The following is a 288,358-nucleotide window of genomic DNA, read 5'->3' as shown; positions in this document are numbered from 1 at the left end:
TGCAAGGTAAAGCCATTTTGTTTTGGAAAGGACATGTACATGATGAGGGTGTTGTTGTGGAATTGTCAGTTTTGTTAAAAGATCTTGAAGAGCTGAATGTAAATGTGTCTGATGTATCATTTGTTACTGGCTGCACTTTCCGTGATAGATGGAATTGTTCCTCCACATATTTGAATGCATATGGTGTCAGAAAATTCCTATACTGTTCAAGATCTTGATGACATTTTTTCTTTATTGGCTTACGAACGATGGACATAACATAATCATGGCTACGCTCACTTCTCAGTACGTTGAGGACAGAAAGGAATTCATGGGATAATTGCAATATACTTGCATAATTACTGCAGACAGACTTTATTTTGCTGAACGTGGACTCTAAGCGATTGTTAGTAGTTTCTCCAAGATTTAGTGTAAAATCATTGAAGCATGACACCCACTGTGCTTTAATCGGAGTCCAGTTTTTGTCTATGTAAATTCTTACTGATCTGCTGATGGAATCAAGTTCTTGATAGTTTGCATATTCACTACGTGTTCTCGAGTAGGCGATTTTCGTTAAAATTTCTAAGGAACGATTCCTTTCAGCAGACGTGATCCCCATATTTTCGTACGTAATTTCTCTCTGAAAAGATCTTAGTGTACGATAGAGGCATATGTTAATGCTGCTTGAGGAAAACACTTTGTGAAAGTCTCTCTTTCGGCGAAGTCATTGTCGGACATGACAACACGAGTGTTCACCCATGCAGGACAGAATTTCTTCAATGCATTCACTGCAGCTTCAATGACTTCTTTAGTCTCTTCGGCAAAAAAAAAACATGCACACAATTTTGGTCAAGCCATTTCCGTCCACACATAAAAGCAGATAAACTGGCATTCTCAGATCTAATAGCTTGTATGTGGCATCAACTAACAGCTAAAAAAAGCTTAAAGATGAAGCATGATATAAAATGAATAATAAAGATAAAAATAGAAATAGAAACATGCAAAAATGGTAACCTAAAATAAAAATGTATAAGTAAATAGATATATTTAACAAATAGATCAGGCTTAGCTATGTTCTGTTCTCTGATAAACCACGAATGGAGCTGTACACTATGGTCGGTTGAGGTCTTAAGAGGGAATGTCCACTACCACCGAGCAAAAACAAAAATACGTGGCACATGATGAAAAATCAAAATCCTCAATATTTTGTCCATTGATACTCTAATATATACTTAGAAACGTGGTGTGGCTTGTTTTCTAAAATATTATTTTAAACGCTGGAAAATTACCAAAACGGTGACTCGTACCCGAGATTCCTGAAATTTGCCAAAACGATCGTGCGTATTAGCCTCCCCTAAACTTCGCTCTGTAAAATTCGCATCGCAGGAAAAAAAGAATTTGAGTATTGAAAGGTGTTAATAAGATGTTTGAGAAGAATTTTAGTGCAATTATAATCCTTGAAATTAATTTTCAAAGTATTTGACAAGCAAGTGAAAATCGCTTTATTTTGCTAATTAAAAATTCCTAATTTGGTACACTTTTTGAAAATTAATTTTCCCTACTCGGTAAAACTTCGATTTCCTTAAAATTTCAAGAAATCGAAAGAGGAAGTGTTGCTCTAAAACCTGATATAAAAATTATTTTGGGGCTTTTTGTTATTGCGGAATTATAGTGATCTTAATATCGTGAAAATCACAACATAAACCTGTCAACAACTGGAGACAATCCGGCACCCTGCTCAGACTAGACAACCGAAATTTGAAAATTTGTACTTGTTTTCCCTTTTTATTTGGATATGTAATATAAAATGAAGCTCTTTTTAAACTAGTTTACTTATTTATCGGGTTCTTACGGATGTAACTGTATTAAAGTCATGTTACAAAACATCGATGTGTGTGATCTTGGCATGCACGTGCAATTAATTATAGCATTCAGTAAAGTCATTATTAACTGCTTGTTCAATAGCTCTTAAAAATCTTTTATCTCTGAACTCCTTTTTTTAACTGAAATACCTATGCTTAATATTCCTGTTTACACTGTAAAGAAAGATCATTTATAATTCTTCAAATTATATCTATCAAATCTTGTTTCATTAGTACTATATTCTATGATGAAAACGTATACAATGACGGCATGCGTGCGTATGCACGAAATGTCTCGCATGAAATGGGACGTCATTGTTACAAAGCGACTGACCATTTCACTTTTGAGGGCAAAGGAGGCTGGGGGGGGGGGGGGGGGTTTAATTTTACAGTGGGGAAAAAAAAAGAATCAGAAAGAATTTTCTTTTGTTACGTGTTGCGTATGACTTTCTTTTGTTGTCGTGTATGTGTGTATATCAATTTTTTATTTTCATCAAAAAAACCTTGCAGAAATTTTTTTTCAAAATCACCCAACCCCTTACTCAAACGTTAAATGTCAGCCCCTAAAACTGAATGTGACTTAATTCACTGTCGCATTTCATTACGTACATAGCTACGAAATAAAAGTAACTGATAAATCGATATATAATAGTCCAAATACTGTATGATAGACTTATCTTCGCATAGGACTTAGGCCATTTCATTTTTATGTTGGACAAGTTCAATTAAGGGGGCCAAAAAAGGAAGCTTTATCGCTGACATTCACACTCCTGACAAAGTGACTGTAGCTTATTAATCAAATGCTTCTTGTGACGTTTGCCTTTAATATCTGAAATGTCAATTCCAAATGAAGAACAAATACTGTTTAAAACGGGAATGGAAAACTTGTTCAGCTTCTTCTTTGAAGCAGGTTAGCACAAATTATAATTATCGTAAACAATGGGATGTTTCTGGGCAAGTTCTCGCTCTGCTTCGTTCAACAGTGCTTCTAAGTTGGCTTCGTGTGCAGCGACCTCGACATCTTCTTTTTGCAGCAGCTTGTCTTCTTTGAGGGTTTTCTTAGATGAAATGTAACCGGCGGCAAGGCGCTCAGCTATGAATCAGATTGCAAGTGGTTTTGACAAAAGAATTTATTGAAAAATTCACACAACTTTACAATACTCGAAAAAAAAACGGGAACGAGATTACAGGATATCTCTTTACATCGTAGAGAATTCCTTGTCTTGATATGTGAAAATATCCGTAGACCACGCAGCGTCTTCAAGAACTTTTACTACACTGATTTAAGCTTAGTTTGGGCCTATTTTTATGGAAAAACCTGCATTCTTAAGACCTTACACATCCTATGCAATGTTGCACGCCCTAGGCGCAAACAGGATGTCCCAAACACGAACTTACGTAAACAAGCGCCAAACCTAGGCATGACTCACTGTAATGTAATTACGTACGGAAATTATTTCTTGCTTACGCATTTTCCACGCAAACAGTTAACTAAAGAATTACATTCCTATGTGTACACGAGGCATTCCTAATTAAAAATATAGATTTATGACTAAATAATTACTGTCCAAAATAGTGTCTTTTGACTCTGTCACACTTGCCCCTCCTTTTTGTTTGCTTCGTCCTCGAGCAAATTCAGGAACAATGATACGCAGGTGGACTCGTCAGTGCTGAAGTGCGGATCTTGGAAGATTATAGAGGTTGCTGTGTTGGCCTGCCGTTGTCCTTGTGGAACGTCGGAGTACAGGTGCAGCCAGTTCTTCCTCAGACGCATCGTCACTATCATCATCATCATCAGGTTCAGCTGGTTCTGTCATTGGTTGAAAGGCGATTGTCATTCCTCCAATGTCATCTTCTTCATCTGATGATTCTGGCGATGCAGTACATGTTTGTCTAGACCTGTCAGCTTGCCTGTGTCGTCCTCGTATCTCCAGCATTGGTCTTGGACACACTTGCATTTCTCCTTGACTAACAACTTTATCTCCTCCATGTCCATCAGCTCTTTCAACGACATATGTATTGTTGTCTCTTCGTTCGACGATTTTGTACACTTGGTTGTCCCATTTATCTTGAATCTTGTTTCTTCCTCTGACTTTACGGTTGCGAAGGAGTACTCGCTCTCCAACTTGTAGTGGTTCGGCCAGTGCTCTGCTCTTCTGGTCATGGATCTTCTTTCTGATGGTAGCAGCTTCCTTCAAGTTTTGTGTCACAGTGGTATAAGCTTCTCGTAGACGAGTCTGGTGCTTGGTAATCCATTGCTGGTTGTCTACTGTCACTTGTCTGTCATCATCAGGAAGTAGAATGTCCAAAGATAGCTTTGCATCTCTACCAAACATCAGGTAGAAGGGTGAGTATCTAGTCGTTGCATGAGGCGTAGCATTATAGGCGTAACATAACTCTTTCAGGTGTTCAGGCCACCTTCTTTTCTTTTCTGCTGGTAGAGTTCTTAGAAGCTCATGTAGTGTACAGTTGAATCTTTCGCACTGCCCATTTCCTTGAGGATGATAGGGGGTTGTCCTTGACTTCTTAATTCCATACACTGCACACAACTCCTTGACTAGTTCTGCCTCAAATGACTTGCCTTGGTCAGAGTGTATTCTTTGGGGGATTCCATACACAAGGAACCATTCTTTAATCAGGGTCTTGACTACGGTTGTAGCTTTCTGATCACGGGTAGGTACAGCAATTGTAAACTTTGTGAACACATCTGTTAACACGAGGACATTTTCTCTTCCATCTGTTGCAGGCTCAAGCAAGGTAAAATCCATCGCTAGCACTTCCAATGGCCTAGTAGCTAGTAGGCTGCCCATCGGCGTCTTGACTGGAAGGTAGGATCCTTTGGCAATGACACATCTTTCACAATTTGAGATCCATTGCTTCACATCTCCTTGCATACCGGGCCACCAACATCTTTTTCTCAAGAGCTGTTCTGTCCTGTCTTGTCCTTGATGTCCACATTGATCGTGCGCACCCTTCAGTACTTGTGATTTCATTGATGTGGGGAGTAGCAGTAACCGAAGCTCACTTCCCTGTCCGACTCCTGTACGGCGGTAGAGAACTCCATGGCTTTCCTCAATCCTGTTCCAGTGACTAAGCAACTTCCTTGTATCCCTTGTCTCTTGTTGGCTTTGCCTTTTACTTGGCCGACGTCCAAGGTTTCGGTAGTGGAGGAGACGACTGATACATGGGTCCTCCTGCTGTAGTCGTTGGATCTCTGTGAGAGGTGTGGTTGGGAATGAGGTTGCTTGCTCCTCCAGCGCACTTGTCTCTGTGTTGCTTATGAATGCTGCTGATACCATCAAATGTTGACGTACCTCTTCTGGTAGGTCTGTAGTATTGGTAGAGTAGGCTAGGGTACTTCTTACTTCAACTGTGGTTGGTTCTTCATCTCGGTTGATGCGACTTAGAGCATCTGCATTCTGATTGTGACGTCCAGGGCGATACTTGATGGTGAAGTTGAAGTTTGCTAACTCTGCAGCCCACCTCTGCTCCACAGCTTTCAGCTTACTCTTTGACTGTAGGTATGTCAGCGGGTTGTTGTCTGTGTAGACGACAAACTTCGATCCCAGCAGGTACTCCCTGAACTTCTCACATACAGCCCACTTCAAGGCTAGTAGTTCCAGCTTCCTCGATGAGTAGTTCTCCATGTTTCGCTCTCCACCTCTCAGGCCTCGGCTGGCATAAGCGATCACTTTGACTCTTCCGTCCTGTTCTTGGGACAGCACGGCTCCCAATCCTTCGTTGGACGCATCCGTCTCTAGGATGAAGGGCTTGGTGTAGTCCGGGTAGGCCAGCACTGGTGCTGAGGTTAGTAGATTCTTTAACTTGTTGAAGCTCTTTTGGCACTCTTCTGTCCACAGTACGCCAATCTGCTTCCGGGTGGTCTTGTTACTTCCTCCGCTCCCGAGCTCAGCAACTAACTTGTGCAGCGGACCTGCCACTTGAGCGAACTTGGGGACAAATCTTCTGTAGTAAGACGCGAAACCAAGGAATGATCGCACATCGCGCACTGTCTGGGGAACTGGCCACTCGTTAACTGCCTTTGTCTTTTCAGGGTCTGTCTCGACACCGTCAGCAGAGACCACGTGCCCCAGGTAGGACACCCGATCTCTGAAGAGTTGACACTTGGTTGGTTCAACCTTTAATCCATGATGCTTCAGCTTACTGAATACCGTTTCCAACCGCTCAAGATGTTCTTCAATGGTGGATGAGAAGACTATGATGTCGTCCAGGTAGACCATCAGGGTGCGAAGTATGTCCTCTCGGAAGACTCCTTGCATCAACCTTTGGAAGGTCGCTGGGGCATTCTGTAGTCCAAACGGCATCCGAGTGTACTGAAACAAACCCATGGGCGTTGTGAACGCAGTCTTGTGCTGATCATCAGGATGGACTTCAACTTGATTGTAGGCTGATGCCAGATCTATGGTGGAAAAGTACTTTGCACCACGCAGTGCCTCCAGTGATTCCTCTATCCTTGGTAGGGGGTACTGATCACGCTTGGTTTTCTGGTTCAGCTTCCGGTAGTCGACGCACATCCTCAAGGCTCCAGACTTCTTTCGTACAAGCACTATTGGGGAGGCATAGTTACTCTCACTTGGACATATCACTCCTTTTTCTAGCAAGTCTTGTAGATGCTGTTGCACCTCCTGGTATTGGTTTGGAGGAATCCTTCTGTAACGCTCTGTGACAGGCACATCATCGTCTGTGTAGATGCGATGATATGTTGTCTTTGTACAGCCAAGGTCCTCCTTACATGAAGCGAACACCTCTTCATTTCTTTCGAACATCTGGAGAGCTTTCTCCCTCTGAAGTTCCGTTCCGGGGAAATGTTCCAGGGTAATCCCGTGAGGGGGTGTCTGTATCCTTTGCCAACGTACTTTGCCCACAGCTTCCCGTTGGGGTGGCATCTGAGGGTCAGCACTAAGGTTACAGCACACTGTCACCATGTTATTCTCGTGTAGGAACTCCAACTGCTCTCCTCTCTTGACCATCTCTCCCTCTCGCACAATTCCAATCCGCGTCCTCGGCTTTAGCCATATGTCCTTTGCCGTCTGGTTGGCAACTCTGACATAGTAACACGTCTTGGTAGTATCCACGAGAGTACTGGCCACGGTGAGGTTTCCTTCTACTGGTACACCAAGGGGTTCGATCACAGCATCAGTGCCCCATGATGGGCCTGTGACCAAGATATCAGATTCTGTGAAAGCAGGGACCCAGACTTTGTCTGAGCCGGCTACTTTCACGAACCCAGTTTTACGTTTACTCTTCTTCTCTTCATCTTGCAGGATCTGTTGGTATTGGGGCACCTGCCCAAGAACGTTGGTTCCCAGTAGGCCAGGTACCCTCCTCTGCATTACTGTAGTGGCTGCTGTGTCCTTCGTGATGAAGATGCCGCACCCAGGGACCACCACTCCTCCGATCTCTACTGTAGCGACGATATATCCAATGTAAGGGATGTCCAAACCGTTAGCTCCTCGCAGCTGCAGTAATCTTGTTTCAGGGTGTAGGTCTCCTAGGGTTGGCTGTAGCTTTTCCCTGTAGAACGACTCGGTGATGAGGGTAACCATGGAGCCCGTATCCACTAAGCTTTTCACAGGTACTCCGCCAATCCTCGCCACCACTGTGGGACTTGTCCCGACAAACTTTTCGTTCTGAAAAAGAGAATTAGAGCCACTACAGTTCCTCTCCACGGCGTGGCTCACTGCCGTGGAGAGCTGGAGTTTGACTCCTTCTGTGGTGCTGCTGGTGCCTTGTCTTTCAGGGGCTTTGGGCAGTTCGGCCGAAGATGTCCAAGCTCGTGGCAGTTGTAACATCTCCTCGGACCACGTGGGGGACTTCGTGGTGGTGATGGGCTTGCTAACTTCATGGTAAGTTGGGTTAGCAGCTTCTGTTGCTCATCCAGCAATTTTTGTTGCTGCATGAGCCTCTCCACCAGGGCCTTTTGTCCTGCTGTAAGCTCTTGGATGGCATTTACTTGGTTGCTCTCCACCAACACCTCCTTGGCTGCTGCATGGCGATGTGCTCCTCTATCTGTGTCTTCCGAGCTACGATAGGCCTCTTGCCTCACCTCGTTGAAGGTCTTCTCGGGATGTTCTCTGATATAGCGCTTGAGATCCCTGCGCAACAGGTTGTCACGCAAGTTCTCAACGAATGTGTCTCTGAGGTTCTGGTCCTTGTTTTCCAGAGCTCCTACGTGTACTCTGGTTATGTGCTCCGCCATCGACATCAGGGCATGGGCAAAGTCCTGGATGGGCTCCCTGTCACCTTGTTTTCTGGCGAAAAACCTCTGGAGAAGCTGGGTCTTGGTGAGCTTCTCTCCGAAGACGTCTCTCAGAATCCTGAAGAAACCCTCCGGGTCTGTCCAGTCATCCGCAGGCCTTAGTCGAACTTCATCTCGAGCCGCTCCTTCTAAGCTATGGTACAGGAAATCCACCGCCTCTTGATCAGTTAACTTCTGGGCAGCCACAGACCTCTGTGCATCCGCTATCCAGTCTTCAAGCACCTTGTCGTCTCTGCCACCAGCATACTTCCTCAGCTTCTTCTCCCTTGGCACTGTCACTTTTACCACTGGTGCAGGAACAGGTTGGGCAGGGGGTCCTCCTTCAGCCTGCATGCCATCCAGCTGTGCCTTGAGTGCAGCCAATTGCTCTGTGAGTGCAGCCACAGCTTCTTCTGCCATGATTTCAGTCTCGTTCCCGTTGGTAAATAATCAGTAACTACTAATGTCAACTTTCTTGCAATCCCACTTCTGACACCAAAAATGTAACCGGCGGCAAGGCGCTCAGCTATGAATCAGATTGCAAGTGGTTTTGACAAAAGAATTTATTGAAAAATTCACACAACTTTACAATACTCGAAAAAAAAACGGGAACGAGATTACAGGATATCTCTTTACATCGTAGAGAATTCCTTGTCTTGATATGTGAAAATATCCGTAGACCACGCAGCGTCTTCAAGAACTTTTACTACACTGATTTAAGCTTAGTTTGGGCCTATTTTTATGGAAAAACCTGCATTCTTAAGACCTTACACATCCTATGCAATGTTGCACGCCCTAGGCGCAAACAGGATGTCCCAAACACGAACTTACGTAAACAAGCGCCAAACCTAGGCATGACTCACTGTAATGTAATTACGTACGGAAATTATTTCTTGCTTACGCATTTTCCACGCAAACAGTTAACTAAAGAATTACATTCCTATGTGTACACGAGGCATTCCTAATTAAAAATATAGATTTATGACTAAATAATTACTGTCCAAAATAGTGTCTTTTGACTCTGTCACAGAAAGACGCGAAAAAAAGCTTGATATTTGTTTGGCTGTGAAAAAATCATCGATTGTGAACAGCAAGCTGCCATCTGGGCCTTTGGCACACATCGATCGAGCAACTGCAGCAAGATCTGCTTTCAACCCAGTCTCCTCTCCCAGCCTAAACTTCGCGGTCAGATATGATTTCTGGTCTTCAGTAAACCTAGCTCTTCCTGACCCACTCGATTTAAGCACCCATCCCATTGGTCGTCTGCTTACGCCGCTTGTTTGAATGCTGACACCGCTAACTTGTGGTAGCAAAGTTGTTTGTCCCTCCAGCTGTTCCGCATATTCAAGAGCAGCCTTGTCAAAGAGCGTCTCACGCTCTAGTGCGTGCTGGTGTTTTCCACAGTCTAAGTGCTGCATCATAGAGGAGTGCCTCATAAAGGTTCTAGTACACCCTTCAGAGAAATCCAGCCTTTTTATTTTTACTCCAAGCTCTTTTCCTATTTTGCCTGCGCAGATTATTGTGGCACCGCTGTGATAACATCCGGCATTGTCTTGCCGGTAGTTAACGGTCTTTAGGCCTGGCATGGCATTCTTTAGCTGCTTAACGACATCTTTCATCACTGCTATGGCCGCGTAGAAGTCCTGACTACAAGCCTGGAAGATATGAACTAAGGTCAGCGTTTGAAGTTGGTTGCTGACCTTTCTGAAAGCCACGCTTATATGCCAAGGGATACCGCGTTTACCAAACCAATCAGTTTGGCTTTCGCGGTATTTTCTAGGCAGATACTTCATAGCCCAGTCCTGGACAACTAACACTGATGATTCATGAAGTGTCTCCAGTACGTCAATTGTTGCTACATCTTGGTGAATATATCTCAATGTGTGAGACTTCAATGCAAAAATGTTTGCTTTTGCTTGCTTCACAGTGAATGTAAGCTCCTCATTGACACTGGGTAGCAGATTACCAGCTTGGGTGGTAAGTGCTGACTCTGTTTCACAAATTGCTGATACTAACTGATCGCATCGATCGCACGCGTCTTTATGGCTATGGTTACATTTATCCTGAAAATCTTGTTCTTTTGGGTCGCTCAGAGCAAACAGCCTGCAATGATCTGCCACGGTGGAACTCTGAGACATGTGCACCTGTAATAAACATAAATATTATTATGTGCTTACATGCATATTTAAGAACTCCACAATAGAATACAAACATTATAACCATGAAATAGTACAAAAGCCATAAAGTACGAATTAACATAAAATGCTTTAATAATAATAAAGTTTATTTATATAGCGCTCATATCCATGAGCATGTCCAAGGCGCTTTACAACAGGAATATATGCATAAATTACATATATGTATTTACAATATTTACAATGCTACGTATTTAAAATATTAATAAGTAAATCTAATTATAAAAGGAAAAACTTATCTTAAAAGCCTAAAGGCAATATGCTTAAAAGCAGGAAATGAATCAAACAAAAGAGATCTAAATATATTTCCTATTATTAAGGAATAAAGTAAATAAATAAGTTTTAAGCTTACTTTTAAAGGAAGCAACAGTAGTACAAGAGCGAATCTCAAAAGGGAGCCTATTCCATAATCTGGGAGCAGCAAAAGAAAATGACCGGAAACCATACGTAGTACGCCTAGCTTTAGGTTCAACCAGAAGTTTGTTGGAGATAGATCGGAGAGCATAAGAAGAAGAACGATAGCACAGAAGATCAGACAGATATGTTGGGGCAAGGCCATGTAAGGCCTTGTAGGTCAGCAACAGCATCTTGAAAATTACTCTGTAGTATACTGGCAACCAGTGCAGGTCAACCAACACAGGAGTGATGTGGTCAAATTTCCTGGTGAAGGTGACAACACGAGCAGCAGAGTTCTGAATGCGTTGCAGCCTCTCCACGACATATTTAGGAAGTCCATAAAGTAGAGCATTACAGTATTCTAGTTTAGAAGAAATAAGAGCATGGATAACCGACTGAGCAGCATGAGAGGTTAAGTATTTCCTGATAGTTGACAGATTCCTCAAATGAAAGTAAGATGATTTACAGATATTGTTAACTTGGAGCTCCCCGGTCATACATTGGTCAAAAACAACTCCAAGATTAACGGCTGACATACAAGGGACAATGGTGTCGCCACAGACGAGAATTTCCCTCAAGGAAGGACGATCTTGAAATCTAGAATGGATGCACATAAGTTCAGTCTTATTATGGTTTAACTTTAAGCCATTGGAAAGCATCCACCTAGAGATGTCGGTTAGACATTCCTCTAACGATTGTCTAGATTGCACAAGTTTGTCATTGCCCTTAAAAGATATATAGAGCTGAGAATCGTCAGCATAGAAATGATAGTTAAGATTGTGTCGCTTAACAATGTCAGCCAGTGGAGAGGTGTAAAGCAAGTAAAGAATAGGGCCCAGTACGGAGCCTTGCGGAACTCCAACATCGAGATTAACAAGGCAGGATGAGCAGTCATTGATATCAACAAATTGCTTCCTGTTAGAAAGGTAGGATCTAAACCAGCTTAACACAACATCACCAATTCCAAACCGATAAGCAAGTCTATCAAGTAGAGTATCATGAACAACTGTGTCAAAGGCAGCTGACATATCAAGGAAAATAAGAATAACACAGTTGCCAGCATCAACTGATTGAAGAATGTCGTTATAGACACACACCAAAGCAGTCTCAGTGCTGTGCATAGCTTTATAAGCCGACTGGAATGAATCGTGAAGATTATGGTCCATTAGATAACTGTTTAACTGAGATGCAACAGCCTTTTCAATTAGTTTAGAGATAAACGGTAGATTAGAAACAGGACGGAAATTGGAAAAATCATCATGGTCTGCATTTGGCTTTTTGAGAATAGGTGTAAGTTTAGCAATTTTCAGAGAATCAGGAAACACACCTTGGGAAAGAGAGAGGTTGATAATATTTGTGAAAACTGGTATTAGAAGATCAAGACACTCCATCAGGAGAGAGGCAGGTATTGGGTCAAGGCTACATGACTTCGCAGTAGACCCAACCAAGCGTGAGACATCGGCATGGCTTAAAGCTTCAAAACATCATTGTTTTCTATTGTTTAATTACAAGTACTATTAAAATTACTAGAGTAATGAAACTTCCCTTTGAAATTCTGTCTCGCTGGAGTATTTTTTTCCCCTTCTATACGACGTAAGCATTTTACAACGAAAGGAAAACTCATCAAGTGGAAAACACGTACTCTTTGACAGACACTGATGCCATCCAAAAACAATATCAAAATCTTAATATTTTACCTTGTAATCACTTTTAAGATAACGCTTTGCAGCTCGCAAACGAATCTGCATGTCCTTAGTCCATCCCATTCCTTGTCCTGCGTCTCCAAGTCGCTCCACCTCGTCAGCCAAGTCTTCAAATGCTTGCGCACCTGCTGAGGTTTCATAATCTAGGCCTTGAAGTGACTTGCAGGTCGAGGCAGGACAAACAGCAAGGATACGCAAAAGCGTACTTCTACTCAGTGGCTTAAACCCAGAATCGGCACAGTAGGCAAGGTACTGTTTAACCACCCTCTCTGGAACCATGGTTCTGATAACGTTTGGAATCTTTATTGTGTCTTTGTTGCTAAGCGTTATAGTTTTTTCTCCGAATGGAAGATCTTTTACAATGTGGGAACTTGTAATAAATGTAATAAAGTGTTGTGTCTGCGAGGAGGAGACATCTGTTCTTGTATAACGCTCAGACTGCACCGGTGCACCTCTACCATAAGTCAAGCTGTGTCTTTTAGCTTCTGTAAAGCGATATCTGGTCAAACCAGGGATGTATCGGAGAAGTGTGCTATAACGCACCTTGTCCGCCATGATAGAAAGTATCTGACGCCGCGTCTCCCAATGGCTGGCCGCTTGATAACATTCGCAAAGTGCCTCCATCAGCGTCTCGTCCATGGTGTCTCCTTCAGAATCTTCATCACTCGAAAGTTGTTTACGTAACACATCCGAGGAGCACAGTGCTCGGTAAAGGGGTCCTGTCTCATTTGGAACTATATCTCTCACTACTGCAGTCACACCTTGTCCAGCTTTACGTGTATAATAGCGCTTTGTTCGTTCACTGGCCTTTTCCCACGGAGTGTGAAGCTGAGATCTTATGGGGATGACATCTCACGATACCAAATATTTGTTTAGAGTTTCTAGAGGGCTGCTTTGAGGATTTTCCACGTTAAAACTTACATCGCTGAAGTCTTCAACCGAGGGAACATAAAAAGTTCTTCCTGGTGTAAAAGGGGTACTGTGAGTTGGGCAATCCTTGTCCTGTATGATTTAAATTAAGTAAGCTAAGTAAACGTTTTGTTACAATACTTCGAGAAAACAGGTTCTTATGTCCTATAACACTTACAGCTTGTTTACAGTGGGAGACATATCATAATAATAATAATAATAACAACTTTATTTAATGAGGGTGGCACTAAATAGTGTACTACACTAATAAACTTGTGGCCCTCAATATAAAATATATGTAATAACAACTATCAACACGAACTTATTAGAAAAATTGACTATAGTATAATAAAACGTTACATCAAGATTAAAATGAACTATATATAAATTTATAAATTTAACTGTGAAGCTCAGCGACACCACGCGGACGACGCAGCAACGTCGAAACGCCGCCCCATGAACACGACGCCGCCAAACTCCACAGCCAAATTAAACAGGAATCTATATTATGAATGTAAAAGGGTAAAATCGAAATGGAATAAAATGAAAAGAAAATTAGGGGAAAATAATAATAATAAAAAGGAAACTATAGATAAAAATGTGGCAAAAAAGTCTGCTTATCGAGAAATTTCCGGCGAAGAGTGCGTTTAAACAATTGAACTGTTGCTTGTTTTTTAATGTCCGCACTTAAATTGTTCCATTTTTCTATGGCGCTAACTATGAATGTTCTCCTTCAGTCTTCCTATTATAGCGTGGTGTAATGAAATTTAAGCTTGAGAATCTAGTGTTCCTAGAATGTACAGAACCGTTCAGTTTTAGAGCCTCTATCAGGTACTTAGGTACAGTATGCTGTGTTCTGTTATACAATAATGTACACTTTGATATATAAGTATCTATGAAGAAAGGCAGCCACTCCAATTTATTAAATAACGGTACTGAAGGTGCTCTTGACTCAGCATTAAGTATGACTCTTGCTGCTCTTTTCTGTAGGCACAGAATCCTTAACAGACAGTCTTTAGTACAAGATGTTTGCCAAACAACGCTAGCATAACTAAACACTGGTTTTATCATAGCATTATAGTAAGCCAATCGTTGTTTTATGGGTAGGCAGGATTTTATCTTATTCAGTACTCCAATTCTTTGTGAGATTTTCTTGCACATTCTGTCCACATGATCTGAGAAGGAGAGCTGACTATCGACATCTAGGCCAAGTAATCGGATAGTGTTCATTTGCTCAAGCCTTTTCCCGCTGGATGTGGTTATAGATAGTAAGTTGGAGGGTACTTTATCCTGAAGGCGTTTGCCATTCACAAGCAAAGTCTTGGTCTTTGACTCGTTGAGTGGCAGCTTATTGCAATTAGTCCAGTCCTCTACATCCCTCAAGGCGGAGTTCAAGGTTTCCTGTAACTTGCCAGTGTTCGAGACATCGACAGAGTAGGAAAGAGTTGTGTCATCCGCATATAGGTCAATGTTGACATCTGCAGACTTGATATGAAGCGGCAGGTCATTTATAAACATAATAAACAACAAGGGACCGATTATACTTCCTTGAGGCACCCCATGAGGAACATTAGCAAGATCAGAGATATTGGAACCAATAGATACATACTGCTCTCTGTCTCCAAGGTAAGACTGAAACCATTGGGCTGATCTTTCACACACTCCATATGTCTTTAGCTTTTCCAATAGAATTTGGTGGTCTACCATGTCAAATGCTTTACAGTAGTCGATTAGAACTAATCCGCTCACTCGATTTCTATCAAGACTGAATAACAACTCATCAACTAATTTGATGAGAGCAGTCTCAGTTCCATGTTGTCTGCGGAAGCCTGAATGACGAGCGTATAGCAAGTTGTCGTCATTTAGATAATCATAAAGATGGTTATGCACATGTCTCTCCACGATCTTGCACAAGATCGGTAAAACTGAGATCGGGCGATAATTACTGGGATCTCCACGATCTCCCGCCTTAAACAATGGGGTCACTTTAGCGGTTTTCCAGCGCTTTGGAAAAACAGAAGAACCAAGTGAATAAGTTCATAAGTTTTGTAACTGATGGAACAATAACTGGTGCAGCAATCTTCAGTACTCGTGCACTGAATTTATCAACTCCCGTTGCTTTATTAGAATTTAGATTCCGAAAACAATCAACGACAAATCCTTTGGTTAATGGAGGGATGGAAAATTTGACGTCAGGATCCTTTCTGGAAAGAACGAAATGTTCAAGTTTTGAAATGTCAAAAGGTATTCTGGGTAACAAGCTCCTTAAACGATCAGCAATAGAGGAAAAATGAAAGTAAAACTCATCTGCAGTCATACCATCTAATTTTGTAGACTTATTACTACTGCCAGTTAGTGATTTTATCGTCTTCCAAATACCCTTAGAATCTCCCTTGCTATTTTCAAAACAGTTGTCGTTGAACTTGAACTTCGCGGTTTTAATCAAGTTAGTAGCTTTGTTTCTTGCAGACTTGTAGTTTTCCCAGTCATCCAGCGAAGCAGAGACTCTGGCCGTTTAAAGAAGCGAATATCTCTTCTGGAGATGTCTCAAAACTTCATTCGTCATCCAAGGAGCCTGTTTCTCTCGCGCTACTCTTTTTTCCCGCCAAGGACAGTGACTGTCAAGTGCTTTGTTGAATAAATCCTCCCAACGCAAAGAATATCATCTACAGAGTCAAAGATAAATGAAGTGTCCCAGGGGATCTCTTCTAGAGTTGCTAAGAACTGTGTCTCGTTAAATCCTTTCATGTTACGATAGGTGATACTGCAAGGATTACCACGTGCACGGGAGCCATCTTTCCCTTTGTATGAACGAACTGCGAACACGGGCAAATGATCCGCTAATACTGAATTCCTGACACATACAGAATGAATCCTCTCGGGACGATTTGTGAAAACATGGTCGAGGCACGTTTTACTAATTGGCCTTGGTACCTGAGTCACAAGCTGTTTAAAATTCATGCTAGTAAGTGCGTGAACCAAACGATGTTTTTTAAAAGTTGAGGAAGCCAGGTAGTTTACGTTAATGTCTCCGATAACTATTGTCTCGAGGTTAAGTAAATAGGCAGATTCAATATTCTTTTCAAGGAGTTTATCTTCTTCTTTAGAATATGAAGGTGGACGATAAACACCAGCGAACAAAATCGGTCGCTTAGATTTAAATGGGTAACCTTCCAACCAAACTGCTTCAATATTCGAGTCCTCGAGATCAGTCCTTCTTCGGTGTTTCACCTCCTCGTTGACATACACCAAAACTCCCCCTTTCTTTTTAATTCCTTTGCGGTCTCCACGATGCATTGTATATCCAGGGATAGCATAAAGCGAGTCAGGAATCGAAGGCTTCAGGGCAGATTCATTGATTGACAAAATATCGATCTGCGGGCGGTTGTCACTGTCCAACATAAACAGTCTTATTTGATCAAATTTGGACATTGTGAGGCCATTGATATTCCAGCTACCAAAACGAAGACCTTTGTTACCAAGTCCCAAGTTGAAATAAGTATGAAATTCGCCAACATCATCATCAGATTGATATGATCTGTCAGAATCAGCAGGCGAGTCTATACTAATCCCTTCACACTGAGAATCATTATCGCTGCTAGATGTTGTGGATAGAAACGACGAGTCAGACACAATATTGTCGTTAGTAGGCACACCATGAGGTCCAGGGTTAAGACTAATATCTCCAGATTGTATCACCAGATAAAGAGCTAACATCCCAATCTTAGACACGAATAGGCCAGACTTCATTTTTAAACATGGCGGCAAAGAAGGACCATGCGAAGATCTTTGAAGGCCACAATTTCGTCCAGGAAACACTCTACCGTCCAACTTTAGTGCTAGGAACAAACTGTTATAACTTAAAAGAATCACGAATATTTGGTGGGCGCCATAAGCTGGAAACAAGCAAAACCAGCAGAACAAAACGGGAGCATCGAGAAAGCAGCCCGTACGCCATTGTTAATTATATGATGTGATCATCGAGATCAATACTAATTTCGACTAAATCGTCTTTCTCCTCGAATCATGGTGCTATCTAGTTTACAAAGATTTCCCACTTGCATGCATTGAGCGACAATAAGAGTTATATTTAAATCTTTGAACTTTTATAAACTAGCCGCACTCGACGAAAAAATGGATTTGTCATGTAGGCAAACATATAGACAAATATATGGGCAAATATCATATTTGACTAATAGTAGACAATATTTGCCCAGTGACTGTATATGATATGTACCTACACATTTATCCCATGGGCACAGATGGCAAAGTCCGTATGGCCCAATAAAATCCCAAATGGCAAATATATAGCAGATATCATATCATCCATACATTTACCCGGTAGTAAATGTGAATGCTCATTTGATATGTGCACGTATTTGCCCAGCCCGTATATGTGTTTTATGCCTTACGTATACCCTGTGTTTCCCCAGGCCGTATATGTGATTCATGCCTTACATATACCCTGTATTTTCCCAGGCCGTATATGTGACTAATGCCTTACATATACCCTCTCTTTGCCCAGGCCGTATATGTGATTAATGCCTTACATATACCCTGTCTTTTCCCAGGCCGTATATGTGATTTATGCCTTACATATACCCTGTGTTTGCCCAGGCCGTATATGTGATTTATGCCTTACATATACCCTGTGTTTGCCCAGGCCGTATATGTGATTTATGCCTTACATATACCCTGTGTTTGCCCAGGCCGTATATGTGATTTATGCCTTACATATACCCTGTATTTTCCCAGGCCGTATATGTGATTTATGCCTTACATATACCCTGTGTTTGCCCAGGCCATATATGTGATTAATGCCTTACATATACCATGTCTTTGCCAAGGCCGTATATGTGATTAATGCCTTACATATACCCTGTCTTTGCCCAGGCCGTATATGTGATTAATGCCTTACATATACACTGTATTTTCCAAGGTCGTATATGTGATTTATGCCTTACATATAACCTGTGTTTGCCCAGGCCGTATATGTGATTAATGCCTTACGTATACCCTGTCTTTGCCCAGGTCGTATATATGATTAATGCCTTACATATACCCTGTATTTTTCCAGGCCGTATATGTGATTAATGCCCCCTTAATGCCTTAGGTGTACCAGCGCGTCTTAGCCATATTTGCTCAGTTGAATTATGCTCATCATATTTGCTAAATTTAACTATGTTATCAGTCTTCAGCTGTTGTCACTTATGGCAGGCCAAAAAAATAGAAACGATATATGTCGTGACAACCACCTCATACTTTAAACATAGCTAACCTATGCTAAGAAGCAGGAAAAAAGACATAAATCATACTGAAACATTTTTATTGTGAATTTCCTTTTCTTGACGACTGATTAACTATGAACAATTTGTTAACTACAACTAATTGAAAATGCTCAGTTCTGTAAATTAATTATAGGTGTTTGATTCATCTTGTGACAGAATTTGTGAAAGAAGATCATAATATTTAGTTGTCAATCGATCTGTGGCTTATGTACGATTCTTTTTAGATATTCTGTAGTAGTACACTTCATTTATAACTGCAAAAATTTAATTAAGGACACCGAACGTGGTTGGGTTTCTACGAGTTTTATGAATTAAATCTTGTGTCACTGTTCCTCCGTTCCTTTGGCCTGATTTCTAGGGTTTTCCTTCTTCTTTCGATTATTTGAACATTATACTTGTTTACTTGAAGAAATCCATCCAAAGGTCAATAGGCTTAAATAGCCGCTGCTATACCGTTTGACCTTTGGATTTCTTCAAGTAAACGAGTATAACGTTCAAGTAATCGAAAGAAGAACGAAAACCCTAGAAATCAGGCCAAAGGAACGGAGAAAAAGTGACACAAGATTTAATTCAGAAAACTCGTAGAAACCCCAACCACGTTCGGTGTCCCAGTGCCCTTGATTTGATAAAAACCGTTAGGCTCTCAATGCCCATTCGGGACCTCCAGATGGCCTTGGGCGTCTTGACGGCTCCCCGATTTTCCGCTTCAAAAGCATGGTGAGACTGCGCTCTGACAGCCTCCTTTTTGCCTTTCGGTCCATGCTTTCCATGAACTGGTTAGCTAGGGGGCTTCTCCATGGCAGAGGGTGTTTTATTAAAACTTTACTCTGCTTAGTAGGGCCCCCTTCGTTATCAGAGCCACTGTCCGCTGTATCGTCATCAGCCTGGTCATCCGCCTCTGACATCGACTCCTCTGATGACATATACTCCAGTTTCATAATTGCCTTGACTTTCTCTTTGTCCCCTGGTGATAGCGAAGTTGACAAGTCCGCTGCCTTGGATCTGGATTTTAGGAGCTAAAAGAAAAAAGAAAAAAAAAACACCGTCAGTCAAAGTTTCTTATTAAACAAAGTCATAATCGTTGCAAATTCAGTTTACTCACATTTTGTTTTCTTTGTGTTTTCCGCTGCATCTTTTGATGCCTTCCAAGGGCCCCTGAACGCTCTCTTTTGTTTCTCTTTCTTCTCGTCAGAAAGTGACTTTTAAGGGCAGCTGAAATTATATCAAGTACCCATATATTAAAACTTAAGACAAAATTTGTTAGAAATTTTGGCATTTGGCCGACAATTACTCCTTTAGCATCCATTTGTTTTTGCTTTGTTTTGTTTTGTTTCGCTTTTTTTTTTTTTTTTTTTGTTTTTGTTTCCCATGTTATTTTATTTCAAACTGCTTCCCCTCCCTTCGGCATTTGAATATTTCTAAAAGGATTTCGTTACCCCCTCCCCCCGACCACCACCACCCTTTGTCCTCACCCCTCCCCCCCAGGTTAACTTTGATAGGTGCATAAGGCCTTTCGCACTTCGTAATATAAAATACGTAAATACCTTCTAACTCGACGGCAGAGACATCCTTATGAACATTCAGAACTCTATCCCTTATTGCGTTATTAATCTGTTCGTTGACGTCATCTCTGAAACTAATTAGGAAATGCCATATTTGAGTGGTAAGTGGAGAAACTGGATGATTCAGACAAGATCATCTTTTATTAAATTTTCATACTTACGCTTTAGTAAAATCCCATATAAGAGGGTTTTCTTCCCTGTCCCGTAATTTCTTTGCTACCAAGCGTACTTCAGACTGTAATAACATAATATAATTCATTAAAATCATAAGATGTACCTTAAGTTATTCTTAGACATAGTAATAATGTTTTCATTATTTTTATGGCTGTGATTGTATAATATTGGGGAAAAAATCGAAATCAAATCAATTCCTTTACAAAAAAGGAAATTATCATTATCATTCAGTGTCTTGTTATTGGAAATCAATAGTAAAGTTTGGTAGCATTAACCACTACCATGGCGGGTTTCCCGCCAATTTTAGCATTGCATAAATTATACCGCTGCATAATTATACCAACTACTCTTCGCGCCAAGAATTCCCAGTAAAATTATGAATAAAAATAGCTTGCTTTTTTAAATATTGCCACTTTACTTACTGCAACAGCCTTTGAGACAGTAATCTTGGTCTTGCTGTTGTCCTTGTTCTGCTGGCTTTCTTTTAAGGCCGCTAGTATTTGGCGGTTTTGTTCTTGCAGTTCTTTAAACTGTTTTATAATCGTTGCGAAATTTGAAGAAATTTTTTCTTTTTCGCTGTCGGGGTCAACGTTCTCATTCTCGCTTGTTGCTTGCAATAGGCGATTTCTGTGTTCTCTTAGCACATCCTCGTTACCACCAGGGACAGAGGGAATAAGTATATTAAGCCTTTGAGAATTGGCGCCATTTTCAGTATGTCTACTCGTACTGCTTGTACTGGTAGTTGCAGTAACAGAATGGATTGGCATTGGGCGTCCTGGTAAAGATGTAGATGTTCTTCCCATTTTTTGATCGCGACGAATGAACGCAATTTATAACCAAAGATATAGAATGTGCGGGAAACTAGATGACCGACAGAGTTTGTTACCTGTTTGTGACCAAAAGGCGAATGAACGAATAAGTACATCCACTGAACAAATCTACCCCCTATCTATCACGGCGTATCACGTGACTTGTGATGACATATACGTTCATATAATGAAGTCTAATAATAAAAAAAGGAATAACTGTCTTATAAAAATGCTGAAGTTGTATCCAGGATTCATGTTAAGTAATATATCTATTATCTTAAAGCTCTTTGCTCCATTTTATAAAGTTATGAAATTTTTTCTAAAGCCTAGATTCACGAAATATCATTGCAATAAAGTTGATTAGCTTCTAGCTCTAAAACCATCGTACCATTATCTGCCGCCAACAGTGACAGCTCTAAGGAAAAGGGCGCGGTAATAAAGATCCGGGGTGCTTTTGTCCAATGGCATGTGGTTGATGGACGTGGAACTTTATTACGCTGGAATATGGCTGTTAGCCATTCAAAATGCTTGGATTTTGAGTAATTATCCCAATGATACACACCGTCTTTTTAATTATATAGTTCTGGAAAACAAAATGTCTTCTGCGATGTCAAAGCGTTATCATTGCTTTCATTGTAACGAAGATCTACATTACAGAGTATTTTGCCGTCACAAAGAAGAATTTTATGATCTTTTAACAAATCAATGGCAATTACAGCGGAATGACGACGAAGATTCAAATGATAGTATTTTCACTCACGAGATTGACGGCCAGAACGACACTTCTTCTAATGACTACAGCGAGATAAACGTTTTGGAACAAACTGATCAAGACTCCTCTGATGTGCCAAATACAAACCAACCATCAAGTGACGAATTCTTACCAGCTACTTCACAAAAAGGTATTGATGTTATACGTTTATTTGATGATTAGATTATATAATCTTTAAATGTTAAAGTCAAACTGCACAGATAAAAGACTGAATCTTTAACAAGCGGCTGATTTGCACATGATCTAGCTCCCCTATTGGATTTACTACCAAGCATTAGTGTTATTGAAGCGAGATTAAGTTAGAGGTACAAATGATTCTTTTCTATTTCTGTCTTAGCCTCGTTTTCACCGTTACTTTTAAGAAGGGTGCATTATTAAGTAATCGGCTTATGGTTGCCATTAAAACCTCAGTGTTCATTCAGAAAGGTTCATTCAAAGAGTTTATAAAATCATAGCTAGAGATAACTCATTTAAAACGCCAAAAAGAATTTACTATGTTCAAATGGATATTGCTGTACATTTTCGTCTCCAAATCAATTCATGACTGTGGTCATCCTGAGATAGCATGGTATCCGGCAAAACATGTTTGTCAAGTTCGAGAAGTACAATTATAAGTAATTTATTTAATATGTCTCTTGGGTTTTTTATTTTCGATTTATCATTTTTCTTTCACGAATTATAAATTGTTGTTTTGCTGACCCCCCATGGATTGTAGTAAAAAAGTCATATTTAAATTTCAAGACCCCCCATTTTTCACTAGCAAAAATTTCAGCCCCCCCCCCCCCCCCCCCCCCCCCAACTTAAATAATGACCGGTCCCTTAGCCCATGAGGTTTTTTTTACTGACATTTTTTTTTCTAGTATTATAATGGTTTCAGACTTTATCTTATACTATGTTGCAGTTATACAATGCCGAATGAATAAAATACATCGTATTTGCTTATGTTTAAAGGAGACGGAATAAATAACTTTGAGGAAGAAGATCAAGTGTTTTGGGATGACAAGTCGGACAGTGAATCTGAACATGAAGAGATAAGAGGAAATGAAAGAAGGAGATTGGTTGAAACTTGGAATATTGATATCGAAGACCTAGAAAGAGATTTTGAACAATCTAGTGCAGAAATAAGCGTTGCTGTCGAAGCAAGTTCCCGAGTGACCCTTATTAACTGGATTGCCTTGTTTGTGTGCTTTTGGTCTGCATACTTTTCTGTACCAGATCGAGGCATTGATATTCTCCTCGCCTTTTTTAAAGCGATTTTTCAGGTTTTGTGTGAGCTTTCGCCAATCATTTTCCCAACCGCAGTATTGGTTTTCCCGAGCTCCTTCAAACTCTTGAAAATTTATCTTTCTTTTAAAGATAAGCATTCAAAGTATGTTGTTTGTCCGAAATGCGACACCCTATACCGTTTTCAAGACTGCATTACAACAAGATACGGGCGTGTCATTGCTAAACCATGTTCTCACATTGCTTTTCCGAATCACCGTCAATTGTTTCGCCGCACGCCTTGTGGAGCGGAATTGCTTAAGGAAATTCGTTTGAAAAATGGACAGACGAAATTGTACCCACATAAAGTTTATTGTTATAAAAGCACCAGAGAAACTCTAACTCACTTTATTAAGCGACCAGACTTTGTACAAAAATGTGAGATTTGGAGAAATCGGAATGTACCGGACGATATTTTAGTTGATATTTACGATGGCCAAGTGTGGAAAGATTGGCAATATTTTAACGGCACTCCTTTCCTTGCCCAGCCTAATAATTATGCTTTCATGCTGAATGTTGACTGGTTTCAGCCTTTTAAGCACAGTGTCTATAGCGTTGGAGTCATATATATGGTCCTCCTAAATCTTCCGAGAAAAGAAAGGTACAAAGAGGAAAACGTAATAATAGTTGGGGTAATACCTGGTCCACACGAGCCCAAATTGAATATCAATACGTACTTACAACCACTTGTAGCCGAATTGAACTTATTGTGGCACGAAGGCATCCAAGTTCAGCCTCATGGGAGTAGAACAGCAAGATGTTTTCGAGCTGCCCTCCTTTGTATTGCTTGTGACATTCCTGCACTAAGAAAAGTTTGCGGTTTCTAAGGATGTACTGCTCACCGAGGGTGCTCAAAGTGCACAAGATTTTTTCCCGGAGATTTTAGTAGCATGGATTTTTCAGGTTTCGAAGATGACGATACACCAAGGACAAATGAAGAGCATCGAAGAGAGGCTCAGAAAATACTCAATGCAACAACCGCTGATGAACGAAACCAAATTGAAACTTCCACTGGAACAAGATATTCTGAACTCTTACAGTTGCCTTACTTCGATTGTACTCGTTACCATGTTGTCGATCCTATGCACAATTTGTTTTTAGGGACAGCAAAACATTTAATGAAAAATGTATGGCTAAACGCTGAAACGCCAATTATTTCTAAAGAAAATTTGAATAAAATCCAGGAAAAGGTAGATGACGTCAAAGCACCATCATTTATTGGGCGTCTCCCGAAAAAGATATCAACATCGTTTGGAGGATTTACTGCTGATCAGTGGAAAACATGGACTCTCTTGTATTCTGTATTCTGCATTTGGAATATCGTTCCAACAGATGATTTGGAGCTGTGGAGGTTATTCGTATTGTCCTGCTTTCACCTTTGCTCTCCACTTATTACAACTGAAGAGCTACAAGAAGGACATGATTACCTAGTGGAATTTTGTAAATCGTTTGAAAAAAGATATGGAAAGGAACGTGTTACGCCAAACATGCATCTACACCTGCACCTCAAACAATGTATTTTAGATTACGGGCCTGTATATTCATTTTGGCTTTTCAGCTTCGAACGTTTCAATGGGATTTTAGGAGCGTTTCGAACTAACAATAGATCTGTTGAAATACAAATCATGAGAAAATTTCTCCAAAAGCATGAACTAAGAGATATCCCTTTACCAGAGAGATTTCGAGAAACTTCCCAACCAGTATTTCAACTTCTTCAGGAGGCACAACAAGTAGGAACACTTGGCGAAAGCATCCCATCAATACCATCAACACTTAATCTTTCAGTTGGTCAAGTACTACGTTGCTTAGAGTGGAGCAATATGAATGCATACTCATGTTTTTCACCTCGATCCATTGATGTTCTTGATGATGACTATACAGAATATCTCTTTAAAGCTTATGAAACAATTTTACCTCAACATTTCCGCGTTTTTTCCTGTGTGTATCAACACATATAACCTCACTTTCATGACATCAAAGCAAAACAATGATTGACTTAATGTGGTCGCAACATTGATGTCATGCGTTAGGAGAAAAAATTGACACATATGACTGAGATGGACCTGCATGCACCCCCCCTTGTAAGTCGTAAAAACAAGCCAACATCCATCATAATTCAGTTGAAAAATTATCGATTTGTTTTGAAATGTTTTGATTGCAATGCATTGAAACGGAAACCTCACATCGGATATACTCAGTTTGGGGTATTGTATTTGCTCCCCAGGTAAATATGGGGCAAAGCCTAGTGCAAAGTTGATTTCATATGTGCCCTTCATTTGACAATAGGGCAAATATAGGGCAAAAACGGTTATCATATATCCCCACTGGGTAAATGCGTCTAAACTAAGGGCAAATATATAACATATTTACCCATGTGTTCAGATGTATGGCAAAGCAATGGCAAATTTATTAGAAATTTACCCCGACCTTTGCCTGCATAGGCAAATGTATGGGCAAATATAGAGCACCATATTTGCCCAACATTTGCCAAGTGGACGTATGATGACCAAATCCATTATTTCGTCGAGTGCCGCTAAAGAGCTATCATTTGTGAGAAAACATCACATATTAGAGCCTATATAGATTTTGACTTACCAAGGTTATGTTATCAATCCCTTCGGTGATTTCTGCAATACTTGTACTTGGAGTACTTGGATGCTTCTCAGAATCATCAAGTTGGGTCATAACGGGCCTACAGTCACGACATATACCTTATAAATAAAGAAACAATAATAATGATAATGATGAAAGGGCATACATAAAAGTAATGCCGGTCTTATCTGTATCATTTTGTAAAAGTAAAACGGAAAACGTATCCCGTTGTCGTTTTTGGTTCGGCGTTCAAACAAAATGACAAATTGTTACACATTTAGAGATGACGGATTTTTACACATTTTGCAATCGCCGCCCCCACCCCCCCCCCCCCCCCCTCTCCTGGAAAATCCTGGCTACGCCCCTGGTTTTTGTACCTCACATAAGCGGACACCACTTGAAGTAAACTTGCGAGAGGTGAAAATGCATCATCATCTAATTATGAATCTGATAATTAAATTATCTAGTTTAGATAATATAATGGCAATACCTTGTTTGACCGGACTATCTAAAAATGTTTATCCGTCTGAAAGCAGTTGTCGCGTATCAATGACAGTTCTATACTGATTACACAATTTTGGACTTGGCTCGTTGATTATAATAAAACCACACAGAGGTTCAAACTGTGTGACCTGAATCGAAAAAAAGCAAAATAATGGAATGTGACTGAAAAGCACACTTACCAGAACCCACTGGGACGAATACACCCGTCTGTTGTAATATGGCTTTGGACTCGGTTTTGCCTATGCCACGGTCCGCTTTTCTTGCTTTTCCTTTTGATGCATGTAATGATATTCCTGGTGGAACTAGGCATCTATTGGCTCCCCTTCGCCAGCCAATCCCAAAGAGGAGCGATGTGCTGGGCAAATGGTCCATGTCGAGATATCGCGTGGAAATGAGAATAAAAGAGATAAAGAATAAAAAGAGATAAAGACATTGCGTCACGTTCGCGTGACATACCAAACGAGTCAAAAAACGAGCTCTAATCACAATGATTTGTGGAATGACTACAAGAGAAATATTAAGCATAGGTATTTCAGTTAAAAAAAGGAGTTCAGAGATAAAAGATTTTTAAGAGCTATTGAACAAGCAGTCAATAATGACTTTACTGAATGCTATAATTAATTGCACGTGCATGCCAAGATCACACGCATCGATGTTTTGTAACATGACTTTAATACAGTTTATATCTGTAAGAACCCAATAAATAAGTAAACTAGCTTAAAAAGAGCTTAATTTTATATTATATATCCAAACAAAAAGGGAAGTCAAGTACAAATTTTCAAATTTCAGTTGTCTAGTCTAAGCAGAGTGCCGGATTGTCTCCAGTTGTTGACAGGTTTATGTTGTGATTTTCACGATATTAAGATCACTATAATTCCGCAATAACAAAAAGCCCCAAAATAATTTTTATATCAGGTTTTAGAGCAACACTTCCTCTTTCGATTTCTTGAAATTTTAAGGAAATCGAAGTTTTACCGAGTAGGGAAAATTAATTTTCAAAAAGTGTACCAAATTAGGAATTTTTAATTAGCAAAATAAAGCGATTTTCACTTGCTTGTCAAATACTTTGAAAATTAATTTCAAGGATTATAATTGCACTAAAATTCTTCTCAAACATCTTATTAACACCTTTCAATACTCAAATTCTTTTTTTCCTGCGATGCGAATTTTACAGAGCGAAGTTTAGGGGAGGCTAATACGCGCGATCGTTTTGGCAAATTTCAGGAATCTCGGGTCCGAATCACGTTTTGGTAATTTTCCAGCGTTTAAAATAATATTTTAGAAAACAAACCCCACCACGTTTCTAAGTATATATTAGAGTATCAATGGACAAAATATTAAGGATTTTGATTTTTCATCATGTGCCACCCCTTGCTCGGTGGTAGTGGACATTCCCTCTTAAAATGATACTAAAATAAGAGAAATATAAAATAAAATGTGAGTTTTTTTGATATTCATAGCATGACCCAAGCCTTAATAGCCTTGAGAATGGCCATGTTATGAGGTATTAGGTCATTTTTAGTAAGCTCATAAAGACTTTGAAGTTGACCTGCTGTTTATTCTTGGGACCATCCGTACTTCACTTTTGAACTACGGATTCGAAGAATGCACTTCTTCAATTCCTTATCAAGGACATCATCATTTTCATTGTTGTCATGTTCGCCATTGTTCATCACTACTTCCTGCAGACTGTTCATTGCCCTCTTCATAATTGCTTTCCCCATTACCTTCTCCATTGCCTTCTAATTCATCATCATCACCGCCATATTCTTGATCATCAGTATTGTCATCAGCATTGTCATCATCATCATCGCTGTGATCACTTATTGTGCTCCCTTCATCATCGATTTGCTGTGAGGCGATGATGTAATCACCATGGTAGCTATTTAAAGATTGCTCAGTATCAGAGTCATCCCTTTCTCTATCATAGACATTAGCTCTTGTTTCTGTTGCGGTTAATACGCTATCCGAGGAAGTACAATGAATATTGTTTCGAGAATTATAACTAAACCCAGTACCAATACTGTTAACTGAATCATATCAAACTTATTACCATATATCATGAACATTTAGACTTTACTAGTGTCCAGGCACACTCGGACATATTTTCGCTAGTGCGCTTGCTCAGTAGCATCGAGTTATTCGGGCAATCGGTCACGCGCTCCTACAGTAATAATAAACATGGCATCTTCGAGAGCAAAGCGAGAAAGAAAGCAACCAAAATTACTTATCAATGAAGCTCTTCTTGAATCTTCATCGTCAAGGATTAAAAAGAAAAAACGAGATCGAAGACTTTATCCTGTGACAGTAACAGAGGTGGACAAGAAGAAAAACAGGGTTAAAATCCACTTCGTGGGGAATAGCAATAAATACGACGAGTGGTGGTCATGTGTTGATGAAGATATTAACAAGATTTTCCAGCGTTTAGAGCCGTATAAAGTACCATCAAACATTTCTCTGAAGGATCGAAGTGATTTGATATATGGGGAGCTTTATAGAGAAATAAAGCAAAAACTTTATTCCGGACGAAGGGATGATCCTGGCATTCGCATTGATATACGGATAGATCAAGATGTATTTGAAGAAGGCCTTGCGTTAACTGGAATGCCAAAACAAGAACGCGGGAAGTCTATTTATTACATAAAATCGAATCTGGCTTTGGAACCTTTTCTAGGGAACAAATGGGATGAGTGCATTTTCAATGTGAATGGCGACTATGCTTTTGTGACAGAGGGAACTGTACATTTCTGGTTGTCAAGGAAATCTTCCATTGAAGAGTTTAAACTTATTGGAGGAAAATACATTAGATCAGAGATAGAAGACAGTTTATGTTTAGTTTTTACATTCGTTGGAGGTGACGGCAATAAGTATGACTATGCCACAAAGAATCAATAAGTTTATTTACAATATTCATAAGAATTCAAAATTACATGCATTAGGCAACAAAATTTAAGAATTTTCAATTCACATTGGAGCATCTTGGCACCCATTTACCTTCAACTTTCACAAGGGAGAGCAGTATGTTGTTTGGTTGCATGTTGTGCACTTTTTAGTACAAGTTTTAATTGTATGACCTTGTGTGCCACAATTTCCACATGTGTATGAATTTTTTCCCCTTTCATATCCTTTACCCTCCAGAAACTGCATCCTCATTTTTTTCAACATGAGCTGTCTCAGTGCCTCTATACCCCTGTGATTCGAGAACCTGAAGTAATTTTTGGAGACAATATTATATTTCTCTATGCCCTGTTGATTGATTTGGGAAATATTGGCATATAGCTTTAAAAACTCAGGCACATAGGCATACAAAGCATGCATATATGGAGTAACATCTTTACCCTGGTAAATGGCAAGGAAGTTTTCAAGCCATTTTTTAAATTTTTCTCCTAACTGATTTATCGATTCCTCTGTTGTGTAATCAAGTTTAAGGTCACCTATTATCTCCATGAATTCATTCCAAATCACTCTCATTTCTCTTGTTTTAGTATAGTTTGGTAGCAAATGTTCAAAATCAATACTCTGAATCAGAATTAGTTTCTCTGGTCCTGTTAAGTCTCTGTATTCAAGTTTCTTCGTGTCTTTGTTAACTTTCCACTCAAAGTTTATACCAAGCCTGCACAGAAAGGTTTCATAACCTGCCAAGTATGCATATTTCTCGTGATTGAATCCATTTGAAAACGTGTTGGTTTTCTCTAAGCAATCCTGTCGTTTTAGTTCTCTAATCAAAAGTTCAATCAAAACATCAGATATTCGGAAGAATAAGTGCAGTGTGTCAATCATAACATGATCAACAGAAATATAATCAAACAAGGGACTGTATTTACAATTGAACCTCTTGCGCTTTGAGTGATAGGTAATTTCTTGATGATCTCTGGCTCCAAGGGATTTATCTGATATAGACCAATTTTTATCCACATGACTTCTTTCTGCTCTTGGGCATTTGCACCAAATACATGCAAATTCTTGATTTGCGGCACCAATTCCACACACACAAACCAGAAACTTCCAGTCACCTAAGAAATACTCTATTTTATAGGTGCGATTATTTATTTTTATTTTTCTTCAATTCAGACATTTCCTTGTTGAGATCACCCAAGCTTTCTTTTAGACTTTCATAATTTTCTGGGGTCTTGATGGTTGCAAGAGGATAGTTGCCTCTCTCACTCATAGCATTTTCTTTTTCGTTTAGAATGGTGTATGTAATATTCTCAAGTTTTAATCGTTTCCCAATATTGGTTCCGTCACCACTGATCTTTATTTTTATTGTAGCATCATCCTCCCCTATTTTGCTGTTCTCTTGAAGTCTCAGCAACTGTTCGGTCAGACTTTCTTTGAAAGAAACCTGGACACCTTCAGCTTCTCCTGGTGTTTCTTTCAATGGCCATCTCTTATTGAGTTCCCCTATCTCTCTCGAAATTTTTCCTTTGGTTGGCATTTCTTTGCATTTCATGGCCAGCTCATGCCAGGCCTCATTATAATAAATTGTATTTGTCTTTAATGAATATCCAGTAATTAATATCATCTAAATCTTGGTCAGTGATTTCCTTTGCTTCTGAATCAAGTTGTAAATCATCATCATCAATCAGAGTTATAGTTTCATATGTTCCATTTTCTTTGTTTAATATTTCTACTTTTGTGGCCACAAAATTGTAAATCCCCAAGAATAACAGTGTGGTTTGAATATCTTGTTTGAAGCCCTTTTTAATCCTCGCCTGAGGTTGTGGGGTGTAATCATTAAAGCACATGTCTTTATTGGGACCTCTTTTTGTTTTATTTTGAATTTTTGCCACTCTTTTTGCTAGTGTTTTAAATTTTTCTTTGTAATACCTCCTGCTTCTCTCTTCCTGAGCAATGACATTTGAAAGCATTTCTTCAGTTTTCATTCTCTTTCCTTTTTCTGCAGCCATATCTTGTTCTGCTTTCCTCGTCTCTCCTCGTAGCTGCTGGTTTTCTTCGACGAGTTTTGTTTGGTCAAGTTCATGATAATATATTTTCAAATCATAGTTTGTCGATCTCCATTCATTTTTTAGCTTTTCAATGCATTTTCCTCCGCGACCTGAGGCTGTTTTAAACTTGGTATTTAGCATACTGATTTTTGCTCTAAAGGTGTTTATTATTCTACTTCCGGTCGTTACTTCATTTATTTTAGATTCATTTAAAATATTCTTAATTATCCGTTCCAAAACACTGTCTGCTTTCTCGCCCAGAATTTTTTTAACAGATTTCGAGATGGTATAAATAAGGTAGCTGAAATAAATAAATATAAAAAAATAATCAGTAGCCTCTCGAGATCGCGATTTTTTATTGTATTTATTTATTTATTTTTTTTTTTTTGAAAATAATTTAAGCGGGAAACACTCTTAATACATCTTCTTTACTTACTTGTTAATTTCGTATGTACACCAAGGAATATTATTGCCTGATGGACCTTCCGAATTTTCTCCTTCGACCTGAGCGCATGCCGCGGGCAAATTTAGCGCCAAGAGCCAAAAAATCACAAGAACCCAAACTTCGTCAGCCATAACCTGAGCTCAAATCTTCTTGAAACTACAAGTATTATACATCAAAATGCGCCAAATTTATCGAAGGTTTCAAATTTCGATTTAATGACAGGGTTTATGCTAGCGTTACAGAGATATAGGTCAAAAATATGGGACTGGTCTATCATCAAGCGAATATCCTCTGCTAAAATTGACCCGACTTGTGTACTTCATGTCCAAAAACCCGAACGAATTTTTTTTCTAATTACCTTTTTTTTAGGACAATTTATAGCTTTAATATGAATCTTTCGATAATCGCTTTTAAGGATTGTACTTGTTTAAAAGGAAATGTACGAAAAACAAGAAATTGTACAAAATTGATCTGATTTTGGCTTGTCGGGGTTGCGTGACATACCTGACGAAATGCGATACAAGCAAATGTTAAGGACAAGTTTCATATGGTCACTTTGAACTTGTTGGTTATTATCGGTCCTCAAATAAGGGTGAGCTATTGAATGTCTTCGAACAGTTCTTCTTTCACACAATTTGCCACCACAGAACTTGCAATGACATGGTAACCAATCACGTTTTGCTCCTGTGAATGAACACGAATCAATGATTGACATGTAATAAATAAAGGTCAAAATCGTTATTTTTATTACACTCTATTTCCGATTGACCAGTATGTGCATACCGAATTTGTTTCCACTAAAAAAGAAAAAGAAAACAAGAAGAAACAAAGAGAAAGACAGAGAAACAAAATGAGGCGGCGCTGCATTCCCTTGCGGGCCAACCAAAATCGCAAAACCTACAAAATATGTCTTTAACGTTGTAAAATTCAGCACATTCAAGTAACTTTGTCAAACATCAAGGCTGACTAATTAAAAACCTGCTCTCGCAGGATCGTCTTGACTACTTTCTTCCAGTTCTTTGTCCGCCATGCTTGTCAGTGCACGTGGATGTAGAAACTTGCTAGTTGTTAACACGCTCGTATGAAAAGGCCAAGAAGCTTGTTTAGACTACGCCGACTTGACTAATTTGTCAAGAATATGAGACCTGTATATTTATTAGTAGTGAGCTTTTCCTAGAAAGTGATTACTTGTTTTATTATGAAATTATTTACGTACATCGAACATGAGTTCTATGCCAAATATTTGAAATAGCGCAATCGTTGGTATACCATTACGTTAAGTGATGATATGTTATTGACAGAGACGAAATAAGTCTCCTTTATTGGCAGTCATTGACTTTAGATATTTTGCTAAGACATATAATTTCAGATGTTCTAATGACCGAAAAGAGTGTGTGCAATCCCAACCCATCACTCCCGCCCTCATTATTTTCCTGTCTTTGGTGTTGACCTTTCTGGTCATTGTTCTGTTGCTTTCGCCCAACACTATAAAGGGGTTTCGTGTTAGTCAAATTACGTTACCCAGGATCATCAAGGCAGGGGATAATCGTTGACAGATATCTAGCAGACATATATTCTTATTGCTACATGACGCAATGGTCAGCGGTACTGATTACCAAATTTGGGGAAGCCGTTCTATTTTTCCGCTCTTTATAGATTCAGTTGGAGAGCTGCTCGCGCTTCTATATTGACTTCTATGATAGCCACAGCTGACGTCACGATCGACATAGAATGGAATAAAATTCAATCCAGGATAAAAAGTAATAATATAACATTTGTATATAGCGCATATTAGCGTTTTTTATGCGATGTTAATATATTCGCTCTACAAATTGGCTCGCGTGGTTCCCCTGGTTCTCCTGGTTCCCATGGTACCCTGGTTCGTGTGGCTATTACACTGGAGATCAACCCAATGTAAACCCGTGCAAATATATGATAACCATAGATATTCGACAGTCTAAATATTAAATAGAACACCTGAAAGATACTTCGCTTTTGAGTATTATTACAGTGAACCAAGTTCATATTCTCTTGAGTAAACTGGCATAATATGATCGCTCGATATTTTTGGCAGGTAAGCTAACCGCTAAGAGAATAAAACACAATGTCTGTTATATCGAAGAAATACGAAGAAACATGGTCATCATTACCTATCTTCGTTTATCATATCGGCGGCTGTTGCTATGTGTCAAGATTGCCAAAATGTGTAGTGCTTTCTAGTTTATTGTTTGAGTTAGGTGAACCCTGCCCCAAGGAAACTTGATGAATCGTTTGCGTAGCAATTGGAATACTTTGTGGGAAATGCGATGGCATGTAATGTTGGTACATAGCAGTGGGCCAACTGAAATGGGTGATTTGGAAACTGATAATGATTCTCATTAACCCTGGGTTATTTAGCTTGGTTTTTATCACATATCCAGGAAATGGATAGTAATAATTCGACATGTATGGATAACTGCTACTGCCACTATCAGTTGGCGCTACTCCTATAGGTGAATCTGGAGTACTAAATTTAGGTCAATGACTCTTTCTTTTGTTTTTTTCGCCTTTTGTTTCTTGTGCTTTTTCCTCTGTCGATCTTCTAGGCTGCTGTCGGACGACGTCGATAAGTCGGAAACAGATTTCCCAGAATCAGAGTCCTCGTCATGATCCTGAATAGAAATACTTTTTTTACATTTCTTTATCAGAACTTTAACCGTTCCTCATCGTTTGTTGTTTCGGGAGGAATTTTGCCGCCAAGATTATCTCTTATCAGGCGGATGTCGCGCATCAGTTTCGGCTTGTTTTTCTTGTAATTTTCATCAACTTTGTAAAGTCTTGGTGTTAAGGTTTTGATAAACTGGTGTTCACTACTACTTGAAAATTGTTGCATAGATTTTACTTGGTTTTCTAGTTCGGTTATTGAGTCTTTTTTCTTTTTTCTTTCAAATTTCAAGTGAATTTAACTTACTAAAATACTCGGGATGTTTTCCCTTATGCCAAAGAGGGTGTAATCAGTACACGTGTCGTATTCACAAGCGTTTGAGCTTTGATTTCTGTGGCCACGGTGATGGAAGTTTCCACAGATTGTCTTACTGCTACCTAGGTGTGGAGGCTCTTTTACCTGGATATTCATCGACTCTATATTTCTATCAAGTTCTTGTAGTTCATCTTTGGACTTTCTTATTTCATGTATCAGTTTTTGTTCTTCAAACTGTAAGGCTTTCAAAACATTCTGTGGAACTGAAAATATACGAAGTAAATAATGACCGCTTTGACTTTGGCGCCAAAAATTTATTCTTATAAATCACTACTAACCCTTTTAGCTGGTTTTTTGTTTTGGCGACATCGATGTTTTCTCTACGCTTTGTTTTAACAACAAGTGGTGATTCATCTCTTAGAAATTGGATTTGATATTTCAGAAGAGCTTTCGTCCCTAATGATACTTCTTTTGGAAACATAAGACCAGTTTCATCGTCACTGATCAGTTTGATTTTCAGCCTTGAGCTGAACTGGTTAGCACGTAAAGTACCATAAATCAAAGCAAAGGTCTCGTCATCTAACTGGTCTTTGAACGAGAGCATCAATTGTTTTAATTCGTCTTTTTCTTCACATAAAGACCGACACGAAGACATCTTGTTTTCCCGCTGAACTTCGCAACTTCGTTTACAAGTTCATTCCGAAGTTCAAGACGAAGTCCCAAAGTTCCGCACTAACTTAGTGAAAATTTACATACTTCGGAATGTAGTTACCAACTCCCGAACGAACTTCGGCAACCGAGTGGCCGAAGTCATATGAAATCAACTGTAAATATAATAGACATAAATACAATAAATTTGGCGAAGAAATGGAATAAAAAGCATAATGAAATTTTTTGTCCCTTTGAACATACATACATATATATTTCTCAGCGAAAAAATTATGGCATACCTTCAAATATCTCATTTTCGAATTGTCTGGCATCAGTAATTTTTTCATTCATTTTGAAAAGAAATTCAAATTCATGTTGTCTTGCTACCTAAGTGAACTATGAATCTCAAAGACGCATAGCCGACGGTTTTTTTTCTAAATTTACTAAGTATTCTAACTCATGAAAGATCTTTTCAACACTCGAAGATAAATTTCGTATCTCCGCGCGCCCATATAATATCCTCTATATATGTTATTATATTATTATTTATCCATATTCAGATTTTTAAATGTGTGAAAAATTTTATGTTACTCGTTTTCTGGTTACTCGGTTTACTCATTACTGCGTTACTCGTTTTAGTAACACTCGTTTCAATAAACTCCTAGGCTTTAAATACCGTTACAAGCACTACAGACCAGCCTTTAGTCGTTGGATTACCTTATCATGTCGAAATTTTTCTATGACTTCTGGATCCACGTTCCTTTTTTGCAGAAATTCACAAACCTGTAATGAGATGCATACCAATACCAACATTTGCACATTTGCGGGGCAAAATGCTTCAAATTTTTGGATGTTACATAAATGATTGTATATATATATGTTCAATCCATTGTATAGTAAAATAACTTTAACTTTATAACACTCAGGCACATGAGGAAATCTACGTTTAAACTTGGCTTTAAAGATAGAAGTACGCTTATTTAAAGTTCTAATCCATGCTTAAATCCTTGGCCAGTATAAAATTATTCCCCACCTTCGTTAGGTAAGCTTATTCAAAATCTAAATTGAATAAGAACGAAATTATGCTTTTTCTCGCTGAGGAAGAAGAGAAAAGTAACCTAATCCACATACTCCCATTCATGCTCAGTTGATATATAAGAGATGGGATGAAATATTAACCAGCGGTCTAAGCCAAGATGGAACAGCTTGGCTTAGGGGTGCTGTCAACTACGACCCACGTGGACCCATGGGTGCGTGGGTGGGCCGTCAGTCCAGCTCGTTCCGCTGGCAAAACTAAGCAAGAATGAGTGTATTTACTCGAGGCGCTTTTATAGCCAATCCGTGGCGTTATTCACGTGCACATAAATATGCAGTAGTGCTAATGATCGATTATTTTGAGTTATTTCATTTTCGCATATCATTAGGAGTATTTAGAATAGTAACCTATTCCACATACTCCCATTCATGCTCAGTTGATATATAAGAGATGGGATGAAATATTAACCAGCGCCCTTTACCAATCCGTTACATTTAGATAGTCACCCATTTACTAAGGTATATAACCACTATTCCTACAAATAACCCAAACCCCAAACCTCAACACTCCCAAACCTCAACACTCCCAAACCTTATCCCATTCCTTATCCCATTCCTTATCCCATTCCGCACTACTAACCCTACTCTCCCCAGTAAGGAAACAGCTCCTGTTTCAGACGATCAATTAGAGTGAGCTGAATAAATCTCACGAATGGTTTGAATGACACATTGTTTCTAAACGACCGCGATGGGGTCGGTCACAATCATACCTCTTTTCGTTGAAAGAGCCCTTAAAGTGTTGCATGAAGGGAAATATGGAAACCTTATCACGAATCCAATCTCTGATATCTTCATAGGGTTTCTTGAGAAGAAAGGCCAACTTGTCAAATTTCCCGATGGCCGTACCACACTCTACCTTCTTGGAAAAAGGCTTCGAGTCTTTCATTTGCTGTCACCCCTCCGCCGACCGCAACGGGGTTTCCACACGCATTGATCCACTTAACGCTATTGAATTGCACTGCGAGTACATCTGACAGTCCAAATCGGGATCAAATTCCCAAGATCATGACAGATTCTCCTAAAATCACGGAAAAATACAATGCCAATAAACCCCGTTTGTCAGCGGAGGAGTAACAGCTCTGCCTAGTATGACCAGGAGGGTTGATTTAGATACCCCGTTTACAGAACCGTTTCAACTCCGAGACATACGTATCATTGTATGACATTAAAGAGAAAAGCAGGGAAAATATACGAGTTTCCCGAGAATGACCTTATTTGTATGCATCTGAGTTTCTTAAACGTTTTAGCATCAAAGACATTCTTTTCACAGCCATTCTACTTGGCGCATTGATGTTTTGCTTTGACATCATAGGTCACGTGACCTGCACAGCCTAGTCCTTAACTACTTGAGAAACATAATTACATATAAATTAACGGCATAACCCAGATTAACTCGTAAAGGCAATCAAATGCATCATTACCAATAACTCACAGATTACGTGCCATGCACTACGGCTTGCATACACTGGGACGGGTGAACTCCACTCATTTTCGGACGCATTCCATGTCCTCCGATGAATTCATCATCGATTCATAAAAAATAGCATTGTACAATGATGCGCAAATATGGAACTTCACTATACGGTTGACACGCTCATTCTAGCATTGCAACACATGCACATCACAATCATTCTTTGAATCAACACGCCAAAGAGTTCACTCAAAGTAAAAATCAAATGAAAATAATACACTTCATAAAATCAAAATTTGGCATTCCAAATTATAGAATTCCACTGAATAAACTAATACTGACATAGTACTACTTTATTTAAACTACCGGTTACACTTGACCACTAGTCGTTCTGTGAACCAACTCGCCAAAGAATCCATTCCACAGTAAAAATTTCAGTGAACATAACAATACATAAGTACTGTAATCATTCTTCGAACCAACTCGCCAAAGAATTCATTCCACAGTAGGAATTTCAATTAACGTAGCAATACATATAAACCACTGTAGTCACTCTTTGAACCAACTCGCCAAAGAGTTCAATCCACAGTAAGAATTCCGATGAATTTTGCAAGACATAACCACTGTAGTCATTCTTTGAACCAACTCGCCAAAGAATTCATTCCGCAGTAAAAGTTTTTATGAATATTGTAATACATAACCACTGAAGTCATTCTTTGAACCACCTCGCCAAAGAGTTCAATCCACAGTAAGAATTCCAATGAATTTTGCAAGACATAGCCGCTGTAGTCATTCTTTGAACCAACTCGCCAAAGAATTCATTCCACAGTAAAATTTTCAATGAACATAATTGCAGTACATAACCACTGTAGTCATTCTTTGAACCAACTCGCCAAAGAATTCATTCCACAGTAAACTTTCAATGAACATAATTGCAATACATAACCACTGTAGCCATTCTTTGAACCAACTCGCCAAAGAATTCATTCCACAGTAAGATTTCAATGAACATAATTGCAATATATAACCACTGTAGTCATTCTTTGAACCAACTCGCCAAAGAATTCATTCCACAGTAAAAGTTTCAATGAACATAATTGCAATACATAACCACTGTAGTCATTCTTTGAACCAAATCGCCAAAGAATTCATTCCACAGTAAAAGTTTCAATGAACATAATTGCAATACATAACCACTGTAGTCATTCTTTGAACCAACCCGCTAAAGAATTCATTCCACAATAAGAATATCAAATATCATTGCAATACATAACCAATGTAGTCGTTCTTCTAAACAACTCGCCGAAGAATTCATTCACAGTAAGACTTTCAAAGAAAAATCAAAATCACCTCCAAAGTTTCATCCGCTTTTGGTGAGCAGCTGCTGGTTGTTCAAAATTCTGTTGCACCGGAATATTCTGATCAGCGGGTACTTCTTTTGCCACATTTTCCTCCACTGGACGTTGCTCTGCCGTTGTCCACGTGGGTCGTAGTAGAGAACTAAAGAGTCAGTCCAGCTCGTTCCGCTGCCAAAACTAAGCAAGAATGAGTGTATTTACTCGAGGCGCTTTTATAGCCAATCCGTGGCGTCATTCACATGCACATAAATATGCAGTAGTGCTAATGATCGATTATTTTGAGTTATTTCATTTTCGCATATCATTAGGAGTATTTAGAATAGTAAAACCAAAACTTACCACGTGCATATTCGATTTCGTACGTCGGGATTTTCGTAAGTCGGGATTTTTGTAAGTCGGGATTTTCGTAAGTCGGGATTTTCACACTAATAACTCGGGATTTTTGCGCGTTTATGAGTGGCCCTTAACGGGCTCCGTAGTTCATAATTGATTCAAGCTCTTGCTTGTCTTTAGAAGATACAAACAAATTGGTATCGTCGGCAAAAATTCTAAAGGAAAGTTTGTCGGAGGAGTAAACAATGTCATTAATATAAAGAAGGAATAATAAAGGTCCCAGCGTACTTTGTTGTGGTATTCTTGTGGTATTGTTGTTGGAGTCTCGGAATTCCTGTTTATTCAAAGTCATACCCTGATCTGCAAGAGGTGCCACTGTGAGCCACGAACTCGCACCCTTGTTTCTTAATTGATTGACTGACTGTAACACATTCGGCGCAAGGGTGGCATCAATACTCTCCATTTTCGACTTCGCATACGCCATTTTGACAGATTATGGATGTCGTTTTTTGGTTTTCGAGTTTGATCTTAGAGCGAAAATCACGCTTCTCCGACGCTGCCATTTTGTAGAGATAGTATTACATTGACGAAAAATACAGTGAAAACAAACCACTTTTTAAGGCAGTTCCCTTTAACGTTGCAACTTACCTTCTATAGAATTAGAAACTCCAACCATTGCCCCAGTAAAGTAAGCCAAATTTAACGATAAACAATGTAAAATCGGTGCGGTTTTGTCATCATAAGATTTGTAGTGAACATCAGCGTCTTGTATATGGCTGACTCTCGCTAACGAGCCGATAGCGTAGCAAAAATTGGAAGTTTCCCTCCGTTTCTTGCACTATTATTCCTCCATCTTGAATAGTATTTGTCAGACGTTCTTTGTTTGTATTATTGTGGACGAGATAGACTGGATTCTATTAAAACAATCGATATTTACTCGAGTTAAGCGCGGGAATATTCGCGGGTATTTTTAAAATCATTCTCGAATGAATTCCATTGCTGGATATTCTGTCTCTATTTAATTTTTATTGCTCAATACATGTCTAATCCTTTAATTTCGCTTTCTGGGTGTCCTAGAAAGCAGCTTGCTTATGAAGAAATTCAGAGACAAAATGGAAATGATGTAGCTTTCTGGCTTGAGACAAAAACCGAGGTTCTTGCCGAATGGAGACGGGACCAGGTAGGATGTGGCACTGAAATACTGTATACAGATCTCCTAAATGCGATAATACCCGGCGATGCTTTTAAATTAAACCGTGAGACTCGTCGTCTTGAGATGCGCTTGAGCAGAATATGTATTGAAGCAGAAACAAAGAGAAAAAAGCTGAATAGAAAGGGTTCTGTACGAAAAAGGAAAGAGTTTTCAGAAGCGAATACAAAAATTGCTGTTTTAAAAACTGACATAACTGTAGAAGAGTGGGAAAAGCAAATAAAGGACTTAGAATTGGAATTGGAGAAAGCAAGCAATGAAGTTAAAGAATGGAAAGGGAAATATGTAAATATCGAAAAGGAAAAAGAATGTCTCTTTCAAGAAATAGATAGCTATTTGAAGGAAAGTGAGACATGGAGTAATGTGAAAAATGAAAATGAGTCGATGAGGAAATATATAAGGCAGCTTGAAAGAGATGAGGTCAATAAAGTGAGAGGGAAAAGTATATCCAGATCTAAAGACCCCTCAAGGCCAGAATAGAAAGCTGAAAGAACTCAAAACAAGAGCACAGAAAGCCTTATATTTTGTTGAATTGTTTGGGCTCGAGCTTGACTGTTTGAAGCTTAGGAGCAAAGGTGGTCCCAAAACATATACCATCAATTTTGCCACAGGCAGTCCTCCTCAGACACCAACTCCTCAGACACCAACTCCTCAGACACCAACGCCTCAGACACCAACTCCCCAGACACCAACTCCCCAGACACCAAATGGTCATGATCATACTCCATCTAACAGTACAAGTAGCAATACTGAGGTGATCACTCCATCTGATCAAGAAACTCCTCCTGCTGATAATGGGACTCTGGAAAACAATACACCTGAAGCACCTACGAAGCCAGGCAGACACTATTCTACATTAAGTGAGAATGATAAAGCCACTGTGGAGAGTATTCTCTTCTTGCTTGACAAGTTTGGTGTTGGTGATGAGTTTATACACAAGCTTTCTATGGTTGTTGATGGACTCCCAAAGTCATACTTGTTTAAGCAATGCAGACAGCAACTAAATGGAAGCTGCAAAATTACTTCCACTCCTGGGAAGTATCCTGGGGCACAACACTCATTTTAGGAATTGCTGGCTGATCAAATTTTAGAACTGGTGGGTATTTATATTCAAAAATAACGTTTCAGCATTTGTCTGACAGCTATAATTATCAAAATAAATAACACCATTACCAAGCAGCACAATTTTGAGATACATTACACTGATTATTATTCTGTTTGGTCAGAATTATGATTTTGTAAACTTAGTTTGAAGAAATGTAGAATATTCCTTGCTTCACTTCTAAGGGGCTGTAGCACTGCTGCATTGTTATTACATGATAAAATTGATATATTGTAATATCAGGTTTAGGTTGATTATAAATTATACTCATTTTGTTCTAATAGAAAAATTCAAACATCTTGAAAAATGACCAGAAAGTTTCAGTTAAAATAAGTGGTGATGAGCACGTATGAGCAGATCCAGCAATTTCATCTTGATCAGCTTTGCCATTCTTGAAAGTAAAGATGACTTGTTATCCTCTAAAGGTTAGTCCATATACCTTGTAGCAAACTTCCCTAGCCCATTGACTAGACTGGATAACCACTGCATACACATGCAAAAAACATGATGCCTCTGTCTATGGGTTAGGATTGATTAGCATTATATTACAATATATAAAAAAACATGCATATGAATCATATATAATTTAGTGATAAGAAAAGTAAATGTATAAGCTTCTATATTGTTTAAGTGATATTTCATAACCAAACAAAGTTTATTTAAACAATTTGCTGTTAGGAACACATACAATTGCTGTAGTTAATGGGTCTGAATCCAGGGGAACATTGGAGAATAGCTTTAGAGATGTATTCAATGAAATAAACTTGGTAAAGGAAAATGGATACATTATGGTGGATGGTTCAAAGGTAGAGGTGGATTTCTTTCTTGGTGGTGATTACAAGGTAAATGAGCATGCAATTTTTCTTTATTGACAAAAATGAAATAGTATTAATAATATTCCTTTTTTTTAAGTTATTACTGCTTGTCATGGGTCTCGGTGCTGCTAATTCAACTTATGCATGCATATGGTGCAAGGTTCACAAGAATGAGAGGTAGCTAATGCATCCACAATTGCATTTCCTTTATTCTTTAAACCAATAACAGTAAATCACATACAAACAGTCACATGAAACTTCCCTACCCTACACAAATGTCACTTTATTTTACTTTTCATAATGCTAGAGGTGATATGACCAAACCTGACGACTACTACGACAGTGGTACTATGCAGCGAACGCTAGATGAACTTAAAAAAATGGCAGAGACTGGAGACTTCTGCTGCACCTCTAAACCTCTCCTGTCGATAGCTCTAAACAAAATCATCCCAGATGAGCTCCATCTTATGCTCAGAGTGTCTGACATCCTGATTGGCAATCTGATCGAGGATGCATTACAGTGGGATGAAAAAGATCAATTTAGAAACAGAGGGAAAAACTTAGGAACCCACCTAAAGAAACTTGTAGAGACCATATGCAGTTGTGGAGTCTCCTTTTCTGTGTGGGAAAAGAACAATGCAGATGGGAGGGGTAGTGGGACCATGGACTGGACTAGTCTAATGGGAGACGACAGAAAGAAACTACTCAATGAGCTCCCCCAAAAGCTTGGTGAAGCTATTCAGCCAGACACTGCTCAGGCAGTGGCAGATTTGTGGAAGGTGTGTATTTTTTGTTAATTTGTTATTGCCAAGAAACAATGTCATTTACTTCTTTATTTTTTGTTTTGTTTTGTAGAAATTTGCTGACATGTACTTTGGCTTCATTTCATCTCTCAAACCTTACAATATTGATCAATACCGTGCTCAGGTAAATATTGTTAAATGCTGCTTACATTTATATATTACAAATGCCAGAGAAAATGATCAAATCCCATCTATACACTCAGTATTTTTTTCTTCTTTTGTACAAAATTCAGATTAAACAGTGGATAGATGATTTTACATCATTAGGACATAAAAGGGTAGGATACAAAACTGAGCGTGTTACTTGCTATATGCACATGGCGGCCTATCACATCCCTAATATGGTTAAGATGCACGACAACCTGAAGCAATTTAGTGGACAAGGTAATTTAATAATTGATATTATTACACTACATCAATCTTTTGTCAGGTATCAAACAAAACAAAATTATATTATATAGTTACATTGAATATATAACTTGATAAAATGTAATTTGCTGTACAATGCATTCATTTTGCTTTAAGGTGTGGAAAAAAACAATGATGATGCACGCAAAATAATACAAAGGAAGACAAATCACACTGACGATCCTGCAGAGATTCTCCGTGCCGAGTACCGTATGAGGGTTCTGAAACACAGGGAGCGAAAGCCAAACCCCTATACAAAAAGAAATTTGCAGTTCTGGGCAACTACCATCAGAATAAATCGAAAATCTAAGAAATATGTAAGCCACGACAAACCTGTTGAGGAAGATCCCCCTTTAGCAGAAATCCAAAATCTAATCCAGGATAACTGTTGTCCAAAAAGAAAAAGAAAGAGAGCCATAAAGAGAAACAAAAACAAAAAATCCAAATAGAAATAGCAAAAAAAGTTAGTGACTGTAGCATAATACAGAAATCAGTGCCAAAAGTCACAAATTAGAGATTCAAGTATTAATTTTTTTTTCAGTAGAGTGCATAATACTATTTCCATGCATTGGATACGAAAAAAACACATACAGATATAAACATACATAAATTAGAAAAGTGTCTTAATTACTATTATCAACCAAGTGCTGTTTTTGACTAACCACTGATTATATAGAAATAAGCTACATACACAATTTGTAAACCCACAGTCATGTCAATAATAATAGTCTACAACATTCTCCTTTGCAAAGTTTGATTGAGGATATTAGATTAATTATTAGACTTAATCATCACTATCACATAATGCTACCTTTACAAAGGAGAATGTTGCCCTTTCTAAATACAACCTAGAGCAAGGTATATATTTGCCCCCTTTTAGGTAATACTTCTTTGGTGACCAGGATATAAAGGCTCTAATTTTCATAGGGTAGAAAACCTTTATACCCTGGCCATGAGAGTCACAGCAGTGATCCCACATGGGGGGAAATATTTCTTATGAAAATGTCTTTTGTAAAGATATAGCCACCCCTTTTCTTTGTTTCCCTTGTTTTCAAATAGCCACCTAAATACATCACCACGAAAAGTAACAGTAACTGGCAGTCTGGATTTGGATAACAGGTGCCCCTCTACTGCCGCCCTCAATGTTGCCACCTCGTTGTATATAGTCATTTCTTCTAGAGATGGATTAAAGAACAATCTAAAATGTTTAAATAGTAAACAAAAGTCAACCTTCTTATTAGTATATACAAAACGGTGATTATAGATTAGAATTTATAGAAATCGTACAAACAAATAATGACAATTTAAAAGAGTTATATCTATTTGAGTTATAAAGTTAAGCGCTAAATTAATTGTTGTGATATTTTAAAAGTAAGCTGGTCTTATATATAAGTTAGTTAAATACAAATTACATCAAATAATTTACCGTAGACATTCCGGAGTTATTTCGCTTTCGTCCTGCCAGCTAGCTTCATAAGGAGAGAAACCTTTCTACTGAACAAGAAACTCGGTTTTCTAAAAACAATATAGCACATCTCATTGAAAAATGGAGTTGGACGAACTTTATACAATATGTAAACTCATCAAAGTTACAACGTAAACTTACTCCTTTAGTAGATCTCCGCGATATCAATCGCTCCACTTCCCATAAGCGGCCTGTTCCCTTAATTCTCCTAACTTTCTTACAAATCGGTAATATATCCTCCGACGTAGTGTTGTGTAATGACGAATAAAACCCTTTCTCTCTTCTTTCTCGCTTAACAGACGCCATTTTTTTTTGTGAATACTAATTAACCTCTCAAGCTCTCGACCAATGAAAAGGGCGAGTGTGGATTGACAGCGAATTAGCCATGGTTGAGTGCAAAACAGAAGCTCCGCCCATAATGGTTCTGTTTTTCTGGCGATGTCGATTTCCGATATCTTAGCGACCAATGATGCGTTTTTACCCTTAGCTAAGGTGTTTGGAATAAACTAAGAAACAGAATGTCATTCTTTAATTTCCGGTTATAAATAGCAACCAGTGAAATTCCTTCTACATTTGGCAAATGTGTGAGAATAACTACGATAAAGCGTCCTTTCTTACAACAAACTCCAGACTGTAAATCAAAACTACTATTTCACTACAAAAGAATTAATCTGAAGATGCCACTGAATTCCGAAAAACAAAGAAGTCAAAACTAGAGAGAGAGAAATCTGTAGATGGCAGTTCTACTTGGGTACTTGTATACCTGTAGGGCTGAGCACAACTTTGATTGCGCTCAGTTGGGGTTGTTACATGCAGTGATTGCAATAAACTTATGAAAATGTCAATGAGAAATCTCGGCCCCAATTAAAGACAATATATAAATTAAGAAACTTAAGAAATCTAAGAAAATTAAGCAATCATAGACCAGATGCGAGACTCGCGCGCGCTGGTGTGGGGCTTGTGGACGGGGGTATCTGGCGTGATTTAAAGTCGCGGATCGCGCCGGATCCTTTTTTCTTTCGCGGGTTGGGCCTCGCATTTGGGGTGGGTTTCGCATTTGGTCTATGGTTGTATTGGATGTAAATCACGGCTGTTTCAGTGTATGTATGATTTGAGATGAGATTTAAAAAAAAAAAAAATTAAGAAACTTAAGTTAAAACGTCGAGTTTTCGAACTTCACCATGCATGGACGTGAAGTCAGAGAACTCGATGTTTTAACTACATTTCGTCGCTGCAAAAACATAACGTTTATCACTAATATGAAGATATCCAGCAATATAACAATTTTAGATTTCATTTCAATATAAATTGCCGGAAATAGTATACTAATTAAATAACTATTTCACGGGTACAGTGTGTGGCCCAGTATCCTGCCACTTCAGCTAAAAATCGCTTTAACTCCCTTTTATTAAAAGCTAATGCATTGAAACCCGACCAAATTATGAATCAATTATCCTGCAACATAATAAGAACAAATTTGTCGTTTGTATCCTTTGTCTTTGGTTTGCACCGCAGTTTTAACAAAGTGGTTTGGAGATCCAGTATCCTGCCACCTGGTCCAGTATCCTGCCACTGCCAATAACCGTGCGGTTTATTGAGATCCCTGTATGGCGCGCCGTTTGTTTCAAAATTATTTAGTCCTTCCACATAACAAAAAACATCTTGGTATATTTCTACTGCTTTGGTAGTCAGTTTCTTGACCACAAATGCTTATCTTTTTTATTCTTTTCTGACGTCTTTCCTGTTCCTGACAGCTGTCAGGAGATTCTTTAAAAAACAACTCACCGCCGTGATATACACTTTTGCCGTGATATGCACTTTTGCCGCGATATACCGGCACATTTGTCGTGATATACACTTTTGCCTTGATATACATTTTCTAGCTTTGATGTACACTTTTTGCCGTGATATACACTTTTTGTCGTGATATGCACTTTTGCCGTGATATACACTTGCCGTGATATACACTTTTGCCGCGATATGGCACTTTTGTCGTGATATATACTTTTTGCCTTGATATACACTTTTTTGCCTTCATATACAATTTTTGCCGTGATATACACTTTTTTGCTTTCATATTCACTGTTTGTCGCTTGATAGCCATGGCCAATTGTTCTTGTAAAACGCAAATGTTGCGAAGAAATGACTTTCGCGGCATATATTAATGTTGGCTTTAATCTATACGCTGTGGTATACTATTTTCAATTTAACGCCAGTATACCATTTGGGAGTGAATGGCTTTATTCTTATTTCATTAGCCTTTTATGTGTCGCAATATCATGCGTGATTATTTTTATTGAAAGAATATATACACAGTCTATTTTCGAAAAATAGAAAATGATCTGCATTAAATGATTGGAAATGAAAATGATTATACGAGATTATGAACTTTATATGTTCGTTTCATCTCGTACTTTTCAGTCACGAAAATTAAATCTTAATTGTAGGTAAACGATTTGCAATGTTTAAGAAGCGATAACAACAACAACATTAAAAGTAGTAATAGCAATAATGACAACATACATAGGAATGACGTCATCAATATCTCAACCGCAGACATGGAAAATATGTCACCCACTTGTGTTCTAGGCGTAAAATCAGTAAAATTAACACTCATGTTTAAGTCTATATAGGTAATGAAACTATCCAAAGAAGAATGATCGTAATATCCAAACTTATGACTTGTTATCCTTGAAACATCAAATCGTAACTGAAAGTTATCCTTTCTTTTTGTCTTTAGAAAAAAATTAATTTTTAATTAATTTTATCATGTATAAAAATTGTTTCTAATAGATCTAAATACGCGGACGAGGACACTAAATCTGCGTATCTTCTCTTTGTACTTCTTCAATGTCATCGGCATATCTCGGCAGACGATTGGCTGCTGTTACCACATCACTCTCTTGAGTTCGAGGAGCTCTCGCAGAGAAGCTTGAAGAGGAACTCTGTTGCTAGCCTCCTCGATGGTTTCTTGCAGAAGAAGACGCATGAGGCGAGCATTCATCATTGACCTCTGCTGCTCTGTGGTTTTCTCTTGTATTATTTTGGCCACGTTAATATCTGAGGCAAGATTATACCACCTTTCTTTCACACGTTGCCTGAAAATCTTTCCAAGCTCTTCTATCGTGTAATCAGGGAAAACAAATTTAAGGTAAATACGAGATTGTAATCCCATATTTACTTTAAGGAATTAGGTCATCATCTTTTCGTAGCCAGCAAAAATCATGATTGGGTCACCATTTTCCATTACTGACATCAACTCCTCGATGGCTTCCCTCCCAAAATCCATCCCCCCTGCTGTTGGTATGAGGTGGTATGCCTCGTCCACGAAAAGGATGCCACCACGTGCTTCGTCTATCTTGTCTTTAGTTTTTTCTGTAGTGGATCCCAGGTACTGTCCCACTAGATCTGACCTTTGGACCTCGACCACTTTTTTCTTCTTGATTTTCTTAATGCTATACAGCAACTCTGAAGAAAAGAAGGTAGAGCAGGATTGTGTTATCTGCTTATTTGTTCTTCGTTCGTTCGTTTTTTCTTTGTTTCTTTCTTTGTTTCTTTGTTTTTTCTTTGTTTCTTTCTTTCTTTTCTTTTCTTTTTTTTTTCTTTTTTTCTTAATTAGGTAAACCAAGATGTATAGTTAATCTAGTAAAGAAATATTTGAGGGGGGATCCAGGGGCTGTTCCTAGGCGCACCGGACACTCCCAAAAATGTGGGCACAAAATAAGTCAATGAAATTAGCATTATTGTTGACGTCATTTTGGACATCCCCCTTGCAAATTTCTGGATCCCCCTGTATTAAGGCCTACCCCAGGTCCTTAAGTCGCCTTAAATCGCCTTAAGTCGCCTTAAATCGCCTTAAGTCGCCTTAAATCGCCTTAAGTCGCCTTAAATCGCCTTAAGTCGCCTTAAATCGCCTTAAATTGCTTAAAGTCGCCTTAAAATGCCTTAAGTTTGATTGTTTTTTCAGACTCATTTTTTTCATATTTGTATTCATTACTTCTGTCATTCATGCATTATGTTAAAAGGAGTTTGCTTGGTGGCATTATTATTGACCACCATTACCAGAATGCTTTGCAAATTTTCTTTCTTTTTGAAATTCATATTCCCTCATGAGAATAGTAAGAAAATTGATGAAATTTTTAAAAAAACAAAGGGATTCTGGTAGCAGAGGTTCATGATGCCTTAATGCAAATGTCCTAGCTATTATATATCATAGTGGAGCACTCATAGTCATATTAATGATTAAAAACGGACATTAACTCAACACATAACATTATGTAAATAATTAAGACATGCCACTTATAATCAATATATATTTTCATAATAACATACTGACATAAACTCATAATATGGAAATAATTAAGATGTGCTCCCTATGTGAGCAGCCAGAATACCTCGCTGACATAAGCTGCCAGTTTTATTTAATCTCTTTTGGCTCATTTGATGTTAGATAATTTTAAAATGGCTATTGTTTTAAGATTTTATAAGTCTTAATGTATTTTGAAGTCAATCTTCTTAAAATATGTAGTTTTCTAACCAGTATTTTTTTGACTGAGATTACTGAGGTTCTTAGAAAGTGGTTATCGCAGACCACGTCATCACTACTCCAAAATTATACAAACTATATAAAGCATTGATTCCTTTTTACGTGCATTTGATTTAAGCTTATATTTTTTTGCAACTGATCTTTAAATTTGGCACAGAAAAATTAGCTATAGTATTGCGGGAAATTGATAGCCTAGAAATACACATACACTTGTATACTTAGACACATTTGACTTTATTAATGAAAGCTTTTACTATGTTTGATAAATAAGACTTACTTTACAGGCAGATCGAGAACATTATAGAACATTATCTACTCACTCGAGAGCTAACGCCATGCAGACATAGGAATTTAAGTCTCTTCATTCCGATCACTTTCACATTCGAATAATAATTTCCATGATACAAGTTCCTCCATTTTAGTGGTGTTATTGCACTGACTATTGTAATACGCTGTGCAATTCGAAGAAAACAAACCATCCGAAAAGAGCTTCCGAAAAGCCATTCACAAAACAGTATAACATTCGCCATTTTGAATCATTTTAGGGCGCAAGGAATTGTGGTTGTAATTCTTCTCGCCCCAGATTCTCTCTGTTGTAGGTCTTCCAAATATTGGCAGAGTGGGGGAGGGGTGGGTTTGGATAATATAAAAGATAGGACAACATTAGAAAAAACACAATTTTCATTTATGTAAAATGATTAAATTTTAATAAATAAATTTTCCATTGATAATATCCTAAATTATGTACTATTTGTTTAATTCAGTAGTATATCCAGGAATTATCCATACGCCCCCTCCCCCCAACCACACACAGATTCAATTTCGGAGTGGTGGATAGTCAGAGAAAGAACAAATGGAAGAAAATTAGAATTTGGAGTGGGTAAGGGGGTGTCTTTAAAAAAAGTCCTCAATGTGGGAGGGGGTATGGATAAATTCTGGTACTACAACACATTTTTATTTGTCTATTGGACAGATTAAATTTTTTGGTTCAGTTGAGCTATACATAATTGCTCCAAATGCTACATTCTTAAATCAAATGTGTTAGTATCAAAGAGAACAGGAACTTCATTAAAATTCATTAAATGGACTTACTGTTGTGGTATTTTACTTTATCTGGCCACAAAGAAGCTTGAAAATTTATATGTATTTCAGTGTGGATACACTAACTGGGACCACTAGAAGTACAGTAATGACTATAACACAGTGCATTGCACTTTCAGTCATAAAATACTGTTTATGGATATATGATTTTTGAAATTAACCAGATTTTAGGATATAGTAATGTTATTATTTTCACACATTGTTCTTTTCCAAAATGTTTAGTTTGATTGGTCCCAGTTGAATTAAGTATCTGCACTACAGTTCATAGTTAAATTTACCAAAACTGGAGCAACTGTTTTGAATGCTAAATTATTCATTCAAATTCTGGACTGTTTCTTTCGGCTCCTGAAAGAGAGTGTACTATATTTAAAACTTCTAAACGTTGCTTTGATCTTCTAGTCCTTGTTAAATTTAGATCTCTGTAAGACTGTACGACGTGTCCATTCACTCTGTACTCAACTAAAAGAAGGAAATAACCATCATTAGGGATATACATCCATGCAGGGCACATTTAAAAATAGTGACAGGCATGAATTTAAATAATACGGAGCTTTAATAGTGACATCTGATGTCGTTTAAAAGGGTTAATACCTTTTGCAAAATAAAGGTTTCATGACTTATTCAATAAATTGATGAATAACAAGTTCAATATTATTTAGAGCTTTTGCACAAGCTTATAAATGTAAATATATATTTATGCTCTCCCCCCAACTTTCCCCTTAAATTCTAAAAATATATCAAGTGCTGCTAAGCCTGAGCTCTGTTTACTGGGCGAGATAAAGATAGACAAGATTGAACGATAAGGGCTATGGATTAAAAACCCAAAGCCGATTTATTGAGTTAATAAGTTCAATCTAGATACTTACAATCATTTCATAAAATTTGATATAACTGTTCAAATTTAGCCCAGCAAAGGTGAGGGCAACAAACGCCACGCAATAGCAAAAATGGGCAGGGAGGGTGGGAAAAACCTGACGTCTTAGCTGTTCAAGGACGTGAAGCAACTGATCCCACGAAGTTGTATCACGTGGATAGATAGTTGCCCATGACAACAGCTATCAAAAGGAGTACCGCTGCCCATCTGCCGCGTGACTTCTGTTCTTACGTAACTATAATTTTAGCCTATCTTTAATGGCTTATTAATCAAATAATTACAAAACAGTTGGCGGGGAGCATAAAAATCCTATTCGCCAGCAAATATTCCATAAAATATGTAGACCTTTATTCCAATACTTTTAAATACTAAGAAAGAAACCAATTAAGCTTAAAGCTTTAATAGTCCTGAGTTTATTGTGCTCTTTAATATTGTGTAGAATGAAGCGATGAATTCATGAGTATTTCCATCGTCACTATATGCTTAAAGTGGCCCCTAATATGGCACTTACTTTACTTTCTGCTATGGACAAATTTTCGATGTCTTTGCAAATGTTTTTACCGGGAATTTTTGTTTAGAAAAGAAATTTGATGTTTTACCAAGACAACCGCCATCTTTAGAAAATACCCGTGACTCCCTGGGAGGAGCTTCTCACTGGTTGAAGATAAAGTACATACGTCATATCGGCTTCCGGAAAAATATTCAGATGGACTTCACTCATAGGCAACATAGTTAATATAGACCAGTTTCGAATTCCAAATTACCGCTGCGTTCCTTGATTACAGACTCATTTACTCAGGGTTAGCCTCGTATCAGTGTTTAAATATTCACAAATACCAACGGTAAAGTAAAGAATGCACAACTTCAACAATACAAACACTTTGAGACTCGACGGACCTTGACTGGAACACGTGAATATTCTGCACAAACTCGAGGCTAACCCTGTGCAAATGAGTCTGTAATCAAGAAACACAGCGGTAATTTGGAATTCGAAACGGGTCTATTGAGGTGTATGGTTAGGAAACCCTTTTGTTATATATAGATATTTGTTCACTTTTTCCAAGCGTAACATTGCACAATTCTTTGATTTACCATTGTTTTACCATTGTTGGCAATGGCTGAGTGAAGAGACCAAAATCTTTCTTTTGACTCTAGTTCAAAATAATAAAGATTTATAAAGAGATATTTGAATATTCCTTACAACAATCCCATAGACAAAGTTTGTTTACTTATTTTGCAATTTCGGATGAGCATAAATCAAACATTGTACACGGTCAAGACTGGTTCAAAATCAAAAACGAACAAACACCTGATAACAATAGGTTTCTTAACCATTCCCCTCCAATAACTATGCAGGCAAGTATCCGTTGGAATTGTCGGTCCGGAAGAGCAAGAAGAGGGAATTTGTCTCTTTGGACAGCATCTTACCGTATTCAAACTCTTTTATTCAGCCAATATATAGATTTATTTGTCGAATAAAGAAATGAAATTGATCCATAGCTAGACTTTTTGGTAAAAACCACTTTAAAAGATATAGTACATGTAATGATAAAATGGAAAATTTTACACCTTGGAAAGAAGAAAAAACTTACTGACGTTCCGCCCTTCTTTTTACTCCGACGAAGGACTATGCGTCCGAAACGTCAGTAAGTTTTGTCATCTTTTCATAGTGTAAAATTTACCACTTTATCATTACTGTTTCATTAGAAACACCGACGCAGCTCACACTAGTTTTTTAGCTAGTTATCTCTTCTTATAAATCATATAAATGATATATGCGGTACATGCTGCATATGACTTTGGGGCTGAAGGTGCGCTTCAAAGTAATGTTTAAACACTAACCTTTTTCCTCCTGGTTTTTGTGCGATGGTGAGCACGAAGGAGACCTTGAACGCGCTGATCTTGAGCGGATCGGTGTGCGTGACTTGCGTCGATACGAAGGAGACCTTGAACGCGCAGATCTTGAGCGCGGAGAGCGAGTGTAGGATTTTGACCTTGTTCTTGAGTGCCGTCTCCGTCGATTACCTGTTTCAGAAGAAGAAGATGAACTGCTTCGACTGTATCGCGACCTTGAGCGCATCGGTGAACGCATGTTTGGAGATTTTGATCTTTTTCTCGCGTATCGTCGATTTCTATCTTGTGAACCAGAGTGTGACCTTTTTCGTCTATTTCGTGACTTTGAGCGCGTGGGCGATGATTCTGATGATAAACTCAGGGACCGAGATCTTCGGTCAGAGAGTGAAGAACTCGTATTCTTTATGGCATTTTTTTGAAACACGTTCCCCACGTTCGAGTTAAAGTGAAGTTTTGACGCTGTCAGTTTCCTGTCACAGGTATTGATTGATTAATATGCGTCCGCAAGACAGGAAACACTAATCGGAAATGCGCCTGATTACACGATAGTGCACCATAACATCTCCGACCGCACATATCCATTCTACGAAAAGAGATAAATTGTACCTCAAAGAAATGGCGAACAAAGCTGACCAAAATTTCCTTGGCAGGTTGAAAATGTTCTTCGTCGCTAAGAAGCTCAGTAAATTGCAACACGCGATTGTCCGAGAAAAAATTCTCAAGTTCGGAGGAGTTGTAGCCGACAAATTTAACAACTCAATAACTCATGTTATATTTCCTCGTGACGTGACCTTTAAAGAGGGCTTGCAGAGCATGAAATTACCCGGACTTCCAGATCAAACTGTATCTGTTTCGATGGAGTGGATTACTAGCTGTATTGCCAATAGGAAGATTCTACCTACGGTCTCGTACGAGGTAAGAAATTAAAAGTTCTTTGAAACCTTTTTACTGACGCTTGCCGCCATATTAGCGGGATGCGGGAATTTTCGGGAATTTTCCGGGAAGTGCGCTTGAAAGGACTAGTAACGAATAAAATGGCGGATTTCACTAAAGTGAAGGACCTTGTCTTTAATATACTCTGCCTTATTTGTTTTGATAGGTAAGAGACCATATTGTGCATGTTGAAAAAGGCAACACCAGCAAAGAAGAGGACGAGAAAGACGTACGATATGTCAAAGACATCTTTACCTTCCATATTTGTGGAACTTCCAAGTTCTTATCAAGTAAAGAAGTAGTGAATGCTTTTGAGTCTCGACGAGGGTCAGAAGAAGTGTTTGAAATTAACATCAGAAAAACGCTTGCCTATGGAAGCAGATATGGATTGGGAGTATTTTGCTGGTTGAGGTCTGGAGAGCATCAAATAGGATGGGTTCCTGAGAAGGATAGTAAACTATATAAAAAGATTGAGCTTATGTGTCAAGAACCAAGTTTTCGTGTGAGGCTCATCGAAGCAACAGCAAAAACAGTTTCTGAAACCTTTTCGAGGATTTCTATCAGGATTTCTATCAGGATTTCATGTCAAGTCAAGTAATCTTTCGTCTAAACTTACTGTAACAGTGATATTTGGGTTACCTGTGTACTCTTTGGAGGACTGGTAACCAGTTACTCGCCTCATGAAGACTCGTATGTTGTTGGATAGAATATCTTCTCAGAAAAATCAGGAAATAATCTTTACCAGAATAAGCCATCCGTTGATTTTACAATTACCGATACATGAAGTTTCTTTGTCTATAATAAACGATTGACATAATTACAGTATATTTTCTTAATCTTTGGTATGTAAAACATTAGAATTGCATAAGGTATATATTAAGCTTAAGCTTATATCTTACTGTTAGAATATTTTGTATGCAATTAGTATAAGGCTTAATGACATATGAATTTTATTCAGGCTAGTTTTTATGAAGCAAATCAGATTTTTTTTGTCAGAATGATGGCATTTGACCTCGACACAAATCAATAGAAAACAACGGAATGAAACTAGTAGTGTTTGATATAAAAGTTGTGGGTTCAAAGTTCTGTCTCCCTCCAGTGTTGTTATGATGGTATTTGTCTGTGTTAATGTTACTGTGACTCCTCATACAGCTTAAGTTATGATAAACAGGTTTTCATAGTGAGAAATGTTAGCTGCTATAGAGTCCTTGCACCAAACTCATGAGAGAAAGGATTGTTATTAATAAGTACTAAACAGCACCATATATGCATAGACAAAACCCAAAATTTAGTGTAACTTAGCAATATTTCGTATTAATTTTTGTTCATGGGTTTAGTGCAAGCATACTAGGTTGCAAATAGATGTTAATATGTGATTGGTTAATACAAAGACATGCCTCAGTAGCCTTGGTTCCCTTGTTTGCATTGGCATAAATCTGATTTTATACTGGCACCTGTTAGATACCGTAAATGGTATGAATAAGACAGTCCTTTGTTTACAGTTAATTGAATAAATAATTTTATTTATTTATTTACAAGAAACTGACTTTACTCTCTTAAATTGCCTTATTTGCTTTAAATCAACCTAAAAAAGTTATCCAAAATTGCATCATATTTCCTCCTTAAATCGCTTTAAGTCGCCTTAAGTCGCACTAAATCGCCCTAAAAAATTACCCAAAATCCCATCATATTTTCTTAAGTCGCCTTAAGTTGCTTTAAATTACGGCGACTTAAGGACCCGGGGTAGGCCTGTATTAGCCTGTTCTTTTGTGGGATATTTCTCGATGCAGCACGTCTTGCGAAAGTGGTTTTGCCTGTACCTGGAGTTCCAGCAAATACCAAATGTAAGGGCGTGTTTTCTACAACGTTGTGGCCCAGCATGCGCCTTCTGTCATTCTGCACCTGGGTCTTGGTGAACCGCATGAACTGTTCTTTCAGGTTTGTCATACCAACGAACTCTGGCTTTTTCAATGTTGTGGAGGATTTCCTCGTGACGTACTACAATAGCAATGCATTTGCAAAAGTCTCTATCAATATATCAATATTAGATTCAGCTGAAACGGAGGATCGTAATGTGTTTACCTCTTTCTTCGATAATTACACAGTTGTTATCTGACCCAACACTAATTTACCGATGGTTTTGGAAAAAATTCAATTAAATTGTTAGATAAAAACGCTCTCCTCCAGGATTGGAAGAAAGTGGGTAGACAATATCAACAATAATTAACAATTATTTGCCGAAGGCGAAGAGAATATCAGTGAATTTTTGGCGAATAATTGTTTTAGCATATGCCAACTTGTGTACAGAGTAACTTATTTTTATATGCAATAATTCAATTAAAAAAAACAGATATAAAAACAAACAAACGAAAATCTTATATTTTATCACCTTTGTTTTCTTATTTTACATAATTTTTAAAAGGACGACCTTGAAAGACGTTTAGGTCACACTTCGTTGCCTTTCCAGTATCAATAGGAATAGCATTTTTCTTTCATTTTTTCTATTTCCTCATCGGAAATCGTAGCAAAACGATTCTGACCATTTATGGTAAGTCTTTGCACTAGGGGCCTGATTGCTACCGTCTGTAGAATAAAAAATAAAGAAATAAAGAAATAGATAGAGCACCGAACAATTATACGTCATTGGATGCCACTTTTAAGGTTCGTTCCAAAGTTGCAACATTGTGTTTTCGGAGATTTAAGTGATTTTAATCTTAAAAGAGCTATATTATTTTTTTGGTTTTTGCCAAGCATGTATATCAGGGACTTTGTATCCGCAACAATGAGATATAACGCATTTGCGTTAGAAATATACTACTTGGTATTGGACATTATTCGTAACTATAATTCATCACTTTTGTCCATTGTCTTACCTTGGGATGCTTCAGAGTATTTTGACTTCCACGCATCTTCCCAGTCTTCGAACTCCACCGGATCAGACTCCTTCAGCCTTTCGTTCACGAGGTCTCAAATAGAAATACGATCCCTCGCTCTCGTGCTAGCGGCTACATTAATCTTGAATTTGGCTATAGCGAGTTAAGGCTAAATTTTTAAGATACTTTTACGGTGATCATTTTGAAATACCAGATTCATGGTTTTTTTTGTTGTTGTTGTTGTTTTTTTTTCGTTTTTTTTTAAGGATACAGGTTAAAGTTTCGTCCTCCTTAAGGTCAAATATAATTTCTCCTGACTCTGAGCTATCTAGCGAGGTCACAATTACTGTTTTTCCACAAAACGCTTTGCAATCAGTATCCTACAAAAAGTCGTAATAGTTGATTATGTTCTAAAAGGTTTAGTATACACATTAGTTCTAGCTGACAACTTTTTGGATTACCCGAGAGTGCTTTAACGTATTTTCCAGAACCTTCTCCAGCACTTCGTTAGGGTCGAGGTTTTCATTCCCTTGGAGGCCGAGCGATGTCAATAAGGATTTCTGAACAGAAGCGACGCGTATGATAAATTAAGAATGAGCAAAACATGAAGTACAATATTTTGAATTTTGAATCTGCCCTACTTACATAGATACACATACACAAATTATACTTAAACAAATTTCAAAACACACATATATATACACACACTGACACACAGTTTCCCTTTGCCGATCTACCAAAAATTATTACCAAAATTATCATATATCGTTCAATTTTTTCCACTTTTTTTGTGCAGACTCATTTTGTTCCTATTCAGGGCCACCTTTCGTTCGATATATTCGTAATGCTTTAAGAGATTCTTAAATAACTGTAAGGATAAAGCTGTAATTGATGCTTCTCTTGCCTTATATAATGAAAATTTATATAACAAAATAATGAAGTTTACTAGCTCATCATCCACCCCTAATATAATGTTAATTTTATTTGAACTTGGTAAAAATATATCGAATCCTTTTAACCAATTCCTTATTTCAAAATAATAATTTTTGGATTCTATACATTCAACAAAAAGATGATCAATTGTTTCTGGATATATGTGACAGAGAGAGCAAGAGGAGTAATTAATTATCTTCAAACGCTGTAAATCTTTATTTAAATAGAGTACATTGTTCAATATCTTATACTGAAACATTCTTAAATAAGTGTCAATCGTTGTTGTGTAAATTCTACCATACACTTTTTCCCACTTGATTGTTTGATTATTGCTTATTCTTTTATTTAAGTTATTTTGAGCCGTAGGCTTTGCAAATTTTTCTTGAACAATATAGTCCGGCGGATTTCCATGAAATTTTTGCAAAATTGTGGGATTTTGGTTAAAAGCATGAAACTTTCCCACAGTAATGTACTTGATATGAGGAACACTTTCAGATATGGGGCCACGTGAAATTTGCACAATGACGTCACATTACGTCACATGATGTCATCAAGGGTTTCTATTTAATATTTTTAAAACTAAAACTAGAGCAATTTCATTGAAAAGCACGGAACCTTGCCAAATTGATGAACTTGATACATAGAATATTCCTAGCTCTTTCTCAGTTATGCTATTACATATATGACGTCAAATATTACGTCATACCATGCTATCACGATTTTTTTAAGATAACCCTCTGCTGATGACAAAATTACAATAGATGTATTTAGCAAACGGGAGGCGGCGCAAAATCAGGTCATTAGATTAAGATTTTATCACACTTTTTCGTTAGGACTACCTCGAAAATGTCGTGGCACTATTTTCAGGAGGTCAATTCGACTGTTCTCGTGTTCATTTAGAACAAAATTCACGTGTGGCTTCCATTTTAATGTCGGGTCGTGTGTGAAATTAGGACCTTTCACAATCTCCATTGCATTTGCACAATGCAGTACAAGGTAGGTTGGATTTTATACACTTGCAGTTGGATTTGCAGCCTTTCTGGGGGTTGCACCCGCACTTTATAAGTAGATGGCAATCCTTTGACACTTCAGACAAAGTGGTCCAAAATGGTTGCCACTGGTCTTCATACTTTGCCCATCCCCATTCAGATGGTGAAGGCAACAAGGGGCTTTTACAGAGGGACTGAGCCCAAACGTAGCCTGCTTGATAGGCTGTTCGATTGATGTGCTGAAGAAGGGCTGCTGATGTTGGTGGTAAAGAGTCCATGGGTCGTCCTTTCTTAGTAAAGAGCTCCTTTCTCGCCTCGTTGACACTTCTAGTAGTGCTGGTTCTTTCATAAAGAAGAATTACAAATCTCTCAAAATGTGGCAGGACATCCAGAATGGTGTTTGCTGCAGGCATGTTACTCAATGCTGTAAAGGATTGCGTGACTTCAGTGAGAACTTTCCAGGTTTCCCATGCTGTAATTTTTCCTTTTCCAGCAAAGAATGAAGTTTGGTCACAACCGGTGAAGGCGTGAAACACTGTTAAAGATTCAGCTTTTTCAGGTCCAAGAGATCTTGCAATATCGTGTACAGCTATGTATCGTGTATACTTTCCAGTTCCAAATTCCAACCACACTTCCTCTGCTCCGACTTTATGAAAGAGCGCAATGGCTATAACTAAAACATCAGTATCAACAGTTTTGATCATAACTTTCTTGTGACCAACTTTGCAGCAGTCCATAACATGGAGTAACATGCTTGTATCAGCTTCCTCATGTGTACAAGGTGAAATGTCACTGAAATCTCTTGGGCTAGATGACGTTACCTCTTCGTGATATGTAGATACAACTTCTTTAGGTGAGCATTCTATACTTGTTACTTGCTGAGCTAGATAAGCAAATAGTTCCGTCTTGTTCTTGTCGTCACGGAGAAAAGTAGACCAGTTCTTGGGTATTCTTGTACTTGGCAAGACGCGTCTTCTGATTCCTTGTCCACGATTGCTCCTTGTTGCTGATTTGAGACTATCTTCGAGATACCTATCCCATACAATATCAATTCTGCTGACATTGATTAACTGTGATTTGAGGTACTTGATAAATACATCTTGAGCATATGCTTCAAAGGTCTTGCTGCCGCTTGGTTTCAAAATATTAACAATTGCAGCCCCATCTAAAACGAGCGCATCAACTTTAGGGCGAGTACTGTTTGAATTGGGTCCAAGTGCTTCAAGGCGATCCACGAGCGTCGACTTCGTTCCTGAGCGAAGGCTTCCATATTGTGATAATGATGGTGGATAACGGTGATTCTCATGAAAAAAGAAATTGGTTAGATCTCCACCTCTAATCTGGCAAGAAACATAAAGTTGTGCAAACAAAGCACAATCCTGTTTTAAAGAATTTATCTGCAGCTTCTGCTTTGATGTTTCCTTAACTGGTGGCGTGCTGAACAGTGGTAGCTTGTTCTTCTTAATTGTCTCAAAAAGTGGAATGTTCTTTTTTTCTAGACGTTTTTACACAAATTCTTTGTATTGCTCTTCTCCGATCGATTCTATGTTTCTTACTGAAGCAACAACATCACTGCTGATGATCTCTTTGGTATCAACATTCAAAACATCTCCACTATCATCATTGAATGGATTGTTCATGTTGACAAAGGCTTCACATAGAGATTTTACATCTTTCAGGAACTTAGACTGCATTGCACTTGTTTGTTCATGATGCTTCAAGCTTGCAGTGTTGCTACTTGTGATGCCTACAAACTCTTGTGAAGTTTCAAATTCATTTATCATTCTTGATATTTCCGGACCTGAAATCATCCATCGCAATAACTCTGAAGTATTCTCCGTCAGTCCAATTGCCCCTCCATCACCTTTAACGCACTTATTGTTCTGTTCATGGGCATGGTCCAAGGGGATTTTAGAAAATTCTCTTAGTGATTTCTTAACAACAAAATTTCCATTTTGGAACTCGTTTGCTACAGCCGGACAGGTATCCTCTAAAGTTACCATATCACGGATATGGACTGGCAGCCAGCGTGCATAATGATGATGGTCTAGAGCAAAAAACCAGGGCGCTATTTTCTTCAAACTATTGATATAGAGCTTGAAATTTCCTTCGCGAAGTGACTGTACCAAAGCTAAAATGCTCAGTTCCAAATTAAGGGTGATTGACCAATACTTAAACTGTGGATTTGCAGCATTATTTTCAGAACGCCAGGATTCAAAAGAAAGAGGTGCGTCATTTTCTTCCAGTCCTTCAAGATATTGTTCATACGCCTTTTGCATCATAATGTATAAGCAGCAAGCGCTGACTTGGTGAGCATACCTTGTACGCGAAACGTGGGATGCCTTTAGAAATGAATCTGCCTTCCCAGAGGAGGCAACATTAGCATCAACCAGTACTGCTGTCCATCCACTATTTTCCAACCAGTCGCCGAGAGTTTTCCAAGCAGCCATCTCTATATGAAGTGCTCCTAACATGACGACAAACTTCTTTTCTCCATATATATCTGGCCAGTTCCATTGAATTGTCTTTGCCAAAGCATATAAAGGCTGGTCAAATGCTATTACTGGGGTTTGGCCATGATTAAGGAACTCCACATTACTCTTAATTATATTCATTGAATGGCTTATCATTGCCGGAGATTTAGCTTCATCTTTGAAAAGTGGCAAAAGTGCTATGTTGTCAATGTTGGTAGACTGTTCTCTATATTCTGTGTTGCTTGCATGAAATGCAGCCCATGAGACCGGTGTAGTTTCTGTATCTTCAGTTGCTGCTTGTAAAGTTTCTACATTCGACTTCACATGACCAAGCCATCTGAAAAAGAAATACAAATGTACACGACTGCATATACGTAAAAAAAATTCTGTATTTTCGATAAAAAGTCTGATCTTACTTTGTGTGATCCTGTTCAAATTCAGGAGCCATTTGGCTTTTGGTTACTGCACAACCATCAATCTTTGGTTCCTTTTCTTGTAGTGCTAGAGGCCTTACGCTAGCATATTCATCGGGAAGAGGTGCTATCGATTTCTTTCTTTCTCTCTGCTCAGCACAAATACGAACAGTGTCCCTTGGTATCCCTAATGAATTGGTAGTGTGTTGAAACAGAGATATTCCTGTTCCATGAAAGGAATCTTGTGCAGTGGTGGATGAAGGATTGTGATCTATATTGTCCACCGCACTTGTTGTAAAGAGGCCTTTACAGAGCTTGGGTGGACAAACTACCTTTTCATCTTCAAATCGTGAGGATACAGCGTTTCCTATGTCAGTAGAGATGCTTAGTACCCTGTCGTATGAAATCGATAATCCCAAGTTATACAACTTTTCAATGAGATTTCTTTTCCTTGTTTCTGCATGCAATAATAGCCCAAGATACACTGGAAGTGGAGGTTCTTTCTCGCGTTTATGGTACATACTGTTTGCCGTTGCACTGTGATTCTTGCAGGAACTGTTAAAGAATAACAGCTGAGAGCAACTAAGAGCAGCTTGACTTTCATTTATACTTGAGCTATGATTAGTGCCAGAGAGAATCATGGACACTGTTCTTATCAGTGACTGCGGCAAAGAGTTTTGTTGGCAGTTTTCTTCAAATGTCCCATTAAACTCAGAGAGTTTATGATTTAGAATATCTTTACGAATGATTTCAGCGGCCTTAGCAAGAATGACGGCCTCGTCATCATAGTTTCTGGATTTGCTTGCTTGTTGTAAAACACGGGCAATGTCTTTGTCAAAAGCCAGAAAAACATCTCTTCCTTCTTTATGCGATTGTAGATCAGGAATTTGATAAAGAATTCTGTTTTTTAAATCTGTTGAATGAATTCTGGTACCACTTGCAACACCAAGTTGTTGAAGATTTACTGAGTACATCTTAACCAGGTCAGACAGTTTGAATATTGTTGGGTTTCCTTCGATATTTTCTAACTTTTTACCTTCTAGATAAGAAACCAATTCAGCCAAAGCAAGTCCACGGAGGATATTCTCAGGAGTATCACTTTGTTCACAATAAGAATTATTTACACTATTGGCCCTTTTGTATAAAGAGGCTAGACATTTTGAATGATATACAGCATCTTGAGCTATCATATCCCCATTGCTAAGTTTTGATAAAAGCTTGTTATCCTGAAGAAGTGAAGCGCACTTACAAACACGACGATCAAGTTCAAACGTTGACGCTCTGTGTAAGTCTCCAGTGCATTCATCACAAAAAAAGCACTTGGCCACACAGGTTTCACTTTTACCAAGTACACATGATTCGCGGCGGCGTTTAACTGGACTGTAGGGGTGTTCCACGTGGTCACTGGTGGTATTAGCTTGATCATGTTTTCGTTTTACTGCTCGTCTTTCTTCTCGCTGCAGTTTTGTGTTATTAAACGAATCCTTGCATCCTTTGTGCCACTTGGCTTGATTATCCTTCCGCTTCTGTTCAAGACTTTCATTGATTGGAAGCTTGAATTTTGTGAGAGGGCATCCAAGCTCATTAAACCGGATGAGGTTGCGTGCAAATGTTGCATATCCAACACCACTATCAGTTCTTTTGCTTTGAGCTGGACATTGTAGAGGTTCAGTCGATACCTTAATAGTGCAAGAAGAAGTAAACGAGAAAATAATAATGCTTTCTCTATTTATTTTAAGCTATACATTACAAGCATATGCATGCATTTATACATTCGACTGAAGTAGCCATACCTTTTGACAGACAATGCATTTCGTTCAATCTATACTGTCTACTGTTGCCTCACACATCCATCAAAAGTTAGCTAAATCTTAGGAGCACTGACTAATTGACAGTTGACAAATCTTATCTGAAACAAAACACAAACTTGAACAAACATTTCTTCGATAACTACATTTGGTTCGATGGAAGTTTAATACCATTTTCTATAAATTTCACCAACTTTTTAAAGTTAAATGATGAAGAATTAATGTTATGTTAAGTAACAAAACGTTTTGTGAAAACATTTTGAGGCAAAAAGGTCAAAAAGAACTATAAATTATGCATTCCAATACTAACCTTCCTGCCAGTGCATCCGCCATCTTGGATTCTATAGGTTTGCAAAGAACTCTGGGAAATAAGTTCTGAAACTTCTTTATTTTGCCCAGCTTTTGGCAGAAAAAAATTTGTTTTGAAGAAATCCATTCTTTTGTGTGTTATTTTAGAGAAAAAGACACTATGATGGGTTTGGTTTTATTTTTTAATAGATTAAATCGAAACTAATTTTTGCTGGTCAGCGGTTATTACCAAAAAAAAGAAAATGCTTAATTAAACCTAAAATATGTCTTTTTTTATATGGCCCCATATCAAATTTTATTGAGCATAATTGGATAAGTTGTTAGGGTAAAAATCGTGCTTTTAACCCAAATCCCACAATCTTGTGAGAAATCCGCCAGACTATAGCGTCATATATGTCTTTGGTCTTTACCTTTTCCATGATTACTAACGCGTCCTTTAACAAGAATTTTTTATCTTTTTGATTTTTACTTTTTTCAATATTTTGTTTATGTTGTACAATGAAACGTTTCCAGGTTTTTGGTATTGTGTGAATTATCCCCGCCCATCTAAAGTAATCTTTATCTTGTAGGCCCATGCTTTTTGCTTTGGTCCATGAGAATTCGCCTTTGTGATCACATAAGTCTATAATTTTATCAATATTTAAATCAGAGAAACGCTTGTTAAAAATAGACCGTTTGTCGATTTGGATATATTTGTTGTTCCAAAGAGACTGGTTTAATATCATTGATAGATCTTCTTCAGGGTTCATTTTTGTATATTCAGCCCATGATGATAGTAATTGTCTATAAAAGGGTGAAACTGACTTAGGTATTCTTTGAACGTCAAAATTAGAAGTTAATTGTCCAAGTCCTCCAATACTTTCTAAGTAAATTGCCGGGATAATAGTGAATGTTTTTTCTTCTTTATAGTGCTCTATCATTTTTAACAATAAGCTTATTTGTCTTGCTTTTAGGTGTGAGTGGAAGTCTGGAAGTTTTAATCCCCCTTGTTGATAGTTTCCTATTAGTGTGTCGCGCTTTCTTTTGGGTTTTTTCCCGTTCCATATAAAATCTTTTATAGCACTTTCCACAATTTGAGTAAATTCCATGGTTACAACCATTTTTGTACAAACATAGTACAGTTTCGGTAATGCAAGCGAACGAAGTACTTGAATTTTACCATATAATGTCAGGCTTCTTGATTTCCAAATGGAGAGGATTGTTTTAAAGTTTGTCAATACTCTTTGTAGGTTATTAGCATACCGAAATTTTTTTTATTGTAGGAGATATAAATGCCTAGAATCTTAATGCCGTTTTCATCAAAATCTATGCGTTTCATTCCAGCACTTTAATGAATTCGTCATCATTTTCGTTGTTCTTTCTCACCAACCAGCCTGTTTCAGATTTTTTGTAATTAATTTTTAAGGATGAGAAATCGTAGAAGTAATCAAGATTTTTCAGTACTTCTTGGAAGGAGTTTATATTTCTAAGAAAAAATGTTGTGTCATCCGCAAATGAAAGCATTTTTATTTCGTTTTGTTTTAAATTCAGCCCTTTTATTTCTTCAGATTGCCTAATCATCGTTGCTAAGATTTCGATTACCAGTATAAATATGTATGGAGAAATCGGGTCTCCTTGTTTGGTTCCCCTTTGCATTGGAAAGAAATTAGTCATCTTGCCATTATTTATTATACAGCTGAGGTTGTCCATCAAAAGAAGTTTAATCCACCTTATAAAGTTTTGGCCAAAATTGAAATGTTCCAGAACTGCGATTATAAAATTATGGTCAATTGAGTCAAATGCTTTTTCGAAGTCTGCCGCAAACAATAATAGTGGCATGTTTTCTTTCTTAACATATTCCACCACATCTTGTAACGTAATTAACAATTCCTCGATTTTTCTGCCTTTTACAAAGGCCGATTGATTCAAATGAATTAGGTTTGGTAGGATTTTACTCAATCTATTACTTAAAAGTCTACTACAAATTTTAGCATCAACATTGATCGAACTGATTGGGCGCCAGGAATCCAGTAGCCTATTGTCTTTACCTTGTTTTTCTAATAGAGTTATTATTATTTGTTTCTGAGTTGTCGTAAGTGCACCAGTTTCAAAATTCATTTCTAAACATTTTATAAAGTCATCCTTTATATCTTTCCACATACAGATGTATAGTTCTTTTGTAAGGCCATCGTTCCCTGGTGTCTTTGATGCTCCCATTTGTTTTAACGCTTCAAAACATTCTTGCTCCGTTATTTGTTGTTCACAGTGTATCTTATCTGACTCCGATAATTTGGGTACAGGGTAGTCTTTTAAGAACTTCCCACAATCATTTACTGTTTTATTTGACTTCGATGCATATAGCTTACTAAAATGTTCCTTAATCATCCTTAATATTTCGTTTTCCTGTGTAATTTCATTTTTTTCATTATCTAGTAACTTCTTAACCTGTGTTTTTGATTTGTTGCGTTTTTCTAGAGTTAGAAAATATTTATTACTTTTTTCACCTAATTCATACCATGTAGCCTTTGACATTATTATGCCATTCGTAATGTAGTTACTCAATTCCTCTAGTTTTTTAGTTAATTTATCATGATTTACTACTAATTCTTCATTCTTTTCCCAATCGTCATGACTCTCAATTGCCACAATTTCGCTTTCTATTTGTTTGTAATCTAATTTTCTCTTACGTGCTAGTGTTTTGGAAAACTGTATCGAAAATTTACGAATCTCGTATTTAATGAATTCCCATCTTAATTGGTGGTTTGTAATATCTTCTTCGTCCAGACCATGTTTTACAGTTTTCAAATGTTTTTGCAGCTTTGCAACATATTCTTTATTTTCTAAGAGCGAATTATTTCATTTCCAAAAGGACGGACCTCTTTTTCCTTCTTGAAATGCGCATAAATTCAATATCAATGCTGAGTGATCTGTAGATGGGGCTGGGATAATATCACACTTTTCAATAAAGGGTTGCAATTCGTCCGATATGATTAGAAAATCTAATCTGCGGTGAATGCGATGTTCTGCCTTGCTACTTCTACCTTACCCCACTCCCCTCCAAGTGTATCGTTTTGTGTCTGGATTTCTTAGTCTCCAAATGTCACACAGGTCGAACTCTTGCATAATGGTTTGGATAGTTTCTATTGATCTTTGCTTTAGCTTTGGGTTACCTCCCGATGCTTCCAAATCGATATCAAAAATAAAATTGAAATCACCTCCCCATATAATTTTTGTATCAACTGGAAAATCTATCGCAGAATTATCTCCACAATTTCTTTCATTACTGAAACCTGTTCATCCTCGTGATTTGGTAGGTAGGAGTTAATTAACAAAAAATTGCTACCTTCTATTTCTGCCACAATTATGACAAACCTCCCATTGTTATCTATCTTTTTGTCTTTTATAACATAGCTTAGCTTACTTCCAAAAACAACAGCCGTACCTTTACTTTTTGAAGTCCCGTGGGACATAATTAATTCTCCTCTTACTCTCCTTGACCAATCGTTTTCAATTTCGATAGAACTATGTGTCTTTTGCAGAAACGATACACCTTTGTCTCCACCGTTTTTTGTTAACCAATTGAAAAGTTTTTTGTTCTTTTTGTATTCTCGTAGGCCCCGAACGTTTAGTGAAATTACCGGAAAGTTGAAATTAGCATTCAAATTAAGTTACATGAGCATACTGGAATAGGCACAAGGAAGACAAACAAACAAAAACAGAAACAATACAAATTGAAAAAGAATTCAGCGTTACTTGCGTTTATGGGGCCAAAAAGGACGTTTTTACTCTGTGCCCCCTTTATAAATTGTAATTAATACTTAGTGAATGGAAAGAGAAAATTTGACTCAAGTGTCATTACTCCTAAACTCTGTATTTAACTAATTAAATAAAAATAAGCAAATTTATATATCGGAATATATACTCAGATAGCTTTACTTTAGTACTTGTAAGTTAAACTAAACTGAATTAATTAAATGACTAAATGATTAGTTCTTGGCCAATAGGCCATTCTTTACCTCTTATGAACAACTTGTCAGGTTTTGCTTTACTAAAAGCCGCTGGGATACCATTTTGCTTTGCTTTCTTGTACGTTGGCATCAACATCTTTCTCTTCTTAACGATTTCATATGGCAGATCTGTAAACATGCTGTAGTTGGTTCCTTCGAGATTTTTTCCATGAGCTAGGATATCAACGCAATCTTTATATCTTAGGAATCGTGCTATTATCGGCCTTGGCATTGATTTGTCTCTACTTCGATTTCGATGGACTCTTTGAAATTCTACGGTGTCGTACTTGTCATATTCTAAATCTTTTTGAAGGAAGTATCTTAGTTTCGCTTCTGTATCCTCCATTGACACGGCTTAAAAACGCGTGCGCATGCGCGAAAATCCCAAAAACAAAATGGCGGACGCTCTAGCAGTATTCGTGCTTCAAAAACCTGCGACTTTGAATAATTTTTACAGCTTACTGGCAACCAAAATATCTAATTGATCAGTCATAGTGTAATTTAAAAAATACTTAGAGGGTGGCAGTGATGTTTAGAATGAGGTCAACATGATGGTTATCGAGATACGCTAAATTACTTTTTGGTACAAAAGTCGACAATTGTGAAACAAATTGATGTAGGTCATGTTTACGTTTTAGTCAAAAATAAGGTCAGATCAACAGAGATAAGCTTAAAATCATGATATTTTTACTCATTAATATCTGTTGTAAGTAACTGCAAATGGCCATTGAATTTGAAGCTCTGCCGTGCTAGATTTTCCCTTTCAAAGTAATGAAATATTCGAAGTTAGACATATTAATAGTACAATCAACTATTGCTTGCTCAACTGGGACAATTGTAATCTATATTAGATTTTAACGTAAATTTATTTCATTGGAATTCTTCAGATGTAGTTATTATTACTTGAAAAAAAAGTTCTTCGTGATAAAACGTATTCGTGGACGAGGAGACACCTGTTTCGAAGAGCTGGTTTAGAGGAGAGCTAAGACTAAGGATAAAAGCTTTAGTCAATGATGAAATGTTGTGATACGAAGGATAAATATCTTCTTTTACTTTGAAAATCATTTTTATGTATCTCTGATCCTCGTCTTACCCAAGTTCAAGTCTTTAGTTAAAGGGTATTTACCAAAAACTCGGCAAAGATATTGGAAGATTGTCTTTTAGTTTGCACTGAATAGGCTTCACATTTTTCTGCAAAATTTCAAAACTGTCTTTTTTGTTCTGTTTTTTTTTTTTTTTTTAAATCTAAAGTTTGTTTTATTGAATTATTTTTGAGTGACATACTAGATCTGAAATGCCAGAAAATATTAATAGTGAAATTTTTTCCTGATTCTGGCAATCTTGTTGATTCAAAAACTAGGTTTGGGTTTACCAATTTTCATAATAAAACTTTAAAGAAGTTTTCAATGTGAAACCATTTCAGCCCTTTATGTATCATCTTTTATCAAAAGTTGGGTGCTGGAATATTCTACTATAGCTTTAACCTAGCTATTCTGCATCTTGAGGCTGTTAGACAGAAGGAATTGTTACAATGCTATATAGAAAAATCATAACCTGAAAGTGGTTATCATTAATTTTAATAAACACATACAATGGAATTAATAAACTAACTTCTTTTCTTATATTTTCAAAATATTTTTACAACAAAGGTCTCACCCTTAATATCACTTATAACGAACATTTCAGTTCTAGGTTTAGAATTGAAAACTGATTCAACAAAAGGAATTAATGATGAACCAATTACCAGGAAGGTATAACCAGAGTGATTTAATCAATTTATGGGTGGGATACAATCATACTCCTAACAACCATCCTATTATTTAGTATTTTAGTGTATCCAAACAGTTGAAAATTGGAAGATGGGGTATATATTTATTAAGCAATGTGAGGAGAAAATAACTATTAGCAAAAAAAAGAACATGAAAAAACCCAATATTGTCTTTAGAATTTTTCCAAGGCCTATTAATTAAAATTTGCAATTTTGTATCATAAGGGTGCTTACAGTATATTCCTTTACTCTATTAAAAAAATTGTATCTTGGTAGATGGAAAATCTATTTACTTTGGTTTTTAACTTTGGTAATATCATAATTCTCAATTCTCAGAAAGGAGAAAATGTTTTCTAATTATTATGATCTATAACAAACAACACAGGCCACTAGGTGTACTAAATATAAAAGAACCTCCTTGTGTACCATATGGGTGGGTAAAAACAGGGCAAAACTACTGATTAAAACTACCCTAGACTGTTATGAAAGTTGACTGATGAAATACACAATGCAAATATAATGCTGAGATCACTTACCTTTACAACCAACAACATACGATTGAATTAACTAACAAAAACAGGGAATCTGATGTATACATAAAAACACTACTACACTTGGAGGGAATTAGCATTTTGGGTGAACCCAAAATAAAGCAAGTGCAAATTATACCATATGAAAAGGGCTTTCTAGTTAGTATCACATTGATGAATAATTTCATTATATCTAAACTAAACACAGATGTGATAAAACCAAAGATTCTTGATGTTGTTTCATTGTGCTTATCTAGAGGAGTACCTGATTATAACAGGTTTTTGATAAAACTCAGAACCTTAACAAATTTTGCTTAACTATGAATGCAGCACTAACATTAAGTGGAAACAGTTTTAAAAGTTATTATTTTTAAGTTGTTTTAATATTCTCCTGTGCATGACTGAAATGTTTAAAGTCAAAGGAAAAAAACAGCCTAGCTAAACTGGCTGAAGATATGAGGAAGATCAAACTGAGTACTTTACAAGAGAGATTCTCCCATATCTACTTAACATAAATATTAAGAACTTCTTCATTGATATTGTAGAGATATCAAAATTAAATGAAAAAAGTAAGATTGCCATGCAAACACAAATGAAGTAGCATTTAATTCATTGTTAATAATGAGAATAATAAGAACCCTTTTCCTGAAAAAAAATTATTTTTCTGACGAAAAAAAATGCTGTTTGTCAATGGGAGGTTCATGTATGCTTTCAAACTAGTTCAATGATGAGTATTCCCATTGTACGATTTGTTTTTCGCCAAGAAACACCTAAAAGGAAGAATTACCTAGGAATCTCACACACGATATCGAATTACAGCAACCCAGTTGAACAGATTTAACATAATAATCGGAGTAAAGCATGCTCATCTATAGTTTTGATCACATATTTTCAAATTTAAAGCACTCACGACTATATTTACATTATTATCTTGACAATCAAGCAGCATTTATAGGTCAGAACGTAGGAAAAGACTTAAAATAACGGCGCAATAATTGCACTTCTTCGCTGTCTTTTTATTCAAATACATACACTTCGATGACTTGTTTTGTCCGAGTAAGACTGAAAACAATACAATTAACCATTCACATAAAATCAAGATACTCATCTGACTTGTTTTCTTGATCAATTACGGCATTTAATCCAGATATGTTAGTAAAAAAACTTCGATTTTCGGAAAAAATAGCGCTCGACAAGAATACTTTCTCTTCCGCCATTTTTAACTGAACGCCCGCACTAAATTCAGCGGAAAAGCACACTGCGCATCCTCAGTTAATATTTTGAATTAACCAATCACGCGTTTTTAAGCCGTGTCTCCTCCATTGGGTTTTCATCTATATTCAGGAATATGATGTTCTCTCTTCTTGAGTGTGCTAGACGAAACAAACAAACAAACAAACTTGTAATATTGTTTTGAGACAAGTAGATTTCTGTTTTGCAGCTTGTATTCTTGTTTTGCAACTTGAAAACTTGTTTTGAGATTTGAAGTTTTGTTTTCAAATTTGTAATTTTGTCTTTAAACATGTAATCTTGTATGTATGTGTGTTTTTTTTGTAACATGCATTGTAATATTGTTTTGTCCCAATCGGCCACCCTAGCCTTAGGCTCATTCTCAGTTTCTTTCATATGAGGCGAGGAACGCCTTGTCATATTTTAGGAGACAAAAATTTATTTTCAACTTAAAGAAAGTTACTTATAAGTAATAGTAAACTAAAGCGGAAAAAGCACCATGCCTTTGATTTGGATGTCAGTCTGCGCAGGATTACAATGGAAAAAGGGACTTCCAAGACTCCGCCATTCCAAGCAACCCCCAGATAGAGAATGGAAACTCAATCGTGTAACTGGACCGTCTCTGGACCCTTCGAAATTCTGGTATGTGATTTCAAAGCGGCTGTGTGGGTCTAGGCCTACTGAATTGTCAAAAATGAGGTTTTAAAGAGGTTTCCATCTGAAATTGCCTGTGTAAACACATGTGAACTAAAGAGTGCCTCGGTCGGCTACTTTTTCAACTGGCAGCCTAAGATGTCATTCGGTCTTTGTAGCGGGTTAATGAGACAAAGAGAAATACCATCAAAAGGGTACATTAGTTCTCCAGAACCTAGGAAAATTGACCTTGCTTTGAATAGTGTGCACCTAGATGACGATTTTCCCGCCAAAACTCAAAATGGCGCCATGTATTTGGGTCACTCGCTAGAATATCTTTCAATAACAGAAGAGAATTCTAAACTTTTAATCGAATTTAAGAAAAAGAAAGAAAAAATTTATGCTCTAGAACATAATTTAAAAGAACTGAACTCTCAAATAGCCAATCTAAAGGATGGATATCTGAGTCAGCAAAGTCCTCCATCATTGAACACCCCAGATGGGGACAATCCAGGTATAGATGACACCAAAAATAGTCAACTGGGAACTAGATGATGTTTGTGAGCGGTACCATGAATCTCTTGGATGTGTTCTAGGGAATTACTTTATATTTGGAAAAGATGAAAATAAAGAGTCTGTTAGAAACACTGAAGAATTACCCCTCGATGCTCGTATTGTCTATTTTATTACGATGACGATGCAGAAGGGATTCTACAAAATAATGATTACAAATACATGATATATAAATGGTAATTCGTGATTAACATGCTATAATAGTCCCATTGAATCATAAAGTACTTACAACAAAGAAGTAATCAGGTCCTAAATGCTTATAAATGATATAAAAGAACGGTAACAATATGAACGTGTGTTCCTCGTGAGTCAACGATTGTTCGAGAATATCAGATGACCTCATGTCACCGTTTCCGGTGGCCTGATGTTAATGTTATTATGAGTGTCAAGTGACCGTAGACTCTTCATCCCCCCCCAAGACTGGGAGTCCATAAGGCATTGTGGATGAGCAGGCTGAGTGCTGGATCCAGTTGCCAGATTCAGGCTCGTACCGTTTGGGTGGGCCACAGTTTCGTCGAGGGCGGTGAATTGGTGTCTGCTGATCTGGTTGATGTGGTGATGGTTCCGGGGATGGGTCGACACTTGGGGTCACGGGTGAGGCGGCCTCTTCGTCTGATGGTGCGTGAGCTTTGTTCTCCATGAGGGGGGGTGGATCTTGGTCTTGCTGAATTTCCTGGGGTGCTGCAGTGTTGTGTAACGGCTGAGCGGGTGGAATTGGTTTTGGTTCAGCTGACTCTTTGTCTTGTTGTCTGTGTGGGGAAGGCTCTGTGACGATTCGTGGTGTTGCAGGCGTGTATGCACGGAGGAAGCGACGGTTTCGTAGCGTTAGTCGTCCCGAGCCATCCACTTTTACCATGTACTGGTCATGTGTCCTTGTTTCGACTATAGTACCAGAGCGGTCCCATTTGGTTGGGTGAGGTCCTTGTTGATTCTGAAGGAAGACCTTGTCGCCGACCGATAGTGGGCGTAGAGGCCGAGAGTGCGCTTTGAGAGATTCTGTTGATCGTGACATCCTGGTGCGCAGGGCCTCCTCCTTTGCTGTCCATGCCTCGCGCCAGAGTGGTCGAATATTAGGGTTTGAGTACTTCTCCAATCGGTTGGCGAAGGATAGGGTGTCGCGTAGTGGACGTCCAAAGACAATTTCTGCTGGTGAGAGGCTGCAGTCTGGGTCGGGCGTATTTCGCAGCTGTAGCATGGCTTGCAGGAAGCGGTCATGGTTTAAGTTCCCAGATGGCCCTGTGTTAGACATCAAAAGACGTTTTGCGGTCTTGACGGCTACTTCCGCTCTGCCGTTGGACTGGGGAAAGTGAGCAGAGGAGAGGCGGTGCTGTATACCCCAGTGGCGCAGAAAGACTTCTGTGCATCCTGCTGTAAATTCCGGTCCCCCATCGCTAGAGATTTCTTCGGGTACTCCAAAGGTAGCGAAGAATGATCGAAGATGGCGGATCAGACCATTGGCACCTGCGAGGTTGGTGCTGGAAGGTGAGCCAAATATCTCCACCCAACCTGACAGGCGATCTCCCACCACAAGGTAGTGTTGGCCTCCGTAGGTGAAGAAGTCTGCGAACGCTGCTTCAAATGGGGTTGAGGGCGGTTGTGATAGTATGGGCGGTGGTGACGCCTGTGAGGGTGCGTTTCTATTACAATCCACGCATCTGTCTCTGGTTGACTTTATGTCCTTTGTCATTCCGGGCCAGTAGACGATCATGCGGGCGCGTTGTTCCATAGTCGAGGTACCCTGGTGTGCTGCGTGGAGATGCTGTAAGACTTGTGGGCGAAGGGATGTGGGGATCACAACCCGGTCCTGGTACATGAGAACACCATGTGTCACATAGAGGGACTCGCGCAGTGGCCAGAAGGCTGCAAGCTCAGGATCGGTTTGATAGGACGCTTGATGACCTTGCTCGATGATGTTGAGCAGGCGGCTGAGTGACGAGTCGGTGGCCGTGTGTTGTGCTATGTGCGCCCATGAGATCATGCCAAGTTGTATTGCTTCACTGCGGATTGAGGCCATCAACATCGACTCTTGTTTGTCTGGTGAGCTGTATGATCCCGATGGCGATGGGTGTCGTGAGGTTGCGTCGGCTGCGTGGTTTAGCTTGCCTGGTAGATGCACAATGTCAAAGCGCCATGGGAGCGTTCGCTGTTTGAGTCTGAAGAGCCGCGAGTTAGTTATCTCGTCGAGCGTGCGGTCGCCAAGGATTTTGGTCAGTGGCCTGTGGTCAGTTACTACCACGAGGTTGTCACATCCCTGTGTAAAGTAGCGGGTCTGCTCGAGGCCCCATGCGACAGCGAGGGCTTCACCTTCGATGGCTGCATAGCGTTGCTCTGCAGGGGATAGGAAGCGTGATCCCGCTAGGGTGATCCTCCATCCTCCTGGGCAGCAGTCGGGTATTCCGGACGGGCAGTCGCAATGTTGCTGGAGTAGGAAGTACCCAATCCCACGTTTGGACCAGTCAGGACGCAGGCATGTACGACGCTGTATGTCGAATATCTCGACCCCTTTGCGGATGGCATCGACTATGGCCTGTTTGGAGGCTTGGAAGGCGTCCTCAAGTTCTGTAGACCATGAGAACTTGCACCGAGGGCTGAGGAATGGCTTGAATGGGGACATTGTGTCACGTAGTTGTGCATAATTGGCTACTTGGTTCACGAGCCCAAACCAGCTCCTGATGTCTGTAGTAGAAGAGGGCGAGGGAAAGTCCCGAATGGCGTCCAGGTACTTCGGTAGCGGCTCGATGGTAGAGTCAGAGATCCTGAAGCCTGCAAAGTCAACGCATTTGCTGGCGAATTGGAACTTGTCTGGGTTCAATACGACTCCGGTTTGGCTCAGATGTGAAAGCAAGTCGATGGTCCGCCACCAGTGCTGCTCCAAGGTAGCATCGTGGTGTATCAAGTCATCGACACAGCGTTCCTTGCGGTCGAAGCTAGAGAGGATGGCATCGAAGCGACGGTTGTATCCGTCACCAGATGAGAGGAATCCCTGTGGTGCTCTCGTGTAGCGCCAGCGCCCAAAGGGTGTGATGAACGTTGTTAGATGGCGGTCAGATTGCCGTAGAGGGACACTGTGGTAGCCATTCCAGGCATCGGTGACCGTTTTCCAACTGTCCTTGGGTACCCGGCGTGCAAGGTGGAAGGGCGATTCGGTAGCAAATGTTTCACGTTGGCAGAATTTATTCAGTGGTGACAGGTCGACAGTGCGGCGAGGTGAACCATCATGTTTTCTAGTGACGACCATTCTGTGGCACCATGTGACAGGCTCGCCATATGGCACTCTTTCGATGACACCGAGAGCTTCGTCGCGAATGAGGTCGTCGTACACCTGTTGCTGCCAGTGGATGGGTATAGTAGCTGCGGTGTGGCAGGCCTTTGGAGTTGCGTTGGGGTCAACGTGAATCTCTATTGCTGGTCCTTCCATACGTGGCAAGGTTTGGTGAGGGCATGTGTTGAAAGTGGATGAGGCATATCTGTCCAAGAGCCAAGCTTTCATCTTTCCATTGTTTTCAGGTGTGCATGGGAATGGCAGTTCCGACGGTCGGCTGGGGGCTGTTGCTCTACGAGGGCATGAGCATGCGTCATCTGAGGCGTGGCTGGCTGCGTCTGTGTTTTGGCTCGTGGATTTTACATGTGAGCTGCGGGCACTTGCTGGGAAATCTTGTGGCAAGATTGCTAGGTTGAATAGCGTTTCACATGATAGATACATGGTGTTCACTGCGCTGCTGACGTATACCATAGAGCGGCATGTTACCTCTCTTCCGGTGCTATTCCTGCTGGTAAGTTTGGCAAAGAAAGCACCCTCTATGGGGATCGGTGAACGGTTGGCTGCCGATAGACTGAGGCTGACGGGGGTTAGCATGTCCCGCGAGAATCCGCTGGCCAGGAAGTCTGTTAGGGACCATAGGTCTGACTGTGCTCCGGTATCGGCGACGGCTGATACTTCAGCTTGAGGTGTGTACGTACTCCCTTGACTGCTGCTGGTATCGGTTGCTGGGGAATCGGCGTTGATCTTGATGCTGATCGTGGGATGAGCTTGGAGGCGTGCCCGGCGCCATTCACCCTTTGAGAAGATATGATGGTCGAGTGCAATCGGCGCGTGGTTGTCGGTGGAACTGTGTGTCGTCCTTCGCCGTTTCCTTTGTCGACGCTTTGGTCGTGTAGGGCGGACTGGATGTTGATGGAGTGCCGCCATCTGAGAGATCTGTTCGGGGTCTTGGCTGGCGTGGACTGCGGATGTCGAGGCTGAGGGCGTTCCTCGCGTGCGTTTGCTGCGGCGACGGTTTCGATAGCAGGTGATGCAGACCTGATGGGGCTTGGTGTTCCAGCCCCTTGCTCCTACCGTGTATATTTTGAACCTTTGTTGGCAGTCCGGACATGTAGCCTCTTTACACTGGTCTGTGGGAGATGGTACCGGTGGTGGAGTTGTGGCCGGGGTGTCAGTTCGTGGGTTCTGTTGGCGACGGAACGACGACATGGCTGATAGGCTAGATGACGGTAACGCATTGCGGGCCTTTTCTTTGCTCTCGACGAGTGAGATTACCTCGTTCACTGGTGTTTGGATAATTTTTTTGGTTCCCAGGATCTCGCGGCGTATATCTGGGTCGGCGATCCCATTTAGGAGGACGTCACGTGACATGTGAGGCGTGTAATCGACGTCTTTTCCACATTCGCATTTTGAGGAGAATTCGCATGTTTCTGCCTTTCCTCTGACTCTGGCGGCAAAGGAGCGAAATGGTTCGTCGCGCTCTTGTCGAAGCTGAAGTAGTTCAGTTCTCAATACGCCGGTTGCCACAGGAATGACTGCTAGGGAGCGCATCGTGTCTAGTAACTGCTCCAAAGTGCCAGAGGTGGCGGTTGGATTCGTTTTGAGGATGTTATCTCCCAATTGGGGACCTGCGCACTGGAACAGCTGGGCCGGTGCTGTGGCCTCGTTGATGGCTGAGCCAGTGCGGAAGACGTTCCATCTTCTCACAAAAATGTTCCATTCTTCTGTCGATATGCCGACATCAATTTTTGGTCGATCAAGGGACGGGGCACGTACGCTTGGCGTGGGCGCTGGTACAGCGGCCGTCGCTTGATTGGTTTGATGTGCTAGGTTGTGGTTCTTTAGTATGGCGATGACCAATTCGTCTGAGCCATCGGCCGTTTTGAAGTCACACGACGGGACAGAGCAACTTATTATGACCATAGTTACTATTTTGGTTTTGTTAAATCACTTCTGCATGAAGAATTACCCCTCGATGCTCGTATTGTCTATTTTATTACGATGACGATGCAGAAGTGATTCTACAAAATAATGATTACAAATACATGATATATAAATGGTAATTCGTGATTAACATGCTATAATAGTCCCATTGAATCATAAAGTACTTACAACAAAGAAGTAATCAGGTCCTAAATGCTTATAAATGATATAAAAGAACGGTAACAATATGAACGTGTGTTCCTCGTGAGTCAACGATTGTTCGAGAATATCAGATGACCTCATGTCACCGTTTCCGGTGGCCTGATGTTAATGTTATTATGAGTGTCAAGTGACCGTAGACTCTTCAAACACTATATCTGAAATTCTGGATTTGGTCGTGGGAGCAAGCTCATCCAAGAAGGGTTTGTCAGATCTATTACTTCCTAAAACTTACCAATGCATCTTGGATTCAATGAGAGTACCTGACTGGGTTTTGCTATATTTCAAGCTGCAAACAAAGCTCCCAGATTCAGCCTGACAAACCCTTTTCAATCTAACAAAGCTTGGACGTGAGGGGCATGTACAATAATTATATAATAATTATAAATTTGAGTATATACTGCTTAACGAATGCAGGTCATGTTTTATCTGGTCTAAGACCACTCAGCTATGCATTGTGTTTTAAACTGGATAAACACTCCTGCTTGTTTGATCAGGACAGTGATAAAGTACTATAATAATAACGTTATGAAAACAATGCAGAAGGGCGTGGTAACTGGAGTGATTAAAAAATGGTATTGCTCGTGAAATTAACTTACAATATTATATTGATTGCAGCGCCAAACAGATACACCAGTTCTTCTTACAAAAAATGATATCAAAGCAGTGAAGAGCCTGGTTTTCTCAAGAAAAACATTTGAGGTCAAGAAAATGGAAACATACTTCCCAGCTTCAAATGTGAATTTTAATGCTGTTCTTGTTTGGGCAATACGAGAGCAGTGCTTATACACAGAACATCTGCGAGATGTCGAGTTCAATATAAAACTTGATGGGCGTCCGTTAGGAGGTTTGTTTGAACCAAAAATTACGAGAACTTTGGCTATATATATAATATTCTTATTTATTTATTTATTCTTTGCACACGTCGAGCACTAGTTTTTTATATGAATCAAAAATGTGTCGGTAATAAAAGTTCATCAATGTTTTTATTGTAACTGTTTAGTGTTTATATAAACTTATTTTCTAAAAAAAGCACTTCCTTGTTTCAGTGATAGTGATGTCACAATGAAACATAATTATTAAGTAAAAATCCAAGCTCTCACATTCAACAAATGTATAACTTCACTAACACAATAAAAAATAAGTAGACCTGATGTTAATTAATTAGGTATCATAAAATCACTGTTATTAAGTTTTAGATGCAGCCAAATCCATAACTACCTTCTTTGATTGCTTGAACAATAAGATCATGAAATTCATCATATGACTGGATTCCTCTTGGCAAGTACAATGTCAAAGCACATGTAGATGCTGTTGGGAATCGCTTTACACCTGATTCATACTGGTAAAAGTAAATATCAATAGCCTTGTGAAAACCCAATATTGGGATTTTATCAGCTCCAGTGATAAAGATTAAGAGCTGAATCAAGAGACCCTCGGGATCAGAATTTTCAATATTGTCTAAAAACTCCTCCCACCACAACATAGTAGCTTCTTCTTCTTCTCTTGCTTTATTATCATCATTTGACCCTGGATTGGTCAAATGAGCATGAAGCAATGTCCTAAAAGCAAAAACCTTTAAAACATCAGAATTTGACACACAGAAAATTTTCTTAAGGGAATATGGATTTTCTTTGATGTATTTTAGAAAACCTGTTGATGCAAGACCTTCCAAAAACTGATCAATTGCAGCCTTAGCTTTGTATATGACATGACTTTTACACAAGAGAGTTGCTAGTTGATCCTTGTCTTCTAACTTCCAGTTTACTTTTGTGATCCCAGCCTCAAGAATAAAGTCTGCTTCTTCATTCAATGATTTTTGAAATGATTCCTCATCTCCTGCATAAATTATCTTTAAAAAAATGTAAAAAGTATAGTAATTGTTAAAACCCATAAGTCTATTTTGGAAAAGAGGGAAAAACATGCTTTGAACTTGTCTTATGACAAATAGTGCTTTGCAGCAGTTATCAGATTCAAGCGACTACTATACTGCAGCCTTCATGAGCTGGCCTTTTTATTCCATTAATATTAACAAAATTGATATAAAATACATGTTCATTACATTTCCATCTTACATTATTATCTGACCCAACAGTTTTTTTTTGGTTTCTGTGTATGCATTTATTATGAAGTTCTATTTATCATTGATTGACTACAAATGTTTTCAGTTATTAATCAATTATGTATACAACTGTATTATGAATTAAGAAATAAAATAAAGGGATTTTAGTAGTATGGGTTTTAACCTGAATTATCCACAATTCATCTTTCAGTCTTCAGCCTTAATTTGGTTGACTATATATGTTACCTTTCCTATCTTTGATCTGGCATCAACATCAGTGACGTCCAATATTGTTGGGATGCAACCACTAGTCCCACCATGGAAGTAATCATACACGGAGCCAGAAAGACAGCACATTGGTGGCCCCCCTTGTTGAAGGGAAGTTGACAAAATCACTCCAGCACAATAATAAGCTCTCTGTTGAATCAAAAGGGGATTGCTTGTGAAAACCTTCCTGTCACCTGCTCCCTCCAGAATACCTGAACGATCCACAATAGCCTTAAGTACCAGACGAAAAAACTCCCTAAGTGGTCCTCCCTCATCTTCAGCATCTTCGCCTATAAAGTGCACTTTCAGTTGTACATTTTTTCTAAAGGAATTTTTTGAAACAGCTCTCACACAATCTTCCCAAATATGCTTCCTTCTGACTCGTATTATTTGTTGATAGTCATCCCCCTCTTTTTCAGCCTGATATAGTCGCAACAGCGACTGGATGGACTCTCTAGAGAATAGAAAAGTGAATTGTTATTTTGTCGTGACAGATCACACACAATATTTTGTTGTTTTCTCGGTTTATTTGAGACACAGTTTGATCACATACTCTCCTCTCTCCGCGTTGCATCTGACCCTCTCACAACACTCACACACCCCAAAAATCTCCTCTCAAGTTTCAATACTCTCAGATTACATAATGATTACATAACTCGCTACTGACACTCACGACACTCTCCCCCTATTTGATCCTGAAAGGAACAAATATAACGTTAATTAACAATATCTTGTAAAATTAATATAAATGGTCAAATGCTAAATGTTCAAGAGAATTATAAGTTCAATGTCCAAGTTCGATTATAAGTTTTGTTCTTCTGCTTGCACGATTTCCTTGACTCGTTGTCTTGCTGCTTGAGCTGCCGTTCTTGGGCGAAACTCTCTAGCTATAGGGTTCAACCGCAATGGAGTGCTTGGTTGTCTATCACAAGACAACTCCATGGGGCACAGCTGCTGAGGCGCTCGCTCGAGGTACGATTTTCCCGCTCTCAGCCTCACCGCTCTTACTACTCCATCTCTACCCTTGATCAGCTTCTCAACGATACCTATGCTCCACCTGCCCCGATTCCGCTCGTCACCTTGGATTAACACCACGTCTCCGATCTTTAGTCGTAGCTCCTTGGAATTGTGCTTGAGATTATGTCGTTCCCTCAAACATCGTACGTACTCCTTGGTCCAGCGTGACCACACAACATCCTTGCATCGGCGTAGGTATTTTGCTCGTTTTCTTAAATCTATGCTTTCGACTGACTCAGCTTCCACCTCTGGGATGAAGTTGGGCTGCCCACATATCATCAAGTTTGGTGTTAATACAGGCAGCTGCACGTCATCTTCGACGTACGCAAGGGGCCGGTTGTTGATCGCTATCTCTACATCTAACATCACTTCTTCCAGCTCTTTCCACTTAAGGACTGCTCTTCCCACTGCCTTATACAATGCTTGTTTAACGATGCCCACTAACCTCTCAAACTGCCCACCCCACCATGGGGCTCTACTTAGGTTGAACTGCCACACTATGGATTGATGTGCTAGGTAGTTTTGGGCCTTCTCATCTTCCATGATCTTTCGCAGCCACCGCTCCGCTCCGACAAAACTCCTCCCATTATCTGAGTATATCTTGCAGGGTCTTCCTCGACGAGCTATGAACCGCTTCAAAGCTGTGATGAATCCCTCTGTACTCTGGTCGGACAGCAACTCGATATGTACGGCTCTTGTTAGACTGCAGGTGAAAAGAAGGATATACGCCTTACCCTCCCTCTTAGTTGTCATCTTGTACATTATGGGTCCAGCGTAGTCCACGCCCACCGTTTGGAATGGAACTGATCCCTCTGTTCGGTCTGTTGGTAGGTTTCCAGGTGGGGGCCTCTGGAATGCTGTTGTGTGGAACCTTTTACAACCATAGCACTTGTTTACTACTCCTTTTGTCAGGTACCTCAGCTGTGGAATCCAGTAAGTTTGTCTAACAAATGACATAGTTAGACCCACTCCCCCGTGCAGGGTCAGGAGATGGGCATCTTGGACCATCCTTTCTGCCAACAGTGTCCTTGGGGGAATGTAGGTTGGATAACTTCCCTGGATTCTTCCTCGGCATTCGTAGACCTCGTCCGGGTTCTTTTGTAGGTTGAGCCGAAGTTGGTCTTCCTTGAACCTTTCCGTTTGGCTGTACCTTTCTTGTTCTCTCCTTATCCACCATTTGACTTGAAACTGTGTTTCTTTAGCTTTCAGAGGCCCAGACACTCGCTCGGTTTTTTTCAGACGACTGTTCTTCGCGAACCGCCGAATCCAAGTGGTTATACGGACGGCCTTCCAATAGGAACGTTTCTTTAACATTTCGTCCATCTCGTCCTCGGTGACGACAGCTGCTCCAAACACTTCTCTCGTCTGCTTTGACTCAGTCTCAGTCTCCTCGCTTGGTTCTAGAGTTTTGTCCTCAGGCCACTGATCTTTCTGAGTTAACCAGTCTGGTCCCTTCTTCCACGTTGGGTCAAGTCTTTCAGGACTGCATCCACGGCTTCCAATATCGGCTGGGTTGTCTTCGGTACCAACATGTCTCCAAGTGATGTAGCACTTAGCGTTTATCTTGTTGACTCTGTTAGTGACAAACTGCTTGTAGGAACCTTTGCCCTTGATCCAGTATAGAGCGACTGTACTGTCAAGCCATCCGTAGACTGACTTTACTGGAAGATCTTCTAGAGCTGTTCTCACATTGTCCACCAGGTTGGCTGCCATGTGTGCAGAAACAAGTTCCAACCTCGGGATTGTAAGACTCTTCTTTGCTAGACGGGCTTTCCCGCATACCAATCCACTGAAGGTACCAGAGTTCTGAGAAACAACTGCATACACCACCGCTGATGTACCTTGTCCACTTGTGTCTCCAAAAACGTGGAGGTCAATCGACTGGATAGGCTCTTGAAAGACTGCTAAGCTGCGAGGTGTCTCAGCTCTCTCTGGCAGGTTGCTAGCGAATTTGAGCCATCGCTTCACCATTTCACCAGATAGTTTCTCGTCCCATGCCTTCCGTTGATCACACACCTCTCGGTAGATAAGTTTGCCCACAAGGGTTACTGGTGCTACCACACCCAAGGGGTCGTAGATCGAGGCAAGGAACCTCAACATCTCTCTTTTAGTCGTGTCTTGAGGTCTCTCTGGGAACGTCACTGCGATGGTGTCCTTTTCCTTGTTCCAAGTCAATCCTAAGACCTTGGTCTCTCCTGGTTTTACTCCCAGCTGCTGCTTTGCAAAGCTCTGACTTTCGCCTTTCTGATGGCCATCTTCCTCTTCCAGCATTGGATCGTTAGAGTGCCACTTGTGCAGCCCAAAACCCGCTTCCCCAAAGATGGATTTCGTGGTCTCTTTCAACTCTGCGACTTCGTGTGAGGTTTCTCCCCCTGTAATTATGTCGTCTACATAAAGACTTCTCTTGATTTCTTGTACTTCCCTGGGATACTTGTCTTCGAGGCTATCAAGATGCCGCTGTAGTGTACCTGCAAGAAGAAAGGGAGACTGCACAAGACCAAACATTGCTCTCGTAAATCTCAGAACGGTGACGGCGTCAGGATTTCCGTCTTTGATCCAGTGGAATCGCAGAACGTCTCTGTCTTCGTGGCGTATGCGAACTTGCAGAAAGGCTTGCTTGATGTCCCCGGCTAATGCAACGGGCTTGAACCGACTTCTCACGAGGACGTTCCACAGTAGATTCTGGAGAGGGGGACCGGTCTCTAAGCACTCGTTTAACGAGGGACTGCTTTCGGTTTCTTTGGCTGATGCGTCATAGACTACCCTCACTTTCGTAGTCTCGGCTGTTTCTCTCACTACCGGCTTATGTGGAATATAGAACTCCTTTGCCGCTGGAGTTTCAGGAACCGCTTCTACAATTCCTTGACGTAGCTGATCTTGGATCACGTCATCATACTTCTCCATCAGATCTGGATTCTTCTGAAGTTTCTTTAGCAGGTTTTGAAGACGCTTTATGCTTCCTTTCTCGTTGCTTGGAAGGGTGTCGTGGTTCTGTTTCCATAGCAACCCTGTTTCATACCACCCTTCTTGGTTGCAGCTCAGTTGCTCCTTGAACTCTTTGTAAACTAAGCTCTGATCACCTTCTGGTCTGTCTTCAAGTCCCAAGACGTCGATATTACAAAGCTGCTCGTAGTCTGCTAGAGATGAACGTGCAAAAAGCATGTTTCCGAGGGCCATTTCTTTACCCGGTGACATAATTGTCCATCCTAGAGCGGTACGCTCAGCAACTGGCTCTCCGGAACGTCCCAGCCTTGGCTTTTCTTCGGTTTTAATGCGTGAGTACTCGCTTGCACCAAGAATCAGGTGTACAGGCAACTCGCTCTTTGTGTCGTCATCCTCCATGATGACCCCTTTCAGGTGGCTGTAGCTTTTGATAATCTCAGCGTACCTTGGGTTTGGTAGCATAAGAAGGGCTCCCTTGTCAACTTTACTCACGAGTGTTGACATCTCGAACTTTCCATCGATGCTTTGCACCTTCACGTTGTAAACATCTATACGTTGAGTTGTTGAGTGCATCATCATATCAATTCTCTTGTATTCACTACGCAAAGGCCGTTTGTTAAGGCGCTCGAGCAGTGCAGCTGACGCGTACGAGCTGCCTGCCCCAGTGTCTAGCAGCGCTCTGCATTTTATGCCATCTACAAGGACCACGACTACAGGATAAGTCACGCTACCCTCCCCAGCCGCTATCATCATGTTCGATCCGGGCTGTTTGTCGCAGATAGACGTGTGATGCTTGCCCTCACACCTTTGGCACTTGTGCTTGCTGCGACAATCTGCCGCTCTATGCTTTGCGCCAGTACAATTGAAGCACAGCTTCTTTGCAGCTAAGGATTTCTTTCTCTCTTGGACACCTTTCACCTGATCACAATCTACAGACTTGTGTTGACCCGACTCACAGTAGACACATGTGATAATCTTGCTCGTTTCTTCCTTAGTTTGAAATACCCTTTCTCGCTTTTGAGGTGACTTCCGTAAACCGTGCTCAGGTGTAGGGATAGGCGCCTTACGGTCGAAGGTTATAGGGTTGCGCTCACACCACTTGTGCAAGGATTCTACTAGTTGAGGAAAACCCCACTCTTGCCAGTTATCATCTAATCTTAATCATATAATCTAAGTTTATCCAGTGTAAGCCTCACATATCCGTTTATCTCCTTAAGTTTACCCATAGTCTCCAGTACTTGAACATGAGCAACCAAATTCTCATAAAACTCATGGATTTTGGAGGGCCCATTCCCTGGAATAACCGGCAATGAAATGATACACTGCATGTGCGCATTTGATACCTCACTTGGTTTCCCATATTTGGATTTCAGCACGCTCTTGGCCCGTTCATACCCCTCTGTTGTGTAAGGGAGACCGTCTATCAAGCCCCTGACCTTGGGAATAATTAACTCTTTGAGATATGAAAACTTAGTGACTTGGCTAACCTCTGACTTGTCGATTTCTGTTTCAAATTGACTCAAGAACCGCATCCAGTCGAGATGAGTTCCCTGGAAAGGCGTTATGACCAGCTTAGGTAGCTTGGCACGGCTAAAACTCCCTGGCTTAGACGAGGAATCTGTAACCTCTTTGTATTGTTTCTCCATCTCGAACTGACGCTGTAATTTGACCTCCTGTAGCTTCAATTCATCTTCGAAAACACGCTGGCGTTTTTCTTGCTCGATTTTCTCCTTTTCTTTGCTCTCTACTTCGGTCACTTCGTTCTTGATAGTTTTAAATTCCTTCTCATACTTACTAAGCTTAGCTTCGAGCTCCTCCGTCCACTTTCTAACCTCGTTTGGCTCCCAATCACCTTCGATCTTTATCTCTTGTATTTGGAGTTTAATTTCGTGAATTTTGTCTATACTCCTCTCCAATGCTTTCGCCTGCCTATCCATCGCTTTCACATCCCCTTCTTGAACAATTCTTGCTGTATCTTCGGAGGTGAAAGCTAACAGCTTTAATTTGCCTTCTATGAATTTATCCAACTTCGCCAATGTCTCCATGTTTGTTTACTCCCGGGGTTTACTTGATTAATCCTGGGCTTGATTCGGCTCAAAACTCACGATCTCTGACATCCGTTGGCTTGATAAACTCGCAGTCACCTAAGTCCGTGTCCTGGCAGGGTCGCCACTTTGTGTCGTGACAGATCACACACAATATTTTGTTGTTTTCTCGGTTTATTTGAGACACAGTTTGATCACATACTCTCCTCTCTCCGCGTTGCATCTGACCCTCTCACAACACTCACACACCCCAAAAATCTCCTCTCAAGTTTCAATACTCTCAGATTACATAATGATTACATAACTCGCTACTGACACTCACGACAATTTAATAATTGATAACTTAAATTATTAATTAAAATGCATGCATGCATATATTCAAACTATAATTATGTGGTTCCAAATATTATATCCATACCCCTTCATGCATGGAGGAAATTGGAAATTCCTAAAGGGGAGGAGGGGTGGGTCAGAGGGGGAAAAATGAAGGCTTGTAGTGAAAAAAAATTGGAAATTCAAGAGAGGTGGGAGGATATTTTTTCCACCACCATATGCTACATGGCTGGGTATATATACTGTTTGGATCACACAATTAAATCCACCCATAAAATAAACTATATAGTTTCTAGCAATATTGTAATTGCAAGCAATTTGACGTTTCTAAAAATTACCAAATTGAATAATAATATTTTATTAGAAGTGTAATCCTTTTTAAATGGGTTAATATTACCCTAATTGTGTAAATCACTGGAAATTCTAAACCATGCAATTAATAATCAGCTGTGAAAACTTACTTACCTTTCTGCATCAATACCTCTTCCAATAGTTCTGAATTATCATCTGCGTACATACTTTCTTGAAAGTCAGTCTCAGTGCTCAAATCAATCACATTACAGTACTGTGTGTATATACTGTTAGATGCACTAGGGTGTGTTGCAGCAGGTGTTTCATTCAGTACTTCACTTGTGGATTGTGGAGTCAACCTCGGTCCCAAGCCATCACAGGTATCATGTCTTGAACTTCTAGAACTATGAGAAACTTGGTTTGTGGTTTGCCTAACTCTACGGTACACAGCTTTGTCATGATTATCAGACATTACAGCATTTTCTGGTATATTGAAAGAAATCTCACCCGAGGAAGACAGAAACTGAAAAAAAATAAAACATCATGAGTTTTTAATTTAAATATTAATGAAAATTAAAATAAGAAGAAAGTAATAAACTTCAAAAATAATAAACAAATTGCCGTGGCATTGCATTGACTGGCCCGAAAATTGCTGACTCCTGATGCTTCCCTTTGAATGATTTAATTCATTGTTATATGGAATTAAAAATCATGCAGCTTAACTAGACTTAATGTTAGTAAATTATAATGATGAAAAGGTAAATTATACACCGTGAAAAAGATGAAAAAACTTACTGACGTGTCGGACGCTAGTCCTTTGTCGGAGTAAAAGAGAAAGAGGTGGTAGAAAGGAGTGTATAGATAGATATAAGACAAAAGAAACCAATGAGAACAAGGTAGGCAAGGAAACAAAAACAAACAATTAAAAGACAAAAGAAAAGGTTAGTTGAAAGTAAAGCGTTCATTAATCCTGTTGGGACTAAGAGTGCCCAATAGGTGAATTAAGCCGCATTTCTTTGGTCTTGCGACAATCATTGTTGCCGTTAATCAAAGAAAGACCGAAAACAATGAAGTCAGAAAGAGAATGGTTAGCTAGATTAAAATGGCGGGAAACTGGTTTGGTGGGATCGTTATTGCGAATATCATAAAGATGATTGCAAATGCGATCACCAAGACGGCGGCCAGTCTCGCCCACATACAAAAGATTACAGCGGGTACATTTAATACAATATACAACATTAGAAGTTGTACAAACAAATTGGTCAGTGATTTTAACAGTGGATTTAGGACCGACAACAGAAGTGTGAGAAGCTATGTGAGGACTAGTGTAACAACGTTTACGAGAACAGCGAAAAGTACCAGGTTCTTTGTTGATCTTTGGGTAATTATCATTATAACTTCATTAATAACTCAATTATCTGAAATCACAAAATTAATAAAGTTGTACCTCACTGGTTATTCCTTCACTAGAACCATCTTTTTCTTCTCCTTCTTGTTCTTGTTCATCAGAATTAAGAATTGCTGAATAAATTAACCATGAAAAATAAAGTTATCCAATGCATGTTATATAACTGTATATAGTGATGTAACATGTATCAGAAAACATAGGTGCCACAAAAGTACTGCAACTATTGCACTCACCATCATAGTGTTTTGGTTTGCATAAATACAAATTTATTCTGTTATATGGTTTACCAAGAGATTCCTTGTATTCTTCAACACAGAAAAGTTCTGTAGTTCCTGGAACATGTAAAACCACATCCATATCTGGGTATAACAGAATCCACTCAACATCTGGATTCCTTCTCAATGTTTGGTTATGAGCAAGTTGTTTCTCTACTGCAAGTTGTTTGACTGTAAGAGCTGAATCTGATTTCTTGACTGAAACTGGTAGAGTTCTAATTTTAAGCTCCCTTGAGTTGTCCACAAGGTCAACAAGACCCACATTTATCTATTAAAATAATCATAATTAATATATATTTATAATAATATTATTATTATTATTATTATAACAATATTTGGTTATATTACGAAATATATTTACCAAAGAAGAAATGTACTAGTCAGTTGTTTCCCCTGCCAACCCAAAACCCCACGCCACCCCCTCCATCATCCATCAACCGAGCGGGAGAATTTACTGGGCAATACCAAGTAACCATCACAAGCACCTTATTTTCACTCTAGCACCTTATTTTCACTTTGGCCCATGATGAGGATGGGGATCGGAGTTTACAGATGAGTTACCCATTGTCCCCTTGTGGGTGGTGGAAACGCGGGCCGTGGAAACAACTAACAACCAAGCGTAGCAAGTGCGGCGATATGCATAGGCCTTTTTATATAACCAGCTGGAGGAAAAGGAGAAGATTTATAGTGGTAACATAAGCTATGTTTCGGAATTCATCAAGTTTACGGAACCATATGCAAAGTTAAACTGTCAAATGCAGACAACAAGTAGCCCTCACCTTAACTGGTTCTTTGCTTTTTTTATTTAGGTCGGCTTTTGTTTTAAAGTGGCCAGATCTTTCTTTTTCCTTTTCCTTCTTTGCTGCTTCAAATTTTCTTGATTTTAACTCCATGAATTGATCAAAGCTAGGCACAGCAGCAGCTTGACCGTCTACAGCTGACGATCCACATGAAGTGCAAAACTTATCATCGTTGCCTATTTTCTTGCCACACTTGCTACAAAACATTCTGCAGGTGTCATTAGGCTAAACATAAAAAGAAAAAGGATGAAAAAGATTAAAATATAACTTTTGTGAGCCAAAAAATAACAAAAATTTGGAAATCGTTTCGAACGTTCCTTACCTTTCGCCGGGTTCTGCCAATGACTTATTAGTTCCTGGAATGTACGTGCTACACGTGAATATGTAGATTAGTAGAAGAGCCCGCGGTTCTCCTGCAGTATATACCAATATAATTCTTAATCGTTCAGAGTTTTTGTTTTAGTACTGGTATTATTTTGAAAATTGAGTTTTGTTTTTATAGTTTTGACTTTTGTAAATGCGTTTTCAGATCTGAGTATTTTTAGATTGTTTACTTATATTAGTGTTTTTTCATCGTTTAATTTTTGTATGTGTTTTTTGTTCTAAACTTTGTTAAAGTGTTTCGAAATTTACTGTTTTGCTTTGCTTTACTTGTTAACTTATTTTGATACTTGTTAACTTGTTTTGATACTTGTTAACTTGTTTTGATACTTGTTAACTTGTTTTGATACTTGTTAACTTGTTTTGATACTTGCTAACTTGTTTTGATACTTGTTAACTTGTTTTGATACTTGTTAACTTGTTTTGATACTTGTTAACTTGTTTTGATACTTGTTAACTTGTTTTGATACTTGCTAACTTGTTTTGATACATGCTAACTTGTTTTGAGACTTGTAATATCGTTTTGTCCTAATCGGCCACCGTATAAGGCAGCCCAAGCTATGTTCTTGTGTGCAATTTACTGGATGTGGTGAACTATGGAGGAAGGATCGAAAAAAAGGAACTATTGACAAAATTTGAATATTGTTTATTGTATTTAAGCTGGTGACTTTAACGAAGCGCTCGATCCGTTAGTAGCACAGATATTTTAGTCTTGTTCTCCCCGGCTTTGGTTTATAATGCTTGCCTCGGTCATCACAGTTACAATGATTTATATATACACAATGGTAAAAATTTCATATTACAACGCACTCCAATAATGATATTACATAAGTTGAAACTCTTAATCTAACGTATAAAGCTTAAAGATTCAAACACGCATATGGTAACTAAGAGTCGGTCTAGCTCTTTTTTCACGTCATCTTGAATGGCTAAAGGGATCTTTCTGCACGGGAGCACTTTTTGTGGAACGGTCTCGTCTAATCTGAGTGTTGCTTCTCCCAAGTCACCTAGTTGAGGAGTTGTGACTCTAGAGATAAATGAACCACTGTTTATGGTAATAAAACCAAGTTCCAGGGTGGTCTCTAGACCAAGGAGGTTGGTGAAGCCATTGGGTACTACGACAAATTTGACTTGATGTCGAGTGTTGTAACTGCGGTTTGTAATGCATAAGTGGGTTTCGCCTAATGGTTTCAGATCAGTCTTGTTCCACATGTGAAGACGTACTCTTGTAGGTGATACTTGCTGCTTTCTAACATGTTTTTGACATATGGTATTCACGTCTGCGGCGCTGTCAAGTTGGAACTTAACGTCAAGGTTATTCACTGTGAGCGTTGCAGTAACGTTATTTCCTTCCTGATTGACAGCCTTGAGCCATCTGTCATCAATATCGTCATCTAAGCGGTCAGACTGTGACACGGCATGCACTTTTTTCTTACATTTAGACTTGCAATGATTGGGGCCTTTACAGTTATCACACGTTTCACCCCAGGCAGGGCACTTTTCTCGTTTAGGCTCATGTTTGAAGCCACGAAATGTTACAATCAAACTTTGCCTTGTTCGGTGAATTTCTTCTTGTTACATGGTTGGGTGGTTCTCTTCGCTAATTCGTTTAATTGTGGTGAAGGGCTTGAGGCATTTGTGGACGTGTTTGTCCTGAACTCTTTCACTTGTTTATTGGATTGTTCAAATGCTCTACAAGTCGTAAGAGCTTTCTCTAGCGTTAGGTCACCCTCTCTCAAAAGTAATCCTCGTAGTTTACCTGTCACTGTGAACACTATTTTGTCTCTCATCATCCTGTCTCTCTCTTTAAAGTTGCAGGAGGCTGCTCTTGTTTGGAGCTCTATGTAGAATTTGTCGAATGGTTCCTGGTAGGGAATATTCCAGAATCTATGGGACTCGACTACTTCGTTATCTCTTGGGTTACAGTACTTTTCCAAGGCTTCTAGTACTTTATCGGGCTCGTCTGCATCCTCTTCTTCATTCCAAGTGAGATTATCATATACTTCAATGACTTGAGGAGCAGCACAGTTGAGAATTATCGCTGCTTGTACCTTCTTACTCTTTGCAGTCGCACAGAGGTCGCTAAGTACACTTCGACTTGGCGTTTCCATCGTTTGTAGTTCTCGGAGATATTTCCGGATTTTATTTTAAAATATCGATAAATTATAAAATGTAAAGCAATTATGAGAGAAGTTTTGAGCAAATATTAGCCTGTATTTACGTTTTAAATGAAGCATTTGATTTTAAAGCAAGCTATACAATTCCCGTGCGAATGTGTGCACGTTTATGAAACGTGGTCGCACAACAACCTAATTCCGTATGCCAAAATCCGGACCGGACTGTCTCAATCGGCTTTCAACACTGTCGTTCGAAATTTTGCAACTTAGGCTGTATTTACACGGTACCAGACGAATATTTGACCGTTCAAAAAGTTGACCGGTACATGCCGTTTACACGGAGCCGTCTCTTTAATTGTATAAAAGTACGTTCTGTTTACACGGGACCGGATCAATATGATAATGCCAGTGGTTTTACTATCTGATCATGAAGTTATCCCACCAAAGAGATGTTCTTCCAGGTCTTATCCAATACTTCTTTGCATTTCTTTCTAGTCTGCCAATTCTTGTGGGTCGACTGAATTGATTTGTATCTAGAACCAAGCCAATGCTTCTTCTTCTAATCGCTTGGAAAACTGTATAATAAGCTATTTGCAGGATAACATTATCCAACAGGACCGTGACACTTGCAAGTAATTTAAACAATACTGCAACTGTTATGTTTTCCATTGTAATCAAAAATTATAAGGAAAACAGAATTAAAATCCCCATAACAACATTCATTTCATACAGTTATAGCTAAGCGACCACGCACCAAAGCAGCCGCGCCAAAAAATGGCTTTTTGTACGAAAAGTTATCCGGAAGAGGTGTTTACACGATACCGCTCGATTTCTTATCCGTACAAGTCAAAAATTTGACCTCGATTTTCCAGGTCCCAAATTTATACGGCGTTCAAATTTGTGTCCAGATAGCACGGTTCCGTGTGAACGGAAAGCCTAAAAGTACAACTTTTGTAAACGCAGCCTTATTTTTACTTCTCCTTTAGATTCTTAGAGACTCTGTTACTAGAAAGTCGTCCCAACCAGGGTCTGGTTTATCATTACTTTAACACGTCACGATAAATACACAGTAAATTTTTGGGAGTCAATTTTACTCCAAAAATGGAGTTAAAATAACTCCACTATATTTAGAGTAAATATGACTCCCTGTGGAGAGTAATAACAACTCTTTATGCGAGAGTTGAATTAACTCCCTTATGGGGTTTATTTGACTCCCTCTTTGGAGTAAAGATGACGATGACAGAATGACTCTCTTTTAGGAATTAAAATAACTCCATTATAAATAAGGTGTAAGTACAACTCCCAATATTAGGGAGTAATAAATAATCTTTATTCAGGTTAATTTACAGTCAAAGCATATGTTTCGCAGATATATTTATAATATATATAAACCAACTGAGAATTCTTCATTATACATTTTTACAATAAATAACTCAGTTTCATGTGATTGAACCGTTACTTTGTCTATAATGTTATGCCTGAAGAACTTATAGTAGGAAAATCAGTTCATACAAATCTTTGGGTACAACTTAATCTGAATTATCGAGGTAATTGACCAATCAGAGCGCGCGTTATATCTTAGTTATTTTATAAAGAGTTTTGTATAGCTGTTTTCATTCTGTGGACTGTTATTTTGCTCTTTAAAATTCTCGTATTCTCTAGGCAAGTTGCCTCGAGAAAAGAAAAGCAGTTCTTACAGCTGTTTGGGTAGCTGACGTTAAAGGTGTAATATGCTGCTACCAGCAAACAGGCTGCCTCTGTTAGGCTTCTTGTTCGAAGCGGCCCACAAAGTATCTCGCCCTCCATACATATGTATATGGGCTCGAGTTCAAGAAGGTTCGGTCCAGATCCAATTATTCTCGGAGCCCCAGTTGATCCTATTTCCTCGTCCAAATCTCCCTCTGCAGGCTGTACATAAAATAAAAGAATAAAAAGAAAAGCATTATGCGACATATAAGATAACATATAAGATAGCTTGAATTGAAAATATGTTACTATTATGTTTTGCGCGAGCGCGTACGCGTCTCTGCAGTTTAAGGTGGCTTGGAGTTTTCTCGGCGCATTACTTTTTAACTTCAAATCGTAAAAGTGATTCATTTGGAGGAAAATTCTCAGTGTTTAAAAAGAAAAAGAAAATTTTCGAATGAGAATGTTCTTACTGAAATGATCATAAGAATTAACACAAAACCCCTACGAAGTATAAGTGCGTTTGCTTTATTGCCCACTTTCTCTATTTTTTTAACCTAAGTTTTTATATCTGGCTTAGTATCTTGAGTATTTTGCCGCAAGGTTCAGTAAATTTGGAGAAATTTCTGTGAGAGCAGTTTTGATCATTTCTTAAACCTTAAACAAAGTATTATCGAGCCACCTCAAATAAAACAAATATAATAGAGGCAACCAAGCTCAAATATAGTTTTGTTTTTTCTCCCCGGTATCCTATGTAACCATACACGCCATGATTGGCTAATGAGAAGTTCGGTTTTCACTGTATGCGCGGTCCACTGTATCCATCTGCTAGAACGCTCGATGTCGGCGTAATAATAATAGTAAAAGCTGCGCCCTCTTGAAAACGGAGTAATGCGGTCCCGATTAATGTACCAACATCAATCACCTTTATGAAGTCACTTGGGGACTTGCCTTTCAAGATCTTTGGCAAGAGGACGATGTATGTCTGTCCAATTTCTGTATGTTGTAAGAAAAGTAATTAGAAAACTGAAAACACAAACAAACAAGACAAACTTCGAACGACAACCTCGTACCTTTTTCCTTAGACAGGAACTTTTCCCCGAGCCTGTTGATTTCCGCAACGTCGTATATTAATAATTGAAGGGTTTTTGCATATGCAAACACTTTATTTGCCCAAACGTCGGTGAAATTTACCTTGAACGTTGAGAAAGGATCTTCTTTTGATGAATCTTTCTTTAAAAGAATTCGCGTGAATTCATTTCCTATCTGTGAACAAAGATAATAAATGAGTTAATGAATGGATGGATGATATGACATGACATGATATGATGATATGATATCAACTTTATTTGGACACGAAAGCTCTATCAAACTTAAGTACAATGATATAAAAAGTCTCATACAAAAGAACTTAACTTTGGTCTACCTAGAGGCCGTGTAGAATATAACAGTACAAATATAAATACTATTTACACATTATATTGTAATATGCTAGACTATCATTACGAAAGAGAAAAAAACAGATTTTAAATAATTAATTAGATAAAATCAATCCTTATAGCTATTGATGCAGAGATCATACTGTTTAATTCTCTTTTTAAATTTTGAGGAGGGAGCGCTCCTCCTTCAAGGAATCAGGTAAGGAGTTCCATAATTTTGCACCAGTGTACGCAAAACTTTTCTTATAGATATCGGTTCTGACCTTGGGAAGTTGGAAATTGTTTACAGAACAGCGTAAAAAGTAAGAATCGGTTCCGAGGTGATTTTGGAACATATCTTTCATATAGGGTGGGGCTAAACCATTAACAATTTTAAACATCATTACAGCTTTCTGCTGTAATCTGCATTCAGCTAATGGCACCCAACCAAGGTCTTTGAATATATCGTTTGTCCGTACACTGATGTATGGTGCTCCAGTAATTATGCGCGCAGCACGATTTTGTAATATCTGTAATTTTTCTGCTAATATTTCATCAAAACCATCCCAAACAAGACAGCAGTAGTTGAAATATGGTTCAACTATTGCCTTGCACAATTTGTTAAGGCAGTCTTTGTTTAGGAAGGGCTTAATTTTCTTAATGATGGATAAATTACACGAAATTTTCTTCTTGATATTTTCAATATGACGGCACCAAGTCAGGTCATCATCTATCTGTACTCCAAGACGTTTTGTTTCGTTGGTTTTTTTCAAGTTGAGGCCATTTATAGCCAGAGTTACATCCTCGCGGAAAGCAGATAATCTCTGTCTAGAGCCTATTAACATGAATTCTGACTTAATGACGTTTAAAGTTAGTTTGTTTGCACAAAGCCAAGATGATACATGACCTACATCTATGTCCATCTGCTTTTTTAGGTCAATTGCGTTACCATCAAAGAAGGTCAGACTCGTATCGTCAGCATACAATCTTGCTTTACTAACTGTTAAGCACTTCGGCAAATCATTGATGTACACAAGGAAGAGGATCGGACCCTAGGATCGTACCTAGGAACACAATACGCTATTGATTTCATGTCTGATAAAACACCATTAACAGAACACTGTTGGGATCTATCAGTCATATACGACCTGAGCCATTCTCTGGCACATGAATCAAAACCGTAGTAATATAACTTTGTAAGCAGAACATCGTGGTCAACGGTGTCAAATGCTTTTTTTAAATCAAGGAAGATGACATTGTTGACCAATTTTCGATCAATATTAAAAGACCAATGATCGGTGAGATCTAGAAGAGCGGTCAAAGTAGAATGTAATGGTCTAAATTCTGATTGAAGAGAATAGATTAAGTTATTTTCTTTAAGATAAGATTTTAATTGACTACAGATCAATTTTTCAAAAACGCGAGAAATTGTCGCTGTCACAGAAATAGGTCTATAGTTGTTTGAGTCATTGTGATCTCCAGACTTAAAAATGGGAGTTACCTTAGCAGTTTTCCATTCATTTGGATACACACCGGAATGAAAAGAAAGATTAAACAATTCGGATAATGATTCACAAATATATGATGCAGATAACTTAAGAATGTTGTTTGTAATTCCATCGAGACCTGTAGCTTTATCGGTTTTGATGTTTTTTGGATGGATGGGTGGGTGGGTGGGTGGGTGGATGGATGGATGCAATTATATATAATTCGTATAGAAAAGCTAAAACTTTTAAGCGGGAATGTTAACATGAACCTTCCCTCGTGCTATAGGAATCTTACCTCACTTTGCCACCTAAGTGCAGGGTAATCCTCAAGAATTTCAGTGACAGGTCTCGGGTTATTTTGAATATCACTTCTTCGGTAATTGAAAATTTGGTTCATCAGATCTTAATTTCACCAGAAGTTTATTTTGACTTGATTTCTTTCTCAGTTCTTCCTTTATCTTATTCAGGTGATCTTTTATTATCTCTTCTGTTGTGGTTTCATTATCAGAGCTGGTCGTCTCCCTAATACATGGTGTTTTTTTGTAGGGTGGTGCGGTTTTTTCACAGGCACTTCCCGTCTTCGTTTTTCGAATGTTCTTGAATCTACACTGGATGCTCCGTTCCTATGAGCCCTGTCATTATGCAAATTTGTTTCAGATATGAAAGTATAAAGGAAATTTGAATTGAATGTATCTAAAAGCAATCTAAAACGCGCGAATATATCTGCATTGTGATATAAATAAACACCTTGGGAACCGTATAGCACTAGAAAAGCAAGATAAAAACTCGGATATGCCTTGTGTTCAGTGATAACTTGCTTCCCTGGTGCTGGTATATATTCACCGCACCGCGAGAGGTAAATATTTCCCATATTCACTGAGCCTGATCGAGATGAATAATTGTTTTAGTATAACTTTAGACTTGAATATCAGAGAAAAGTCGAAATTCAAGGTAAAGAAACGTTTTCGTATTACTTCCACTCTTGCAAACTTTGGAAAACTTCATGAATCACCGCTCGAGCAGTGATATTATCGTCTCAGAATCACCAAAGACTATATAACATATAGAAATGGCCAAAATATACTTACAAAGCCACTACCCAACGAATCAGCAAGGAAGGGGTACTCTCTGTTTTGGACGGATACATCGTAAAAAGTCGTATTGAATTGCAGACATCCCGAACAAATTCACTGCGGGCAGCATCACACAGAGTTTCATTTCTTAATCCTACTCTTACACGTGGTGAAAACTGTGGTAAATAAAAGCAACGTTGTAAAAATTTATTTTACGACAAAAAATGCATAGACGTGACACAACATTAAGCTATCATGGGCTATTAGTGACCTGACCTAGCTAGTTATAGTACCTTTGCCAAATACATACAGTAGTCATTTATACTTTGAAAACATGAGTTCCAGAAATATCCATTATGTGCATGCAAAGAAGATATTGGAAAAAGGATTGTACCCTACTTTGCATCTGGAATTTTTAATTTTCTTCGACACAAACCTTGCAATTTTGGTTTTCCCCAGGGTTTTTCCTCTGACCCCTCCTGACCCTGCCTGCTGGGAATTTCCGATTTCCTCCATGGCCATAGGGGCAATGTATAACCTCTCATGCATATGCATTATATTTTAGGTATTGCTCACTTAACAACTCAAGATATTATCATGTGATTGGTGGGCTACCAGCAGATGCCATGCATGATATTCTGGAAGGTGTTTTTCAGTATGAGATCAAAGAACTTCTGAATGAGTTAATTTTCAACCAACAATTATTTACTTTGGATGAACTTAACAAGAGGATGGCTGCCTTTGATTATAGTTACTATAATGATTCCAACAAGCCATCTCCCCTAACTGAAGCTAAACTGACATCTTCAGGTCACACCTTGAATCAGAAAGGTTATAATTTATTACTATTTATACATGAGGAAACGTCTTTGACTGAAGGGTTAAAAAATAAATTATTTTTGACTTGAGTTTTGATTTTTTTTCTCAAAACAAAGATTTCATTAACATATATATTATATTCTAATTACTAATCATGTTTGGGTGGTGCAACTTCTTAAAATGCGCTCTTTTTCAAAACACAGGGCAGCTTTTTATTAATAATTATTACGTCCTTTGATTAATTGTGATCATGCACATGAACTGTTGTTTAATGCAATGAGCTTCTTCTTTGATGACTTTCTCCCTTGCTTTTTAAGCCAACAAAATGTGGTGTTTAGCAAAGTTTATGCCATTGTTAATTGGTTCCCTTATTCCGGAAGACAATGAGTACTGGTGCTTGTTTTGCAAGCTGTTAGAAATAACAGACATACTGTTTGCTCCTACTGTTGGTGAAAACCAAATAGCATATGTACAAGTTCTAATAGAGGAACACCATAGTCAGTTCAAGATGTTATATCCTGACAGTCCCATTACACCAAAGATGCACTACATGATTCATCTACCAAATACTATACTTAGGTATTAACATAATATTTTGGTGTAATATTTTACAATTTCAGACCACATGTCATTTCCACAAGAGTATAGTAATATTATTATCATTTCATTGTGTAGCCTATGTCTATATACTAGCTGCACATTTTAAAGAAGACGCACGAATAAAACTCAAACAAAAAATATTCTTTATCTACTACAAAATGACACATTGTCTGTAATGAGAAATTATATTGCACCAAGATGAGTTGGGTCTATAATTGATAATCTGAAGAACAGATTTTTGATCAAAGGAAGTTATTTAAGGAATTTTGTTGTGTTTAAGGATTTGATGCAAGACGAACGGTGAGTTTGCAATGAATTATTTACATGTCTCTATCATTGCAAGCCTACAATTCGTCATGCTTACACAATGCAAAGGCATATGGCTATCTTTCAACATGCTGCAGCAATTTGTGAAAGGGACTACACTAATGTACCTGTATTAATTTCTTTAAATTTCAGATTAGGACCACTTGTACGTTCATGGTGCTTCAGATTTGAAGCAAAACACAACTATTTCAAAAAGCTGGCACTGTCTCTTGGGAGTTTTAAAAACATTGCTTTGACCCTGGCTAAAAGACACCAACAATGGCTGTGTTTCCAACTCCAGACCTCTCCTGGCCACCTTTTCTCCTTTATAACAAAAGGAGTAGAAATTGGCCCTGGTATTCATTTTTCTTTTTTTATTAACTAATATTAATTAAAACAGTTTTATCAGATTATTCATACATTCAGTTTATTTAAAATATAGCAAGCAATAAGCTATATATAATCCAAATAGTAATACTTTACTACTAGGTCTATACTAGCTGCTACTGTATTGCTATGCTATTCGCACTACTCCTGCTCATGCCACTGCTACTATGACTGCCACTGCAAGTATGTACTGCTACTAGCATTCTGCAACTGCTACTACTGCTGCTATACTCTTACTGCTGTAAATACTAATAATAAATATAATAATAATGATGGAGATGATACATGATGACAATGATGATCATCATCATCATCTTAATAATAATTTATTATTATAATACTTTAATATAATACTTTTATTGTTTATATTCTACAGGTAAAAACACATTTGCTGGTGATGTCCCATATTATGCAGTTCTCCAAATAGACAGGCAAACAAGTCTCACAGAGTGTGTATATGAGATTTTAAAAATTGGAATATTTAATCGATATGATCAGCAGTTGGTTTATAATTATCATATAGTCTAAATGAAGTTGGATGGAAAACCATGAAGGAAGCCAGTCTCTGGGTCTGGAAGTACCTAATTAATTACAATCCATGTGACCTTATTTTCTTTTTTGTTTGTTTATTTTTATAGAGCTAAATGGGTAACTATAAATGGAACGACATACAAAGAAGGCTGCATTGTTTGCATTGGTAATGATCAAAATGGAGATGCACAATTTGCTGAGCTGAGGAAAATTTGTATAATTGAAAGAAATCCAAACAACATTCGATTTATCATTAAAACATTGAATACCCTTGGTTGGAATTCACATTTTCATGCCTATGAGGTAGATGATAATCCCAGTCTACTCTCAAATGTAATTGTACAAAATGATCTCAAAGATTACTACTTGCCATTACACTTGATTGACATGCCAACACCTGGCCATGGTGTGAAATTTGTTAACATTAGACATGAGATCATCGACAACAATTGAAGAAATAGAAAACCCGCGCGCGTGCTGTGTGCTGTCATAAAGCATGCGGGGGTTGGCAGAACACGAGAGAAGTGTTAGGAGAAGCACCACGTTCTAATACAAAAAAACTTTGTCCTTGAAAATCGAATTTTCGTGCTTGAAAAGTGCTTAAAAAGTCCTTGAATTTTGTAACGAGAAAGTAGCACGAACCCTGTGTGAAATAGATGCCGACAAAGAGCTTGCTACTAAATGTAAATATATCTCTTAAGGCGGTCAAAATTTCATTTTTTTAGTGTAACTTATAAGTATAAGCTCCTTGAGATTTCTAACACAGACGTCCTTTCAACTGAACAATGATTTACTCGTGTTCTCAGTTCAAATCTCGGTCAAAATCTACAGCCGTGTCAAGTTTGTTTTGATTTTTCTTTCTGATGAGAAAGTGTTCACAAAGAAATTCTGTATAGTTTTACTATGCATTGCTGATCGACTCAATTCAAAACGGCCACTTATTTATTTCATCAAAAACATCAATAAATCCGCACAACTCAGAGACCCCAAAAGCGTAAATGTCTAACATTACTTTTCTAGATGCGCAACCTTTCCAGCAATCACATCACATATTTCAATCTCATCCAATATCTACTTTATTTATCAGAATTTTTGAAAGCTTAACCAACTAAATACTCAATGCATGTTGATACCAGGTCATCCAGGTATCCAAGTGTACCCTGCCACCAGGGCCTTGTTTGCGATACGATGTTAAGACTTACGAAATGAAGTCTTGTTTCGATGGCTTCATGACTCAAAATTATACCATATTTTTCCTCTTCCTGATTCTGGCGAATGAGAGGACATTACATGGGCGCGCGGAGATACGAAATTTATCTTCGAGTGTTGAAAAGATCTCTCACTCACTGTGCTCACTCGTGAGAGATTTTCAACACGAGAAGATAAATTTCGTATCTCCAAGCGACCATGTAATATTCTGTTTATTATAAATTTATCCATAATATCAACTTAATAAGCTTTTTATTATTATAAAAAGTTTTTATTCATAAACTAATAGCTTAAATACACATGCTAACGATATTTTCACATGTAAAAATAACATGTTATTTTCAGATGTGAAAATATCAGTTTTTCGAACAGGAGAAATATAGGTATTTTATGGATAATTATATGATAAAAGTATATTTCTTGCAAGAAAAATGCTTTTTTTCGAGAATGAAATTGAAAAATACTTGAAAATTTTCGACAAGGAGCCTTTGTTTCGAGGTCGTGAAGCCGACAAAACACAAGACTAAACACTTCGTAGGTCTTCACATGGTATCGCATAGAATACCATATCAATCTTGGTCCTGAGAATCTATCTTGTGGCTCTTCTTTGGATTTTTTCAATCGCTGCTTTGAGCTTAAGTTGTCTTAGAGACCATACTTGGGTTGCAAATTCTAATTAAATTATATTTTTTTGTTAAGGTTCACTTATTCACCACATGTGTATACTATTCTGTGAGTTGTTAACAGTTTTTTTTAACTCGCCTCATATATTCTATGTATTCTATATCGATAAAATGTTCTTAAATTCACGTCTCCTACTCATGATATTCAGTTATACGAAAGATCAATTATCCAGTCCTAACATATTTTAGCAAATCCTGAGTTCATTTGAATCAAATTTTGTGCTAAAATGTTGTAAGATAATCGTGCCCTGAAGAAGATGAGATATAGACGCGTAAGAGAGTCAGGTGTTTCGGAGCTTTGTGAAAGACAAAAATGTATTAAAATAGATGTGTTTTTCGAAGAATCGATTGAAACTGAAGCTGTCAGTTGTTTTTATGATTAACAATGAACACTTCGCGTGAAGTAATGAAAATGCATTAAATTTTCAAACAACCTTGAATCTCTTCAAATGACGTTTGTACACGTCTTAGATAAGGTTATAGACTACGAAAAGATTGGAGCAGAAACAAGGACGACTTGACTGGCGATGGCTTGGAATTTCTCCTGTGGGCAGTTCAACTTCTGGTACAAGCACAGATATGAATTGTACGAGATAGTAATATTCTCGCAGATCGTAGACTTGTTTTTACTGCTTCCTACGATCATTTTCAACTCTGTTATTCTGATCAGCATTTGGCGCAAAGGTTTGTTGCATACGCCTTCAAATGTGTTTTTATTTAACCTTGCAATCTCGGATTTTGGTGTTGCTTTCTTGGCAGAACCTTTTATACTTGCCTGGAAATTCCAAGAGTTCTATGGCATGAATAATCGACTAACATGTTCCTTGGCGTATGCTGCTTGTATCATATCAACTGCTTTTGCTACAATATCTTTCCTAACTATTGCAGCTGCTACCGTTGACCGTTACCTTGCCCTGAAGTTGCATCTAAGATATGTTTCAATAGTGACGAGATTTCGTGTCATGGTTGTTTGTGCGTTGCTATGGGTGATATCTGTTGGTACTGCACATCTCCTTCTGATCAGTCAGTCTGCTTTGAACTACGCATTCACATCAGGCTCACTTCTAATCATTGGGGTTATGGCTTTTTGTTACTTTAAAATATTCTTCATCGTTCGAAAACACCATACCCAGATACATAGTCAGAACAGCAATAACAAAGAAGCATCCTTGACTAATATCCTTCGCTTCAAAAAGTCTGTAATTAATCTGTTTTACGTTTTAATTTTGTTTCTAGTATTTTATTCGCCTTACATAATTGTTCTCTACGTTTATGAATTTCGAGGCTTATCAGTATCTCTTCTTCAAGCCTGGATTTTTTCAGTCGTGGCAGCATTTATAAATTCTGCTATTAATCCTCTTGTTTACTGCTGGAGACTTCGAGACATCCGCCAGGCTGTTAGGGAAACCAGTTCCTACATTAAAACTAGATATTTCTGTTGTAATAGATAAATTCTGTATTTAGAAAAGACGATTGTGAATTATAGAGTTATTTCAAGTCCTCTTTATGTGAATTATATAGCTCTCTCACAGTCAAACCACCTCAAGCGTGAACACGTAGAGTTCATTAATGGCTTTATCACATACAGGGCAAAAATACTGGATGGTAATTGGCTAATGAAGGAGGATTTTTTTCCCGTAATTCGTGGGGCCGAATTACTAGACTTTGATTGGTAGTTCAATCAATCCATCAAATATTTATTTAGCACTTTGTTTACAGATGATTAACTTAATATAAAATACAAACATGCGGACATATTTTAAGGTGCCATACTAGATACAGTAACCAGAGATTAATCGAGGTAGCTAGTAGGCTTGTAAAAAAATTTGTAAAGTGTTCATAATAGAAAAAAAAAGTTAATAGTAAGGTATTTGGGGAATTCAATAAAACATACAAAAAAGAAATAGAGTTAAAGAGTACAGAAGAAAAAAAAATAAATATTACAAAACTATAAAAGGATCAATGAATTGCGCTGGTAAGTAAAAAAATTGTTCTTGGCTATATTTATTAATTTCATTTTGTTGTTATTTCTAATTTGATAATACTCCATTTTACAGGTACCGGCGCCATTTTGAATAATTATATTGCGCTACGTAAGGTCGAGGCTGCAATTGACCCGTGGTTTTGTAACATACAGTCAATGTCATTAACGTTGTCCCGCCGAAAAAAGATATTTACGCATTTACGCATTTACACATTTACACATTTACACAGTTAGACATTTAGACTAAAAGATATATCACGTGTTTCATTATGTATTCTTTGCCTCGTGTGGATCAGCCTGAACTATAAATGTAAAATTAAACTCGTGAATCGAAAATCGCGAATGCCCCGACCTTTTAGAGAGGATTTAAGTGGCACTCCCGCTAAGAGCGGTCCGGTGAATTTGGGTTCGCAAAATCGATTCTCTTTATTTTTTGTGAGTGAAAAGCCTTTGGTATACATAAACTAAAAATAAAGTTTTTTGTTTTGAAATTATATTTTTGGGCTTCGTTACACGCCAAAACATATTTTGCCCGTGTCTGGCTATTTGGAGAGCTCAATCGATGGTTGCATTTGGGTAAAATTAAGAGAGCTGCCGACTCAAAACTATTATGTATTTCCAAATTTTAGCTACACTGTTAACTTCAGATACTTTTCATCTACTCTTCAAAGAAGATTGAAAGTATTTAGTTGAAACATAAATTTATTGGACTGCCTAAAGCACATCCCTGTTTCGAGCTTTCATCGAGGCGTCAAAAATGCACTAAAAATATGATGTAAAATTTCGAAAAGGGGACCTCAAACTGAGCTAAATTATACTTGGCTTTCAAAATATACTCTTATTTTTACAGGATCAGAAGTGAAACCTGCGGGTATCGAGCTGGTTTTGTCGCGAGCGAAAATTTATCGAAGTCCGTGATCGACAAAATTTGCATATTTCTAACAAATTACGCTGTCGAATTTACATGCGCTTAAAATAATATACGGTAATTCTGGCTAGAAATGTGCCTTAAAATCAGATAACAAATGTCTGAGCTAGTGAAAAATGAAAAGTAAAAAGAGTCTTATCGAAAAATATCATTGTATTTTCTTGAATTTTGCTTACTATTAGACTGTGTTTGCGCGGTGCTTAATAAGAGTTTGAATGTCACGCAACGCACTGGCACATCCGGCGACAATACATAGATTCTGCCTTGTTTTTTTTTTTGTGTGTTTTTTTTTTGCTAATATGGTCGTAAACTTCAGAAAAAGAATTCAAAACATCGGCTTAGTTTTATCAAAGTATGGACTAGTTTATTTATCACCTTACGAGTGCGTGACAAGGGAAAGGGGAAAAAATGTGAATGACAGGTGGCGCCAAACGTCCCGAATATTCCCCGAGTTACTATAAGTGTGAAATAAAGATCACCAACAAGTATGGCTTGCTTTATGTCCTTCAAAGACAAAGGTGGATGTGGAGAATTTATGGGTCAATTTGAGCTGGAATTTCTAAGCAGTTGCCAGCGGGATGTTTCAGCTCACTTACGAAGGTTTCACTTGTCCAAGGAACATGTCACGGAATGCGAATTGATTTTGTTGCGAGCGGGATTTCTAAATATAACAACACAGCAAATAGAGAAAATGTTAGTGTGCCCGAGACATCGTAGCAATCTTGGTCTCTACTGGAGAGAAAGAACAGTATGCCAGCATCCCCAGCACAAGGGAAAGCATGAGAGGGCCAAAGGTGATCGAGCCTTTACCTTAAGAATGGTCAAGGAAGTAAATGAGGTCTTTGGCGTCATTATTCCTATAGGGTCACGTGAGTACTTTCCTCTTTTATTTTAAATTAATTTTGATTTATTTAGTTCAGTTTTTTTAAGGTTCGTGCACCTGCAGTTCAGCTAAGACTGACTTTTGACATTTTACACTTAGCAGTGGCGTAATATCTACTAGCTTTAGCTGTTGTATCACAGCGTGGGACAATAACAACAGAGCTAGGCTCCAAACTAAGTGATAGCCCGGAGATCGAATTAGAATTTAGAGTTTGATTTTTGAGGAGGGAAGAAAACCGGAGAACTCGGAGAAGAACCCTCGAAGCACAGGAGAGAACCAACAATCAACTCTACTCACATACGACATCGGGATCGGCAGGACTCGAACTCGGGCCGCATTGGTGAGAGGCGGCGCATTAGCAGTGCATGCCACCGGTGCCAATCTCGTACCCAGAGCCTGCGTGCGTTTCTTTCGGCCTGCGGCGAAAAACGAGGGCTCTGGCATAATCCATTTTTGGCGCATGCGCAGCTTTCCGGAAGTGAAACATAATCAATGAAAATCATACTTTCAAACCTGCTTTCAAACAGAGTTCTGTGTTTACTTCCGATCAAAAACGCAGGCTCTGGGTACGAGATTGCACCGGTGCGAGTAGCGCCATTTCCACAGGAATCCCGCATGAATTAATGAAATCTGGTGCTGGGGTGCAAAACAATAAATTGCATTCTCATTAAAGAAAAACTATGAAATCCATAGAAGTGAAAATAACTATCTTTCACAAAAAAGGGAAAGGGAAAAAAGAATGTACGATTTTCAAACCTATTGGGGGGTGGTTTTTCCCCCCTCGTCCCCCTTTTCCTGACATCTAACCCTCGCTACGCCCATGAGATTTTGTCTGCTGGAGTTTTGAGCACGTACTAGGTGATAATATTAATTAGTTAATTTTTAATTACTTATTATCATAAGTAATTAAACTAATTAATTTTATTTAACCTAGATGGTGGCGGGTGAGTGGGGAGTTGCATGCGATAATGAATAAAAACATTAAGGCTATTTTGAAATGCTATTCTCTAGCAATTTGCAACAGCTGTAGAAAATCCCATAACGAAAAGCTGAAGCAAGAGTGGAAATGGCTACTCGAGGACCAAGCTACAGAAGATAACCAAGACAAACCGGCAGCTCTTCTTTTACCAAGGTATGCTCGTTAACTGTAACTCACCAGCATGTTCCATCCTGCAGATTAACCTTTGATTTTTTTTTGGTCCAAGACTGAACGTATAAAACTTAACGACTAGGCCCGCAGCCTGAATGGTCTACGAGTCGATAGCCCATTAGGCAGAAGGCTATTGACTCGTAAACCATAAGGGCTGCGGGTCTAATTGTTTTAGTGTAAACCTACTAATCGGTCAAATAAATGGATATACAAAAAAGGTCGAAATAGCGGGTTATTCGCAATGATCAAAACCGGCAGTTTTTCACTCAACTATTGGAAGTTTCGATTCTCTTCCATTCGTACTTCACGTTTAATATTAAACGTTTGTCTCTGTGTTGGATTTTTAGGAAAATCAAACAAAGCGCAATGCAAGCAATGGCAGAATTTCCTTCAAGACACCCCTTTAGTATCAAGTCAGTTAGCGGACCCTAAGTGGACACCTGGACATTGTCGCGCACAGGAATATGAAGACAACTCAGATGAAGAGCCTGACCAGCAAAATACACTTCAAGTATACAATGACGCAATGGCTCATATCGCTGCTTTATCTGATCTGAAGGCCATTGAACCACTTACATTCAGGCTTAAATCCGAATGGGAAGTGGCTACAAAAAGAGAAAAGATGTTGTGTGAAGAAATGGTCAATGAGGCATGTCAGGCCATATGTAAAGTCATCGCCCCAAATGCTAGTGAACAACTCCTCACATCGTTTAAACGATCATTGAGCACAGACAGTGAAATCGAGTTACTCACTACTGCGTATAAGCATGCGCCAACGAAAAATCTCAAAACGCAGATTTTGAGCATTTACGCATCCAAATATTCATCTGATGACCTGAAGAACATTCACTCTTCATTCGAGAAACTGAGTGATCGTCAGATTAAGAAGGCCAGAGCACATGCAAAAGCTGTTGGTGTTGGCATGGCAGTTGAGAAAAAGACCTTCCACAGAGTACGAATCGATGTAACGAAGCTCAGCCACTTTCTGTCATATATAGACCAGCCCTATTTCTATCAGGATGTGGCGTATGGCATAAGAAAGCTTAAACTAGAATCTGGTGAGCAGCTGGTGATGCCGAATGTCGTGCGAAGAGTAGGCAGATCAACTATGATTGAGCTTTATCTCAAACAGTGCAGAGAGGAAGAATTTCAATCTCTGGGAACCTCCACGCTGTACAGAATATTGAAAGTTCGCGAAGCCTCGCAAAGAAAGTCTCTCCAAGGCCTAGACAACATCGCCGCTAGTGGTGCTGATAGTTTTGAGACGATGCACAAAGTCATTGAAATATTGGAGAATATCGGCGCAAAGCACGACTGGTGCGATAACGTCCGAAAGAACCTAAAGTCAGGAAAGCGTTATCTTAAGACGGAATACAGAGCACACTGTAGGGAAGACACGAGCTCTTGCGCTGACCACTGCCGACAACATGCCCTCAGTGACATCAAATGCTCGGAGTTAAAGAAGTCGTGCGATCATGAACACTGTGTGACTTGCGACAGTTGCGAAGCTTTGAAGACTACATTGCTTTCCATTTTGACGCAAATTCAATCATCGGAATTGGATTTTTACAGTGAAGAGCAGCAACAAGACCTTCTACATGATGCCCGTCAAGCACGAGATATGATTCTACAGTGGAAGGCACATATATTGAGAGCGGAGAACCAAGAGGTGGCCAAGAAAGATGTGTTGAAATCGTTACCACAGGACGCTGTCTTCATCTTGATGGACTGGGCTATGAAATTCACCCAAATGAAGTATCGAGAGAAACAGTGCGAGTGGTACGGCAAGCGCTGAATGAGTTGGCATGTGAGTTGCGTCGTCTCCAAATCCAGTACCACTAATGACCTGCAGATTGCCTCCTATGTACACCTTCTGGACAACTGTTCTCAGGACTGCTACACTGTTAGCGCAATTCTAACTCACCTTCTAAATACATTGAAACAAACTCAGCCGCATATCAACAAGGCCTACTTACAATCAGATGGTGCTGGCTGCTACCATAATAACAATTTGGTTGCTGCTTTAAAGGACCTTGTCAAGAATACTGGAATACAAATAATAAGGTAGACAAAACAAAAACGTGTTTAGACCGAACACTTTTTTTTTTTTTTTTTGCGGCATAATATGCATGGTACTCGTTTCGTAAGTGATTACATTCTCATTAACAGATACATGACAAACTATTTTTTTCTATTTCTTGCAAAAGCGTAAAACTAGCTAATAAGATATCAGCTAGAAAGCTAAGGAGGATTTCTTATCGATTTTATAATACATCTGACTTTTCTCACACGCTTTTGGAAAAACAGTATACAATCAATTTAAATGTTAAAAGACCTAAGTTTTTGAGTAACTGCGCTGCATAAATGGATTAGTGCATTTTTGGTATAAAGAAACTGAGAACTTCTACATTTTGAATAGTTTTTCTTATTTTTTCTTTTATGTATTTATAGGTACGACTTTTCCGAACCACAGTACGGAAAAGATATATGTGATAGGATAATCAGCCCCCTGAAAGGTGCGATGAGAAGATACTGCGATGAGGGTCATGACATCATGTCATCGTCAGATATGTATGAAGCCCTAAGAGCGAGACCGGTCAAGGGAACAACAGCAGCTGTATGCGACCTCGGAGATATCGCCCCGCAGGAAATTAAGGTCAACCGAATCAACAACTTTAGCGCATTCCACAACTTCTCATATGACACGAAAGGCCTTTGCATGTCCAAGGCGTACGGCATAGGCTCAGGGAAAGTTGTTACATGGTCAGAGTTAAACGTACAGTATCAGTCTGACGTTACACTAAGCGTAGTGGGAGATCAAGGGTTTTTTAGAATGGAACCGAGGCTGATGAAACGGTCGCAGGATATACCTACTAGCGACACAGACGAAGAGATCTTACTTGAATGTAAAGAGCCCTGTTGCTCCTTATCTTTCACGACTTGGGATGAGCTGCAAGACCACATGAACTTTGGACAGCATAATACCACGGCCGTAAAAAAACAGGAAAATTTATATGACCAGCTACGCAGGGAGTGGGCGCTCAAGTTTTCAACTCTATCCGACAAAGTTGAGAAAAAGCAAGCCTTCAACGAAACTATTATGTCCGATGATAGTTCCTTGGAGAAAGTTGGGTGGGCTTTGCAAAAGCCCAGGAGTAGTAAGAAGTTCTCTGATAAAGTAAAAGCGTATCTAACAGCAAAGTTTGATGCAGGTGTTACAGGAAGAAAAGCCGATCCCGCCGAAGTCTCAAAAGAAATGAGAAAAGTCAGAAACGATGACGGATTAAGAAAGTTTACCAGAGAAGAATGGCTAACCAAGGTGCAAGTAAAGTCCTTCTTTTCTCGGTTATCTGCATCAAGAAGGAAGCAGCAAGCGATGCAAGAAGACAGTGACGATGATTTGCTGGAAGAGGAGCTAGAATACCAAGAAGAGGAAATTCGAGATGAACAAATGAAAGATGTGCTGAGTCAGCTGGGCGTGGAGCACCCGGTTACCTATGACGGTTACGACATTTGTGCTTACGTCAAATCAAACTCGTTATCAAAATTCAACGTTAAAACTTTGAAAAGTATCTGTGAACATTTTGAGCTGGCTTACAAGTCCAGAGATACGAAAGCTACTCTGCTTACCAAAATTAGTGACATGGCGAAGGATTGCAGCTGTTCAAGATGAAGTAATAAACGTTAAGCGGCCATTATTTATCGCTGTCGGGGAGGGGGTAGGATGATTTATGGTGATCACATGTTTTTTGAATATTTATGATAATTGTAACTATTGTGAAAGATAATGATCAACCCCTAATTTCAAAGCTATCTCACTGTAAGACAGGTTTCGTTGCACTTCAACAGGATAATTTTTTTAAGTTTTTAATTTTATTGGGCGATTCCCATGGAGCCCTACGATACTGTCCTTGTTTCACGAGGGTAGCCTTCATGCAGCAGGACTTTTCTCTCGCACAGTTACTTTGGGATTCACGCAGGGTACACTTATAGTCAGTGCCTAAAAAGAATAAATTACCTATGGCCCGTGTTTCATGATGATATTGGAATTTCGAAGTTGATTTTGGCGGAGGGAGGAAAACTTGAGGGTCATTTCCCTCCCCTTTCTCTTGTCACGCACTCGTAAGGTGATAAATAAACTAGTCCATACTTTGATAAAACTAAGCCGATGTTTTGAATTCTTTTTCTGAAGTTTACGACCATATTAGCAAAAAAAAAACACACAAAAAAAAAAACAAGGCAGAATCTATGTATTGTCGCCGGATGTGCCAGTGCGTTGCGTGACATTCAAACTCTTATTAAGCACCGCGCAAACACAGTCTAATAGTAAGCAAAATTCAAGAAAATACAATGATATTTTTCGATAAGACTCTTTTTACTTTTCATTTTTCACTAGCTCAGACATTTGTTATCTGATTTTAAGGCACATTTCTAGCCAGAATTACCGTATATTATTTTAAGCGCATGTAAATTCGACAGCGTAATTTGTTAGAAATATGCAAATTTTGTCGATCACGGACTTCGATAAATTTTCGCTCGCGACAAAACCAGCTCGATACCCGCAGGTTTCACTTCTGATCCTGTAAAAATAAGAGTATATTTTGAAAGCCAAGTATAATTTAGCTCAGTTTGAGGTCCCCTTTTCGAAATTTTACATCATATTTTTAGTGCATTTTTGACGCCTCGATGAAAGCTCGAAACAGGGATGTGCTTTAGGCAGTCCAATAAATTTATGTTTCAACTAAATACTTTCAATCTTCTTTGAAGAGTAGATGAAAAGTATCTGAAGTTAACAGTGTAGCTAAAATTTGGAAATACATAATAGTTTTGAGTCGGCAGCTCTCTTAATTTTACCCAAATGCAACCATCGATTGAGCTCTCCAAATAGCCAGACACGGGCAAAATATGTTTTGGCGTGTAACGAAGCCCAAAAATATAATTTCAAAACAAAAACTTTATTTTTAGTTTATGTATACCAAAGGCTTTTCACTCACAAAAAATAAAGAGAATCGATTTTGCGAACCCAAATTCACCGGACCGCTCTTAGCGGGAGTGCCACTTAAGATGGAGAATGGTATTTCAGCGTTTGTCTTATGCCAGAACGTTCAAGGAAACGTGATATTTCTTTTAGTCTAAAAGTGTAAATGTGTAAATGTCTTTTTTCGGTGGACAACGTTAATGACATTAACTGTATGTTTTCATGTATAAAAACAAATTTCTTGATTCCAAGTTTAGCATTAAAAATGGTCCTTTTTCATAAAAATAACGGAATTGAGACACTGGCCGACATCCAGAGCTTAAAAGTGAACGATCTGAAAGAGATTTTAATGTGCTATTCTGAGTCAACAGATGGATTGCAAGCTAACTTAGTCTTGAAGGTTTTCGCCATATTAATGCGCGAGGTAATTCCAGAATCAAGTACAAAACACCCTTAAAGATGGAAGGAATACATCACAAAATCAAAGCTAATAGGCCTTTTGCAGCTTAGTAATCACGTGCTGATTAATTCACTGAGAGCAAATGAATGAACATCTTGTTTCCCATGGGTGAAATATACTGGTGAGCAAAAAAACTTTCTACAACCTGTTTCGAGAGATCGTAATAAAACTGCATTTCGTAACACACTGGATACGCATGTTTTCATTCAGTTCTTTAGAAGTAGCTAAAAAGAATCGCCAATTTAATATAAAAACAAAAATTTTGTAGTCCAGTACAGACACGTGACCGTTAGCTGCAAAGGGCCTATTCAAATACGATTCCACCTTGAGACGAATATCAGCACTTGGATGATCATCCGACCTCAGAAAGTTACCAGAGTTAAAAATCTTCCAGCTGTACACATACCTTGTTATACTTTGTTGCGTCCACACGAAGAAAATAAACTATAAAAAGCTGAAATCTTATCAGTTTTTTTTATTTATTTATTTATTTTTTTTTTTTTTTTAAGGAAATGTAAAAAGGGTGGAAAGTAAAACTTTTGATAACGAAATATATGTAAATGTGTTCACTCAAGTAGATATAAAAACAAACTTCTTATACTTCACCTTTATAGTTGGCAAAGCAGTTTTCCTAAAGAAAATATACGTTATTTACCGGCCCGGAGGTCCGGATAGGTAAAAACTGTGCCCAAGGTCTTGAATATACGTTTGAAGACCGTTTTCAAGACCGAGGGCACAGTTTTTCCCTATCCGGACCGACTATAGGACGGTAAATAACTTATTTTTTTATTTTTTTATTTTTTTAATTTTTTTTTACTTGTTTATGTAATCGTTTTGTTTTGTTGTTTAGCGGCAAAGGATATCGGACCGCGAGCACGGGCAGATACTGACAAAATACCGCCCGTTCAAACAGCCAATCAGAACGCAAGATTTTTTAGGATCCCGGACCGGAAAAAAATAAAATTTAGTATTTCTAAAAAGACTTCTTTGATTCATCACGTAAGGTTATTATACTGGAAACAAGATGAAAATACAGAGACAAAATCAAGCTTTTGACAAATCTATTGTTTATTTCGATGGCATGACATGTGAAATCTACAAGTACAGCGAAAGCTTAAACCTTTCACTAATTCCCAGCGTCCTGTTACAGTCTATGGGATATCTTCTTTTCTGAAGTGCTCCGGGCAAACATAAGTAGAATTCGTAACCAGAAAATTATCTTTTCAATGCTTTAATACGTTTAATAACATTAACACATCATCTTTCTCTTTGTTTGGGTTCTTTCGCGGAAGCATAAGAAATGATGGCCTGTTTGGTGGCCGTTTTTTTCATAAAACTTGTTATATTGCAACTGAAAGCAGCGCAGTGCTTAGACTCTTCCACAGTCTCTCGCTCGTCCGTTCCGTCTACAGGCTTAGAGACTGTAACGAAAGACCGAAAGGACTTATGGGTTCCGAAAACTTGGACCCAGCGTGCTTTGTCCAGTCTCTCTCGTTTCAATATTTTTAAGATGGCGGCGAAAACGAGAGAGACTGTGGACGAGTATTTGGGTTCCCAAAGCATGCTGGGTCCAAGTTTACGGGACCCATAAGTCCTTTCGGTCATTGTACCGTTACAGTCTCTAAGCGTGGAGACGGAACGGACGAGCGAGAGACTGTGGAAGAGTCTACGCAGTGCTTACCTTTTCTATTCGTAGAAACAGCAGCTTTGTTGTTAGGTCTGTTTTTATCAGCCATTTCTCAATAAAGAAAGAAACACGAAGATTTATATAGTAACTATGCAAGACAACCAACCACGGGTCAACTACAGCCTCGTCGACCTGGTGTAGCAAAACATAATTATTCAAAATGGCGCTGGTAACTGTAAAATGGAGTATTGTCATGTGTTTTTGTACCTATCGAGAATTTGATTGATAGGTCGTGATTTTGCATTGATTGCTTTATCTGTTAAATTCTGTATATATTCTTGATCCATGGCACTTAAACTTGAAAATAAAAGTAAGAAACCGGAAAACCTGTAATAAATTAGGACTTAAAGATGAAAAATCTTTCAGTTTGGGCGGGAAATCGCCATCTTTCTTCCCCGACCGCGCGCTGACCGCCTTTTTGTAGTTCAGTTGCCCTAGCAACGCTTGCAAACTGTAAACTTTTCTTTTTTGCAAGCCAAAGTGGCTTCATGTTTTGCATTGTTAGACGAAGAAACAAAAAGAAATCTAAAAAGCTCAAGCGAAAATGTGAACATTAGAGAGAGCATAGGCGTCTCGATAAATGTTTGCCGTAAATGAGTCGCGGAAAGACCACTCAAGTAGTCTCAAATGAGTAAGTCTTACAACTCCACCAGCTGCAGCACAATAGTTACAGTCTGGACTTAATCAGTATCAGTAAAAACGCTAATTTAAACGGCTTCTTTCTTTGGATTCTGATTCAGACTAAGAACTTTTTTCGTAGGAATCTAGTCCGTTAAATCAGGTAACAGCAGTGGAGAGTTTGTTAATCCCCAGATCCTGTTGAAGCTGTAAAACCTGCTGAGCATTGAGCGGCTGAACTGTCGAAGGTTCTGCTGGATCTTCATTCAGCAAATCGTTTTCATTCTCGTGATCGGGACTTGAGGACATTCTTTCTAACAATATCCCTTGGAGCACTTCAGTTTTTCTACAAGAAAAACGAAAGGAAAACATAGGCAGTTAAACAGATGTAGACTGTGTGCAACTCGTCGTAAGGAACGACGACAATAAGCAAAAGTGAGTTCTTACTGACCTGAAACGCTTGACGCACGAAAGAAAAAGAGGACAATATCACATGCTCCCTTGTTCATATAGGCTCGTAATTTGCATAACAATGCAACTTTGAACAGTGAGTTAGCACGCATGCGCGTTAGAGGATCGCACAATGAGGTCATAATGCGGAGTATATATAAGGAGAATCCCCTTGCTTAGGGATGAGGGATGTTATAATATTGTTGTCACTGTTTGCTTGAGCTATGAGCTTTTTATGCTAAAAGAATAAAGGTTTGAAAAAAATTAAGAACAATTAATTTGTATTTCTTACCTATTATCGAGCAATTATTTTTTGTATTTCTTAGTTGCAGTGCGAACCACACACCCAACCAGCTGTTGTGCAAAACCGGTTGAAAACACGACGTTTTATTTCATTACTTAGTGAATTAGTAGGAGATTTTTGCCGATAGGTCGATTCACTGCTTTAAAAATATGTAAACAGTTTGCTATAAATAAAAACAAACCAGAAATACGAAAAGATTGGTGTTTAATATTTTATAATTTTCCTCGTTGAGAGTGATAGCTGTCTACAACACAACTCACGAAAGCCACGTTAGTGTTTATTGTCTCTGTTGACATTTTCGCGAAAAATGTTTTTCTAGTTTATCTTTTTAACTAAGTCAAAAGGCCATTTTATCTCATAAAAGTTATTAATTGATTTTTCTTACCTTTAAACGTGGAAACACACCAGTTTGTCGGGTTCTTTTTGGTCTTAGCAGACTGCTTATCAGCGAGGATATCTTGTAACTCGCTTTCGTTCAAGTTTGCAAATGTTTGTGAATTTTTTTCTGGTTTTTGTTGTTTATTAACTGGGAGTTCAATGTTTTGTTCCAACTCAAAATCAAAATTAGGAAGCTCATAATCTTTGTTAGATGGAAAAGAAGCCATTTCTAGTTTTAAGTCGCGAAATTATTTTGAAATTATTTTTATACACTTTGCTACCGAACCAACGGTGAATTTTTCGCCGCTTCGGCGTAAAAAAATTCCTATGGAATATCTCTATGGGGATATCCATTTTTTCACATAGCAAATTAGCCAATCAGAGCACGCGTCATATCTTGCCTATGTTATAACAGTCCTTCGCGTGTTGAGAACATCGTTGATAGGAACTGGGAAGTGGTCTTCAACAAGCTCACAGATAGTTGATGGTGTAGTTGTAAGGAGCTTTCGGCCATTGAATTCTTTGACTTTCAAGCCAATAAACTTATAGGATAAGCCATCTACAAGATCTGTAATGTTATTCCCCCAAAGATTAACTCTGATAGATCCTGCAATAAAATGAATGTCCACATTACTCAAAATTCCAAAATAAAAATAGTATTAAACTTACCAGCCAGCAAGTACAGAAAATAAGCAATGAAAACAACTCCGAAAAACATACCTGAATAGTTTAGGTAATGAGGATCTTAAGCAGTGCGTAATATTTCGGTTTATTCATCCAGAATTGACAGAATTAAGTTGGGGTTAATGACTCCAGAAAACAAAGTTCAAGAAAAGTTTGAGTTCAACGTCAATATCAGGGGCGGCGGAACCGGGGGGGGGGGGGGGCCGAGGGGGCACGTGCTCCCACACCAAATGTTTTGGAAGGGCCTGCCCCCCCCCCAAAAAATATTGGTTCTTAGTCATTGTTTTACGGCGCATGCGTCTGCAATCAAACAAAACATTGTCATTATCACATAGCGTTAAATATAATCTTCAGTGCCCCCCCCCCCACCCCCAAAGATTTTTAGCTTCCGCCGCCCCTGAATATGGGCCTGTTTCTAAAATAGTATTACTGTATATCAAAAGAAAATGAAAGGAACTGAAGAAAAATTAAGTTCTCAACAAATTTTTAAAAAAAATAGAAAATAGAAAAAAAGGGAAAAAACAATTATAAAAAAAAAGAAAATCGGAAAAATTGAAAAAAGGACAAAAAAGAGAAAGAAACGGGGGAAAAAACACAGTTTTCCCAAAAGAAAATAATCAATTATTTAAAAAAAGAACATCGGAAAAATTGAAAAGAAGGAAAAAAAGAAATAAATGAAAATACGAAAAAAGGCGCAGTTTTCACAAAAGATCAATTATTCATTTACAAAACTCATATGGCAGCTCTAGGCCTCCATACATGCAGTCCTTTGACTAAACGTTGTCGTTTGATCGGCTTCATCCCTACGCGCCTAGACCGAAAAGGATCATGGGGATAATTAATTCACAGTTAGAGTGCAAACAATATAACCGTGCAACTTTAGTAATACTAAATAGCACAATTTCATGCAAATTCCATTGTTTTCTATTGTTTAATTAACACAATTTTGTACTATTTAGTAATTAGTGTTTCACGGATTAATTGTTTGCACTCCGCATATGTTATCTAACACGTTTTGAGCTCGCTTTTTTCGATCCCATTTAATATGCTGAAACCATGCCTCGAGCATACGGCAAAGAATTAAACTGGCGAGCAGTTTGGATGACGCAGGTTCTGGATAATTTACCCGTTATCCTTTTCGGTCTAGGCGCGTAGGGATGATCCGATCAAAGACAACGTTTAGTCAAAGGACTGTATGCCTGTTGCCTTAAGCCTGCCTCGGGCGTGTCCCTCAAAATGTCGATTATAAAAGAAAAACCTACTTGAGTAAAAATGGGGGATAAAAGACGTCAATGTTGAGCAAAACACTGGAATTTATTGATCCATATTGACAGTGAATGAAGGTTTGATGTGATGTGATAGAAGCGGCCATCTTGAATCAAGCTTTACATTCGAAATATGGTATCAAACCTCCTGCCTTTATTTTGGAGCATAGTTATAGTGTTACAGCTATGGATGGTTAGGGATGGTAAAATAAAATAAATCACTTTTATTTAAGTGTCTAGTCGTTCTAGCGCTTTTCCACTAATTGGGGACACTTTTCGCTCACACGCATTACCACTACATTTAACACACAAACGCTCAACTCACATGTCGATTTTTATGGAGGGAGGAAACATTGAACAAACTCAATTCACATGACGACCACAGGGCTTGAAGCAGCGACTCGACCCGTTGGACTCACAGGGGTGAAAGACAACGCGTTAGCTGCGAACGCCACCCATTCTACTCGAAAGAAAGGTAAAGGATGGCTAGGGATGGTAATTATATATATATATATATATATATATACATATATATATATATATATATATACATATATATATATATATATATACATATATATATATATATATATATATATATATATATATATATATATATATATATATATATATATATATATATATATATATATATATATATATGAACATATTGACTCTCTGTGTTCTCTCCAAAGGAAAAAAAGGTTTAACATATTAACAAGAAAAAAAACATGGTAAAGGGTGGCTAGGGATGGTAAAGGATGGCTAGGGACGGTAAAGGATGGTTAGGGATGGTAAAGGATGGCTAGGGATGGTAAAGGATGGCTAAGGATGACTAGGGACGGTTAGGGATGCCCCCGGGGGATGGCCAGGGAGGGTAAAGGAAGGTTAGGGATGGTAAAGGGTGGCTAGCGATGGTAAAGGATAGTTAAGGATGGTAAAGGATGTCTAGGGATGGTAAAGGATAGATAGGGATGGCTAGGGATAGCTGGGATGGTAAAAGATGGTTAGGGATGGTAAAGGATGGCTGGGGATGGTAAAGGATGGCTAGGGATGGTAAAGGATGGCTAGGGATGGTAAAGGATGGATAGGGATGCTAGGGATGGTTTAGGATGGCATAACACACTATGAATCTATAAATAATAGTTCCACTTCAAGAGGTCCTACATGAAGTAGTAAGTGCAATAACTGACTCTTGGTGGTTTGGGTTACCTGTGTATTACTTTATACCACAGGAAGCCCACTGACTAATGGCGGACTACTACAGTGTAAACACCGAAGGTCATTTAGCTACGTCGGCTTTAGTTACTCATTTATTTTTAAATCTACAGACTAAATCTGACTGAAAATACAACTTATCGAGTGTACTTTAGCGTTCAACTATGCATCCAGCACTGGCTATTCTCTTTGTTTTCAGTGGTTGTTGCTCGAATGTTGTTTTTCTTGAACTTCTCATCAGGTGAGTTGATCTATGGAACTTGACTACCGAAACATTCAATGTTTACCCCAAAAAATACGCCCGAGATTTTATCCTACATTATTAAATTAAGTTTTAAGAGGAAATCTTTTTCAATAATGAGCAATAATAGCAAAAAGCGCTAAAAACTAGACTTTCGTATGAGTTTTGATCCCAATTTTCGTTTTGGGTTAACACTCAAAACCTTTTTTAAACAGTTAGAAACTGTTGTACTATGATAAAATACCTGTTTGAAGCGGTATTTACAATTGTACGATGATGTTTTGTTGCATTTGTGTTAGAATGTTGATTTGTCAGGCTTTTTTATAGAAAATATATGGGAAATAGCAAATGAAGGCCTAAACCTCATTTTCGAATGAAATTTTTGTTTTGCGTTAACACTTTGATTCCATTTTCATCGGTCATCTCCACTTCCAAACAAGTTAAACTTTCTGAATAACGAGATTTTAGCCTTGTAGAACAACCTTTCTTCACGAAAATAGTTTTTGAAAATACTTATTGAATACGAAAAGAATTTTCTCTTAATGCACAGACTTTATCTTTGCTAGGTAGTTTAATATTCTCACTAATGTCTCATCCTTTTACTCAATCTCAATAGATTATTATTTCATGTGGGATCCTTTTTTCTTACGTGACTCACGCCTTAATTACAGGGTAGTTAAATATACTGCCTCAAGTACTTTATTGTCGTTTAAAATCTAAATTCATACCAGTGTTTTTAATGCCTTAATAAATAATTTCTCCTATATTAGAATTGGCTTAAAGTGCCTATGAAATCTTACTCGATATTTTCAGTATTTATTCTACATGAATTGATTCCTTGAATGTTTTTAAAAGTTCATTTGGTTCAAGATATTGAGCTACGTTTGTAGAGCTCACTGGTTGTTATACAAAAAATATAAAAAATCTATTAAGTTTAGCTGTTGTATCACAGCGTGGGATAACCACAATAGAGCTTAGCGCATGCTCAAGGGCTCAAAAAGTGGGATAATGGGTTGTAAAAATTGCTATACAGTTTGATACATTTGATTTGGATTTATCTTAATTTTACGTGCTCTTGAATATTTAATAAAAATTGACCCCCCCCCCCCCCCCCCCCCAGGCTTGTATGTCTATAAAATGGTAATTTCACAGCCAGTAAGGATTTACATTGCTATTTTTCTCTTTTTCAGAGAAGTACCAAGTTCTGGGAATTTTATCACTTTTTCCCAGTTCTTTTTCATAGCTCTGGAAGGATTTATCTTCACCTCCAGATGTGGACAAAAATCACCAGTCATACCAATAAGGTAAGTACAATAAGATGGCATTTACTGGTTATGGGATGCCTTGAGAGCAAGTATTGGAAAATGGCACAGCTGTCAGGGTACCCTGCAAGCAGAAGTTTTTTTTCTGACCCTCGGTGGAGCTGGCTGTCGGGGAGAAAAAATTTTTCTCCCCGACAGCCAGTTCCACGGAGGGTCAGGAAAGAAACCTCTGCTCACAGGGTACTGTCAGGGTGTCTTTTTACAAAACTTTTTTAAGTTAATCAAATGTTTTTTTCTCCCTCCCCCTCCCCCCCCCCCCCCTCTCAGTCTCTTTGTTAGCGTCAAAACGCTTTTCAATAAAAAGCACATTTATTTCTAAATAAGCTCCCCACAACAGATCATTTTTCCTAAATTTGAAAAATTTATAAAAATTTTTTACATATTAAAGCTCAATATCAGTGTGATATTAAAGCTATACTGACCGTAAACAAATAATTACCAGTGGCGGATCCAGGATTTTTCAAAGGGGGGTTCCGTTTCTTAAACTGTGTATAATTCTCTTTTGTTTAGTCGATGTCTGACAAAAAAATTGGCTCTAACTACCTAATTTACTATCTAGTAACGGAACTTAAAGGTAAACTAAACATCATAACAGCAAATATCTATCATTTCGTGTTCAACATTATCTTTTTCGATACTTTTAAGCAAAATTTATATAAGACATATTCCTATTACCTAAAAGATCAAAACTTCAAGGGGGGTTCCATCGACCCTGTTGACCCCCCTGGATCTACCACTAATTACATTTTACTGAGGTTTTTGATAATTTATGAACTCCGACATTTAAAAAGCTTGTGATAATAATGTGCTAAGCTTTTCCAGCTATTAATTGCTGCATGAATGGCTGTTGTTTGATCATGATTAATTTTTTTAGAGCGTAGTTATTATACCTGTGTGATAAAATTAAAAAAAAAAGATCTATTTGTTTTTATTGCATGGATTGCGAGCATTCCCAAGGGAGTCAAAAGACAAAAACATGGCGGCCATCATGGTGCCGTTAACAATGACACCAACATGGCCATGATGATGTAATGTGCAATCAAAGAATTGAATCATTGATACTTTCATCACTTTATTTTCATGAGAAACTTATCAAGGTTTATTAAGGTGTGATTAAACACGAGCGCATCAATTATATTATTCAAGCTTAAGGTGCGTTGTGTGGTAAATATTCATGTGGAAATTACAAATTAGCCTTTTGTTTTTCATTTGTTTTTTAAGTTTGCATTTAGCCTATATTTTGGTGGTGTTAAGTTCCAACTATTTTAATTTTGTTCCACGGGTATAATAACATTGCCCTAATAGATGGATTTCAGGCACTATTTTTTCCCTCTTAAAAGTCCAGCTTGACGACCCCCTGCAGGTCATAACATAAGCCACCCCAATCTAAAGCCCCCCCTGTCTTCCTCCACCGCCAATGCTAAGCCCACCCAAATTTACTTGCGAGATTATATGACCAAGGTCAACCCAGGGCTCATAACTGGAATTGTGTAGTTCCAAAAATTGTCCATATACCCCCCTCATGGAGGAATTTTTTTAAGACATCCCCCTACCCCCCGGAAATTCCAATTTTCTTCCATACAAACTCTGTAATTTTTGTTCTTTCTCTGATCCCCTACTCTTCAGAAATTCCAAATTCCTCTGAGGGGTGGGTATGGATGATTTCTGGAACTACACATTGACAATTAGTAATAAAAAATAGAAAATAATATTTTGGGTGAAGTTATAAGATAAAACTGATTTAATTTTGTTGTATGGGTATGATAACATTGCCCTAATACTAAAGGAATTCAGTCACTTTTTTCCTCCTTTTTAATAGGCCTGCTCCCCCTCCAGGTTATAAGCCATCCCAGTCAAAAGTTCCCCCCCTCCCCCCACCCCCCACGAATCATAAGCCCACCCAAATTTATTTGCGAGATTGTATGAGCCAACTAGGACTGGAATTCTATGTTAAGTGTTTTTAATTATTTTTTTCTCTTGGCAGATGCTACATTACCATGGTGACATATTTCTTTTTAACAAGTGTTATCAATAACTATGCCTTGAATTTCAATGTTCCTTTGCCTCTACACATGATCTTTAAAGCTGTAAGTAAACTATATTATTAGACATCTTACTCACTCATCTCACTACTGAATGGCTGAGAAGCCATGATATCATGTGAGCTTGTCATGATAAATGTATTATTTGTAGGCTTATCTGCTATTTTTTGCTATTTTGGAAGCAGAATAAGCCTGAAGCAAGATGACATTTCACCCCCGATTCTATACCATAATAGTTTTTAAAATTCTTTCATATTAAAATTTTTGATTCCTTAGAGAATACAGGAACAATAGTCATAATTAAAGAACAAAAGCAGTGTGAAAAGGATTATGGTCTAGAGACAGGGTTAAAACGTCATCTCGTTTCAGGCTTATTAAATCTTTATAGTTACCTAGTTTACAAAATGTATAATAAATACCCCTGTATTTAATTCCGACCCTAGTTTTTAATTCCGGCCTGTTGTTATTTGACCTAAGGATTATGCTGTCTATTGTGGCCGACTTAAACATTGGGGGTGTTGTTCGAATGCCCAAATCATTTGGGGAGTCAAAATTTGGATAAGAAATTTGGATAAGCCTAAAACGCCTAATGACATTAAGGGCACACCATTGGGAACCCCTCATGAGTAGAGATAAAACTAGTGTGAGCTGCGTCGGTGTTTCTAATGAAACTGATAAAAAGGTAAAGCATCTGAAACATTTTTTTCATCTTTTCACAGTGTATAATTTACCTTTTTATCATTACTGCTTCATGAGTAGGTGATGACTTGAATACGAATATGACTTTAATTAGTTTAATTTGCCAAAAAGCATATTTTATTACTTTTTAACACCAATAAAATACAGATTTCAGCCACCACATTCATCATTTTTCATCAATGTCATCAGTTCTTAAGAGCCTTAAGAGAGAAATTTCTGACCATTCATTTACAAGAAGTTCCTGGAATGCTGGATTTCAATCGATTTTAATATTTTTATTTTAATTGTTTTTTATATTTTATATATCATCTCAAAATTTGATACAACAAAAAATGCAAATATGCTTCAATTGATACCTATATTCTATCTTTCTTTTTTAGGGTTCATTGGTTGCGAACCTTCTTCTCGGCATTATTATTTTAAAGAGAAGGTAAGATTTTTTCCAGTTAATAATGCTGCCTTGTTTCCCCTTGTTGTAAGAATTCAAACTACTTTCATCAAATTGAGCTGATCCTCACAGTATGTAAAGCAACTTATGCAGCTGCAAATTGAAAGACTCAGAAAAAATCCCGTTCAAGACTCAGAATTTTTTCTGAGTCTTTCAATTTGCAGCTGCATAAGTTGCTTGATATACTGCGAGGATCAGCTCAATTTGATACATTACAACTGCAGTACAAATATATTTCATACAATATATATTCTCATACAAACTACTTTTAAGTGGGCCATTTTGCGGAAACATATAGTTAGACACTGATTTACACAGCAGCAGCAGAATGGAAGGAAGTGGGCTGAAGGGGGGATCAGTTGTATTTCTGGGTTTTTTTTCTTGTTGTTTGGAGCCAAAGTCAACCAAAGTTACCCTAAGAAAAGATGGTTTCACCCCCACCCCCCCTCCCTCCCCAATCACCCCCTGGTCCTCTTGCTTCCCTATATATGTTAGGTATATATGCACAGCTATTTCAAAAAAGGTTGCATACTGAATACTGCACACTGAAGAGTGCATTCCAAGACCAAATGGCATTGTGGGTATCGTTAATTTGAAATAAAAAGTAAATATACAGCAATTAACTCTCTACATGTAGTTAGTATATTGTTTCAGATGGAATACACTAAAAATAGAATAAATAATTATTATTAATCCTACTCTAGACAATGTCACTATGACCCACAATGCACTTTTTCTTGGAATGCACTATTCAGTATGCAGTATTCAGTATTCAAACTTTTTTGAAATAGCTGTATATACTGTAAAATATACTATGTAGCATAATCAAAATGGTTTCCAGCATAATTCACCCATTGAGAGCCTTGTGATTTTGAAATGATTCCCAAAACAATCTATACCAAACACAATTAGACAAAACAATCCACAACCTAGTCTCCCTCACATCAGTTTTAGTGTCAGTCGTCATGCAACATGATGACTGACACTAAAAATGGATGCAAGGGAGACTACCCACAACCAGGCAAATAGTTGAAATTAATTCAGACTGACATGTGTCTTTTATCTAGACTGGCTTCAGGCTCAAGCAGCTACCTTGAAAATTTTTATGGCAGTCAAAAAAAAATTTTTGTATCCTATTTTACAGCTCTATTCAGTGACCACAAACAATAGTTCCTAGCTGAGGCTGGAGTTTCCGCGCATATAGCAAAACTACAGTTTATCATGCGTGGTAACTCCAGCCTCGGCTAGGAACTATTATTTGTGGTCACTAAATGGAGCTGTAAAATGGAGTATTGATTTAACAAAATCACTCAGCTCAAATGACTGACGCCAGTTGAGAAAAAATATAGTTATCATTTGCCTGAGAATTGAGTGATTTATTGCTTGTTTATTTGATCTTTTAGCTATAAACCATCTAAGTATCTGTCAGTACTGATGGTCACAGCTGGTATTGCACTGTGTACTATAGCATCAGCAAGTAAAGGAGTAAGTAACTCTATAGAGTAGTTTTCGTATGACTGTGGCTATGCCTTGTGAGTCCACAACATTTTCACGGCTAGATGACAGCCAAACTAGTAAGAAGTGAGAATTCGATCACGTTTTAATGTGCAAATATTGTATACTTAATACAGACAGGCAATTGATTGTCTATTATTACTGTATCATCACTCTATAATCAAGTATTACTAACTATATAAGCAACTATTGTATTACTGTATTTTCATGCGCGTGACATGTATGGTTGCTCCTATTGTTTGGTAACCAAGGTGATGTGATTGTTATTGTAAACAGGAAGCTCATCATAAAGCCACTACTGGGAATCCTTATACAGACTACCTCTGGTGGTGTGTTGGTGGGTGAACACATATATGTATATTACCTTGCATATGCCATAAATCCTCTATTAAGCCCCCATCCCCTCCCCCCACCATCTTAGAAGATCAGATCAATCACACAAAAACCGTAAAATAAGAAAAATTATTCAATTGTAGTACTTTAGTTTGAGTTTGAATTTAAAGAAAGTTATTAAATCATATTATATACTGATAGATAGGATACATTGGAGTCAGTTTGCTAAATCCATAAGCCCCGCCCTCTATTAAGCCCCCCACCTCTCTCTATTAAGCCCCGCCCCCACCTCTCTCTATTAAGCCCCCACCCCACCTCTCTCTATTAAGCCCCCCCCCCCACCTCTCTCTATGAAGCCCCCACCACCACCTCTCTATGAAGCCCCCCCCTCTTTCTATTAAGCTCCCCCCCCCCCCCCCACATCTCTCTATTAAGCTTCCCCCCCCCCCCCACCTCTCTCTATTGGAAAGTTGGTATTACAAAATTGGTATTTTTGTAGTTTGTCTTTTTTTACCCAATTCTTTTTTTCATTTTGTCCATAAATTACATATTTTAGGTATTGGAATGTTGATTGTGGCCCTACTGTTATCTGCTCGACTTGGTATTTACCAGGTAAGATAAATGTGACTGTGTAGGTTGAAGACTGGGAGGGGATTTTCAGTTTTTAAAAAAAACCACACAAATCAAGTAGAATAGCCTACTTCCGAGATATGCTTCGCTTGTCACGCACAAAGGTTTCAGTATGAGGCTACGTGCTAAATGCTCAGTCATTCGTGACAGGCGGTAAGAATTAATTTAATTTAGCACGTAGCCTCATACTGAAACCTTAGTTGACATCATTAATGCATTAGGTGAATTCAAAACTACCCTAGAGTAAGGGGGAGGGGGGGCTCAACCCCCAAGCTCTAAACCCCCCTGCGTCTGTCTAATATTCTCTTAAAATTAAAGTATCGTTTTCTTATTTCTAGGAACAATTATATAGTGAGTTTGGTAAACATCCAAAAGAAGCTCTTTTCTATGCTGTGAGTACATGCATGCATACTATATGTGATATCAATACAAGTATTAGTACATACAATAAAACCCCAGTTATAAGCACTGGGATGATATACTTCTTCAAAGGCCTTTTTAGCTCGTGAAGAGCTATTGGAGTGGCTAGATTTCGCATTTTTCGGATAACGCTTCTCAGCCAATCGTTTTGGGTAATTCCCGTAACCATGGAATCCATTGTATTTCCATTGTATTTATTATATTTATTGTATATCCATTGAAAACAGCCTGGTTTGTCATATATTGGATCGATTAGACTCGGTCCAGATAATATCAATCGTAGAAAAATTTCGTAACCAGAAATCGGAAAGGAAAGGATTGTAGCCAATCAGAAGGAAATAATTTAATTGATAAAGACAACAGTTTGTTTGCGCAAAACATAACTCTGACTATCGCCTTATTCGGGTCACAATACCATCAATGAAATGAGTCACCAAGTGTCATTTGTTATCATCTTAGTTAATTAATATTCAAAACGCTTCACGAGTTTACCATGGGTTACCTTTGATTCGTTCTTAGAACAGTAGAAGAACCATGAAATTACGTGATAATGGGGCTATTACGGGGGGGGGGGGCTTTAAACTTGGGTTTTGAACCGTAACCTGCTGACAGCTGTCTTATGTCCTTGTTGTTGTTATTTTACTAGCATGCATTGCCTCTTCCTGGGTTTCTTCTTCTTGGTAAAGACCTTTACCATCATATCCTCGTGTTCAGTGCTTCTGGTGAGTATTTAAATGAAAAAAACGTCCTTTTTTCACAAGGGTAGCACTTAATAGCCAGTGGCTAACAAACCTGTGGCCCTCATTCCATGATCGAGTAAGCCTGAAGCGAGATGACGTTTTACCAACGTCTCTAGACCATAATCCTTTTCACATTACTTTTGTTCTTTAATTATGACTATTTTTCCTGTATTCTCTAAGGAATCAAAAATTTTAATATGAAAGAATTTTAAAAACTATTATGGTATAGAGTCGGGGGTGAAATGTCATCTTGCTTCAGGCTTATTCTGCTTCCAAAATAGCAAAAAATAGCAGATAAGCCTACAAATAATACATTTATCATGACAAGCTCACATGATATCATGGCTTCTCAGCCAATCAGTAGTGAGATGAGTGAGTATGAAAGAATTTTAAAAACTATTATGGTATAGAGTCGGGGGTAAAACGTCATCTCGCTTCAGGCTTATTGGAATTTAGGAGTTGGTTTTTGTGGAGGGAGGAAAACCGGAGAACCCGGAGAAAAACCCTCGAAACACAGGAGAGAACCAACAAACAACTCTACTCATATACAACACCGAACCCGGCGAGACTCGGACTCGGGTCGCATTGATGAGAGGCGAGCGCTCACACCGCTACGCCACCCGTGCTTCCCAATTTGATCATGCAAGCAGTGTTACCACATGAATGGATACAGACATAGTTACTAAGAGGGAGAGGGCTGTAGGAATGTGCATTGACTATCATAGGAAAAAAAACAACCCTCCCTTTCAAAGGAAAGAATATCGTGACCCTACCCATTGTTTATCAGTTTTATTCAGTGACAAAACAGTGGCTTAACCAGGGATCTTGCAGGGGAGGTGCACGGGCAATGATTTGCAGAACTAAAAATTATAATAATGATAATAAATGGTAACCAAAAAAAAAGCAGAACCAAAAACAAATTGGGTGAGTGATTCTTAGAAATCCTACAATATGCAGATGGAAAGTAGTCTTCATTTAATCAAAAAACATTTACATGCAATTTTAAAGCAAAAGAAGATAGATGAGCGGACCTTAAGCTTTTATGGGTGGGGGGCTCACTTGCATCCTGTGCTCCCCCCCCCCCCCCCCCCCCCTCTGGTTACGGCCCTGCAAAACTTTGGATTTGAATGAAAATATCGATGACACTACTTTTTTGGCTGTGTAAAAACTTGATGATCCTCTCCCCACTCCCCCTTGGGTGTTTATATGATGTTAGTATAAATACTGAGGTGATTATTGAAAATCTCGCGCGCTGATTGGTTGAGAAACTCAGATTATCACACAGATTATAAGGTGCCTTTTTGAAATGTTTATCCCATCCTACTGCCTCTATATCTCTTCTAGAACCTTTGCATCTGTTTGGTACCAGTCTTCTCATCCCCAAACTCTGGCTCTACACAATGGGTAACGTGGTCACGCAATACATCTGTATCCGCTCCGTTTACAACCTGACGTCTGAGTGCACGTCATTGACTGTCACGCTTGTTGTCACGTTGCGAAAGTTTTTTAGTCTTCTGTTCTCCATTTTCTATTTCATGAATCCTTTTACCGTCTATCACTGGATAGGAACTGCGCTTGTATTTTCAGGCACTTTTATTTTTGTCGAGTTGTTCCAGAAAATCCGCGATCAGCTAGCACTGCCCAAGAAAGAGAAAAAGACAGAATAATGATTCTCATTCGTACAGGTTGTTGTAATGGATAATGATTTTAGCGGATATTTCATTTCATTATCAAATTATATGATGTCATACAGTCAATGTCATTAACGTTGTCCACCAAAAAAGACATTTACACATTTACACGTTTACACATTTACACGTTTACACATTTACACATTTACACATTTACACATTTACACCTTTACACATTTACACGTTTACACGTTTACACATTTACGCATTTACGCGTTTACACGTTTACACATTTACACATTTACACATTTACGCATTTACACATCTACGCGTTTACACGTTTACACATTTACACATTTACAAATTTACACGTTTACACATTTACACGTTTACACATTTACACATTTACGCATTTACGCATTTACACGTTTACACATTTACACATTTACAAATTTACACATTTACACATTTACACGTTTACACATTTACGCATTTACACATCTACGCGTTTACACATTTACACGTTTACACATTTACGCATTTACACATCTACACATTTACAAATTTACACGTTTACACATTTACACATTTACGCATTTACACGTTTACACATTTACACATTTACAAATTTACACATTTACGCATTTACACGTTTACACATTTACACATTTACAAATTTACACGTTTACACATTTACACGTTTACACATTTACACATTTACACATTTACACGTTTACACATTTACAAATTTACACATTTACACATTTACACATTTACACATTTACACATTTACGCATTTACACATTTACACATTTACACATTTACGCATTTACACGTTTACACATTTACACATTTAGACTGAAGTGAGCCTGAACTAATGTAAAATTCAACTCGTGAATCGAAAATCCGGAATGCCCTGACCATTTAGTGAGGATTTAAGATGGAGAATTGTATTTCAGCGTTTGTTTTATGCCAGAACGTTCAAGGAAACACGTGATATTTCTTTTAGTCTAAATGTGTAAATGTGTAAATGTGTAAATGTGTAAATGTGTAAATGTGTAAATGTGTAAATGTGTAAATGTGTAAATGTGTAAATGTGTAAATGTGTAAATGCGTAAATGCGTAAATGTGTAAATGTGTAAATGTGTAAATGTCTTTTTTCGGTGGACAACGTTAATGACATTGACTGTATAAATTCAGGGTTCGTGCTACTCTCCTTGAAAACTCCTTGAATTTAATTCACGTTTTCAAGGGCACTTGAAAAGCTCTTGAATTTTACGATTTTAGCGAAATTCCTTGAAAACTCCTTGGATTTTTGCTTTGATCATTACTTGCATGGTTCTGAAATAGATCTAGTCAGAAAGATTGGAAAATCTAAAAGTCGGCCATACGCAACCACCATGTAAAACCTTGGCATAGTTAGCTGAACATACTTCTTGAAAATTCATTTTTGGGTCCTTGTATACTCCTTGAATAGTCCTTGAATTTTAAGTGCTTAACTCAGCGCGAATCCTGTATAATTTATATTAATATGATTGCAGCAAAATAAAAGCCAGGATTTTGTAAATCCTAAATAAACAATATTTTTTTAGGTCTATTGTTTCATTATTCGTTTCGTTTTTCGTGCAGTTTTCGTATGACTGTGAAAAGCTCAGTGCCGTAAGCGTGACGTGCCGTGACACTTTCTAGAATTCTAATTGGCTAATTTTTTTACGCGCAATATGATTGGTCTAAAAGTGCGGTGAATTTGGCGTGACCGTGTCCGCGCCGTGTTTATGCCGCGTTCCGGGTATTTGATTGGATGGAGAGTACATTCTCGTGCAATGTGATTTGTCTGGCGTATCCCTTGTTGTGTCACGACCGTGTTCGTGCCGTGAACTTTTCACAGTCATACGAAAACTGCACTATGGATCAAACACACTTACGTCTTTTTCCCGCGAGCGAGCGCGCTTAAATTTGAACGTCGTTAGAAAAAGAAATTTTTGGAGCCTGAATTTAATTTAGGCAAAGTTAAAGTGCAAATGAACCTATCGACAATGCTTTCAGTACTGATTCTACATGAAGTAAATAGTTGATTGGTAAAATATTTCTTGATTTGAGTGATGCGTTTCTAAGTTATGAAGGTTTATGCTTCCAATATGTTAATGAATGTAAATATACAAAATCGAACTGGTTCATAGATACAGTATTTAAAAAGCATCATTATTTTACTCATGTTTTACATGAAAGCTATTTAAAATTTTTATTTTCAAAATGGCCAGTATTTAGTATTACTAGTTACAACAAAAACACTCAAATACCTTACCTGACGTCATCATCATTAACATATTGGAAGTATAAACCTTCATAACTTAGAGACGCGTCACTCAATTCAAGAAATATTTTACCAATCAACTATTTACTTTATGCAGAACCAGTACTGAAAGTATTGTCGAAGGGTTCATTTGCACTTTAAAACCGAATCCAATGGTCAATGGCTCCGCCTCCTGAGAACATGGGGGGAGTCCATGGTAGTTCAGGGTTATTGGCAGGGTTTAAAGTGTGGCAGCTTTGTCGTTGTGTTTGGGGGGGGGGGGGGGGGGGGGGAGCGATGTAACTTGTTCTTGTGACAAGAAAGACTTCTATTTTGATAATATTATTTTCCACAATAAATTGTTGCACTGACAGACTTTCATTACAATACAATACAATACAATACAATTTTATTTGGCACCTTATACTAATAGTACATGAGTGTTTGATTCCAAATATATTATAGGTATATATATATATACCATGTATTAGATAATTTTCTTAATTCATTTTCACGTATCAGCATACATTGATGAATGTATGCTGATATGGCTCTTTGTAGAGACGCTGATTTTGAATTGATTAAGAACATAAAACGACTGTCAGCGCTCATATTGTTGAAATTAATGCTGGTGTTTTTTTCTATGAACTCTCTTAAGTCGTTTCTATGAGAGTTATATAGTGGACACCAAACTAGAAAGTGTTTTTCGTTTTCTACTCCCGACTTACACACTGGGCAAATCCTTTCATCGTAAATGAGATAAGGCCTCTTATACCTCCCCGTTTCTACTTCAAGCTTATGGTTACTAATTCTTAATTTTGTAAGCGCCACTCTGTGCTTAATATTGGTGACTTGACTTAAATATTCTTCAAAGTTATAATCCGTTTTGAACTGACGAAAGACTCTGAGTTTATTTTTATGTCTGTCGTCTTTCCTTTCATCATTGTGGAGATTACTCCATAAAATTTGCCTCTCAATGTCATATATTCTTTGGGTTATTATTTTTCCATATTCATACCATCTTGGAGAAAGTTCATTTTGTTTCATCCAAATTATCCCCAATCCGAGTTGTTCTAAAGTAGTTTTAATTTTTATGCTCCAAAAGGCTTTTTTAGTTTCATTTTTAATATCTTGGTAGACTTCGGCTGAAAGTTTTTTTGGGTGTAGTTCCGACTTTATAATTTTATGCCAGAATTTAAAGCTTCTACTGCATGCTTTGCATTTTAGCGGAAACCTTCCTAACTCAGCTCTGCATGCAAGGTTACTAGCATTCTTTGTCACCTTGAGGAGCATTTTGCAAAATTTCAAATGAACAAGTTCCATGGGCTCTTGGTCTTTGGTGCTTAATGTTTCGATACCCCATATCTCACTTGCGTATAGAAGTATTGGTGTAACAAGCGAGTCAAACAGTTTTATAGTTAATTTGATATTGGATGTGAAAAATTCACCCATTTGTTTTTTCATCTGAAATAGTGCCTTTAATGCAGCTTTTTTTAATTCTTGTTTTGCAAACGTAAAGTTTCCAAAGGTTGTAAAATTTAATCCTAAATATTTATATGATTTAACGTTTTCTAGTTTAGATTTGTTCAAATAGAATTGGAAGTTATTCATTGTCTTCCCTGTATTATTGAAAACCATCACTTTTGTCTTTGTTATATTAACTGTTAAGCCTGATTGTTAAGCCTGATTATAAGGCAGCCATATTGGTCCCGGAGGGGGGGGGGGGGGGGTACTCCCCTATATTTGCTATACGGGTATGTGTCGCCCTATAGGGTATGGTTTTTCGGCTTTTGGGTCTGGGGTAGGGTATCATTTTTTGACATTTTGTCTGGGATAGGGTATCATTTTAGTCTGGGATAGGGTTAACGATTTGGTCATTTTTGTCTGGCGAATAGGCTACGCTTTCTGCCGGCACAAAAACAATAAAAACGTTAGTAAATATTGATTGCAATCTATTGAATATCCGTCTTGTCCGTCTTTTAGTCTGGGATAGGGTGTACAATTCTTAGTTTTAGTCTGGTGTAGGGCATTTAAAATGAAAGTTTTAGGTCTGGGATAGGGTCAGGGTTTTGAGGTCCTGGTGGCACACCCCTACCCAAGTTGGGGTGGAAGTACCCCCCCCCCCCCCGGATATTGGTGTATCAATATAGAAAATTTCTGCACAGTTTTTGTATAAAAATAGAATTCACTAAATGATGCGTTCCGCTTTCAACATATAAAATCTATATAAATGTTAGAAATATAGCTTTCTTTCAAATAATTGCCTGTGTGATGATACTAAGACGATTCTTCACCTCAGGCGAAGTGATTATCCATAAATATTTACCTTACTCGGCGAATAATTAAACAACAACCTATATAATATAATATCCAGCGTGACGCGCAAAATAATAATTTAATCGAGAAGACCAACGAACCTTGAATATAAACATAATGCTCTAATAAAACACTTATCTCCCCATTTTGATACACCTATTTCAAAAAAACGTCCGTTGGATATCTCAAATCAGAAATCTGAGACCGATTGGAATTGTGGGGGACTGAGTGTTTTCTCGTTCAAAATTCAATATACACTTACCCAGATAGTTTGCCAGCGCAAATCATCGCTCAAAGTTAGTATATCAAGATTATGTACTTATTGACTGAGTGGGAGGACCGTACGGGAAAATACGGCAAAAAACGGACCGAGCCCATCGAGGTCCGTGCAAATGACCGAGAGCCAAATATTTCCCCGTACGGCCCGACCTAACTCGGTCAATAAGCATTTTATCATATGACCTTCACGAAAATAAGAATAATTAAAAAAAAGAAAGCGCGCGGATTCGAGCAGGGCCGGACGGGTTTTTCCGGCCCGCTTACGTCAACCCGTCCGGCCCCCATCACGTGACTTTTTCCAATGGTTTTATTAGAGCGCGCGAGCAGGGATATTAACTTTTTTGCGAACTACTAATTAATACCACAAACAATTTACAGCTTACAACCCACAATTCCTTTCGGTCTCAGATTTCGACGTTTTTTTGAAATAATCAAAGTGCATTGTGGGTCTTGTTAATTTGAAATAAAAGTAAATATACAGCAATTAACTCTCTACATGTAGTTAGTATATTGTTTCAGATGGAATACACTAAAAATAGAATAAATAATTATTATTAATCCTACTCTAGACAATGTCACTATGACCCATAATGCACTTCGGTCTTGGAATGCACTATTCAGTATGCAGTATTCAGTATTCAAACTTTTTTGAAATAGCTGTATAATGTACCTTATCCACTTGGGCGTAATGTGTTGCCCTTTTCAGACCACGTGTCATTCTCTCGAGAATAATATTCTTTGTTTTTGTCATGTCCATATTTATGTGTCTTCTTGTGCAAAACCGTTAAACAAAGAAATGATACTCTAGAGAATGACATGAGGTCTGAAAAGAGAAAACTGGATTAGGTTTTTGTACTATAGGCCGATCTTCATTTACGTTTTTTCCTCATAAGAATTTTAAAAAATTCAAGCAAAACCTACTCCAAGTCTTGCCACACGACCATACATTTCTTTGTAAATCATACCGCTTTAAAAAACATTTTACTCCAAAAATATTAAACATATTACCCTCAAATTTTCAGTAGTTACTAAATAAGACATTCACTTTCCATTTCTGGAGTCGGTTTGCTTGTAGTTTGCAATTTGTTTATGCTAATGAGGAAAAAACGTAAACAAATATCGGCCTATACTAACAAAACTATATATAACCTGGGATGTCTGCAATCTTGAGCAGTACTGATCACCCACGTACCACAGTCATCCAGTGGGATACAGTACAGTTGCATAATCTACAGATTCTATCTACAAATGAGGTCCACACAGTCTTACATTAACACCCCGATCATTGCTGGACAATGGAAGTAAGAGTTAATAGAGACCTTTAGATCCGACGAGTAAGAGAACGAGTACGAGTACAAGTTTCTAACTTTTCAAGATTGGTACTGTCATTCCGTATTCGTGGTTGTGTACGTAGATTGAAACTTTAAATTGTAAAAAATCGGAAATCCACTATGATTCATTGTTAACCACGTGCACAGGACCAATTTTAAAACTCGTACTCGTACTCGATCTCGTACTCGTTGAAGGATCTAAAGGTCGCTAATTACCGAAAACGGACGCAATAAGCCATATACATCCTATTTTATTTATCAATTGAGAAGATTTTCTATCAAATGTTTATATATTTGAATTGCTTACTATAAATGCGAGGTCAATATATAGTTATTAGAGAGTTTTAGATTTACGCTCACGGCAAACGTGAACGTCAGTTGACCATTTAAAAATTATTTTAAATTACTGAAAAAGAATAACAAAAAAGTCCAAGTAGTAGAAAAACAAAAGAGTATTTGCGCTTGGTGAGAAGGTTTGTAAAAGGTAAAGTAAAATACAGGAAAACGATGAAAACGTGGTCACGTTTGCCGTTTGCGGGGAGAAAAAAAGTCAATCTAAAACTCTCTAATAACTATATATTGACCTCGCATTTATAATGAGGATAATAACAAAAATAAAGCCTTGTGAATAACAAAGAAAACCGTGTCAATTGAGAAATACACTCAATAATGGTCCTCGTTTTTTATAACTATTCTAAACGGCAGGCAGCCACAGGGAACCCGGCTACAGATCGTAAGTCAAGTATATATCACAGAGTAACTTCTTTCTTTCTTAGACGGGTTTCCTGTTGTCCTTACTCTATGACGTGCGCGTGCGTAACAAGATCATGATGCAATAGCGTAGCTCCCACAATTATGTCATAAATAACCTGATTGATCTTTAAACGCACTCATTTAGTAACAAGAACATGCGTAATAGGTAAATTACGAGCCTTATATGAAACGACTGAAGAAGAGGGTAAATGGGCCTTTCACAACTTCAAGTCGCATAAATGAGCTGTTTCGACCTGTATTGGGCCTCGCTAGCACGGTGTATCTAGTGAGCTGGTAGAATACAGGCCGAATCAGCTGTCCACGGTTCTAAGTTGAGTTTCTTAAGTCGTTTCATATAAGAGGAATATAAGGCTCGTAAAGGCGCTGAATTACGAGACACAAAAATCTAATGTTGCAAGTTGGGACTTTCACGGCGATATTCTGCACGCTCATTGGCTACAAGCTACCTAATTCAAGATGGCGTTCGCTTCTGCACATAAAATGTTGCGTGACAAGTTGGACGAGTGATGAAAAACGAGCAACAAATCGCAAATTTGTTGTTGAAAGTTAATCTACGTTCTACTTTTTCGCAACAAGTTTTCCCACAACTTTCTGCAAAAGATTTTGTTGCGTGACAAGTTGGATAGATAGGGTGTAAAACGAGCAACATTGTTTTCGAACTTGCACCGCAACAATGTTGCGCGACAAGTTGGACGTTTTTGTGTCTCGTATTTCAGCGCCTTAATTTACCTATTACGCATGTTCTTATACGATTTCCGAGCCCATCCCACACGGCTTACCGCCTCAATTCTCATTTAGTAACAGTCAAGACAGTTACTTTAATTTTAATCCACTATCTGTTTACATGATGATTGTCCTGTGACGTGTCGTCCAGCAAAGGCACAGGTAACCCATATCAGAAAGACAGATTGTTTACTCTGTACGATTGTGTTCACATGGGCTTCGGGTGACAAGGCAGAAAAACAATAAGCCCGCTACTTTCACGATTTTTTTATTTAACTGAGTTTAATACTCCAAATTTTTAAGCGTTTCATTCGCGTCACTGCTGCTCGAAACATGTGACGAAATTTTGTCGAATAAGAGTAAATCTACTTATTGATGGATTGCAAGCATTCCCAAGAGAGTTAAAAGACAAAACCATGGCGGCCATTGTGGTACCGTTAACAATGGATGCTAATGAGAAATCTTTTGTTAAATGGTACCAACATGACCGCGATGACGTAACGTGCAGTCGAAGAATTATAGTATTCACAAAAATGTTAGTTTTTCTGCTGATCAAAATATCACCTCTCACAAAGTACACGGTCTTATATCTCAAATACGCATTCAATAAATTTTGGTCGCATTTGATATTTCGCTATTTGGCTCCAAAAGGACGTATTTACAAAACATAGAAATATAGATAAGTTATAGTGCTTAGGAACGAGGTTATTTCGGGCGAAAGCCCTTGGCCTCTAGTTCAGCTGGTAGAGCATCGGTAGTACAATTCCGAAGGTCGTGGGTTCGATTCCCAGCGAGGTCGGAAATTAATTTTTCCGAATTTAATTCCAATGGCTTTCGACCGGAATAACCTCGTTCCTAAGCACTATAACTTATCTATATTTCTGTAACTTCATGTATTTCATAAGTGCTACGCGGTCCACATATTCTCATGTTTACAAAATATTGAGCTTAAATACGTACGCTGTCCTTATGGCGAAAGGCCAAAAACCGTTTTTCTGCCCTGTCGCTTCGGGCCGGGTTCTCCGTATCCTATCAATTATCATCTTCTCACAAAGGAACTTCAATTACCGGTTAAATGTTTGGCTCTCATAGTAAAAAGGAGCCTCGGGGTCACAGTAATCAAAAAGCAGCTCAACTCCTCTCGCTAAAGCGGTCTTCGCCACAAGAACCACTCTTGGGCTGTCAGTCTCAGCATCAACACAAACCATTTTCAAATTACTATTTCGTAACGAATGGTTTATCCTGGCTGATTTAGGGACTGGCTTTATGCCGTAAGGATCAATGCTACAACGGAAAAATTGGAAAAAGTATTACTACGATTTCATAAACATGCGAACTCCGTATCTCGAGTTGCACGCTGATAAACAGTCAATCCGAAAAACGTTGTCGTCGACCGGCTCAAGCCTACGCGACTGAACCGAAAGAACTCTGGGTAGTAAATCGAAGCCGAGTTGACTCCATAATTTTATCTGACTAGTTATGCCTGGTTTACAGCACAAACCTTCGTAGGCGAGCGGGAAGTGTTGAAGGAGACGTTTTTTTAATGCCTTCATATTTTTGGAATCGCGAACTGAATCATAACTACTTTGTTCTTCTTTCCCTAAACCCAAAGACATGCATTTGATGGATTGTTTCTCGCCATCATTATCTTATTACTAGCGGGAACAATTAATTCAGAACGAATATCTAACCGCTGCAGTGGTAATGCTTCATATTCCATTTTCAAAGGAAACTACGTTGTTTGGCTGTGTATACAGTCCTTTGACTAAACGTTGTCGTTGATCGGATCATCCCTAGGTGCCTAGACCGAATAGGATAACGGGTAAATTAACACAAATAATTAATTGTTCTCTATCAGTCGGTGACAATCGCACAATGGAGAGCAAAATGCACATTTACCTTTTCGTTTTACGCAAGGAAAACAAGAGCCGTTTCACATCATCTTCCATCAGGGATGTCCCAAATATCGACAACGTGCAGGCGCTAAATGATTATCTGCTTGAGCGCTGTTCAGACGAGTTATCGCCGGCTACGGATAGTAGCTTCGAAATAGGTTACTTTTGGGATAAGAGTCAAAAATGTAGTATTTCCAGTCCAGTACAAATTGCTCAAGGCGTGTTAGATAACATATGCGGCAGCTAGTAACTGTGAATTAATTATCCCCATGATCCTTTTCGGTCTAGGCGCGTAGGGATGAAGCCGATCAAACGACAACGTTTAGTCAAAGGACTGTATATTTCATTTTGCAGCGTCTTACTCAGTCTTAGATTTCAGATTTCATTGATCTCCGACCGACACCTTTTTTTGAAATAGGTGTATGGTTTTTCGCTGCCATCAATCAAACCTAATCAGTCGGTACCTTGCATCTTTTTGACTGACAGCAGCGGAAAATAAAATTTCAGCGTGCAACTTGGAGACACGGATGTTCACATCCCCATAACCCTTTGCGTCTTTGGGGGTAACCAGAGGGTAAAAACCCACTTATTTTGCTGAAGGCTGATCAGACAATGTTGAAAATACCTTGTTTGGTATCCAAAAATAAAATGAAGAAGTAAAAAACAGAAAAAGATAGAACCTTGAAGACGTTAAAGGTAAATTTGAAACATTTTTCGTAAGTCAATACATTTTCTGTAAGACCAAAACTCTTGATGATCTGTACACGCAAAATAACTTGGAATAAACTGATAATCAGTATTGTACAGATAAAAGCAGGTATAGTATAAATTCAATTAAGAAACCTTTCAATTTGGGACAGTTTTTTGATTGGTTACCCCCCAAAGAGGCAAGGCATTATGGGGATGTGAAAGTAGAGAATTTCAAAAAACGTTGTCAGTCGGAGATCTGAAATCTTAGACCGAAAGGAATTGTGGGTTGTAAGCTGTAAATTGTTTGTGGTTTTAATAAGTAGTTCACAAAAAGTTAATATCTTGATATACTAACTTTGAGCGATGACCTGCACTTGCAAACTATCTGAGTAAGTGTATATTGAATTTTGAACGAGAAAACGCTCAGTCACCCACAATTCCAATCGGTCTCAGATTTCTGATTTCAGATATCCAACCAACAACGTTTTTTGAAATAGGTGTATATTCAATCGAAGAACGTTTCAGTTTGAGACAACCTTTTGATTGGTTAGCACACAAGGTGCAAAGCATTATGGTTTAATGCCTTCTTAAGGCTGGTTTAGACGGTACGATTTTCGCCTACAACTATCGTATACAGCACGCTCGCGCCATCCTACAACTCGAGTCGTAGCGTGTAAATCAAGCCTACAACTCGCCTACGACAGACGCGAGCGTGTTGTATACAATAGTTGTAGGCGAAAATCGTACCTTCTAAACCGGCCTTTATAAATTTCTGCACCCGCGATATTTATGAAACCGCTGACGTATCTCGGAGAAAATTGTTTATCTTACCGACTTACCATAATTCTGGTTTGTTGTAGCGTAGTATAACGAGAGTTGCCGGAGACATCCCTTTATCACGGTATATTTCCTCGCGACGGTCCATTTCATCCTTGTCAACAAGTTCCCCCAAAAACTCCGTGACCACTTCCCCTCTTGATATATCCCGTGACGCAAACGCACACAGGCCTGCATCTCTTTGATCACGAACTCTTTCAACCTATTAACAATAGTCGTTCAGTTAGAAAAAATCCCGGGGGGGGGGGGGTACTCTTGCCCGTTTAGGGTAGGGATGTGCCGCTGAGCCCACTGAACCCTGACCCTGTTCCAGAGTAAAATGGCTGAAATTCATACCCTGTTACACAGCAAGATCGCTGAAAATCATACCCTGTTCCGGTATTGCGAAAATGGATACCCTGTTCCAGAGAGGAGAGAGTGTGATTTCATATAACCTGTCCCAGAGCGAGCACGATTTTATATACCCTGTTCCAGAGTAGAATCGCTGAAAACCATACCTTGTTTGCGGCAGGTACCCGTGTAGCGAATATAGGGGTGTACCCCCCCCCCCCTCCCTGGGAAAAAAATATGAGCAAAAATATGTCATGTTCCATACATAAATGAAATTACAAACTGGATTTCAAAGTTTGAAATTTGATGACATCACGCTTTCAGGATTCGTGCAGGATCTAACATTAGAAAGCCGTTTGACTCCAATTTCCAAAACCAGACTGCGCAAAAATGAAGCCAAATTCATGAATATTAAACATACAGTAAATGAAATCACTCTGCTGACCAATGCCAGCAGGTGCTGCAGCAGAAATGATTCGAGTACGTTACTTTACAAGCTTTATAAACAAAAACAATCCTTTGCTAGGTATAAGCTACAAAACTAGCATATCCATATAACTTTTCCATAGGCAAGTGGACCAAAAATCTATTTTCTGAAACTTTCACTGAAGCTAGGTCCTGCCGTGAAAAAATTATCCAAGGCATTAATCCTTGTTACCTCATCCATTGAGTATAATGGGTCATCACTAATATGTAATAACATATACAAGTAGTAGTGTAGGGATGGCACGATCCGATTTTCGGTGAGGATTTACTAATTTTGGGTGAGGATGGGTGAGGATGGGTGAGGATGGCTGAGGAGCGGTGAGGATTTAATTATGTTCTAATACATCACGCATTACGTGTATCATATGCGGTGGATTTAATTATTTTTATTACTTATTATCATAAAATGACGGGTAGGTATTGTGAAGTTGCCATGACGACCAATTGACGCCATGAGTTTATTGTTTGACAAGTTTGGGCAAGTCTTTTGTTTACCAATCCAATTTATATAATATAGAACAAGATAACAGAACTAATCATTTTCAGCTGATTTTTGCATAATTAAGAAGAACTAAGTAGGTCTTATTGTTTATCGTTTATGAGTCATTAAGTGCATTGTGTTGGATACAATAGTCATCAAATTTTCATTAGTCCATTGAATTCATTGACTGTAGCGTGATATCCTCGAGAGCCTAACTGAAATAACGTAGCCATTGCATTTCTCAAAAGTAAATTTTTTTAGGTCTTGCTTGCTTGCTTGGTTGGTTGAGTTTTGGAGTTAAAAATTCAAAATCCTCACCGAAAATCCGGATCATCCCATCCCTAACATACTACTTATACAAAGTTTGCCAGAAAAATGGAAAAGTGGAAAATTACATTCTCATGTAACAAAGTGCGAACAAATCTAGAAACTTTTAATGAATGGAAAGAATGAAAGCTCTTAGTCTTAGTGTTAGAATTATGTGTAGTATTAGGGACCAGTCAGAGGGGGGAGGGGGAGGGGGAGGGGTTGAGGAGAAAATGGAGGCCCTCAAATTTTATTTAGTGGAACATGGGGGACCTTGAAAAATCAAAAGAAGGATTGAGAGGATTTTTTTTTAAATTGAAGGGGGTATCCAAAAAGCATGTATGCTATTAGGTTGGAGTCAAGAAATGTTTTGGCATCAAAAACAATTTCTCCTCCACCCCCCCTCCCCCATCCAATTTAAATAATGAAATAATGAATTGTCCCTTAATCTCGTTTGAAAATATAATTAAAATTTTAAAAAAAACATAATATACAAAGCACTAGAAATAACAACAGATAATTAACATAACAATGAGATCCCATGATGCACTGGGTATGCATATATTAACCAACCATTGGGCCTTGAAAGTTAAGAGCTACACTGCATAAAAAAAGATTACTTAGGGAGTGTTCCTTTTTTACATCCATGTGGGAGGGGGGTGGTGGCTTGTGGGATTTCATATACAAACATGGCAGTCAATCCTCAAAAATAAATAGAAAATTGTACTCCTTCAATGAGATGTTGCTGATCAAACAACTCAAACCTAGTTTGAATGTGTAATCATATTCCATACGTGCCAAACTTTTTGTCTGATTACATCTTTATATATCTATTATATATCTATTGTTATTATTTCTATATATATTCTACTTTTCTATTTCATTTTTGACTTGATAATGATGCTGTGCAACATCGAAACGTCATCACATTTTTAATGTGTTTTTATCGTTCAGTTTTATTATAAAATGTTTAAATAAGACGTTACTTATTGAATAGAAAATTGATTTTAAATAGATCTTGTTTTGATAAATTTATTTACTTGCAATTCACAAAATCCCACCCCCTCCCCCCATGATTCTAAAAAATGAACCCCTAACTTAATATTTACTTCATTAAATTCACCTTTTCGGCACTTAAGCTTGGATTGTGTTGTGGTCACCAAAAAGTTTGCACATCGTTCTCCATACAAATTCACTGACTTTAAAGAGAAAATTTAGGTAGATTTCTTTAGTTAGCTATCTTAACAGCAGTAGGAAAAGCTTCAATCAAGCTAGAAAAATGTTTATTTACTTGTATTTAAAGAACTTAAACTAAACATTAACCAAGTAAATAGTTCATTTAGAGTCAGTACATTTGTACGGAAATCCGAGAACAGTGTCCGAACTTTTTGGTGACCGTAACACAATCTAAAACAATTTATACCCTGCGAGGGCTAGCCCCAAAAAGGTCAATTATGACAACTCACTCTAATTGGTGCACTTTCATTTCCACTTAGTAAAAACACTCGTGCCTTGAGTAATATATCTTCCAGCTGCGGTACCCGTGTTGCTCTCTTGAGACTGATCCCAGCAAAAGCTGTTTTCCCATCTCTCCTGACTTTTCTCGTACTTCTAGGCAGCCTTGGATGAACTTGCTGTTGAAATAGTAATAAGATATTATAGGGGCATTTACTTTTTAGCTAAGGCAAGAGAGTGAGGGTTTTAGGGATCCACATGACCACATTGACAATTGAGCAAAACCACCACCCTCCCTGTCTTTAAAGGAATAAAAATTGTGACCCCTCCTATTGTTTGTAAGTCATCTTCAGTGATAGAACATAGGCTGTGTTCATAATGCATGGCAGAGGGGGGACAGGTGAAATCTTCAAATGACAAAAATATTCTTAAAACCCCCCTTGAAGTCCCCCAAAAAATAACTATACCCCCAGTCAATCTCTCGCTCTTCTAAAAATTTTGCATCCACCCCAATTCTCTGATAAATTTTTTCAAACCCCCCCATTTTACTGGTAAAAATTTTTCTGACCCCCCTAAATTTCACCTCCCCCCCATCTCTGCCATACATTATGAACGCAGCCTTAGAATCAAATTGAACTATGGATGACTCTCCCCTCTTCCTGCCGAGTCATTCTAAAAAAATGCTATTTAAATAAAGATATAAATTGAACGTATTTACTGCTGCTTAAGGACAATAATGGGCATAGTTCGCGCGCATATATCCTTTTTAAGCATGGATTCGGCGAGCGCGCGCTTATCGTGATGACATCACATTCCAAGGCTTCAAGTTCACACTTATAGCACAATAACATTTTATATTTCTAATTTTTAACACAAATTTCAAATACTAACTAGTTATTTGGTCATTTTCTAATCTTCTGTGAAAAATGGGGACGATCAATTTATTTTTTCAGTAAAATATTACTAATTTTTGATAGCTTTCCATGTTTACGTTGTTCGCGCGTTTTTACCGTAAAAAGCGTGAACTTCCGCGTATTCTGTCGGCCAAATGAAGTCGGGGACCCCATTTTTTATTTGTTTATTTTACTTCTAGTTTGATGTTCTTTCGTTGTGCAAAATTTTTTAAAAAATTACGATGGGCTATTTTGCCCATGAACGTCCTAAAATGTACAGGAACAAGTGAGTAATTAGTTATTTATTTGAAGATATAACTAGCTAAAAACTAGCGTGAGCTACGTCGGTGTTTCTAATGAAACAGTAATGATGAAAAGGTAAATTATACACCGTGAAAAGATGAAAAAACTTACTGACGTTTCGGACGCTAGTCCTTCGTCGGAGTAAAAAAAGGATTAGCGACTATTCCGACGAAGGAATAGCGTCCGAAACGTCAGTAAGTTTTTTCATCTTTTCAAGGTGTACAATTTACCTTTTCATCATTACTAGTAATTTATTTGGTTTACTAACTTGCATTTTCCCCGTCACAGACCAAACATTTTTTTCCAGAGCCCATGATTCAAAAGTGTGACTACGGTTGTTCGTTATTTTGCTTTATAAGATATTTATGAACGATTTTGAGCAAGCGTGTCTTTATTCTATGATATAAACACGGTAGTCAGCCAATAAGCTCACGTCTTAATTCTAAAAAAAAAATGTATTAAAAAAATGAAAAATTAATAACGGCGCTTCCGTCGTATGAACGGTTTTGGTCAATCCGTTACTGACACTAGTTTTCCGGGTTTCATTTCCGCAGGAAGGTACTCTACAGTTTCTTTAGTTGATTCTTTACTTACGAGTACTTCATGTCTGTTTGCGCCAACCAGCCATTGACTGGACGGTGACACAGAGCAACAAATACGACCTTTTGTTAAAAAGCCACATTACAAAGGTCTTGCTAATAACCATAATGTATCAATATTAAACTATAAGCTTACTTACTCGGCAGAATCTCGTGAAAGACACAAATGATCTAGCCTGTTTGTCTTCAGTTTTTATAGCAAGCCATCGTTCATATGCTTCAAACAAGCATTTACTAGTCACGGCCTCGTCTTCTTCGTTTATCTTTATCATATTCTTTATGAATTCCATCAAAAAAGGAATATTTACTTTTCTATGATCCTTGCGCAAAACTCTGCGTACATTTATAAACTCTTCCTTTTTATTCTCCATGATCTCAGATGCATTTTACTCTTGAACTATACTCTCGTTCGTGTGATATTCGAAGTACGAGCAGAAGCATGTTGGAATGTTTTCTTTACTGACAACTTAACTATCAGTCGGTACCTTTTATTTTTTTCTACTGGCGGCAATAAAAAGCAACATTTTGCTTCGGAACTAAATTTTCGACAATGCGATCTGCTTGTTAATGAAAAGAGGTGTTACTTGGTGAGAAGTTACTGTTAGCCTATGTACCATATTTATATTTTACAGGGGCATTTTTTAAGACACAAACCGTTTATAACCTGATGAAACGCTCTCGCAATCTTCAACTTCCAACACATAACAAATTCTAGATAAGGGAAGGACCATTAGATTTTTGAGGGGGCGGGGGAGGGGGAGTTGGGCAAAAAACCCAAAAAAATTCGAGCACAGCTTTAAAGAGTGAAAAAATATCGTGCATAAGGAAAACGCAAGAATAAAATCCAAATTATGTTCAAAAAAACTTTCCTGCACAGCCATGAGGCGTAAAATAATTTCCTGCAAAAAAAATAATTGCTCAACCCCTCTCCCCCTCAAAAATCTAATGGTCCGTCCCTAACATGAAATTTTCTTCTTTTTTTCGCTTTTTTCGTCATTATTTTGAGACGTTGGAATTTCGCATACCATTTTCTTCTTGAGGTTATATCTTGTCCTCGAGCAACGGGCTTCTCGAGTTACACCGCACTCGGCCACACCCATTTTACTGAAACAACGTCGAAATTCGTTTTTCGCCCCTAAAAAAATCAAAAATGATTTTTTTTTTCCAAAAATAAATTTTACCAGCCAGTGTACTAGGCTAATGGTAGGCTTTCTTCATGCAAAGTTTGAGGCAGGGCGATTTTGGGCGATCTCGTACTCTGAGCCTGCGTTTCTTCTGGCCTGCGGTGAAGAACAACAAGAACTTGTTCTTCACCGCAGGCTAGAAGAAACGCAGGCTCTGGGTACGAGATTGAAGAAAATATTGATTCGCCTGGCTCGGTAAAAAAAATTGGGCTCTAATGACTCTGAATCAAGTCGGGTTGAGAAAAGTTAGCACCAAGGATGGTGTGGTCTGAAACTGATATAGTGCATTTTTTGCATTTGTCTTTTAATCATAACTTTTAATCGATTACAAATTCATTTTATTAGTTGAGAAATCGTCGAAAATTAAAGGCCTCCGAGCATTGAATCCGTGCCTCTGTAAGCACGGTAACTAGTTGATACAGTAATGCAGTTTTCGTCTAACTCATGAAAAGTTCACGGCACGAACACAGTCGTGACACGACAAGGGATACGCCAGACAAATCACATTGCACGAGAATGTACTCTCCATCCAATCAAATACCCGGAACACGGCATAAACACAGCGCGGAATCGGTCACGTCAAAACCTGGTCACTTTTAGGCCAATCATATTTGCGCGTGGAAAAATTCAGCCAATTAAAATTCTAGAAAGTATTACGGTCACGGCACGTCACACTTACGGCACTGAGCTTTTCACAGTCATACGAAAACTGCACTACTGTGAGTTTCACGTACTACATTTCTTATTTACATTTTATCGTCAACAAAACTCCTAAAAAGATATTCTTAGAACTATATGTAGCGCTTCTAGGGGAAATTTCAGACTGATTTAATATACCGTTTAAAGTCAATAAAGTTCTAGTACGAAATCTGTGTGATAAGCCAGGTGGAGACTATTTCGCGAGATTCAAAACGACATCCCGAAAATGACGTCACCTTTGGATCGACCGAATGATTGTCTCGATAGTGAAGCTACCGGAAATCATGCGGTGTTGAAGAGGCTGTGTTGAAATTGTGTTGAAGACGTTTGTCGAGTGTTTGTCTCGTATATATCGTGATTATTTCTTAAATAGAAATAGGAATCTCTCAATAATGTTGTACCTTATGTCATCAAAATCGTTTTATAGCCATTAATTGGAAGAAGAAACGATGTCAGCCTCATTCACGCGAAGTAATGTTATCAAATTACCTTCATGAATAATTTGAACAGGGGTTTTAAAATCGGACACTTGCTTTGTTGCAGCCCTTCTCCTCTTTTGAGTGTTTACTAGAAAGTGCTTTACACACCACAGGCAACCCATAAGAAGCAAAACACCAACGGTTATTGATTTGAATTCATAAAATAATTGGTATACTACGCGCGCTAGGATTGGTCGAAAACCATGTTTGATGAGAGTATCAAAACACGCTATCGTCAAATCGTCGAATTTACTTATACTTTGCTTGTTTTCTATCTTTTCGCGCGTTTGTCATTTTATTCTCTACTTCCACATCCCCATAATGCCTTGCGTCTTTGGGGGTAACCAATCAAAAAACTTTCCCAAACTGAAAGGTTTCTTAATTGAATTTATACTATACCTGTTTTTATCTGTACAATACTGATTATCAGTTTATTCCAAGTTATTTTTGCGTGTACAGATCATCAAGAGTTTTGGTCTTACAGAAAATGTATTGACTTACGAAAAAATGTTTCAAATTTACCTTAAACGTCTTTAAGTTTCTATCTTTGTCTGTTTTTTACTTCTTCATTTTATCTTTGGATACCAAACAAGGTATTGTCAACTTGTCTGATCAGCCTTCAGCAAAATAAGTGGGTTTTTACCCTCTGGTTACCCCCCAAAGACGCAAAGGATTATGGGGATGTGAAATTTGTTGCAAAGAAATAGCTGGAGAGAGCATCAATTTTTGTACACCAAATCATAGTTAATAGAGAGGAATGGTTAGAGAACCCTTTTGTTATAAGTCTTTGTTCATTTTTTTCAAGCGTGACCGTGCACAATCCTTCGTTTTACCATTGTTGGCAATGGCTGAGTGAACAGAACAAAATCTTTCTTTTGGCTGGTAGTTCGAAATACTTAAAGATCTATAAGTGATATTCTTGAATATTCCTTACAATATTACAGCAATCCCATAGACAAAGTTTATGTTTACTTATTTTGCAATTTCGGATGAACATAAATCAAACATTGTGCATGGTTCAACACCAAAAGCGAACAAAGACCTGATATCAATACTATGATTTGGTGCACAAAAATTGATGCCCTCTCCAACTATTTCTTTGCAACAAATTGGTGAACGTGAAACGATGATGGGCTTTTCATTTGCACAACGTGGTTCACGAATTGTTTCGCCATATTTTGCAATGAATATTTCAATTTACCATGGGACATTCTCTACTGAACAACCAAAAACTCACCTTGTGCTTATAACTGCTCCTGAACGAAACCATTGCACTATGCCACTGGTTGCTTTGGTTACCAGTCTTTGTGAATATCTTATGTTGCTTATTTACACCTAATTGAAAAAACGTAGTCGGGTTCTAGAAGGTCATATCATCGAAGCTAAGACCGAAAAGGATTTTGGGTACTCCGAAATGTGTATTATATTTGCATATGGACATGTAAAAATGCACAGTAGATCAAAGTCGGTGGACCTAGATTAACAACATGCCAAAGCCATGATGCATAAAATGTGCACAGGAAGGGAAAACTGCAATACGCATGAAATTAGCATAATCGTTTGTCTTCCCATGCTCCCCTTCGGTCTTAGCTTTGATGATATAACCTTTTTTTGAACCCGACAACGTTTTTACAATTAGGTGTATATCGATGTTTGGAATGTAGACGTTAAGGGTGCCCATAGCTGTTCCATACATGTGATAGTAGAAATTTATGCTGCGAATACAAAAGGGCGGGAAAACCTTACTGACTAAGGTAGAAGTTTGATTAGCACCACCCAACCTGGAAAATGTTTCAATACGCTGGCGGAAGACTATTTGCTACTCTATTTCAATTGATTTATTCATACCAGTGTTGCTACAGTGTATGCATAATAGAAAAATAAATATTAAACGCCTTAGCTTGCCCCCTTACTGAACGACAATCATTTTTAATCGAAGCCTTTTTTGATAATTAATAATGGGCGACTTGCAATTAGAGGTCACGTGATCAAATCGGCCATTGTGGCTGGCATTCTACAGAGGATTTTAGCTATGCGAGAATGTAAAAAAAGATGGCGGATTCGGGTAGTTTTTTTGGCGATAAAAGGTAATGATAGATGTGTTGATCATCACAGTGAATGAGCGATCTAAGCGAACGCTGTAAAGATGAGGTAAAAGTTAAGTTAGCGCACTAAATATCTATAAAAATCCCCTTTTCTTGCAAGAAATATATTCTTAGTAGATATCTTCTTGTCGAAAAATTTCAAATATTTCTCAACTTCATTCTTGAAAAATGCATTTTTCTTGCAAGAAATATTCTTTTAATAGATATCTTAAGTAGATTTTTGCTGCATTCGCCAGGAAGATGAAAAATATGGCATGTTTTGAGGTCATACAGCCAGCGAAATATGACTAAACACTTCGTAGGTCTTCACATCGTAGTGCAAAAAATACCATATTTTTTCTCTTCTTTGCGAGTTAATAGCAAAAATCTACTTTAAATATATATTAATAATGTTATCACCAAAAAACTATCCAAACCCGCCATCTTTTCTTACATTCTCACATAGCTAAAATCCTGTAGAATCGGCCAGCCACAATGGCCGATTTGATGGTTTCGTGACCATGTTAACATGTTGGTACCTCCACCATTTGTCCAGCAGCAGAAATTTTGCTCAAAATTGCAATCATCACCTTGACCTAAAGTGAAAGTGTATGTTTAGCTATCAAACATTACCTTTGTTTTAAAAAATTTGAAATTATAGACGTACCTGGGGTAGTTGGAAGTCTAGTGGTTGCGACAGTTGAATACTCAGTAGTTGAAGAAAATGCAGTTGTAGGTGGTGTCGTGTAAGGACCTGCGGTCGTTGGATAGTAGATGGGCTTCCAGTAGTAGGTCTTTTAGTGGTTTGTCCTGTCGCAGTTGGAAGAGCTCTAGAGGTGCTCCCCGAAGTAATTTTCGGAGTAGTAGGTTTTCCAGTAGTTTGTCCCGTTGTAGTTGGACGAGGTGTTGAGGAAGTTTCAGAAGTAAGTTTTTGAGAAGTAGGTCTTTCTGTAGTTTGTCCTGAAGTAGCTGGACGTCAAACGTGATATCGTCTAAAGCTACGTCACTTTGATAAAAACTACCCCAACCAGGAATTGCCCTATTTCACTATGACGTCACATCAAAACAATCTTCAACAATCTATTGTTTAAACGCAAAGGATCATGGTCGTCGGAGGGGGTCAAATCAACGCAAATTCACCGAAAATTGTTCTAAAACCCGTATCAATCCACAAAGAGAAGTAGAATAGCCAGCAAACGCCCAGAATATTTTTTAGTACATACTAACACATATTATATCTGAAAACCAGGCCATTTAAGATTAAACTGTTTCGCTAGGAGCAAATTTTGTTGAATTTTCTATTGGATTTGGCGATTCTATCCCCCACATAAACAAGCAGTGACGTCTTAGTGAAATAGGGCAATTCGAAGCTTAAAAATGTCGGACAAGCTAAGGAAAACTTTGTGGGAAGAATCTTCCAAGAACAGAACTTGCCCCTGGAGGTGGTGGTGAGTTGTGTACAAAATTCCTTAGTGGGAGAGTATAATCGCGCAAAGAAAACGATGTAGTGCATGATTTTCTGTTTGGCAACAAAAACTGTAACAAAACCGAATACTAACAAAAGCAATTAAGACACTGCTATAAATAATAAGGGACATTTAATTGATTGCAAGTAGCAAGAGGTATGTTCAAGTCAAGTTAAAACTGGTGTTGTTTACAACAAAAGGTTGTATCCTAGAGAACTGCCAATGCTGTTATGATGCGGCGCTCGACAGAGCAGAAAAACGACAAGGCTGCTACTTTCGCAATTGTTTTCTTTATCTCTCATTCATGCTAAAAAACGTTTAGTGTTTCATTCGTGTCTCTTGTGCTTTAAACGTTTCACAAAATTCTGCTAACCTCGAGCAATTCTACTTCGAGGTATTAGCGAAAATGTTAGTTTTTGTGCTGATCAAAATATCATCTCTCCCAACGTTCAGGGCGTTATATCTCAAATACGCAATCCTTAAATTTCCCCAAAGTTTGGTATTTTGTTAATCAACCCCAAAAGAGCCTGTTTATGAAATATTGGCATCAGTTTAAAGAGCAGATTATGATGAAAGTTAGGAAAAATAGCTATAATATTATTATATAAAGCCATGGATTGATTCATAACAGTCTAATAGCTTTTATAAGCAAGGGATGTAGAGAAAAAGCTCTTTGAGTAGGGGAGATAAGTGATGGAAAATATTGGGGTCAGGATACACACCTACTCTTACATACAAAATAAATAAATCCAAGTTAAGATTACGAAAATGAAAATCATTGCATTCTTTTCTAAATAGGGATAACTAGCTAAAAACTAGTGTGAGCTGCGTCGGTGTTTCTAATGAAACAGTAATGATAAAAAGGTAAATTTTACACCGTGAAAAGATCCTTCGTCCTTCGTCGGTGTAAAAGAGGACGAAGGACTAGCGTCCGAAACGTCAGTAAGTTTTTTCAACTTTTCACGGTGTAAAATGTACTCTTTATTCGTTATCTTTTCTAAGTAGAATAGCTTTCTGATGATAAGAGCTCTAGATTAGTATGGAAAAACTGTGATAGTATAACAAGAATAAAGAAAAAAACTGCAGTCATTTAATCTGTTCTTCCATACACGCAATTGTAAGATTATTGTCAGGTTTAAAAACATAGAACATAGAAGATGTGACACAAAGGTTTGCTGATAAATGACATGATTTTTCTCTGATATACACCTACTTGTAAGAACGTTGTCATACGAAAATAGAACATTAGTGAATTAGTGGGATAGGAATTATATTAAAAAACAAAAGAAGATCACTGAAGCTGAACTTTTTCTTTTGTCTTTTAATGTATTCCTTTCTCACTAAATTACTAATGTCTTAATATTGTATGACAACTTTCTTGCAAGTAGGTGTATTCAATTGGAGATAAAATGTCGATATGAAAAATGAGTTACAAGCCTCTGTCTTTTCTGTCAAAACAACAATGTACTTTACAACATGTACCATTCCGGTCTTACCTTCTATGTTCTATGTTTGAACCCAAACAATGATTTTGCAATAATAGTGTATGTACTAATTACAATAGTTTGGTATATAAGAATGGAAAAGAAATAATCTATAGTTCTGAGTGTTGAGCCATCACTTCTTGTATTTTCTTGATGAAGTCTGACTTTTCTACACAGCCATGGCAGTGTTCATCAAAGTCATTTAAAATCTTCTTCAGTTGTTTTACTCGCAGTTTCTTTAGATCTGTATTCTTAAGGTCAATCTTTTGTTCTAAAGAGAAAAATAATTTTTTTAAATAACTGGAAAAAACTATTAGAAAACAAGAAGTTGTTTAACTTTATAATATGTAGGAGGCATCATAGGGTTATAGTGGTGGTGATATGAAATCTAAAGTAATTAGGGGGACTGAAAGTAAAAAAAATAATTGCAAAACACATATTCTATAGAATTTATTGTATTTAAGTTTCCCTCTTATTTATTAGTTGTTGTATTCAATGCAGCCACACAAAATTTTAGGATGGTTTTTTTTCTTCAATAGAGCAGCATGCTACTAAGGGTACCTGCTTGCATTGGGGGTAGGGGAGGGGGGGCGGGGTTAGAGCAGCCATTTCCAAATCTTCCTTCCTTCAATAGACTACAACTTATAAATTCTAATCGATTCTGATCATGGAACAAGGCCATCACAGGTTTGCACAGGTTCATTACAGGGGCAGCGGAGCACACCCTTAAAAGTGGGGGGGGGGGGGGGGGGCTTGAAAATGTATAAGATTAGTATAGGAGGGCTAAATCAGCTTATGAGCTTATCAGCCTATGACATGTAACACAGGAGAAATGGCATTAAATACAAAATCGAATATTTTATAAGGAGCTAACAAGCTATGCCATCCAACACATTTCCCCATTCAAATCCTTATCAAATATTCAATTTGTATTTAATGCCATTTCTACTATAGTCAACATCATAAGCTAAAACTTTGCCTTCTTACTAATATTGAGGTGCTCTTTCGATTTCTGGTGTTCATTTTGACATAACGTCTCTTTTTACGGGGGATAGGGTCATGTGACCTGTTGTTGCAAAAGGCCTATTGCAGGTATTTTGCTATTATTTTGTGCAAAATAGTGAATATTACTAAAGCAGAACAAAATTGTAAACATTGGTTAAAAAAAGCAAGTACCTCTACGCCTCTTTGTTTAGTTCATGTCTGAGTGAATTCATAGCTATTTTACAACTAAACAGTAACTTGTGAAACTAGAGTGCAAACAATTAATCCGTGAAACACTAATTACTAAATAGTACAAAATAGTGCTAATTAAACAATAGAAAACAATGGAATTTGCATGAAATTGTGCTATTTAGTATTACTAAAGTTTCACGGTTATATTGTTTGCACTCTACTGAAGCAAGACAAAATTGTAAACATTCATGCAGTAACAAAAGCAAGTACCTCTTCGTCTCTTTGTTTGGTTCATGTATGACTGAGTTGTGAAAGCACAACATGTACATGTATGTGGTTAGTAATTGTTACATGGACATTTTTTTAACACTAACCATATTGTAATTCACAGATCTGGCCATCCTTCTTCTTCAGGTTTTCACAGATTTTCTCAACAGGTTTAGAGTAGCTCATAGGCTTAGTAATTTCACCTAACATTCCTGTTGCAGCATCAGCAGTACCACCAATGTAATAACACTAGAATAAATAAACCAACCAGGTTAAGTAAGACAACTATACTATACAACTGTACAGGTATAAGGTTAAAGAAAACCAATAGTTCCCTTCACAGTCCCCTGCACCATCTTGAAAGGTAGCCTTGCCTTTGCATTGAAGCAAGACAAACGGTGAGCTTGCAATGATAGAGACTTGTGAATAATTGTCCAAGGTGTTAAAGAAAGGTCTCTATCATTGCAAGCTCACTGTTCATCTTGCTTCAATGCAAAGGCACGGCTACCTTTCAAGATGGCGCAGGGAACTGTGAAGGGATCTATTGAAATTGAAAGGAATTATGTTACAGTAATGCAAAAATGCTGCTCCGAGGCAACACACAGTAGGCACAGTCCGGTATCCTAAAAATCATGCATTTTGATTGGCTGCATGGGCAGGCAGTATTTTTTATCTCTGCCCATGGTCCATTATCCCAATATGTAAGACTTGAGTCATCAAACAAAACAACAAAACAACAAAACAAACCGCAAAACGAGTGGAAAAGTAAATGGAAAACAATGTAAAAATTTTTTTACCGGCCTCAAGTTGGTCTCGATATTAGGAAAAAACTGTGCTGTCTGAGACAAAAAAATAGACCTCAGCCTCAAGGCCTTTGTCTGTATAGTCAAAACTGTGGGTACTGTTTTTTCCCCAAACCAGACCTCCTGACTGGTAAATTTAACAAATCCTTCATAGATTTCCATTGAGTGTCCTCTTATTGATCTTAGCTAATGTCTCACACTGTTCAAAACTCAATCATAAAATAACTGTTATGAATGTAGTGTTCTGATTGGTTTAGAGCGCGTGCTTTATGAGAGCACATTGCATGCTCGCACACTTTCCGTTGCGTCATTCCTATATATTATTGTAATTTGTATTTTATAAAAGAAATAAAAAACTTGCTTGCTGTGCTGTGTGCAGTCATAAAGCACTTGGGGATTGGCAAAACACTCGAGAAGTGTCCAGAAGAACTCCGCTACGTGTCGTGCTTCTCCTAACACTTCTCTCGTGTTCTGCCAATCCCTGTGTGCTTTATGACAGCACACAGCACGTGCACGCGTTTTCTATTTCTTCAGTGGAACCCTGGGAGCAGCAAGTGGTTTCACTGTACGATTATGCTTTTTTATTGTAAAAAAAACACATAATACAGTAAATAATATCAGGGCTTGAAATAGAAAATTTTTTCAGCCTGCCATATAGTAAAGGAGCATGGTAAAAGGAGGTCATTCCAGTATATTTTGAATGCCATTTTATCATTCATTTGGCAGTGCATCCTTATTTTTGCCTGCCAAACCTGAAATTTGGCCTGTCATTTGACCATTGGCAGGCTGCTATTTCGAGCACTGAATATGAAATCACCAGTCTTAATTACATATTTCTAGGCTTGGCCAATAATATTGTCCACAATCAATTGCTGGTTTTGAATCATTCCTAAGAGAATGTAATTACAAAAGACACGACAGCCATGTTGGATGATAACAAAAGAGACCACTAGTGATGAATCTTTTGTTAAATTCATCCAACATGGTGGCCATCAAAACCATCAATTCATTTTAAAATTCCTCCCCTTCAAAAAATAAAATCCCAATACAATTTATGGAAAAACTCCCAAAGATTATTTACGTACTAACAGCCATGTGCTACAAGTAATCTAAGGGACCATTCATTTTTAAGGAATAAGGGGAAGCATGATTTGCTTGGTTATACCCATACAGAAAATTTTACTCTCCCTCTTTGTTGATGCACTTAAGGTTTGACTGTAGATCATTAGGAGTATGTTTTGTTTAAACTCTTCCTATCCAACACGTTCAACGAATCCCTATGAGACTACAGTACACTGTATCTAACGTTTTAAATGTCAGAAAATAAAGATTAAAAAAGAAAAAAAAAATGAAAGCAAATTTACAATTAGCCTGTGTAGCGGCCCAAATGGGAAGGGAAGGGGATTGGGGACTGGGGAGAGGAAGTTGAGAGGGACTGGGTAGGGGAGGGGGACTGGGGAGAGGAAGGAAGGAGAGGGAGGGCCTGCAATGAACCCCCTCGATTTTTCCTACCGCCCCCTAATTAATATGCAAAATGTCCACCAATCAAATGAAAGAATAAAGTCATGTTTATTTCTATTTCTATGAGTCACCCAATCAAAATTGGAAGAATCGAATCATTGCTGGCCCTCCCTCTCCTTCCTTCCTCTCCCAAGTCCCCCTCCCCTACCTCTCCCCAGTCCCCAATCCCCTTCCCTTTGGGCTGCTATGCAGGCTACTTTACAATCTGAAACGATGCTGGAGCTTCAAACACAAATCGGGCATGTTCTGTTCAAATGAAATGAAAAATCAGTATATCATCTTTTACTTTTTTGGTCTTTTACTCCGGCAAAGAACTAGCATCCGAAATGTCAGTTAATTAGTTTTTTCATCTTTTCACGGTGTATAATTTACCCTTTTATCATTACTGTTTCATTAGAAACACCGACACAGCTCACACTAGTTTTTAGCTAGTTATCTCTCTCCTTATATCCTCTTTTAGTAAGTACAAATTTTTAAAAAAATCAATTTTATACTGTAAGCGAATGTCTACAGTATTCTTACAGGCTCGATCGACCTCCCTCAATATCCATTCTCTTGACTTGGAATTCATTGTGTTTCTCTATCTTCAGCATGGACCCGGTTTTACGAAGGTTGGATAGCGCTATCCCGTGGAACAACCTTAAGGAGTTATCCGTACGATAGCACTATTCACCTTAATACAACTGGGCCCTGATTTTCTTTTATGATCCCCCCCTCTAACGTCCCTGGTAAAAAATGAATGGTCCCTAAGAATAGAGGTTTTGCATTATCATGTGACAGCAGCGACACTAGAGAAAAACGTTTGCGCATGCATGCATTTTAGCACGTTTTCTAAGAATTTTGAAGAGTATGAGTGAGAAAATAAATGTTTGTTTTCTCCAAGTATATTAAAAAGTTCAAAAGTACACTTTTGTCAGGCCAAGATACTGTATTAAGAAACACAATATGAAAGGATTAGCCTTAAAGTTTCAAGCATGCACACTAAGTTTTGGCATTTTGTGAAGTCCAATTTATCAGGCATGTTTGAAAGTCAAATTTACATATGTTTTGACTAATTTGCATACAAATTCAGAGCATGCACAGACGTTTTTCACTGGTGTCAATGGCAGCCATGTTAGATGGCAGGAACAATACAATCATTATACATATACATAAGAAAGAATTCAATTGCCCTATTTCACTATGACGTCACTGATTGTTTATGCAGGGGATAGAATTGCCAAATCCAATAGAAAATTCAACAAAATTTGCTCCTAGCGAAACAGTTTAATCTAAAATGGCCTGGTTTTCAGATACATGCACGGGTTGATACAGGTTTTAGAACAATTTTCAGTGAATTTGCATTGATTTGACCCCCTCCGATGACCATGATCCTTTGCGTTTAAACAATAGATTGTTGAAGATTGTTTTGATGTGACGTCATAGTGAAATAGGGCCAAGGGATTTTATGGTTCTGCCATCTATTCACAGGAAGCCCAAGCTGTATTATGGGTGCCTGCACGTGATGGTGCAAAAACCTCTATGACCAAAATTTAATTTAGAGCACCATCAACTTACAAATCTGTTGTCCTTGGTCTTAGCCTTCTTACAGGCTGCTTTCAGTTTCTTTTCTATTGCCTTTGGATTCCCTTCTTCTTTCGGTTCAAGTGAGCCTTGGACTTTAGTGAGAAACTTTATACAAACTGAAAAAAAAAGAAAATATTGTCATATATATTTGAGTAAGATACATGTATGATTGAACAGGATTTCATATTAGGCCAAACAAAAAAATTAGCATGTTTCCTGTTGTGTGACCCCAGGGGGTACTCCCCTATATTCTCTATACGGATATGTGCCGCCAAACAGGGTATGGTTTTCAGCAATTTTACTCTGGAACAGGGTATATAAAATCGCGCTTGCTCTGAAACAAGGTATATGAAATCACGCTCTCTCCTCTCTGGAACAGGGTCAGGGTTCAGAGGGCTCAGCGGCACATCCCTACCCTAAACGGGCAAGAGTACCCCCCAGGGTGCACCACCAACCCTAATTATCTTGCAGATATTTTGGACCCTTATATTTTTTTCATTCCCAAATACAGGATTGCCACTAAGCTCATTTCCACTGTTGTATCAGTAAAACAAATCTGACCTACCAACCCCAATTATTTTTCTCATGCAAGAGGAAACATGCTTTTTTTTTTTTGTTTGGCCTTAGCAACATATACATACAACCTATTAGAACAGTTGTATTTAAAAGAAATCAATAATTATGGCTGGTGTTCAATGAAAATTGGTAGACCGTGGCACCCAGTTGTTTTTCTCTTGTTCCATCAGCTGTCAAAATCTGTTACATGATAGCTTCTGTCTAGCTTTTAATGTTTTCAAATATACATGTAACTGTTGCAACAGACCCTGATTGGCTTCAATTTATTTTGGCTGAAACATTGTCAAGTATAGTGAAACAAATTCAGGCAATCAGAAGCAAGCTTTCTCACCATTTGTTGTACCAAGAGATATTATTATTGTAAGAGGATATATAGGAGATATATATTTGTACTGCAGTTTTACATGTAATGTATCAAATTGAGCTGATCCTCGCTGCCAGTATATGAAGCAACTTATGCAGCTGCAAATTGGAAGAGTCGGAAAAAATTCTGAACCTGCAAGGATCTTTGAAGTCTCATATGAGACTTGGTAGCTCAGTGGTTAGAACATGGCACCAGGATCGCCACGGCACGGGTTGAAATCCCGTTCAAGACTCAGAAACTCTTTCAATTTGAAGCAGCATAAGTTGCTTCATATACTGCGAGGATCAGCTCAATTTTATAGATATCATTATCAAAGATTATTAATTATATATATTATTTTAAACAACTACATTGGTGCTACAGCATGGTTTACTGATTTTCATAGTAGTGGTAGTAGACTAGAAGCAGTCCATGTACATATATTTCCCTACTCTTTGGATTGTTTCACCATCCTTGGTTCAGCTAGTTCTGAATACCAAATCAAGCTTAAAGAAGCCATGCATATCAAATGGCAAAACCTTATTTTGAATCAGAAGATATAACTAGCTAAAAACTAGTGTGAGCTGCGTCGGTGTTTCTAATGAAACAGTAATGACGAAAAGGTAAATTATGCACCGTGAAAAGATGAAAAGACTTACTGACATTTTGGACGCTAGTCCTTCGTTGGAGTAAAAGAGAAAGAGGTGGTAGAAAGGAGTGTGTACATGATAGAATAAGACAAAAGAAACCAATGAGAACAAGGTAGGCAAGGAAACAAAAACAAACAATCAAAAGACAAAAGAAAAGGTTATAGTTGAAAATAAAGAGTTCATTAATCCCGTTGGGACTAAGAGTGCCCAATAGGTGAATAAGCCGCATTTCTATGGTCTTGTGACAATCATTGTTGCCGTTAATCAATATTTTGAATCAGCAAGTAACACGTATGCTAAACTTTCTTTATCTTTGTAATTAGCTTGGATATTTATTACACTACGCATATGCACGTGCTATTCACTGTATCTAAGCATTTGTAAGGACTATCTTGTCACACTGATGGTGGCGTAAGGACACCAAAACATGTCTGCCAGAAATATTAAATCAGTACGGTTAAAACTTTACTATGTTGTTTTGATTATCAAGCTTAATTATTTCATCGCTGCTACTACACTGATCTACTTAATTTGTTTTTCCTTGGGTTATTTGGCTGAGTGAGGATTAGTAACTACTATAATATCCCCAGGGGAGGGGTGTAGGGGTTTAAGGGCCATAGAAGGAAACAATCTTGTACCCATGAGAGCCCACGTTTCTCTAGGTCAGCACTGAGAAATGAGAGGCTCTGGCAGCGCCTGTTTTTTTAAGCATTGTGATTGGTCCAGGAAAAAAACAAAAGTAAGATTCTTTCTGGAAATAACTTACTGACACAAAAATTTTAGAAAATAAGTGAGTTTTCGAAGCACTAAATTTGCTTGGAAAGAACTCAGAATTTGCTAGAATAAGCTACCATAAAAGATCTTTTGTACCCCTAAAGTAGGAGTATGAGACTTGAATTTAAGCAAATTTTGCTGAGAAATATTATTGGGAGGCAAGGTGAGTTTACAGGAAACACTCTTACATTTGTGGGGTTTTTTAAACTCATAAAATGTGTTAAGAACTTACAAAATAAGCCAATGAATTAAAAAGAGGATATATTGAATACATACAGTAAATTTAAGTAGACAAAGAATAAATATTTTAACTAGAATATTCAATGCTAAAAAAGGTAAAAAAATGATGACTTTGGTTCCAAAGAATTTGAATCACTAAAGACCAAGGGTGGTAACTTAAACGATTGTGATTTAGACATGTGATTTAGACATGTGCGGTTGAATTTACTTCTGGCTCATAAGCTTACTCAAAATTGGATCAATCCAGCTAGAGCATATAGTTTCTCTGTGCTAACCATGAGGATTTCGGCTCTGCGTAAGAGATTATAAAAAAATACAGGGACTGCAGCAATATTATAGTGTTATCATGTAGTTTTTTTCTTTTTCTTTTTTGAACCTAAATGAAAGTTACCACAGCCAACTAGAAAGCTTAGCTCCTTTGGCTGTCGTACACTTACACCTATTATATTGTTAATTATGTTAAAAATTCTAAATATTATGCAACTATATATATCCTTGTAATGCTATTATATAAAATTGAAAAATCCAGTGTAAATAAACTGAAGTTGAATTGAATTGAATTGAATTGAGCACATTGAGGTGCAAATGAAGATTAATGGAGAGACTAAATGGTGCTCTCAGTCTAGGATACTGTACACAGATCATGTACATCTCACTTTCTGAGGTCTTAGATTTAAATCATGAACTTGATTATAAAATTTGTTAAGAAGAGATAACCACCTGTAGCTAAAAACTAGTGTGAGCTGCGTCAGTGTTTCTAATGAAACAGTAATGATAAAAGGGTAAATTATACACCGTGAAAAGATGAAAAAACTTACTGATGTTTCGGACAACAGTCCTTCATCGGAGTACAAGAGCATAAAATTTGTTAGATTTCTCCTTTGACTAAGGGTTTTTTTTCTGGTTCATTACATGTTTCTAGGTGAATGGAAGGAGATGCAATTATAGACAAATGAGGTGAGCTGGGACAACAGCCATAAATGTTGATAAATAATTATTGCTCATCAAATTATCTATAAAACTATTAAACTTCATACACGATGTTACCTACAAATAACTGTGGTAGCAAAATATGGAATGAATTTTTTTTTGTAATGTATTAATGAAGGTCGATTTAAAATACTGGGAAATCACTTTTATACACTACAACTATAGCTAAAATAGTTAAACAGCTGTATATGAAGACTGAAAAAGGTCACAATATCGTTATATAAAGTTGCCTCCATTTAAATCTCAAGTAAGTATTTATTTAAATTGAGTGTAATTTAATCATAGCTTTTTTTCAAAGTAAGAAGCTGTTAATATTCTTTTTGGCCACGTATATCGTTTACAAATCACAACACGAGGATTCACTTTAAATTTTTCTTTAAATTCTTCAAATATAGAGAACGAAAGACACAAATAGGATATAAAATTCAAGGTAATCCAATAATAACTGCCTACAAAAACCCATCGTATTAAATAACCTTAAAACCTTAACATTTAGAATTACAAATTAAGAAATATTGCAAGAGAGTTTTCTTCCATACCTTCGCATTCTCTCGGTTTTAAAGCTGCTTCAATGCTCCAAAAATTAACACAAACAAGAATTTGAATAACCAATACTATATACAGCTTCATGATTATAAAAAAAATATTATTTTTGATCCGATCTCGGGTGTACTAAGGTAGTTTGTACAAACTCTGGGGAGAAAGTTTCAGAAATTGATGATAAACGCCGGTTGAATCGTGTATATTACCAATACATGACATATATTTGTCCGCCTCTGATTGGCTGATTCTAGGTGAGCCCGAGATACGTGGATAAGCGGGTGTGTTCAAAAAGACACAGGAATCCCATCATGATTCAAATCAGACAAAGATGATTTTTACAATAACTTCAGGGGCGGCGCAAAAAGTTAGGAGGTTGTATTAATGAGAAAATTGTTTCTGGACTATTAAATAGACGTACAAATGCCAGCCCCCCCCCCTACTTAAAAAACGCTGCGCCGCCCCTGAACTTACAAATTTCTCGCGCGCTAATTGGTTATTTTTTATCATCAATAAGAGGGCAGACAGATAAAGCTGACGTCAACCCCGGGGTGGGGGGGGGGGGGGGGTGGTGGGGGGTGGGGGGTGGGGGGAGGGGTTCACTTGCCTGTTTAGGGTAGGGATGTGCTGCTGAGCCCAACCCTGACCCTGTTCCAGAGCAAGATCGCTGAAAATCATACCCTGTTCCTGTATTACGAAAATGGATACCCTGTTCCAGAGAGGAGAGAGCTGGTTGTTTTGATCACTAAAAATGAGAAGTTTTTATCGTTTTCGTTATTGTAAAAAACAAATAGACATCACTTTTTTATGTGTCTGTCCTCTTATTGACAATAAATTGCATCATCACATTGTCAAAGTAGTATGCGGATCCACTCGGCGTTCCATCAAAAATAGACTGCGAGCTGTCCTGCGAGAGTAAGTCCCTCTATTTTCCCTTTTTCACTTTCTGTCTGTCTGTCCCTGTCGATTGGTCGAGGAAGATTGGTTACGAATCAAAAAGCCCTGGGGGAGGGGGCTGGGGAGGGAAGGACGAAAGGAAGGGACAGACAGACGGACAGTGACCTAGGGAAATAGAGGGACTTAGCTCGCAGTCGACATCAAAAAGGCTGAAAAAGTCGAGAAGGCTCAATAACAATAAAATATCTATATATTTTTAAATTATACATTTGATCTAGTGCATAAAATAAAATAACCTATTTTACTCTACCACAAAAAGATATAACTAGCTAAAAACTAGTGTGAGCTGCGTTTCTACCACTTCTTTCTCTTTTACTCCGACGAAGGACTAGCGTCCGAAACGTCAGTAAGTTTTTTCATCTTTTCACGGTGTATAATTTACCTTTTCATCATTACTCTACCACAGGAATCCCACACCTTCATTCTAAATTAAAGACGAAAAATCCAAAATAGAAAAGTAAAGTAAAAATATATTAATACAAATTATTAGCAAAGGAATAAAATATCTATAAAGTATACGTGAAAGACAAAAAGATACTATAAAACAAACTTTTACGATTTGCATATATAAACATTGTTAATGCCTGCTGACGTCAGTTGCCAAGGTAACGAAGGGTTATTCGAGAGTCAATAGAGTGGACATATTGTTGGCTTAGATATTCGTGTTTTATTCGTATTTAGTGAGATGTAATTTGTTATAATGTCTCTACCTGCCATCGTTCCTGCTTCAGAAGAACAGCTAGATCAGTTAAACGTCAAGAAGCCAGTGAAGTAAGTATTAAGGTTATTAGATACGATCATATAGCACGAATTATATAAACTGAACTCTGAAGATATAACTAGTTAAAAACTAGTGTGAGCTGCGTTGGTGTTTCTAATGAAACAGTAATGATAAAAAGGAACGTCAGTAAGTTTTTTCATCTTTTCACGGTGTATAATTTACCTTTTTATCTAAACTGAACTCTGTGATCAATTTTTCTGATGAAAGCTATCACTATTACTTAAGAATATAACAAATGGTCAAAGAATAACAGTTATACAATTAAGCTTACCTTCAGCTGTAGCTCGTTACATATAAGCCTTTATACAATTAACTAGTTCATCTCTTCTGGTTCATGTAAAAATTGGACAATTCCTTGTTTGAGGACTCCAAAAAATACCTTAGTATTAAATAAACTCCAGAAAAGGGTTCAGAATTCTGTAGGCTCTTAAATTATATTAAACAAATAATTGATCACATACCACAACAGACGCAGAGAGAAGGATAATTGCAAGGACTTATTTTGATCATACAAAAGGCTATAAACATTATGGCACCATCTTACTTCATCTTAGTCCAAGAAATGTTGGAAGAATATGTATTTCTTAACAAACCGCTCATAGATTTCCATTCGCAGTCCTCTTATTGATCATAGGAGGATCTTAAAATGTTCAAAGTTCAAGTGGAATCATGCAGCGAGACTCAGTTTCACTGTGTCTGTCCTCTTATTGATCATAGCTGTTGGCCAATGAGATTAAGAAAACACATAACAGTTATCCACCCAAGGCAAAGTGATTATCAGTGAATATTTACCAAGCCTTGAGTCATGGAGCAGCGAGGTTAATATTCACAACCAAAACTGAGCCTGAGGTGAATAAAGGTTTTAGTATCATAATCTAAGGTTAAAATATCAGAGATGAAATTCAGGATAAAAAAAAATCATTGATTCTGCTTTGAAAAAACTCATAGCAGTGATTATCATCTCAGAATCACTGGTTGCTTGATCAATCTCAGAGTGTGAAACTCTAATGTCTTAAATAGAGTTATATATAACTTTCAGTGCTGTGTCTTGAAATGGGTATGTTTTTTCAAGATATTCTTGTCTTACTTTGCTAGGGTCAAGGTTTTTCGTATATCGCAGTGGCATATCTCTAGCCTGCGGGGGGGGGGGGGGAGGGTACTCCCACATGTGGACTATATGGGGATGATCCGCTGAACAGGGTATTTTATGGTTTTTCGAGCTTCTTGTCATAATCAGGGTGTTTACAACTTTTATTGGGAATAAATCAGGAAGGAAAATTACAGAACCAACATGCTAGCCAAAGCGGAAAGTGCGAACGGGACTGTAGGTCCCATGCTAGGCATTTCCTTTTGACTAACGATATAAACTAGTGAACCAAGAACGGCCAAAAAATGATTGAAGGACGTTCAAACAAACAAAAGTCCCTGAGGTTATTATCAAGTTATTATCGAGTACGATGACAAGGACAAGGGTATGCAATTTCACTCAAGTTCCAAGTTCTTCCTGAGTTTCTTGTCATATTCAGGGTTTCTACTTTCGTATTGACCGAAACTGGTTATCATGGTCGTCAAAAAAAAAAAAAAAAAGATATCTTTTGTCATAAACAGGTTCTACAAATTTAAGGTTTTTTTTGTCATAAACAGGGTACCCCTTTCAGAATCCTAGTGGAACACCCCTACCCAAATCCTGGTGGAGTACCCCCCAAGATCTCTAGATCCTTGCAACACCCCTGGTACCCCCTGTACATCTATACCTAATTCCATTAATTAAATGAATATAGTTTCTAATATCCAATACATTATTTAGACCAACTCATTTTGTTTCAGATCTCATCATGGTAGTGCAAACCATAGTATGTATTCAAAGAAGACGGCCACTAAAGCAAATCGTGCTACCAAGAAAAAAAGTGAAGCAGAAGCCAAGGCAGCCAAAGAAAGGGAGGAGGTGAGAATAGCTCATGGTTTAATCAATTGCCGGGGGAGGGGTACTCTGCCAGAATTTGGGTAGGGGCGTTCCACTGGGATCTAAAAGGGGTACCTCTTTATGACAAAAAAAGCTCAAATTTGTAGACCCTGTTTATGACAAAAGATATAATTTATTGCACTGAGTTCCTGAACAACAAGATAAATTGAATTCAGATTATCCTTTATACAGCCAAGTAGTACCCCCACTCGCTGTTCGGTTTTGGTTCTTTTGAGAGTGGAGTACCAGGACTGTTCATATACTCGTAGTACAGTACATGAGTATAGTAAGATCAAAATTAATATACAGTATGTTAACAGAATACTATTTCTTCGATATATGTGACTAGTTAGCTGATGAACCTACAATTTAGATGGTCAATATTTGTTATTTTTGTTTTCTGTTTAGAATTCCCATTTTAGACCACTGCAAAGTCGACATTCCCTTGAGTACTATGTTACTATATTTTTGTTCACCATGCAGTATAATAATAAATGATAATAATGGGATACTTCTATAGCGCATTTCAAATATCTCAATGCGCTTTACATTTATAACCAGTGGAGGACTTTAGGGGCTGCATATTAAGGCACTAATGACAGCCGTGCAGCTTAGAATCATGAGTAATTTGTTAGTAAGTTAGTATTAATGCCTCCAGATTGGGATAGGCTGTTGAACCGGGAGACAATCCGTTCCTTTATGTCCCCTATTTACTGTAGGTTAAGAAGGGTTGGGAGACAGGGCCTACAGTTTTAAGTCCTTGTCCGAGAAGACTTGAAGGTCTAACCATTTGCAGGTGTAATTACAAAGGCAGCACCTTCTCCTCAGTTATTTTAAGACGGTGAGTGTTGGTCCGGCCGAGGCTTTGACCACAACTGACCGACGCTCTAATACCAACTGAGCTAACTGGGCAGCAGTTAAGGCTTGTGTGGATTGATGCAGAAATTAAGAACTTAAGTTAACTTAAGTTTTCACATTTTTAAATTGGTCTTTAAAAGGCTGGAATAGCTTTTGAAAAATTAAAATTGAAATGAATTGAATTTTAAAATGTATATATAAAGAAGAAAAAAATGGAAAATGAAAAAATGCATTTATACTGTAGCTTTTGGACAATAAGTATATGTAATAGGACTCCATGCTGTCCAATTAAGAAATAATTGGACAAGGAAAATTCCGAGGAGTCCAATTTGGCAGTCAGAGGAATTTTTCGAGTCTAATTATTTCTTCATTGGGGAGCATGTAATCCCCATTACCTATTAATTATATAGCTGCCTAATTAATCCCATATCAACAAGACCTGTCCAATTAAGAAAATAATTGGACAGTTACCTATATGGGATTAATGAGAAGCTGTATAATTATAATAATAATTCATTACACTTAGGCTGCGTTCATAATGTATGGCAGAGGGGGCCAGGTGAAATTTAGGGGGAATGGGAAAAATTTTTACCAGTAAAATGGGGGGGGGGGTTTGAAATTTTTTTCAGAGAATAGGGGGGGATACAAAATTTTTAGAAGAAGCTACGCTGTAGGAGAGATTGCCCGGGGGGATAGTTACATTTTGGGGGGGCTTCAGGGGGGAGGGGGTCTTAAGAATTTTTTTGTCATTTAAAGATTTCACCTGCCCCCTCCTCTGCCATACATTATGAACACAGCCTCATATTGCACAATTATCAATGTGAGAATTTTCAATTGTGCATTACATTACTTAATGAATAGTTAAACAAGCCAGTAATAAGAGTATGAATTTGAAAAGTAGCAACCCTAAGAACTTGCAATTACAATAAAAAAATGAAGAAAAAGAAAAAATCTAAGATATTTGTTCAGCTATAAAAATATCGAATGAATTAAAAACTAATCGCAAACAGCTTTCTTAAAAAGATGGCTCTTAATAGCTTTTTTAAAGATACTTGGACGCCCGGGGGGGGGGGGGGGGTACTCCCCTATATTCCCTATACGGGTACGTGCCGCCAAACAGGGTATGGTTTTTAGTGATTCTACTCTGGAACAAGGTATATAAAATCTCGCTTGCTCTGGAACAGGGTATATGAAGTCACGCTCTCTCGTCTCTGGAACAGGGTTTTCAGCGATCTTGCTGTGTAACAGGGTATGAATTTCAGCAATTTTACTCTGGAACAGGGTCAGGGTTCAGAGGGCTCAGCGGCACATCCATACCCTAAACAAGCAAGAGTACCCCACCCCCCCCCCCCCCTGGGCTTCGATGACCAGTAATTAATATTTTTTTATTTATTTGTTTCTAAAGAGACTTGTAAAACTATATGACCTTTGGTTACAAGTGAAGCAGGATGAAAGAGAAGAAAAGAACCAGTATTTCAAAGAACGGTTGAACATACAGCATGAGCTTATTCAAAGGCAAGATCTACTTTCCAAGAAAAGACAATCCAAACTAAACGCCAAACTCCACAAGGTATGTAGTGTTACTGCCGTTTGCATTACTACGCGGCCACCCCACACAGGGAAAAAAAACGGATTCCTAAATTGGAAATTTGTTGGGAATTTCCTTGAATTCCCAACGAAATCCCATCCAATTCCCAGAGAGAACGAAATTGTGAAGGACGTGGCACTGATTCCCAATGTTAGTTTGTTGGGAATTTTGTTTTTCTATTGGGTATTAGAAGGAAATTCCCAACAATAAATCCCAACGTTGGTGTTCCAATTAGGAATTCAAGTTTTTTTTTTTTCCCTGTGAGACACAAATTGGGTCATGTAGTTTGCAATAGACTACCACCAATCATTCATGTTGATGCCATTTATACACGTTTGGATCAGTGAGTTGGCTTTTCTATCAAACTTTCTCAGTCAGATATCACGAAGGAAAGTTCCGAAAGCGATTGCAAAGAGTTTGAATACATCCAAGTAGAATGAGGTGTTTGATTGACAGCAGTCTATTGCAAACTACACGACGCAATTTGTGTCTGGGGTGGCCTCGTAGTAATGCAAACGGTGGTAATAGCCCTACAAATGCATGTATGACTGTATAGATTGTATTCACTAATGTCATGTAAGTTGAGTGTTGTGTGTTGTAAATATAGAATGTAATGGCAGTGCATGTGGAGGGAACCTCACGGAAGAGCCCCGTATGAGGAGTAGTGGTGAACGTAAATTTATATTTTTTAAAGTCATCATTAAATTTTCTAGGGGGGGGGGGGGGGGTTAATTGTTAAAGCCTAGCATACAACTGCCTGGTGGATAGTTAGATGGGTTGGATGGAGATAGGAAGGGGAAAGGAGGGATGGATAGATAAATGAATGAGAGATGGAAATAATTAAGGAAAATGGATGGTATCTAATGGATCAACGAAAGTATCTTCCAGTCGCAAGGAATGTCTACATATTAATATATTCAAAGCTGAAGCAACAAACACAACGAACTGTTGATATAATCACAAAGGACCATAAAATGATATGCAAATTAGTACAAATTCACGAATGAATGATCGGTTGTCAAGTGAAGCTAGATCATAACTAAGGAGCATTTTTTCTTACTCGGTCAAAATCATCAAAACTAAATAGCAAAGATCAATATGTTGACTTAAAAAAGCAGTTTGGTGATATTTTTGTTTCAATTAAACAAAGTTTGAACTTGACATAAAATTTTCCTTAAAAGTCACTTACGTTAAATGTAGGCCGTTTTCGCACGTAGCCCTTCAAATGTTTACTTTTTGTAGCCCTAATGTCAATGGAAAGGTATTTTTTAAATGTGATCTTAATACAGTGCAACAACTGCAATCAGAACCACTTACATCAGTTAGACAAGATTTAGACAAGAGAAGCAAATTAAAATGTAAAATGAAAACAATGCATTCAAACTTTGGGTAGTGTAACCAATTAGAAAGCTAGACTGCACACAAGAATGATAATTTGACCTTTATTTTACGCGTAAACAACTAGATAGATAGCCATCGTCATTTTGTAAAAGGAAATGAAAAGCCCGGGGGGGGGGGGTGTTCCCCTATATTTGCTATACGGGTATGTGCCGCCCTATAGGGTATGGTTTTTCGGCTTTTGGGTCTGGGGTAGGGTATAATTTTTTGACATTTTGTCTGGGATAGGGCATTGTTTTAGTCTGGGATAGGGTCAACGATTTGGTCATTTTTGTCTGGCGAATATGCTACGCTTTCTGCCGGCACAAACACAATAAAAACGTTAGTAGATATTGATTGCAATCTGTTGAAAAACCGTCTTTTCCCTCTTTTGGTATAGGGTGTACAATTCTTAGTTTTAGTCTGGGGTAGGGTATGTAAAATCAAAATTTTAGGTCTGGCATAGGGTCAGGGTTTTGAGGTCCTGGCGGCACACCCCCCCCCCCCCCCCCATCCCCCCCCCCCCTCCCGGGATGAAAAGATATGACTTGTTTTTAAAGTGTATATCAAGAAATTTTTTTCCCTTTCAAAATCACTTATATGTGAATAATGTAGTAATATGGTTGCGGTATTTTTGTATGTAAAATTTTCTCTTAGGAGATATAAACATTTGAAATATCAATATGCAAATGAGATGACGTAAATTCAAGACTAATTCATTATGCAAAAATGCTGTTGTGGAAAGTACTGCTTTTTATCCATTTGCAAATCTTCCTTATAACTGAAATATATGGCTTTGTACACTTTTAGGTTATTTCACTTCAGAACACTTGTCGTAAATCACACTGCAAATTGTAACCTATTCTGGAATTTACGTCATCTCATTTGCATATTGATATTTCAAATATTTATATCTTTGAAAGGAGACGACCACATACAAAAATACTGCAACCATACTACTACACTGTTCACATATAAGTGATTTTGAAATTTTATTTTTGCCTTGATATACACTTTTAAAGGCTATTGTTTTCTGCTGCTTTCTGGTTGGCTCCACTACCCAAAGTTGGAATGTATTGTTTTCATTCTACAATTTGATTGGTTCTCTTTATCTAAGTGGCCCCGGTTATATAGTAGTCGCCTACTGTAAAGGTGTGTTACTGGTTGAATAATAATAATTAAAAAGAAGACAGCATTAATTTCTATGCTTTTGATTTTAAGATTAAAGAAGCAAAGAGATTATCAAAGCTTGCTCAGTCCAAGCATTACTCCAACTTTGTCCGAGAAGAACTAGGTCTGTATTTCTTTCTGTTCTGTTCTAATTTCTATCTCCTATCATGTGTGATTCTGTTTTTATACCTATGCAAATTCAAAATTTCATATTGCAACCCCAAAAAAATACTCAAACCTGAAATTTTACACCCAAAAAAATACATGCATCCAAATTTCGGACCCCCCGCTCCCCCCCCCCAAAAAAAATACGAGACTTTTAAAAATACCTCAAAACTGATTCATTGAAATCAACAGGCCCTTCTAATGCATGATTTTGCATAAAACGAAAAACAGCTTAATTGTTATCAGTATGTTCCTTTATGGAACTCACGCCTGGCTGTAAAAAATTTCAAACGAATAATTTTCTGATACATGGATTGAAAAAAAAAAAAAAAAGAGAAAAGAGAAAAATTGAACTTGGAGATGTGACAACCCTAAAAAACACGCCGGGTTTATTTTTGATACCTAAAAAAATACGTGGCTGATCTCTTGACCCCAAAAAATGCTGGGAACGAAAATTGTCAACCCAAAAAAAGTATGTCAGACCTATATAAATTCATAAATCATTATCATTATAAATCATTTTAAGGGTCATTTTAAAAATTGCAGATGAGCATCCCTGCCTTTGTATATACAGTCAATGACATTAACGTTGTCCACCAAAAAAGACATTCACACATTTACACATTTACACATTTACACATTTACACATTTACACATTTACACATTTACACATTTACACATTTACACATTTACACATTTACACATTTACACATTTACACGTTTACACGTTTACACGTTTACACGTTTACACATTTACACATTTACACGTTTACACATTTACACATTTACACATTTAGACTAAAAGAAATATCACGTGTTTCCTCGAACGTTCTGTCAACAAACAAACGCTGAAATACCATTCTCCATCTTAAATCCTCACTAAATGGTCGGGGCATTCTGGATTTTCGATTCACGAGTTGAATTTTACATTTAAAGTTCAGGCTGACGCACACGAGGCAAAGAATACCTAATGAGACACGTGATATATCTTTTAGTCTAAATGTGTAAATGTGTAAATGTGTAAATGTGTAAATGTCTAAATGTCTAAATGTCTAAATGTCTAAATGTCTAAATGTCTAAATGTCTAAATGTCTAAATGTGTAAAAGTGTAAATGTCTTTTTTCGGTGGACAACGTTAATGACATCGACTGTATAGTCGCCTCAGACCAGTTTCGATCAGCTCACCTACTGTATTTGGATCCTAGCCCTCTGTTTTGATGGTCCCATGCTGTAATACGACAGCTAAAGCTTAATAAATATTGAAGACATAGAAAATGCGCGCGCGTGCTGTGTACACCTTATAAAGCACGCTGGGATCGGCAGAACACGAGAGAAGTGTTAGGAGAAGCTCGACACTTCTCGAGTGTTCTGCCAATCTCCAAGTGATTCAATAACTCCACACAGCACAGCAAGCAAGTTTTTATTTCTTTTATAAATACAAAGGGCACACGCATGCTGTGTGCTCTTATAAAGCACGCGTTCCCGACCAATCAGAATGCGAGTTTAATAACATTTATTTTATAACGATTCTTATTTATTTTTATCATTTCAGAGAAAGAGAAGCTCTTAAAATCAACCCTGAAGTCCCATTCTCGAGTGATCAGTAGCCATCAACCATTAAGAGTTCCCATCATTATATCAGAATCATCTGATGTCAAATCTCCTTGCTTGGAAACGAAAAGTCTGAGCCATTCAAGTGCCGATGGCACTATTGCTGAGAGCATTTTATTGTCCGACAATTTCAGTGAATTGATGAATGAATCTGTTGAAGTGCAGCTACAGATGTTGTTGGGAACAGAAGCTCTTGATTTTCTGAAGCCAACGTTTCGAGAGGGGGCAAAGAAAACTCTGGATCCATTGATTGAAAAATATAGTAAGTTAATGGCCGGCTATATCATGTTCTTAGAAATTCTTTCTCTTTTTCTTTCTCTTTGTCTTTGTCTTTGTCTTTCTCTTTGTCTTTCTCTTTGTCTTTCTCTTTGTCTTTGTCTTTGTCTTTCTCTTTGTCTTTGTCTTTGTCTTTCTCTTTCTCTTTCTCTTCTCTTTCTCTTTCTCTTTCTCTTTGTCTTTGTCTTTCTCTTTGTCTTTGTCTTTGTCTTTCTCTTTGTCTTTGTCTTTGTCCTTCTCTTTGTCTTTGTCCTTGTCTTCTCTTTGTCTTTGTTCTTTGCTCTTTCTCGTTCTCTTTGTCTTGTGGTCCTTGTCTTTGTCTTGTCTTTGTCTTGGTCTTGTCTTTGTCTTTGTCTTGTCTTCTTTGTCTTTCTCTTTGTCTTGTTCTTGTCTTCTCTTGTCTTTCTCTTTGTCTTTGTCTTGTCTAGTCTTGTCTTGTCCTTGTCGTTCTTGTTCTCTTTCGTCTCTATCTCTTTGTCTTTCTCTTTCTCTTTCTCTTTCTCTTTCTCTTTCTCTTTCTCTTCTCTTCCCTTCCCTTCCCTTCCCTTCTCTTCTCTTCTCTTCTCTTCTATTCTATTCTATTCTATTCTCCTTTCCTTTCCTTTCTTCTTCTTTTTCGTTTTTTTTCCCATTTTTTTATTGATTTCTTTCATTTCCTTCTCTCTTTTCTTTTTTATTTCCCTTTTTTATATACAATATATTTTCCTTATTATTTGTTATCATTTTTCGTCTTTCCTTTTTCTGTAAATCTTTCTTTTTGTTATTTTTAAATTTATAAAGTACCATCAAAACAATTTTCGTCCACACGACTTCGTTGTCGTAAAGTAACGTTTACAAGTATCGTATTCATTGGATACGTGTTGACTGAAGGCCAATCCACAATGAAATAAATCCTTTTTCAAAAATGTCAGGATACGTGTGGACGAGGCCTGATAAATCCCTTTGATGTTCACTTAAAACATTCATTAATTATTCATAAGCTTATGGTCCAATTGGAGCCACCATACACGTCACGTGCAAGTCCTCTTCATTAGTATTCAAGTGATTTTATATAAAGACACGTGTCTTTATATAAAGACACGTGATCTTTATATAAAGACCACTCGAATATTATGAGGTTGACTTCATCAGGTATGAAGTATGCATCCAAGTTTAGATGAAGACATAGAGCTCCATCAAGGTCATAGTTAACCCTAATGATCTTTGACTAACGTGCCTGTCTTTGCCTTGGCACGCAATATCCAACGTGTGGGAGCTTCTATTGAATCTGGTTGCGCATGCCCGTGACGTCAAATCTCTATCGAAGTATAAAAATCCATGTTCGTGACGTGTATGGTGGCTCCAGTTGAACCAAAATCTTATAAATTGTTCATGAGTGTTTTAAGCAGTTCAAAAAACTCGTAGATCGTGTTTTATCAGGTATAAAAGCACTCGGCTACGCCTCGTGCTTTTATACCTGGTAAAACACTCCTCCTCTTTTTTTAAACACTACATAAGCTTTTCTTTGTACGAAACAAATCAGGAGGGATCGGTGCCCACCAGCTGTGGAGCATATTGAGAGGAAAATCACGAAAGAAGCTTGAAAAAGAAGATGGAAAAATTCCCCAATCAATTAAGGTAATTAAAGGAATATTCTGCAAGCTGAGGTTATTTTCTTTCCCTCCCTTTTAACTCCCTCGTGCGGCAGGCTGGTCGGGGAGAGAGAATGATTTTCTCCCGCAACCTTAGGCCCTGGCTAAACGAGGAAACATGTGTTTCCCGCGCGCATGTGCCCCGATATTTCCAAGTTAATCACATGCGAAACATTGCTACGTGCAACAAGTTTTGCTTACAAGACGTAAAAATGTTTATGCTGTGCGGCAGAAACATTTCATGCTTCCAAGACGCATGGAAACAATGTTTCCTCGTTTAGCCACGAAAGTCAACATTCTAAAAGTTCGTTACTTAGCAACGCTAGCTCTATCTTGAAAGTGCGCATGCGCTAACCGATGTTGAGTAAACATGTTTCCTTGTTTAGCCAGCTGAAATAGTCCTCTGCTCTAATCGGTAAATTTACTAAATCACTAATTTACTAATTTACTAAATTACAAATGTTCTATTCTTGTATGACAACCTTCTTGCAAGTAGGTGTATATGAAATTAACGTTTGTTTCTCTACTGTGTACGTTTGACAGAACGCATACCGATCATTCCTTAGAGAATGCTTACATGCTGATGTACCTGTGGTTGAGCGGAGCTTTTGCAAGAATGGTGATCAGGTAACGAAAACATGCCTTCAAATATTACAATTAGTTTTACGAAACTCCGGCCGCTCTGATTCCAAATTTTTTTCGCAAATTCCCAAGTTGGTACGAACTTGTAAACTTAAGAGTGTGAACCTGCTTCAATGAACTGTGTCTTTTACTCCGACGAAGGACTAGCGTCCGAAACGTCAGTTTTTTTCATCTTTTCACGCTGTAAATTTTACCCTTTTATCGTTACTGTTTCGTTAGAAACACCCGACGCAGCTCACACTAGTTTTTAACTAGTTATCTCTTCTTTGAACCTTGTCTTGTTTAAGTGCAGAAAAAAAATGTGAACTCTGTGTCTACGAGCTGCACGCTGAAGTTTGTTTTTTTCAAATTGAAGTAAATCAAATACTTTTCGAAAATTGTATTCCATATATTTACGATAGCTAAATTATAGTTAATGGAAAAATTGTAATGGATGGTTTGATCACAATGACTTGATTAATTTTGATCTCACTTTGGAAACTAAGAATCCATGGCAGCACATTTTGGCAGCTGTCAATCAAGCTTTGTAACAAACTCTGTCAACATAAAGGCCGGTTTAGACGGTACGATTTTCGCCTACAACTATTGTATACAACACACTCGCACCATCGTACAACTCGAGTCGTAGCGTGTAAATCAAAGCTACAACTCGCCTACGAACTACGAACTCGCTACAACTACGCCTATATAAAGAGAATCTAGATCTAGATATTAAACATTAACATATAAATGATGATAGAAAGCAAGTTTGAACTATTCACACACGCCTCTTAATATTTAGTTATTATGATCCAAAGTATGAGCTTAAGGTGCTGACACACATTGCAACAAAATCACGCAACATCGCTTGTGTCAGCCTGCTATGTTAAGATATTAAGATTAAGATAAAGATAAGACACACGGTGCAACATTGCATGCAACATTGCACGCAACAGGATTGTTGCTGCGTGTGTCTACCCAAAACTTGTTGCACGCAACGTTGCATGCAACAAATCTGAAGTTGAATGGCGCTCTACTCTTCCAACATTGCGCGCAACAAATTTCATCGTGTGAACATGGCTGCAACATTACCTGCAACATTTTGAAATTTCCAGCCAATCAGCTTGCACCAAATTTATAACTGCTGACCAAATATCATAACATAGCAGGCTGACACAAGCGATGTTGCGTGATTTTGTTGCAATGTGTGTCACCCCGATTCAAATTTGTTGCTTGTAATGTTGCACCGTTTGTCAGCGCCTTTTACTCTCATTACATAACTGAAATTCACTGTTTTGTTCTCTAAGTGGAACGGCTCTGGAACCGGTCTATAGCAGCTTTTACTGTAACAAAAATATTCTTCGTTTGCACGTTACCTCATCGCGGCCATGTTGGTACCATTAAACAAAAGATTTCTCATTAGCATCCATTGTTAACGCTGCCCCAATGGCCGCCATGTTATTGTCTTTTAACTCTCTTGGGAATGCTTGCAACCCATCAATGGGTTCGTCCATTGGTACAAGAAGAAATGGCGTTGCACTGATTTAGAACAACTCCACATTATGAACAATTTACTTTGCGTCAATAATTGAGTGTGGAAAGTTTTTTCTTTCTCAGATTCCAGAGTCAAAGATAAGCGAGAGTCATTTAATCAAAGATATTAACTTTGCACGTCATCGTCTGGACCTCATGTTTCGTGTTGCCCACATGAATAAAGATAAGACGCGCCTGCTGTTCAACCATATGGAGTCAGCGGATCCAAAGGAAGGAAGTGTGAGACCACCGAGGTACAATCCAGATCAGATCAAAGAACCAAAGGTAAAAATGTTACAACACCACCACTACGACAACTACAAACACCAACAATGACAACAACACTACTGCCAACACCAAGAACACTAATACTACCACCACACGACGACCACCACCACCACAACCATGGACAACAACAGCACTACCACCACTACCAATTGCCCTATTTCACTATGACGTCACTGCTTGTTTATGTGGGGGATAGAATCGCCAAATCCAATAGAAAATTCAACAAATTTTGCTCCTAGCGAAACAGTTTAATCTAAAATGGTCTGGTTTTCAGATATAATATGTATTAATATGTACTAAAAAGTATTCTGAGCGTTTGCTGGCTATTCTACTTCTCTTCATGGATTGACACGGGTTTTAGGACAATTTTCGGTGAATTTGCGTTGATTTGACCCCCTCCGACGACCATGATCCTTTGCGTTTAAACAATAGATTGTTTTGATGTGACGTCATAGTGAATTAGGGCAGTAGCGACCTTTAGATCCGACGACGAGTACGAGATCGAGTACGAGTACAAGTTTTAAAATTGGTCCTGTGCACCGTGGTTAACACTATTTTTTACAATCTAAAGTATCTACGTACACGATCACGACTACAAAAAGATAGTGCCTCTTTTTAAAAGTTAAACACTCGTACTCGTTCTCGTACTCGTTGTCGGATCTAAAGGTCTCTAATAACAACACTACCACCACCACAACCACCACCACTAAAGGCAACAACACTACAACTACCAACAACAACAACAAAATTTCCCTTGAAATACCTCACATTTTTCTATTTCGAACTGATATAGAGTATTGTAAAAACTGAATATTGTATAAAAAATATGTTTGCGAATACCGATTTGGAATGTATGTAAGGCATCCGTTGGTTAAAGTGCTCCTAACCCCTGATACAATACTTGCAGTATTGATTCTACATAAAGTGAATAGTTGAATGGTGAAATACTTCTTCATTTGAATGTTGCGTCTTTAAGTTATGAAGGTTTATATTTCCAATATGTAACAGACTGTGACGCGTCACCCCAGGCTTTTAAGCGTATTTGTTTTAATTTTTTATGCTAAACACTAGCCATTATGAGACATCAAATTTACAATAAACATTGTGGAAACCTTGAGTATAATGATGATGTTTTTTAAAAACTGTTTGTGTGAACCTGTCAAAATTTGTATTTTTAATAAAGCCTGTGGTAACGTCACAGTCAGTTACATTTTGGAGGTATAAACCTTCATAACTTAAACTGCAAATGAACCCTTTGACAATACATTCAGTACTGGTTCTGCATAAAGTAAATAGTTAATTGGTAAAATAGTTTTTGATTTGAGTGATGCGTCTCTAAGTTATGAAGGTTTATACTTACAATATGTTAATGATGATGACGTCAGGTAAGGTATTTGAGTGTTTTTGTTGTAACTAGTAATACTAAATGCTGACCATTTTGAAAATAAAAAATTTAAATAGCTTTCATGTGAACCATGAGTAAAGTAATGATGCTTTTTAAATACTGTTTCTATGAACCAGTTCGATTTTGTATATTTAATTAAGCCTTAATAGACGTCACACTCATTAGCATATTGGAAGTATAAACCTTCATAACTTAGAGACGCATCACTCAAATCAAGAAATATTGTACCATTCAACTATTTACTTCATGTAGAATCAGTACTGAAAGTATTGTCGAAGGGTTTATTTGCACTTCAAAGATGTGACATTTAAATGAAGATATATTTCACCATTCAACTATTCACATTATGTAGAATCAATACTGAAAGTATTGTATCAGGTGTACTTTAAGCTGTCGTTTTCATGTACATGCATGCCGTTAAACCTGAATCGTGCAATTTTGGGGCAATTCATTCCACTGAATTCAAATCAGAACTTTCATTGATAGTATTTCTGAGTAACGTTGATATTCTTTCTATTATACGACAAGGTGGAGCTGCTCCCTCTTTCTTCTGGTAGAACAAAATCGCTCGTAGCTGAAGCAAACGATAAAGGTGAGGTGACCACAAGAGAAGAAAGCAAAGACCAACCACTCTTACTTGGTTTGGACAAAATTTCTTTCCTGACTGAGAAGATGGCTGAATGTAAAGGCGAGTTTAGTAAGCGTCATAAAGTAGCTGGCTTTGCTAATGATAGTACTACAGAAAACGGCAAGGACTCCAAGAAACAATATTCGCTACGAGGGACTTTGTCTGCACCCATCAGCTCTCAAGGACAAAGAAAGATTGATATAGTTAAATCATGGCAGCCATTGAGCGTGGATGCACTGCTTGAATACAAGACGCGTGTGGATCTTGTTGGAACTGAAGACTTTATGCAAGGACAGCCGAGAACATGGAAATCGAAGGAAGCGATTGTACAAGAAACTGGATAGGATTGTTATCATTTTACATGTTTAACCATAGTTAATTCTTCGTTTGCACGTTACGTCATCGCGGCCATGTTGGTACCATTTAACAAAAGATTTCTCATTAGCATCCATTGTTAACGGTACCACAATGGCCGCCATGTTTTTGTCTTTTAACTCTTTTGGGAATGCTTGCAACCCATCAATAGAGGGGAATGGCTAGCAAACCCTTTTGTTATAAGTCTTTGTTCACTTTTTTTCAAGCGTGACCGTGCACAATCCTTTGTTTTACCATTGTTTTACTATTGTTGGCAATGGCTGAGTGAACAGACCAAAATCTTTCTTTTAGCTGCTAGTTCAAAATACTAAAGATTTACAAGAGATATTTGAATATTCCTTACAACAATCCCATTTACTTATTTTGCAATTTCGGATGAGCATAAATCAAACATTGTGCATGGTCAAGACCGGTTCAACATCAAAAGCGAACAAAGACCTGATAACAATAGGTTTCCTAACCATTCCCCTCTATTAACTATGGTTTAAATTGTTTGTAGTCTATCTTTGGTAAAGCAAAACCGTATAAGGCAAGATGTTATACGAAAGGTTTATGACCACAATGCACCACATTCGCTAGTTCCAAATTAACCCTGTGTTTCTTGATTACAGACTCATTTACTCAGGCTAAGCCTCGAATCAGTGTCTAACTATTCACAAATACCAACGGTAAAGTAAAGAATGCACAACTTCAACAATACGAACACTTTGAAACTCGACGGGCCAAAATCGAGGCTAAGCCCGCTGAGTAAATGAGTCCGTAATCAAGAAACACAACGGTAATTTGGAACTCGAAAAGGGTCTATTGAATACAGCTATTTCGAAAAAGGAGGGTGGAGCTTTTGTTTCATGCTGTATACCAAGACCGAACTGCGTTATGGGAGCTGTGAATGCGCTCAGCCAAAGGTCACAGCAATGTGGAATTTTCCCAAACTTTGCGTCTGCACGCTTTTCCTGCACAACTTCTTCTGTGATGACATTATTTAAATATTAAGAGGAAATTTTTTTCAATATTGAGCCATAATGGCAAAAAGCGACAAAAACTAGACTTTCGTATGAGTTTTGATCCCAATTTACGTTTTGGGTTAAAACTCAAAAAGCTATTGTAAACAGTTAGAAACTGATGTACTATGATAAAATGCCTGTTTGAAGCGGTATTTTCAATTGTACAAAGATGTTTTGTTGCATTTGTGTTAGAATGCTGCTTTGTCAGGCTTTTTTAATAGAAAATATATGAGAAATAAGCAAATGAAGACCTAAACCTCATTTTCGAATAACATTTTTGCTTTGGGTTAACCACAGGTAGCCCAAGCTTGGTTTCTGTGGTGTCCTGTTATAAGGAAATGTATGGAGATTCATCAAAAATTTCAATAAAATCATTGAAACGTGAAATAAAGCCTCGAAATTTTACCCGATCATTGAGAAATAGCACTTTTTTTGCTCTGCGTGGTTATTTTTTGAATTTAGCCCGTTTTAAGATTTTTTTCCCCACCAGTAAGAAATAAGTGGGGATTAACACTTTGATTCCACTTTCATCGGTCATCTCCACTTCCAAACGAGTTAAACTTTCTGAATAACAGGATTTTAGCCTTGTACAACAACCTTTCTTCAAGAAAATAGTTTTTGGAGCTCACTTCTTGAATACGAAAAGAATTCCCTCTTAATACAATACATTTGAAACCGAGTAAGCAGCATGCAACAAAATCTTCATCAACCTTTTTTGAAATAGCTGAATCTCAGATCTCAGTATTGTGTATTTTGGCATGGGTCGAAAGGTATTTACTTCCAAACCGGAATAGATATTTTTACATGCGTGGTTTTAAAGCAACTTGATCAAAATAATAAGTGTAGGATGTTTTCCAAAGCGGAAGTCAAACTACTGAAGTGTTGTTTCCGCATTTCAAAATGTTCTTTCCGGATGTGATGTCATAAAGGAAGACTGTTCCGTTTAACCCTATTTTGTTGTTTTGACTGGTAACAGACTTTGTCGTCTAGTTTTAATATAACGTCAGTACTTTGTTCTTGGCCTCGTTAAAAGAGAAGTTTAAGATTTTGGGAAGCTTGCCAAGGCCGGGTTGTTCAAAGCTGGATTAGCGCTAATCCAGGATTAACTCTATAGGTCTTATTAAGAGTTAACCCAGGATTAGCACTAATCGGGCTTTGAACATCACAGGTAGCCCAATCTGGCTATTAGTGTTGATTTATCGTCAAAATACATTAAAGAATAAAAAATTCGTACAAATAAAGGTCTTGCCTTAAATATCTTATGTTTTCTTTTGGGTCTTGTGAAGTTTCAAGCCATTTGCATCAATATTGAGCGAGTATCATACTTAAAATAAGGGATTATGCACTAGTAATTGAAACCCCCGCCCCCCTACCTCCGCGGCTAGTGGGGCACTGAACGGGGACGTAACGCGTTGTGTTTCTTGTTGACTACTAAACCAAAATAACGGGGCCACAATAGCGGGGGTCTTAACAGTGAATGTGCCCCCGACTACCGCGGAAAATGTCTGATTTTAACAGCACTCAAAAAATTACACATCACGACGAAAAAAATTCCTTCACAGAACCTTAGTCCGATACCTAATCTCTTGAACCAGAAAGAAATATCCTATTACGTCGGAAAATGTAGTAAACATCTTAGAAGCCTCGTCCGTGACTTTGATCTGCATAGAGATATCAATAAAATTTGAGGGACTTGAAAAGTTGCAAAAATAGTTTATGAACAGTGCTATTTTATGCAGCTTGGCTCTGCTTTTGTTTAGATTTTTCACTTTGAATATAATATTGGAGCCTTATGGTTGATATTGGTTTGTGAAGTCACACGTTGACCATAATAAGACGAGATTCATCATTAGAATTAAATATATTCCTATTTCAAAATCTTATTTCTTATCTGATATCAAAGTAACGACATTTGTTTTATTAAGAAAAACAGTTATTTTGACATCGTTTTATTATCATTTATTTATTTCCTTAGTTTTCTATTCCGGCGTGACTGAGCCCACGTAATCAGATCTCCGTGTATAAATATAGCATGTGCATGCAGCGTGAAAAGCATTCCCGTAATAGCATATATAAAGCTAAGGTGTTTGTAATAATACTTAGACAAGAGCTGACAACGTCTAGTAAACGTTGACGATAAAACCTTAAATCAAGACTCGCGAACGGGAAATAAGGTTCGTACTGGGTCCGTGTACCTTCCGGCCATTTGATTTTTAAAAATAAGAAAATTGAATTTCGTTCACCAATTTTTTTGATTTTGTTGTTTTGAGAGTAAGAAATTACCAAAAATAGCATTTTTTTTATTTTTGATAATAAGAAATTAGCTTTTTTTGATTGAAATCTAAAAACTGAAATCAATTTTCAATTTTCAAAAAAACAAAAATTGAATCGTACAAAATTTACTCTAACGGGGGAGGGGTAAGACAAGTCGTGACTCTGTCCCAGGACCTTATCTGACAATGCATAATGTGCATTCTGATTAAAAATGGCCGCACTGTTGTCAAACAGAGGTGTCATTCGTATGTTTTACTATTTGGCATTAATCTTGGAAAGTTTTTCGTGGATTTTAAACACAGCTGGAACCGAAATAGTTGGCACAATGTAATTCAACGCTGGAACCTGAATATTCTGCCAAACGTTATAATCGTCTCGATGGTTCGGTGAAAGGAAAGGCTTGGTTTTTAACAGATTTTTGTATTATATGTCATTGGCCGGCGAGATGCAGCATTGGAGATGCTTCAAGCAAGAATCAAAGCATTTTTTAAAGAGTATAATCGTTGGATTTGGCTTTTTTTTGTGTGGGTTTATTTGGAGTATTAGCCAATTTTCAAATCACATAGTACATCAACATTATAATACCCTTAGCCATGAAGCAGAATTTCGTTTTCATGAATCCCTTTGAGTCTTGGTAGATTGATTAGGATGTACTGCATAAAGTTGTAGTACTACTGTAGTAAATGCTAATGAATTTTTTTAAGCATTTTGATATATACCTGTTGCGTTCTTGCCTTGTAAGCTTATATTTCCACACAGTTAATCCAAAATTATTAGCAATAAAAAGGAAATTGTTGTTGTTATAATTTGTCTTGTCTTGTCTTGCGTAAGCTTACTCCAAATAAACCCACACAAAAAAAAGCCAAATCCAACGATTATACTCTTTAAAAAATGCTTTGATTCTTGCTTGAAGCATCTCCAATGCTGTATCTCGCCGGCCAATGACATATAATACAAAAATCTGTTAAAAACCAAGCCTTTCCTTTCACCGAACCATCGAGACGATTATAACGTTTGGCAGAATATTCAGGTTCCAGCGTTGAATTACATTGTGCCAACTATTTCGGTTCCAGCTGTGTTTAAAATCCACGAAAAACTTTCCAAGATTAATGCCAAATAGTAAAACATACGAATGACACCTCTGTTTGACAACAGTGCGGCCATTTTTAATCAGAATGCACATTATGCATTGTCAGATAAGGTCCTGGGACAGAGTCACGACTTGTCTTACCCCTCCCCCGTTAGAGTAAATTTTGTACGATTCAATTTTTGTTTTTTTGAAAATTGAAAATTGATTTCAGTTTTTAGATTTCAATCAAAAAAAGCTAATTTCTTATTGTCAAAAATAAAAAAAATGCTATTTTTGGTAATTTCTTACTCTCAAAACAACAAAATCAAAAAAATTGGTGAACGAAATTCAATTTTCTTATTTTTAAAAATCAAATGGCCGGAAGGTACACGGACCCAGTACGAACCTTATTTCCCGTTCGCGAGTCTTGATTTAAGGTTTTATCGTCAACGTTTACTAGACGTTGTCAGCTCTTGTCTAAGTATTATTACAAACACCTTAGCTTTATATATGCTATTACGGGAATGCTTTTCACGCTGCATGCACATGCTATATTTATACACGGAGATCTGATTACGTGGGCTCAGTCACGCCGGAATAGAAAACTAAGGAAATAAATAAATGATAATAAAACGATGTCAAAATAACTGTTTTTCTTAATAAAACAAATGTCGTTACTTTGATATCAGATAAGAAATAAGATTTTGAAATAGGAATATATTTAATTCTAATGATGAATCTCGTCTTATTATGGTCAACGTGTGACTTCACAAACCAATATCAACCATAAGGCTCCAATATTATATTCAAAGTGAAAAATCTAAACAAAAGCAGAGCCAAGCTGCATAAAATAGCACTGTTCATAAACTATTTTTGCAACTTTTCAAGTCCCTCAAATTTTATTGATATCTCTATGCAGATCAAAGTCACGGACGAGGCTTCTAAGATGTTTACTACATTTTCCGACGTAATAGGATATTTCTTTCTGGTTCAAGAGATTAGGTATCGGACTAAGGTTCTGTGAAGGAATTTTTTTCGTCGTGATGTGTAATTTTTTGAGTGCTGTTAAAATCAGACATTTTCCGCGGTAGTCGGGGGCACATTCACTGTTAAGACCCCCGCTATTGTGGCCCCGTTATTTTGGTTTAGTAGTCAACAAGAAACACAACGCGTTACGTCCCCGTTCAGTGCCCCACTAGCCGCGGAGGTAGGGGGGCGGGGGTTTCAATTACTAGTGCATAATCCCTTATTTTAAGTATGATACTCGCTCAATATTGATGCAAATGGCTTGAAACTTCACAAGACCCAAAAGAAAACATAAGATATTTAAGGCAAGACCTTTATTTGTACGAATTTTTTATTCTTTAATGTATTTTGACGATAAATCAACACTAATAGCCAGATTGGGCTACCTGTGATGTTCAAAGCCCGATTAGTGCTAATCCTGGGTTAACTCTTAATAAGACCTATAGAGTTAATCCTGGATTAGCGCTAATCCAGCTTTGAACAACCCGGCCTTGGCAAGCTTCCCAAAATCTTAAACTTCTCTTTTAACGAGGCCAAGAACAAAGTACTGACGTTATATTAAAACTAGACGACAAAGTCTGTTACCAGTCAAAACAACAAAATAGGGTTAAACGGAACAGTCTTCCTTTATGACATCACATCCGGAAAGAACATTTTGAAATGCGGAAACAACACTTCAGTAGTTTGACTTCCGCTTTGGAAAACATCCTACACTTATTATTTTGATCAAGTTGCTTTAAAACCACGCATGTAAAAATATCTATTCCGGTTTGGAAGTAAATACCTTTCGACCCATGCCAAAATACACAATACTGAGATCTGAGATTCAGCTATTTCAAAAAAGGTTGATGAAGATTTTGTTGCATGCTGCTTACTCGGTTTCAAATGTATTGTATTAAGAGGGAATTCTTTTCGTATTCAAGAAGTGAGCTCCAAAAACTATTTTCTTGAAGAAAGGTTGTTGTACAAGGCTAAAATCCTGTTATTCAGAAAGTTTAACTCGTTTGGAAGTGGAGATGACCGATGAAAGTGGAATCAAAGTGTTAATCCCCACTTATTTCTTACTGGTGGGGAAAAAAATCTTAAAACGGGCTAAATTCAAAAAATAACCACGCAGAGCAAAAAAAGTGCTATTTCTCAATGATCGGGTAAAATTTCGAGGCTTTATTTCACGTTTCAATGATTTTATTGAAATTTTTGATGAATCTCCATACATTTCCTTATAACAGGACACCACAGAAACCAAGCTTGGGCTACCTGTGGTTAACCCAAAGCAAAAATGTTATTCGAAAATGAGGTTTAGGTCTTCATTTGCTTATTTCTCATATATTTTCTATTAAAAAAGCCTGACAAAGCAGCATTCTAACACAAATGCAACAAAACATCTTTGTACAATTGAAAATACCGCTTCAAACAGGCATTTTATCATAGTACATCAGTTTCTAACTGTTTACAATAGCTTTTTGAGTTTTAACCCAAAACGTAAATTGGGATCAAAACTCATACGAAAGTCTAGTTTTTGTCGCTTTTTGCCATTATGGCTCAATATTGAAAAAAATTTCCTCTTAATATTTAAATAATGTCATCACAGAAGAAGTTGTGCAGGAAAAGCGTGCAGACGCAAAGTTTGGGAAAATTCCACATTGCTGTGACCTTTGGCTGAGCGCATTCACAGCTCCCATAACGCAGTTCGGTCTTGGTATACAGCATGAAACAAAAGCTCCACCCTCCTTTTTCGAAATAGCTGTATTCAATAGACCCTTTTCGAGTTCCAAATTACCGTTGTGTTTCTTGATTACGGACTCATTTACTCAGCGGGCTTAGCCTCGATTTTGGCCCGTCGAGTTTCAAAGTGTTCGTATTGTTGAAGTTGTGCATTCTTTACTTTACCGTTGGTATTTGTGAATAGTTAGACACTGATTCGAGGCTTAGCCTGAGTAAATGAGTCTGTAATCAAGAAACACAGGGTTAATTTGGAACTAGCGAATGTGGTGCATTGTGGTCATAAACCTTTCGTATAACATCTTGCCTTATACGGTTTTGCTTTACCAAAGATAGACTACAAACAATTTAAACCATAGTTAATAGAGGGGAATGGTTAGGAAACCTATTGTTATCAGGTCTTTGTTCGCTTTTGATGTTGAACCGGTCTTGACCATGCACAATGTTTGATTTATGCTCATCCGAAATTGCAAAATAAGTAAATGGGATTGTTGTAAGGAATATTCAAATATCTCTTGTAAATCTTTAGTATTTTGAACTAGCAGCTAAAAGAAAGATTTTGGTCTGTTCACTCAGCCATTGCCAACAATAGTAAAACAATGGTAAAACAAAGGATTGTGCACGGTCACGCTTGAAAAAAAGTGAACAAAGACTTATAACAAAAGGGTTTGCTAGCCATTCCCCTCTATTGATGGGTTGCAAGCATTCCCAAAAGAGTTAAAAGACAAAAACATGGCGGCCATTGTGGTACCGTTAACAATGGATGCTAATGAGAAATCTTTTGTTAAATGGTACCAACATGGCCGCGATGACGTAACGTGCAAACGAAGAATTAACTATGGTTAAACATGTAAAATGATAACAATCCTATCCAGTTTCTTGTACAATCGCTTCCTTCGATTTCCATGTTCTCGGCTGTCCTTGCATAAAGTCTTCAGTTCCAACAAGATCCACACGCGTCTTGTATTCAAGCAGTGCATCCACGCTCAATGGCTGCCATGATTTAACTATATCAATCTTTCTTTGTCCTTGAGAGCTGATGGGTGCAGACAAAGTCCCTCGTAGCGAATATTGTTTCTTGGAGTCCTTGCCGTTTTCTGTAGTACTATCATTAGCAAAGCCAGCTACTTTATGACGCTTACTAAACTCGCCTTTACATTCAGCCATCTTCTCAGTCAGGAAAGAAATTTTGTCCAAACCAAGTAAGAGTGGTTGGTCTTTGCTTTCTTCTCTTGTGGTCACCTCACCTTTATCGTTTGCTTCAGCTACGAGCGATTTTGTTCTACCAGAAGAAAGAGGGAGCAGCTCCACCTTGTCGTATAATAGAAAGAATATCAACGTTACTCAGAAATACTATCAATGAAAGTTCTGATTTGAATTCAGTGGAATGAATTGCCCCAAAATTGCACGATTCAGGTTTAACGGCATGCATGTACATGAAAACGACAGCTTAAAGTACACCTGATACAATACTTTCAGTATTGATTCTACATAATGTGAATAGTTGAATGGTGAAATATATCTTCATTTAAATGTCACATCTTTGAAGTGCAAATAAACCCTTCGACAATACTTTCAGTACTGATTCTACATGAAGTAAATAGTTGAATGGTACAATATTTCTTGATTTGAGTGATGCGTCTCTAAGTTATGAAGGTTTATACTTCCAATATGCTAATGAGTGTGACGTCTATTAAGGCTTAATTAAATATACAAAATCGAACTGGTTCATAGAAACAGTATTTAAAAAGCATCATTACTTTACTCATGGTTCACATGAAAGCTATTTAAATTTTTTATTTTCAAAATGGTCAGCATTTAGTATTACTAGTTACAACAAAAACACTCAAATACCTTACCTGACGTCATCATCATTAACATATTGTAAGTATAAACCTTCATAACTTAGAGACGCATCACTCAAATCAAAAACTATTTTACCAATTAACTATTTACTTTATGCAGAACCAGTACTGAATGTATTGTCAAAGGGTTCATTTGCAGTTTAAGTTATGAAGGTTTATACCTCCAAAATGTAACTGACTGTGACGTTACCACAGGCTTTATTAAAAATACAAATTTTGACAGGTTCACACAAACAGTTTTTAAAAAACATCATCATTATACTCAAGGTTTCCACAATGTTTATTGTAAATTTGATGTCTCATAATGGCTAGTGTTTAGCATAAAAAATTAAAACAAATACGCTTAAAAGCCTGGGGTGACGCGTCACAGTCTGTTACATATTGGAAATATAAACCTTCATAACTTAAAGACGCAACATTCAAATGAAGAAGTATTTCACCATTCAACTATTCACTTTATGTAGAATCAATACTGCAAGTATTGTATCAGGGGTTAGGAGCACTTTAACCAACGGATGCCTTACATACATTCCAAATCGGTATTCGCAAACATATTTTTTATACAATATTCAGTTTTTACAATACTCTATATCAGTTCGAAATAGAAAAATGTGAGGTATTTCAAGGGAAATTTTGTTGTTGTTGTTGGTAGTTGTAGTGTTGTTGCCTTTAGTGGTGGTGGTTGTGGTGGTGGTAGTGTTGTTATTAGAGACCTTTAGATCCGACAACGAGTACGAGAACGAGTACGAGTGTTTAACTTTTAAAAAGAGGCACTATCTTTTTGTAGTCGTGATCGTGTACGTAGATACTTTAGATTGTAAAAAATAGTGTTAACCACGGTGCACAGGACCAATTTTAAAACTTGTACTCGTACTCGATCTCGTACTCGTCGTCGGATCTAAAGGTCGCTACTGCCCTAATTCACTATGACGTCACATCAAAACAATCTATTGTTTAAACGCAAAGGATCATGGTCGTCGGAGGGGGTCAAATCAACGCAAATTCACCGAAAATTGTCCTAAAACCCGTGTCAATCCATGAAGAGAAGTAGAATAGCCAGCAAACGCTCAGAATACTTTTTAGTACATATTAATACATATTATATCTGAAAACCAGACCATTTTAGATTAAACTGTTTCGCTAGGAGCAAAATTTGTTGAATTTTCTATTGGATTTGGCGATTCTATCCCCCACATAAACAAGCAGTGACGTCATAGTGAAATAGGGCAATTGGTAGTGGTGGTAGTGCTGTTGTTGTCCATGGTTGTGGTGGTGGTGGTCGTCGTGTGGTGGTAGTATTAGTGTTCTTGGTGTTGGCAGTAGTGTTGTTGTCATTGTTGGTGTTTGTAGTTGTCGTAGTGGTGGTGTTGTAACATTTTTACCTTTGGTTCTTTGATCTGATCTGGATTGTACCTCGGTGGTCTCACACTTCCTTCCTTTGGATCCGCTGACTCCATATGGTTGAACAGCAGGCGCGTCTTATCTTTATTCATGTGGGCAACACGAAACATGAGGTCCAGACGATGACGTGCAAAGTTAATATCTTTGATTAAATGACTCTCGCTTATCTTTGACTCTGGAATCTGAGAAAGAAAAAACTTTCCACACTCAATTATTGACGCAAAGTAAATTGTTCATAATGTGGAGTTGTTCTAAATCAGTGCAACGCCATTTCTTCTTGTACCAATGGACGAACCCATTGATGGGTTGCAAGCATTCCCAAGAGAGTTAAAAGACAATAACATGGCGGCCATTGGGGCAGCGTTAACAATGGATGCTAATGAGAAATCTTTTGTTTAATGGTACCAACATGGCCGCGATGAGGTAACGTGCAAACGAAGAATATTTTTGTTACAGTAAAAGCTGCTATAGACCGGTTCCAGAGCCGTTCCACTTAGAGAACAAAACAGTGAATTTCAGTTATGTAATGAGAGTAAAAGGCGCTGACAAACGGTGCAACATTACAAGCAACAAATTTGAATCGGGGTGACACACATTGCAACAAAATCACGCAACATCGCTTGTGTCAGCCTGCTATGTTATGATATTTGGTCAGCAGTTATAAATTTGGTGCAAGCTGATTGGCTGGAAATTTCAAAATGTTGCAGGTAATGTTGCAGCCATGTTCACACGATGAAATTTGTTGCGCGCAATGTTGGAAGAGTAGAGCGCCATTCAACTTCAGATTTGTTGCATGCAACGTTGCGTGCAACAAGTTTTGGGTAGACACACGCAGCAACAATCCTGTTGCGTGCAATGTTGCATGCAATGTTGCACCGTGTGTCTTATCTTTATCTTAATCTTAATATCTTAACATAGCAGGCTGACACAAGCGATGTTGCGTGATTTTGTTGCAATGTGTGTCACCCCGATTCAAATTTGTTGCTTGTAATGTTGCACCGTTTGTCAGCGCCTTTTACTCTCATTACATAACTGAAATTCACTGTTTTGTTCTCTAAGTGGAACGGCTCTGGAACCGGTCTATAGCAGCTTTTACTGTAACAAAAATATTCTTCGTTTGCACGTTACCTCATCGCGGCCATGTTGGTACCATTAAACAAAAGATTTCTCATTAGCATCCATTGTTAACGCTGCCCCAATGGCCGCCATGTTATTGTCTTTTAACTCTCTTGGGAATGCTTGCAACCCATCAATGGGTTCGTCCATTGGTACAAGAAGAAATGGCGTTGCACTGATTTAGAACAACTCCACATTATGAACAATTTACTTTGCGTCAATAATTGAGTGTGGAAAGTTTTTTCTTTCTCAGATTCCAGAGTCAAAGATAAGCGAGAGTCATTTAATCAAAGATATTAACTTTGCACGTCATCGTCTGGACCTCATGTTTCGTGTTGCCCACATGAATAAAGATAAGACGCGCCTGCTGTTCAACCATATGGAGTCAGCGGATCCAAAGGAAGGAAGTGTGAGACCACCGAGGTACAATCCAGATCAGATCAAAGAACCAAAGGTAAAAATGTTACAACACCACCACTACGACAACTACAAACACCAACAATGACAACAACACTACTGCCAACACCAAGAACACTAATACTACCACCACACGACGACCACCACCACCACAACCATGGACAACAACAGCACTACCACCACTACCAATTGCCCTATTTCACTATGACGTCACTGCTTGTTTATGTGGGGGATAGAATCGCCAAATCCAATAGAAAATTCAACAAATTTTGCTCCTAGCGAAACAGTTTAATCTAAAATGGTCTGGTTTTCAGATATAATATGTATTAATATGTACTAAAAAGTATTCTGAGCGTTTGCTGGCTATTCTACTTCTCTTCATGGATTGACACGGGTTTTAGGACAATTTTCGGTGAATTTGCGTTGATTTGACCCCCTCCGACGACCATGATCCTTTGCGTTTAAACAATAGATTGTTTTGATGTGACGTCATAGTGAATTAGGGCAGTAGCGACCTTTAGATCCGACGACGAGTACGAGATCGAGTACGAGTACAAGTTTTAAAATTGGTCCTGTGCACCGTGGTTAACACTATTTTTTACAATCTAAAGTATCTACGTACACGATCACGACTACAAAAAGATAGTGCCTCTTTTTAAAAGTTAAACACTCGTACTCGTTCTCGTACTCGTTGTCGGATCTAAAGGTCTCTAATAACAACACTACCACCACCACAACCACCACCACTAAAGGCAACAACACTACAACTACCAACAACAACAACAAAATTTCCCTTGAAATACCTCACATTTTTCTATTTCGAACTGATATAGAGTATTGTAAAAACTGAATATTGTATAAAAAATATGTTTGCGAATACCGATTTGGAATGTATGTAAGGCATCCGTTGGTTAAAGTGCTCCTAACCCCTGATACAATACTTGCAGTATTGATTCTACATAAAGTGAATAGTTGAATGGTGAAATACTTCTTCATTTGAATGTTGCGTCTTTAAGTTATGAAGGTTTATATTTCCAATATGTAACAGACTGTGACGCGTCACCCCAGGCTTTTAAGCGTATTTGTTTTAATTTTTTATGCTAAACACTAGCCATTATGAGACATCAAATTTACAATAAACATTGTGGAAACCTTGAGTATAATGATGATGTTTTTTAAAAACTGTTTGTGTGAACCTGTCAAAATTTGTATTTTTAATAAAGCCTGTGGTAACGTCACAGTCAGTTACATTTTGGAGGTATAAACCTTCATAACTTAAACTGCAAATGAACCCTTTGACAATACATTCAGTACTGGTTCTGCATAAAGTAAATAGTTAATTGGTAAAATAGTTTTTGATTTGAGTGATGCGTCTCTAAGTTATGAAGGTTTATACTTACAATATGTTAATGATGATGACGTCAGGTAAGGTATTTGAGTGTTTTTGTTGTAACTAGTAATACTAAATGCTGACCATTTTGAAAATAAAAAATTTAAATAGCTTTCATGTGAACCATGAGTAAAGTAATGATGCTTTTTAAATACTGTTTCTATGAACCAGTTCGATTTTGTATATTTAATTAAGCCTTAATAGACGTCACACTCATTAGCATATTGGAAGTATAAACCTTCATAACTTAGAGACGCATCACTCAAATCAAGAAATATTGTACCATTCAACTATTTACTTCATGTAGAATCAGTACTGAAAGTATTGTCGAAGGGTTTATTTGCACTTCAAAGATGTGACATTTAAATGAAGATATATTTCACCATTCAACTATTCACATTATGTAGAATCAATACTGAAAGTATTGTATCAGGTGTACTTTAAGCTGTCGTTTTCATGTACATGCATGCCGTTAAACCTGAATCGTGCAATTTTGGGGCAATTCATTCCACTGAATTCAAATCAGAACTTTCATTGATAGTATTTCTGAGTAACGTTGATATTCTTTCTATTATACGACAAGGTGGAGCTGCTCCCTCTTTCTTCTGGTAGAACAAAATCGCTCGTAGCTGAAGCAAACGATAAAGGTGAGGTGACCACAAGAGAAGAAAGCAAAGACCAACCACTCTTACTTGGTTTGGACAAAATTTCTTTCCTGACTGAGAAGATGGCTGAATGTAAAGGCGAGTTTAGTAAGCGTCATAAAGTAGCTGGCTTTGCTAATGATAGTACTACAGAAAACGGCAAGGACTCCAAGAAACAATATTCGCTACGAGGGACTTTGTCTGCACCCATCAGCTCTCAAGGACAAAGAAAGATTGATATAGTTAAATCATGGCAGCCATTGAGCGTGGATGCACTGCTTGAATACAAGACGCGTGTGGATCTTGTTGGAACTGAAGACTTTATGCAAGGACAGCCGAGAACATGGAAATCGAAGGAAGCGATTGTACAAGAAACTGGATAGGATTGTTATCATTTTACATGTTTAACCATAGTTAATTCTTCGTTTGCACGTTACGTCATCGCGGCCATGTTGGTACCATTTAACAAAAGATTTCTCATTAGCATCCATTGTTAACGGTACCACAATGGCCGCCATGTTTTTGTCTTTTAACTCTTTTGGGAATGCTTGCAACCCATCAATAGAGGGGAATGGCTAGCAAACCCTTTTGTTATAAGTCTTTGTTCACTTTTTTTCAAGCGTGACCGTGCACAATCCTTTGTTTTACCATTGTTTTACTATTGTTGGCAATGGCTGAGTGAACAGACCAAAATCTTTCTTTTAGCTGCTAGTTCAAAATACTAAAGATTTACAAGAGATATTTGAATATTCCTTACAACAATCCCATTTACTTATTTTGCAATTTCGGATGAGCATAAATCAAACATTGTGCATGGTCAAGACCGGTTCAACATCAAAAGCGAACAAAGACCTGATAACAATAGGTTTCCTAACCATTCCCCTCTATTAACTATGGTTTAAATTGTTTGTAGTCTATCTTTGGTAAAGCAAAACCGTATAAGGCAAGATGTTATACGAAAGGTTTATGACCACAATGCACCACATTCGCTAGTTCCAAATTAACCCTGTGTTTCTTGATTACAGACTCATTTACTCAGGCTAAGCCTCGAATCAGTGTCTAACTATTCACAAATACCAACGGTAAAGTAAAGAATGCACAACTTCAACAATACGAACACTTTGAAACTCGACGGGCCAAAATCGAGGCTAAGCCCGCTGAGTAAATGAGTCCGTAATCAAGAAACACAACGGTAATTTGGAACTCGAAAAGGGTCTATTGAATACAGCTATTTCGAAAAAGGAGGGTGGAGCTTTTGTTTCATGCTGTATACCAAGACCGAACTGCGTTATGGGAGCTGTGAATGCGCTCAGCCAAAGGTCACAGCAATGTGGAATTTTCCCAAACTTTGCGTCTGCACGCTTTTCCTGCACAACTTCTTCTGTGATGACATTATTTAAATATTAAGAGGAAATTTTTTTCAATATTGAGCCATAATGGCAAAAAGCGACAAAAACTAGACTTTCGTATGAGTTTTGATCCCAATTTACGTTTTGGGTTAAAACTCAAAAAGCTATTGTAAACAGTTAGAAACTGATGTACTATGATAAAATGCCTGTTTGAAGCGGTATTTTCAATTGTACAAAGATGTTTTGTTGCATTTGTGTTAGAATGCTGCTTTGTCAGGCTTTTTTAATAGAAAATATATGAGAAATAAGCAAATGAAGACCTAAACCTCATTTTCGAATAACATTTTTGCTTTGGGTTAACCACAGGTAGCCCAAGCTTGGTTTCTGTGGTGTCCTGTTATAAGGAAATGTATGGAGATTCATCAAAAATTTCAATAAAATCATTGAAACGTGAAATAAAGCCTCGAAATTTTACCCGATCATTGAGAAATAGCACTTTTTTTGCTCTGCGTGGTTATTTTTTGAATTTAGCCCGTTTTAAGATTTTTTTCCCCACCAGTAAGAAATAAGTGGGGATTAACACTTTGATTCCACTTTCATCGGTCATCTCCACTTCCAAACGAGTTAAACTTTCTGAATAACAGGATTTTAGCCTTGTACAACAACCTTTCTTCAAGAAAATAGTTTTTGGAGCTCACTTCTTGAATACGAAAAGAATTCCCTCTTAATACAATACATTTGAAACCGAGTAAGCAGCATGCAACAAAATCTTCATCAACCTTTTTTGAAATAGCTGAATCTCAGATCTCAGTATTGTGTATTTTGGCATGGGTCGAAAGGTATTTACTTCCAAACCGGAATAGATATTTTTACATGCGTGGTTTTAAAGCAACTTGATCAAAATAATAAGTGTAGGATGTTTTCCAAAGCGGAAGTCAAACTACTGAAGTGTTGTTTCCGCATTTCAAAATGTTCTTTCCGGATGTGATGTCATAAAGGAAGACTGTTCCGTTTAACCCTATTTTGTTGTTTTGACTGGTAACAGACTTTGTCGTCTAGTTTTAATATAACGTCAGTACTTTGTTCTTGGCCTCGTTAAAAGAGAAGTTTAAGATTTTGGGAAGCTTGCCAAGGCCGGGTTGTTCAAAGCTGGATTAGCGCTAATCCAGGATTAACTCTATAGGTCTTATTAAGAGTTAACCCAGGATTAGCACTAATCGGGCTTTGAACATCACAGGTAGCCCAATCTGGCTATTAGTGTTGATTTATCGTCAAAATACATTAAAGAATAAAAAATTCGTACAAATAAAGGTCTTGCCTTAAATATCTTATGTTTTCTTTTGGGTCTTGTGAAGTTTCAAGCCATTTGCATCAATATTGAGCGAGTATCATACTTAAAATAAGGGATTATGCACTAGTAATTGAAACCCCCGCCCCCCTACCTCCGCGGCTAGTGGGGCACTGAACGGGGACGTAACGCGTTGTGTTTCTTGTTGACTACTAAACCAAAATAACGGGGCCACAATAGCGGGGGTCTTAACAGTGAATGTGCCCCCGACTACCGCGGAAAATGTCTGATTTTAACAGCACTCAAAAAATTACACATCACGACGAAAAAAATTCCTTCACAGAACCTTAGTCCGATACCTAATCTCTTGAACCAGAAAGAAATATCCTATTACGTCGGAAAATGTAGTAAACATCTTAGAAGCCTCGTCCGTGACTTTGATCTGCATAGAGATATCAATAAAATTTGAGGGACTTGAAAAGTTGCAAAAATAGTTTATGAACAGTGCTATTTTATGCAGCTTGGCTCTGCTTTTGTTTAGATTTTTCACTTTGAATATAATATTGGAGCCTTATGGTTGATATTGGTTTGTGAAGTCACACGTTGACCATAATAAGACGAGATTCATCATTAGAATTAAATATATTCCTATTTCAAAATCTTATTTCTTATCTGATATCAAAGTAACGACATTTGTTTTATTAAGAAAAACAGTTATTTTGACATCGTTTTATTATCATTTATTTATTTCCTTAGTTTTCTATTCCGGCGTGACTGAGCCCACGTAATCAGATCTCCGTGTATAAATATAGCATGTGCATGCAGCGTGAAAAGCATTCCCGTAATAGCATATATAAAGCTAAGGTGTTTGTAATAATACTTAGACAAGAGCTGACAACGTCTAGTAAACGTTGACGATAAAACCTTAAATCAAGACTCGCGAACGGGAAATAAGGTTCGTACTGGGTCCGTGTACCTTCCGGCCATTTGATTTTTAAAAATAAGAAAATTGAATTTCGTTCACCAATTTTTTTGATTTTGTTGTTTTGAGAGTAAGAAATTACCAAAAATAGCATTTTTTTTATTTTTGACAATAAGAAATTAGCTTTTTTTGATTGAAATCTAAAAACTGAAATCAATTTTCAATTTTCAAAAAAACAAAAATTGAATCGTACAAAATTTACTCTAACGGGGGAGGGGTAAGACAAGTCGTGACTCTGTCCCAGGACCTTATCTGACAATGCATAATGTGCATTCTGATTAAAAATGGCCGCACTGTTGTCAAACAGAGGTGTCATTCGTATGTTTTACTATTTGGCATTAATCTTGGAAAGTTTTTCGTGGATTTTAAACACAGCTGGAACCGAAATAGTTGGCACAATGTAATTCAACGCTGGAACCTGAATATTCTGCCAAACGTTATAATCGTCTCGATGGTTCGGTGAAAGGAAAGGCTTGGTTTTTAACAGATTTTTGTATTATATGTCATTGGCCGGCGAGATACAGCATTGGAGATGCTTCAAGCAAGAATCAAAGCATTTTTTAAAGAGTATAATCGTTGGATTTGGCTTTTTTTTGTGTGGGTTTATTTGGAGTAAGCTTACGCAAGACAAGACAAGACAAATTATAACAACAACAATTTCCTTTTTATTGCTAATAATTTTGGATTAACTGTGTGGAAATATAAGCTTACAAGGCAAGAACGCAACAGGTATATATCAAAATGCTTAAAAAAATTCATTAGCATTTACTACAGTAGTACTACAACTTTATGCAGTACATCCTAATCAATCTACCAAGACTCAAAGGGATTCATGAAAACGAAATTCTGCTTCATGGCTAAGGGTATTATAATGTTGATGTACTATGTGATTTGAAAATTGGCTAATACTCCAAATAAACCCACACAAAAAAAAGCCAAATCCAACGATTATACTCTTTAAAAAATGCTTTGATTCTTGCTTGAAGCATCTCCAATGCTGTATCTCGCCGGCCAATGACATATAATACAAAAATCTGTTAAAAACCAAGCCTTTCCTTTCACCGAACCATCGAGACGATTATAACGTTTGGCAGAATATTCAGGTTCCAGCGTTGAATTACATTGTGCCAACTATTTCGGTTCCAGCTGTGTTTAAAATCCACGAAAAACTTTCCAAGATTAATGCCAAATAGTAAAACATACGAATGACACCTCTGTTTGACAACAGTGCGGCCATTTTTAATCAGAATGCACATTATGCATTGTCAGATAAGGTCCTGGGACAGAGTCACGACTTGTCTTACCCCTCCCCCGTTAGAGTAAATTTTGTACGATTCAATTTTTGTTTTTTTGAAAATTGAAAATTGATTTCAGTTTTTAGATTTCAATCAAAAAAAGCTAATTTCTTATTGTCAAAAATAAAAAAAATGCTATTTTTGGTAATTTCTTACTCTCAAAACAACAAAATCAAAAAAATTGGTGAACGAAATTCAATTTTCTTATTTTTAAAAATCAAATGGCCGGAAGGTACACGGACCGTACTGGCATATATAATTCGTACATTACTATTTCGTTGTCACACAATCGTTTAGCTATGCAAAACAGTTTCAAAATAAGTTAAGTGTATGCTACATCGAGTGTATAAGCAGATTAAAAAATCTGTCTTAGTTGGGTTCTCGCGTGTCTCGAACCACTGACCTCTCCTTTGCTAGACGAGATCTCAACCGCTAGGCCACTGAGGCTTTACGGGAGAAGGTCGTGTTTGTTTCTCTAACGGTTGTTCTGTAGTTCTTAAAAAAACCAACAAGTCCGATCCAAATTCCAACAATCATGACAGCTGCTAAACCTTGGTTTATCTATAGTATTTAGAAAGCCACGAAAATAAGTTAAAACACGCGCGCTATTAACAATGAGCCCAATGAAGGAGAAAAGAAACCGATTGCGGAGTTATTTGAATAAAGGCTGTTTTTGTTGATGACGCTGAAGTTAGCCGGACATTCAGCCGGACATTCGCAGAGGTCAAGTTAGATATTAATAAGTGCTACCAAAATTCTCCTGATTTATATATTGATTTTAAAATACTCCATTTCGGTGAGGAATCCAACATGCTTTCTTTCTAAAAAAATCTAATAGCATAATTTTTAATGGTTTTGGCTCCGCATTATAGCAGCCCGCGACACTTAGAAAAATTTTAGCATCTCACTCGAATAACAACTATTTAAATTTTAATAACTTCTGTACGATTCAACCGAATTCCTAGAAAATCATGCAACGGACTATCACTACACCACTTAGCCCAGTGCAAAGGTTTTTAGAATTTTTCCGAGATTTTTTCTTATGTTTTTGATGCCCTCAATTCAAAAGGTTTTTCACTTAACGCCGAATTCAAACTTGAATAACTCTTCGCCGGATGTTCCATTTTCACTTGTTTTTCCTTCACTACACGCTACAGCGAAAAAAAACCCCAGTGCAAGATATTTTGCAGGCTATAAACATGTCGAAAATGCTCGAAAAAAGACTCCGAACTTGGTTCGTTCAGCAAATGACATCCGACACTTCAACTCACGCGAAGTCCACTTCAGACACGCTCGCCTAATTCCAAGTTTAATAACTTCTCTACGGTTCAACTAAAACACCCGAAAATCAATAACCAAACGCTCGCTACACCACTTAGCCCAGTGCAAAGGTTTTTAGAATTTTTCCGAGATTTTTTCTTATGATTTTGATGCCTTCAATTCAAAAGATTTTTCACTTAACGATTGTTGAACAAAGAAAGATAGAGTACACGAGAAGAAGCTATAATATGCCTTTTCGCATATAAAAGGCACACACTGTTCGCCGTAGACCTACAGAAAGGTTTTACGTATTTTCGAAACAGGTCGATCCACGAACTCAAAAGGAATCTGAACTCAATTGATTTAATGTAACTCACCTGACGTCGCTGAAAAGTTTTAAGCTTCAGTAAGCACAGAAAAAGGACGAAAAGGCAAGTTTGCGTCAAGGAGAAGACAGATACGAGGTGAAAATGGAATTAAACTTCCTATTTAAGCTTATTTTTCTGAATGAATGAATGTTATTTATTTACACCACATCCAGATATGCTTATTGCATTTTACAGATAATAATAGAAAAAAAGAAGGTGTTAGGTTACCTTAAGTAATCAAACAACTAATCAAGTCAGGTAGCTTATTCACAAATATTACATTAAAAAGATAAATAACAATTGTATCCGTTGAACATATTTAGAGGGCCATTGAAGGAATGCTTGATGCCTTTGACTTCGCGTGAGTTGAAGTGTCGGATGTCATTTGCTGAACGAACCAAGTTCGGAGTCTCTTTTCGAGCATTTTCGACATGTTTATAGCCTGCAAAATATCTTGCACTGGGGTCTTTTTTCGCTGTAGCGTGTAGTGAAGGAAAAACAAGTGAAAATGGAACATCCGGCGAAGAGTTATTCAAGTTTGAATTCGGCGTTAAGTGAAAAACCTTTTGAATTGAGGGCATCAAAAACATAAGAAAAAATCTCGGAAAAATTCTAAAAACCTTTGCACTGGGCTAAGTGGTGTAGCGAGCGTTTGGTTATTGATTTTCGGGTGTTTTAGTTGAACCGTAGAGAAGTTATTAAACTTGGAATTAGGCGAGCGTGTCTGAAGTGGACTTCGCGTGAGTTGAAGTGTCGGATGTCATTTTTGCTGAACGAACCAAGTTCGGAGTCTTTTTTCGAGCATTTTCGACATGTTTATAGCCTGCAAAATATCTTGCACTGGGGTCTTTTTTCGCTGTAGCGTGTAGTGAAGGAAAAACAAGTGAAAATGGAACATCCGGCGAAGAGTTATTCAAGTTTGAATTCGGCGTTAAGTGAAAAACCTTTTGAATTGAGGGCATCAAAAACATAAGAAAAAATCTCGGAAAAATTTGTAAAAACCTTTGCACTGGGCTAAGTGGTGTAGTGATAGTCCGTTGCATGATTTTCTAGGAATTCGGTTGAATCGTACAGAAGTTATTAAAATTTAAATAGTTGTTATTCGAGTGAGATGCTAAAATTTTTCTAAGTGTCGCGGGCTGCTATAATGCGGAGCCAAAACCATTAAAAATTATGCTATTAGATTTTTTTAGAAAGAAAGCATGTTGGATTCCTCACCGAAATGGAGTATTTTAAAATCAATATATAAATCAGGAGAATTTTGGTAGCACTTATTAATATCTAACTTGACCTCTGCGAATGTCCGGCTGAATGTCCGGCTAACTTCAGCGTCATTTTTTGTTGCACCATGCAATTATGGTACGGTCACGATGTACATTTGAAGCCACAGATAATACGGATGTAATACAGTTTGCAAATGGCTTGAAATATGAGGCAGAAAATCACAATGGACTATCTTTTAAAGCCCCGTTACACTGGCGATTTTTGCGGCGATTTTTGCTGCGATTTTTGTGGCAATTTTCGGAAACATGAAATCTTTTGTCTCATCCTTCAAAAGAGACATTCGTCTAGGAAAATCTTGGTATCCTGAAAAAAACTTTACAAGTAAATTCTTTACCATTATTTATTATGAACAATATCGCAAAAAAATCGCAGCAAAAATTGCTAGTGTAAACGGAGCTTAAGACTATTATATCTTTCTGTTTAAAACGCCCGCAGAAATTTCAAAAAGGAAGCGAACCCATTTTATTTATTTGGAAGTGTCTAGATTCTCGGCACCCGGGAACCAATTTCAAAACACTAGATACCCGGGAGATTTTGATTTTTGAAAAAAATAGTTAAATAAACACGCCTTTGTCCATTGAAGGTATTCTTACTTTATTTAGAATACAGTAGTCAAGCGCTTCTGCTAACAATAAAAGATCTATATTTTCGCTGTTGCCGTTTTCTTAGCATAGAACACGAAGGTCAATTCTCTACTTTCACATCCCCATAATGCCTTGCGTCTTTTGGGGGTTAACAATCGAAAAACTGTCCCAAATTGAAAGGTTTCTTAATTGAATTTATACTATATCTGCTTTTATCTGTACAACACTGATTATCAGTTTATTCCAAGTTATTTTTGCGTGTACAGATCATCAAGAGTTTTGGTCTTACAGAAAATGTATTGACTTACGAAAAATGTTTAAAATCTTACGTTAAACGTCTTCAAGCTTCTATCTTTTTCTGTTTTTTACTTCTTCATTTCATTTTTGGATACTAAACAAGGTATTTTCAACATTGTCTGATCAGCCTTCAGCAAAATAAGTGGGTTTTTACCCTCTGGTTACCCCCCAAAGACGCAAAGTATTATGGGGATGTGAAAGTAGAGAATAGACCTATCCCGAATTCGCTTGACTGGTTATGAAACAATGGTTTCAATCGAGGTTGAACTTGATGAATAAAAGAATGGCTGGCTGGCTTATATTTTAAGCCTTTGCTGGATGCCCACGGCTTTGATAAATTTTCTATTCGTTTTATTTTAGGTTAATAGCTCGATATTCTTCAATTCTTTAACAGAAGTTAAACACTCTCACTGAAGATGGGTCAATTGGTAAAAGACTTGATTATATGATGAAACATATAGCACACACTTATTTCAATAAAGTTAGTCACCAAAAACCTAGAAAGCTGAGATCACTGAGCATCATGGGAAACTTTTCATATCAAAAAAGCATATATATATACAAAGCTTTTTTAATACAAACTGCAGCTCGATGATGCTCAGAAGAGGTGAGACTGTAACCGGTAAAAAAATCGCAAGTCCATGAACAGTTATCAAGCGGCTGAACGTGTAAAATGAATCTACCCATAATCCTTGTCGGCCTCAGCTTTATAGCTTTTTAGGTGACTAACTTTATTGAAATAAGTGTATAACACTATAAATGTCCTTTCTTATACAGTCAATTCAAAAAATTTTGTCGATCGTCGACCAACTCAAGCCTACGCGACTGGACCGAAAGGCGAGCGGGAAGTGTTGAAGGAGACGTTTTTTTAATGCCTTCATATTTTCGGAATTGTAAACTGAATCATAACTACTTTGTTTTTCTTTCCCTAAACCCAAAGGCATGCATTTGATGGATTGTTTCTCGCCATTATTATCTTATCACTAGCTGGAACAATTAATTCAGAACGAATATTTAACCGCTTCAGTGATTTTTACCCATATTCCATTCGGTCCAGTCGCGTAGCCTTGAGCCGGTCGACGACAACGTTTTTTGAATTGACTGTATATTGATCAGTACAAACTGATTCACGGCGTCATTCGCGGCTAAATTCAGTGTCAACAAGCTTGTTTTCATTTTAAAAAGCCTTTCATTGCTACCATTATCGTTGAAGTGAGATCGACAGTGACGGATCCAGGATTTTTCGGAGGGGGGTTCCGTTTCTTAAACTGTGTATAATTCTCTTTTGTTTAGTCGATGTTTGACAAAAAAAATTGGCTCTAATCACCTAATTTGCTATCTAGTAACGGAAATTAATTCACTGAGAGCAAATGAATGAACATCTTGATTCCCATGGGTGAAATTTACTGGTGAGCAAACAAAATTTGTAAAACCTGTTTCGAGAGATCGTAATAAAGTGCATTTCGTGACACACTGGTTACACATTGTTTCATTCAGTTCTTTACAAGTAGCTAAAAAGAAACACCAATTTGAAATAAAAACAAACATTTTGCAGTCCAGTACAGACACGTGACCGTTCACTGCAAAGGGCCTATTGCTTACTATCAATCACGTGACTTTTTTGGAGTTGACTGGGGGGCAAACGAGCAGTTGACTGGGGGGCAACTAGCGGATGCCAAGTCAAAACATATCAAAATAAGTCCTCAAACTATTGTATTTGACTATTTTCACGACATCAAACCAGAAAACAAGAGATCAAAACAACCTCCAGGATTCTACAAGCCATCAAAAAAGAGCTATTACCGGAAGTGACGTCTATTGATAGCAACCTATTCAAACAAAAGCAAAACTTCTGCTCTCCAGTACAAACACGTGACCGTTAACTGCAAAGGGCCAATTCCGTCAAATTTCTGACTTGATTTTTCTGCTTTTCTTTGCTTTTTGCAAATGATAAATTATTTCTATGGCGATAAAATCGATATCAGTAAGCGAAAAATCGATAAATATAGATTATTCACTACTAACAAAAAATACTAAACAATTTTTATCAATTTCCAATAAAATTCCTTATTTTTTATCCATTTGTATTGATTTTTTATCGATTTTATCTATTGCTACGGGTATTGGGTTAATAATTTTACACCTAGTCATTAACCGTTCTTTTTTACCATGTTCCTTTATCGCCAGTACACAGTAAATACCCGAAGTCGATGCAGTGAATGTGTAGAAACTGGCGATAATCCTCCCCATCGAGTCATAAACAATGGTGTTTATCGCTTCTGGTCTACTGTCAGCCGATCGAATGGTTGTTATTTGAAAAGGATTTCGGCCAATGTAAAGTGTGATGGTACTAATGATACTGCTGACAGACAAGTCAGTAAGTGATAATAATAATGATAATCTTTATTATTTATAGCGCGCATGAAACATGTAAATATGTAACAAGAGTAAATAGAATAAGGCCCCGTCCACACGTATCCGGAAATTTTTGAAAACGGTCTCTAGACTGGAAATTTTCGAATACGCTCCAAATATGGATACGTGTGGAGGGTCGTATCCGGAAATTTTTGAATACGCTGACGTAAACACGATTTTGCGCATGCTCAATAAGAAAAACTATCCGTCAAAGGGACTAGGCACTAGCGTGCATCAGGCCGGATCTCGAAAAAGATTCGAATACGCTGCGTGTGGACGCGAACATTTTCGTATCCGCAAAAAAAAATTGGCGGATACAAAAATTTCCGGATACCTGTGGACGGGGCCTTAGTCTTCAAAAACAGAGAATGTATTCGCCCAACCTGGCGGCTATAACGTGCCACCAAAGAATAAGCAATTTCACTCTTAACTCTGTTTTAATTTTCATGATTTCAAGCACTGGTGACGGCTCGTGAGCATTCTACTCCAACAAACAAACGATTTCGATTTGTGATGGAAAACCCTAGTAGTTCTACTAACGAGTATGTTATCACTGGAAGTGATGAAGGAGCCGAAGTATACCTTCAGGTGCGTGGACAGGGATACGATGGCTACTTCTCTCTTCAGGAATCCCGCGGGCGGTTTATAATACGATTTATAATAACTAAGTTCCAGAGTCTTATCTTTCCAAGATAATATCATAAATTATCGGAATCGTATTCTCTAAGACCAAAATCATCTTGATAAACCATACCCTATCCATCCAGCGGAACATACCCGTATAGGCCAGAGCGTATAGCTTATATTTGAGAGTACCCCAAACCCCTAACCCCCTCCCTTCCCCGGGGCAGGGGGGGGGGTGGAGGTGGGGGAGGGGGTTTCATTACACAGCACTACATGTCTCACTTAGCGATATACAGTCAATGCCATTAACGTTGTCCACCAAAAAAAAAGACATTTACTCATTTACATATTTTATACATATTTTGCGATATTGTCCATAATAAATAATGGTAAAGAATTTACTTGTAAAGTTTTTTCTGGATACCAAGATTTTCCTAGACGAATGTCTCTTTTGAAGGATGAGACAAAAGATTTCATATTTTCGAAAATCGCAGCAAAAATCGCAGCAAAAATCGCCAGTGTAAACGGGGCTTAAGACGTAAGTGTGAAGAGAAGCATTAGCAGTTGGCGATTTCTTCCCACACGTCTTGGGCGCTTACGGCTCTTCCTAAGCACTTAATAACCGAACAGAGCATGGACAAAAAGCTATGTAATAGATATTTTTTTTTAATATAAAAAGAAAATCCATTGATGCTGTCATGAATCATAAAATCATCCTTTATGCTGTTTATTTACATTCTTTACAAAATAGTTTGTTGCGCGCGCGAAGGCGCTGCGTTAGCAACCCTTGTGCTCCGTTCACAAATGAAGCGCAGTTTTTAACGCACGTGCTACCTAACCTACATAATAATGTCCAACTCCTCAGAAACATGCGCCAATTCTGCGATAAAGCACAATACATTTATTATTTATTTATTTTTTTTTTTTTGTTTTGCTAAAGGATGTACCAAAAGACTCGACGCCCCCTAAAGACGAAGAGAGTTTATTTGAACCAGAATATTACTACTCCAGCACTCTTTTCCGTTGCTGGAACGTCAACGGTCGGTCGGACCTCTACATTGGATCACAAGCCGATGGTAAAGTAATAATGATCAAAGGAGGCAGCGAGCAGTACCCAAACCCGGAGGTTCTCTTCAGACTTGTGAATAGTATTTAGATAAAAAAACAAACCCTAGATGGAAAACTGTTAAACATAACGCAATAATCATTTAATGTTCGTGTTATATCGGTCAGTGTAATTGTTTTAGAGACGAATGACGTCATCAGGGTGGGAGCTTGCGCACAAAACATTTGCGGATCAATCCAGAGCCTGCGTTTCTTTCGGCCTGCGGCAAAGAACGAAGGCTCTGACATAATCCATTTTTGGCGCATGCGCAGTTTTCCGGAAGTGAAATATAATCAATGAAATTCATGCTTTCAAACCTGCATTCAAACAGAGTTCTGTGTTTACTTCCGTTCAAAATAAGAATTAGAAATGGGGAACATATATATTATATATATATATTTTTTTGGCAAGTCTTAACGCATACGCGCTTATACCGGAAGTCCGAGAAATCCTGGTCTCAAAAAATGGATTATGTCAGAGCCCGCGTTCTTCGCCGCAGGCCAGAAGAAACGCAGGCTCTGGGTACGAGATTGATTTGCGGATATGAGTGAAAAACGTCTGCGCATGCTCTGAATCCGTATGCAAATTAGTCAAAACATAAGTAAATTTGACTTTCAAACATGCCTGATAAATTGGACTTCACAAAATGCCAAAACATAGTCTCCATGCTCGAAACGTATTCTATTGTGTTTGTTAATACAGTATCTTGGGTTGCCAAAAGTATAGTCGCGAACTTTTTTGTATACTAGGAGAAAAAAAAAATTTATTTTCTCACTCAAACTCTTCAAAATTCTTAGAAAACGTGCTGAAATGCACGAATGCTCAAACGTTTTTCTCTAGTGTCGTGCGCGTGAGCAATCAATTAGTGAAATCCTCGCCTTTCATTATATATCGAGTTATGCTGTTGTTTTTATATTAATCACATCGCCATTATATTATTATACACTAGTACTTCATGTCTGATGGGAAATTGCTCTCAGGAAACATCGAGATGAGACTCTCGAGAAAACAAAACTAACTAATTTCCCGAGGGACCAGACATTTTGTGTTTTGTTATATAGCAATAGAGAAATATTGCAGAAGCCAGTTTACGAAATAAGAACTTTATTTAGCAAGCTAAGTGCATGAAAACTGATACTTATTTTACGAATACAACTCACATACAGTCTTCCATTTCACTACCAAAAAGCGAGGAGAGTAGCAACAGCATTTTTAGCGGCTTTTTCGTATTTTTTTCAATGAAAGTCTGTATTTCTTCTGTAGAAACGCTGGAAAATATCTGTTTCTATATATTGCTTCAAGCTGAATTTATACTGAAAATTCAAGCAAAATATCTGCTCCCGCTTTGTTGTTTGTGATTGGTGGAAAATATCACGCCATCAGCTTTTTCACGTTCTAATCACGTGCACTTGTCTATTTTCACGATTATTGTCACGTGCAACTTATTCTCTGACCGTGAAATAAGCAGTCGGAATACGTTTACATTTAGCTAGTGTCAAACTGTCATCTCCCAACCAATGAGAGTGTTCGTTAAAACGGAAAATTTTGTAGCTATATAACAACCAGTATTTACAATTATAATTTAAATTCTGCAGCTTTTGATATTTCCTTTAATTTTTTAATGTTGTTTTATTTTAACTTAAAGAGCGAATCTTTGTTAACATTATATCGTGAAAATAAATGTGTTAAACACATGTGAATTTATGATTATTGAGATCAGTAAATTAGTTGTAAAAAAAGTTGTACAAGAAAGTTCTTGTCAGTCAGTCAAAAACGTTGTCGGGTTCAAAAAATGGTTATACCATCAAAGCTAAGAGCGAAGGGGAGCATGGGAAGACAAACAATTATGCTAATTTCATGCGCATTATAGTTTTCCCTTCCTGTGCACATTTTATGCATCATGGCTTTGGCGTGTTAATCTAGGTCCACCGACTTTGCTCTACTGTGCATTTTTACATGTCTATATGCAAATATAATACACATTTCGGAATACCCAAAATCCTTTTCGGTCTTAGCTTCGATGATATGAAATTCTCGAAACCGACTACGTTTTTTCAATTAGGTACATATACAGTGTTGCCTCTGGCTTCTCCCATCTCTTTGTAAAGAAAATACGCGCTCAACGATCGAATGTGGCTACTGCAAATGTTTACATGTATGAAATCGAACTGGTCTCGAGGGAATTTTTTTTTTTTTTTTTTTGCAAGCGAAATACCGTTGGGTTTTATAAACTAACACTCATTTGCACGGGCTTAGCCTGGTTTATAAGTCAGCTATTCCCAAATACCACTAAACGTCCATGGAATTTCAAAACTTAAAACTCGGCTACGCCTCGTGGATCCACACTACTTTGACAATGTGATGACCCAATTTATCGTCAATAGGAGGACAGACACATAAAAAACTGATGTCTATTTGTTTTTTTTACAATAACAATAAAAACTTCTCAATTTTAGCGATCAAAACAACCAACGGAAAGAGCGTGCGCTCGTTGACGTCAGCTTTATCTGTCTGTCCTCTTATTGATGATGAAAAACAACCAATCGGCGCGAGACAAATTTATCAGTTATCGTAAAAATTGCTGACTTTCGTGAACAATTTATAAGGCCCCGTCCACACGTATCCGGAAATTTTTGAATCCGCAAATTATTTTTTGCGGATACGAAAATGTTTGCGTCCACACGCAGCGTATTCGAATCGTTTTCACCGTCCACACGTATCCGTTTTCGTAAAATTTGCGGATACGGACACAAAAATGTCCGGACACGTGTGGACGCAACCCGTATCGGAAAAAAAAAAAATTGTGGATACAAAAATTTCCGGATACGTGTGGACGGGGCCTCACTCTTACTGTCGTTCTCCTCTAACCGTGAACATTCGAGTTTTTTTATTTTTATTTTCTTAGTTGTGTAAATATACTTTTGCTTTTTCATCCTCTTTCATCTCCTTGAATAGCTTTTATAGGCTCTCAATACACGTATCTTGAATTCTATTGCTTTCGATTCGTAATCTGATTGGTTGACAAGCTCGAGTTTTCAAAGTTATAGTAGAAGGATAGTAAACGAAGCAAAATCTGTGCAGGTGAGTCTTCAGTCATAAAAAAAATAGTAGGCCCCGTCCACACGTATCCTGAAATTTCTGTATCCGCAAATGTTCTGTGTCCACACGCAGCGTATTCGAATCGTTTTTGAATCGTTTTCACTATTCACATGTACCCGGAAATTTCTTGATCCGCCCTGATGCACGCTAGTTCCTAGTCCCTTTGACAGATTTTCTTATTGAGCATGCGCAAAATCGTGTTTACGTCAGCGTATTCGAAAATTTGCGGATACGACCGTCCACACGTATCCGTATTCGGAGCGTATTCGAAAATTTCCACTCTGGAGACCGTTTTCGAAAGTTTGCGGATACGGATACAAAAATTTCCGGACACGTGTGGACGCAACCCGTATCCGCAAAAAAAAATTTCCGGATACAAAAATTTCCGGATACGGGTGGACGGGGCCTAAAGAAAATTGACTGAACTATAGAGCGTTTTCACTCACGTGAGAAGGCAGCTATAAACAATAGAAACTTTCTGCTAAGTATTTGCATAAAAATAGAGTTCAATTCCCGGAGGATAAAAAATGTATCGTTTTGGTACCACATAATGGCCGCTGTGACGTCACGTGAAAACGCTGTATTAAATGCAAGGTTTTAGTCAGTCGTCGAATTTACGACGATGTCAAAGGCAATAATATATCTAATTCAAATAACGTTGTCATCGCCAAAGGCGATAGGCAATAGGCGATAGGTACAAAGCGATAGAAGATAGGTCATTTCAAGATCCAAGAATAGCTGGAATGACTTGTTTTTCTGCTTCTTCTTCTGGTTAAGAACATGGACCTTAGTGTTGAGACTGATTCGATGTTCTTTGTATTCAACGAAACCATTTCCATGTCGGAATGACCTTTCGCCTATCGCCTTTGACGATGACGTTTTTTGAATTAGGTGTGTATCTTATTATATTTATATATTTTTTTCCTTATTCAAGTATTTTTTTAAATTCATTATAATGTAAATTAGGGATGAAGATCCCATTTTGGTAACCTAATAAAGTTTATTGTATTGTTAAGAATCTTCAAAATAACCAAATCGTTAACCCTATCCCAGACTAAAATGACACCCTATCCCGGACCAAATGTCAAAAAAATGATACCCTACCCCAGACCCAAAAGCCGAAAAACCATACCCTATAGGGCGGCACATCCCCGTATAGCAAATATAGGGGAGTACCCCCCCCTCCCCCCTGGTTCGGAATGACCTATCGCCTATCGCCTTTGGCTATGACAACGTTATTTGAATTAGGTGTATTCGACGCAGCAAAAAGTTCGACGCCTTAACTGGACTTACACCTAAATAAATTAAATTTCATAATTAACATAAACGAGTTTGACTTATAATAATTTTATACTAGTGTAAAAAGAGTATAGCAATATAGCACTAGACTCGCTCATAGTAAGGGGGAAGGAAGGAATATTCTTTACCAAATATTAGAACGAATTACCGGAACATTTAGAATAATATCCGTTTTCATAGGGACGATTTAAAAAAAGTAAGAGTCGTTTGCAATATGGAAAATATCATATCATGTCATATCATGTCATGTCATGTCATGTCATAATTTGTAACTAAATTGAGCTATGAAAACAATTGATGAGACAAAATACAACTTTTTTTGTCCAGATTGTTTCTAGTAAGTGTTTTAATGAGTAGTTGTACTCTTTTCTATGATTGTATTCTTTTACTCACCAGAAAATTTTGAATGTTGTCATAACATACACCTATTTCAAAAGACGTTGTCAGTCGTAGATCCGAAATCTGAGATCGAAAGGAGTTGTGGGTTGTAAGCTGTAAATTGTTTGTGGTTTTAATTAGTAGTTCGCAAAAAGTTAATATCTTGATATACTAACTTTGAGCGATGACCTGCGCTGGCAAACTATCTGGGTAAGTGTATATTGAATTTTGAACGAGAAAACACTCAGTCCCCCACAATTCCAATAGACCAAATTCAAAACTTGCACCGATGTGAGGCTTAAGTTGTGAACAAAGGTGATTCGTGACTTTTGAATCACGCCAGATTACTTTGAGTCACGCCAGATCCCTTTGTTCACAACTTAAGCCTCACATCGGTGCGAGTTTTGAATTTGGCCAATCAGTCTAAGATTTCTGATTTCAGATATCCAACTGACGTTTTTTAAAATAAGTGTATATCCCGCAATGTATCATTGGACATGCCCCTTTCCCATCGATTACACGTGGGTTTAGTTGATATATTATATGCTGCAATGAAATTAGTCAGAATAAAGTTATAGCTAGCTTAACAGGATGTGACATTTGTCAATTGCCCTATTTCACTATGACGTCACTGCTTGTTTATGTGGGGGATAGAATCGCCAAATCCAATAGAAAATTCAACAAAATTTGCTCCTAGCGAAACAGTTTAATCTAAAATGGCCTGGTTTTCAGATATAATATGTGTTAATATGTACTAAAAAATACTCTGAGAGTTTGCTGGCTATTCTACTTCTCCTCGTGGATTGATATGGGTTTTAGACTAATTTTCGGTGAATATGCGTTGATTTGATCCCCTCCGGACGACATGATCCTTTGCGTTTAAACGATAGATTATTTGGATGTGACGTCATAGTGAAATAGGGTAATTGATCCAGCGCTTCAGATGAAGAGCGGAAGCTCTTTCTACTTCAGTTTATAATTTGCAAGTGAGTCTTGAGAACACTTTCTACTATTAGTTGTGTCCCAACAGAAGAATCTTCACACTCGTTATTGTGAATTCAATACATATGAAAATAAAGCTAAAATAAGGTTAAAGTTAAAGTTTAATTCAATTTACATCTTGTACACACACTCACACAGTAGTACTTATGTAGCGAACTCCCTGGGAACCTTCCAAAAATTGGCAAATAGACCCCTTGCAGCACTTCAGAATGCAGCTCAATCTGGGGGACAAAATACTACGGATCCACACCCTAATTCGTCTACTGACACGCCTACTTTTGTTACTGTCTCGGATCTAGCACATTGCCAGTAAGGTATTCACTGTAATGTATGAATGATGGAGAAATTTGAATTTAAAATCAAAGTACAATACAGATGTGTTAAGATTTTCCTGGAAAGAAACCAGTGGTAATATCTCCACCGTTTTCGACGATTTCATCGATTATTAGCGAGCGAAACTCATCTGAAAGCACTTTTCCGCCAAATTTATTCATCTCCATGTTTCTACAATTTTACGCTCGAACGCACTGCTGTAACAAAAGTAGGCGTGTCAGGAGACGAATTAGGGTGTGGTAGCGAGACAAATTTTTGACGTGTCGCCACAGTTCGGTGAGATCCGTAGTAATAGGTTTCAATTTTCAGGAGATTGGAATTTTTTTTTCATGTGCAAGGGTTCTATTTGGAAGGGAATTTAAAGTGGGAGACTCCCTCTTTTTTCGCGTAAAGATTTGTGTCGAACCCAAACACGGTATCTGGTGTCCGTTATTTCGCCTAAAAAAAATTCTTGAAAATAGAAAAAGCCAAATGGGCTCGTCATATTTGAGTGTCCGCGTCCGCTTAATAGAAGTGTCCGCTGAATAGAGTCCCATTTGACAGTAAATATGGGAGGAACAAATTTAGGGACCAGAACTAGTTTCCGCTTAATAAAGGGTGTAAGTTTAATAAGGAATACTGTAGTCAGCTTATATTTTACGATAACTTACAAATCTCGCGCGCTGATTGGTCATTTTTTATCATCAATAAGAGGACAGACAGATAAAGCTGACGTCAACGAGCGCCCTCTTTTCGTTGGTTGTTTCATAGTTAATAGAGGGGAATATTTTTTGAAATAGCTGTATTCAATTTGAGAGAGCAGATGATCGTGAGAAGATGGTTTCACATCGACCTTTTCTGAGTTAGAGAATATGGTGCATTGTGGCCATAAACCTTCAGTATAAGATAGACTACAAACATGTTAAGCCATAGTCAATAGAGGGGAATGGTTAGAAAACCTATTGTTATAGGTCTTCGTTGGCTTTTGATGTTGAACCGGTCTTGACAGTGTGTTTGATTTATGCTCATCCGAAATTGCAAAATAAGTAAACATAAACTTTGTATATGGGATTGTTGTAAGGAGTATTCAAATATCTCTTATTTAAGGGTTTTGAACTAGCAGCCAAAAGAAAGATTTTGGTCTGTTCACTAGCTCAGCCATTGCCAACATTCGTAAAACAATGGTAAAACAAGGATTGTGCACGGTCACGCTTGGAAAAAGTGAACAAAGACTTATAACAAAGGGGTTTCCTAACCATTCCCCTCTATTAAGTTTTGATCGCTAAAAATGAGAACATTTTGTTTTTGTGATTTTAAAAAAACAAATAGACATCAGTTTTTATGTGTCTGTCCTTTTATTGATAAATTGCGTCATCACATTGTCAAAGTAGTGGTGTATATTTATTAAACTGATTAGCTGACTACTATGAACAAGTTAAGAAAGCCCAAATTACGATGCTTCCCTTTGCGCTGTACAACTAAGGCCCTGTCCACACGTATCCGGAAATTTTTGTATCCGCAAATTATTTTTTGCGGATACGAAAATGTTTGCGTCCACACGCAGCGTATTCGAATCGTTTTCACCGTCCACACGTATCCGTTTTCGTAAAATTTGCAGATACGGACACAAAAATTTCCGGACACGTGTGGACGGGGCCTTAACGTAAAAAGCGTTTTCATTTTACTGACTGCTCGTTTACTGCGTTGGCGCAGGCTTAGGAGAAATTATGAGTTGATCTGTATATAAAGAAGAGCTTAGTCATTAATAAGATATTCTACAAGTTTATAATATTCAAATAACTTGTAAAATGGTATTGGTTCTAGCTATTCGTGAGTGAGTCTGATGTATTCTGAATGAGGAGATGAAGAAAGGGAAAAAGTAGATCGAAAGAGAAAGACAACGACAGTGGCAGATGCAAAGGGGTAAGTCTTTGATGTCTACAGTACAGTCAATTCAAAAAATGTTGTCGTCGACCAACTCAAGATACGCGATTGGACCGAAAGGAACTCTGGGTAGTAATCTTTGAAGCCGAGTTGACTCCATAATTTTATCTGACTAGTTATGCCTGGTTTACAGCACGAACCTTCGTAGGCGAGCGGGAAGTGTTGAAGGAGACGTATTTTTAATGCCTTCATATTTTCGAAATTGTAAACTGACTCATAACTACTTTTGTTTTTCTTTCACTAAACCCGAAGACATGCATTTGATGGATTGTTTCTCGCCATCATAATCTTATTACTAGCGGGAACAATTAATTCAGAACGAATATTTAACCGCTTCAGTGATTTTTACCCATATTCCTTTCGGTCCAGTCGCGTAGGCTTGAGCCGGTCGACGACAACGTTTTTTGAATTGACTGTATATTAAACTATTCATTCTGACAGGACAGTGAAACGGTTTTTGGCTTTTCGCCATAAGGACAGCATTACTCATTTAAGCTCAATATTTTGTAAACACGTTCTTTTGGAGCCAAATAGCAAAATATCAAATGCGACCAAAATTTATTGAATACGTATTTGAGATATAAAGCCGTGTACTTTGGGAGAGGTGATATTTTGATCGGCAGAAGAACTGACATTTGACGGAATACTAATAAGTAGATTTACTCTAATTCGACAAAATTTCGTCACAAGTTTCGAGCAGCATACATATACATACATACAAAGTTTTTTTTAACACGGTAAAATCATCAATACAAATATACATTACAATGAATAGAAAACTGTTTTCCATGATTGCCGTGTGAGCCTGCATAATTAGACATATTCATTAATTAAGTTTACGCCTTAACAAAGGAAAGGAATCAGCATTCTTACATCAGACGGAAGGCTATTCCATAAAGCTGCTCCATCGTATTAAACTGAAACTACGTTTCAAATAATTTGTGCGCGGTTTCGGTAGAAACAGCTTCAGTGACCACAGGGAACCCAATGTAAACGTTAAGTTGAATCCCTGTTGATTTGCATATTAACGAAATGACTTCCGGTAAGACGTGCTGTCGATACCACAGGCAGCCGAATGCTAGAACAACTCTAGTTGTGAATCGCTGAAATGGGCTTCCTGTGATCTTTCACGAAATGACATCCGGTTAGACGGATCGTCAATTTTTCATGACGATCCGTCTCATTTCGTGTGTATTGGACATGTACGATATACTGGGTCGCAGAAAACAAACATATTTTGTAGATAAGCAGTGACAGGAATGAAACGCTTAAAAATTTGGAGTATTTAACTCAGTTAGATAAAAAAATCGTGAAAGTAGCGGGTTTGTCGTTTTTTTGCCTTTATTTTTTTGTCATTCATTCTAGTCCAGTATATTAGGGATTGGTCCTTGCTGTTGGTTATCAGACTGTATCACAATCAAATACTGTCCATTATCCGGTGCCATGATCACCTCATGCTTCTTCGTACGCACCCTTAGAATGACGAGATCATTAGTTGGATCTGTATCTCTTACCACACCTTTGGCTATCCCACACAGTGATTTACACATATTGACATATTGTAACGTGCTGGAGTTATCAAGTGTTGACCTGATAGGCATGCCATCTTGATTCACGATGATCAGCCCTAGTACTCCTTTCTGTACTTGGATTCGGTCCAGGATTTGTTCGACGTGTTGACGAATCAATGGGTGGGGCATCCTTATTCTGTTATAATTAAAATATATCTTATACTCATTAAGTATTCATGAGCTCATCGACAAAGCAGGGTTTCTTATTTGTACCACGTGCAGTAGTTTGAAACCCCCATCAAATACGACCGCACCCATTTCAAAGTTCTAGTACTTTGAAATATTTCAAAGTCCTACTACTCGGACTTTGATATAAAAACAAACATAGCAAAAAGAGTATAAGATGCCGTGTCAAATACTCGTCACTGTATTCTATCGGGGTTTCAAAATCCTCGTGGAATTTCAAGTTTGAAACCGCCCTTATACCGCTAAATAACTCTTAATGAAAAATAACGAGGTACGATTAAAAATTATCGTTAATGATTATGAGGAAGTATCAGTCCTAATAGTCCCTAATAAATCCATAATGAGGGAATATTCAACCCTAATATTTCTTCATCAATAGTCATGAATCATGGTCCCTTATTTAACAATCATAGGTAGCACAAGTGTAACGCATTGACTCAGTAACAATTTTACAATTCATCTGTAGATATTGCACAATAATCGCGAAATACTTGTGGGACCTATTGAATTGTCTGGGCGCATGCGTTGGCCACATCGTGACTCCATTAGGGTTTGTGAAGGTGAAATTTCATTTTTTATGATTTTAGAGTATTTGAAATCAATACTTGTACCATGAAAACAGTGTAATTCACTGATTCCCCTATTCTTTACTTTCACATCCCCATAACACTTTGCGTCTTTGGAGGGTAACCAGAGGGTAAAAACCCACTCATTTTGCTGAAGGCTGATCAGACAATGTTGACAATACCTTGTTTGGTATCCAAAAATAAAATGAAGAAGAAAAAAACAGAAAAAGATAGAAGGTTGAAGACGTTTAAGGTAAATTTTAAACATTTTTTCGTAAGTCAATGCATTTTCTGTAAGACCAAAACTCTTGATGATCTGTACACGCAAAAATAACTTGGAATAAACTGATAATCAGTATTGTACAGATAAAAGCAGGTATAGTATAAATTCAATTAAGAAACCTTTAAATTTGGGGCAGTTTTTTGATTGGTTACCCCCCAAAGACGCAAGGCATTATGGGGATGTGAAAGTAGAGAATAGATTAACCAAAGTGAGAATTATAACTGTGGCTTAATTTACTTTATTCCTAGCCTACGTTGCCGGTGGTCGGCGGTCTGATACGATAAGCAGGTCAGTAGGCGGATACTCAAAATGCTAAGGTTTTCGGGCAGACGGTGTTTCCTCCTTTCCCCCCTCCCCCTTCCCCCCAAGACGACCAGACCGCCGGCAACGCAGGCTACCTGCTTCCTATAAAAACATACTCTTATGGTTTAGTAAAATAGCCTCAAAATCAGTTACAAAAATTAAAAACGTTAAGCTCATTTCTTGAAAGTTAAAGGGGCACTTGGATGAAAACTCCCCAATTTTTCAAAGTCCGAATAATTGAATGATTTGAGGACAATTTGACTCAAGTATGATTATGTAAACCAGATTAGTGAAAATTTTCGCTTGGGAGCCAATTGCAGTTGAAATATTTTGGGTTAAAAGAGAAAAGAACAATGTGGTTGAAAAAATGACGTCATTTACTCAAAATTTAGATGCAAAATAAAATTAATAATTTTTATCTGAGACATCTTACTGTAAAGAAAATATGTTGTTTGGCTACGATTGGGGCCATATAGATAAGTTTAATAGACCTTATTCGTGGTGTGACAATGTTTTCCCAATTCAACGTGACAAACCTCTGGGGGAAGGAAGAGCTATTGTTTTGCGACTCGTCGGGATATCATCGTTATTCCTTTCGTATCCTTTGGGATACTCATGAATTTTTTGAAGAGTAAAAACAAAAGAAAATTAATCCCCTGGAGGTTTGTCACGCTGAATTGGGAAAACATTGTCACACCACGAATAAGGTCTATTAAGTTTTAAGTCGTTTCCAATTTTTATCCATTTTCATCCAAGTGCCCCTTTAAGAAAACCATGAACCAGCCCAGTTTTTTCCACGTCATTTCCTGATCTATACTGTTTGAAACCCTTTAGAATGAAGCATTGAGTTCGAATAAACCGACTGATGAAAATCAATCTTATTTCCAATCGATTGGCTCAACGGATAATTTAGAATAATGCATATAATAATGCAATAAAAATATCGGTTCCAGTGTCTTCGTACTGTAACCAATAGCGCAGCGCACTGATTCAAAAAATAGCTTAAAGATTCGGACAAACATTGCATTCTGTTTAACCGCTTCGAGGATTATACGAACCGATTTTATTATTTTTACTTAAAGTTACTGACAATAATAACCCATGTAAACTAAGATTAACTGCGATCGGCTGTGAAAATTATCTGCTGAAAGTAAACTTGTAAGTTTGTTTGTCCGAATTTTACACTTTGTCTTTGTTTTTATGACGTCACGGTTGCGCTGCGCTATTCCTAAGGGTTATTCTTATCGTATGCACAACTTTTCCAATGTTTCTACTAAACTGTTTTTATGCGAAGTTTTCAAGCAGCCATTTTGTTTTCTTGTACAATATTTGTCTCATACATACATATTTTCCAGTTTCAGTCCTGCGTATACCGAAGATATGTAAACCCGAGATATAAGTACGTACAATAACATGTTAACCTCATAAATGAAAATAATACAAATATATTTTTTCGTAAGCAAAATGATGAAGACGAAAGCTGCGAAGTTGTTTTTGGCATTTATTTCTCTCTCAAAAAAAAAACCATTTTAAATTATTAACCCTAAGTTTTATCAACTAACAATGCGAACGAACGATAATGAAATGAAGAAAATTACTGTAGTTAGAAGGAGCGAAAAAGCGCTAATAAAGTCATTTGAGAATATGATGGTAAAAGTAGCCCAGTATATTTATACAATTTGTACAATATACTATCTGCTATACCTTATTCCACTTAATTTTCGCGTCACTTAAAAACCCCATTTAGAGAACTATTTAGTTCAAAATGAGTTCAAATACTGTTACTGTTGCCAAGGACAGTACAAAGAAAACAAACATTCAGTATACCCCATAAATGTAAATTGAATAGTTATATGAATCGGTGACGATTGTAGCTGTTAAAACATAATCGCGATGGAAGTAACAAGACAAAATATGTATTTATCAGGATCTGAGTTCGGGTAAAAGTTTTGCGCGTAGATATTAGAAGAAAAAAGAGAAAAACAGCTTGTCTCGACAACCAATACCATCTGCTTTCTGTAATCTCAAGTTAATACTGTTGGGGTTATAATCTTTAACTAACTATAGATTTTTTATGAAAAGTTTGAAATACTTTTTACCTTCAAATTGTAAGCTTCTTGGTGAACAGATAAGCAGTTTTTTAGTGCTCCGCTAACGTAGAATTCAACTCAACGGTTATGAGGGGATTTAGAGGTAATTTATGGGCGAATCTACTGTCAAACTGTAGCTGTTTTTTTTGTCGGCTCTGTAAACATGCATTGGCTTCTATTCAATTATTTCTGAATTTGTAATTCAAATTGAGCTTCATTGATGTTTGTATAGTATTAATTAGCTAAAGCGATGGACGAAGAGGTAAACTTAATAAGCGAACCGTGCGTAAAATTTAACAGGGAAGTGTAAAAGGAAGTTACTTGAAGACAGAGACGAGGGATAATGCCATTCTCTACTTTCACATCCCTATAATGCCTTGCGTCTTTGGGGGGTAACCAATCAAAAAACTGTCACAAATTGAAAGGTTTCTTAATTGAATTCATAATATACCTGCTGTCAGTCACCAACAACAACAGTCTTTCTCAAGACTATACTCACCCGGACGATAACATTTCACAACAAACTCAAACACCAGGGTTCAAACCATTTGCAAACCGTAAACTCTTTATTTTGCAAGCCAAAATGGCTCCATGCTTTGCATAATTTGGCAGGCGAAAGAAAGTTCAAGCAAAAATGAGAACACTAAAAAATGTGCAAGTGTCTGGATTAATGTTTTCCGTAAATGGATCTCGGAAAGACCACTCAAGTAATCCGAAATGTGTACAAATTCACTGTGATTTTGAACGGCAACGCTGGGATTAAATAATTCGGCACATTCAACTTGGTCTGGACTTAATCAGCCAAAACGCCTTTTTAATCGGCTTCTTCCTTTAGATTCTGATTTAAATTAAGAACTTTGTTAGTAGGAATCTAGTTTTATGCATGTTTTATAGTTTTTGACTCGATCTTTTATGTTTGAATTCTGAATAAAATTCGTTTGAACCATAACTACATTTGATTTGATAGTTCAGGATCAATGGATTTTTTGTTGTATATATGATAAACAAGTAATTATATGGGGCCGAGTAAAATTAAGGATTAATTTCACTTGTGATTTCAAAGTTTTGAAAATACTCGTGAAAATTAACCAAAAATTAAGCGGAAAGCCATACCGTAAATTTTCCGTACGGAAATGAGTCCTATCCAATCAGAGATTTTGAACGACGCTTTTCACACGATGGTTTTTCACGATAGTGAACTGGTTTTTCAGTCTCGCTTCAGTCACTGAATAAGATCGATGTTGTTCTGTAAATAGTGCTGCAGAAGTTAATCCACAGTCTAGAAAAATATATGATTGAATAGAGAGCCTACAGGAAAAAAATAGGTAAGAAGAAAACAAAAGAGACGTAAAATTACAAAAGAAGTATCTGACGGCTAAAAAAGAAAAATGAGAAGTTCACTGGAATTTATGCCATAACGATGAGTATCAGAATGAGTATACTAAACAGAAAACACCATGAAAAGTACTTGTACGATTTTTATTCACTCGTTATTTCTCAGACAGAGCAGAAAAATGACAAGGCTGCTACTTTCGCAATTTTTTCTTTCTCTCTCATTCATGCTAAAAAACGTTTAGTGTTTCATTCGTGTCTCTTGTGCTTTAAACTTTTCTGCTAACCTCGAGCAATTCTACTTCGAGGTATTAGCGAAAATGTTAGTTTTCGTGCTGATCAAAATATTCTCTCTCCCTACGTTCAGGGCGTTATATCTCAAATACGCATTCCTTAAATATCCCCAAATTTTGGTATTTTGTTAATCAGCCCCAAAAGAGCCTGTTTATGAAATATAAAGCTTATTAACGCATAAACGTCGAAAGTAGAACCCGTTTTTCTGCCCTGTATATATCTCATAGTCAAATAAAAAATAACTTTAAAAACAAGAAAGAAAAAACAAAAACAAAAACAAAAAACAACAAGAAACAAAACAAACAAACAAGTAAACAAAAGTTTGTGCGCACTTTCCATGAAGTATTCTGTATGTAATACAGTCAAACCACCTCATGCGTTCCCATCCAGGTTCAAACATTCAGTTTATTATTCGAAGTTTGATTTCCATCTTGCTTTGAAACTTGCATTTATGAAACGAACGTCGTAATTTTAAAATTTGGGATCGGATTTAAATTATTTCTACAGTTGTAGCTAGAGTGCGAACAATTAATCCGTGAAACACTAATTACTAAATAGTACAAAATTGTGTTAATTAAACAATAGAAAACAATGGAATTTGCATGAAATTGTGCTATTTAGTATTACTAAAGTTTCACGGTTATATTGTTTGCACTCTAATTGTTTGCACTCTGGTTTGTACATATCAAGTTGTCCAGGTAATTCGTACAAATCCAGTCTCCCCCTCCCCCCAAACAATACTTTTTGATGGAGGCATAAGCTAGATACGCGAGTAAATATGCACGTTTTATTTGACAATCTATTGATTCAGTTAATACATCTGTTTCTCTCTTGCTAAGCTATTTTTATCTCCAAAAATCAATGTTTATGGTGTATTTTATTCCACTTTTCATTCGGTAATCCTAGAGTGTTCAAACTCCCATGATTTGTCGTACCCAAGCTCTGTTATAACGAACAAGGGCATACACTCCATATTTCATGGGCGCAGCACATCCATAGCCCCAGCTGGTGGCCCCCTCGAGATGCCAGCGCCCGTTGTACTCACAAACCAGCGGTCCTCCAGAGTCACCTTGGCATGCATCAACACCACCTTGATCAAGACCTGCGCATAACATGGAATCGTGGATTTTACCAGGATAACCAGTCAGGCAACGAGCTTTGGACACTAGAGGAACAGAAGCTTGCATCAAATGGTTTGGTTGTGATCCTCCTGATGCCAGGGTACCCCATCCAGTGATGTAACATTTCTTGCCAGGATCGTCAAGAGGTAGAGGCAGGTCATCACGCGGCAGACAAACAGTAGACACGCCTTTGCCCAAGACAGCAGCTCTAGCTAGCTTGATGACTGCGATGTCATTACTGTATCGAAGTGGGCTGTGGTAGTTTGGATGGGTGATGATTTGAGCGACAGCAATGTCTTGCTCTGTTCCTACAGATCCACTTACACGGTAATGAGCGCCCATTCTGAAAAAAGAAAAAAAACCAGTTTTAAAATTGCAAAGTACTGTTGTTTTGGCCTTAAAGGCTTTGATTGCTACCTGATCTTAATCTGAGATGCTGATTTTCCCACGACACAATGTGAAGCAGTGATAACGAACCGAGGATGAACCAAGGATCCTCCACAGAACTGACGACCTGAAGAAGTTGTAAGCATAGCTTGCCAGGGCCAACTGTTGACTTGTGCTTGAGTGCCTCCCACGATGCGGGACGTTACTGGACGTTTTCCACAAGAGAGATCTGAAACAAACACAATTCAATAGAGGGCATTAAACCAACCTAAATCAGAGAATATGTACTGAATAAAACGTTTGTAAGGAATATCACGAAGTAAAACTTTCATTGTCTAGTTTTTACAAGATAAGGTATTCTTACTTGGTGTTTGGGTTGGTAGTGGTGGAGTTCCTGGTGGTGGAGGGGTCGGTGGAGCTACGAAAATATACAAAAAGAAGTGAGTATATTTTTAGTGAGAGCAGAAAATAAACTTGTATGTATATTTTCTAACCTGTGCTGGCACATCGTCCTTTGGTAACGGATATATCGTCAATAGCAATGTCTCCTTGGTAAGATGACCCTCTTACACCTTCTATTGCAACCTGAAAGTAAAACTATAGTCTTAAAGTTTGTCCACTATTAATGACTCGTCACCTAGTTTTTGATAGTATCACACTTTTGCTATGTCGTAAATCAAAGACTGATTAACAATGAAAAAATATGATTAATTCTTGCTGATGAAGCGCCTAACATTTACCATACAACTTCGAAACATTGGATATTTGACGGCAAAAAACTTAGAACTTGTTTAAACGACAAGTATGGAATTCCTTACATTTCTGTTACTGCTCAGGCCTACTTGTTCCTTCATCCATTGGTTTCCATGGTCACCTGCTTTACTCAGCACCACAACACCATTGTCGTAAATCTTAAGTGATCCAATCGAGCTACCATACATGTGATAGTAGAATGTCATACACAAGTCTCCATCATAATTTCCATTGAAAGTAAGTCTTGCATTGTCTCCTGATACACGAGGACTGGAAGTCTCGATGTATGCATACTTTCCTAAAATAAATACTCAGGTGATTAATAAACGTTGGTAAAAAATTAAACGCCATTTACTTCGGCAAAAGAAAGTAAAGACCAACCAACAATGGTTAAGGATAAAAAAGAAAGAAAGTAAAGACCTACCAACAATGGCTAACGATGATCTCAGTACTAACCTGATCCAGAATGGTCAGCGCATGGTCCTGTTGCTGATGATGCCGTACATCCAGAATGAAGTGTCCAATCAAATTTGTCATTGGTTGCTTGTCTCCAGGCCCCCAAAGTGTTGAAATCGGTGTTCATGCCTAAATGAATAGATTTCTTTATTATTATAACTACGATAAGTGCATAGGGATTTGAGTAAAGATTCAAGGCAAGAGACATGAAAATAGTCCCAGTCATCGACTAAATTGCTAGCTTACCTTGGACTGGTGGTTGGGTAGGTGGTTGAGGTGGCTGTGTTGGTGGTTGAGTGCCTATGAAAAGAAAATCTACATGTCAAGTTTTTCCAATTACAGTTGAGTAGTGCTGAACCGGCAAGGGTAACACAGTCAAGCAAAATGATGTATTAATATTTTAACCATTTCTTGATTGGAAAGAAATTCTTCTAAAGGGTTTTGGTGCTTACCTCCTAGTGTGTGCATGTCGATCCAGTTTCTAAACTTTGCAACTCTTCCGAATACTGTGTACATCTGTGAGGAATCACATCGAGAATTACCCCAGCTCACATCTCCCTGCAGTACCCATCGGCCAGCGGAATTCTTACACACATAAGGTCCACCGCTGTCACCATGACAACCGCTAATCTGAGTATTAGCCTTGCCACCACAAAGCATGACATCAGTGATAGTTATACCAATATTGCCATTCTTTCTCTTGCATTCGGCGTGGCTGATTGAAGGCATGTGTGCTTGTTGGAGGATGTGATGAGAGCTTCCAGGGTGTCTTATCTTACCCCAACCTGTCAACAACACAAATATACAAGAGCATGTTTTGAATGGTAAATAACCGTATCTTCTCTTCATCAATAATCAGTAACCTGAATATTTGTAAGTAGAAAATGGGCTAAGGATCTCTTGCTGATAACAGTGATTCAGTTCAACTTACCAGTGATGTAGCAGTTGGATCCTGCAGGTAGATCGTAGTTGTGAGCAGGCAAGCATGCAAGGCCTACACGACTGTTCAGTGTAGCCTGTTTTTCCAGTTGTAGCAAGGCAATATCATTACTTAGTCGGGGATTGTTGTAGTTCGGATGAGATATGATTCTAATGACTTTAATGTCTTGTTCTGTTTCTTCTTGTACGCGACGGTTGTGATCACCGAGACGAACAAAGTACGCCGACGGGTTACTAAAAAAAATACAAAATAATTTTTCTTTACTTTGAAACTAGGTTTGTGATTCTTGTAGTAAGTGAGATACCTCTACAAGATAGAGGATAACTTTAGTCAAATTAGAAAATAGATATTCATACTTGTTTGTTACACAGTGAGCTGCTGTTACCACCCAGTCCCTCTTGATTAAAGTACCACCACAGATGAACCCACCGTTACGATGAAGACCAATCTGAAGAAAAGGTAAAAACAGTGATAAGAATTAAACATGATGAGTTGAACAGCGTAATAGTTTTAAGAGTAAAGAATAGTAATACTTAAAATGTTTGTTTCTGACTTGAAATGTTTTAAAGGTTTTTTTTACACACGTTTCGATGCGTCACAACGGAACTTCTTGAGTGTGCCGTTGGTAATCGGGAACGCGTATTTAAATGTTGGTTTAAATTATCTTTCGCAAGTATCATTTAATTTGTATTACTAGTGTGATGAAATATTAATAATAACATATTAAAGATTAACGATGTGACGGTAAATCCTTTTTACTATTTTACTAGTATGATGATGATTTCAAGGTTTAGAACCACGTGATGATGATGCTGTTGGCATTAAGAAGTAATTAATTAAATTGCACGAACTACGATATTATATTAGAATTATATTTGAAATACCTGCCATGGCCATGATCCTGGTTGAGCGTCGACTCCAGCAATTACCCTAGTAACTGATGATACTCCACATTGACCTGCAAAATATATTCATTGCAAGGGTCAGTAGAGCGATACATTTATTCAGAACTGGGTGATTTGCGATGGGGTCCATGCTGTTGATCCGTGTTTTTAATATTCCAATTGTTTAACCTTTTATAAAACTCATGAATAATTAATGTTGAAAACACAATAGAAATCATTGTCCGTGGAGGAGGTTGTATAACTGATATATCTGTATATCTGCCAAATTCAATTTTACCTTTAAAATTAAAGTAGAACATGAATGTATACACCTAGACGTTTCATAAGTAATATACAATATTCATGTCCGTGTTTTATCAGATATACAATCACTCGCCTTCGGCTCGTGGTTGTATATCTGATACAACACGGCCACTCATACTGTATATGTTACTTAACTGCTTGTGCTGTGCGAAATTGCAAAATATACTTTTTTGAACCTTGGATTAACCTCTCGGCTTATCTATATCTGAGCATGGCTAATTCGCAGTGCGAATTTGAATGTAGCTTATCGCAAATGCGCTTCGCAGTGAGACTAAAAACCGAAAAACCTTGAAAAACGCCCTTGAATCAAAAAAGACACCCAAAATCTCTGTAACTCCATGGCATGTCGAGTCCGAGATTCGTACCTGAGATCCCAGAGGTGATAGGTGATAGGTATAATAGTCCCCTTCACGGTTCCCTGCGCCATCTTGAAAGGTAGCCGGGCCTTTGCATCGAAGCGAGACGAACGGTGAGCTTGCAATGATAGATACCTTTTTTTAACACCTTGGACAATTATTCATAGGTCCCTATCATTGCAAACCAGTTAGGCACAGATTTTACGAGTAAAGATAGTCTTACCTGGTGATTGTGTAGGTAGTGGCGGGGTTGATGGTTTTGGAGGGGTCGGGGGAGCTGCAAGAATATGCAAAAAGAAGTGAGCTCGTTGGCGAGTTACCAATAAAGTGTTGTGTAGTTGTTTTCTTACCTGTGCTGGCACATCGTCCTTTGGTGACAGATATATCGTCAATAGCAATGTCTCCCTGGTAAGATGATCCTCTTACACCTTCTATTGCCACCTGAAAATGCAAAGAAAGTCTTGATCAAATTCCGAGGTGGATAAAGCAATTCACTTAACCTATAAGCTAAAGTGCAGCTTGTTAGCATACTTAGTATACATCTGATTGAAAAAACGTTTTCGGGATCAACAAAGGTTATATCATCAAAGCTAAGACCGAAAGGGAGCATGGGAAGACAAACAATTATGCTAATTTCATGCGTATTGCAGTTTTCCCTTACTGTGCACATTTTATGCATCATTTAGGTCGACCGACTTTGCTCTACTGTGCATTTTTACATATCTATATGAAAATATTATACACATACATAGTACCCAAATTCCTTTTCGGTCTTAGCTTCGATGATATGACCTTCTCGAACCCGACTATGTTTTTTCAATTAGGTTATTTTTAGAAATGCTATTTTATGGAATTTGATGTTCTATTTCTATCTCTATCTTGGCGATGATGGTACATCGATGCTATCATGTTGCCTCCTTTCACTATTACAATAGTCATATCATTAAGTGCAAATACTTTTTCCTATGCTCTTTCTTTTGATTTGAAGATTTGAAGAGTAATTCCCATCACAGGTTTCACTTCCTTCGCAAAAAACAACAACAAAAGCCATTTTCATTATGCAACATAACTTGCAAAAAGAGAACATTTTTTTGTGCTTGTTTTATTTTTTACACTTTTATTGATTGTAAAAACACATTTTGTATGTCATCGCGTTGTAGATTTACTTCTTAACTTGCTATTGTATACTCACATTTCTGTTACTGCTCAGGCCTACTTGTTCCTTCATCCATTGGTTTCCATGGTCCCCTGCTTTACTCAGCACCACAACACCATTGTCGTAAATCTTAAGTGATCCAATCGAGCTACCATACATGTGATAGTAGAATGTCATACACAAGTCTCCATCATAATTTCCACTAAAAGTAAGTCTTGCATTGTCTCCTGATACACGAGGACTGGAAGTCTCGATGTATGCATACTTTCCTAAAATAAATACTCAGGTGATTAATAAACGTTTGGTAAAAAATTAAACGCCATTTACTTCGGCAAAAGAAAGTAAAGACCAACCAACGGCTATGGATGATGTCAGTACTCACCTGATCCAGAATGGTCAGCGCATGGTCCTGTTGCTGATGATGCCGTACATCCAGAATGAAGTGTCCAATCAAATTTGTCATCGGTTGCTTGTCTCCAGGCCCCCAAAGTGTTGAAATCGGTGTTCATGCCTAAATGAATAGTTTTGCTCATTATTGTGACAATGATAAGTGCATAGAGATTTGAGCAGGTTCAGTGTAGTTTTCTTCTATTTTGTTTTATTCTTTAGATCCTTTAACGTGGTTTCAGCATAAGAGAACATCAACAGATATGGGATTGCAATTTTGTGTTCAAAGTTTTAAGAGAACTGAAGAAAAGCTTCTTAGTTAAAGCAAATTGTAAGCTTACCTTGACTCGGTGGTTGGGTAGGTGGTTGTGGTGTAGGTGGCTGAGTTGGTGGCTGAGTTGGTGGTTGAGTGCCTTTGAAACGAAAAGCTACATGTTAACCTTTTCCAAGTGCAATTTTGGGTTTGAAAATCAAAATAGAAAATAATAATAAAACTGACGTTTTTCATATTAGAATTCTTACATGGAAAAGCATGTTTGAAAAAAGAGTAGTACTATCCTAATCTTTTGCTTAATCGGTCAGTTTGTGTAGGTGCATGCTAAAAGGATGTTAATGGCATTTGCGTCTTTTAACAAGCGATCCTAACTCCCTTACGTCATCATCATGAAGTGAAACGCATAGAAAACTAACCTTCTGATGCGGAATACAACTTTTTTACCGGTCGACTTTCTAAGTACTTTACAGAATTACAAAGATGATGCAAAAGAACTATCACAAAATGCTCTAGATACAACTTGATAATGAAACTAGGGGAAAAAGTTTTGACTAATTTGCATACGTACTTAGAGCATGCGCACACGTTTTTATCTGGTGTCACTTGAACTATTAAAAGATGCTCAAAAACAAAAACAATTAGAGTAAAGTGTTCATTCACTCTATGATCAATGTCTTGCTGTCTTAAACTACTGAATGAGCAAAGTGCAGTGTAGTCATATGGACTTAGTGAAGGCACAGTTTTTACAAGTAAAAGTATTCTTACTTGGTGTTGGTGGAGCTACGAAAATATACAAAAAGAAGCATATTTTTAGTGTGAGCAGAAAAAAAGACTTGTACGGTTATTTTCTAACCTGTGCTGGCACATCGTCCTTTGGTGACAGATATATCGTCAATAGCAATGTCTCCCTGATAAGATGATCCTCTTACACCTAATATTACCACCTGAAAGTAAAACTACAGCCTTAAAGTATGTCCATTATCAATGCCTCGTCATGGCTAGTTTTTGATAATACATGCTTTTGCTATGTCGTAAAGCAAAGGCTGATTAACAACCGAAACTCTGACGTATTCCTTCTGAGGCGTCTTTATGGCAGCCGACATTCATTGTCATTACAATTTCAAAACATTGGATATGTACAATATCTAAATATGGAATTCCTTACATTTCTGTTACTGATCAGGTCTACTTGTTCCTTGATCCATTGGTTTCCATGGTCACCTGTTTTACTTAGCAACTCAAAACCGTCGTTGTGAACTTTAAGCCATCCAATCGAGCTACCATACATGTGATAGTAGAATGTCATACACAAGTCTCCAACATAATTTCCATTGAAAGTAAGTCTTGCCATGTCTCCTGATACACGAGGACTGGAAGTCTCGATGTATGCATACTTTCCTAAAATAAACATTCAGGTGATTAATAAAAAATCAAACGCCGTTGACTTTAGCTCAATTAAGTCAATGAAGACTAACCAACGACAACTCAGCTTGTTTAATTTTATCTGCTCGTTTAACCCTAAAATCTTTTAATCCTAAAAAATATTTCCTATATTTAAACCTAGAGGCCAGTTAGTGTCCATTTGGTTTTTTTCATGCTCGTTATCTGTCTATCTAAATATTAATGTATGTGTATATATTATTACCATTCACTTTTATTTTTTCATTTTCCCTCGTTAATCTATTAATTTTATACTTGCTGACTATATATTAATTTTATACGTCCTGCAATGCCCCATAAGCCTCTGGCTTGAGCCCCGTTATCATTGCACATGTTTTTTAAATGTTGTTGATGAAAAAAATATATACAAAAAAATTGATAGCTCAGCTTGTTGTCAGTACTCACCTGATCCAGTATGGTCAGCGCATGGTCCTGTTGCTGTTGATGGCGTACATCCAGACTGAAGTGTCCAATCAAACTGGTCACTTGTTGATTGTCTCCAGGTCCCCCAAAGTGTTGAAATCGTTGTTCATGTCTAAACGAAAAGGTTTGCTCTTTCTTGTGAATACGATAAGTGCATAGCGATTTGAAGAAAAAAAACAAGAAAAGAAATCTGAAAAAAGTCTCTTTGTCAAAGTAAAATGTTAGCTTACCTTGGACTGATGGTGGGGTAGGCGGCTGTGTTGGTGGTTGAGTGCCTTTGAACAACGAAAAGCTACATGTTACGTTTTTCTAATTACAGTTATTTAAACTAGGGATAGAATATGAAGATAACGCTGTTAGAGTGGTGCTGAACCGGCACAGGGTAACACAGTCAAGCAAAATGATGTATTAATATTTTAACCATTTCTTGATTGGAAAGAAATTCTTCTAAAGGGTTTTGGTGCTTACCTCCTAGTGTGTGCATGTCGATCCAGTTTCTAAACTTTGCAACTCTTCCGAATACTGTGTACTTCTGTGAGGAATCACATTGAGGATTACCCCAGCTCACATCTCCCTGCAGTACCCATCGGCCAGCGAAGTTCTTACATACATAAGGTCCACCGCTGTCACCATGACAACCGCTAATCTGAGTATTAGCCTTGCCACCACAAAGCATGACATCAGTGATAGTTATACCAATATTGCCATTCTTTCTCTTGCATTGAGCGTGGCTGATTGAAGGCATGTGTGCTTGTTGGAGGATGTGATGAGAGCTTCCAGGGTGTCTTATCTTACCCCAACCTGTCAACAACACAAATATACAAGAGCATGTTTTGAATGGTAAATAACCGTCTTCTCTTCATCAATAATCAGTAACCTGAATATTTGCAACTAGAAAATGGGCCAAGGATCTCTTGCTGACAGCAGTGATTCAATTTAACTTACCAGTGATGTAGCAGTTGGATCCTGCAGGCAGATCGTAGTCGTGATCAGGCAATCATGCAAGGCCTACACGACTGTTCAGCGTAGCCTGTTTTTCCAGTTGTAGCAAGGCAATATCGTTACTTAGTCGGGGATTGTTGTAGTTCGGATGAGCTATGATTCTAATGACTTTAATGTCTTGTTCTGTTCCTTCTTGTACGCGACGGTTGTGATCACCGAGACGAACAAAGTACGCCGACGGGTTACTAAAAACAAATACAAAACCATTTTTCTTTACTTGTATAGTTTTTAGATTCTTGTAGGATATTTTTAGTTAAATTAGAAAATAGATATTCATACTTGTTTGTTACACAGTGAGCTGCTGTTACTACCCAGTCCCTCTTGATTAAAGTACCACCACAGATGAACCCACCGTTACGATGAAGATCAATCTGAAAAGGGATAAATATGTCATAAATATACAGAAAAAACATTGGTATTCTGGAATTTAAAGGTATATATTCACTTTCTATTAATTTAATTGTTAAACATCATGTGAATGGTAAAAACATTTTTTTGAATGCCGCCGTCGAATAAATGTGCCGCCCCTGAATAAACATTGCATATGCAACCCCCAAAAAATAATCAACGCCGAGGCGCTTAAAAGAATAAATACTGTATTCTAACAGTGGTTAATTCATAGATTACCTGCCATGGCCATGAACCTGGCTGAGCATCGACTCCAGCGATCACTCTGATAACTGAAGACACTCCACACTGACCAGGAGGTGCTGTAGAAATATTATAAGCATTATTTTAAAAATTGATTTGAGATCTTTTATAAGGTACAGTAAACCTCCTGTGAGCTCATCAAGTTGCAGTTGGTATCAAAAAGCTTTACTTGTTTGATCTATAGAGGTTATCGGTCGGCTAAGCATCTGATACGGCTGTGTATTTTTACGAGTCACGGAGTATTTTTGAGAGCCTATAGACGAGCCAAAAGACAAAAGTTATTTATCATTTAATTCTGCAAAGAAATGCTCAAAATCCCTCTTAACTATATCGTACCCGATTGCCAGCAGATGAGAAGTGCTGATACGGTCTCATATCAGACATGGTCTTTTCCCGTATTACGCACGTTCTTTGCAGAATCAAATGATAAGAAATTTTACCATGATCCTGAGTAGTCTCAGCTTTCTAGGTTTTTGGTAGCAAACTTTATTGAAATAATTATATATTACTAAAATGCTGGACTAGTGTAATTCACTTACTTGGTGGTTTAGGCGTCTGAGGGGGCAGTGGTGGTGTAGATGGAGGTGGAGGTGGAGGCGGTGTTTGTGGGGGTGGTGGAGTTGGTGGAGCAGGAGTCTGTGAAGCAGGATCTGTGGAACAATGCAACCACAAACAATGTTGGAAAATGAGATGTGTTAAAGTGATTATGATATTGATTTCTAAAGCACCCTTTCTTATTTAGCAAAAAAAACCAGCTTTTTCCGTGCTCCGTTCAGTAATAAAGCACGCAGAAAGTGACGTAAGCACAAGAGAAATGTAATGAGAAACACGAGCCGTAGGTGAGTGCTTCTCACACTTCTTGAGTGCTTACAGCATGTCCTATGTGCTTTATTATTGAATGGAGCTAAGGAAAGAGCTGTTTTATTCGTTTTATTATATAGTTGCTAATTTTTTTCGATATTGAATTTAATTACGCAAAAGGAAAGACGGTCGCAGGATCTAGCAGCACTTCGAGCGCACGGATGGCGTCAGCACTATGCTTCGTTTACTAATAAAGCGCAGTTTTCGACCAATAGGCGCGCACGTACTATCCTAACTATATAATAAATACTCACAGGCACTTTAAATAAGTTTATAGATTTTAGTTTGCTTTTATGCATTTCTAATCATCCGGCAAAGGTGGTAGAATGAGAAGGGTGGTTACTGTCAGAGTTTCACTACATCTTCTTTACCATGTTATTTGCGCCATATTCGATATTCATGGGTGAGTGATTATGAAGTGTTGAGGGACGGTGCGCCTTTTTAAATGATCAGTCGAGCCACTTGAAAGGCTGACCATTTTTAATCTAATACTACTACTATAATGGTCTGTCACAAATACTGCACTAGTGGTCTACTAGCGATAGACCGCGCGCACCAGTTTCTTAAGCAAACTTACTTGGTAATCCCATGACTTGTCGTACCCATGCTCTGTTATAACGAACAAGGGCATACACTCCATATTTCATGGGCGCAGCACATCCATAGCCCCAGCTGGTGGCTCCCTCGAGATGCCAGCGCCCGTTGTACTCACAAACCAGCGGTCCTCCAGAGTCACCTTGGCATGCATCAACACCACCTTGATCAAGACCTGCGCATAACATGGAATCGTGGATTTTACCAGGATAACCAGTCAGGCAACGAGCTTTGGACACTAGAGGAACAGAAGCTTGCATCAAATGGTTTGGTTGTGATCCTCCTGATGCCAGGGTACCCCATCCAGTGATGTAACATTTCTTGCCAGGATCGTCAAGAGGTAGAGGCAGGTCATCACGCGGCAAACAAACAGTAGACACGCCTTTGCCCAAGACAGCAGGTCTAGCCAGCTTGATGACTGCGATGTCATTACTGTATCGAAGTGGGCTGTGGTAGTTTGGATGGGTGATGATTTGAGCGACAGCAATGTCTTGCTCTGTTCCTACAGATCCACTTACACGGTAATGAGCGCCCATTCTGGAAAAAGAAAAAAAAAACAGTTTTAAAATTGCAAAGTACTGTTGTTTTGGCCTTAAAGGCTTTGATTGCTACCTGATCTTAATCTGAGATGCTGATTTTCCCACGACACAATGTGAAGCAGTGATAACAAACCGAGGATGAACCAAGGATCCTCCACAGAACTGACGACCTGAAGAAGTTGTAAGCATAGCTTGCCAGGGCCAACTGTTGACTTGTGCTTGAGTGCCTCCCACGATACGGGACGTTACTGGACGCTTTCCACATTCTCCTACGAAGGATCAAAAGATGCTATACAATGTTGAATCAGAAAAAGGAATTTACAAATGACTACTTTGACGATACGGCAGTCATCTTGGATTGCAAGACATTATGTGGCGTCCAGGGTGCAAATAGAGCTTTCTTACAGTTATGACGTCGATTGACATTAACATCTCACAATAAGAGAATGCAACAAAAAGTTTAATTAACTTGGTACATCGATCACCTTTACCCATAAAAGAAAGACAAACAAACGAAACTATATATTTTCGATATTTTTGTTTTGTTTTACCCCCTGGCAAGATGGCCACCGTATATTTAAAGTAGTTCATTGTAGACGATGAGATACAAACTCAAAGTTATTGTTATTTTGATAATAAGAATCAAATCGTGTATTGTATTAATTAATGCATAAATTAAATAATTAAAACTCATATTCTAAATTTCAATTGAAATGTCAGTGGATATAGAGCCACTCTGCCACTGTTAATCCTGTATTTTAAATATGTTTTATTATGCAAGATTTGGAACAAAATTTACTTTCTTTAAATCATTCAGCCGTTTGTATGCAGTTATTAATTCTTTTGAAAGTTATTACCACGACAATGAAATAAGGACAGAGCAATGTGATTTATATTTAGAATTTATCCATCATAGCAGAAAAACTAGAGTGGATGCAATTAAACAGTGAAATAAAATCAAACCAAATACTAACTAATAGTATCTATTTAGTGACTAATAGTCACTATTACTCAACCAGAACATTTATTAAACAAAAGACACAAATGGTCTCTCGTGTATTTGTCTTTGTATGATGAATGTTCTGGCTAAGTGATGGCAACTATTAGTCACTAAATAGATACTATTAGTTAGTATTTAGTTTGATTTCATTTCACGGTTTAATAGGCCCTTTGCAGTTAACGGTCACGTGTCTGTACTGGACTGCAAAATCTTTATTTTTATATTAAATTGGTGATTCTTTTTAGCTACTTGTAAAGAACTGAATGAAAACATGTGTATCCAGTGTGTTACGAAATGCAGTTTTATTACGATCTCTCGAAACAGGTTGTAGAAAGTTTGTTTGCAGTCCAGTATATTTCACCCTTGGGAATCAAAATGTTCATTCATTTGCTCTCAGTGAATTAATCAGCACGTGATTGTTTAGCAGCAAAGGGCCTATTGCATCCGCTCTAATACAACCTGCAATGATCCTTTATTGTCTGATATATAGATTCAGCTGTATACCTGTATGGGGAAGAACAGTGTTTATAGGAGGAGAAGAAGTTGGGTTACTGCAACGTCCCCTGGCAACAGAGATGTCGTCAATAGCAATATCTCCTGTGTAAGACGCCCCACGTATTCCTTCTATTACAATCTGGAAGGGAAAATAATTGTATCTTTAAAACACATTTGGTGTCTCATGTGGAGCGAGTGCTGCAATCGAAATAGCGAAATACAGTCCACTCTGGTTATTGTGGACATAATCGGGACCGCCACTTGGTGTCCGTAATAGTGAATTTCTGTTATAGCAGGCGTGTTTGTAATGAATGATGAGGTACATTTTATTGGATACGTGTGCCATTGTGTTGTAGAAAATCCCTATTTCACTATGACGTCACATTGAAATAATCTATTGTTTAAACGCAAAGGATCATGGTCGTCGGAGGGGGTCAGATTTACCGAAAATTGTTCTAAACCCGTATCAATCCACAAAGAGAAGTAGAATAGCCAGCAAACTCTCAGAATAGTTTTTAGTACATATTGACACATATTATATCTGAATCGCTAGGAGCAGATTTTGTTGAATTTTCTATTGGATTTGGCGATTCTTTCCCCCACATAAAACAAGCACTGACGTCATAGTGAAATAGGGCAATTTCAATTAGTAATAGAATTACCACAAAGAAAAAGCAGTAATACACTGTATACCAAAAAACAATCAATTATAGAAGAAGCGGTTATTATTAAGCGTTCGTTAAACGTAGTATAAAGCGATCGTTATACAATTAGAATAGCTATTTGGGACCGTTCAAGGGGTCCGTAACAGCGAGATTAATTAATGTGACTTACATCTAGATCCCCAGTAAGATCGATATGTGCAACATGCCATGTGTTACCCAAGTCACCAGACTTGCTAAAGACTTTCTTGTTGTCGTTGAACACATTAAGCGTGCCCACGGTTTGCCCGTACATGTGGTAATAGAACGTCATGCACAGGTCATTACTGTTGGAAGCTTTGAAATTGAGCCTGGCAGAATCACCTTGAACGCGCGGAGATGACGTTTCGATGTACGCATAGAAACCTGACATAAAGAAAATGGAGGATATTAATGGACGTTCATGGGCATTGTTCTCGCGCATCTTTTCTGCGCATCAATTTAGTGTGCGCACTCTGTTCGTGAAGATGTCATTCCAGTGTTTTGTTAAGCAAAATTTCAAGTCCACACTTGTAGTCCAATAATATCTTATATTTGTTATCTAACCCAAATTCTAGTAAATGATTACTAATCAATTATACTGTTTCCTAGAGTTCTGTGAAAAATGGGGACGATCAAATATTTTTTCATTAAAATATGGCTTTCTGTGCCTACGGAGTTTGTAGAGTTTGAGAAATCTAAAATCTACAATCTACAAAGCCTTTCGCTGTTTTAAAGATACTCTTCAAAATACTGAAAAAATCCTACATCTGGCTACTTTTATATGGCAAATTAGTCGAACATGTCTTTATCAAATGTTAAAGCAACACCTTAGTATTACTTTTACTCCTACTATTAATATTTTTTCCTTTTCTTTCTCTCTTATACTTTGTCTTAGCTATTTTATTTTACTTTTTGTACTTGTCTATCCTATTGTTAAACGAGTGTAAGTATATAATAATTTAACATAAAAATGTTAATGAAATACAAAAATGTCAATAAAGTACAAAAAAAAACACCTTAGTATTTGTAATATTAGTGGTAGAAGTATCACTGCCAAAAAAATCAAATAAACTGGTTAAAGCCAAAGAAAACAACAATAAGCGTGTACGGGCACTTGGGATACTAGTGGATCCTCATCTGATACTTCGCGGTCCTTGACAGTGAGCTTACAAGAATTTTGGACAGGCAGCGGGGACTGCTAGTCTGCTTGTCTGTCACTTCATAACATATAAAAATAAGTTGCTCTACTGATATTTTCTAGTGATGCATATCATATCTACTAACCTGATCCATGGTGATCATTACATTACATTACTTTTATTTTTTTCATTTTTCCTTATTAATCTACTAATTTTTTTACTTGCTGACTATATATTAATTTTATACGTCCTGCAATGCCCCATAAGCCTCTGGCTTGAGCCTCATTACCATTACACATGCTTTTTTATGTTGTTGAATGAAAAAAAAAAAAAAAAAAGAAAAAAAAAGATGGCGCAGCTTGTTGTCAGTACTCACCTGATCCAGTATGGTCAGTGCACGGTCCTGTCGCCGAGGAAGGCGTACAACCCCTTCTGATTGTCCAATCAAACTTGTCATTTATTTGTTGTTGCCATGCTCCGAACGAGTTAAAGTTGTTCGCCATGGCTAAAAATAATCAGTCAAAAAAGAATCAGTTGCTTAAAAGAGTTTTCACATTACGTCATGACCGATGCATTGGATAAATAAGAAATAAATATTTACCGTTAATTTGTACGCTTGTTATTTAAAAAAAGAATTACAAAACAGTTTTCCTTGTTTGATACTCTGATCAAAATACTTGGAATACCGAGAGGCCATTCGAGTCCGCTTTGTTCCCTCAGCATCCCTACAGTTTTGTTCAGAGTATCAAACATGGAAAACTGTTTTAAATTTATTTAACTCAATATACAGTGAGGTTTACCAATAATTGCAAGAATTTTTCATTATGTAGATAACGACTAACGACTAGAAATTAAAACAAAAAAAAAAAAAAACAAAAACAAAAAAACAAAAAAACCCAAAACAAAACAAAACAAAAAAACAAAGAAAACAACAACAACAACAACAACAAAAAAAGACAAAAAAAAAAAAAAAAAAAAAAAAAAGAAAAGCTAAAAATTAATGTGTTTTGATTCTAAAGCCCCCTTCATTAATTAAAAAATTAACTGTTTTAGTACATACCAGCAAGGTAATATCAGTATTACACAAGTTTTGCTTAAAAAAATTATTATTTCTTGTTTGTTATTTTATTTTATATGAGAACGTTCTTGTAATTAGCTGTATATTCGTTTATTTATTTTTATTTAAACATATTAACTCTCTGTGTTCGCTCCAAGAGCTAAGCTCATCGTGGGAAATTACACAGAACATAATTACAATGTTTTTGGAGTTTTTAGGAAAAAGAAAAAGAAAAATAAGTTTAACATATTAGCAAGAAGAAAAAAAACATATATATAGAAAAAGTACAATGGAAAAGAAAATATATCTACAAAATGGATTAAGAGTTCTTTACTCTATACAACGTTAAATGTGGATAAAAACATAGAAAAAAGTTTACTTTATATTCGTTTGGTTTCTCGTTTCATACTGTGTTAGAACGTTTTAGATATTTAACAACACTTACCATCTGGGCTGGGGAGGGCTTTTTCTTGATCCCTTTCTTCATAATCTGAAAAAGAATTAAAGAAAAAAAACATGAAATATTCCAGGAATTACCAGAACTATAAAATACTTGATAAACATGTTCGTGAATACGATAAAAATAACTACGCACTCGGAACTTACTACTTACTAATGTGACCTCTTTCTCATACAATGTGTCGGTTTCGCATTCGATATATACCGCTTTTTTTGAAGACCACAGACTCATTTGCACAGGCTTAGCCTCGTATATAACCTATTCACAGATACCATTAAAAGTCCGTGAGATTTCAAAGCCTATGTATTGTTGAGTATTCTTCAATTCTTTGCTTTGCAGTCGTCTTTTGCAAATGGTTTGCTCTTAGACAGGGCTAAGCCTGTGTATAGGCGAGTCTTAAGTCATAAAACAAAGCGGTATTTGGCGAATAAGAAAAAGGATCTATTATCTATTTTATTACCTTCAGCCGCGGCAGCGATGCTAAAGACTAAAAGTAGTACCTTGAGCCACATGTTGGCGACGATGTACCAATGTAGAATACTGCCCAATTCACTAGTTTTATACATAAACGGTCGTTCAATAAGCTATTCATTCGATGACAAGGTGTGCATACATCACTAACGAACGACACACATCACAACACCTGAAATAACGCGCGTACAACTTCACGTAACTCAAAAAACAAAAAACAGAATACAAAGTAAATTACTTCAAAATGTCCTTCAACATAAAACAAAACACTTTACAGATGAATAAACTTTTTGAATGATTAGTTTGTTTTTCTTCTCTAAGCGATTTTTGAGTTTATTTACACTTTAAAATACAAGTATATTGGATTAGTTTATTGATTGCTTCGTATAAATCGTAATCAATGGCTGCTTAAGTAAGTCATTGTAATATTTAGAGGGCGGATTGTCATCAATTGTTCCTAAATGTCGTAATTACCACAAGCAGGCGATTGCTGCTCAAACATACGCCATAGTCGTGCTTATATTGCAATTATAGATTCATTCAGATCACTATTCATAAAACATAATATATCGAGAGAATAAAGTTAAGGTTACTGGAAACCTTCAGGGGTATGTTTCGTTTAATCTCTTCGCAACACTTTAAACAAAACCCCATTAAACTATATATCGTTTTAAAGGTCATATAATAGAGATTCAGAAAATAATATTATTTGAAAGCGATTTTTTAATTTGAAACAATGCCGGAGCCTTAAACACAAATCGGGCACGTTCAGTAGAGGTGAATTAATGGACATGGATTTAGCGCTTATAGCAAAAGAATTTTACTATGTGAATAAGCAAAAGATAAACGACCACAGCGTGTGAGCGATATTTTTGATATTTTCCTTCTTTAAAAAGTTATTAAATTTTAAAGTTGGAACGTCGAAAGATTCCAATACCGGTTAAGAAGACGAAATACTCAAATACGAAAAAGACGAAATACAATAACACCAGAAACAGCAATGACCTCGATATCCCAAAGTGCCGCAGGACCAAAATTCTTTTTTCTTTATAGAGGAGTTTCTGTTTGGAATTTCCTCCCTAATGAAATCACAAATTCTGCATCAGTGTCTGTTTTCGAAAGAAGTCTCACTATCTTAAACGTTGGTTACACTCTTAGTCCTTAGTACTTAGTCTTTGATTAGATTTCTCACTTGCATTATACACCTAATTCCAAAAACGTTGTCATCGCCAAAGGCGATAGGCAATAGGCGAAAAGCGATAGGATATATGTCATTCCAAGATCCAAGAATAGCTGGAATGACTTGTGTTTCTTCTTCTTCTTCTCGCCAAGAACATGGACCTTCGTGCTGAGACTGATTCGATGTTCTTTGTATTCAACGAAACCATTTCCATGTGGGAATGACCTTTCGCCTATCGCCTTTGACGATGACGTTTTTTGAATTAGGTGTTTATCTTATTATATTTATATATATTTTTCTTTATTCAGGTATTTTTTAAAATTAATTATGATGTAAATCAGGGATGAGGATCCCATATTGGTAACCTAATAAAGTTTATTGTATTGTTAAGAATCTTCCAGCGATTGTAAAAATAATGTATATATCTATTTAAAGTGCTAGTCTTACGAAAACAATAATGACACAAAAAAATCCCCGAATTTCTATATGCTCAAATAGGTTATGATGCTCACCAATAAACAATAATTGCTTCGAAAAAGAAACTTTTCCCGTCTGAATTCTCCTTCTGAAAATTGTTAAAAGCTCGTCCGCCATTTCTATGAGCAGCGATTTTGTGGTTGCATTTTAATTTATGTGTGACGTCATAAGCGCAACTGGCATTCTCTTTATTCGCACTGACTCTACAGTATTCTCTGTAAGAAGGCATGACTTGGTTTAAGGCTTGTTTTTAAATCAAAAATTTTGAAATTTGCTTGCAATTACACATTGTGAAAAGCCGCGAATTTTGAAGGGTTGCAGGTATGACGTCACTTCCTTCGAATCACTGAAAGTTGCCAGGAACGCAATCGCTTAATGGCGGACTCAAACGGCCAAACTTTACTGGTTGAATACAGCATCTTCCCAGTCTTGCATCGAAAAAGAATTTGGACAGTAAGCTATATTACATACGTGTATCTAGTTTTATATGGTACAATTTCCAGGGACGGTGTTATTTTCGTAAGACTAGCACTTGTTGTTGTTCGGAGATCTGAAAACTGAAATCTGAGACCGAGTATAACTCTGCAAAATGTAATATTTCACAGCCGAAATTTAAGAGTAAAATATTAAGCATGACCTTAGAAATTGGATTTTGGGAAGGAAAGGAAAGGAAAGGAAAGGAAAGGAAAGGAAAGGAAAGGAAAGGAAAGGAAAGGAAAGGAAAGGAAAGGAAAGAGAAGAAACGAAACGAAACGAGAAGAGAAGAGAAGAGAAGAGAAGAGAAGAGAAGAGAAGAGAAGAGAAGAGAAGAGAAGAGAAGAGAAAAGAAAAGAAAAGAAAAGCAATTTTATTTTCTCTCTCTCTCTCTCTCGTATGTCTTATATGGTGTTTTATAAACCATAGATTGGGGCCTTGCTCGACTTAAATTCAACTTCAACCTTTGAAAATACCAATTTGGGCATCTTATCGTTCTGGGAATAAACCTAGTAACACCTTGTTTCCTCACGCAAATGCTAACAAGATTAGAGTACTTGTGAACATGAACTAATTGCAGAAGAATAAATAAATAAAAACAAAAAACAAAAAAAAGAAAAAAAGAAAAAACAAAACACAAACACACAGAAAATATAAAATAGTGAGCATTAATCAATTAAAAGTTATATTTCAAATTTTTTGATTAAATAATTTAAGTGTAAGAATAAGTGGAGAAGTGGAGTGGATTGTGAATTGAAAAATTATGTTTTCAATGGTCCTTCCCCGCATTCGCCATGAAACAAAAACCATGAAACAAGTGCTCCGAGTCGAATTTAGATTTTAAAAGAAAGCGAAGCATGCGTGTGATATCTGTTGACATCCAGTTGACGGCTTAACCCCACACGTCAATAATCAATCTGAGAAAACAAGGCCGAGTACTTAAAACACCAGCTCGCGCTCACTGGTCAAATACAAATGGGACCTTAAGCTGCAGGACGGCAACGACGACGACGACGGCAAACATACAATAGCACTAATTGCCCTATTCACTAGATACTCGTTGGAATGTACGAAATACTATGCATCATTGCCGTTTTATGCTGAAAGTAAGATGTGAAATGTCCTATTTTTACGTACTAAAGAAAACGACTACGCCAAAAGCTTAACTTTGCTGATTTTCATTATAAGGAAAGCGCTCCCAAAATACGATATTTCACTCGAAAACGGGGATGCTTATTGAGTAAAATACTAGGTAAACACGAAATAATAATACAATAGAAGGTTGGAGCGCTTCAATAGCGCAGCGCAGTCGTGACGTCATAAAAACGAAGACAAAGGCGAAATTCGGACAAACAAACTTATAAGTTTACTTTCAGCAGATAATTTTCACATCCGATCGCAGTTGATCTTAGTTTACATGGGTTTTTATTGTAACTTTAAGTAAAAATAATAAAATCGGTTCGTATAATCCTCGTAGCGGTTAAACAGAATGCAATATTTGTCCCAATCTTTAAGCTATTTTTAGAATCAGTGCGCTACGATATCTCGCCGACGTTGCCGTCCTGCAGCTTAAGGTCCCTAATAAGTGCTACACTTGGCCAAGTAAGAGTTTTGATTTTAATGTTCTCCAGCATTGTTTGTCATTTGCTTTTTCTTTGCTTCTACTTTTCAAAATTTTATTTTTCGAAAAGCGTTTCCGTATTCGGAAATTATGAGTAACGATTTCCCTTTGATTTTTTGAGGTCATATGAGAACATTTTAGAAGTGTTTCCTGAAAACTTTGACTTTGATCCAAACATTTGTAATTATATAATAGATAGCTAGCTGACTAGCTTGGTGTAGCCCGTACAGGTCATAATTCAAGTCAACTGACACCTTAATATACTAAACTATATACTATCGTATATTCTAATGTAATTACGTTGTAAAGGTACCAAATAAAAAAGTGTCATTGTACTATTTAGATTTCGAAAAATAATATCCAACTTCAATATTATAAATAATTTAGCGAATTCAGAAATTTATATCCCAATTCGGAAAATATCCAGAAAATGTCCAGAAAATAGTTTTGATATCTAGAAAATAATTTCCAAATTCAGAAATCCTGAAATGTAATTTCAGTTTGGCCAGGTGGTACACTGATCAAATACACTCAAGTAGATTGGTATCTTAATAAAAAGCCGTCAGCGCCTCCAAATAGACTAGATTGGGCGCTAACTTGAAGGATATCTGTATTAGGAGCTTGATATTCTTATTACTGGGTGGGATGGGGGTAAGGGGGTTGGGTAACCGGGATTTTACGGTATTCGGTTTTACTATTACGTGTTAACTTGATTTTAACTAATAGCTCAGGCTCAGGTCAAACGTCGAACTTCACACGAGCCACTCTTAATTGTGCGCAATGAGCTCTTGTCAAGTTGACGTTTGACCCAATTAACTTCGACCGATTGAATTTGGACGAACTAAGTAGATCTTCACGACTTGGTCAGTCGGGAAGAATGACTGTAGATCGACTTGGGGTCAAACGTCGAACCTAAAATGCATAAATCATGTTAATGTATTTTTTGCTTTCATCTTGTTTTTTCTTTGTCACCACGTATGCGCCGTCAACACTTGTTCTACGTAACTTCTTAATATTCATTCCAAACTTTGGTAAACCAACGAAGATTAACTGAAACACGTTCACACGATCGATTATACTAAACTTTATTGCTCCTTGACAGTAAAAGAAGAGTTACAAAACCGGCACGTAAGATAAATTTTAGCCTGCGTAGGGCCCTCTTTTTTTTTTTTTTGCGAGGAGTGGGGGATTGGGGAATTGATTGATTGATTGAAGACTTTATTTAATGAGGGTGTCACCTGACAGTACTTTTGTTAACTGATTAACGGGCACTGATTGTTAACTGATTAACGGGCACTGAAGATGGTCGTCACCAGCGTCTTCACATGCGACTTTGGGGGTGTCCGGCGTACTGCAGGACACCCTCCTGGGTCCACCTCTACTCAGTGTTCTTCAAACTCTAATTAAAAAAAAAACTTTATTCAAGTGTCTAGTCGTTTGAGCCCTTTCGCACTAATTGGGGACACTTTTCGCTCACACGCACTACCACTACAATCAATATTCTATGCAAACAACGCTCAACGGTGAAAAAGGTCCTTTTTCAAGAGGGTAGCACTTAAAAGCTATTTGCTAACAAACCTGTGGCCCTCATTTCGTGATCGAAGTAAGAGTTAATTACCGAGAACGGAGGCAATAAGCCTTATGCATATTTATAGGCTTATTGCCGACGTTCGAGGTAATTAAGTATTTTATTTATCAATTGAGAAGGTTTTCTATCAAATGTTGCTCATTATAAATGCGAACGGTCTATATATAGTTATCAACCGGGTTAATAACTATATATTGACCTCGCATTTATAATGAGGGCTATAACAAACATAAAGCTTTGTGAATAACAAAGAAAACCGTGTCAATTGAGAAGTAATTGGAATTTAGGAGTTGATTTTTACGGAGGGAGGAAAACCAGAGAACCCGAAAAACCCTCGAAGCACAGGAGAGAACCAACAAACAACTCTACTTATATACAACACCGAACCCGGCGGGACTCGAACTCGGGTCGCATTGATGAGAGGCGAGAGCTCACACCGCTACACCACCCGTGCTTCCGAAATTAATTTCAGGGTTTGTTTCCATGGGTAAAAATAATAGGAATTGAGGGGAATTTTTTTCTTTAACATATCTAGTCGTTCTTACTTTTCACCATCTCATAAACAATTCATTTTTGTTGCTGCTATTTCGTCTTCTCTGGCGACCGTTGTCCTTAACTATCAATCAATATATGGTTTTGATGTGACTTCATTATGAAATAGGGCAATCATATATATTTAGTATAAATTTAGACTTGAATATACAGAAGAGGTTCGACCGAAGCCCAAGGCTGCGTTCATAATGTCTGGGATAGGAGGAGGAGGGAGGGGGGTGAAAATTTGAAACGTCCAAAATAATCCTTAACACCCCCTTAAAGTCATGCAAAGAAATACGATCCCCCCAAGCAAGACTTGTAGCTTCTTCCAACAATTGTGCATCCTCCCCATTTTTGTGATAAAAATTTGCACACCCCCCCTTTTTCCTACCAAAATTTTCCCGACTCCCCCCCTCAATTTCACCTGTCCCCCCCCTCTGGCATACATTGTGAACGCAGCCCAAGCAAGAGACACTCAAGAGGAATGAAAATGGACAAACTTTGAACAGAGCGTGCGTAAAAAATAAACCATCCATAACAAATTTTGAACTTGGACTGCATTTCAAGCTATTGGGAAAGGGACGAGTTTTTGGCGAGGGAAAATACGAGGCCTGTGTTTACATATGCAAAAAAAGGCGCTTTTAAAGCAAATGTGTCTACTTTTTTGAATGACTCACATCTGACATGCGATATTGTACTCTTGTGTTGATCTTGTTTATGCATTTTAATGTATATTATAGATTTAACATGGGTACTATGAATGTGGTTTCATCAATGAAAACAATTAATGAGTGCATAGACAGATTTATGATCTAAGAAGTATGTTTCCAAAATATTGGACGAAATTTGGGAATGGGGTAGATTAGTATATATGTGATCTATGCACGTCTTGTTATCTGTGGTAGAACACCATACGAGCTGCCTGTATCTGTTAACTTTAACAAACCAATCGTACAAACGCAATTTAAGAGTTTCATTAAACCAATTAACGTTAAAATCACCAATAAATATTGCATATGGAGATGATAATAACTCTATTTCTTGTCTCAAAGTTGTGTATTATTGGCTATCAGATATTGTAAACTAATTACGATTTTGAGATGACAATACCACGAAATATTGACGGCTAGTTGGGAGAAAAGCGACGGAGCACAATACCGAATATATATCTTTCTAACGCCGTCAATATTCCGTGGTATTTTCATCTCAAAATCTAAAAGAATTTAACACATAAAAAAGGAAAAAACTGACCGATTTTCGGTGATTAAAAGCGAAATTCTCCTTACGAGCGCGCGCTATGGCGCAAGGAACAAACGTAAAAATTTAACGCGCGCGCGCTCAAGCTATCCTTTTCGTCTCACGTTAGCCAATCAGAAACCTTAATTTTGGAACGACAATATACCACCAACTATCATGGTCTCCAAAATATAAGAAACTATTTAGTGAATCGCGATACTCTGGGAGGGTTGTATAAAACACCTAAAATAAATCGCCTAATCGAGGTTTAAATTTTAATCTAGGATAAGATTGCGTTGTTCAAAGGACGGTTAGCGCTAACTTAGGGTTAGAGTGCAAATAATATACCCGTGAAATAGATAGCTAGCTAACTAATTACTAACTTTGTGCTATTGGTTGCCTAAGTCTAATTAGTCAAAGAAATAGGCGAGCCGTGACGGGTAAACAAGTGCACGTGTGCTACTCAAGGGCGCGCATTTTAAAATATTTTTAAGCACACTTACAAAAACTGAAACAATATTTTACTGTCATGCTTTTCCATCGTATGCTTTTACATGTTCGCATTTAGAATTCGTATTTAAACAAACAAGTGAGTTTAATTCATGTAATAAATTACAAACGACGATAGTTTTTTTTGTCAATTGTCTACACTGCGGGCAGAAGCAAAAGTGGCTTTCTATTAAGCTCAAACACGTAGGGCAAATACGGTCGTTGTCTGTCTGTGATGACAGCGCTCTCGAGAAGGTATTATCGTTTCCATGTTTACTAGTGAAACCAGTACATGTAACAGATGGTGCTTGCTGCCGAGCTTCTCTTGAGTGAAATGAAAGAATATTCGCACCTGTTCCAAGTTCTTGATTTTTAACATTGTCTAAAATGGAGTTCAGCTCTTGTTTGGAAATGGATGTTTTTGTTGCTATATCAGCCACGGCCAGTTCTTCGTTCATGAAGACATCTGCAACACTGCTTTCTGTACTACTTTCCTCGTCACTCACCATCCAGCTCGTTATAACTCTGTTTATATCCCCCTTTTCGTGTATAAGTAGTGAAGCCAGCGTAGACCGTGAAACATCTGGAAACGCACCGTACAGATGGTCAAGTTTATCTTCTTCAAGAATGTATGACTTTCTAGCAGATGGAATAGGAAGGTCAGGCATAGCTTGCCATGCTTCTCGCTCTTTTGACCTTGCTTTAGGTTTTGCGGTACTTAGCCCTGACTGGTGCAACTGTAGGGCAGTTTTCATGACTTGTAGAGGATTCATGTCAGGTACAGCACTACTGATGTCTTTGGAAAATTCGTTCACTTTAGCGTAGAGCTCTCTGTGTTTTTCAAGTTGTTTTTTCTTTTGCTCTGCAAATAAAACAAAAGCATGCAACACTAAACAAAAAAGCATACAAACCAGCAAAAAAATGTTTACCCATGCTTACCCGTTTTTTTAGCAGTGACACTCATGTTCTTTGCAACAACTTTCGAAGACAAATCTACTTCTGCTACATCTAAAACTGTTTGTGTACATGACGCGTTGGTTGTCTGTGGTTGATTCGCTAACCGTTTTCCCTCCTTGCTCTTATCATGAGTTGAACACTGTTCACACGAACAAAGTTTATAAGGACAGTTACTTTTGTGGTCTTTAAGTGGCACAACCTTTCCATGAAAGCGGCATTTTACACAAGTTCGCTTGGTCCTTTGCTCCATAATGCTGACTGAACGTGTGCTAAGCGGAAAATAATGGCATGCTTTCCTTTGACTTTACAGCGTGATATACAACCTGCGTGACATAAGAAATTTGCACGTGCATTCGTCCTTGCATGCATGATGAGCGAAGAAATGTTTTTAATGTTAATGATTTTTACACCTTATTTTTGCTGTTTGAAAAGAAAAAAGAACTTGTTTTATACTAGTAAATAGTTTTAGTATTTATCTCTATAATTGTTATTTTGAAACGGTTTTAGATTAATTTATCGCGCCAAGTGCTTGGACTGTACTTCATCCGTGACATGCAGAATTAGCATTTCAGGCAAAATCCGCTAGTACACGTGTCAGATCAAGAGCAAAACACCTGACGTTTTCTAGTTTAGAAATTGTCGTGTCGTGTACAGAGTGTGCTACATTATGTGGAGGCAAAATGCTAAAGGAGGTCCGTATTGTCTTGGTTATGCGTATCCTCCTCAGAAAAGGGTGGAAACTTTGGTTGAGTACGTGAATACTCAATCCTTTGCAGTCACTGCTCGAAGATGTAAAGTGTCGTACAATTGTGTCTGTAAGCTGGTAGAAATATTCCACCAAAAGGCAACATTGATGACACAAACGGCGGTAAATACAAGGCCTAAGTCCATACCACTATTTATTGAAATATATATTCAAGCCATAGTCATTATCTACCCAACGATTTACATCAGAGAAATACAACAGATGGTGGCTGACGACTTCTACCTCGCACCAAATCTTGTACCCTCCTGCTCTTTTATCTCAAAGCTTCTATCTAGACTTGACATCACCAGGAAAAAAGGTACCAGGGTTGCTATTGAAAGGTTTTCACCTTACATCCAACAACGACGTCAAGATTTCATCAACTGGCGCAGAACAGTGGACCCACGTTTACTTTATTTCTTTGACGAAACAGGCTTTTCGCCTCAGTCTGATCACCGTCAGATGGGTAGGACGGAGTCTGGCTTTCCCCTGCCTTGCTACGAAAGAAAAGGGAGTGAGAGAACTACGCACTCGGCTCTTGGAGTCGTGGGATACACCGAGGGTGTTCTGATGGCAGTTCCTATTGAAGGTAATTTTAATACTGATTTAATCAACGATGTGATAGCCAGGCAAATTTTACCTCTACTCCCACATAACTGCTTCCTTGTAGGAGATAATGCTAGCGTACATAATGACATAAATCTCGCGAATATCCTGGCTCCAAAAAGAATTACCCTAGTCAAGCTTCCGGCGTACAGCTACGACCTTAATCCAATCGAAATGGTTTTTGGACTGGCCAAAGCCAATACGCAGAAGACACCTGGGGTACTAGAGCACAACATGCACATTGGAGTAATTGATGCCTTTCTCGCCATTTCCAAGGAACAAGTAAGAAGATTTTATGGAAGATCTTGGCGAATTTATATTTAACTGGCTTTTTTGAATTATCTATAAATAGCGATTTTGATGTACTACAAATTTTAATTATAAAAAATATAAAGATAAAAATGGTAGAAAACACGTTCATTTGCGTACTGGGTCTTTTTTTATTTGTAGTTGTTTGAGTCTTGATTTGTTTTAGTTTATAAATGCGTATTGTCTTGATCTTTAGCGTGATAAAAATAAAAATGGTAGAAAACATGTTCATTTGCGTACTGGGTCTTTTTTTTATTTGTAGTTGTTTGAGTCTTGATTTGTTTTAGTTTATAAATGCGTATTGTCTTGATCTTTAGCGTGATAAAACAAATAAAAATGGTAGAAAACACGTTCATTTGCGTACTGGGTCTTTTTTTATTTGTAGTGGTTTGAGTCTTGATTTGTTTTAGTTTATAAATGCGTATTGTCTTGATCTTTAGTGTGATAAAAATAAAAATGGTAGAAAACACGTTCATTTGCGTACTGGGTCTTGTTTTATTTGTAGTTGTTTGAGTCTTGATTTGTTTTAGTTTATAAATGCGTATTGTCTTGATCTTTAGCGTGATAAAACAAATAAAAATGGTAGAAAACACGTTCATTTGCGTACTGGGTCTTTTTTTATTTGTAGTTGTTTGAGTCTTGATTTGTTTTAGTTTATAAATGCGTATTGTCTTGATTTTTAGCAAGATACTTAACAAATAAAAATGGTAGAAAACACGTTCATTTGCGTACTGGGTCTTTTTTTTATTTGTAGTTGTTTGAGACTTGATTTGTTTTAGTTTATAAATGCGTATTGTCTTGATCTTTAGCGTGATAAAACAAATAAAAATGGTAGAAAACACGTTCATTTGCGTATTGTTTTTTTTTTTGTCATGATTTACTGCAGAAATAAATGTGCGTCTTGTGTCTTGATTTTTAGCTCAATTCAATAAACTTGTTAGAAAAAAACGTTCATTTGCGTAATAAGTTGTTATTCTAGTAAACGCCCGTGCCCTTGTCATGCCTCACTGAATTCCTATGTGTTGTCTAATTAAGCACTAACTATCTCCTATTTAATCCTAACTATTTCACGGGTATATTATTTGCACTCTAACGAGTGAGTTAAATTTAACACACCTAGCGAGGTGGTTTAAGTCACTAATCCAGGAGTAAAATAAAGAAAGTTGAAACAAAATGGCGAGAAGAGCTCGGCAGTATAGATTCAATTACTCTCCAATGGACGAATACACTGACAGTGAACTTCGTATAAGATACAGATTCGAAAGAGAATGGATTATTTTCATTGCTAATTTAATTTACGACGATCTGAAGCGAAAAACGAAGCGAGGTCAAGCTCTTCGTCCGATTGACCAAGTCTTAATAGCCTTGAGTAGATTTTTACAGGTTATTGGCAATACTGATAACATTGAAGCCACGATGGAGGAACAGAGAGAGGGCAACGAACAAAGCACGACCGTTGTTCCAGAAGGATCAAAGCAAACAAAAACTGGTGCGGAGAATGTGGAAGGAAAGGCAAAAACCCGCGACCTCGGTACTAATACGGAGACAAATAATCAACCATTTCATATTGTTGTTGATGAAAGCAGAGGCAAAAAGATAGTGACCATGTCAAAATGGAAGCTTGGCCAAGCCACAACCAGTAACAAGCCGCTAACTACAGATGAGTTGAAAGCAAACGTCAGGGATGACCCAAAGATACGATGCACGAGTTCAAAACAATTCCTTTCAAATTCAAAGTTAAAAGGAAGAAGCATCCCTCGGATCCACAGGGAGGACTTATCTTACAAAAACCCAGAAGACATGATCGGCAGTGGAAGTTATGGTAAATGCTTCAAAGGTATTTATCGAGGAAATATACCCGTAGTCGTAAAGAAATTCCAAAGCTTTGTTAATGAAAGAGAAGTCATGAAAGAGGCAAAAGCAATGCAAGATATCCAAGGCGTTGAACATCATCCTTCCCTCCCTCTGCTCATAGGTGTAAGCCTGAACGTCAGGTCCTATCTGCTGGTGTCCCAGTTTCATGGGGGTAATGATTGTGCTTACACTCTGGCAAGCGGGATTCGAAGTGAGCCTTTGACCACACCATAGCAGTGGCTTGAAGTATTGATTGACCTGACAACAGCATTGGGATTCATTCATCAGAAAGGCTGGATCCACGACGATTTAAAGGAGAACAATATAGTTCTTCATTTGATACATAACAGATGGAAGCCAGTAATTATAGATTTTGGCAAGAGTGTCAAGATAGGTTCGGCAAAGCGTAGTTTAAAGAAACGTGACGCCAATGTATACTATTGGAAGGCCCCAGAAGTTTTATCTTGTATATCGCCCCCCTCTCCCTTGAGTGATATCTTTTCTCTAGGACAGATTATTAAGTATGTGGCAAAAAAAGCCATAAAAATCAAGTCCTTTGAAACATGCTACGAATGTTGTATTATTACGGAACCTACACTTAGGCCTTCAAGTGCTCAGATGGTAGCGGCAAAATTAGAAGCATATAAAAAACGATGTAAATAGATTTTTAGTTTCTAACGGACACTTGCATTGAAAGCTTCACTAGATAAATAGATTCCTAGGTTTTTTAACTGAAATTTTCATAATTGCAATACATTCAAAAAATATTTCTCGCGGTTACTTATTAAAAGCATGTGTGTGAAGTAGCAATTCCAGATAATGTAATTAAACACATTTTCTCACCCACAAAACGTTCGTTTGACAATTGAATGACAGAAATGATGGCCCCCTGGGTTGATTTTTTTCTCTGGGCTTAGCTTCTCGTGTGATCTTCTCTTTTCATTCTAATTTATTCCTATCCCACTAAACTACAAATGTTCTTTTTTCCTATGACAACCTTCTTGCAAGTAGGTGTATATATATATACAAAAGTAATAAAACAGCAGTGCATACCTCGGAGAAAATCCTGGGTATACCCCTTAACACGGACAAAAATATATAGATTACACTTGCTTCCTCAGCAAACCCGTTAAAAACATGTTAGTTAAAGCATTCCAGTAAAAATAAATGAACTAAATCCCAGTTTCGCAATTCTGTAGTAGCCACATGCGCTCGTCGAGCGTCTATTTTTTAAACTTCTCCTTATATCTCTTTAATTTTAAGGGTTTTCACTGACTATGGCAAGAAAAAGAAACACAGCCATAAAAGAGTCGGACATCAAGAGAGCAATGTGGAACAAGTTAACATCGCAAGACACGGAGAGAAAAATAGTAGCAAAAATTGAGGTAAGCTTGTCAATTTGATGTTTTCTTTTGGTTTGTGACATTTTGTTGTTGCTCTTAGGTATTATTATATTCTTCGAAAACCATGCAACATCTTTTATGAACAATTTATATGATGGCCAATTCATTGTGATTTTTAACATTATTCTACAATCAAGTGATTAAATCATATTTTTAAAAAAAATGTGTGTGATAACATATGTACCGGTATATCAAGAGTATATATATTCTACTTTTTGGTGAAACATACTTCCTGCTGAAGTATCATTTCCTGCATCACTTATGCTAAAAATGATAAAGAATTACTTTGGTGAAGGTAAGCATACTTCATGCTGAAATATATAACGTATACTTTTTGCCTAACCCTTTTTGCATATACTTTTTGCTGAAGTATACTTTTCAAGGGGCCCAATTTCAGCACCTTGGCAGTATAATTGTAGTATACTCCATTTATACTTTCTCAAGTATGCTTTTCAGTACAATTAAATATGTACTTAAAGCATGCTTTATTTTGGTAAGGGCCGTCTCGCCACACTCATACCCTAGGGCATTCTTAAATTCAACAAAACATGTGTTTTATTTATATCATAACTAACAAGATTACCCTTCGTCTACACACACAAATTATACTTGCATATAGAGCACACAGGTATCTGTACGTCTTTATAAAGGTATGGGTAGTGAATAAATTAAATGTACTCAGACAAATCCTTTTATTTCACATAAGGTTTCATGTGTGCTCACTCAATTTGTGCGCGTAAAAATTATTGTGACATCAAATTTTTTAAGCTTTTTTTTCCACATTGTAAAATTTGCAAAAATATGTGTAACTTAGTACATGCTATCAAAGCTGGAGTTGAGTGACAATATCTATCAAAGGAGGTTTGAATTGGGTGGTAACGTACATAGCAACACGTTAGCCCATTAGGTGTATTGCACTGTAACTCTTTGTTTTCTTCTGTTTGGTACAGACTATTAAACTGTAAATGGTATTTGACAGTTGTTTCATGGGTTTTTGAAAGACACTAATAACAAATGCATTTGTTATTAAATTCTGATGTTGGTAATTATTCTCTATTCATGAATTCTTAATTAAGAAAAATAGAAAAGTAACTGTAATAAAAACTAAATGTGAGGAGTGTTAAGCACTAGAATAATTAATGTAGAGGTAGGTAGTGAGTGTGGGAGTACAGTGTCCACTAAATTGGTGAGGAAACGCTAAATACATTGGACACTTAAATAAAAACAGTTATTTATGGATATGCGAATGCTCATTTTTGTTATGGAAAATGTTTTCCAAATATTTGCATAGATATAATTTTTCAGTTACAGAATCAAGATATGACAAAAAAATAGGTGGAACCGGATTCGTTGAGAAGATACAATTTTCCAAAGATGGCGCTTACAAGAATTTTTTTCGTACAAATAGGCTAAAGCAGTGGTAAGATTTTGAAAACCTTTTCCTGTCCACATCTGCTGTTATTAATAAAAAACTAGTCGAAAAAAATTTTAGTAATGACAAATGATAAAAAAAGGCGACGATTAAAATATTATTATGATGTTCATCAAACTTAGTCGTATGGAAATTATCATAAACGAAAGAAAAACCCGTAAATTTTTCCATTTTTCATTATATAGAATGTTTTTTGAAGATTTCGTGGAGTGGTCTGTGGGCCAGTTGTAGTTTTATCTCTTTATGAAGAGAGGAAAAATCAGTAAATGAAACCAGGGAAGAGCTTGCAGCAAGAGCTCTCGTAGCGTTTGAATAAAATGACCCCATGGTTGATTGCTCAAAAGATTTAACTGTATGCCTGGAAAGAGAATACAATGAGTTAATAATAAAACTTGTTGAGGCTAATCCTCGACAAGGGTATTAGTAACTCCGGAGTTCCCGCGTTTCTACATTTCACGCTCAGAGGAGGGTGATCAAGTCGCGAGAAGCATTGTGTGTTAAAAGTTTCATTACGCTTCATTTGCATTTGACCGTCGTTGTGTGAACATCTCCTGGTGAGAGAGTATTATGAATGCCAAATATGTCTCATCGGTTTGGTTTGGATTTTCTTGCAGTTGGGGATTTCCTATATCTACACTGTGTAAACTTCCAATTTCTACATACTTGTACGGTGAAGTCTCTGCCATTTATGTCGATAAAGCTAGTTTTGGGGGCCACGTTAGCTTCACTGGCAGCCCTCGCGAACGACTGAGGATTGTTTTGGTTCATGACGGTCAAAAAATCCGAGAACTAAATGAGGAAAGGTGGCCTTTCACCATAAGGGCTGTTAGTTGCTGCAAAATAGTGCTAAGTGGTAGATAACTAATTTGATAACTTTATTCAAACGCATTTGATTGAGATAGAACATCGAGCATCCAAACAACCGCGATCGAGGTTATAATAAATTGATAAATTTTGCATTGTAAGTTCAATAGTATTTAATAGTTTAGTTTCTATAATACTTATATTCCGCGAACATGACAATATTTTCCCCCTTATATTTCCACTGGCTCAAACAGGAAAGTTTTGATTATTGAAATGCACATATAGAAAGTAACAGCACACAAAGTAACGCATAATAACAACGGTCGACTTTTGATCCGGGGTCGATGACAAGTCTCAGATTCTCACAATTCTCAGTATTCTGCCGATAAATTTTCCAATTGAATCAATAGGAAATCAATAAAATAAAACAATAACAAAATTACGATTTCATTTCTTATCTGAAACGATTTAGTGGTGCCGTGTTTTCATGTGAAAGGATAGTAGCGTTACACGGGTGATTCCCGCCATCTTGACAAGATATGCTTGATAGGTGACATAGTACCATGCACAACATTCAGAATAATTCGCAAACGGTAAGAGGTTCACCGGGGTTCACCTCGATATTTTTGATTATTAGGAATTAAACTTTTAGAATATTTATAAACACAGACATGTTATCCATCGTAAAACCAGAGGACAAGCGATAAAGATGCACGATATTTCAACCTTCAGTGTCAGCGAGTGAAAGCGATGGCCATCTTAACGTTATAAATTTACATAGAAATATGTCTTATCTGGAAACGAGACTTGGTGTACAGGAATTACTGCTATTAATCCATGCGACAGTTAAAAAATATGAGGTTATGATAAGTAATATAAGGGGAAATTAATGATTCTTTTCGACGACTATGAAACTCTTGTGATATTTTTTGTTGCCTGTGATCATGATTGTGATTGGTCGATTAGGTCACGTGCCACTTGATCACCCTCCTCCTCCTTGATCCAGTGTGTAATAGTTGGTAATAGACACAAGGAGACTAGAGTAGTCTAATTTTATTCTCAATCACCTTATTGTCAGCAGTTTCTTTTGTGTTTTAATTTCGTTAAATTACACTTTATTACACGTTATTTCAACGAATTTACAAGGGAGAATTTTATATTAATCATGTAGCTATAATAAGTAAAATGAACGACAAAGACAAGAAATCATGTAGCTCCCATTGATTACATTTGTTAATTTACATCTTGTTTATAATCAGCTATTTTCTGACTGTTATGTCATAATGCGCCATGATTTTCGATAATAACGTCGTACATTAGCTGTGCGTACTTGTTGAAATGCAGTTATGATTGCTAGCATAGCATTCTCTCTCAAAAAGCCAGGATTATAACGAGCGATGGCCTTGCCCTGTGCAAAGATCATTTCCATTGGATTTAGATCATAAGCATACGCAGGAAGCTTCACCAATGTAATGTTTTTCCTTGCTAGAATACGACATAAAGCAGCTTCGTTGTGTATACTTGCATTATCTGCGACTAAATAGGTATTTCGTGGCAAAAGTGGCAAAATGTGCTTCTCAATTACCTCGTTTAGTAGCAAAGTATTAAAGGCTCCCACAACTGGGACGGCTAGAATGACTCCCTCATTAAATCAACAAGTTCCTAACGTAGATAACTTGACGTGGGTTCCTCCTTTCAGTCTCAACGATGGACATGCCAATCCAGAGTCAGTTCGTCCAAATTCTCGCTCATCTGTTTCCATATCGAAATGGGTTTCATCGAAAAAGTATACACGGCTGGGATCAACGGCTCTTCTCCACTGGATGAATAACTGGCGACAGCGCTGATTGTGTGGTGACATTCGTTCTCTAGCCACATAAACACATTTTTTACGAGTTATTCGTAGCTCTCTAAAAAGCCTGACAATAGAAGACAAGGACGGGACTTCGTGGTGTTGAAGCTGAAATTCTTTTGCGAGTAGTTCTCTCACTTCACGTAGGTACGCAGTAGGATAGATTCTAATCACTGCTTCCATATACGCTCTCATCCACCACGTAATTTTTTGAGGAGGCCTACCTTTTGCAAGAGGTGTCATTGAAGCTTTTTGTCTGAAAATCTCAACATATTTATTAACACAGTTATAGGACACTCGGCAGATTTCGGCGGTCGTTGCTTTGGACTGTGTGGCGAGATACGTAGAAATGACTTGAACTCTCTTTTGCCTAGGGTAAGATTTACCATTACGATAACAACCACCACTTTGGTTCAAAAACCAAGACATTCTATAGCAACTAGAAATTAGCGAAGTAAACAGTATACAAGACCAACAGCGGCTGTTCGACTGGGGAGAGCTTACAAGATAATTTATCTATATCGACACTTCATCTGCAAGCCTTTGTCATTCACAGGATCACAGCGATTTGCCGTTATTTGATTTCAATAAAACTTTGTAACCAGATTTCTATGGTGTGAAGATTAACACATCGACGATTATCATACTCGAATCAACCAACCGGTTTGAGAACGAGTGAGCACGCGACCTTTATTTTTGTTTGGTTCAAAATATTTTCATGCATGCATACACAATACACACAACTTAATTGGAGAGAATATAAGCTTCACCGCTTGTTGTAGCACTGATAACAGTCGTGTCAGTCGGCTGAGAGAAACATGTTGAGCAGGGGAAGAACTTGCTGAAAATGCAGACTCCATGGAGAGGTAGTGCCTTTGAAAGGACATGCAAGAGTTTGTCCATATGGAAGATGTTTTTGTGCACGCTGTAGCACACACGAGGAATTGTTAGCCTTGAGGTCAAAACAGAGAGAAGCGAGGGAGGACAAAGGTCGAATATGGAGAGCAAACCTGGCTTCAACTACACAGAGCTCGATAGGAACGACTTCCACGGGTACGAGCACAAGCTCGACCACAACCACGTCTTCCTTTCCTGATAACACTAATTTCGCTGAAAATTCTATGTTAGCCCTCCAAATGGCCAACTATGAAACCCAAGCAAAAAGGGTAAAGAAAACCATGTCGAAGGCGGAGCAAAGAAGAGGTATTACTGAACGGTTTTTACTGATATTAATATTTTCTATACCATACTATTAAAATTATCAATGTTACCCTAAACGAAAAAAAATGTCTTGACCTTGAACGCATTTTAGCAGTTTAGTTTGTAGAAGTCTGTGCATGTTTGAATGTGAAAGCTTTACATGTGTTAGTATTACTTATCAATCCCGAGGTTTGTCGAAAAACACTTTTACCAGGAATATATGTTGTATATGTCTAAAATGTTCAAGCGAAAAACTGCGGAAATGATTTACACGACTCGCACTCGGTAAAACATTGAGTTCATATGAAATGACGATATTTCTCAAAATATCTCGCAAACCAGTACGGACACCTAATGTAGAATGGTAAAAGTCCTTACATTTTGTTGGTTGTTGATTCATTTTATTTCGTCACTAAGATTTTATGTTTTGATGTATATCGGTATTAATGCATAACGAGTTACGTAAAGCAAATTTAAAACGCGAAATCCAAGGTGAAAATCCAGAAAAAAGGTATTTCATATAGTTTTAACAAACCCTTATGACTGGTTTTATTTTTCATCATAACGTTATAACATTTTTAATGTATCGGAGCAAAATCAACAAAAGTGATTATTTATTTTTATTACCATCATCATGATCCTGAGCATCAACAGTAGTCACTGAGCAATATACTGAATAAATGTTAGCTATTAAATTTTTTAACGTCTTGTTTTGTACGTTTCTTATTGAATCGACGGCTGCACAAGAAAAGAAGCTGGAGGAACATAAGTCTATGTACCACAGTATAAACGCCTACTCGAAGGAGATTACAGAAGCAACAAAAGATCTTAACCCCTTGACAGTCTTCAAGACTGCGCTCATGCTACACCAAAGGCAACCCCGGGAAGTGGCTGATGTTTCTGGTAGGAAAGGAAGTTGTTCTGCAGTGCCAACAATACAGCCTCGACTTGAGACAGGGTCCTCCTTTCAGCTTAAGTTTGATGAGCAAATAGCTACCATTCAAAACGTTCTACCATCCGTATCTGAGGCCAAGATGGCTGCGCTTCTTGCTCGAGAAAATGGTGACATGGATCAAGTTGTCCATTGTCTGATGAATTCTGACTCTGATGATGACGAACACTATCAAGATACCAAGGTAATCGACTTGACTGATAGCGAAACACCAAGCTACTCCACAGAGATGAAGAACCTGGCTCAGTTAAATGTGGAAACAAACACCCTAAAGACCATTCTGGCTACAGTCGAAGCAAAAGAGGCAAACCCAGAAACCCATAACCTACTGTCTTTCTATAAGCCAGGGGAGGACATCAGCAAGAAACTCGGCCAGATGACTGAAAGTTCGCATTCCAAAGAGCTTTCTAACCATCCAGCTAGTTTATGTCCATATTGTCAGGAAGATATTAATGATCAGGGGGATTTTTGTATGTACTGTGGAGGTGTATTCCCCCCAAAAAAGAGATGGTGATAAAATAGATATTAATTCATTGTGAGCCGGACGAACCAGGTTGAGGGGGTGGTAAATTCATACATTTGTCTTAAAGTTTCGCGCGTTTGCCTTTCGCATATTTTTTTATATCACCCCCTCCCCCCCAAATCTAATGGTCGCTCTCTGTGCTTGAGCATCATGCGTTTTGTAAAATCTTGTTTCATTTCTTATGGTGTGAAATATACAAACATTATCACAAATATTACATGACAACTGAGATATAAATAAAAACAAATTTCTTGGCTTATTACATTCTTGTCTTGTCACTCTTGTCATATACCTAGTGTATAGTTAAGTCTAATGGGTTTATTACCACCAATTACCAACAAGTACTGACTATTAGTTTGCCTATTCTTTCACGGTCATATGAAAACGACTCTATAATAATTTATGTAGTACTGGAACTACGGATTCAATAATAGTGAGTTCTACAAAACTTCATAACAAGACTTTTTGTAGGCTGTGATTTTTTCATAATCGAAAACAGTGAATTGTGATTTGATAAATCAAGAACATGTATATTTCCGTATAGTTTCATCATTTTTTAGTTATTTGATTAGTTGATAATTAAAGGGTATTCTGGAATCCAAAATATTACTCATCATGTGCAGTCATTTGTTTGGAGCTTGGAAGTGGCGTGATTTATCAAAAAAGATTTGGAATCAAAACAATACTATAGGAATAGCGGCTCTATTTTCAATGGCATAAACGTTTCAGTTCCATGCAAACGATTTAGACTTTATTACATATCAAGCCCATAAACAGCCTGATTTTCCAGCAGTCAATTACTTTACTCAATTACTATTGTTTGCAAGCAACTGCAGGGCTTTTGCAAATTTTTACTGTTTGTTTTTATGGTCGTCGTGCTAAAAGACCTTTTTCTTACGTGTATTCTTACACCGATTGGTAAAAGGTTTTCCTCATAAAGAATTAAATTTATCCTTGCCCACATTTATTCTTACTAGTAGCAATCGAATTCTCGTGAAAGTTTGCAATCAATTTGTGACCACAACTGTTTTGTCACAATTACTCTATTCACTAATCTACCCATACCTTATCTATGGTGTAGTGGTATGGGGTCACACTTATGAAACTACTCTAAATCCTCTAATCATTTTACACTAAACAAACTTACTCCCTCCCCAGGGCTTTTATTAGATTTTCAGAAGTGCTGGAATGCAATTGACGATTCAATAAAAAAGCTTAAGACGAAAACATCATTTCGTGAGAAGCTGAGTGGTGTTTTGCTTAGCTCATATTAGATCATACATTAAATTTATTTTTGTTTTATTTTGTTCTTCTTATGTTATTTGATATGCTTAAATTTTGTCTTCTCTTGTCAGTTTGTAATTGTTATGTTTTTATTTATATATTATTATTTATTCTATTTATTATTATCCTTATAAGACCCAATTTATACTATTCTTAATGCAAATAGCAGCTGTCTATCTTGGTTAGCTATAACAGTTATTATAGACAGCTTGTACCCTTAAATCTGTTTAATCTTATATTTTAAAATTACAATTGTAATTAAGGTACTAATAATTAAAATTGATTGATTGATATGATTTATCATAACAGGGGAAATTTGTGGATATGAAAACTTGTTATCGGGCATATGTCAAGCTTTGAAACAACTCTCGACTAGACGCACGAAACAATGTCTAAAGTGGGGCGACAACCAGACGTCTCAACGTAAACTGGTAACATCCCGCGCATTTAATATTTTTCAAATTGCCCTATAACACTATGACGTCACAAGTTGTTTACCAAAATGCATTCTGGGTGCTAGAGGGGGACAACAAGGCAGAAAAGTATAAGTAGATCTAAGTAGCTCAGAGAAAAAATGCCGAAAGTGAACTGTTGCGTGCAGTTATGCACATCATCTTCCAAAAGAACACCAAACCTGTCATTCTACAGGCTTTCCAAAGATAAGGAAAAAAGAAATCGGTGGGATGTACTGTGTAATAATGCTAACTTGAAAACGAAATCGGCTTGGACAAGCATTTGTTGTCTTCACTTCCCTGGTGGTTTTAAGAGCCATAACGACGAACTATCAGTTTTCCCCTCGAGTAAAGAATGGAAAACTGTTATAGGAAGTTACAATGACTCGCTTAAACAGTGGAAAAGTAAAGAGTCATGTAATGTTCAATCAAGGGAGCTCCAAGAAACAAATAAGCTCCCATTAGTAAGCAAGAATGACGCAAAAGCACGCTCCACAGCTTCTATAACCAAACGAACCCGTGTTGCTGAAACGTCTGTACAAAATGACGAGAAGGTTAGCTTGTTAATTTTTTTCAAGAAGCAGCTCCCAGAAATATCTGATTTTAACCACGACCTATATGTGTAGGCTGAAGACAAGATTTGTTGCCGTTGACAGATCAAGAGCCAGACGACCAACAAAAACATCACGTAAGCTTCTCTTCATAGTTCCAACATTTTATTATCCTATTGTTATTATCCTATTGTATTATACAGTTATTATATTATACTTATTTTTGATATGCTTTATTATGGCTCAAATTCTATATTCTTTAGTAGGAAGAAAATGTTCAAAATTTATGCATTGTCATAATAATGAAATCCCTGATTTTGTTTTCATGTAGTGCCAATGTACAATAATGTTGCTGTGGTTTTACTACTTGTGTACTAATTTCAGTGCATTTAAATTTTTTCTAGTGTTAACATCTGAAGTGGAACTTGATTGTAAATATTTTACAATATTCTGATGGTTAGAAATAAATATTGATTGATTGATGGATTGATTGATTGAAGTGGATGCAGCTTGTGGTATGAATTGGGTCACATATTTTTTTCCAGATTCATGACCCTCCTGGACGAAACGTATATGAGGACACCAGCTTAACAACTCAAGATGAATTACAAGGGATTTTAACACATATTCGGCTATTACTACATGATGAGAGTATGAATAACAGTCTGAGTAAAGAAGAACTGATAAACCTATTGAGAACAGCAACAAAGCTGCTAAATTCAGTGAAAGAGCAATGTGATACCATTGTATACCTAAGAGAGTAGTATTTACATTCAATAGAAATGAAGGGTCAGACACGCAGATTAGATTCTGGACAGGGTTTTATAGTTCCAACATCTTAGTGGCAATTTTTACGAATCTTCTGGAACCACATGTGAATGCCCTTCATTACTGGGATTCTAACAACTCTGCTAAAAAAGACGCTGATCCTGAGAAATGTGGACGAAAGCGGCAATTGCAGCCTATTGATGAAATGTTTTTGACCCTTGTTAAGCAAGAATCAGCTAATGAAGCCCTTGATGAAAGATTCAACCTGTCAGCTATGGATGCCAGTAGAATATTTATGACATGGGTACACTTCATGCATACAGTTCTCAACTCCATCGAAATTTGGCTTTCTAAGTCAAAAATCAGAAAGTACTTGCCAGATTGCTTTAAGGGTCTCTACAATGATGTTCGAGTCATCATAGATTGTACCGAAATTCCCCTGGAAAAACCGTCTGACTTTGAATGTCAAGCAGCCACATTCTCAATGTATGAACACTGTAATACAGTAAAAGCTTTGGTTGGAATCAGCCCATCAGGTATTCCCACATTTATTTCAGATGCATATGAAGGAAGCATCAGCGATAACGAAATAACCCTGAAGTCAGGACTAATTGAGAAACGTGAAGCAAATGATGCCATTATGGCTGACAGAGGATTTACAGGAATAGACACTCTTAATAAACATAAGATCAGGCTAACAACACCGCACTTTCTCTCTGGGAAAGCACAAATGGATGTATCCAATCTGGTATAGTCAGCACAGGAAGCCCAATCTCATATAACAGGACGGTTCATAAGGAAATGTATGGGAAATTACTCTCTAGCTTATAACTCTGTGAAAAATAAAGAAAATAAATCCAAACCTTCATGTGGTGTTCCTTATGTTTTTATTGTTGTTTGGTGGCGATTTCAGGACGATTTGGTGGATTTTAGCTGAGTTCTCCCCTCACTACTAAGAAGAAGGGAAGGAAGGAGACCTCCATTAGGCCAACGGACCGAGCCGCTCTCGAAAATCCATCGATTCACAGACTAAAACGCGTCCCCTTGCTTCGATACTCACTAATCCAAAAATATCATGTAACCGGCGGCAAGGCGCTCAGCTATGAATCAGATTGCAAGTGGTTTTGACAAAAGAATTTATTGAAAAATTCACACAACTTTACAATACACGAAAAAAACGGGAACGAGATTACAGGATATCTCTAATGAAAACAAGAAAAATATTTACAATGAGATAAAATAAATTTGTAGCTTATCTAAATAGCTAAAAAGTTATGAATAAAATACAGTTTTGCTAGATATAAATAGAAACGGAAATACGTAAATTACGTCACAGGTAATTTGAATACCATAATATGAATTGCTAACGAGTGTAAAATACTGACACAAACTAGGTGTTTATATGTTTAAAATGGAAGTTATACGCCGTATAAATGATACAAGAATAATGGAAAACTATGGAAAAGTTGTTAGAAGGGTTTACTAATATGTTTAGGTAAGTGTTTAACCAGTTATTGTTATGCGAATTTATCCTAAACAGTGATATGATTACCTCGTGGTCAATCCGTGACCTTGCAAATTAAAGTTTACGAAGACAACCAAAAGGTCTATAAAAAGGTCTTTTAACCTGTGGTGAAGGTTACTCAAACTAGTTTAGAGGTTGAACGAACGTTTACCGCGATAGCGGTTCCTGTAGCTATGTTTAGAACGTTTTTAAGAATGAAAACTATTGGTTTGTATGCGAGTTTACCAATGATGGCTAATAAACGATGAATGCTAGATTTAACTACTATCCTTAGATTTATGGTTTAACTTCGTTAGTTCAACACTGAAAACGCTAAGTGATGCTAGATTTACTTGTTTAAGACGAGAATTATCCGAATTACGAGTTTAAAAGACAAAATACACTTAGCGTGATTACTAAATTACTACTGCGTGAAATTGATAACTTTGTACTAAATTACGCGCTAATGCGACTAGCATTACAAAAACATGAAACGAATGCTTAACAAATATATAGATAATCTAAACTATAAAATATAATGACTAGTTAACGATATGAACATAGATTTGTCCTAAATCTATCCTAGGTAAAAGTGTAAAAGGCTGCAAAGATTCATACCTTTACATCGAAGAGAATTCCTTGTCTTGATATGTGAAAATATCCGTAGACAACGCAACGTCTTCAAGAACTTTTACTACACTGATTTAAGCTTAGTTTGGGCCTACTTTTATGGGAAAACCTGCATTCTTAAGACCTTACACATCCTACGCAATGTTGCACGCCCTAGGAGCAAACAGGATGTCCTAAACACGAACTTACGTAAACAAGCGCCAAACCTAGGCATGACTCACTGTAATGTAATTACGTAAGAAAATTATTTCTTGCTTACGCATTTTCCACGCAAACAGTTAACTAAAGAATTACATTCCTATGTGTACACGAGGCATTCCTAATTAAAAATATAGATTTATGACTAAATAATTACTGTCCAAAATAGTGTCTTTTGACTGTGTCACAATCACATTAGAATGATTCCCTCGAGGAATAAATCCAGCGAGATTTCCAAAATTAACAGCCGTTTTGAAAGCTTAGAACCCGCGGCAGTCAAACTTTGTGCAGATCGGCGACCGTTACGGCGCGGTCGGCCTGGAATCTAGCCAAAACCCTCCCAACGGGCCCCCACATGGTTTGGGAATTGCAAGTCACGACAAATACTCGGCCACCCAGGGTAAGGGAATATTTGCAAGAATCTATTGTCAACTCCGACCAATCACATTGCGAACTGATGTCAACAGATTTTGACAGAATACACGTGAGAAATATCGCCAAGGTGGAAGTCCCGCACTAACTTGTAAAAAACTTTTTATATCGTCGATTTTAGTGAATTTTTAAAGTATTTTTTTCAAATCAATATGTAGCAGGAGCAGGAATTGGGACATGGCAAGGTAATTCATGATTTTGATTTCGTATATCATCATTTGCTTAGATTTTTTTAAAGTCTGAATTGTGGCGAGACCCGGTGTGAAAATATTTTACGTGTGCGCGTTGTTTTGTAGGATTTTGAATAAAGAACAATCTCAAGTCCTTGAAGCAGCTGTGAAAGGGCACAACCTATTTGTAACTGGGCAAGCTTTCTCTGGGAAGTCATTTGTAGTAAAGGAAATTTTTAAACGTTTCACTTTGGCCGTCAAGAGGGTATGCATTATATGCTCCAGCGGCATCGCAACGACTGTTTATAGTGATCTAAACACTGAAGTCAGCACAGTACACTCTTTTTTTGGACTGCAAACAGCAGATCTGCCGTATGACTTGGTTGTGGACAGGTCAACGTCCAATAATATAGTCATTGAAAGAGTAGCAAACTATGACTGTCTTATCTGGGACGAAGTCAGCATGTCCAGTCGAAGAATCCTTCAACTCGTCAACGAGATTCAACTGCTACTGACAGCCCCCGATCGCGACCATGCTAACCCTCTGGCTGGAAAACAAGTCATTTTAGTCGGAGAGTTTTTACAACTTAGACTGGTCCCAAGCTTGTTCGATGAGGGGGAATTTTTATTCCGCTCGCCGATATTTCAGAAGGCCTTTCCCCATCGCTTCAGTCTCACGCAAATTATGCGTCAAGACGAGAACCTGAACCTCTTCCTTCAGTGCCTCAAAGAACTTCGTCTGGGACAGTGTTCTGATAACACTCTTCATTTTCTTCGTAGTTTGTCAAGACCTCTTCAGCCAGCGTCCAAGGATCCTGTCCACATCTTTTTCAGGCGAATTCCCATGGAAATGTACAACCTGGATGTCTTGCTAACTTTGCCTGGGGAACTTATCACCTTTAAAGCGGTAGATAGCAAAGATACAAGAAACATCAAGTGCCCAGCAGAACGCATATTGCTTCTCAAGCCCGGCGCCCTCGTAATGTTGGTTTGGAACAAGTCGAGAGACTTAAAAAATGGCTCACAAGGAGTGTTTATCGAAACACGAGGGGAAGTTCTCTTTGTCGACTTCCAGAACGCTGGAAGAGTGGCAATTCAGAGGGAGACCTGGCAGAAGTGCGCAAGTGATGATAGAATGCACAGGGCGAAACAGAAACTTTAACAATCTTTAATATGTAGATGAAAGGTATTAAAGGTACATTTCATTTCTTTACGCATGGTGTTAAATGGCTGTAAAGGCACGCCACCTTTAACAGCTGTTTAACACAGTTAAAGGTGTATTAAAGAGACATGTACCTTTACAGGGATATAAGTTGTGAGTATTAAAGGTGATTAAACTTTCATTCCCTTTAATGATCTTTAATTGTTTATTAAAGATGTAGTTAAAGGTGTATTAAAGAGACATGTACCTTTACAGGGATATAAGCTGTGAGTATTAAAGGTGATTAAACTTTCATTCCCTTTAATGATCTTTAATTGTTTATTAGAGGTGTCTTTAAACGCCTTAAATGTTCCGTTAAATATTATCAAAGATAATGTGTTTATCTATAGGCAATCCAAGCTCTTTTTTTTAGAAGGGGTAAAAATACAGGCAGGTACAATGTATCGATAAGAAATCGAATGTCGTATCTTGTAATTGTGTGAAAATGTTTCAATTTTTGACTTGCCTCCTTGTGTATTGATTTGGGTGTTATAAACATTTCTCATTGAATTACTTTTGTTATCGACGGCTTCTAACTTTTAAAACTATGAAAAATCACTGATCCGGCACTGAATACTTTAACCAAATATAAGCTATGCCATCAAAAGTTTTATTCAGGGATTCGCTCTATTAAACGAATAATAGTCTAGCAATGTCTCTAAATGATTGCGTGATATAGCGTTATGAAGCCAAAGAATAGAGTTCCTTTATCTACTAATTATATAATGTAATGTGCGATTAATCTACTTAAATTCAGTAAATCATCACGTTACGTCAATGATGACAGATCACGGAATCACGAAATAAACCGATACTAAATAAAGGAGGATTCATTCGATTCACATTGTTGTATACATTAAGCTAGTTGGTCGTTCAGTATTCAAACATGAGCTCAGTTCGTTTGAATCCCACTCAGGGTTATTTATTTTGTACTCATTGTAATCGGAATCAACGTACAGGAGACATATGAACATTTTGCGTCGTGGATCTAATGTGAGAGATGTGCCAGATGTACATGTTGAATCGTCATCTGAATCAGAGAACGAGACATCAAGTAACTTCCAAGGTATGTATTATATATTGCGCTTGTAGTTTTATTAAGATAACCATCTCAAGTCCTTAACACTCGTTCTTTTTTGGAATCGGTCATGATCATACAAAGGTTTATAAATTCCCTCATTAAACGATATCATGACATGCATCCAATCTATACACACCTACTTTATAATGCAAATTGGTTCGTGCAAATTTTGTTTTAAGTAGGTCACGTGTGCTTGAAAGCGAATTTGACAATGTACCCCGCATGGTACTTCAATGTTCATACTTTCCTCTTTGGGTTAGCAGCCGACTTCTTGTATTTATTTATTTATCTATGTATGCATTTATTAACTTAGTTTTTTATTTTATTTGGTCGCAATCTATGTCCATGAAATAAAGAAGGTCATTTTAAATATTGCCAGCCTAGTGTCAGAGTTTTGTGTGATGGTCAAAAGTCAATGACACCATCCAATACCTATGTTAAACTAAATCTGTGTCAATCGATATCAAGTGTCACTTCTTGTTCCTTACTATTTCCCACATGTATAGGCGAGAGGGAACCAGAGCCAATATCTGAAGACGATCATGCTCAACTGAGATTAAATAAAGATGTAAGTTCAAACTTAGATACACTAGAATAGGGTGGGAGGGGGGCACAAAATTTTGCTTTCGGCACCAAAAATTAGATTAATGCATAAGGGATTCCTGTGTATATGGAGTGCGAAGAATGAGAAAGAGAACTTTTAAGAAAGAAGTGGACTTGAAGAAGCATTTGAAGATGAAGACGAAATGTATGAGCAGCTATGATTGTGGATGTGTTAAGAAGTTTGAGACTAAGGTTAAATTGTTTTGGCATTGTCAGGATTGTGAGTATGACTACGACGATTTGAAAAGGGTCTGGAATTAGATATAAGATATTTCCTATTATATAGATGGAATCCCAAAGCAATTTCGAAACGGTGTCAATACCCGGTAACGGTGAGATTGACGGTAGACAGTTTTGGCGTCAGTCAGAAAGGAAGGTCAAGAGAACGCTTCGAAAAGGTATAGAAGAATTAGGAGTCCTGAAAGCGAGTATAATGGTAGAAGTAAGTTTGTCAAAAGATGAGGTAACGACGACAGCAATGCTGCGATCAAAGTCACTGGTTATATTAGAGTCCACGAATCTGGATAGGTCACTCAGCGAAGCCTTAGAAGCAATAATGGAGTCGCTGTCTAACTACACGAAAGAAGGATCAGGTTGGACAGTGGAGGAGGTAGAAGGTATGGAGGTTAGTATAGCAAGGTACGTGCCAATACGAGGAGGAAGTTACGTGCCCCTACCAACGTGGGTAGAAAGGAAGAAAGCCATAGTCAACGTAAAAAATGATGACAACAGATGCTTTATGTGGGCAATACGATCCGCACTGTATCCAGTAGATAAGGATCCATGTAGACCAAGCAAGTACCCAACAGATGATTTGGAGTGGGATGGCGTAGAGTTCCCAATGCAGTTGATAGACATACCGATATTCGAGCAGGAAAATGACCTAGCCATTAACGTTTACGGAGTCAGAGACCAAACGATAGTGCCACTAGTGCTTTCAAAGAGTAAAGGAGAACGAATACACCTTTTCTACCACGGCGGACATTATTCGTGGGTTAAACATGTTAGCAGACTATTTTACAGACACACCAAACACAAAGGCAAGAAATACTTCTGCGACTGTTGTTTGTTATCGTTTACCAGCGTTAAAGCTTTAAAGGATCACGACGAAATATGTCGCGGAGTCGAAGAAGTGGCGCAACGGATCCAGATGCCCACAGATAAGAACCTATCGTACTCAGACCATCAAAAGCAGATGCAGGTGCCTTACGTGATATATGCAGACTTTGAAGCGTTGATAACTAAGGAAGAGCAGAAAAGTGGTGCCACGAATAAGGTGGGATTACACGAGATCTGCTCCTTTGGTTACATAGTAGTCAGATCAGATGGTAAGGCCAATCCTCCTGTGATTTACCGAGGTAAGAACGCAGCTAATGAGTTTCTAGAAGCATTGCGAGAAGAGGAGGAAGAGATAAGAGAACAATTAAGACGCCCAAAGAAGATGGTATTTACCAAAGAGAACCAGGAGGCTTTTACCAAGGCAAAGAAATGCCACATTTGCCAACATACGCTTCTCCAGTTTGGAAGACGGGCCAAGAAAGCGTGGGACGAAGATGGAAAGTATCTAGGAGAAGCTCATTTCAAATGTGGCAGGTATGCAAGGAAGGGGGAAAAGCCCAACAAGCCTTCCACCCACTGCATTCATTGTCATAAAGCATTCGTTGAGGATTTCTATGTGGATAAGGTTAGAGATCACTGCCACATCACGGGTAAATACAGAGGTGCGGCTCATTGGAAATGCAATATAAACTTCAAAGTAGATCCAGAAATGGAAATACCCGTATTCTTTCACAATTTAAGGGGTTACGACAGTCACTTACTCTTACAAGGAACAGACGGCTCCAAAGTAAAGTGCATACCCAACAACAAAGAAAGGTACATGTCCGTAACTGTGGGCAAGCTGAAGTTCTTAGACTCGCAGCAGTTCATGGCGGACTCCTTAGCAAACTTGGTTAAATACAACACGGAGTTCCCCATTTCCAGCCAATACGGCGCGGAAAGGAAAGGAGTGTACCCATACGAATACATGGACTCCTGGGATCGATTCAAAGAACCCCTACCACCCAAAGAGAGATTCTACAGCACCCTAAACGAGTCCGGTATAAAGGACGAGGAGTACCAGCATGCGTTAGATGTGTGGGAAAAGTACTCCTGTGAGAATATGGGAGAATACCACGACATCTACCTACGTTCAGACGTAGTGCTGCTCGCAGATGTTTTCCAAAGCTTTCGAAAGATGGCAATGGAATACTACGGGTTGGATCCAGCGAACTTCTACACGGCTCTGGGGCTTAGTTGGAGTGCGCTGCTAAAGAAGACAAACGCGCAACTGGACCTCCTAACGGAATACGACATGTACCGCTTTATGGAAGACGGTATCCGCGGCGGTGTTTGCGGACCCAGCAGACGATACGCAAAAGCGAACAATCCCACGGTGGAGTACGACCCGGAGAAGCCAACCACATACATCTTCTACTTAGACGCAAACAACCTCTACGGTTGGGCAATGTCGCAGTACTTACCTGTACGCGACTTCGAATGGGACAACATAAAGCCCATAGAGTTTTACCTAAACGTAGGTAAAGAAGACGAAAAAGGTTACGTGCTGGAGGTTGATTTGGAATACCCAGACCACTTGCACGACGCCCACAACGAGTTTCCCTTAGCACCAGAGACCGTGGAGATACCATTTGCGCAGCTGTCTCCGCTGCAGAGGGAAATGTGCCCTGGCTACAAACCGTACAGGAAGCTAACGACGAACCTAATGGACAAGAAGAAGTACGCGGTGCATTACCGCAACCTGCAGTTCTATATGCGCCACGGCTTACGCGTGAAGAAGATCCACCGCGTTTTGAAGTTCACGCAGGAACCATGGATGCGCTCCTACATTGACTTTAACACACAAAAGCGTACGCAGGCAAAGAATGACTTCGAAAAGAACCTGTTTAAACTAATGAACAATAGCGTATTTGGTAAGACAATGGAGAACATCCGCAAGCGCGTAAGCATAAAGATAGCCAGCACCAGAGAGGAAGCAGAAGCATACGTGTCACAGCCTGGATTCGTTAGATACGTAGAAATGTTAAACTTCTACGTGATTCACATGAAGAAAGCGAACCTATTCCTGAATAAACCCGTATACACGGGGTTTACAGTGCTGGACCTATCAAAGCTGCTCATGTATGAGTTTTACTACGACAAGCTAAAACCGAAATACGGTGATAAGTGCCGCCTCTTATACACCGACACCGATTCCTTGATACTAGAGGTGCAGACGGAAGACATTTACGAAGACTGTGTTCCCGACATCGATGAATACGACACCAGCGATTACCCACGCGACCACTTTCTTTACTCCCCTAAAAACAAGAAAGTAATCGGGAAAATGAAGGACGAGATGAAAGGAAAACCCATCGTGGAATACGTGGGCCTGAAACCCAAGATGTATAGCGTGCTAAAGCTGGACGGTGTAGAAAAGAAAGCTAAAGGCGTAAAAAAATACGTGGTTAAGAAGGACATAACCCACGAGTCCTACTTAAAGGTCCTGCGTACGCGTAAGGAACAGCGACATAAAATGAACAGCCTGCGCAGCTACAGACATCAAATACACAACGTTACGCAGGAGAAGGTGTCACTGTCAGCATTTGATGGTAAGAGGTGGATGTGTGATGATGGTATCCATACGATAGCATTCGGACATCACACGATAAGCAGTTCTTCTTTGACGAACCCACGCGTGGGACCATCATGAAGATAATACAAGATGGGCTGGCCCTTCTTAGCTATCGCACTTCGGATCTGGTAAGTTTCCAAAGACCAATTAGGATCCGTAGCTCTTTTGGATCCTCCTTCTAATTTACCCGGCTCATAGAGATATCGAACCGTGACATCACCTAATCTCTTTTCTGGGGGAAGACCGCCCTCGAACTTCCGACGTAGGACTTGTGTTCCACGTGTTTCTTTTTTATGGCATCCTTGGGTTTCATTCCTGTAACCCTGGCCGCCTCGTTGTTCAAAGCCGCGACGACCTGGGGGAGTCTCTGAGTCCATTCCCTGTTGCGTTTGGAGGGATCTTCCAGCTCTTTCCAATACTGGTACCCAAAGAGACGCTCGGCCAGGGTCTTATTAAATCTTTCGATGATACTCTGACCCCTGTGGTACTCAGCTTCGGCTGTCCTAATCTTGGTGCTGTGGTCTTTCAGGGTCTTAGTAACCACTCCCATGAACTCTGTCCCCGCATCCACTTGCAGCAGCTTAGGCCATTTCAAGACGCGCTTATAAATCCTACCTAGGGCTTCTGCGACTTCCCCAGAATCCTTGCTGGTTATGGGTTCGGCGTCCTTGTATCTGCTTGCGATATCAACTACGGTCAAAGCGTATCTATAGGTCTTCTTTCTCACCTTGTCGTGCGGTAAGAAAAGAGAATCCGCCTGATGAACTTCATTAGGGGTATTTACGGTAAAGCTGGGCCTGGGAATGTACTTGGGCACGGGAAGATAAACCTGCCAGAGGGTTTGTTTTCTTAGCCAGTTCTTAGCCGTTTCTTCTGATACCCTGGCCGCGGTCGCGAGTTTCTTAATAGCTGACGCTCCTCTCCAATAGCCTTCGGGTCCATAGTAAATCCTTTTGAGTTTGTCCTCTACGCGGCCTATTATATGAATTCCAAAACAAGATTGATCTTTCGCCCGTTGAAATCCACCGTCTCTCCGTCCACTTTAATGGTGATGTTTATGCTTTCTACCAAATGAGACAAGTCATAGCTCAAAGAAATGGGAGTGTATTCTACTGGGTCAAATGGATTACCTTTGGGCAGAAACTTGGACATAAGAGAAGACTTTTCTCCATTGTTGTAACTATGGACCAAGTCGCAATAGACTTCGTAAGAGGATGCGACTTTCCATTTCACAGGTATGGCTGTGTCGGTAATTGTTTTGCCCGAGGCACATAATAAAGATTCCAATGGGTCAAACTTTCCAAAAGTTACTGAATAGTTTGGCATATTATGTTTGAGGGTCATTTCGTGCGGCAATCCCGTGGTGAGAGTATAACCGCGCTTGGCGAGCTCCTTAGCAAGGGTGATTGGCGTGTAATGTCCATCGGGCAGCATTTCACCTTGATATTTGCCAGGCGCCTTAAGTACGGTGACCAAGGCATTGACTAAATTATACCAAGAATTATACAAAGAGCAACTAACCAGCCGAACCTTATGGGCTTTGATGGGGGGATTCAGGTAAGTGGTAAAGTCATTCTTGTCGCTTTCCAAAAAGACGATCATTATATTCTAGGCGCCAAAGGCGCCACTAGAGGCTAAGCGCAGCTTAGACTAAATACGCCAAAGCTACGCCTCCTGTCAGCCCTGCGATTCCTACGAAGACCAGCTCACTATCTTTTTGTTTCTTAGAAGGCTGATAGTAATTCTTAAACTGAGGCTTTCTCAACCCCGTCGATGCCGCGGGGTGTGCTTGCGCATAGAGCTTAAAGGCGTAGTCTGTATTTTTGAAGTTCTTGTCTGCCTGCATCTTGTCTTGGTAGTTCTTATCCAACCAATCCCTGTAAGCTTGTCTTTTTTCATTCCAAGCTGCCACGTCTCGCTGATATTTCTCCAGCGCTAAGTCGTGTCTCTTCCTTTCGGCGGCTAAATCTCCGCTGCGATCACCTCTAACTAATCTATCCAAATACTGACCATCATAATTAGCTCCAGTGAATGCTAAAGCTGCAATGACTCCGCCTACGACCACGCTAGCCATTTATACATTAGGCAGGTACTTTTCCTTCCGTAGGTAATCCTTTACCATGATAGCCCCACCCACGGCAGCGGTCATCTTAGCAAAATTAGCGAAGCTCTTGCTTGGGTCTTCAGTAAAGTCTTCTTTGAGCACTTTCTTACCTACCCAACCAATACCCGCAACGATGGAAGTAATGATAGCTGCTTCTTCAACAGTTTCCAATAACGCGGTTGACATTATATTACAGAGTGAGAAGGTTATTCCGCATGGGAATGACCTTGATATTCCATCACGGGTATTTTGCTTCTAGGCTCCTGCGTCACGTGCACGGGTTCTAATTCTACCTTTGGCTTCGTAGCCCGCCATTGTAAGTAAAGGCTACCTGCTGCTATGATGACTCCTAACGCGCCGATGACGTACCCAGGATTAATAAGGATTCCTCTTCTTTCTCTTCTACCTTTTCCTCCTTCTTTGCTTTGTTCTTTTTATTCATCTCCGCGAGCTTCTTCCCCGCGGCAACTCTGCCCGGAGATTTAGCCTTGGTAATCTTTTGCTCCTCTTGGGGCTGCTTCTCCACCTTTGATTCAGCTTCACTCATTTATATCTAAGGACTTGAAGGACTTGATAAGTAACTTAATAGGACTTGACTAAGTACTTGAGGCGACCTGGGTAATTCCTGAGGACGACTTGACTAAGTACTTGAGGCGACTTGATCAGGTACCTCAGCAAGTGCCGCCTGGAAGACCTTTTCGACTTCTCTATCCTTCTTAAAGTCCTTCCAAGAGGCACCAAAGGTGCCCGCAAGTTCCTTCAAGTCGACGTGCTGAGCTACGTGAAGTGCCGCAGAGGCGACTGCCATGAACTTACCACACTTCAACGACAACCACCCACAGGTTATCTTAAGTTCTTGGGCGATGACATAGTCCTCGCTAATGTCCTTCCGTAGTTGCTCCACGTCGTCTATGGGCAGCGCAAGTCCAAGCAATTTAGTCGCAAGTCGGATGGCGGAATCTGCTACGGCGTCCGTGGTCTTACTTGCAAGGGCGGCCTCGTACCTCTTATGGAACTTCTTAACCTCCTCTTCTGACAACTTATTAACCTGCTCATGGGTAAGTTCCTTGCCTATCATTTCTTTACACTTCCCAGAAGACACCAGGATGTTAAGTTGTTCCTTGAGGTTACTTTCATCTAGCTGCGTGGGGACTTCATCTAAGAGCTGCTCAATCTCCATATACATTAGGAATCATAGATTCCAACCGTGTAGGGAAACCTCAAAGAGAAGATCATTTTGGAATGTTGGTGCGGTTTTAAATGCCGCATGTATTCGTGTAACTGTTCCTTGGATATCTCACCGCCGTAGTCGCTTAAGATGGTTTCCAGATCAGATTTGCTCGGAGTATAAAATACGACAAGCGAACCTATGTTTTCCCTAAAAGGCTTAGAGACGCTGGTAAGCTGCTGCGAGAGCAACCAAACGCTAATGTTGTCATGTCTGCCGCTAAAGGCGAGTTTAACGAGCTCGGAAGTGCGTCTCTTTACGTCATCCCCACAGGCAATGTCATCCAGTATGAGGAGTGTCTGTGTATCCTTAGGGAATTGCTTGTGCCAAAACTTAAGATGTCCAGATAACTCGTTAGGGTCTAAGATATCCACAAAGAAGTCGTCGTCTTTCACTCCTATGCCCGTCCAGGTGCGGTTGTTCACGTAGGTGGGGCAAAGCAGCACGATATAGTCAAATCGGTATCTAAAGGGTCCTAATAGCTGCTCTACTACGAATTGGGTCTTTCCGCAGCCGGTGGGTCCTACTATCAGAGCGTTACAAGGAATATGGTTCGGATCCATTATATCCATTCTTTCGAAGGGAACTAGAAGCAAATTTATTTGCTGGTATATATGGAAGGCCCAGTGGAAGCAGTCAAAGCAATGGTTAACGTCGTCAAAGAAAAGTCAGACCTGGAGAGGACGGTGGAAATGCAAAGGGAGGAGATAGACCGGCTGAATGAACGCGTAAAGGAGCTTTATGAGGAAATGTGTGGTCTAACGCGCGCAGAACGGTTTGGCGCGCTGATAACGATGGCAGGTTGGGCGAAAGAGTCCGTGAAGGACTTCATGAAATATCCTATGTAAATTGTGTGGACAAGTGTTTGAAAGTCATTTAAATGATGCCTTAGGATGTTGAGGATGAGGCTGTTATCTTGTTAAGTAGGGTACGAAACTCCTCAAAAAAACCCCGTAGGATGTTGAGGATAAAGTTGTTATCTTGTTAAGTAGGGCTGGAAACTATTCTGAGATGCCCATAGAATGTTGAGGAATGTGTTGTTATCTTGTTAAAGGATGTTAAATGGAGGCTAAAATATAGTTAAGTATATATGGACTGTTTGATGTGTAAGAGGGTGTTTAGCACCAAGCAAAGACTGCAATACCATGTTCGGCGTGGAGTTTGCACAAAGAAGCCAATTAGTAAGGTTTGTAAGGATTGTAATAAGGAATTCAGCACCGTTCAAAAGATGCAGCAACACCAGGAAAGACGCGTCTGTAGAAGCGCCTGTAAGGATTGTAATAAGGAATTCAGCACTCTTCAGGAAATGCAGCAACATCTGAAAAGAGGGGTTTGCTGTAGGACTAGGCAGTGTAGTTTCTGTGATAAGATACTTAGCAGCCGCCAACGTCTTCAGACACATAGAAAGAGGCATGAGGAGACTTATCGATTCCTTTCTAGGACCTACGACATGGAAGGAGTAGATTGTTACCAGTGCGGTGATATTATGAGTCGTTGTGAACATAAAGAGGAATATCTAAGGAATAGAATAGACTACCACAGGAAGATAATCCATACCTTTCCTTTCTTTGAGCGCACCGAAGGAATTCCATGGACTAACAGAGAATATTGGAGGCAGGAGTGTGACCGCTGCGGATGCGTCAGAGAAGAGGAACACATCTCTAACTGCTTAACAAGATAACAACTACATCCTTAACATTCTACGAGGGTTTCTGAGATAGTTTCGCACCCTACTTAACAAGATAACGACCTCATCCTTAACATTCTGAGGGGGTTTCTGACAAGGATATATGATGGCCTACGCTGCTGCATTGGAGGATTCCTAATCGCCCTTTCAATATATGGACTGTATTACGTGCGAACCCCCTGCTGACTGCATCGTTAAAAAAGAGTCGCCGAGCACTGCCGACGACCCTACTTTAAATGCGCCTAACTACATAGAGGCGAAGGAAGGACGCACTTTGCGACGTCAAACGCCCAGCGACCATCCTTCTTCCCATACGACCTCAGATGCGTAAACTCCTGCCCCTCTATCACGTATCGGACGCGATCCGGCGCCCACAGGCTGTACGTAACACCCTCATGCGCCAATAACCGTAGCCTGTCAATATCTTCAAAGGCTACATAATTTATTTCATACGTAACGCGCTCCTTTAAGTCTCTCCAGTGTATCTGCCTTACAGCCTCAAACTCCATATATTCTATGGAATATCTTTAAATGCGTTCCCAGAGTCTGCGCGTTCTTAAAGCGCTTACAGCACCACCTACATGGTAAACGCATTCCTTGTGCATACTCCGTGATGGCTCTGCAGATGTCGTCGTAATCGTTACTGATCATTACTTTATGACCATTTCTTTCGTATTCGTGCAACAGGCGACGTTGGTCCTCAGATAATACCCCATTGCCTTTAGGGGTCTTCAGCTCTACGCAGAAACCGCGGTATCGCACGTGTGCATTCAAGATAAGAAGGTCGGGCTGACCGCGTTGGTAGCCCTTCTGCCAGCACTTTATACGTTTGCCGTCCGAATCCTGCAGTTCGCCTAGACCAGGGGTCACGAGCATTTGGGGGTAAAACCTGCGGATGTAGTCCACTACCTTTTTATGCAGGTCGAATTCATTTTCGATCTTAAATACCAACTTGTTTGGACCGCCAAACCGCTTTTCTATTGCATATCGACCGTCCTTACGCAGCGCGGGTAGGACTTCCTCAAAGACCCAATCCTGAAATGCTTCTGCCTTTGGTAGCTTTGAGCTAAATATCAGCTGATACAACCCAGGTTCGGATATAAACACGGAATGTGGGTGTATAGTACAAGCGTCGCGATTCACGACCCCTTTTAACTCAGACAGCCTTTTCTTGTACTTATCCGAAACGGCCTTTTGTTATGTTAATTCGAAATTCACAACCATACGATTGTAGCGTGGTATCTAGACAATGAATATTCATATTCTCATGCTGATTTATTTATCTACAAATAAATTATACCACAGCGATTTATCACCTACACCAGCTCCAAAGAAGGCAAGGTTCCCTCTTGGCGCTTATGTTAAGGAAAAGAAACGTCAAGAGAAGAAATTGTTAAATGAGAAATTACTACTGAGTCATGAACTTGCCCGAGAAAGGCTAGAATTGGAGCAAAAGAGACAAGAATTGATTCAACTTACTAAGTCTATCCATGCAAAGGAAGAGAAAATCCGAAGAAAGAGGAAAAGGGTGAGTATTTCTGAACGCTATAAGACAATTAATGAGCTTACATTCAGCCCAGCAATCGATTTTCTAATTTCTTTTTGCACTTGTGACTTACACCTGACAATTAAAAAAAAAAATTTAGATCAATTCTGAATTATCATTAAACTTATTTCCACGTTATTATTTAAATCTCAAACGAGGCTCTTTTGTTTTAGAGAAACTGCAGGTTGTGTGAACATAAATTATAGAAAACAGTCTACTAACACAGGATAGACTGTCTTTTACATGTAATTATTGTTTTATCTTATTATTTTTTTGTCATTGTATATTTTCTAAGCATACATGTACTAATAATATATTTATTTATTTATTTATTATATTTTGTATTAAATATAGGATGAACAGCTTGAGGACATTACTTGTCAAAGACCAGCCAAAATTGTCAGGTGTCCAAAAGTACCAAGTTGCATTCTGCCCCAAAATAGTGATAAGCTGGAGCTCTCTTCAGCCCAGTCATTTAGAAGGAGACAAAGGACATTAGATGCATTGAAACCGATACACTGCTCTGGTGGCAATGATGACCAAAAACCGGTATTGGATGGCTTGTGGGCAACTCTTGCTGCTACAGCTACAAAAGATCAGTTGAAATCCTATCTTTTAAAATCTAAACTGTGTGCTACTAAAATAATACCCGATATTGTAAAGACAAATGTGAAGGAATATCAAAGCAGCAGAGAAAATGAACTCAGGAGTATAAGGGTTTTGTATGAAGGTGGGATAATGAGCAAGAGGAAGTACTCAACACTTAGAAACTGTTCTGATGTAGTCAAGGAAGCAGATGCAAATAGCAAGGTTGAGTTTATGGCCGGGTGTCAAATACCCAAGATAATACCTTACAAGAAACTAATGAAGATAATAAATGGATTAAACATTGGTGAAGTAGAAAGCTTAGAGAGCCTTGCTGGTGTTCTAGGTGTAGATGTAACTGTGTCAGGTGTTTATAGGCCATTAAAGTCATTCCTGCTTATGTTGGCTGATCTCTATTTGTTGGTTAATGAACATAACCAGTGTCTTCATTGGTTTCATGGAAGAACAAATGTTTTCTATGTTGCTGTTGGTGCAGACGGTGCACCATTTGGCAAAGATACAACTGCAACTGGCAAGTATATAATTATTTCATACTGATAATAATCTTGTTTTAACTTTAGCAGCAGTTAGGCGGACTCGCGAAGCGCCGACAATGCCAAAAATCACAAGTCGAAAAAACCCACCCCCCCCCCCCTGGGGTTTTTGGGGGTCGGTTAACCGCCCTACAGGGGGTCTTGCGCGATCGGCCGACAGCGCGAAATGTGCCTAACTGCTGCTCTGTTGGGGTCGCAAACGGAGGGTAAAATATTCTTTAGATATACATGGCATCCGTCAACGACATTCAAAACGAAACTGTGCGCAGGCTGGGAAATCAGGTGATGGATAACTCAGATGCGGATTTTGTCTTTGCGACGTTCATGGAGGGCAAGACAGACAAGACGATGAATCACGAAATGGCTGAAAGGATAATCGACAGAATGCCGGACGGTGACTACCGTTTGGAGTTGACGTTCGTGAAGTATTTGGATGGCGAGTGGGTGATAGAAAAGGGCCGTAATCCCATCAGGGCGTCTGGTAAGCAGAGTTTGTTCGTCTTGAATAAGCATACGAGACCAGGGGCATTGGAGGGAATTGACATGCTCTTCTATGAGGTCGCTTACCCGGTTACCGTGGTCATTTACGGCGCGTACGAGATTAAGGAGCCGAATGTCAGAAAGTTGCGACCGATGCGACATCCGGGTAATTGCGTCGCGAAATTGGTCAAAGAGTTCTTCGAAGACGCTGCTCGTGGTGGTAAGCTTACGCCAAAGAGAAGCGAAGCCATCAGGAAATGGGAAAGAGATACCAACAAGACTGGAGGTACGATTAAGAACATTCAGAAATTAGAGACGGCTTTAGAACGCCGCATACACGTGAAGGACATCACGGACGGTTGCATTTACGAAGGGACGAAAAAATATGGAGGTAGAGGTGCCCCTATTGTCATCTACCAACACAATGGACACGCTTGGCGAGAACTTAGGTTTCCCAAGAAGAAGGAAACTAAGGTTTATAAGATGTCGCCGTTGGCAGAATTGGTCCACGAGAATTCCGTTTGGTTGATGGACGCGGAAGGAAGTCAGTTTATGACGCAGGATGGTACTCTTTACAGGCCTCTAGTAGAACACCAACGCATTCAAAGTGCTTGTGCGACGTTAGGGGAAGACTTTTCAGACGAGGTCCTTAGCTCTCGTAGTTTGGACTTCCTAGCTGCGAAGAAAAGAAATGGATGGAAGTCCACGCCTAAGGAATTCGCCGACATAGCCAAAGCCTGCGTAGAGCACGGCCATGGAGGTCTGTGGAACATGGAGTATGACGAAAACGAATACGTCTCCTTAGACATGAAACATTGTTACCCTGCCAGTTTTAAAGGCCTTGGGGATTGCAAGGAGTATTACGACCGCTACGGGCATCCGGATTCGCAGTTCTTTCGTGTGTCTTTGCCCGGTAAGTGCGATGCTCCCAAGTCTACGGGGTTCGTGCGGTTGACCACGTGGAAGTTAGCAAAGGGCTTACATCCGATAATTTACGCGTGGTATGGGAAACATCTGCAGGAGAAAGAATGGATTCCCATACCCCTGCTGAAGTTTCTCGAAGAGCGCGAGCTTCTCACGTACACAGCGCATGAAGCCATATTGTGCCGCTCCGCGTTTACGCAATGGTTGCCAGAGCATAATCCCACTGCTAGAATTGTCATAGGCAAATTCACCCAGGGTGCAAAAGAAGGAGAAAAGCACATGCAGCGGCGTTTGATAACCGACGACGGAGAGTTGAGCTTCCTCGTAAAACGTGCACATGAGCAAGGAACGATGGTGTCCGTAGAGAAATGGAATTATTTCATAGAAGGTAAAGGCGAGCGACAATGGAATGCGTTGTGCTATTATCAAGATCATCGCCCGCAATATTACCATTTGCGCGCCAGCATGCTCGCATATGCGCATATCAATCTATTGTCAATGCTGTTGAGGTTTGACAAGGAGGATATCCCGCGCGTGGCTACGGATTCCCTCTACGTGAAGCCCGAAGTGTTAGAAAAAATGCAAGAGTTTTACACAGCCGATGAACTCGCGGAAAGTGGTCAATGGCGTGTAAAAGATGAAGAGATAAAAGCCTGGAGAGAACGTGTGGAATACCACGGGAAACACGTAAAAGGTGCCACCGTCCCCACTGAGGAACCATTGCCATCCGTTGTGGACCCCATTTCTTACCAACGCTTTTCGTACCTGTACGGGCCCGGAGGCAGCGGTAAAACCACCAGGGTTTTGGAATTATTTCCTCGCGTGAAGGTGTTAACGCCGACGCACCGTCTGGAAAGAGAATTGACGGAGATGGGCCACGACGCGCAAACGTACCACAGCTTCTTTCGCTGGAACGGTCAAAAGTGGGTGCCAGAAGCAATACGCGACATACCTCCGGTGATATTATGGGATGAGATTTGCACCGTGCCATTAGAAATCTTACAGGAATTTGTAGACTTCCTCCGCGGAAAGTGTCAAGTTATATTTGCCGGAGATCCATGCCAGCCGCCTCCCATTTGCGGAGAAATGCCCCATAAATGGTTAAAAGGAATGGTAGACCATGCAGAGGAAATCAACGCCGACTACCGCAGCAAGGACGAAGTGAGAAACTTAAAGGCGGAACTTCGGGGCCTCAGTGATGCCGAGCAAAACAAGACGCTGCGTAAACGCATCCGAGCGAAGTCTTACGAGGACTTCCTTTGCGCGTGGCATCCAGAGGATTTGGTGTTGAGCAGCAAGCGCGCAGCACAATCGCGAATACAGAAAGATCTATTAAAAGTGCACCGCGAAAGATTCCCAAGCCATTTGGTACCCGTTTGCTACAAGCCCCACGATACCCGCATGCAGAAGAGAGACGTGTGGGTGCCGGGCACCGACGTCCAACTGCAGAACGCGGTAACTCATGATAAAGTCTGGGTGCCTATGGAAAAGGTTGAAAAAATAACCTCCCATCCAGATTGGCGTTTGGGATATTGTATGACAGTCCACAGCGCGCAAGGGCTTACCATAAAAGAAACCTTATGGATCATAGACCAGCGGTTATGTTGGAGTAATTTGATATATACCGCTGTGAGCCGTGTGGAGCATGCCAAACAGTTGCGGAGGGCTTGGGGTCCGCAATTGCGTTACGATAAGACGCCAGAAGATATAGCAAAGGAGAACATTGCTAAGAAACTCCTTCGCTACAAAAGACATGACGAAGGAAAAGGCATGGTGTTCGACCTATGCGCGGACGACGTCTATAAGGAAGGGGCACGGTGTGCCAAGTGTAACATACCTCTACTATGGAGGTTTGACCCAAATGACGATCAGCAGTTCTCCGTGGATCGTATAAATAACAAACGCGGGCATTGCAGAGGCAACGTAAGGTTAACGTGCCTAGAGTGCAATCGGGCGCGTGGAGCTGCGCTACTCTGAGTCTTTGGGGACTATGAGCAGCTCTTCCTTAACAAATCCGCGACTTGGGCCATCTAGGTAATACAACACGGGTTGCCCTTCCTTGGTGACGGACTTCGAAATCTCATACGTTTCCAAAGACCAGTTAGGATCCGTGGCTCTCTTACTGCCACCTTCGAGTTCCCCCGGCTGATAGAGGTATCTGACCACTATGTTGCGGGGTAGCTTTTTTTCCTTCAGTCCGACCGCCCTCGAACTTCTGACGTAGGACTTGTGTTCCACGTGTTTCGTTTTTAGATATACAATGCTTCGCGTATTCCAAAACAACGAAACTAAACTGCAATGCATAGTGCAAGACGAAACTTTGTACTTCAAAGCGAAGGAGGTGGCTTTGGCGTTGGAATACGAGAACACCAAAAAGGCTATTAGTGACCACGTGTCTGAGAAGTACCAGAAAAGGCTGAGTGAGTTAAGGGTAACGAATCGTGCCCTTTCTACTATGCATCCACATTCCGTGTTCATTTCCGAACCTGGGTTGTATCAGCTGATATGTAGTTCGAAGATGCCAAAGGCCGTAAAGTTCCAGGATTGGGTCTTCGAAGAAGTCCTTCCCGCGCTGCGTAAGACGGGTAAATATGCAATAGACAAGCGCTTTGACGGTCCGAACAAGTTGGTATTCAAAATAGAAAATGAATTTGACCTGCATAAAAAGGTGGTGGACTACATCCGCAAGTTTTACCCCCAAATGCTCATAGCCCCTGGTCTAGGCGAACTGCAGGATTCAGACGGCAAACGTATAAAGTGCTGGCAGAAAGGATATCAACGCGGTCAACCCGACTTAATGATCTTGAATGCGCACACACATTACTGTGGATTCTGCATAGAGCTGAAGACCCCAAAAGGCAACGGTAGGTTATCTGAGGATCAGCAACTACTCTTACAGAGGTATGAAGAAAACGGCTATAAGGTGCTCATAAGCAGCGACTACGATGTCATTTGCAGGGAGATCACTGCGTATGCTGAACACCTACGAATTCCCTGCAGGTGGTGTTGTAAGGGCTTTAAAACCTCGGAGACTTTGGCGACACACTTAAAGATATTTCATAGAATATATGGACAAGGATAAATTTAACGAGTTAAAGTTCATACAAACATACTGGAGGGATTTGCAGGTGGGGGAGATTTACGAGATAAAGAATTATGTGGTCTTTGAAGACTTGGACCGCCTGCGCTTGGTCTTAAAGAATAAAAAAAGAATATACACCCTTTGGGCGCCCGATAGGATAAGGTACGCCATCGAAGGGCAGGATGTTACCCATGTCATGAGCCATGGTAAAAAGGATGGCAGGTGGGTATTTGACGTGGTTAATTGGGAGCCTGAGAGTCCTCTGCATTCGTAAGGACGTCTGCTAAAGTCCGCTGCTCCGCGGAGCACCAATGCCCCACAAAGGATTCTTTGAGAAATGCACTGCCGCAATGAAGGCAGTTGTATTTGTTACGCGGTTTGGGGGTCGTAATGCAATCGGCTGGTAGTTCACACGTAATACAGTCCATATATTGAAAGGGTGATTAGGAATCGCCACAAAGTAGGCTAGCATATACCTTTAAAAGGGGTTTTGATGATACTTAACAAACAACAAGAAAAATAAGAATGGGGTTTGCGCAAACCTCATTCTAAAAGGGTCTCAGAATGTTGAGTATAAGGTTGTTATATTGTTAAGGACGTTTATTTGTCGAGGCAGTTGAAGATATGTTCCTCTTCTCTGATGCAACCACAACGATCGCACTCCTGCCTCCAATACTCCCTTTTAGTCCACGGAACGCCTTCGGCGCGTTCAAAAGAGGGGAAAGTACGGACTATCTTCTTATGGTAATCTATGCGATTCCTTAAGTAATCCTCTTTATGCGGGCAGCGACTCATCATATCCGCACATTGGTAGCAATCCACGCCTTCTAAGTCGTAGCTCCCAAAGAGAAATCGATAGTCGACTTCATGTGTTTTCCGATGCGTCTGTAAACGCTGACGACTGCTTAGTATCTTATTACAGAAACTACACTGTCTGCTTTGTTCACAGACGCCCCTTTTCAGGTGCTCGGAGGTGTTAGGAAATTCCTTATTACAGCCCTTGCAAAGCCCACAAATGCGTTTGTCTTGATGTTGTCGCATCTTTTGAACGGTACTGAATTCTTTACCACAATCCTTACAAACTTTACTAATTGGTTTCTTTGTGCAAACGCCACGACGAACGTGGTATTGTAGTCTTTGCTTGGTGCTGAACACCTTTTTACACATTGAACAGTTCATTTATACTTAAGTGTACCTTAACCACAATATAACGTATTTTTAACTTTATTGTTAACATTCTTAGGTGTCTTTTAAAACAGGTCTACGGGAGCATACAGCTGCGTTTAAAAGACACTTCATAATGTTAAAGATAAGGTTATCATATTGTTAAGTATGTCTGCATGCTGCTTTAAAAGACACCTCAGAATGTTAAGTATAAGGTTGTTAAATTGTTAAGGATGTTACTTCTAAGAAAAAAGACACCTAAGAATGTTAAAGATAAGGATGTTACTTCTAAGAAAAAAGATGTCTTAGAATGTTAAAGATAAGGTTGTTATATTGTTAAGGACGTTACTTCTAAGAAAAAAGATGTCTTAGAATGTTAAGTATGTCTGCACGTGCTGCTCTAAAAGACACTTCAGAATGTTAAAGATAAGGTTATCATATTGTTAAAGACTATCATCTCTTCTTTTTTTAAGAAAAGAAATATCCTTAGGCATATTTTCTTAAAAGAAGGGATGATGGTCCTTAACAATTTAACGACCTTATACTCGACATTCTGAAGTGTCCTTTAGAAGTAACATGCAAGACATCCTTAACAACCTTATGGTTAACATTCTAAGGTGTCTTTTAAACAGCACACGCAGTATATCTTTAACAATTTAACAACCATACACTTAACATTCTAAGACATCTTTTAAAGCAGCATATGTCTTTAACAATATGATAACCTTATCTTTAACATTCTAAGACATCTTTTAAATGACTCATACGTATATCTTTAACAATATGATAACCTTATCTTTAACATTCTAAGACATCTTTTAAAGCAGCATGCATATATCTTTAACAATTTAACAACCATACACTTAACATTCTAAGACATCTTTTAAAGCAGCATGCATATGTCTTTAACAATATGATAACCTTATCTTTAACATTCTAAGGTGTCTTTTTTCTTAGAAGTAACATCCTTAACAATTTAACAACCTTATACTTAACATTCTTAGGTGTCTTTTAAACAGCTCTACAGCGGATATCGCATGAAGTCCTTAACGCTTTCTTTTACCCAACCGGCCATCGTCAACAAGGCACCAAACCTTTCCGCGCGCTTCAGACTGCACATTTCATCATACAATTCCTGCACGCGCTCTTTTAACCGATCGATCTCCTCCCTTTGCATTTCTATGGTGTCTCTTTTATCTTTTGCGTCGCCGGCAATCCTTCTTACTGCGTCCACTGGGTCCATCGTATATATAATGGATCCGAACCATATTCCCTGCAATGCTCTGATAGTAGGACCCACCGGCTGCGGAAAGACCCAGTTCGTCGTGGAGCAGCTATTAGGACCCTTTAGATACCGCTTCGACTATATCGTGCTATTATGCCCCACCTACGTGAATAACCGCACCTGGACGGGCATAGGAGTGAAAGATGACGACTTCTTTGTAGATATCTTAGACCCTAACGAGTTATCCAGCCATTTGAAGTTCTGGCATAAGCAATTCCCTAAAGATACGCAGACGCTCCTCATATTGGATGACATTGCCTGCGGGGACGACGTAAAAAAGCGCACCTCCGAGCTCGTTAAGCTCGCCTTCAGCGGTAGACACGACAATATCAGCGTTTGGTTGCTTTCCCAGCAGCTTACCAGTGTCTCTAAACCCTTCAGGGAAAACATAGGTTCACTTGTCGTATTTTATACTCCGAGCCGGAGTGACCTGGAAACCATCTTAAGCGACTACGGCGGTGAGATATCCAAGGAACAGTTACACGAATACATGCGGTATTTAAAAACGCACCAACATTCCAAGATGATCTTCTCTTTGAGGTTTCCGTATTCCATTAACATATATGGACATTGAGCAGCTCTTAGATGAAGTCCCCGCGCAGTTAGATGAAAGTAACCTCAAGGAACAACTTAACATCCTCGTGTCTTCTGGGAAGTGTAAAGAAATGATAGGCAAGGAACTTACCCATGAGCAGGTTAATAAGTTGTCGGAAGAGGAAGTCAAGAAGTTCCATAAGAGGTACGAGGCCGCCCTTGCAAGTAAGACCACGGACGCCGTAGCAGACTCCGCTATCCGACTTGCGACTAAATTGCTTGGACTTGCACTGCCTATAGACGACGTGGAGCAACTACAGAAGGACATAAGAGATGACTATGTTATCGCCCAAGAACTTAAGATAACCTGCGGGTGGTTGTCTTTGAAGTGCGGTAAGTTAATGGCAGTCGCCTCTGCGGCTTTGCACGTAGCTCAGCATGTCGACTTGAAGGAGGTACTAGGTTCCTTCGGAACATCTTGGAAGGACTTCAAGAAGGACAGAGAAGTCGAAAAGGTCTTCCAGGCAGCACTTACTGAGGTACCTGATCAAGTCGCCTCAAGTACTTAGTCAAGTCGCCTCAAGTACTTAGTCAAGTCATTCTCAAGTACTTAGTCAAGTCGCCCTTAAGTCATTGTCAAGTACTTAGTCAAGTCATTCTCAAGTACTTAGTCAAGTCGTCCTTAAGTCATTCTCAAGTCGTCGTCAAGTTACTTATCAAGTCCTTCAAGTCCTTAGATATAAATGAGTGAACCAGAGTCGAAGGTAGAGCAGCCCGAGCAAAAGATTACCAAGGCTAAATCTCCAGGCAGAGTTGCCGCGGGGAAGAAGCTCGCGGAGATGAACAGGAAGAACAAAGCAAAGAAAGAGGAAAAGGTGGAGGAAAAAGAAGAGGAATCCTTTTGGAATCCTGGGTACGTCATTGGCGCGTTAGGAGTTGCTATAGCAGCAGGCAGCCTTTACTTACAATGGCGGGCAGCAAAGCCAAAAGTAGAACCACCAACATATCACGCACCTGTGGAGGTTAGAAAAAGTAAGATCCCTGAAATGGAGTAGATTCATCACCCGTGGCGACCTAGATTTTCCTTCTCGCTTTGTAATATAATGTCGACCGCGTTATTGAAAACTGTTGAAGAAGCAGCTATCATTACTTCCATCGTTGCGGGTATTGGTTGGGTAGGTAAGAAAGTGCTCAAAGAAGACTTTACTGAAGACCCAAGCAAGAGCTTCGCTAATTTTGCTAAGATGACCGCTGCCGTAGGCGGGGCTATCATGGCAAAGAATTACCTACAGAAGGAAAAGTACATTCCTAACATATAATGGTTAGCTTAGTCGCAGGCGGAGTTATTGCAGCCTTAGCATTCACTGGAGCTAATTATGGTGGTAGATATCTGGATAAATTAGTTA

General features: G+C 38.1%; 16 protein-coding genes and 4 pseudogenes across 18 annotated transcripts; 11 read left to right on the top strand and 9 right to left on the bottom strand.

Moving 5' to 3' along the window:
• Positions 1-19,226: 19,226 nt before the first annotated feature.
• On the bottom strand, positions 19,227-26,639 carry LOC116286921 (uncharacterized). The gene is made up of 8 exons (XM_089035814.1): positions 26,447-26,639; positions 25,767-25,882; positions 25,660-25,712; positions 20,750-20,903; positions 20,315-20,388; positions 20,136-20,227; positions 19,694-19,803; positions 19,227-19,607 (listed from the first exon to the last, which is right to left on the bottom strand). The coding sequence occupies exons 1-8, from the start codon at positions 26,637-26,639 to the stop codon at positions 19,227-19,229; spliced, it is 1,173 nt and encodes a 390-aa protein (XP_088891940.1).
• A 13,865-nt stretch (positions 26,640-40,504) lies between these two features.
• On the top strand, positions 40,505-42,649 carry LOC148908235 (uncharacterized; annotated as a pseudogene).
• A 55-nt stretch (positions 42,650-42,704) lies between these two features.
• Positions 42,705-43,677, top strand: LOC148908234 (uncharacterized). The gene is made up of 4 exons (XM_089035812.1): positions 42,705-42,769; positions 42,900-43,371; positions 43,448-43,519; positions 43,663-43,677. The coding sequence occupies exons 1-4, from the start codon at positions 42,705-42,707 to the stop codon at positions 43,675-43,677; spliced, it is 624 nt and encodes a 207-aa protein (XP_088891938.1).
• Positions 43,678-73,239: 29,562 nt separating this feature from the next.
• Positions 73,240-78,641, bottom strand: LOC148908233 (uncharacterized). The gene is made up of 2 exons (XM_089035249.1): positions 78,470-78,641; positions 73,240-78,378 (listed from the first exon to the last, which is right to left on the bottom strand). The coding sequence occupies exon 2, from the start codon at positions 78,278-78,280 to the stop codon at positions 73,481-73,483; it is 4,800 nt and encodes a 1,599-aa protein (XP_088891375.1). The 5' UTR covers positions 78,281-78,378; positions 78,470-78,641; the 3' UTR covers positions 73,240-73,480.
• Positions 78,642-79,477: 836 nt separating this feature from the next.
• On the bottom strand, positions 79,478-81,402 carry LOC148908232 (G2/M phase-specific E3 ubiquitin-protein ligase-like). The gene is made up of 3 exons (XM_089035811.1): positions 81,332-81,402; positions 80,808-81,282; positions 79,478-80,351 (listed from the first exon to the last, which is right to left on the bottom strand). Exons 1-3 carry the CDS (start codon positions 81,400-81,402, stop codon positions 79,695-79,697), a joined length of 1,203 nt encoding a protein of 400 aa, XP_088891937.1. The 3' UTR covers positions 79,478-79,694.
• Positions 81,370-82,867, bottom strand: LOC148908231 (uncharacterized). The gene has a single exon (XM_089035526.1). It carries the CDS (start codon positions 82,851-82,853, stop codon positions 81,630-81,632), a length of 1,224 nt encoding a protein of 407 aa, XP_088891652.1. The 5' UTR covers positions 82,854-82,867; the 3' UTR covers positions 81,370-81,629.
• A 28-nt stretch (positions 82,868-82,895) lies between these two features.
• On the bottom strand, positions 82,896-86,833 carry LOC116290497 (uncharacterized; the record flags this gene model as incomplete). Its single annotated transcript, XM_089035810.1, has 2 exons — positions 86,011-86,833; positions 82,896-85,939 (listed from the first exon to the last, which is right to left on the bottom strand). Coding segments are annotated over exons 1-2 (3,867 nt in total), but the record flags the coding sequence as incomplete, so codon positions are not given.
• A 12,413-nt stretch (positions 86,834-99,246) lies between these two features.
• Positions 99,247-101,198, top strand: LOC148908230 (uncharacterized). The gene is made up of 4 exons (XM_089035809.1): positions 99,247-99,500; positions 99,981-100,183; positions 100,591-100,645; positions 100,853-101,198. The coding sequence occupies exons 1-4, from the start codon at positions 99,247-99,249 to the stop codon at positions 101,196-101,198; spliced, it is 858 nt and encodes a 285-aa protein (XP_088891935.1).
• Positions 101,199-103,132: 1,934 nt separating this feature from the next.
• On the top strand, positions 103,133-104,088 carry LOC116290496 (histamine H2 receptor-like). Its single transcript, XM_031697537.2, has one exon. The coding sequence runs from the start codon at positions 103,165-103,167 to the stop codon at positions 104,086-104,088; it is 924 nt and encodes a 307-aa protein (XP_031553397.2). The 5' UTR covers positions 103,133-103,164.
• A 1,948-nt stretch (positions 104,089-106,036) lies between these two features.
• LOC148908229 (uncharacterized) lies at positions 106,037-111,310 on the top strand (annotated as a pseudogene).
• Positions 111,311-119,664: 8,354 nt separating this feature from the next.
• On the top strand, positions 119,665-129,841 carry LOC116307160 (nucleotide sugar transporter SLC35B4). The gene is made up of 10 exons (XM_089036094.1): positions 119,665-119,865; positions 121,056-121,169; positions 123,172-123,274; positions 124,309-124,358; positions 125,780-125,861; positions 126,168-126,228; positions 126,781-126,836; positions 127,193-127,246; positions 127,921-127,996; positions 129,359-129,841. The coding sequence occupies exons 1-10, from the start codon at positions 119,789-119,791 to the stop codon at positions 129,679-129,681; spliced, it is 996 nt and encodes a 331-aa protein (XP_088892220.1). The 5' UTR covers positions 119,665-119,788; the 3' UTR covers positions 129,682-129,841.
• A 21,822-nt stretch (positions 129,842-151,663) lies between these two features.
• LOC116307158 (mesencephalic astrocyte-derived neurotrophic factor homolog) lies at positions 151,664-162,674 on the bottom strand. Its single transcript, XM_031717308.2, has 4 exons — positions 162,478-162,674; positions 158,357-158,481; positions 154,583-154,724; positions 151,664-153,303 (listed from the first exon to the last, which is right to left on the bottom strand). The coding sequence occupies exons 1-4, from the start codon at positions 162,566-162,568 to the stop codon at positions 153,143-153,145; spliced, it is 519 nt and encodes a 172-aa protein (XP_031573168.2). The 5' UTR covers positions 162,569-162,674; the 3' UTR covers positions 151,664-153,142.
• Positions 162,675-164,062: 1,388 nt separating this feature from the next.
• On the top strand, positions 164,063-181,964 carry LOC116307161 (uncharacterized). Its single transcript, XM_089035409.1, has 9 exons — positions 164,063-164,206; positions 166,044-166,161; positions 168,443-168,607; positions 171,224-171,296; positions 172,890-173,210; positions 174,747-174,841; positions 175,399-175,482; positions 177,094-177,294; positions 179,231-181,964. Exons 1-9 carry the CDS (start codon positions 164,136-164,138, stop codon positions 179,672-179,674), a joined length of 1,572 nt encoding a protein of 523 aa, XP_088891535.1. The 5' UTR covers positions 164,063-164,135; the 3' UTR covers positions 179,675-181,964.
• Positions 181,965-185,377: 3,413 nt separating this feature from the next.
• On the bottom strand, positions 185,378-190,246 carry LOC148908228 (uncharacterized). Its single transcript, XM_089035370.1, has 2 exons — positions 190,048-190,246; positions 185,378-188,111 (listed from the first exon to the last, which is right to left on the bottom strand). Exons 1-2 carry the CDS (start codon positions 190,174-190,176, stop codon positions 187,668-187,670), a joined length of 573 nt encoding a protein of 190 aa, XP_088891496.1. The 5' UTR covers positions 190,177-190,246; the 3' UTR covers positions 185,378-187,667.
• A 1,191-nt stretch (positions 190,247-191,437) lies between these two features.
• On the top strand, positions 191,438-196,306 carry LOC148908227 (uncharacterized). The gene is made up of 2 exons (XM_089035372.1): positions 191,438-191,636; positions 193,573-196,306. Exons 1-2 carry the CDS (start codon positions 191,508-191,510, stop codon positions 194,014-194,016), a joined length of 573 nt encoding a protein of 190 aa, XP_088891498.1. The 5' UTR covers positions 191,438-191,507; the 3' UTR covers positions 194,017-196,306.
• A 793-nt stretch (positions 196,307-197,099) lies between these two features.
• On the top strand, positions 197,100-208,184 carry LOC116307159 (uncharacterized). The gene is made up of 5 exons (XM_031717309.2): positions 197,100-197,225; positions 202,701-202,768; positions 204,528-204,717; positions 205,213-205,343; positions 206,320-208,184. The coding sequence occupies exons 2-5, from the start codon at positions 202,757-202,759 to the stop codon at positions 206,533-206,535; spliced, it is 549 nt and encodes a 182-aa protein (XP_031573169.1). The 5' UTR covers positions 197,100-197,225; positions 202,701-202,756; the 3' UTR covers positions 206,536-208,184.
• A 6,877-nt stretch (positions 208,185-215,061) lies between these two features.
• On the bottom strand, positions 215,062-219,848 carry LOC148908226 (dynein light chain roadblock-type 2 pseudogene; annotated as a pseudogene). The gene is made up of 2 exons (XR_016120679.1): positions 219,527-219,848; positions 215,062-216,225 (listed from the first exon to the last, which is right to left on the bottom strand). The product of XR_016120679.1 is annotated as a dynein light chain roadblock-type 2 pseudogene (transcript).
• A 2,068-nt stretch (positions 219,849-221,916) lies between these two features.
• LOC116291549 (MAM and LDL-receptor class A domain-containing protein 1-like) lies at positions 221,917-239,065 on the bottom strand (annotated as a pseudogene). The gene is made up of 32 exons (XR_016120829.1): positions 238,986-239,065; positions 238,511-238,555; positions 237,385-237,513; positions 236,021-236,253; positions 235,196-235,325; positions 233,765-233,960; positions 233,136-233,689; positions 232,237-232,347; positions 231,674-231,756; positions 231,326-231,417; positions 230,990-231,231; positions 230,513-230,845; positions 230,275-230,319; positions 230,027-230,149; positions 229,347-229,579; positions 229,035-229,125; positions 228,249-228,320; positions 227,903-228,031; positions 227,557-227,789; positions 226,715-226,805; positions 226,588-226,641; positions 225,685-225,758; positions 225,157-225,248; positions 224,792-225,033; positions 224,313-224,645; positions 224,107-224,160; positions 223,861-223,989; positions 223,470-223,702; positions 223,146-223,236; positions 223,016-223,069; positions 222,682-222,880; positions 221,917-222,607 (listed from the first exon to the last, which is right to left on the bottom strand). The product of XR_016120829.1 is annotated as an MAM and LDL-receptor class A domain-containing protein 1-like (transcript).
• Positions 239,066-265,228: 26,163 nt separating this feature from the next.
• LOC116293120 (uncharacterized) lies at positions 265,229-268,101 on the top strand. The gene is made up of 5 exons (XM_089035807.1): positions 265,229-265,236; positions 265,348-266,345; positions 266,598-266,649; positions 267,382-267,488; positions 268,010-268,101. The coding sequence occupies exons 1-5, from the start codon at positions 265,229-265,231 to the stop codon at positions 268,099-268,101; spliced, it is 1,257 nt and encodes a 418-aa protein (XP_088891933.1).
• Positions 268,102-278,047: 9,946 nt separating this feature from the next.
• On the top strand, positions 278,048-279,487 carry LOC148908225 (uncharacterized). Its single transcript, XM_089035806.1, has 2 exons — positions 278,048-278,326; positions 278,699-279,487. The coding sequence occupies exons 1-2, from the start codon at positions 278,048-278,050 to the stop codon at positions 279,485-279,487; spliced, it is 1,068 nt and encodes a 355-aa protein (XP_088891932.1).
• The last annotated feature ends 8,871 nt before the right edge of the window (positions 279,488-288,358 follow it).

This window comes from Actinia tenebrosa, unplaced genomic scaffold (assembly GCF_029948245.1).
Source record: "Actinia tenebrosa isolate PJP-AT-01 unplaced genomic scaffold, QUT_ActTen_1.0 PGA_scaffold3__52_contigs__length_22856419, whole genome shotgun sequence".
Taxonomy (NCBI): Eukaryota; Metazoa; Cnidaria; class Anthozoa; order Actiniaria; family Actiniidae; genus Actinia; species Actinia tenebrosa.
The sequence above is the reverse complement of the archived record's forward strand: the minus strand, read 5'-3'. Positions and strand labels throughout refer to the sequence as shown.

Coding starts and splice junctions, on each gene's coding strand:
- LOC116286921 (XM_089035814.1), bottom strand. CDS start 26,639: ATGGACCATTTGCCCAGCACATCGCTCCTCTTTGGGATTGGCTGGCGA. Junction 20,389..20,749: donor CTGTCTCAAAGGCTGTTGCA/GTAAGTAAAGTG, acceptor ATGTTATTACAG/TCTGAAGTACGCTTGGTAGC. Junction 20,228..20,314: donor ATATGGGATTTTACTAAAGC/GTAAGTATGAAA, acceptor TTTCCTAATTAG/TTTCAGAGATGACGTCAACG.
- LOC148908234 (XM_089035812.1), top strand. CDS start 42,705: ATGGGTCTCGGTGCTGCTAATTCAACTTATGCATGCATATGGTGCAAG. Junction 42,770..42,899: donor AAGGTTCACAAGAATGAGAG/GTAGCTAATGCA, acceptor TCATAATGCTAG/AGGTGATATGACCAAACCTG. Junction 43,372..43,447: donor CAGTGGCAGATTTGTGGAAG/GTGTGTATTTTT, acceptor TTTGTTTTGTAG/AAATTTGCTGACATGTACTT.
- LOC148908233 (XM_089035249.1), bottom strand. CDS start 78,280: ATGGTCATAATAAGTTGCTCTGTCCCGTCGTGTGACTTCAAAACGGCC.
- LOC148908232 (XM_089035811.1), bottom strand. CDS start 81,402: ATGCAACGCGGAGAGAGGAGAGTATGTGATCAAACTGTGTCTCAAATA. Junction 81,283..81,331: donor CGAGAAAACAACAAAATATT/GTGTGTGATCTG, acceptor TCTATTCTCTAG/AGAGTCCATCCAGTCGCTGT. Junction 80,352..80,807: donor CCAGATCAAAGATAGGAAAG/GTAACATATATA, acceptor ATTTTTTTAAAG/ATAATTTATGCAGGAGATGA.
- LOC148908231 (XM_089035526.1), bottom strand. CDS start 82,853: ATGGTCCAAGATGCCCATCTCCTGACCCTGCACGGGGGAGTGGGTCTA.
- LOC148908230 (XM_089035809.1), top strand. CDS start 99,247: ATGTGGTGTTTAGCAAAGTTTATGCCATTGTTAATTGGTTCCCTTATT. Junction 100,184..100,590: donor AGGAGTAGAAATTGGCCCTG/GTATTCATTTTT, acceptor TATATTCTACAG/GTAAAAACACATTTGCTGGT. Junction 100,646..100,852: donor GCAGTTCTCCAAATAGACAG/GCAAACAAGTCT, acceptor TTATTTTTATAG/AGCTAAATGGGTAACTATAA.
- LOC116290496 (XM_031697537.2), top strand. CDS start 103,165: ATGGCTTGGAATTTCTCCTGTGGGCAGTTCAACTTCTGGTACAAGCAC.
- LOC116307160 (XM_089036094.1), top strand. CDS start 119,789: ATGCATCCAGCACTGGCTATTCTCTTTGTTTTCAGTGGTTGTTGCTCG. Junction 125,862..126,167: donor TAGCATCAGCAAGTAAAGGA/GTAAGTAACTCT, acceptor TATTGTAAACAG/GAAGCTCATCATAAAGCCAC. Junction 127,247..127,920: donor AAGAAGCTCTTTTCTATGCT/GTGAGTACATGC, acceptor TTATTTTACTAG/CATGCATTGCCTCTTCCTGG.
- LOC116307158 (XM_031717308.2), bottom strand. CDS start 162,568: ATGAAGCTGTATATAGTATTGGTTATTCAAATTCTTGTTTGTGTTAAT. Junction 158,482..162,477: donor AAAACCGAGAGAATGCGAAG/GTATGGAAGAAA, acceptor TTTTTTTTTCAG/TTTGTATAAAGTTTCTCACT. Junction 153,304..154,582: donor GATCTGTGAATTACAATATG/GTTAGTGTTAAA, acceptor TTTTCTCTTTAG/AACAAAAGATTGACCTTAAG.
- LOC116307161 (XM_089035409.1), top strand. CDS start 164,136: ATGTCTCTACCTGCCATCGTTCCTGCTTCAGAAGAACAGCTAGATCAG. Junction 166,162..168,442: donor CAGCCAAAGAAAGGGAGGAG/GTGAGAATAGCT, acceptor TTGTTTCTAAAG/AGACTTGTAAAACTATATGA. Junction 175,483..177,093: donor TTTGCAAGAATGGTGATCAG/GTAACGAAAACA, acceptor TTTCTTTCTCAG/ATTCCAGAGTCAAAGATAAG.
- LOC148908228 (XM_089035370.1), bottom strand. CDS start 190,176: ATGTTTCGTGTTGCCCACATGAATAAAGATAAGACGCGCCTGCTGTTC. Junction 188,112..190,047: donor ATCAGATCAAAGAACCAAAG/GTAAAAATGTTA, acceptor TTATACGACAAG/GTGGAGCTGCTCCCTCTTTC.
- LOC148908227 (XM_089035372.1), top strand. CDS start 191,508: ATGTTTCGTGTTGCCCACATGAATAAAGATAAGACGCGCCTGCTGTTC. Junction 191,637..193,572: donor ATCAGATCAAAGAACCAAAG/GTAAAAATGTTA, acceptor TTATACGACAAG/GTGGAGCTGCTCCCTCTTTC.
- LOC116307159 (XM_031717309.2), top strand. Junction 204,718..205,212: donor TACTGCTGACAGACAAGTCA/GTAAGTGATAAT, acceptor CATGATTTCAAG/CACTGGTGACGGCTCGTGAG. Junction 205,344..206,319: donor GAGCCGAAGTATACCTTCAG/GTGCGTGGACAG, acceptor GTTTTGCTAAAG/GATGTACCAAAAGACTCGAC.
- LOC116293120 (XM_089035807.1), top strand. Junction 266,346..266,597: donor GACCTGGCAGAAGTGCGCAA/GTGATGATAGAA, acceptor TGTTTATTAAAG/ATGTAGTTAAAGGTGTATTA. Junction 267,489..268,009: donor GACATCAAGTAACTTCCAAG/GTATGTATTATA, acceptor CCACATGTATAG/GCGAGAGGGAACCAGAGCCA.
- LOC148908225 (XM_089035806.1), top strand. CDS start 278,048: ATGAATATTCATATTCTCATGCTGATTTATTTATCTACAAATAAATTA. Junction 278,327..278,698: donor TCCGAAGAAAGAGGAAAAGG/GTGAGTATTTCT, acceptor TATTAAATATAG/GATGAACAGCTTGAGGACAT.